This window comes from Meriones unguiculatus, chromosome 2 (assembly GCF_030254825.1).
Source record: "Meriones unguiculatus strain TT.TT164.6M chromosome 2, Bangor_MerUng_6.1, whole genome shotgun sequence".
Classification (NCBI taxonomy): Eukaryota; Metazoa; Chordata; class Mammalia; order Rodentia; family Muridae; genus Meriones; species Meriones unguiculatus.
In genome coordinates, this window is record NC_083350.1 from 103,061,851 (window position 1) to 103,350,208 (window position 288,358).

Genomic DNA, 288,358 nt, shown 5'->3' on the forward strand with positions numbered 1-288,358 from the left:
ACGCCCAGCTCACACGCTGCCTTCCTAGGAGGCTCTCTCTTTGAAGTAGTTCTCCTCCTTCCCCTTGTTTCTTGGTTATGTTCTTTTTCTTAGGAATGGGAGCTCCAGCAGGATCTTGGGACTGTTGCATTGAGCGCTTATGCTCACCACCAGAGATCACGTGTGGTACACGGAAGGTGCTCAGTAAGTAGTATATGCTGAACGACTTTCTGTAAGTTTTACAGAAAGCTTTCATGACTGACCCAAACTGAAAATCATTCCATGGTTTTCTAGGACAGTAAGAAGAGCTGTTTCCTTTCATTTAATTAATCATGAATGATGAAGGCCATCTGTTTTTACCTTCCCAAATTAAATAAGGAGACAAATGTCTGTTACAGAACAGGCCTCCAAAATACCACAATTCTGATTTCTCTCATACTAAAATCTTACATAACTGATTTTTTTTTCCTTCAGATTTGTTTTGGGCTCTTATATTAGTCCATTTCACATTAATGCAATGAAATACCTAAAGGGGTTTATTTAGATTAGTTTTGGAGAGACAGAAAATCTGAGATTGTATGGCTCCATTGATTTGCCTCTGTGGAGGGCCTATTGCCACAGTTGGGCTTAATGGCAGGGAGCTTGTGGGTGGGACAGATCCATTGCCAAACAGGAAACCAGTGCTCGATACAAGAATGAATTCAGGGGTCAATCTTAATCCTGTAACAACTCCCACTCTAAAGAGCTAACCCAGGGTCCCCCTAGAAGGCTCCTAATCTCTTTTGAGTGAAGAGCTCTCAAAGACCTAAAGACCTCCACTAGACTGTCCTCTTAAAGGTCCATCCCACGTCACTACACCGAGGGCCAAGCTACTCACAAATGAACCTGTAGGGACAGATGATATCCACACCACACCAGGCCTTAAAAGCTAAGCAAGACAAAATAAAATGAAAGCTCACTTTTACCACTGTTAACTTTATCCGAGCCCTGTGCTCCTGAGAACAGGGACAAAGAATAAAAGGAAAGGTGAGGGGTTACAGTTAGCTAATTTCATGAGCTGATCCTCAGTCCAGATCTAGTCTGTACTTGGTAACTAGTGAGCACAGTATGGTAAGTAACACATGGACCAGCACAGACACATGGCAAGCCGAAAACGTGACATCCTGTGTTCACAACGTAATAGAAAGAAACTTAGCCACCAGCTAGCCACCACGCGTGACAACTCGCTCCTGGACCATTCTAAGACATGCCTCCATCCTTTCTCAGAAGGCACCATGATGATTCCTTTGCTCATTCATTTCTCCACACAACTCAAAAATGCTTTTCATTGAGCTTTTCCTTGTTAACAAGTTTCCTCCCTACTACCGTAGCCTAAAACAAAGCAAACCAAACCAACCGTATCTAGCGCACTTTGCCTTTCACGGTCTGTGGTCAATATGAGGCAATGCTTCTTCCCGCCTTCACATCGCCAGTAATTCCACACATACAAGCAGTCCTCAGGAGGTGCACGGTCAAGCGCATCTCACCAGCAACTATGACACTCGGTCTGAAAAATAAGGCCTGCCTGTGTTGAACTTAAGTCTTCTACTCTGGGGAAGCAGGGATGGCTAAGGAATGCTTCATCCCTTTTAGCTGTAGGCACTGACTAACTGCAAAGGACCAGCCCACCTTTGTGTACTCTAAAACCAGCCCCGTTTCTTGTCAATGACTGATCTTACTCTGAGCCTCTGACCAGTGTATTTTGTCCTTCACGCTTTCAGAGAGGGTCTGTTGGGAGGTTTTATTTATAGCCACTAACACAAGATGTCCCCTGGAAAGCAGGAGATGTCAATATTGAGTGACAACAGACAACCAAAGGGTCCACTCCCTCAGCATGGAGCTTAGCTTCCGGGCAGAAAATAACTGTTTCCAGAAGCCGACAGAAATGAGATTCACGCAGATGGCTGCACAAAAAGAGATTGTTCAGAATAATTTCCCAGTATATGAGGTAAATGGGGCTCTGTTTTTTCTGACGTCCCCATGAAACCAAACATTCTCATGTGTGCTAGGCATAAAGCACTCATTTCTTCCTTGCTGAGGTGTTCTGGTTCTAAGGAGAAGAGGTGAAGGCAAGAAGTCCCTTAGAGGTAGAGACTGTCATACATTGCATGTCTATAAACTCTTCATTGCCAGGAGGTGGGTTCAGGAGGGCTGTCAGTCCAGACTCATGTAAGGTAAAAAAAAAAAAAAAAAAAAAAAATCTGTGGTCTGTTATATAAAGACCTAGATTTAGACAAATGATTCCTTTATTCCAATACCTTCATACTGATTTATACCTGTGTAATTCAATACAAAAAGCTCCACTCCACTGAACACAAGGCTTCCAAATACTATTTAAAACAAAAAAGTATATATTCTTGGTAGAAAATATTTTGTTGCTGGAGGACCAGGGTTCACACGAACAGTTCTTGGGAAGACTGAATTGGATTCAGATATACTGAAAATTTCTTCAGAATTATTTGTCAGCTGTGGTACATGTATGTGTCTGTACACATGAGAGTGTGCAAGTGCTCATTTGTATTTTTCTGAAGAGAGCTTCTACCATTTTCTAGTATCTGTAAAGGAAGAACTCTATGCCCTTCAATGGAGAAGAACCACTTTCTACTGAAGATGCTCTGGGCCTTCAAAGAAATATGTCCTAAGCGGACACCTCATCCTTGATCAAGGTGTGCTCCAGAGGGGGAAGTTTGTGGCCATCTATCTCTACCTGTGGCCGTGTGGAGGCACCCAGCCTCATCCGGGGTCAGCAATGAGCTAAGTTGCCTCAAAGGCATTGGCACTGGCAAGGTCCTCACAACACCAATTTGTCTCCTAGAAACTGGGACGATTAAGTGCCACCAAGAGCAAAAGGAATAATTATTTCATAAAATCCAGTCCACTTCACATTTTCCACACGATACTATCCATCAGGAATGTGATATGACACCTAAAACAGCACTGGCTAGAGATAAAATATGAAAATGAGATGGAAACACAGGCTGATTGCCAAGGGGTTGGATCTGTTTTTCTTTTTCAAGCATTCAGACCTGGGTTTCAAAGCTGATGCTTTGAATGAACAATAGATATCAGAATTGTTGCCATATGTTTTGTGCGAGCTTAACAAACCACAGACAAGGTTTAATTGGCTCACTGAATTGTGTCTTTGAGAGACTTTAATTTTCCTATAAGAACAGTAAATGCCAACAAGACAGACATCCCTGTTCCCCTCAGCTGTTTATAGTTCAAAGAAGTAAACAAGACATTATATTAAAAACACTTCCTGGATGCTGCAACGTCTATTTTGAATTTGTGCAAGTGTTAGAGGGGAAAAAGAGAGGGGTGGTATGCAAAGCACCCTCAAGCCTGCCTGATACCTAGATCCTTGAAGCCTGATCCTGAGTCCACTGTGGCTTGAACATGCCATTGCTGTCTTGAGGTACTGAACAGGATGGTATTTGTCAATGTGTTTAGTTTATAATGGTTTTGAGATAGCATTTGGAGGCATATTCATCTTGCAGACATATGGCAGGAGTGCCATTTATCAAGCTGGATGTAGACCACATTAAATGCAATTCTGGTGTCTCCTAATATCCCCTAAGGGGACCATCACACTAACTTGGGCAGGGCTTACAAGGGCTCAGCCGGAAGTGTCACCTCCTCTGTGGGCCAACTTAATTGCTCTCTTTGCTGTGCATGCCAAACAGTGTCATAGTTGCTGGCGGGCTGAGATCCTGCTGGGCAAAGACTATGTCTTATTTATCTTTGGATCTCCAGTAACTTGCCATGTTTTGTAACCAGTAAGATTTTGTGCCACGACTGTAGGGATTCATTTAATGCAAGCCAAGTGTTAGATCAGACTACCACCCGGATTCTGAACATCCTCTGCAGTGTGCCACCCTTCCCGTTTCCTTATCTTTAGAGTCCCTAGGAGTGCAGAGGACTGCATACTCCCCGCTGCCACAGGAGCCCTGGAAAAAGGAGGGGCCTTAGCTGAATAATTTTTTCAGGCCATTATTGGGTGAAGAATATTAGAAAACCAAAAACCCAGAAGCCAAAACAATTCAGCTCAATAATCTACTGAGTCATTTCCTGTGCCAAAATCCACTGTAGGCACAATACATCTTTTACCTCAGGAAGGCTCTTAGCTCCCATAGGCCAGTTACTACGCATGTGTGAATAAACCTGCCCAAAAAGGTAGAGTGACATGCTTGAGTGATAGAGCCTTATTGCTCTTCAGGCCTCACATCCCCCTGAAGAACGAGGTAGAGGGAGTCATCTCTCTCTGTTCCCACAGGCTTAGTACTCAGCTGTGGACTTGATCCCATCCTGCTGTGATTAGAGATCTGTGTCATTTGGCAGTGAGCTCAAAAAAGTAGGGATTGTGTCTTTGTCAGTCAGCTTCTAAATGTCTTCAATTAACAGAGATGAGATTAGCCTTTTAAATAAGTGCTGCATTGACTTTTCCAGAGAGATGAGAGCAAATGTCTATTTGCCTCAGATAGGACACCCAAAGATGACAGACCAAAATAAATAGATAGATAGATAGATAGATAGATAGATAGATCATTCAGCGCAAACCTACAGTACAACCATGAGTTCCACTGGAACTACTTACAGGAACAATGGTGAGGAGTTACTTACAGGGACACTAGTAACTTACAGGTGACAACTCTACCAGTCTGTCCCCTCCGGCAGCTACACTGCTTACACACCCTCAGGAAGTGGAGGAGCATGTGAAGCTCCTGTGTTTACTGTTCCTCCTCCCCTAACATCCTCTTGAAGGAAAAGAACCAAAACCCAAACCAAAACAGAGTTAATTAGATGCAGCAGAGTGGAGAGGACATCTTGGAACAAGCAGAAAAGCTGAGTCCAGACATGCCTAAGCTTTGCTTTGTGAGGATGTAAAGTGCACAGTGGGGGCAATAAACAGTAGTTTTGCTCAAACTGGTTCTAAGGGGGTGGCATCAAGCGAGAACCAGTGACTGTCCTGAGGGGGAAAGCCGTGGGGGGGTGCTTAGTATCTAGGCACCATACTCTCCTCAGAGGTGCTGCCAACACTACAGCACTTACAAGTGTGCTCTGAGGGCACAGGATGTTGTAAAATCGTTTGGCATTAGGACAATCGCTGCATGGAAGATCTGGGAAGCCTTCCAGGACAATGCTGCTCCCGCTGCATACGGAACACACAGGCTGAAGTGAGAAACTGTGGGCAGCTCGAAGCTCACCTGACCCTGGTGATCACAGGGGACTCTCACTTTTCCTCATTCTGTTCATTGTTAGGTTTTCTCAATGACGCAACAAATGAGCACTTGATCTGCACTGAGAAGATTTAATAGAACCTAAACATTGTAAAATGGTAAGACATACTCACCTACACGTATGCTTTGCCTTACACACATACAAGCACAGAGGGAGACAGAGATACAGACACTGACAGACACAGAGAGACAGTGACAGACACACACACACACACACACACACACACATACATGAGAGAGAGAGAGAGACAGAGAGACAGAGAGACAGAGAGACAGACACTGACAGACACAGAGAGACAGTGACAGACACACATACACACACACACACATACATGAGAGAGAGAGAGAGACAGAGAGACAGACACTGACAGACACAGAGACAGTGACAGACACACATACACACACACACACATACATGAGAGAGAGAGAGACAGAGAGACAGAGAGACAGACACTGACAGACACAGAGAGACAGTGACAGACACACATACACACACACACACACACACACATACATGAGAGAGACAGAGAGACAGAGAGACAGAGGGGAGAGAGAGAAAAAGAGAGCAAAAGAACCATTTTGTTGCTTTTAGTGCCTCAAATATCCTGCTGCCCACTGCACTCATACAAAACTTTCTTTGGGGCAGAAGGTCTCCAAAGTTGTATAATCTTCTATGTAAAACCTCTTGGAATCCTTGTGGGCTCCCTCCAGCCTGTGGGGAAATGGACAGGTGAGCTCTAATATGAGAGGTAAAGGCAGGCTGTGATTCAGCTGTCTGGCTTCACTCGGCAGAGCTCCTGCAGGAAGTGAGCAGGGGCAAGGGGTGGCCCTTGTCCTTTGGTGGTGGCACCACCCTGCTTAGTAAGGGCAGAAAGCCAGGGCTCCACTGACCCCCTCCAAAATCCGCCCTTCACGGCTCCTTCACTACTTTACTGTCCGCACAGAAGTGTGTCTGTACACCACAGATTCATTACAAACGGCAGGAGGAAGATGCAGCTGATCGTCGGGCCTCCACTAGTTAGCTGCAGCAGGGCCTCGCCCTGCTCACTCCGCCACAAATGGGCCTGAACTGTGAGAGCAAAAGCCAAAGCAACTCACTCTTAGGAATCCCAGGGGGAAAATGGCGAAGCAGTAAGTACAAAGTTCAACTCGATAAATGGTTTATTGAAGGCTCTGCTGAAGAACAATCTATCACTGGGTATAGTGATGTGGCCAAAAGTATGAGCTCTATAAAATAATGAAGTGTTGCCTGGGCCACAAGAAGGAAAATGAGGGTAGGTGTGGTGAGTACCCAATGCTCCAGAGACTGCATCTACCGAAGGAACAAACTGTGGACAGTTGGTCTTTTTCATAGAGAGGGAGAGGGCATCAGATGCCCAAAAGGACATCAACACCCCACTGCCACCTTTCTGAGCACCTGCTTCACGTTAACTGCTACCTCTTTATAGGCTTGTCCTTGGGTGCAGGGACAAAAGCAGTATACTTTTATTTCCTTGGGAATTCTACAGAATTAATACCCAGGCTCTTCAGTCATTACGAAAGATAAAGGAAATGTCTATTTGTCCTCTTTAATGTAGGGTTGGTTTGTTTGTTTCCCCTTTACAACAGGGTTTCACGCAGTTTAAGCTGAGCTGGACTTATTATGCAGATGAGGATGACATTAAACTTGTGGTCCTCCTGCCTCCACCTCCACCTTCTGTGGTGCTGAGATCATGGGCCTGCCCCACCACACAGAGTCTATAAGATGCTGAGATGGAACTCAGGGCTCTGATTGTGTGAGGCAAGCACTATCCCAACTGAGCGACATCTGCAGCCTCTACAAGAGCTTCTGTGGCTTTCCCCGAAGGCATCCCTCTGCCTCTAATCCCCTCGTGCCCAGGCAACCCACGGCCTAGCTGAGGTGGCCTACACAGGTCCTGCCCCCCCTAAAGGAGGCATGCGTGCCTCACAGGATTGCTGAGAGGCCCAGATGAGCACACACAAATGGACAAGGCCCCAAAAGAAGCATTTTGGAAATGCTGCACGGTAATTACCTGCTCATTTGCTTTCAGACAGCATGTTGTTAACGGCTGAAGCTGGCCTGGAACTCACTGCACAGCCCGGGATGGCCTTGAGGTGATCATCCTGCTTCAGTCTCTCAGGAGCTGGCATGACAAACCTGTACACCTGTCTGGCTAGCACTGTTAACTGGCTGTTAATGAAAGGCTGGACAACCCCTGACCCCCTCAGGAACGCAACACCTTCAGCCATTCGGGTCTCAAGGGACACACCGAGACCTTTTGCCTCTGAGCCAATGCCTTTAATAAATGGACAGAGATCTCTCACGCATTCTGTTAGATGAAGGGCTGCAGTTCTCTCCCTGGTCTCTTCAGGGAGCTTTGGTGTCTCGTGCTTGATCCATACATCCTACCTGAGCTATTTATCCCCACTCTTTCATGGTCGCTGTCAATCTTGTTCCACCCCACAATTTACATCCTCAATCTATACAACAGAAGTGTGTGTGTGTGTGTGTGTGTGTGTGAGAGAGAGAGAGAGAGAGAGAGAGAGAGAGAGAGAATACTTCCTCATGAAAGAGGCACATACTATACCACAATTCACTTTTTATTATCATCATCATTATGAAGAGCTAAGTCCACAGTCCAGTTTCCAGGCAACATCAGAATGGATGCTTTGTGCGCAGGATACCTGCATCACTGTGATAGCATTTTTTTTTCTGGACTTCTGTTAAAAGGCAATCACGCAGTTCAAAACTGCAGGCACAACAATGCAGTCTTCAAGCAATTAACACCAACGGATTGTTGAGCCAGTGTGGGAAATGTGTGTAATCTTGAGTAGAATCCATGTGTTCTCCTTCCATCTAACAATCCCTGAAAGGAGCAAAGCCGCGGGCGAGTCAAGTCCGGTTCAGCCTCTGTGATGTGGGGACCCACGGCCCTGCAAGTGGCAGGGGTAGGTCACTCCAGCATGTGCTGGAGCAGCGAGGGGTCTGCCTCCACGGCCTGGAGGCCCTGGCGTAGGCTGAGGAAGGTGGCCTGCTTCCCGTAGCGCTGGCGCCAGCGCACGAAGGCCTCCACCACCTGAGACTGCACGTTGTGGGGATGGTTGGCCTTGCAGCGGTAGATGTCGGCCTGGGACAGGCCCAGGGACAGCACCACGGGCTCCCACTCCGGGCCCAGCTTCTGGGCCAGCTGGTTAATCTGCCGATCTGACGGGGAGCTGTTGAGGATGTGTGAGGGGATGCCAGCCAGCCAGTCACCTGAGGGGGAAAAGGACAGGAAGGTGAATGGGGCAAGCACCTCAGGTGGGTAAGCCAAGAGAATGGGGGTGGGGAGGGGTTACTGAGCGCCTATTCCCAGTCTTCTTGTACTGAGTGGTGCAGTGAACTTACCGGTGCCACTTACGGTTCACTACAGAAACTCTGAGAAAAGCTGCCGAGCAGAGAAGTCCATAGGAGGTCACTTATTTCCTCCTCCTTTTGTACGTAGTCAAACATGAATCATGCCCATGGATACACTGTTTTGACATAAGCACCCCCCCCCCCCCAGTCTCTTTTGTCAGAAGTCAAATCAGGAGCTCTGGATGAAAGCCACTCCCCTCAGCTCGAAGGAGGGGCTCTAGCTGGGGGATCAAGGCCCAACCAACAGCCCCTCTCTCACTGTGGCCTTAATATAAAACACCAACCAGCCAGGCGGTATGAGGGTGCACGCCTTTAATCCCAGTACTTGGGAGACAGCCAAGGCTACACAAAAAACAAACAATCAAAAAAAAAAAAAAGAAAAGGAAGGAAGGAAGGAAGGAAGGAAGGAAGGAAGGAAGAAAGAAAGAAAGAAAGAAAGAAAGAAAGAAAGAAAGAAAGAAAGAAAGAAAGAAAGAAAGAAAGCAGAGCAGGAGCTCAGAGCCCCACACCCCTCACCCACTCCCCTGGACCTCTCATGCCCTCACCGTACCCCTCAACCCCCTCCTGCACCCCTCATCTCCTGCACGCCCTCCCAGGTGAAAAACAAGCCAAGCGGTGATGGGAGAGGTCAGCAGAGGCCAGTAGAGCCGACTCAGCATCCCAGCCAAGCCCGCCAGAGGACCACAGAGTGTGTTCTGTGGAGAGCCTGACCTTGTGCTTCCTAAACAAGACTCCAATCAGCTTCAGTCTGGCTCTTGTGAAGTGTGACCATGAGTGGCTGTAAAAGTGCCCGGCCACACCCACAGAAGTCCCACCGGCTCTACAGAAGGGGCGTCTAACCTGGTGTGAGCAAAGAGGGTAAACAAGAGAAAACTGGGTAAAGACAGTGGCCCAGCCCCTCCTGAGGTGGAAGAAACCGACAGAGTGCAAGGCAGCCAAGGACAGAGTTCAAGAGGGACTCAGAGCATCCAAAATGACAGCAGGGGCTGCAGGTTAGATTCAGCCATCAGCGCCATGGCAACTGGTAACACTTGCCAGCCAGTCGCATCACACTGCAGCGTACTTCAGTCATCAGCCCCTGCCTCATGCTCCAATTCAACGAAAAGGCGAAATGCTGGATTTGGCGTCAAGGTTTAATCTTCTTGTGACTGCTTTTCTCTTCAGTTGAGTGGAGTTGGGGAGGGACCACCAGTGTCTATTATACACTCTGGCATCCTTTTACCTCCAGGCCAACTCAGAACGCAGCAGATGCTGTGAGCCAACTGTCCGGCACTAAAAACAGACTATGTCCTGATTCTTCTATACTTTCATGGTCACGTGCCCTGTGAATAGTGTCACATAACTGAGATGACAGAAGTCTGTGGACACAGGCCAGAGAAAAGATGATTGGCATATATATGCTCCTTCCCCCAAGCAAATCGTACTCTACCTGGACACTTCTTCTCCCTCCCTCCCACCTTTCCTCCCTCTGCTCTCTCCTGCCCCCCGCCCCCACACAGAATGCAGAGCTGTTTGTGTCACCTGACCTATAGCTGGAAAAGTTTCTTCCGTAGGCCTTTTAAGTTTGTGACTTCTGCTCAAGTTCAGAGAGAGAGAGAGAGAGAGAGAGAGAGAGACCTAAGATTTAGTGTCAGCTCCTGAGGGCAGAATGCTTTATATCAGTCAAAGCTATAAATTAATCTGCTGTGACCAGCTGGCCTTTGTGTAGTGTGTAGGAGGCTCTTGGCTCCCACAAGCACAGATGTTTTGTATGTCAGCAGCAATCAAATCTATTTTGATGTGGTGGGAAAAGTAAAAGCGGCATTTCAAACCCCAGATTTCAAGGATTAATGCAATGCCATTTAAATTCTAAATTAAAAAAAAAAAGATAAGTAAATTTCAAAAGCAGATACAGAACGATAAAATGGAAACATAACAGGCAAAGTCAATTAAAAATACAAGGTAAATGTAAGAAGAAGATTCAGTGAGTACTATGGATGACACACATGCAGCAAAACTACACCAGTGGAACGCAAAGGCTGGCAGCCCAGATCTGTCCACAGGCGCACTCCAGCAGCATCCTTCGTCAGGCCTTCCCAGAACCTTGATGGCCCCTGCCATCCTCACCCTGTGCCTTCCTAATGCCTAGGAACAGACCTTGACCTACCACAGCACATAAGAGTATTTGTCCTGTGATGATGAGATTATCCTTGGTTCTGAACCACTAGACTCTACAGAAGACTGTCTGTTCCAGTACTTAAGACCCTAAATGAAAATTCAAATCTGTTCACATGGATAAAATGATCTACCTTTATACAAATCTTTTATGCAGCTTTAAAATCTCATTTTCAGTGAAGCTAAAACTCACCTGCTTCAAAGGGAGCAACATCAACAGCCAAATCCGCCTACCACAACAGAGGCTAGGATGAGGCAGCCCCTTTCAATAAATGCTCTCTTCTTCACCCTCCCAGCCCTTCAGCCCTCCATCTCTAAGGTCTCACGAGTGGACACAGAGAGTGTCCGTCCTGTAGTTGTGTCCTCTTCTCTCACTCACACCTATGAGGAGCTGCCCCAGACTCCACCCTAAAAGCCTCTTTGTAATACCTCTTGGTTTAGACCTGTACATCATCTATGTTTTATACGTGTTTTATATATGGTGACTGCTGCCACCATGCTCTTTACATGAGATCCTGTCTTCTACTTCTACCCCTACCCTGAACCATTTTCAGCCCCTGACCAAGGACGAAAGAGAAGCAGATGGATTGGGTGTGGTAGTGCATGACTATAACACCAACACTTGGAAGACAGAGGCAGGAGACTCTGGAGTTCAAAGGCATCTTAGGCTACACACTTTTTTTTTTTTTAAGACCAACCTGGGCTACATGAGACCCCCCATCTTAAGAAAATACAAAAAGAAGAAAAATGTGAGATGTTCTCTCCTGATACTTAATCATAATATTAAAGAAAAAAGGTTCTCTAGATCAAGTTCCCAACTCATCTTTTCTAGCAGTATATTTTTGTTTCATAAAGAAAGCCATCATTTCCAATAACCCTTGCTCCTGGTAAGACAGAGGTTTTCGGAATGGATGAGTTTATGTAGGGTTATCTGCCCTTTCCACCCTGCACTCTCCAATGTGTGGTCACCTTAAATGGAACCAAAGATAGATTACAGGGTTCAAAAGAAAATTCAGGGGCTGATGACTATGGCTTGAAGAAGAGGCATGGCAGCCATGGAGCAACTGCTAGAAAAATCAGCAGAATCTGCAGCCAGGAATCTAAAGTAACAGGAAGCCTTTTAAACCTTAACATCTTTTTATTTTAATTTCAGCTATTCTGTGATATGACGGGAGATGCTGTGAGCAGATATGACTTCTTTATGATGGTGACTTGGTTGGATATAGTTAGCCCTTTAAAAAAAAATGACACACATTTTTCTGGCTGCTCATTTGTACAACATGAAGCCGGTGGCACCCAAGGCTTCATTTAGATGCAATGTGGCACTCTTTTAGAAGTGAGTTTATTACTTCCTGCAGACCTTGTGACTTTTGAGTTCTCATTAAGTCAAACACTAATCATTTAGCATTGTATCACACTTCGCATGTCTGTTAAAATGGAAGCATGCCTTGCAGGCTTTTGAGAATGAGTTTTGGCTATTCCTGTCTTGTAAAGACCACATACCTTCTGAAGAAAAACAAAACAAAACAGTGAGACGACTATTTGGTACAATATATTTTTATTCCAAAACCGTACAAAACATTTTGGAAGTTCTTAAGAAGCCATGTCTTCCTCAGCCTCATATGACCTGACACAGATTCAGTTGTTTGTCCTTCCTTGAACTCTGCCCTTGGATCACAGCTTTATCACAGCTTTATCACAGTGGTCCCCTTTCTGCAGGACGCTTCCTCAGTCAAGTGTGACTTCACATCAAGTAAAGTTACATGCACAGGTCTCAAATTCAATCCCCACTCGCTCTGCAACTGCCCTTGTCCCCCTCTCGGCCACCATCTATCTATGTGTTGCTGCTGCTTTGTCTCCCTGGCCCTGCCTAATGTGCCTGAGGCTTGGCACACAGCACTCCCCTGCTTGATGTTCCAGGATAAAGGAGTGAATGCAAAGGATGTTTCGCCACAATTGTACACTCTTTTACACTCTCTACAGTGCTATTGAGCTCCCTGCATTCATGTACTTAGCTGTTAAAAAAAAGTCTGCTAAGTACTCCAGAGGGGAGAGAAGTGAGCAGCAATACTAGTTCTATCAAGAAACAACTAGAAAAATACAAAGCCCATGCAGAAAGTTCTTCACCCCTCTTGACTTTATAAGGAGAAATAAAGAGAATTTTTTAATATGGAAAAAAAAAACCACGTTTATTCAAAGTTCAGAATTCTTTCTTGTTCATATTCTTTTTTTTTTTTTTTTTTTCTTTCTGGGTATGCTGGCTAGTTTTATGTCAACTTGACACAAGCTAAAGTCATTAGAGTAGAGGGGAACCTCAATTAAAAAAAAAATGCCTCCATAAAATCTGGCTGTAGGCAAGCCTCTAAGGCATTTTCTTATAGCAATTCATGAGGGAGAATTCAGCCCATTACGGGTGGTGCCATCCCTGGGCTGGTGGTCCCGGGTTCTATAACGCTGAGCAAACTATGAGTAGCAAGTCAGTAATGAGCAGCCCTCTGTGGCCTCTGCATCAGCTCCTGCCTCCAGGTTCCGGCCCTGCCCTGACTTCCTAGATGATGAAGAGTGTTGTGGAAGGATAAACCAAAATAAACCTTTCTCCTGCCTCCGGTTGCTTTGGCTGTGGTGTTTCATCATAGCAATAGTAACCCTAGCTAAGACACTGGGTAAGTTTAAGTAAATTAAATATAATGATTTTTTAAATTTAAAAATAGCATATCATATAATTAATTCTACTTTTCTAGACCATCTCCTATAGTCTTCAACTACAGCTCCTATAGACTGTACCTACAGCTCCTGTAGTATATAACTATAGATCTTATAGTCTATAACTACATCTCTGTAGTCTTCAACTACAACTCCTATAGTTTATAACTACAGAACTTATAGTCTATAACTACAGCTCCTATAGTCTGGACTGCAGCTCCTGTAGTCTGTAATACAGCTCCTGTAGTAGTTTGTAATTCAGCTCCTAACTACTCTCCTATGAAAGCACTTCCCTTTCTCTCCATCCATCCATCCATCCATCCATCCATCCTCCCGCCCATATTTCCATGCTCAGACAGATATTCCTTTAGTCATGATGACACTTGGTGAGGTTTTTTTCATTTTCTTTTCAATATGGCTTGGATTCCTCTAAATGCACATGCACAGTTTTTATGGTAAAGTCATAAGAAACTAAATAAATGAGAAATAACAGTTGGCCTTCTAGCATTCAGCCTGGAGACCACTGGGTGCGGAAAAAAGGAGCACATTTTTATATTACTCTAGAGAAGAAAGGGAAGTGAAATGGAGACACCAATAGGTCATGATCACTACAAACTACTGGATGTTGTGACCAGGAAAATGCTGAGTCTGGCGTTTGTGCTGGGAAATTTGACAAGAACTACAGATGCTTCAGGCCAGGCAGGCAGACTGAACTGGCTATGCAAAGAACATACAATTCTGTTTTGTTTTTTTCCAAAATTAAAAAACAAACAAACAAACAAACAAAAAAAAAACCTTAAACCTCTTATTCAGAAAAATTACTGCCATAAATCTGACAATTTAACTCATTTGCATCAAATATGCATCTGCTTCCTGGGTGAACAGAGTTGCTCTTTGGGGTAAGGAATTGGTTCTCATTAAAAAAAAAAAATGGAGATTATAATACAGAAGTAAAAATCAAAAAATGTAAAAGGAATAATAGTGACTTCAAATCAGAGCCTGCAAGCCATGGGTTACCTCTGCTGCTCATAAGGTCCACACTGTTCCTTCCTAGGAGACCTTGAAAAGCCACTAAAGGTTTCTTTATGTGGAAGTTACATCATCTGGGCATAAAGATCTGAGTTTTTCTCCTTTTCAAAATAGAGAAATTACATTATTTTTGCATTAGTAACAACTCTCCAAATTAAAGAAAATGTTTAAAAATTCCTTTAGCCTTATTTTAATCCTCTGAATGAAATATATAAACATGTAGACTGATAATCCAAGCTAAAGAAAGCAAGCTGGCCCCATTGCCCCACATGAGATTTCTGCTGCTGATGTTCAGGCAGTGGCGAGTAGAGAGCTGGTTTGAGAAACCACAACATCACTATACATTACAAAGCAACTCCAGTAGATCAACATTTTCCCTAGTCTGCAGCCTCCCGAAAGAAGGCTAAGGCCACGAGCAAGGCTGAGAGCACCCATAACTTGAGGCATCACAGCCCATTTCCTTGACAGAGCTCAGCTGGGCTAGGTGACTTGGTAAGAAGACTGTAGTTGGGCAGGGTATGAAGGCCATGAAAATTGCCAGCTCCTTCACGGGGGTAACATAACACCAATCCTAGAAGCAAAATGCTCAGTTCTCGTACAAGCAAGACAGTCTCCACCTCTTTGGTTCTTTCTGAGGGGGATCTTACATAAAACAAGCCATCCTTCATCAAGCTCTCCCTGCCTCATCTTCCTGGATGCTGAGTTATAGCACTGCCCTGTCCCATCTCACAAGGTAGGCCTTTTAATGTGTTACCTCTCAAAGATGGAAGGGACAGTGACATTGTGATTGACAATCAAGTAATCTCAGAAGATTGATGAAATGATAATAGCAAGATTTACCTTGTCTGGGGACAAATGTAATAGACTATCCTGAGGCTTTGTTTAATGAACAAACAACCATAGAGGTACTGACTATTTTCAACCTGGCTTAAATACAGCTAAAAAAGAAAGGCTTTGGGTTTTCTTAAAAGGTATATTTTATTTTATGTGTATGAAGTTTTGCCCTGTAGGCATGTGTGTGTATCGTCTGCATTCAGGTTTATATATTTTAACTGACTGCAAATGCAACATGACTCTAGCCCTGAAACAAAAATAGAATAAAAAATGAACACTTCAGAGCCAGCTCAATTCCATGAACACCCACATTTGGAATCAAGCACTATAAAGAGCTAGAACATGCGCATTTGCCCATTTCCAAAGCAATGGCAACTGCATTCTATGGACAAAAGGTGAGCAAAGCCATAACATCTACCACCTTGGGCACAGACTTGTGCAATGTGCTGTAGTTAGCTAAAAGGCTACCAGGGCCACGCCCCTACTGTTCATGGCTATACCCTGTAGAGTATAGTCTGGTCATTAGCAGCTTCTACCAATATATTTTAAGAGTTTTTTGTTGTTGTTACTGCTGCTGCTGTTGTTTGTTCATTTTGTTTTTTTAAGGAAACTACTTCCGGGGCAGTTGCAATGGACTGAGGAGCTGTAGTCCTCAAGTCTCATGTAATGCATAACTGGCTTGATAAACTGCAGGGCTTGCCATACATCAGGAGAAGCAAGCTGGAGAACCCCACTTGGCTGTGGAATTCTGTGGTTCTTCATAAGTCTGTACTTTCCTACACTTCACAGCATCTCAATTTTGTGAGTAAAATGACTCTGGTGATATTTTTATCACTAGTGAATACATATCTCATTTAATGTAAATGGCAACAAAGGCAAATTAATTAATTAACTAATCCAGTCTCCCAGAGGCCTACTGTACAGCCAGGTGAGTTTGAGGCACCGAGGACAGAGCATTCGGGAAATCAAACTGATGGCGGAACTTGCTTCCAGACTGTCCTGAGCATCACAGGCTTGAACACCACTGTTTAGCTAAACTCACGTGTCAGAGTGATATTGAAAAAAGAGAACTGAATCACCTGCTTACTCCAGCCATCAGATAATGACACAGCTCAGCTGGCATGGAGTTGTTGCCTGTCCTGGCAAGCAGCCATGCCTTCAACAGCTGCAGGAAGCAGCCTGAGTCACAATCCTGGTGCACATTCTACAGGACCCCAGAAATAATGCAGGCTCAACACTGACGAATGTTGCTAATTCCCTTCACATCCATGAAGATAAGGTGCAAACTTCTGACCTTTTCTGTATTTTTAACCAAGAATTTCTTTTGAAAGATACAGATGTATTAGCAGTACGTACATATATGTGAGCAAGTGAAAGAAAAGCTTAACAGAACAAAGAAACCACCTTCCCAATAAGTAGTCCCGCTTTATTTTAGTTGTGGCTTGGGAACCACGAAGTTGATTTTGCTTCCTCGTCATTGACAGCTGGCAGACGCTTGCCTAGCACTGCTGTGGTGCACAGTCGGGGGTGGGTCCCGACTCTACTCAGTCATTAGCCTGTACCGGCTCCTCAGAGAAGCCCTCTGGGACTCTTCCAATCAAAATCAGCCAGGCCCTTCTCCAGAAGGCAATCTGGGAGAGGGAGGTGACATAGAGATGCTGTTTTATGCCAACCCTGAGGCTCCCTCCACACACACTGGAGCAGGAGCCCTAAGGCCCAGGAGAGGCAGAGCCTCCCACCTGAATGCTTTCTTGGCATACTCAATAAGCAAGTGTTGAAATAAATCCTTTAGGGAGCAGATGGAAGAGCTAACCCTGAACAAATATAAAAGAGCCCATCTACCAGAGACCTCACGCAGGAGTCAGTGGACAAAATTTGGCCACAAGTGTTCAGTTGGCCTGTGTAGCTCAAATACACTGAGAACTTGGTCGGAATTCCATAAAATGCCATGTCTGTGGCTTTGCCTGTCAGCTCCCTGACGTCATCGGAGAGCTGGACACCTCATGCATTCACAGCCTTCAGAAAGCAATGGGAAATCCCATAAGGCCTCAGTGCAGTGTTTGCTCCTGGAATAGCCATAGGGAGAGAACACTCGGCAGCCGCTCTGGGCTCAGCCTTACATGGCCTACACAGCACATGCAAGCCCTCCATCAACGCCAGCTCTCTAACACAGACTGACTTCAAAGGCCCAAGAAAGCACTGTTTTAAAATATGGTGGTCTTGTCCTAGGGAGAGAGGCTTGAATTGTCTTTACTTTGTCTCTGAGATGAAAAAAGAAAAGGCTGAAATACAGGAAATAAGGTCTAAAATTAGAACATTTTCTCCTCCTTTCTTGTCGCATTTGGCCGCAAATAACATCATTTTGCATATAAAGGTTTTCAATAAGCTTGGGAGCAACAGTGTGGAAAATGTTTCAAATGTTAGATTAGTCTCAAAAGCCAGTTGTTGAAATAAAGTGTTTCCTTACCATGGACACATCTTCCTGAAAACCCAACTGCTCCCAATCAAAACCTCAGCATATCTTATAGACAGACGCTGAACAAGCTGATTTTAAAACAGAAAAGGAAATGTGAAGAACCAAATAGCCAAAAATATTTTTGAAAAAGAACAAAGTTCAACAAATTTCTTAACCTAATTTCAGGTCTTTATACTAAAACCATAGAATTAAGAAGCAGATATTATTAAAAAGATAGACTATATTCAATGGAATAAACTGAGGCCCAAAAGCAGCTCTACACAAAAGTACAAAAACAAGTCAATGGAGAAGGAATGGTGTCTTCAACAAATGATGCTGAAATAAACGGCTGCCCATATTCACACACACACACACACACACACACACACACACACACACACACAGAGGTGAGAACTCCGTCTTACTAAGAGAAAACCTAGACAAAAAATTTCAGTAAACTCAGCTTGGATAGCGTAGTGGTTTGGGTGAGAATGGCCCCCAGAGGCTCATATATTTGAATATTTGGTCCCAGTTGGTGGAACTGTTTGGGAAGGATTAGGAGGTGTGGCCTTGTTAGAGACAGTATGTCACAGGGGATGGGCTTTGAGATTCCAAAAGCCCCAACCATTCCTCTATCCCTAGTTAGTGCTTTCTCTCCCTCTCTTCCATCTCTTTCTCTTCCCTCTCCATCTCCCTCCTCCCACACCCCACTCGTGATTGTGAGCCTGAATGCAGCTCCCACTTACTGCTCCAGCACCATGCCTGCTGCCATGCTTCCCACTATGATGGTCATGGGTTCACCCTATGAAACCATGAGCCCCTAGTTAAATGCTTTCCTGTCCAAGTTGCCTTGGCCGTGGTGTTCTCTTACAGCAACAGAACAGTAACTCAGACAAGCAGACTGCACGGAAACGGTATCAAAGCACTGTGCATAAAGGAAACTGACAAACTAAACACTGGTCTAAGTTTAGAATTCTGTGCTTTGAAAAATAAGACACAGCAGAGACTCCAGAAGCAGCTCAGCCACAGAATGCTCGCCAGCACACAGGGCGTGGGCCTAATCCAAGCACTGGAGAAACAGAACAGCAGCACAAGGCAAACCACAGACTAGGAGAAAATATTCGTAAATCATCTCTTTCTACATACACATCCTACAAGGACTTATATGCAACACGTACTAATAACTCTCATAGCTTAATGGGAAAAAAAAACATTTTTATTTGTTGTCTACTTTATTTGTTTGTTTTTTGAGACAGGGTTTCTCTGTGTAGCCCTGGCTGTCCTGGAGCTCACTCTGTAGACCAGGCTGGCCTTGAACTCAGAGATCTGCCTGCCTCTGCTTCCTGAGTGCTAGAATTAAAGACCTGTGCCCCCACCATCCAGCTATTTCTTTTAATTTTTAAAGACTGAAATAGAATTAAACCATTGCCCCCTCTTTGTCCTCCCTCCAGTTCAGGGTCACCTTCTCTTGAACTTCTCCCACATCTCCCCACTGCCAAGTTGATAGCCTCTTTTTCCATTACATTTGTACACATGCACACATGCACAAAAATACGTATTAAGTAGAATCTGCTGAGCTCATTCTTGTCGTCTGTATATATATGGTTTCAGGGCCAACCACTGGACATGCCCGGGAAAGGCTAACTCTCCTTCTTTCAGCAGTCATTAGTTGCCTATAGGTCTTTCTCCAGGGGTGGGATCCTGTGAAATTTTCCCTGTTACAAATTTCATGTCTATTGATATTTTTTCATTGTTCCAGTCTTGTTTATGCAGCTATTTCTGGGAGAGACTGCTTCTCGGCGGATTTCCTGGTATTCTGGCTCTGGTATTCCACCTCCTCATTTCCTGAGGCACAGATGCAGAAGCTACGATAGAGATGTGCCTGTTGGAGCTGGGCTCCCCAGGACTTGTTGATCCCTCTATTGTGTGCAGTTGCGGTTTTCTGTGATGGTCTCCATTTGCTGTAAAGAGAAGTTTCCTTGATAAGGGTTGGTCGCTGCATTTATGTGTGGATAAAAGGGTAAGATTTAGAATCCGATAAGGAAGTGTGCTGGTCTAGCAAGGTGGCAATAGCAGACTCCTTTCTAAGATCCAGGACCTTGCTAGCTCTGAGAACTTGGGTATGTTTCCAATACCAGGCATAATTTCTGTCCTGCTGAGTGGGCCTGAAGCCCAGTTAGACAGCTGTTGGTTTCCACTGACATGTGAGGGCCACTATTGCACCTTCATGCATATCGTGCCAGGCTGGTCATTGCAGTAGTTCAGAGCTGTCGGAGTGGATACGACCGCTCAATTGTTTCCTTTCCTGGCAGTTTGCACAGTGCTTCCTGGAAGCAGACTACAAGAAAGAGGCTTTCAGGTCAGATCCAGCCTGAGTCATCTGAGTCGTGTGTCCTAAAGATACAGTGTAAAACAACCACACTTAATAAATGGACAAAAAATTTAGACCACATACTTCCAGGGAAGATACAAGGGTGGCGAATAGATATACAAAAAGGCACTGTGCATCAGTCATCAGGGAAATGCAAATTGAAACCACTCAACTCAGATAAATACGGCTGCTAGGCACAGAAGGAAACTACTGTAAGGACACATACAGTATGGTCACATCCACAGAGGTGAAGCAGTGCTTGCCTGGAGCAGGGGACGGGAAATGGAATGACATTGTTAGGTACAGTCCCAGATATGTAAGATGAATAGGCCCTTCACCCCTACGGTACTGCACTGGGCCCAGTTAATGATGACAAACTGTGCAGGTTTCATGTGTTCACAGTACAATAGGAAAAAAGTGAAATTAAGGAGAACAATACACAATGTTGGCAGGGTCAGGGAGCAACTGAACTCTCACCCATTGCTGGGGGATCATTGAGTGGGAAAGTTACTCTGAAAACACCGACATTTTCTTAATGCGTTAAATATATACCAAGCCTTTGTTCCTCCAACTGCACTTCTAGGCATTTACCACAGAGAAGGGTAACCTCTGTTCACACAATGAGGTGCACAGAGGGACTCTCGGCAGCCTCTTGCTGCTGCAACATAATTTACAATTTACAAATTACAACCTAACTTACAGTTCTCTCGATGTGCGAGTGGGTAAAGAATGCATGGTGTTTCTGCTCAGTGGAATATTGCTGTCTAATGAAATGAGGGAAATACTTTACATACTTCAACCTGAATGAGTCCAAAAATAATTATGCTGAATGAGAAGCCGGAGAAGCTGAGGGGTTGGGGACTGTAGGACTCCACTGTGTGAACATAGGAAATGAATACTGAGGGAAAGCAGATCCATGTTTTACTAGGGCCTGTGCTGATGAGAAGGAATTAAAAAGGGCCATGAGAAAAGTTTCCAGATGACAGATTGTCGTCACTGTGGAGATGCTGTATACATGTGTCAAAACATGCCGATCCCACTGTTTTTTGTGGGGGCAGGGCCTCGCACGGTCTCAGTTGGCCTCAGTTCCACTTTGTAGCTGAGGTTGACCCTAAATTCTGGCTCCTTCTGTGATGAGTTATAGGTGTGTGCACCAAATCCATCATTACTTGTAAAATTTTACACAGTTTATTTCATGCCAATTATATTCCAAAGAAGCTTTTTTTCCCCCTTTAAAGCACACACATTTCTTCATTTCCTTCTTGACCCCAGTCCTGCATCACTGTGGTAGAGCCTCTTTCCCCAACTCTCCCTCGGTGCTTTAGCCTCGCCCCATCACAGTCTTCATCACTGCGCATAACTCCCATCTGGTTATTTTTGTAGACTGGGCTTGCAAAACTTCCACTTCCTTCCGTTTCTGATCTCAAGAAATGGGGGTTTGCCACACCTGACAGGGAGCCTCTGACCCAGGGCCGTTGCTCACAGAAGGGGCTGCTGCTTTGGAACCGATCTCTCCAGTGACCTGTCTGCTGGGAAAAGGCTGTAGGCCCTGCTGTACTGTCTCCTCCCTTCCACCCATGGGGATCGCTCAAAATCAAGTACTATAGAACCTTCTTTTTGGCACCATTCTCAAATGTTCCACTTGAAAAGCATCTTTCAAAGCAGCAAAATCATACCCAGAGGCTTCTGGAGGCAGTGGGTGTAACTTTGAAAATGTAAAAGGTTTTAAAACATTTAGAACAACCATAAATCACAGTGAAACCCTGACTCCGGACATCTCTCAGAGGCTGCAGCACTTTCAAATAATATCATGTGCTCTGGCTTTGGCCTTGGCCAGTTTTCCCTTAGAACAACAAAAAGAATCATGCCAGCTATTAAAGGCGGTCTTGTTACATAATGCAGTTAATAGCACATATGCTTCCCTGAGGGATTTAACCCAAGTTTCACAGTGGTCTATTTTATTTAGCATTGATAGTTTTATTCGTTTCTTATTAAAGAGATCTTTCCACAAACTTGACTGTAGCCTCAGCCTTGGCGTAAGAAAGAAGACTGTCTGAATTAACGACGTGAGCGACAGATGGCCCTACTGTGTAAAGAATGTCGCTGAAACTCCTCATAGAGCAGGTGTCTGCGTGCCAGTAAGTTCATCAGATCCTGCTGGAGACAGCTTTGTCTTTTACTGAGGCATCTTGCAGGCAGAACATAAAATAAGAAAAGAGTTCTGAAACCGCTTTTCAGGTTCTAGGGTTGCTTTTGTCATGCTTGCTCATTGCTAATGGCCCAAGGAAAAAACCCAAACTATGAAGGAGGTGGAAGGAGGGAGCAAAGGGAACGCAGCACCTATGTGCCTCCCCTCTGTGGCTGGGGTTCCCGGCATCCTAACATTGAAGGGTAAGTGTGGTACTGTGGCTTTTTCTGTTACCAGGAAGGGGTTGAGAAAGAGCTGTGTGAAACAGGTCCTTAGAGCCCAGTACTGTCATCCCTTATCCTAGGCTAGCCTGCCCTACGTTTCCCTCCTAGCTACTGGGTAGATAAGGGAAGGGAAGCAAGATGAGGTCATTTCCTTCATGACTGTGTGACTAATAAAGCAGCTGCTGCGCTCCAAGTTTACGAACAGCTCCTAGTACAGGCCCTTCTAGCTCCAGGGAGCCCTGTCACAAGTGTGTGCTCTATTCATATCATTTTAAAACAAGGCTGTGGGGAGACAAAGAAACACTTGTGCTTCCAGAGCCACAAGACAGGTATCATCAACTTCTCAGAAATGAGTTGGTAGTAAGAGGAGACACAGAATGACATGCCCCAAGTACTAACGAGCAAGTGCCTGTGACCCACTTACATCCAGCTGTCTGGCTGAAGGTCTAGGTTCTTCCAGTCTGCTAAGGTGCTGATGAGATGAACATCACGGACAAACCCCAAAAGAAAACAAAAACAAACAAACAAACAAAAACTAAAACTAAATAACTAGGAAGGCATCTCAGACTAGTTAGAGTCCAATTCCCAAACTGTGAAGCTACGCAGAAAAGCCTACTGAATGGCTAACCTGAATCCTTCAGGGAAGAATGCTACACAGCCTGGAGGGAGACGGTGATTCTTACACATAATTCATGCTGCAGCTGAGGAATCCTGGAGGGAAACAGCTCCTGTCAGACAAACAATACCAATGACAGGAACTCACTGTTTCAGGACTGACTTGGGATAAGCCCCTTGTGACAAGCCTGGTAATACCTGCTTGGAGAGATGGTGTGAGCAGTGACTGAGGGGGTCTGAAGAGACTCCTGTAATGCTCACGAGCTCCTTTCCGCCATGCCTCTCTTTGTCCCATGACGCCTCCTATCCCTACAGGTCAGTTGCATCCCTCGACTGCAGTAGATGTGGTCGTCTCCCTCAGCACCCGGGTTTTGGAAAATGGAAACTCTGTTTCTAGGGTGACTGCTCTTGGATGACCACCCAGCAGGGACTGGATCTTGGATTCAGCTACGACATCATCCAGATCATCCTTGGGTGTTAACGCCACACAGACAGCCTGGCCTCTGAGTTTCCACCTTATAATGCAGAATGAGATCTATTCCACAGACAGCATATTTCAAATTTAGAATTTGGATCTTTTCCTGGTATTTATATGTTTTTCTCTCAAGATGCTGGGCAGTGGCAGTAGGCTGCAGCTCCTGGGAAGCTAGCTACCAGCCATGGTACCCTACCCCTTCTAAGCTGTGGTGCTCATCAGGGTAGGTACATTAAAGTACATTTGTGACCAAGGATATTTTCAGGGTAGAGTGGCTTTAGCAAGATATAACCCCATCCATGAGTAACACAAGCTCTGGAAAACACAGGCTTCAAAGCAATATTTTCAGTTTCCTCCTCCAGCAGAAAGGTGTTAGAAAAAGAGGAGAAGGGGGAGGAGAAAGGAGAAATAAAACAAATCCCTTGTCATATTCTTTTTGTCTGTTTCCTGGCAGCATTTCTGTGTGGATGTCCCAAAGAGCACAGAAGCAGCTTTTATGGTTAGAAAACTCAAGTGCTATCAAACCTAGGAAATTACAGGGATGGAGAACAACAGCTCATCTACATATGTCCCATCTGCTTTTGGCTTCATGTTTTGCACAATCAATTACTGGAAGCATTTGAGAGTGTGCTACGACATTGAACATGAGAAGAGGGCATGTGCTAACTGCAGCCTGGAGGTGAAATGAGGGTGAACGAGGTGGCGGGCGAGTGAATGCCACCATGGACTCCAAGGAGAGTTTCCAGGAAACAGCAATTCAGAGTATCACAAATACAACCCAAGCACGCACGCAACTGGAGCCAGTGTTTTGGATCATAGTAAAAAGCAACTTTCCACTTGCTGAGGAAATGCCACCTCTTTCATTACTGTGTCAGCTTGGGTCACAGTGTCCTCCACAGCTTGGCACTTTCGCTGTGGAAGCAGCTGCTTTCAAGCTGCTTTGACTTCAGACACGGGTGTTTAACAACTGCCCAGATCCTGCTTCTGGCTTTTTCCAATGTGAGCTCTTAGAGTGAGTCTACTCTGAAAGGTCTTCTTCTCAGTCTTCCAACTAATCCCTACTGCCCACCTCACTTCTGTGTGCTCCTTGTAGCCTCTTCCTGCACTCTTAGCTCAGTCATTAAGGCCACTTCTGTGTGAGCCACAGCCTCACAAGGAAAAGGGCTTCACTTCTAAAAAGACAGGCAGAGCCCAGAATGGCAGTGGATTCACACTCCAAATAAACAAAGCCTGAACTGAAGAGGAATTAATAGGAGCCAACATTCTTTCGCTGAAAGAATTCAGTGGCAAAGAATTCTTAAAAACTAGGAAGAAAAAAAAAAGTGTTTCCTATCTCCACTGATTCAACCAATTAAATATATTAGCAGAAGCAATTAAGACATTATTATTGTTTGTGGGTAAGGAGTGGAAGGGATGGCATGAGTTACTGATCCATTGCTCACTCCTTGGTCTCCTTTTTAAAAGGGGAAAACAGATAAAGTCCTTGGGATTCCAGAAATAAACAGCAACAGTGTGAGTTGCTGAATGACACACTAGTCCTTTCGTAGCATAACTCACCAGCCTCATTAGTCTCCTGTTAGTAGGAGATGACGTCCCTGATTTCCATTTCTGAACAATGACTCAGAAGTTTGACAGGATTTGATTCTACATCTCTGCCTGGTCCTGGACAACAGTTTTCTCTCCCTGCTCCCTCCCTGGTCCATATGTGTAAATGCTCAAGTGCATTTATGCATGCATACATTCGTGTGTGTGTGTGTGTGTGTGTGTGTGTGTAGGAACAACTTCATGTGTTGTTCTTCAGATTCTATCCACCTTAATTTTGAGACAGGGTCTCTCACTAACCTGAATATGATTATAAGAACCTCATCAATAAGATTAGGGTAGCCAGTGAGCCCAGGAGTCTCCCTGCTTCCACTTTCCCTATAAAAGGCTGATTATGAGCACATACCACCACAACCAACTTTTTAAGCTCTGTTCCAGGTGTGAAAGTCAGGTCCTCATACTTGCAACAGTTAACATTTTATTGACTATCTATCGCCTTAGTCCCATAATTCTCTTATTGATACAATATTCTAATGATATTTACTTAATCACTGGAGAGTCTATGTCTCAGAAACTTTTGGATATACTTCAATACGAATGAGGAAGTGTCATTAAGAATCAGTAGGCATTTCAGGATTCCAATGGTCAAGAAAAAGAAGATGGCCCAATAGAAACAGACCCCAGAAGGTGAATACATGTCATGTATTGTTTCTCTTTGAGAACTTGTTCCATTGTTCCTTTCCTCCTCATAAATGCCCTGGCTCTCTGCTGCTTAGATAGAAGCTTATGGTTGCCAGGAGGATAGTCAAGAGTCAGTCATGACAATGGGTAGCCATTCGTGGTGGTTTGAATGAAATATCCCACATGGGCACATAACAGTTGGCCTCCACCTAGTGACACTGTTTGGGGAGGTTATGGAATGTTTAGGAGGTGGAGCCTCGATGGAGGAAGTCTATCACTGGGGGAGGGCTTTCAGGCTATGCCCCACTTTTCTTTTCCCACTCTCTGCTTGCTGTGTATGCCTAAGGATGTGACAGCCAGCATCCTGTTTCTGCTGACATACCTTGCTATGCCATCCTGCCATGGTGGACTCCGGCCCTCTGGAACTGCAAACCAAAATAAAGCCCTTCTTTCTAAAATTGCTGGTGGCCAGTGTGTTTTAGCACAGCTTCAGGAAAGTAATGAATACATCTGCCTTCTAGTTGCACAGCAACGGTGCAATGGGACGCGAGGACGACACAGCAGCTGGGCGGTTCCAGCAGCTGTCGAGGTTAACCACCCCAAAGATGAATGTGGTCTCCTTCACTAAAGGACCCGGGAGGAAATCTGTCACAGGTAAGACTCCAGGCTCTGAAGCACAGTCCCTACAGCCCCTTTTGATTGGCCAAGGTCACTGTTCATTAAGGAAAATTTCAAGCTTACCTTTTTCTTAACAATGACACTGTCCACATTAACTGTATCGGGGATGACAATATGGTAGAGAGCATAGACACCAACAATTCACCCTTCTCCACTGACTCATAGCTGCCTATATATCCATGTGCATGTCAGCAGGAGGAGAGCAACCCAGTTTTCTCTCCACCTTCCTACAATATCACGAGGAAGAGGCTGGAGTCCAGATTTACCTTCCCTGTCACATTCAATCCTGCCATTGAATTTCACCTTGCTTGTTGGGGCGATTGTCTCCTACACAGTAGGGGCATTCTTGTAGCCACCTTCCAGAGCTCACGGTCTAGCTTCCATGGGGCCACATAGACAAGGACAACTGAAGTGCACCTGGGCTAGCAGGCACAGCAGGGAGACTATCACACCACGCTGCACAGTGTGCCCAGTACAGAGACCAGAGGCTGAGGGGTCCTCTGATGCAGTCCGCAGCCCAGTCCACAGCCTCGGCTCTGGCGGGCCACCTCCAGGACTCACCTTCCACATCTGTAAGATGAAAAAGCCAAACCAGCTCTGGAAACCGCAGGTGCAAATGTCTCCAAGGGTGTGGCAGAGGATATAAAAACATGTAAACACTGATCAACAGGGCTGAGGAGACCCTTAAGGACATGCACCCCCTAACTCTGGGGGTCAGGCACTGCTCCAAAGGAGCTGACTGCAGCTCTGCAAGAGGCATCCAGTGTCCCCACCTCACATTTTGAGAAGAAAGCCACAGTTTCATATTTTAGGTTAAAAAAAAAAAACAAAAAAAAACCTCTCTGGGTTTTGTTTGGTTATGGTTTTGTTTGTTTTGTCTTAGTTTTGTTTGTTTTTTGAGATAGGATTTCACATAACCCAGGCTGGCCTTGAACTTCTTATGTACCGAAGCTGGTCATGCACACTTTATCTTCCTGCCTCGACCTCGAAAGTGCCAGGTGCCATGAACCCCCATTGTTGGCTAAAATCTCTTAGTTTTACATAGTGTCAATGAATTAAAAGAAAAAAAAAAAAACACCCACACATTTAAGTATACTATGTAAGCCAAGCAAAGTGTTGTGTAGGCTGGCTGCAGCCTGAGGGTTCAATCTGTGGCCTCGGCACCAGGCCATGTCTCTAAGCTTTCTATAAGAGCTTATATTCTGTGATCCGCCCCAGAGCATGTTTTTACAGCAAAATTGCTGCCCTGATTAATGTCTGTTTGATAATGAAGCCAGAAACGACACAGTGCAGGGCTGCAGACAGGATGAGGCTGGGATTTGCTTTGGAGCTCAAGGGCATAAGAAACCTTGAAAGACTGCGGGTGAGGGTAAGACAGGAACAAGAGTGGCATGGCCCAGTTTCTTGCTCGCAAAATGATTCTGACTGTAACTGGAAGAATGAGCTGGAAAGAGGGGCCGGTGCATGAGGCAAAGCAAAGCACAAGGATGCCAGCGAGGGACAGTGTGGGAGGGATGCAGTCTGACCCAGGATTGCAAAACCTCAGAGGGGATGGATGCAGTTTTCCTTCTTCATGGTTCCTTGTAGGTTTTCTGGCCTTGAGACAAGCAGGGGTAGGGCCAGGAGGGATAGTTAGAAAGTCACTGCAGATGGAAAAATGACGATGGCCCTTGATACAAGATGGAGGCAGGGGCTGCGGAGAAAAGCACATCGGCTGTGAAGATAAAGGAAGGGGATGGACATAAGCCGATGGGTTAAATATGGGGCAAGATAAGAGGAGTCATCCAGTATCACAGACTGCCAAGTTTCTAGTTTGAGTAACTGGGTGAGTGCTGCTGCCAATGCTAGAATGGAAATGGAGAAGGCTGGGGCAGTGACATGGCTCAGCAAGTCAAAATGCTACCCGAGCACACTGGATGATCTGAGTTCAATACACTCCTTTGGTGGAAGGAGAGAACTCACCCCCAAAAGCTGTCCTCTGACTTCCACATGCACAAGGTGGCACACACTCACACACATCGTACACATGTGCACATATACACATTTTATTATAACACACAGAAGGCTGCATGCAAAAGGGGCAGTAGGAGAGAGACTGGAAGACATATTTGAATCTGTTAGGTGGGAGATGCTTAGGGAATACAAGAGTCAAAATCTGGACCACATGAATAGAAAGGCAGAATCCATATGGGTCTGGGCTACAAAATAACTCACTTAATTCTGTCATTCTCTTGGCCCATTACTTTTAAAGGTACTTTTAGGGGAAACGAAGGAGTTAAGCTGTATGTTGAAGCTGGTTTCCAGCAGAACTCTTCTTTGGTTGTCTAGTATAACTCACGTCTGCGTTCCTGTCTACAGTGATAAAAACTCTACGACTTCCTTGCGAGGCATTATTCTGCTTGTCATGTATTCACCTGCTTTTTCTATTTTCTGGTGTGATAAGATATCCTGGCGAAAGAGCTGAGGGTGGAAGGGCTCGTTTCACCCTGCTTTCCCGGTGACAATGCACATTGCAGGGGAGTCCCGATGGTAGATCATGATGCAGCTCACTGTGTCACACCCACAGCCAAGCGCAGAGCGAGGTAAAGCCATGCGTGCTTAGTGCCCAGCCAGCCTTTTTACTCTTATCAAGTCTAGGGTCTAAAGACCAGACAGGTGTGCTCCCAACCATCAGGCTGGGCCTTTCTACATGAAAACACAGTCGAGATCGTCTCCCACAGGCCAACCTGACCAAGACAATTCCTCATGGTGGCTCTCTTCCCGGGTGACTTCAGCTGTGCCAAGCTGGTAGGCACAGCTAACCATCACTGCTCAATTCTCATAGCAGGTCTAAAGACGGGCACCACGTTATTGTCACTCCACTGAGCAGGAGACTGAAGCACAGGGCCCAGGGACTTAAGTGGACTGAGCAGAAGTTGAACTCAGACAACCTGGCCCCTTAGTCCTGCTTTGAACCATCACACCATGGCCTCTGCTGCCTCTCCAAGCATCTCAGGTGATGTCAGGCATCATCGGGGTAATGTCCGTGGCTCTGTTTCCTCTCCCGCTTTCACACTAACTAACCCTGTTCCTCATCTGAACTGGTTCCCATACTTCTTGTTAGGGTTTTGCTCACATGAACTGGTTTAGCTGACCTCCCCCTATTCACTTTATTTTCCCCACTCTCGACCGACCAGGGTTTGCTGGCACTTGGTCTGTATGTGAATGAGTCTTCTCTTCTGCATGAAGAACAGGAAGCAGGCCTGTGTTTACCCCTTCTGAATCCTTTACAGTGATGCCAAGAGTGGCACACAGAGCAAGCCCTCTTACACAGACGTGGCAGGCCGAGTGGGGATAACGGGCCTGGCCACGTGGATACCATGAGTCAGCTGGGAATACACTTTTATCTGTCACAACCCCAATTAAGGGAAAAGGCCTTGTTTTGTAAAATGCTGGCCTTGTGGCCAGAAACGTCAACAAAATGAATTGGCTAATTGTTCCTTCATGCTGTAGACCTTTGCCAATGCCATCTCTATATCACAGCATCAAAACTGGGAGACACCTTACTCGGCTGTGCCCTATGACCTGACTGACCTCGTGTGACAGTGAGGCTGCTCAGATGTCAGGCCACTTCTCACACTGTTTGGGGGCCTCACTGCATTTGGAGACATTCTGTAGCAGGGGTCTCTCCTCAGTTCTTGTCTTTTGTTTAGTTCTCCAGAGGCTGGGAAGGTCCAACAGCAGTACTGCCTCCCTGCCTGGCTGCACTTTCCTGCTATCAGGGGGTGGTTCCCGGTCCCTGACCCAGGCCCTGCAGACCCTCCCCCAACCCAGAGGATCTTTGCTCATACTCCTCACGGCTAAGATTCTTCCTCACTTCCCACCCACAAACACATCCTTTCTTGTAAAATCAAGAGGGAGGACTGCTTGATGGACTGAAGAGCAGCTAATGTGTTGTTCTGGGTTTCCTTTGTCATGTCCTCCTCATATCTAAATACTAGAATTTCCATCAGTCTTCTAACCAACTGGCCCTAGCATTTCAAGTTATAAAAATGAACTGTCTAGAAATACATCTCTCTGAGCACATGTGAGAAAAACGAGCAATGCTGGACTGGAGAGAGTTCGGTTGGTAAAGTGCTTAGTTTGTAATGATGAGGACCTGAGTTAAATCCCCAAAACCTTTGTTTAAAACAAAAAACAAAAAACAAAAAAACACACATTGTGATGGTACAAGCTTATAGTTCCACCACTAGGGAGGTAGAGGGAGGTGAATCCCAGGGGTTTGCTGGCCAACTAGCCATGTCTAATTTGTGAGCTCCAGGCCAATGAGACACAAAAAAAGTCAAAGGTGAACGTATTTGAAGAATGGTACCCAAAGTTATCCTCTGACTTCCACACCATACATGCATAACACACCTTAGGGGGAGGAGGGAGGACGGGAGGGATGGATGGAGGAAGGGATGGAGGGAGGGATTACAAGTGTTGAGTAAGGCTGTATAAGCTCTCTGCATCATCGACATCTGTCAAGATAACTGAGAGACTATTCATGGGAGGTGTTGGACACAGAAACAAAAGCTCAAAAGAACTTATCTTTTGGGCTAAAGCTCTGGAACCCATACTTGAGGTGCAGGGGCACCAGGAGTTGGCTTTAGGCAAGCTGGAGTAGTTGGGCCTCCTGGGGCCAACTCCACGCTATGGGTCTGCTTCCTGCAGCAGAGCCTGCAGCTTAGATGTCACATCTGAAGCTGAACTCCCTGAAACTGTTCCAACAGCAACGACAGACTTCTCCTTCAGAGCCTCAGCCCTTTTTGCCTCCACTGGATTTCAGGATTCCTGATGATACAAGGAGGTGCTGAGATTCCCCCACCCCAATAAAAACAAGTTACATTACAGTCACAGTGGATTTCCACTGCACAATTCCAGTTGAACCCTGTGTAGTTGGGGGTGGGGGTGGACTCTAGTCCTTACTTTCCCCTCAATACTGTTTGCTTCTGGATGGGAGGCCTGGTCAAGTCCTCAGAGGACCTGTCTTGCCCCTTAGCAGCATGCATCTTCAGCAGGAAAATGCTGCTCAGGCTGAGAAATCGGATCCTGTTTAAATGACAGTAGTTATGGGGAAACAATATGTCTATAGCCAGGACTGAAGGCTGGCATGTACTTCACAGCTGGCACTGCCCCAACATGGACTCTGCAGGCAGCTGAGAACCTCCTTAGGCCACCAGGCTATGACAACCAATTCTGCTGCCTCGCTTGCCCTGCACTGCCTCACTCCTCAGTTTGGGTTTTTTCTGAAAGTGATATCTTCTGGCTCCCATTAGTCCTTCTCCTGGGACAGTAGCAGCTGGAGAAAAGGAAGGTTCCAGCTGGCCTGGCCTCCAGCCTGTTTCCAGATTTCCCCAAATACCTTCTCTGATTTGCCCTGGCCACTCTAAGCTCATCTTGTCCCCTCCCACTGCTCAAGCCTACACCCCCCTCCTGCCATCAATTCCTTAAGATCTGTCCATCCCAAGCCAAGGCCATCTCATGATGTGAGCCCCTCTGTAGTCACTTGGACCATTGAGGTCTCTTGGCTTTAAGATCATCATCTACCACATAGTTCATGAACCAGAGAACTCAACTTAGAATATTGACAGAGGTCAGACAAAAGAAAAAAAGCAAAGCAGGCATTAGAGTTTCCAGTTTCCCGAACAATGCAGACAAACGAGAATGTCTAGGTGCTAATATGTAAACAAGACACTTAGCAGCTAAGTGCCCTGCTACCCAGCTGGATGACCCGAGTTCAAAACAGGGAGCTAACACCTACAGATGCCTCCTTCACACATGCACGCACGCACAGAGAGAAAGAGAGAGAGAGAGAGAGAGAGAGAGAGAGAGAGAGAGACTGTTTCTGTCCCAACTTTCTCTGATTGCTTATAATCCCATGTTTCTGAAATGAGCCAAGAGAGACTGCCAAGAGAGAAGGCAGAGAATGGAACATTCAGCTCTAAGTGCACTGTAAATTCAAAGTCTACTTATTGTATGCTCCTGACAACTTCCACACCGCTGTGCTGGACTCAAGGTTTTGTTGGATAGGGTCACTTTGGAAGGTTTCTTAGCATCTCAGGAGGAAGGAGCCTCTGGCACAGCAGAGTTCCAGTTATAGAATAGGCTGCTTTTTCTTTAACTATACAATCCTTTCCTTCCATGAGGTGCTAGTGAAGGTTTCTATGCAGCATTTTAATGCTTTCTCTGCACCAGTCATAATTCTTGTATGATTTAGCGTTTCATTCAAATTTATATCCCCTGTCTTTTCTTTCTGCAATAATTTGAGCCATATCAAAACAACAACATTCGAAAATCCCCGTGAAACAAAAAAGGAGAAACTTCAAGTAGGACAAATAAGGATACTGTACTGGAGCATTTCTTGATTAAAGTGCATTTTACATAACAATACAGGATCTGGGAAAAATCAACTCAAGATGCAGTCTATTGCAAGTGCATGCTGACTAACCCAATCCAGACCCAGACTTCACACCAACCACAAACGGTGCCTAAAAATTCAAAGCTGGTTTGCTTTTCTTGGTTTTGGCAACAAATTATCATGAACTTGGTCTAAGATAGGGAGCAAGGGAGAGAACTCTAGACCCTTTTGAGCCCGTCTATAGTTGTGAAGGGTAGCTAGTTCTCATTTGGGAGCAGTCGTTTTTCTGTAACAGGAATAGAAACTATGCTCAAATAACAGTGGAATAAGAATAAAGTAAACAAACAAACACCCCACCATTCTTTGGCGCCCATTGTGTTAGGTAGGAAGTTAAGTCTACTGTTCGCTAATCCTACTTAATCTTTCAGAAAACTGACTCACTTATTAAGATCCACAGATTACGGAAAGCTCGTTCTTTGTGACGCCAACAGTGCTGGGTATCTATGACGGTGTCACACAGGACAGCCCCCCTGCTCCCACGCTTCACCGAAGCACCCTGGTCCCCCTTCCTGAACACCGGGCAGCCATCAGCCTTTTTACCATTCCTGTTGTTTTGCTTTTTCTGAATGTCACTGCCACAGTTCTGCACATGAGGCATCCCTCCAGAAGGTTCATGCATTGAGAGCTTGACTTTCCACGTAGCAGAATTCAGAAACAGGGAGTTCAGGGGAAGTCCCTGGATTCTCTGAGCTCTGACTGACCTCACGGAGTGAATAGGACTAAGGGGAGGCAACGGGCCTGCTGGGAGAAGTGAGGAGCAGGTACTTGAAGGATGTGTCTTGTGTTACGCCCCTTCCTGGATGCCATGAAGCAAGCAACCTCTGCCCCATGCTCCCATGGCCACAATGTTCCAGCCTTGCCTCTGGCCCAAAGCAATGGAGACAACCAACCATGGATTGAATCCTCAGAACTGGGACCCCAAGAACCCACTCCCAGACCTTTCACCCTATTTTCTGGTATTGCCACAGCAATGAAAAGCCAGGGCAACATTGTGCAGTTGGGGCCACAGTGGGTAGCCCTTTCAGACAGGCTTCTTGTACTAATCAATATGCAGTCAACATCCTCTGTGCCTTTTCATGGCTTGCCAGCTCTTCTGTTGCTGAGTCCACCATATAGATGTACAATAGTCTAATCCATTCAGTTACTGAAGTGTCTTAGCTGCTTCTGAGTTTTGGCAACTGTGAACAAAGCTGCTGTAAACATCCTTGTCTCAGTGTTTGTGGGGGCATAAGCTTTCAGCATTTGGGTACATATTGGGAGCACCACTGCTGAATCATGAGGCAAGCTGTGTCTAGCTCAGTAGGAAACTACTCTCAGGTGGCTCACAAGCCACCTCCTTTGGCTTCATCTTTTGGCAGGCCTCAGTGTGGGTTATTTTATGCTTGCTTCTCAGGTGAAAAGAATCTGAGGGTCTAAGGTGTCAAACAGCTAGCCTCGGGTCACACAGATAAATGCTGGAATAAAAATTCAGGGTGATTTGGCTTTCAGGCTGGTGATTTCCAGCTGCACTATCTCCCCCTCCCAAGCCCCCAAGTGCAATTTCCCAATAGTACATGTACAGGCATATTTCCCAATAGTACAGGCAAATTCCCCAATAGTACATGTTTATGACGCCAACCTTTGCTGTGTGGATTAATGTCCCTGTCCTTAGTCAACACAAGTAGCAAGGGAAAGTCCTGTTTAGCATCCCTTTACTTTTCCTCCCTCCCTAAACCAGAAAGTTACCCTTTCTCTCTCCCCTGGCTACAAGCCCAGGGTGAGATTTGTAAGGCACTGTGGGTCTGGAAAATGACAGGCATCAGAGGCAGCCACACCTCAATATAACTAGCTGTAGGCAAAGGCAGCCAGCTGTCGATTAAACTTGGCCTAATCACTCCATAAGTCACATTTATTGATGTACATATGAGTCCTTAAACTAGAATGGAGCTCTATCCTGATAAACACATCCTAAATTGAAGCTACCATCAGTAAAGAAGGCCCTGAACACCCCTAACACACTGACCTTGCGAGCTCAAGTGCTCCGCATAGAGGCTCACTTGTTTCCTCTCACGACTGTGGCTTCTTGCTGCTGCCACCAAACACTGCAAGAAACCATTTGAATAGTATCACTGGCCCAGGGAAAGGGCCAAGTTCAAACTGTAGTTTCTACTAAAGGGTATTGATTTTTGCAGCATCAGAAGTCTTAAGTTGAAACAGGATTGTCTCTCTGAGTAAAAGTCTCAAACGCAGGCTTAGGAACCCAGGGTTTCTTTAAAACAATGACAGCCGCAGCGGTTGTAGGATGGGAGACTAAAGAGGAGGGTCATTCACATCTCTTTTATTCTAGAATCAGTGACAGACGAGACCTTGTTCCTCAGGCTGGGGGTGTAGAGAGTGCCCACGCCTTGGATTCTATTCCTAGCACTGAGAAAAAGGAAAGAGAGGAGCCAGCCATCTGGACCTAATAGCACTTAGTCACGCAGAAATATTCTAGCCCGAGACAAGGGAATTCTGCATTACACCTTTGAGGCGTGGTCTCAGTCTGTCCTGATTCCGAACCCAACACAGTGCAGGAGCTGGGCAGGAAACACAGGCAGCCACTGGATGGGTGAGGCCTGGACAGTCTAGGCCCACTACTGGAGAAGAAGGCCAGCTCTGACTGACTTCATAGGGCCTTGGGCATAATGTGGACTGTCTTCCATCTGAAGGTAGAGAGTAAATCTGCCCTGTCGTGATATGTATATCAGCTATAATGTGTTGGCCGAAGATCCCACTGCAATTCTGTATCCTTAAAGCACATCAATTCGTTCCTGCCCTCTCTCCTCAAAGTGCTGCTGCTACATTAGGCACGTCAGCTTTCAAACAAGTGCAGACCATCCTCCTTTAAGAAGCGCAGTTTGGTAAGGGCTGGAGAGGAAGCTTAATGAAAGGAGCGATGTTAAGTCTCCTGGCAAATACAGTGTGGTTAACTTAGGAAGCACACTCCACACAGCAATTTGGACAGGCTAGAGGCAAAGCCCTCTGTGGACAGTCCTTGCGTTCATGAGTTCATACAACCTTCCAGCTGGTGGCTGATAAGGTTATAGGACAGGATGTCTTTGGCTGCCACAGGAAGACCTGGTCTTTGCCCCCATTACTGTCACATAATTATAGTAAAGATTTTTTTTAAATCATTGCTGCTATTTGTTTGATTTCAGATAGAATCTCATTATGCAGCCCTAGCCAGCCAAGAAATCACTATGTAGCTCAGGCTGGCCTCAAACTTATGGCTCCTCTTCCATCAGCTTCCAGAATGCTAGGTGTAAATCACTATACTGGGCTTCTTGGAGTGCTAAGATTGAACCCAAGGCCTTTTGCATACTAGACAACTACTTTGGCACTGAGCCATGCCCAGCCCCCAGATTTTTATTATTCACTAGAGAACGTATGGCAACCACAACCAGCACCAAACGTGGGAAGGCTCTGCTAAGTCACCTACTACCAGAAACATTCATTTCTTTGTTCATTACACAGGCTGCATGTCCCACAGTGCCATGCTTCCTGGCTTTTAGCCCATCATTATCGTCCAACCCAACATAGCAATCATGGCAGTATAGCTGAGAAGTCAGGGGGTAAAATGAGCACTGGAACACAGAGCATGACCTGCCCCCAAAACAATGCTAGAAAAATAAAAGCCATCTGAGAGTTAATACAAGTGGGTGAAGCCAGTGAGTGGGCTATGGAGATTGTACGGTGAGAGGCAGCCAGGGGTCAGGGTCCATGAAGGAGAATGCACACACCTCAGGAAAAGTCTGCCAACTGATCTAAAGCACAGACTCACGCTCAGCTTTCCTTGTATTTATTTTTATTTTTTTTATTTGGAGGTGGGGACAGTTTGACAGGGTTTCTCTGTGTAGCCTTGGCTGTTCTGGAACTCTTTGTAGACCAGGCTGGCCTTGAACTCACAGAGATCCGCCTACCTCTGCCTCCCAAGTGCTAGAATTAAAGACGTGTGCCACCATGCCCGACATCTTCTGTATTTCCTAAGCTTCAATTTTATTTTTGTTGCCAAAGCTAAGCAAATAGATTTACTTAATCTGGTCTAGAAAATAATGACACACGTCTTTACCTCCAAGTTCTACAAGCAAAACTACCACAAATATCTGAATCAAAATTCTATGACAAATATTTCTGCTTCTTGTTCTGTCAACATAATAAAGACTTTACAGCTTTGTAAGCCATCACGAGGAAGCCTTGAAAAGAAATAAAACACTGAAGGGGACAAGTCAAAATAAGTATAACATGTTATCAAAAAAATTTCAAGAAGTCATCAGATTTATAGAAAAAAAGAACTAATTAAACACTTTAAAAGTAAAACATGTTATTATTAAAATAATAAAACAGACAGTCCTGGCCCCAAACCAAACCAAACCAGATTCTCCTATTTGAAGACATTAGTTTAAAACAACAAAAATGGACACTAAGAAAGAAAAGTTGATAAGCATAAAAAATAACCGTCTAACTGGAGTTAGAAGAAGAAAAGGGGCCATGAAATAGGGAAGGGGATATTTTAGTTCTCTGAGTCTGCAAAGTCAGGAGTCTGTATTAACGATCTGCATGACGCACTGGTCACGTCCCTCACTCCCGGATACCTCGCTGCTTGCTGTGAAGGCAGCTGTCTCAAGACTTTTGGTGTCTTCCGGCCCCAGCCTTCCCTCCCCAGGGCAGGACCAGCAGCAACAAGACAACAACTGCCGGCATCCTGTCAGCCAACAGCACAAGAGGAACCCTCCCCAAGCTCAAAGTCTGCGCTGCGACCCTAGCCCACTGAAGAGGCTTCCCACCTTGAACTCTATTTTGGGTTCAACCATCATTTTGGTTTACCTAGTATATTTCTCTCCAATCCTTTGCTTTTTTACCTTTTGTCATTTTCTTTGAGACAGGTGGCTTTTTGACTATCGTAATTTCACTGGAAGAACGGAAAGAAGAATCTAATCAGACGTCTTCTCTCTAAGGGGACTTCCCCTTTGCTATCTTCTTGCCCATTTCCTGTAATGCGGATTTTCTCCTCCTTTCTCTCTTGGGTATCCTAAGGGTTAATAAACAAACTTGACTCTTTTACCTCATTTTGCCCCATTCCTGACAGTTTTTCCCCACTTTGAAAATTCATACTTTAATTAAGATCTGTATGGCTATTTTCTTTAAATGCCTAAGATCTAATAACATTTTTCAATATAAGGGAAGATAAAAGGATTCTCTTTTGCTTAGAATTCTTGTCCCTAGCCTTTAATATAAAAGCTACCCAAAGCCTTTCCATCTCATCGGATGTGAGTCTCTTTCTAGCTGCTCAGGCCATACCCAGATACCATTGCTTCTCTTCCCCCAGCACCCCACCCTAACCTGACAGATCCTGTCACTTCTCAGCATCTGCACTCACCTCACAGCTGGGTCACTCGGCCTCCTAACGGGCTCCCTCTTTAACTCAAGTCCCCTGACAGCTGCTCTCCACATAGCAGCTGAGTGATCCTATTAAACCTAAGCTGCATCAAGCCAGTCCTTGCCTCAGAACCCTGTGGCAGTTCCCCAGTGCACGCTCATTTTATTTAGAGAGAAAATACAGCATCTTCCCAATGGCCTAGGAGACCCAGGAAATATGACCTTCAGTGATATTTTTGGCTTCTTGTCCAAATACTGGCCACATTCTCGTTCTCTAGACACTTGTCAGTCATGCTCTAACTGAGGGCCTTTGTGCTAGCTTCGGCGCATGGCTACCTCCTCCAGGTCAGTGATACCACTCTAGCTGAAATCACAGCCCCTGCTCTATACTTTTTTTTTTTTACTCCTCTGAACATTTTATATAACTTCCTATTTTATAATTTCTGTGTCTTCATCACCACACACACACACACACACACACACACACACACACACCCTTTGAATGCTAGTGACTTCTACCAGTTAGGCACACAATCCTCAAGCAAAGACCTTACTCGCTTCCCCAGTCGATCAAGTACCTAAGCAGTACCTAGCACATAGCAGGAACACGACCAACACTTGCGTCTGACAAATGCACCAACTCTTCTTTAATTATTTCTAGTGTGATGTGAAGCCTCAGCACGTCAGACACGCTTGAGTGGCATCTTGGTTTCATCACTCAGGTGACCTTCACCATAGCAAATGTCTGTACCATATGTTAGATCGCATACACACAGGTACCTCAGTCCCTAGCACCTAGCACAGAACAGGCGCATAACACATCTTGTTTGGTTCCCTGTTTCACGATCCAGCATCTTAAGGAATTGGGGCTGTAGTGGGGTGCTGAAGCCGTGAGTGCTCTGACCGGGCGGCAGTGGAGGAAGTGCCCACACTTCTGCTGCAGATAAGCACCTCAAAGGACCTGCAACATCCAGGTTCTTTGTGGCGTGTCCTGGCTCCTTCCTCCGCCCCATCCAGAATTCTATGTTCCTTCTTTTGGGTGCTCTGTGATTCAGTTGTTTAATCATATCCCCAAGGTCCATATAGTAAAGTTGTGGTCCCTAAAATAACAGTATTAGGAGGTGATGTGGTTCTATAGGAAGTGGGAGTGAGTGAGGGTCTCTTGGACCACTGAGGGTGTGACCTTTCACAGTTCTCGGGAGAGAGTCCTTATAAAAGGGTGAGTTTGGCCCACCAGGTGCCTTCTCTCCTTCTGGTTAGAGGCCTAATCTCTTGGTGTTAGCATGCCTGCCTATCACTGCTATTCCCCCTGCACCCGAACAGCAGCTGGGGGTTGGGGAGAAGCCCTTATGCCTTATACCATACAAACTTGAAGCTCCAAAAGCTAAGAAGTCAACACTTTTAAGATCTATTTTTTTCTGTATATTTTCATGTATGTGTGTGTGCATGCAAACACCTACACATGGTAGAAGAGGGCATCAGATCCCCTGCAGCTCAATTAACAGGCAGTTATGGGCCCCCTGGAAGTGGGTGCTGGGAACTGAATGTTGTCTGGGACAGCAGCAAGTGCTCTTAACTTCTGGGCCATCACTCCACACCCAGACCAAGCATTTTCCTTCCATGATTTGGTAGCCTCATGCATTTTGTTATAGTAGCACAAGGCTAATTAATACGTCATGTCTATGACCACTCACAGCTGTGTTCAGATGGGCTTTCCTAAGAGACGGGAACAGGGGGTCAGTACAGAAATCTCTGCTATGCCCTCAGCCGAGTGTATACTCCTTTCCAAAACTGGCCAAGGATTTTAGGCATGAACATCCTCTCGTTCTACAAAAGAAAAGCCCTTCCTCACATGTCTCAAATCCTACACATCTCATGCCCTACGTGACTCAGAATGTTGGTTAGGGAAGCCACACACCTCTTTTAACGCGGCCTGCACAGTTGCTCAAGAGGGGACTAGAAGTGGGAAGCTGTGCACCGTAACAAGCTGTGGACATGATTAGGTCTAAGGCAGTGGCAGTATTTTCTGAGCCACCAGATTTATGTTTGTTGGGGGGAGTGGGGACAGGGATGAACTGTGTAAATGCTACATGTAAGTTTTGTTGATTTATCTTAGATTTAACAATCAGTGACACTGAGTAAGGTTATAAGGTTATCAAAACCTATTTTATCAAACCATGTCATGGAAGATTGACTCCACCTACAAATTTCAGCTTATTTCAATCTGCAAGTGTGTCATCTGTTTTTCTTTCTGTTTAGATATCAAATTTAAAAGGCCAGGGGGTACCTATTTTTAAAGCACACTCTCAGAGGCATCTAGCGCTAACATCTGTGACATGCATTAAGCTCTGGAGGGCACAACAGAGCACGAGCCACTCGCTTGGTGGGCAGCAGACACTAGGAACACAGAAGGACCACACAGAAATCCGCTGTGTGTCTCTAAAAGGGCATGCTACACCTGACTGCTGGGGACTGACATGTTCAGCCCCTGGAAATAAAAACCATGTGGACTAGGAAAGTCCTTTAAGTGGGAAAATTACATTGCCCTAGTCGGCTCATGACTGGTGGTTGCCAGGGCCAACATCAAACGATGCAGCAAGTGTCTGCATCTTTTCTTTCCTGCTGTTCTTTCCTTCAGCAGGCCTGTGGAGGCACAGAAGCCCTCTGCGACCTGCTGTGCTCGGCCCGGCCGAGCGTGTCGGGAAGCTTGGTGACGCAGCACTGTTGGCAGCAATGTCGTGATAATCCATGCCCCCTGTTTCCCTTGACAGATATATAATCACCAAGGCATTTACTACACAGTTCCATGGCCAGGAAGCATACTTTGGTCCCTGGGGTACAAACTGTGCATAGTATGCTATCTCTGCTACAAGATTCCTGTGCATGAGAAGGGAAAGAAACCGTAACAGCTATGTAAAGACAAACGCATTTGATCTTTCCAACTGTGTTTTAACTATAGCAAGGAGGTTGCTGTTAATTCCTTTAAGAATACTCAGGACACAGAGACATCAATGACTTAGTGACCTCATCAGTAGGCATGCTGGGAATCCTTGGGAGCAGGAGCTCTCTGGCTCCCAAGTAATGGAATCTACCATTATTATTGTTAACTCTCAGCACTTCCACAGAGCTCATCCTCTCAGCTTTCTGAGAAGGGTCAGGGAGGTTAATGAAAGCTCTAACACGGTCCATGGGCAAGCCAGGGGAGAAAGGAATCTAGGAGCCTTTCATCCAGCTTTGGTCCTAACAGTTGGCTCTTCTGCCCAGTCCTCCTCTCCCTTGACCAGGCCATGTGGTTTTATTTTCCAACCGTTCTGCTTGGTGTGAATGAGAAGGATGACACTCTAATTGGGAGACGAAGCAGCTAGCCACATTTCAACAGTAGAGGAGAAGGATGATTTAGAAGAAAACAAAGCCTTAATTGTGCTGCTTGCCCAAGGGCCTGACCACAGTATTAGCAGCTAGCCCTGAGGAGTACTCCGAGCAGGAGGCAGACACCCAGGGCAGAGCTGCATTGTTCTCCTCCCTTCAGGCGTGCCTGGCAATGTCATTCCAAACTCCAGACATTTGTAATCATACAGTAAGACTCACTGTTGTGTCTACTTCATAGATATACTTAAAAATTTTTTTTTCGTAGTTTATGTGTGGGTAGCATGCCATTTTCTATTGCTGCTATAGCAACTAATCACAAATGACCTTAAAAATACAATTTTATTATTTTACAGTCCTGTGGGTCCAAAACAGCCTCTGGAGACTGCCTGTGTCTCTTGGTTCCCAGACTCTTCCAAGTCAGCGATACTGAGTTGAAGTTTTACCTCACATCTCTATGACCTGCCTTTCTGCTTCCCTTCCGGTTTTTCTTGTGTTATGTCTGAGTTCATCTAGATAACCCGGGATAATTTTCCATATCAATAGTGCTACCCTTAACTATATTTGCATATTACATTAATAGATTTAAAGGTTCTGTGGATTAAGGAACAAACAACTTTAAGCAAGGCATATTCTGCCTACCACAGATGAGTTTCTGTTTTGTTTTGTTTTGTTTTCGTTCCATTTCAGCTGGAAGTAATTTGGGGCTTCTGCTTCTCAGAATGCCAGGGGAGACAGATCTCCTGAGTTAAGACTTTCTATTTATTGGCAAGATGAGTTACTTGGGTTTTGTTTTGTTTTTTTGGATGGTTGTAGATACTTAGCTAAAAGTAGTGCTGAATGATTGATAAAGAGAACTGTATTTACTAAGGTGGGCTGCGCATGGAATATATCTCCTTTCTTACTCCTGAACAGTTCCATGCAGGTAGGCGGGCTGGAACCCGAGGCCTCCTCCTCTGTGTAACCAGCTACCCAGGCTGATGGAGGCTGCCAGCTCTCAAAGCAGTCCTGAGAGCTGTTGCCTCCAACCCAGCCAGTCCAAGGGAATGGGAACAAGAAAGAGAAAACACAAGGAGGAGTTCATTCCGCTATTCCTATCCCACTAACTCAGCCACAATGAAGGCTGGGTACTGTAGTCTGTACTGAGGAAGACGAGGAGGCACGATGGTCTTGTTTGTGCACATGTGTGCAAGGACAGCATGTGCTTAGTGTTCATACTAACTTGCCGAGTGGCTCACCTTAACAATCGCCATTGAAGAAGGTAAAGAGTGGCATTTTATCTTTAAAATAAAACCAGACTTGAGGCTAACGGCTACAGCTTCAGAACCACAGCTTGACACAGGAGAGTCCTAGACTGTCTGGAGACTTGCTATCTCCATGTCTCCCCAGAACCTTTCAAACCCAGGAAGCTGGCTATTAAAAGCTTATAGAGTTCCCACCCGGCAGCCTTCAGTCCACATAACAGAGGCAACAGCTAAACATGGCTGCTACATCCTCACCATTCCCTGAAGTGCCTGCTCCTGCCAGAAGGAGGCAATCCTGGACCTAAAAGGATCTGGAAAAGGATGTTCATTATGGATAAACAGCCATCTTTGCTGAGCAAATCACAGCAAAACAAAAATTCCCCTTGAGAGAAGGCCTGCGTCACACCGTCTCTCACCTTCTCAGGAAACTCCAAGACCAAGGAGCATGCTCAGAGGCCCGACAGGATACCTTTACCCACAGTACAGTCAAATACCCCAGACACCCCACATCTCTTGCACTTTGTCACAAAGCTTGTCTTTTCCAGATAGGGAGGGGAAATGCCCATGACCAGGACAGCCATGAGACAAACAGCTTAGCAGCCCCACCAGCTTTGTGGCTGCCTTGCCACCGTCAGCTGCCTCAATTCTGTGTTCACCTTGAGGTGGTAACTACCTATGTGAGACCCCACTCCAAGTGCCATGATTTACCATGGAACCTCACAAGCACATATCAAGAGCTTCTCTCTTCCCGAGCTGGCACACTACCCTTTTCTGCCCTCTGACATTGGCTGGCACTGCTCTTGGGCTCTCACTAGGATTTACGTCATCTCTCCTTCACTCCCCTCCAATGAATTACACAACTGGCTTTCCTAGTTCTCCAGATCACAGGAGACATGAAGCACAATCACTTATACCAGTTCCTACAATAAGTAGGCTAATACAGATGTATGTATAGGCTAATACAGATGTATGTATGTATGTATGTATGTATATACATGCATCTATGTATGTATATGTTCATATGTCTATCTATCGTCTACCTGTCATTTATCATCTATCTATCATCTATCAACTATGTATCTATCATCTATCATCTATCTATGTATCTATCATCTATCTATTATCTATCATCTATCTATCTATCTATCATTGGTTCTGCTTCTCTGTCAAACTCTAATGTAGTGTACCCCAGAATAAACAAGCGTTGTTTGGTTGTGTCTGAGAGAGAGAGGCCTCCAGCCAGGAGCCTTCTGTCGCAACCTGTTGAGCTGTGCCTCCACACCTTGTTAGTAAACTTTCCCATGACTAATGAAGGTATCATTAGAGCTGTGTGGCACATCCGTCATCCTAGCAATCAGGAGGTAGAGGCTGGAGGGTCCTGAGATTTAGGCCAACCTGGGCTAGATGGTGAGTTTAAGGACAGCCTGGTCTACATGGTGAGACCTGGCAAGGGTGTGGCTCAGTGGCAGAGCACTTGTCTAGCATGTGGAAGGTGCTGGGTTTGGGGAAAACTTACCGTCATTACTGTTAACATATTTTCTCCTATTAACTGTTGTAAACTGGCCTACTCAAAGACAGGGAGCTTTGAGTTGCCTCAGATTAGAGTAAGCAAGCTGCTGGCTGCTCCAGGACAGATGGCTTGTTTTGTTGTCCTTTTCGTTAGTGCTGTAGGCTAGCCCTGAACTTAATGAGGAGTGGAAGATGACCTGGAACCTCCAATTTTCCCGCCTCTACCTCCTAAGTACTGGGATTACCAGACTGGAAAACAGACTCAGGCAGTGCTGGGGCTGTGGGCCCCACCGGATCCTTCGACTGTAAAGGAGCCACATCCAGACGGCCCGTCTGTTCTCACACCTGCTTTCTAGTACATCTGACCTAAATGTGTTCTTTTGCCTTGGTTTTTAATATTGCCCTAGCTATGTACTGCTGTAATGGTGTTTTTGTGTTTTTTTTGTACAATTTAAAATTTTTTGAGAAGATTAATAGCACATCAACATAGCAAGTACACATAAAATATAAGATGAATACCTGAATTATCCATTGCAGTGATTTAAAATTCTTTTTACAAACAGTTTTTAAACTTAACTTAATCTGGAACAGTGTGCATGGGGCATGCATTCCTCAGTGCATGTGTGGAAGCCAGAGGGACATTTGGAGTTAGTTCCTTCCTTCAACTTTTGTGTAGGTTCTGAAGATCAACCAGAGATAGTCCTGCACAGCAAGTGCCTTAACGGCTGAGGCATCTCACTAGCTCAAAATTTTAAATCTTAAAATGACGTGTACTATTTATGTCTACTCATGAGACAAAATATGAATTGCTATGAAATGTCACAAATCACCAAGCTGTAGCCCAGATATTAGCTCAGATACTCGCTGCCCTTTAGATGTAGGAAGAGATGACCCAGTCCATTGATTCTATAGCTTCTATAAACCCACGGCCTTCTTAACACTTTGGTGGGGATCCATGGCCTCCTCCCAATCCAGGGCTCCTGCTATCCAGAGCTGTTACAGTCCGAGCCTGGGCCTTGGCAGTGCTAACAAGCCAGGCTTAGCCACCATCCTTGCAATTATAATTAAAGAGAGAAGTCACAGTAAAAAACAAACAAACAAACAAAACATGGGAAGGAGATTTACTCAATGGGCTGGCTACGTTTGGTAAGGGAACAAAGGATTAGGGCCAGTGCCTCCACCCTTGCCCCTGGCCATCTTTGGGTCCTTTATTTATTAAGCAGCACCAGTCAAGGTGTGGTCCTGACCATCACTAACTCCTGGTCTGTCCTACAAGTTGGTTAAACAAGCTGTCAGAACCACATGGAATCACTTCCTGGCTGCCTCCAAGAAGTCAGCCTTTCCCTCCTCCAGCAAGAGACTCCCAGGGAATTTCCAAGCCTATGTCCCAATAGCCTTGAAGGTAGGGGTACAAGTTTGTTTTAGAATCTTTTTGTTCCTGCCAGGATGGTTACAACATGAGTATCATCTGTACCTTGTACTGTATCAATCATGTTGCTAACACACAAATTTTTAAATTTCCCCCACCCTGAAGTCTCTCCATGTCAGCATGTACCAGAACAGAATAGTTCAGAGAAGGACCACAGTATACAGCTGTGTTGTGGTTCTTCCTGTTTAGGGATACTCTGTCTTGCCTCCTCCCTTTTTATTATAGCACAAGTCATCCCCACTCTCTGGACAACCAATAAATGTTTCCCTTTGACTCACACAGAGCAACTCTTGCCAAGGTCCGGGCCTTTGGGGCCTCATCATCTTCCCTCATCAAGATGTTTTTTCTAAGATCATTTCCTTTATAAAGCAAAGTCCGATGCCAGATGTTCCAACAGCAGCATTTCCATCTCCCCCGACTCCTTATATATAAGTGAAGGGGCTCACCCCAGTGGAAGCATCCAAGGCAGGTAGCACAGGGGGATATTGGGTGATCTCAGGCTTTGACAGGGATACAGTGAGACATGGCCAAGTACAGAAAAGGGAATATAGTCAGAATATTGTCAGAAGCAAGACTATATTAGAACAGAGGCCAAAAGAACCACAAAAAAATGAAAATCATGAGCCTGAAAGAGAGCCTCTTGTCCTAGGCCTTAGGAAATAGGGGCTTCTGATAACCTTGACAAGGAAAGGGGTTCCATATAAGTGTTTTTACTGATGAAAAAGTAAAGATTTATTACATAAACAGTAGTATGATACAGATGACACTGCCCAAAAAACAGAATTCTATCTAGACCCTGAAAAAAAAAATACTACTTACAAAACTATTCACTGTGTCAGAAAGAGAACAGGACAAAACCAAACAAAAAAGCCTCCCAATGGCTTGGTCTTCTATAAAAGTTTTCAAGATATAATTTTTTGGTGACAAAAGTCCTAGAAGAAAGAAAGAAAGAGAGCGAGAGAGAGGAAGGAAGGATGGAAGGAAGGAAGGAAAGAAGGTCCACTAGATCCATTAAGTAAACTAGAATAGCTGTGATCACACACACTGGATAAGGAAATATAGCTGGTTCTTCTACCTTACATCCCTCATCTACACAGAAAATTCTTGAAGTACAACCTGTTCCGGGAATTGGCCAAGAGTCTATCTGCTAGGAATCTCCCCACTAAGACAGTACTAGAGTTTGTTCACAATGCTGAGACAACTCGTGCTCACCGCTAGGTCAGGTTTAAATCCTTGCCCTTATGGCAGCGATTCCATAGAAAGCTGCTCCATTATCACATTCAGGTCCGCAGTGGAGCACAGCTTTTGGTTCACATGCAAGCTTAGGAAGCAGGCTTTCTAGGAATTGTTCAGACTGAACTGAAAATGTATGGGCTACTTCTTACAGGAAAAGAAATAGAAAGGAAGGGCAGGGGAGGAGCAGGCTGACCTGTACCTGTGGGCAGGGGAAGGTAAAAAGAAACGTGTCTGTCTTAGTTCAAGGAACAAGTGGAGCTGGCATGCCCTGAAAGCTGGATGAGCAGTGTTCGTTTAAATGCCACTGGCGAAGAAGCACGCTAGCAGTCCTGGAGTGTTACTAACTTTCAAAGGAGCTGAGGGAGATGCCTCTGGTTGGCGTCCAGGATGAAAAGTGACTTTTGAAGATGACAAAAACAAACAACAAAACCCCAAAGTACACTGTCTCTTCAATCTGTTTAAAAATGCCAAACAAAGCTGGGTGAGCTGGCTGTGATCCCAGCACTCGAGAGGCAGAGGCAGGTGGGTCTCTGTGAGTTCAAGGCCAATCTGGTCTACAAAGTGAGTCTAGGACAGCCAAGGGTACACAGAGAAAAACAACAACAACAAAACAGCAAAAAAAAGAAAGAACGCCCCTCCCCCCAAAAATGCCAAACAAGATTTTATACTACATACACAATCAAATATACAAATGAGTGTGGGTTGGAGAAAAGAAAGTTAGAGAAAGTAGCACAAATAAGCCCTTAGATCAAACTTCCAGACCTTCAACCATAAACAGAATTCATTCATTAGTCATCGCCTGAGTAATCTATGTCTTATTCTATTATTCTATGTATTATTCTAGGCACCAGAGATGCAGCCCGGAACATCTGATCTTCTGGGCTTATAGGCAAGGAATAAAACCTAGATACCTAATAACTTACATGCTTTACTTACTGGTTTTTTGCTCTGTGTGTGTGTGTGTGTGTGTGTGTGTGTGTGTGTGCGTGCCTTCTCAATGTAAATTCAAATAAAATAAGCTATAGGTTAGGAGTGTCTGGAGCGACACGGATACCATGCAGCATGGCCAGGGAGAATCTTTGTGGGAGGTGGCGTGGCTTGGCTAGGACTTGAATGAGAAGAAGCCAGTTTTCCAGTGAGAGAAGGAGAAAGACAAAGAGGAGCTAGGGACAAGGCACTGGGATGTTTATCTACATCGCTGCGGAGCAAAGATTCTGCAGGGCTCTGAGGAAGTCCTAGCAAATGGATGATGAAACACACTGGCTGCTTCTAAGGAGTGGAGGAAGGCCCACTCTATAGACTTTAGCCAGTTGTTTTGCTTTAGTTTTCTATCTGTGGGTGACTAGGTGACAGTCTTACTGAGAAATCACTTAGGATTACTAAAATTGGAGCACCCCTAGAGTTTGTAGTTGATTTTTACTCAAAATTACGGTAAGATGCCTACCAGCCTCACGGCCTGGCTTGCTGCAGAACAGCCACAGATGGTGGGAATTCCTGGAAACTAGGGAAGGCCTCCTAATCACCCATGTGTGTGCAGAACAGGCTACGGTTGGAAATTCTCTCCTGTTTTTTTCTGAGACTGACTTTTATGTAGCCCTGGCTGGCCTTGAACTCCTGATCCTTCTGTCCCCACCTCCCAAATGTGTAAATCATGAATATGTCATCTTGGCTTAGCTCTTACTTACTCACGGCTGCTTGTTCACGTGTGCACATGTCTGTTGGAATCGATGCCTGGTGTCTTCCTCAATCACTCTTCACCATATTCTTTGATGCTTACAGATTCGCTGGACTGGCTGGCCAGCGAGTCCTAGGGAACCTGCTGTCTCCCCCAGCACTGGGTGTATCGGTGTGAACTGTCAGGGCTTTTTAAATATGACTTTTGGGGACTGAACTGGGGTCTGAATGTCTGCAGGGGAAGCACCTTCCCCAGGGAGACATTCATTTCCTTGGCTCCTTTATTTATTCTTGCTTTTTGGCCACAAATGACTTACCTTCATTAGCAACAATGTAGCTAGTTTATCCTGCTAAATCCTCAGTAGTGGTGATGAAAATTTATGTAATTTGATTAACTGTATTAATTAACTTGTAAGGTTAATTTAAAATTATCTGTGGTCCCAAGAGCAAAGACTTGGGAGAGGAAACGTTCAAATCTAGAAAATCTTATCTCCTTTGGCCTCCCCACCCCCCAAGGGAGGAGCAGTCCTGTTAGGCCACAGAGGAGGGCTTTGCAGCTAGTCCTGAAGATACCTGATAAAATAGGATCAGATGAATGGGGAGGAGGTCCCCCCCTATCAGTGGACTTGGAAAGGGGCACGGTGGAGATGAGGGAGGGAGGGAGGGGCTGGGAGGGAATGAGGGATCAGGACACGGCTGGGATACAGAGCTAATAAAATGTAACTGATAAGAAAAAATAAAATTAAAAAAAAAAAGAAAAAAAAAAGAAAATCTTATCTCCTGTTAACTTGTTCTATGGACTGGGGAAAACTTGCTCATGTTGTATTAGCTATACAAAGTTCAGTCTTGCTGAGACAGTGTAGCAGTTTAGGACAAAAACTGGCCCTCGGGATACTGGGTTCAAGTCAAGGCTTTGCCGCTTAGCACCTCCGCATCTTTGGGAAGTAATCAATGTTTCTCAATTTCTTCACCTGTAGATGGGCAGAATGCCAGCATCCACTTTAACTGCTTAAATAAACAACTGTCCCATAACTGGATCGATATCTCACATATATTAACGTCTATCCCTTTTTATAGAAAATATTGCTAGGTAGCTTCTATAACAACTGCTACAGCTACGAGAGTTCAAGATGGCCTTGGAATTCTTAGAGGACAATCTGAAATCCCTAATGTGCAACTTTAAACTTCCCTAAACAACAGATCTAATAACATCAATGGCAGGCAGCTTTCTACCAACCCCTGTTTAACTTATGCCATCAAAGTATTCTTTAGAAACATTATCTGAAATTCTCAGTTGTAGAACTACTTAGTGCAGAAAGCAGCGAGATAGATACCCTTCCCACAGTCCAGCCGAGGCAACGGTATACATTAGGGGGGGCTTCCGACAACTTCTCCCCTCCCTTCTGCAAGCTCCTCTTCCCTTCCCTCCCCGCGAGACTTCTCAGTCTCAGGTACCTGAATTCTGATTTTAGCCTGAGTCTTTCACTGAATACCAGGCTACCCCTCCAGCAGGCTGTTCTTCAAATACAAACTATTCTCTAAGCCTTTCCAGAGATGTGCAAAGTGAAAAATGCCTTGAAAATTTATGGCAACTTACACGTGGCTAGCAGCATCTTAGGATTCCCAGAAGTATTTCTAGTATTAAAATAAATTTCTCATCAAAATCGCAAACTATTTACAAATTAATACAGAAAAACAAAGATGAGTGAAAAAATTCAACCAATCTGAGTTACTATAGCCTTTTCTGGAAGTCAGTCTTGAGACAGAAAAACCTATCAGCATTACTTTCTTCCCTCTTTCTATTTTGAAATATTATAATGTTCATTTTTATTATTAATATAAAATAACTACATAATTATAAGGGAATATAGTCTGATAAATGTATTCATTGAATCAAGGTAATTAACATATCATCACTTCACATACTTATATTTTTGTGGTGAGAATTCTTAGTTATTTTAAAATAAATGTTGTATTGTTAACTATAAACATAACACTATGTCCACGCGTCTCTCTGAAATTTGTATCCTTTAACCAGTAACTTCCCACTCTAGTCCTGTTCCTAGCCTCTAAGAACCATCATTCTGCTCTAGCTGCTATGACTTCTATTTCACATATTAGTGGGATCATGACACAATTATCTTTCCATGTCTGACTTCCATCTCTTAAACAGTGTTACCCAGGTTCGCCCAAGTTGCTGCAAATGGCAGGGCTTCCTGTTTCTTCAAGCTAAGTGTTATTCACAGTGTATGCAACTCTTTATCCACTCATCTGTGACAGTCTCTAAATCAGTTTCATCTTTTGGCTATTCCGAATAATGCGGATGATGCAGACATCTCGTGAACACCCTGATTTCATGTCCCAATAGTGGGACCACATGGTTTTAGATTTTGGATGATTTCTGAATTAGTTTCCATAATGGCTATATCTGCTCATATAACGTAAGTCCTCTCTATAAAGCTCCTATGGTAGCTGAGATCCCCCTGTCGAGTAAGGACAGAAGAGGAGGAGGAAAGTTGTGATCAGCTTTTTGTAGGACTAGCGTGTGTGTGCATGAATGTACAAAGAATGAATCCAGTGCTTTTTATTTGAGGAACTACTGATAATAATTACTGTTAATTGATCTCTCTTTTACCTTTTTCATGTAAGATATTGTTCTTGTCATAAGAAATACACTTCTAGCCACAATTTTGAACTCCTAAGTGAATTTCTATAGTCAGAGAAAAGTTAAAGATCACAACTAAGCCTGATAAAGCACATTGATTTTTCAAATTTCAAGCACTTTTGACTTTTTCTAGCACATGTGTCTCTTGCCTGAAGGACAGTCTGTGAACTAAGCCACAGATTTTGTTTTCTGAACAACTAGAAGAAGAATCAGGGGTTGAGTCCCTCACTATTCACAAAGAAACAGAGACTCAGAGTCAGAAAATTGTAAAATGAAATAGAATTTGAAGTGAAAGCAAAACCAGTGTGCAGGCCAGGCCTGGTCCAGCTGTGCCTCAAGCTTCCCTCTTCCGGGGGAGAAAGGAGCAGGCACTCAGTTTGGCTCCTGAGGGACTCTGGGCAGTGTTCAACCAAAGAAGCTCTTCCTGAGCTGCAGCTACAAACTGCGCCTCAGACGGGCTACAAGTACAGCTGCTCAGGATGTCTCAAAAAATCCCATTACAGGACAGATCCACAGAGTGGCAGGAGAGACGCAGACTTAATGTGCAGAAAACAGCTTGGGCTCACAACCTTCTAAACAGTTCAGAATCTCAGACTGTGAGATCTCCAGTTAGAGAGTCCCCTGCAAGGGATTTGTGGAGAAAACAACAACCCCCACAAAAACACTTGGGCTGTGTTTGCTTTGTCTTTCTAGAATCCTCTTTTCCTATAAACATCTCTTTTACAAAATTTCTTCCTGTCTAGAATGCTGAAGATACAGGTTTTAAGCCACGTTTACTGAGACCTCTGAGACAATATAGGCGACCCAACACGGTTGGGACGCCAAAGAGGTCACCTGACCAACTCTGTGCTGGTCTCTTGGTCTCCCATCCCTCCTCCCACCACCCTCCACCCACATTCCAAGGAACTGCTGGTCTGCTTTAGATTTCTAAAGCTATTTTTAAAAAGAAAAACGGGTACTTGCTATTTTAATTTTGAACATGTTCCTTGGTCATTTTCTATAATTTTCCAGCCACTCAGTTGTTCTTTCTGTCTCAAATTATCAACAAGTAACCTGCCACACCTGTCTTTCAATTCTTTCATACTAGTGTAGGGCTTGCTGCATGGAGGCTGCGCACCCAGGCAATCTGGGAATGCAGCGGCTGTCTTTTTCTTTGGCACGCACCTCCCACTCTGTAGCTGACTCCAGAGACAAACCATTGACTCTGAAAACAAATGACTGTCCTGGGCATTGCTTAACTTCACCTTGAGGTGAACGCTTAGCTTCTTGAAAAATTTCCCCAGAGGTAGCTCTGGGGAAAAAAAGAGACTGTCAGTTGACATGGGAACTGAACAATAGAAAGTGAGGCTTAAATAAAAAGGGAATGGCCACCAGTCTCTGACATACAAAGAAGCCATACAGTTTCCACAGGGCCAGTCAGACCTCACTAGGGCACAAAGCTCGCTGCGAGCCCAGCCACGAAGTACCATACTTCAGGTGTTTTCTCTTCTCGCTAATTCTTGGGGAGCAGAAGTAGGGCTCTTACACAGCCTGCATCCAGCACTCAGCGAGGCGGCTTACGCCTCTTCCCTGATGGATGACTGCTGCCCCTGATGTAGAGAGCCTGCTACACGGCACATGACAGCAAGATCTGCACATGTCCTCAGGCGCCCCCGGGGTTTTACAAAAGACAAAATAATCTGGCCAGGAAGTGAAGCAAATCACAGCATAGGGAAGCTCAGGACTTAGCATGTTTGTTTTTACATTTTTAGAGGCTTATTACTGTTGTTGTTGTTATTGTTACAATGGCTCTAAAAGTGTTTTCAAACACATAAGAAACTGAAATCATCGATTTTTCCCTCAGGTCTTATTCAAGGACAAAGATTACTGAATACATTCCACTAGAGAGTAGGTACAAATAAATGTTATTTTTGGTTTGCATGGTTTTACTATTCTGTGACCGTGGAGCAAGTTTGCCACATACTTTACCTTTGTCACCGCTAGCCTCTCATTGGGTCTTCAGAGCTCTACAGTAAGGAGGATGCTTACATCCTCTCACAAGAAACACAAACGTTGCCCCATTTGGTTGGCCCTTATTTAGCTGTTCAAAATGTACTCACAAGCAAAGTAAACACAAAACAATAAAAACCTTTACACTTCTGGAAACCAGAATAAAATAATGCACATGAGCTCAAATTCTGGACAGACAAGTGGAAAGGTGGACATACAGTTTCACCTTAAGTTTCTGGAAGGCTTAGGTGTGGAATGCCTGGTCCCCAGGTGCCCTCATCCCACCCAACCCCGGCCTGTGATGCCATTTTCAGGCAGTGGAGCATAGTGGAAGAAAGTCAGGCTGCTGTGGAGATGCCCTCCCCAGCCCCTCCCTTCTCAGCCGTGGAGAGACAAGGAAACCTCTGACCACATACTCTGGGCATGCTATACTGTGTCACCATAGTTTCAGGATGAGAGACAGCGTCAAACACTTTTATCATAGCGGTTCCACAGTGGGCAGGAAACTTGATCTTTAAGCTTTGTTTTCTTCATCTGTGAAATGAGAGCTACAGCCACAAATATGGCTCGGTAATGACTTTTGAAGAAACAGAAAAGGTTTAAAAAGAGAGGAGAAAAATGAGAACAGTGGAAAGTCATTCCAGTTCAATCCAGGCCTCTTGCCAGGATTCTGCCTTTCAGACAGCAAAATATAATTGTTCTTATCATGTACAATTCTCAAATATAATAAGGTGAAGAAAAGCCATAAAGAACTTCATGACCTCATCCCCAAACCTTAGGATCACATTCAATCACTTTGATTTTATCTATGGCCATTGCAGGCCTATTTACCTTTGATGGACTATTTTCCTTTATTTTATCTCTTGTTTATTCATTGACAATTTCATGCATATACAATATGTCTTGAATCTTAAGACGGACTATTTTAATGAAAATCCCAGACATCATTTAAATTCATTTTAAGAATGTCCAAATTGTGGTACATTTACTCAATGGAATACTACTCAGCTATTAAAAATAAGGAAAACATGAAATTTGCAGGCAAATGGATGGAACTAGAAAAGATCGTCCTGAGTGAGGTAACCAGAAGCAGAAAGATATGAATGGTATATACTCACTTACAGGCAGTTATTAGACATAAAATATAGGATAAACATGCTAAAATCTACAGACCTAAAGAAGCTAAACAACAAGGAGGACCCTAGGGAAGATGCTTAATTCTCATTCAGAAGGGAACACAGAATAGACGCTGAAAGTGGTAGAAAAGAGGGAACAGGACAGGAACCTACCACAACAGCCTCTGAAAGACTCCACCCAGCAGGGGATCAAAGCAGATGCAGAGACAGCCAAACTTTGGACAAAGTGCAGTGAGTCTTATGGAAGAAGGGGGGGGGGAGTAGAAGGGCTGGGAGGGGACAGGAGCTCCACAAGGAGACCAACAAAGCCAAAAAAAAATCTGGGCCCAGGGGCCCAGCAGAGACTGATGCACCAACCAAGGACTGTGTATGGAGAGGACCTAGACCTCCTGCTCAGATGAAGCCCAGTCTCCAAGTATAAGGGGAACAGGGGTTATCTCTGACATGGACTCCTTACCAGGCCACAGAAAAAGAGGATCCAAGCAGTCCTGAGGAGGCTTGATAGGCTAGGGTCAGACAGTAGGGGAGGAGGACTCCCCCTATTCAATGGACTATGGGAGAGGGACAGAGGGGAAGAGACAGGGAAAGTGGGATGAGGAGGAGATGAGAGAGGGGCCTACAATTGGGATACAAAGTGAATAAACTGTAAACAAAATAATAATAACAAAAATTTTAAAAGATATATATATAAAAAAAAGAATGTCCATGAGATAAGAACTGTTAAGGATCATCTTAATACTGTCAACACTCAATGAAATTATCAAGGATCCCTTACTAACACACAGACTACATTCCATTTTCTCCTACTGTTTTAAAAGAAAGATCTCTTCCAGCTAATCTGTATGACTTAACTTCCAAACAGGGCTTGTATCTGCAACTAGTTACTAGGTCTCCTCAGTTCTGGCTGGGTCCCTTCTCTACCTTCTTCTATAACATTTATCAGCTGAAGCCCCCAGTTGTTTTTGTAGGACTTCCATATGGAGGCATGGACTACTTTAAACCCTACAGTGTTAAACATGACCCCCTGTCCTCTGTATTTCCTATAAATTACTACAGTGACCCCCTCTTATCAGGAACAGTTGTCCACAATTAACCAAAGTTTGAAAATCCAGACACAAACAACTTGTTCATTTTAAACTGCATGCTACTGTGAGCAGCATGATAAAGTTCCCTGAAGCTCTGCTTGGTCTCCTGAGAGCAAGTCACAACTGTGCTACTCGCCCACCAGTCAGGAGCCATATTGGCTATATGAATGACTGTCGTGGTATCTCAGTGTTCATGTACCAGTAACTTTAATCTGACAATTTAATAATGGCCCAGAGTGTAAGAGTAGAAAAGGTGAAAATCTGCATATGCAAAAGAAAAACTCTAAGTGCATAAATGTGAAAGAGTTAATGTTTTCAACTTTTTAGGTGTGCAGAGGTTGCTAAGATCTATGATAACAATGAATCTTCTGAGTGCTTGAAGAAAGAAAAAAGAAATTAGTGACAGGTAACTCAGAGATCACATGCTTGTGTAGCATGCATGGGGCCTTAGGTTTGATCTCCAGCAACACAGAAGAGAAAGGAAAACATCACAGGAGAAGAGGGAGTATAGCCAACAGGACACTGTGAGAGGTGGATACAATTACATAACTTGGATGAAATACACTGTATTGTAACTGCCCTGGGTCACTATCAGTTGTTACTGTGAATCTAACTACTTCTCTAATTTACAATTTCAACTTTATCACATGTACATACAGGGAAAAAAAAGTTGGTATGTGTGGCAGATTGGTACTTCATACAATTCAGAGTGTGTGTGTGTGTGTGTGTGTGTGTGTGTGTGTGTGTGTGGTGGGCAGGAGTCCTTGGAATGTGTCCCCACTTACCTATGGGGAATCACTGTAAACAGGTATGGACGTTTATCACATTTGGTTCAACCTTACTGGTGGACAGGCGCATGGGTGAGAACATGTCCTAGATGCTGCTGTGCAGCATGCTGTCTGGTTGGTTTGTTTTGATGACATGGACATGGATCTGTGGGTTCAAGTACTGTCAGCCCCATCTTCCATTAGAAGGCTCCACTGTTGCCTAACGGCTTTAACACCATTCATGGTTGTTACTCACCTTTGTCATTTCACCAGATGTTACCAAACCATTTTTTCTTTCTAGCATCCTTTTTCACTTATTACAGGTGACTCTCTCTGAGGGACTTGCTCTAAAGTACAGGCTCACAAAAAAAGTGGTGATGGATGGCAGGTGTTTCTCCTTAATCCACATTTAGAACTATAAAGGGCTACCTCACAGCCTTAAATGCAACAGATAAGCATGGTTTTGTTTTCCAATTATTATCATGAATTCAAGGGTTTTTTTTTCTTCATATATTTCAATCCTCTTAATGTTCACTGTCCCATTTTGTTCCCAGGGATCATTCAGACTCGCTCCTGGGTCATTCTGGCATTGTCCCGGCTTTCCCTTCACTTCTGGGTCACTCTGGCATTGTCCCAGCTTTGTCTTCATTGGTTTTCGGTTTTGGAAGGCCCCAAGGTATTCTGTATGTTCCACATTCCAGGCCATTTCTTCAAGGAGCCAGCCCTGATGCCTACTAGTGAAAAATGCCATTTAGAGGCCGCAACACAGGTGCTAAATGCTACTGGGCAGCACTGCTTCCGCGTTCCCTGCTTACCTTTGGTGGGCATCACTGACAGCAGCAATCATGCATTTATACTGATACCTCCTACCTGAAAGACGACCGGACAGTCACTCTTTAGAGTGTATACCTAAGCCTTTTTTCTTACACAGAATTTAGTTCCTAATTGGATTAACTTACTTATTTCTAATTAACAATAAATTACTGAGTACAGTTTAAATATTCCTTGTGATCATTTTCATTTTGCCTTAAGCTGATTTCCACAAGGGATGCAGAGGCAAAATATTTCAAATTCTCTGTAATACAGTTATAATCATTTCTTACACTGTTTTCTGGAAAACTTGCTTTCCCTTTTACTTTTTTATTTAATTATATGAAACATTCACATAGATCCCAGATCCAAACCACAAAACAACAGACATCAGAAATACTCAGCTTCCTCTCCACTCTTCACTCCCTGTCCTACAGATAATGTCCGACTCTTCTTTGCCCTAAAGAAGACAATCTATATAGTGAAGTTCAAACTAAAACAAAGAGAAAAGTCCCAATCAACGGTTTTCACTTTTGACAAGCAAAGAACAGTCTTGACAAGCCCAGGGAAAGACATTACAAGAGAAACCTTTTGATGTTAGCGGCAGTGTGTTCAATTACCAACAAAGCAAACAGCAGCTCACTGTTCAATTTTTCAGCTGTTCAATTTTTCAACTCTTTGGGGAAAAAGACCTGTGAAATTCCTTTTACTCTTCTTCGTTTCTGAAGAAAAATGTCAGAAATACTGCTGAATGTACCCATACTGCAAAACCAATTTTGAAAATCCATAATACGTGTGTGTATATATGCATGTGTGTGCAACATTGTACAAGTTTAAAATTTTTTGAATCTCCACCATTTTATACCAATCAACCACCCCAGCTGAAGGAGCAACATTCTCCAGACAGTAGAGTCAGCATTCACAACGGGGCCCAAGCCTCCACCGCAACCACTGCCTGACCCCACATTTGATGCTGAGCCCCAGCCAATTATTGTCTGGAGCTGGTCATTTCTGGAAGGAGATTGCTGTGACATTCAAACAAGATTAAAATGTTAGCGTCTGACAACCTAAAGGGCAAAATGCTGAAGCAAAAGCCTGTCTTCTCCATAACAAACATCTGCCTCCTGCATTTCATCTTTTTCTTTTTTTAAATTTATTTTTTAATAAATTAGTTTATTCACTTTGTATCCTTGCTGTAGCCCTCTCCCTCATCCCCTCCTAATCTCACCCTCCCTCCCTCATCTCCCCCATGCCCCTCTCCCCAAGTCCTCTGATAGGGGAGGTCCTCCTCCCCTTCCCTCTGACCCTAGCCTATCAGGTCTCATCAGAACTGGCTGCATTGTCTTCCTCTGTGGCCTCGTAAGGCTGCTCCCCTATCAGGAGGAGGTGATCAAAGAGCCAGCCACTGAGTTCATGTCAGAGACAGTCCCTGTTCCCATTACTAGGGAATCCACTTGGAGACTGAGTTGTCATGGGCTACATCTGTGCAGGGGTTTTAGGGGTTCTAGGTTATCTCCATGCATGGGTCCTTGGTTGGAGTATCAGTCTCAGAAAAGACCCCTGTGCCCAGATTTTTTGGACCTGTTGCTCTCCTTGTGGAGCTTCTGTCCCCTCCAGGTCTTCCTATCCCCCCTTCTATCATAAGATTCCCTGCTCTCTGATCAAAGTTTGGCTATGAGTCTCTTGCTGGGTAGAGTCTTTCAACAGTCCTCTATGGTAGGCTCCTGCCTGCATTTGATTTTAAAGGCAAAAATAAGGGGCTGGTAAGATGGCTCAGTGAATAAAGGCAGTTGTCACGTAACCTGACAACCTGAATTCTAACTCCAGAACCAACCCACAAAGCCGTTCTCTCCTCTGACCTCCATACATGCACCATGATATGCAAGCAAGCCCACAGTCATAGATCACACACATGCAACACACATACATACACACACATACACTAATGATGTCTACCCACACCAAGCCAAATCCCTGCAGTTATTCATTCTCTGATCCCTTTTATGGCTTTTATGAAAAAACCCAGTTATTAGTCAAAAGGTATTTTTGACAATACATGCACTGCTCTTCAATAAACCTCATCTCTGAGTATAAGCCAAAGAGCAGTCATGGTGAGGATCTGATCCAACATGGAAAACAGCTCAAGGCCACTAAGAGACTGACTTTGATTAACTTTACACAAAGGTGGAAAAAGCCTGATGCTTCAGAAATCATTGCCAGTAATGAGACACACATAGACAGAAGGGGAAAAGAAAGGAAAAGAAGAAGAAAAGCAAAGCCTAGTCTATCATGAATGTCCTAAGGAAGACTTTGTTCTGCCATCATTTGGTGCACAGTGTACTTTCAGTCTGGCTCTCCTAAGCCAATGAATCCAGACAGGTTTGGAGTGCATTCAGTTTTCAAATGACAGTCAAAACTACTATAATTTTTTGCAATTTTTCCAAAGTAGAGGATATATGTACTGTTCAGTGGACTTTTTATTTTTAGTATTTTGGCTCTAAAATGGTCTCTATGCTCTAATTGAGAAAGTCAGTCCTTCAATGCAGGGTTTTCAGAACCATCTCTCATTAAATAAGAGGTGGAGGTGAAGGTGTAAGCTTTCAGTAGCAGAAAGGAAAGCTGGATGGGTAGAAAGGAAAGATTTTTCAGTATCTACACTGGAGAAATCTCCTTAATCACCATGTACTGAAGATCAGGAGAAATTAAAATATCTCCAATGCGACCCAAGATGAAAGCACTTTAACTGACTTTGAGAGGTCAGCTTTAAGAGTCTGCTTTAGAATCCCTCCTAGGGGGCCAAGCTTTTTCCTGGATAATTGAACGTAGCTTCTCTGAATCATCAAAATGACTTGCTGCTCTAAACAGACAGATGCCCCTGAGCTAGGCAGCTGAGAAGTCCGGGTCCCTGCTCTGTAGCAGCTATGGGTGAGAACAGGCACAGACAGGCGGGAGTGGCCTTTTGTGCGTGAATTCCACCATAAGATTAACCCTGCAGAACACACAGTGAGACGGGTCCCATCCACATATGCATGCCAATGCAATGGCAATGTTTTGGTAACAGGAGGTGGCATGCTCAGGAAAGATGTGAGCAGGGACGTGAGCCTGAGCATCCCTCACAGTAAAAAAGGGTGCATGAAGGGAAATTACTATTCAAGAACTATTATTCTGTTTGTGTATTATTATTTTTGAAATGTGGTTTGAAAGGTATTTTCTGAAGCCCTGTAAGGGAGTTTTACCTGGCCAGAGAAGTCCAATCCAGGCCAGAAACTAGGGTGGTGGAGGTCTGACATAATGTCTGGGCTAAGGGTGAACGGTGGGTCTGCTGAAAGAGACTAGAATAGCAGGAGGCCAGGGGAGACGGAGGAATAGGAAACAGAAGTCGGAAGGAGGAGGAAGAGGAAGGAAGACAGGTGGGGGAAGGGAGACAGAAAAGAGAGACAGAGATGGAGGAGAGATATATGAGGCTACTACTAATTAGAATCAGCAAACTGAAAATATATCAACGCTGGGCAGGAAACAGATGATAACAGCAACATTTAAAATAGCCGGTGCTTGCATGGGACGTCTGTACTGACAGCCGTGTACCAGTGTCTGTGTAAGTCAGCAGCCAGTGCCAGAATGCCATGTTTACATACATCCAGCTGGATCCCAGTGTCTGTTAGTCAATCGCCGGTGCCTAATGCCATGTTTGCACATACACAGCCTGTCTCAGTCAGCGTTCTATTGTTGTGAAGACACACCATGACTACAGCAACTCTTAGCAAAGCATTGAACTGGGGCTGGCTTACACTTTCACAGGTTTAGATCATGTTCATCACAGCAGGATGCAGACACGATGCTGGAAAAAGTAGCTCAGAGTTCTACATCTGGGTCCACAGGCACCAGGAAGAGCAAAACCCTGGGCTGGCTTGAGCTTCTGAAACCCCAAAACCCGCCCCCAGTGACACACTTCCTCCAAGAGTGCCATCCATACTCAACCAAGGCCACACCTCCTAATTCCTAACAGGAAGTGCCACTCCCTGATCACTAAGCAAACATGAGCCTATGGGGGCCATTCTTATTCAAACCAACACGAGGCTAGGTATCAGTGTCTGTATGTTCAGAGAAGAGGGGGTAGGATGGAGTTTGCAGACAGAGCCTGTCTCAAAACAAACAGAAAAGTTTGCTGTTTCTCATTCTGTCAACAAGTGTATGTTGCACACACACTCTCCACTTCAGAGACCACAAAACTTAGGATGAAGAGCCACCACGGTCAAACATTGCACATTTGAAACAGAGCTCTGTGATGGTGAATGTGTGGCTGCATCCGCAGTCCAGTTCAAGTTCCTGCAACAGAGTCAGCAGTAACTGATTAAACGTCCATGAGAAAGCCAGGCCTGGGAACACACATTCACAGCACCTCAGGATCACAGCGCAGGGGCGGGACTGTCAGGACCACTGGTGGTTCTCAGGGCTGGACAAGGCTCTGTGACAGTCACTCCAGCATCATTCTCCTCACGCTCACTCTACAGCAGAGATGTTTCGGGCCTTCTGCTCACTTCACACTGCTCCCTGTGGTCTTCAGATACAGACACCGCCATGGACTTCATCCAGCTACCAGCCGTAACTCCTGGCAATATACGGTTTTGCCAATGAAACATAATCCTGCTGATCCCATCACTTTAGGTAACTTATTCATTTCTATGGAAAGTTCATTATTTTCAAAGAAGCACTAGTTTTTCTTTTGAAAAACTAAACACACTGCAGCATTGCTTCCAGCCCATCTATGGGCAAGATTAATTTTATTTTAATTCGAACTTCTGTGAAGTTTAGACCTCAGCAAGTCATGTATGTAAACAGGTCCTTAGTGAAACCTTTATTTCTCTTCTTTAGGCATCAATAAAAAATGAGCCACGCAGAATAAAGAGAGTGGCGATAGCCAGCCCATCTTCCTCCCCAGCCCCGGGTATACTCATAATACCTGTAACAAATGGAAAGTTTGCTACAATAAAGCCATTTCCTAACTACCACCCGCCCCTTACGAATCATCACATCAGCAATGACTTCTGAGAACCTGGGATAACACACAAGTTTCTTGGGTAAAAATGGTATCATACCAAAATGGTCTTTCACCTGCAAGGTTTTCCACTTATTTAATTAGTGTGTGTGCAGGGGCATGCATATCATCATACGTGCATACCATAGCATGTATGTGCAGATGAGAGGACAACTTTGTAGCGTCAGTTCTTGCCTTCCACTTTGTTGATGACGGGGCTCTCTGGTTTCTGCTGCTGAAATGCACAGTCCAAAGGAGCTGGCCAGTGAGCGTCCAGTGCATCCTCCTGCCTCACTTTCAATCTCACATTTCAAGGGTACGGAGATTACAGATGTATGCCACCGCATCTTGTGAAGCTTTTTACCCACCCATCTACCCGACCCTGATTTTGATTTTGACTGTACCCAAGAATTATTGTACACCTGAAACAGAACTGTTTCTACTTACAGACTCTTAAACGGGAGAGGTCTCCTATATCATCCTATCCAGAATATGCAAGCCATCTTTCAAACACTAACAGATATGCTATTATCTCTTCCTGAACCTCCAAAACTATGAGAAAATATTTTGTTACACCAATGTGTTATAACTTCAAATTCCTACCTCCACCTTAAGCTATTGGACATGCCATGCCTAATTTCTCCTCATTTAAAAGATAAAACATAAATAGGGCTAAAGGCCCCCAAAAGGATAAGCCTAGCCAGTTTAAATGTACAGAAGCCACCAAGCCAAGGTGAATTATCTTCTAAGATGCTGAAAGAGCTGACAGAAACACAGAAAGATGTGAAACTCTGAGGCATCAAAAAGAAGGCAAACACATCCACTTTGGATTTTGAAAATGAAGAATGTGATTCTCTAAATCACAGACCACTGAGCTTACAATAGCAAGACATAAACTCTAACCCTCGCAGAGTTTGTGAGCAGATTGTGTTCCACATAGGTCAGCATTTCCCACAATGCTGCTCTCATGGGGTGACTTACTTTTCCTCAATCTCCTTCCTCTGAATACAGCATGAGGAATGCTGACACAGAAGACTCACAGGCACATGGGAACCAATAAATACCAGGAAATGCCAAAAATGCATTTCCTTTTTAGATAAGAGTTGCTATTTTGAAGGGCAAGAGGAATGACATAGCCACAATGTTATTTCAGTAAAACCTGTCTAAAATCAATACACTGCAAGAGAAGTTAAATCAAATATGAATCTACATTACTGAGCCCAGAATAATTCCCTTGTTTATAACCGCCTATGAAATCCTCCAACAATAGGATCACCACATATACAGCCAGAAAAGATGACGGGTTGGGAGAATCCTTCTTAGCACGCTTTGCGAACATAGAGCTCTTATAGACCTCTCCTTTCACTAAGAACTTTACAAGAACAACTCCCTGACACAATGTATGATTAGCCAAGGATCAAAATTCTTGGCTCTCAACAGTCTAAAGCAAACCTGTGAGAAGAAGTCCAGATGGTCTGTTTGCAGTGCTGCAGATCAAGCTGAGGGCCCTGCCCATGAGGGCAAGCACTGTGTAAATGAGCCAGCCCGCAGCTTCATTTCTTATGATCTTGGTATTCCAGTTCCTTGTTGTGGTGGTGAGTGCACACTGTGGCTCTTCAATGCCATCTATTGGGGTTACCTTCGCTTATTTAGTGCCTGACAATATAAAGTAAACCGAAACATGCCATCTGGTTTAAAAGCTTGGTACCAGAAAGCATGGCAGTTGAGATGCTTACTCAAAAGAGGCAGACATTTATTTCCTTCAGTGGGGTAGCCCCAGTGTGTTGCCCAGACTATAGTAAATAGTTCATATCCACATCAACATAAGTATCCCTAATTAAATCCAGTGAGTCCAAAAAATTAAAAGGAAACATGAAAGTAGGAGGGACTAATATGGAAGATGGGGCAGCAAGAGTGGGAGGGGAATACAAGGGTAATAAGGAACAAATGTGACAATACGTTGTATGACATGGTATACATATGTGTACATTTCATACAGGTATGGAATTGTCCCTCCTCCCCCCCCAAAGAACTAGATACTGAAGCAGGTCAGACCTGAACCTAAATCTTGGCCTCTCACTTACAGACCTCGGGCTTGTTATGAAATCTCCTGTGGCTTGGTATTCTCTCTGTAAAATGGTGTTGATAACAGTAATATCTACCATGCACGGCTGCCATGAGTACTAGAGAAGAATAATTAGGTCCTCATTCATGGTGCTCAGTCTTGAAGGGAAACTCAGCAAATGGTCACGACTGTTGTTATCAGCTGGTTTATTCTCGACTGTGTTTATGCTACAAACGGTTGAAGATCACTCTCTTGGACAGAAAAAGAGAAGGCAAACAACTGAGGAGTTTTGCTTTCTGTCATATGTGAACATCCCTCCATCTGCCTCAAGCCAGGAGTTGAGTGTCTACTTGTCCTCGCTCTGGATACGCTCTGGTGTCTGCTGTTGTACTCCGCATTCTCTCCAGACTCTGCTGGCTCTGAACTTAAGCTCTGCAGCTCTTTCCCCGCTGGTTTATGCCACACTTCTGGTTTAGTGCTTGAGTGTTAGCTCTTTCTTCAGTCTTCTATGTCTCCTGAGAGCCAAGCCCAACAAGAGTTTCTTGTTCTTAAAAACGGCTCCCTTCCCTTTTCTTCCCTATCTAAAACATTGTGATTTTGCTGCCTGGATTTTCCGGTTTTTATCCTTATTTTCCTCCTTTTTTAAATATGTGGACACTGGAAATACCTGTCTTTCTCTCAAGTATTCATTCCTGAAATCACTGTTAATACAACTGATTATATTGGGGCTGGAGAGATGGCTCAGCAGTTTAGAGAACTGTTCTTTCAGAGGACCCGGGTTCAATTCCCAGCACTCACATAGTAGCTTTTAACTATCTGTAACTCCTGTTCCAGGGGATCCAACGCCCTCACACAGACATAAATGCAGGCAAAACACCAGTGTCTATAAAATTCAAATAAATAAGTTATAAAAAATAAAACTGATTATTCCCAGCTTCCTTCTTTTACAGTCATTAAACAATACCATGCTTACTGTCACCCAAGGATTTAGTCAGTCCCACTTCAATAAGCACTTCTCTGGATTGGTCAGAGTTCTGTTAAGAGTATATTTCTATCTCAATCTGTGGTTCATGAAGAAAGCACCACAGGAAACATTTTCTTCCTATGGACTAAAACTTCTATCAGACACTGAAAGGAATGAAATCCTCCATCAACGACTGGATATGCAGCATAAGGTAATTGTGATAACTGGGTGAGTTTAGGCTTAAACAGTATCACACAAAGCAGCAATACAAACCAACAAAGGAAAATTTTTACTCACTGTCTATCCTAATAATAGCTGTCCACGCATAATTAAGATGCTTTGGTGCCAATGGCGAAGGAACAGGCTGTGCTTTGAAGTTAAGTCAGGGCTGTTTGCAGCCGGTCTCTAAAGGGGCTGGCAAAGGATGAAAGTTTCTCCTCAACTCAGAAAATGGTGGAGAACCTTGCCCTTGCACTCGTGAGTCCTGGGAGTCCACAGCTATTTCCAATGCACCAACACAGGAGCCCAAAGCAACTGAACTGCAGGCTGTGGCTGGCTGTCTTTACAAGCACACTTAGGAAACAAAGTCCCTGGGCGGCTACGTGCAATGGCTTACATTTGACTAATAATCAGAAAGAATCATTTACATTGTCTTCTATAGTTTACCTATACAAATAGCCAAAACACTACTCTTCACTAAATATGAGAAGTTTACATCAGAGACGGAGGCCTTTCAGCAATCAGGCATATCGTGCTTTTCCCCAAAGGCTGAGACTTCACAGATTCAAGGAAAAGTTCTAAGTGTCAAGAGCATAAGTCAGCTTAGTTACTCACTAATCAGTGTCATGAACCTTAGACTGAAAATAGAGATAAAGGCAAAACTATCCATCAATCCCCACTCAACTCTTGTGCCCAGCCCAGCAACACTCTCTTCCTCTTCCTCACTCGCAATCACTCACATTTCTTTATTGCTAAAGTTTCTTTAGCAATTCTTAGTAAAATCAGAAGCAAAATAATAATAATAAATCAGAATAAATTGCTGGACAGTTTTTATAGTGGCTGAGGTTCCTGTATACCCCCTCTTCAAGCACAAAGACTAATTTTTATAATCCAAGGGTTCTGTTGGTTTGCCTTTGGGTGATGTTGGGAAATGGACCTAGGGTACTATACACACGCAAGGCAAGTGTTCTACCACTGAGTTATGGCCCCAGATCTCCAAAGAATAGTCTTCAGTGACGTTTAAAAAAACAAACAAACAAAAAACAGTAAAACAAAACAAACAAAAATACACCAAGAGTGAAAAAGGAAAAGACTCCTGCCTGGTCCAAACTGACTTGCTATTGGGTCAACACTGAGACACACACACACACACACACACACACACACACACACACACACACACGTGCTGTTCCTGGCTTCTGAAGTAAATAGTTAGTAGACCAGCAGCAGCAGCTACCTAAAAATAATCAGCTTTTTTTCATATGAACCATGGAGACCCCAATTCTTTCTGAGTTGAAAACCTCAGACCTGAACATAATTTAAAGGGTTTGGGACGTTGTTGTTATGGTTTAATCCGACCTGTGCACAGGTGGTATAAGAGATGTGTTTAAGGGCCAGAGACAGAAACACACTGGCTAGATGACGCTTCCCCTTTAACTGCTGCTGTGCACTGCAAAGTCAATCTCATTTCCTCAAGCTAAATGTTATCCATCAACACAGAGCCACTTAAAATGCTAACTTCCTCCTAAATATTTTTATCGTCCTATTCACTAGCAAAGACTTCCAAAAGAACAGTCCCTTCCACTGTGGGGGGAGACGCTTAATTGCTAAATCTCACACTGACTGTACTTACTCACAGAGAGGGCCTCCTCTGTCTGTGACCTTAGGTCTTCCTCTCACTTTCCTTGACTAAGCAGCTGAGCTCAGCTTCCCCTTTCTGACCTGCCTTTTCCAAATGCTGTAGCACAGCAGGCATTTCTTTCTGGGTCAGCAAAGGAAACTATTACGGCCTTCCAGGAGAACAGTGCCTCCTGTGTATTCGAAGGACTGACCATGAAGGGAGCAGTAATTCCGGGTGCTCTCCTCTTTTCTGACCCTGAAGAACATGGCACTAACTGCCTTGAGTCTGCACAATGCACCCCTGCAGCTGGCTGTCATTAGCCCAAATGAATGCATGTCTCCAACATACTCCTGGAAATGCTGAAACTTAGGACTGCCTTTTAGCCTGGCCCACATGCCCCTAACGAAACATGTGTCCTCATTCTTTTGTCCCATTCCATCATGGAACACCACTCATTTTAATTTTTTTAAATTGCTTCAATGGCTTGAAATTCACACATCATAAAATTCACCCACTTAAAATATGTGATTCACTGGGTTTTTATATATTCAGAGTTGTGCAACTATCACCACAGTTTAATTTTAGGACATTTCCATCACCCCACAGGGACACTGTGCCAAGTCGCAGCCAATTCCCAAATCCCTACCTCTGTACCCTCTGCTCTAGGCATCCACAAACCTATTCTGTCTCTCAGGAGTTGCCATTCTGGACACTACAGAGAAGCATATGTGGTCACTTCTGACTGGCTTTTTTCATGTAGCGTAGTGCTTTAGATCCACACTGTAGTTTCATTGCTAAATAACATTCATCCATAAATATAATTGTTGCTGTATTTACATAGCACATTGTATACCCATTCAGCAGCTGGTGAGCCTGAGGCTGTCCCCACATTTTAACTACTATGGATAAAGCCACTATCTACATTTTTGTGCAAATTTAGGTTTTCATAAATCTTGGCTACCAATAACTTCTAGAGACCGCTCTCCTCTGTTTCTTCTGGCCTTGAGTTCAGGATACTATTTTAAAATAAATATATGGTGAGCAGACATTCACAGGCACTATAGATAGGGTGAAAACTGTTGAAACTGGCCTTGTCTAGAGGAAATGCACATATACTCCCAAGCCTAAGCATTTCGCTCCAAGTCCTCAACAATGCCCCCTGTACAAATTTGTAAATGGTTCCAAGGATGTTCTCTGCAGCTCAGTATATGATCACCAGCTTACAGTACAAAGACAGACTACAACAGTGGTTAAAAATCATCTGCAGGAGGAACCAAGAAGCTCTCCCACAGGGATTGCAGAAAACGCAAATATTAAGTAAATCAACTTCCGTTAAACAACTGTGCATTTGATTACCCATATCTAAAAAGATCCATTTTCTTAAAAAATAAGAATTTTGATGGAAATGAACAACTGTTTTTAATTTTCTACCCTTTTGTATAACTTGGATTATTACCATGAGAATATATTTAGAATCCATAGTGTGCATTTTATAATAATACAAATGTGCCTTGTAGACATTGGCTGATACTCTACTGTAGATAAGTGATGGGAAGGTGTGAGAAAATGGATGTCAAGAACAGAAGGGATGTACATGAGAGGACCAGGGGGTGCTGAAGCAAGCACTCTTGTTACTTCATTGATCTCTAGCAACCTTGATCCTAAAACCCTAATTCTGAATCAACCTACATGCTCAGAAGGCACAAACATCACAGACGCCCGTTCTATGGCAGACTGCCGCTTACTATGGAACTCTCCTTCAATTCCTTCATCCCCAAAAGGCATCCCATACTCTTTTGTTATTATTTAACGATACTGAAGATGCCAATCAAAAACTTCCATCAGTCTCGCAAAACTAAGCTCAACAGAGCAACTCACAGAAACCTTTTTGAAAGGAGCTCTTCATTTTAGTGTGAACACAGCTGTACCACTCAATGCACTGCGTATTTATTCCCCTGCATAATTCATCCCGTGCTTTTTACTTCTGCCTCTTCAAAATCTTTGATGGGGCGGCCCCTAGCTAAAAACCATGATTACTGAGCCTAGATGGATAGATTCTGTCAGGAAATCTACTGGCTCAATAAAATACTTGATGATGACTTGCCTTATGCAAAAGGTTATTTTAGGTAACTATTTCCTGGGCAAAACTTGACAAAATGATAGATGAATAGTAATTTGTGAAGGCTAAGTGTTAATTTGCCATAGTAGGTTTATTTAAAAAAAAAAAAAGTGCTAGGGTTAGTTTCCATTATTGTTTCGTTTTGTTGTAATTTTTCCCAGTGCACACCCACACTCAATCAAGGCTTTCTACATCAACCATGTGTGTGGATGCGCCTATGTGTCAATGTGTCCGTGCTCTGGAGCAGATCAATTTCCTAACTGACTGTTACCCATCTGCTAACACCGGTCTCAAAAATCCCCTTTTAGGGCCAGCTGTGGTGGTGCACACCTGGAATCCCAGCACTCGGGAGCAGAGAACTTGGCATTGTGGCAATCAAGTTCCATCCAAACCTGATGTTAGTCTCTGATGGCAAAAACTTAAAGAGCCCATGGATACCAATCACCAGGAACATCAATAATAGCATTCACTAGAAAAAGCAGTTTAATTTTCCCTTAAAAGAGACAATCTACCACCATTAAGGATGACATTTAAAAGCTAATTGAAAAAGCAGTGTTCCCGAAGATTTGCATGTAATTAATTCTAGGGATAAGACCTGGCTTCCAATATGAACTGTCAGAGGAGAGAAAGTTCCTCTGCAGAAGAAGATAAAAGGCTATGGCAGAGACATAATTAAATTACTTGGCTTCAAGAGTTCCAGAAGAAAATAAGCTACCCTTTGCAATGCAAATCCACACTGCCTCTTTTGTGAGGGGAGCATTTTAATGAAAGGCCCAAAATACAGATTTCCAACTCAATACTCTTTTAATGCTGTGCCTTCCTCGCAGATCAAAATGACTTTTACTAGAACAGTGGCTAACAAGCTCATGAGGACTGTCAATACCACAGACAGAGTCGACTGCCCTAAAAGCTAATAAGCCACAAACACCCTCTGAATGGCAGCAAAGAACATCAGTTTGGCTTTTTTTTTTTCTTTTCTTTTAAAGCAATAAACCATTTCTTTCAAAAAAGAGTCATGCAAATAAGTGCAAACCCAAAGCTACCAAACAGGAAAGATTTTTGTTAAGGCTGTAAAATCTACATTCAACTAGCTCTACTTACATTATTTATTAGCATTGTAATCTGTATTATGTAACTCTTACTGTGTGCAATCGTTTTCCTTATTTCTTTGCTCTTGAGACAGGGTCTCATAGAACCCAGGCTGGCCTCAAATGTTTAGCTGAGGAAGACCTTGAACTCCTGATCCTCTGCTTCTGGGCTCACAGTGCTGGGCTCACAGGTGAATACCACCACACCCGATTTTATGCAGTGCTGGACTGAACCCTGGACCTAATAAATGCCAGGCAAGCTCTTGACCAACGTACCAACGTGCATCCCCACCCTTGGCAATCTTCTAAAAGATGTTCTCACTTAGCCCTTAGAGGGTGGACGTAAGTCTAGCTAGTGTGTAGGTGAGGAAATTACGCTCAAAGAGAACATGTGGGTTATTCGGTATCACAGTTGTGAAAAGTAATAAAGTCATGTCCAGAACCATCTTCTGTATCTAATGCCAATGATCTTCCCACTCACATGATCTTCCTTTTAGCGTATCTAGTTATTAACATACTAAGTATGTTAATGGTATATTATTAAATGATCCAAAGATGTGAATTAGGAACAGAGTGTTCTCTCTCTCTCTCTTCCTCCTCCTCCTCTTTCCACCCCCCCACAAAAAAACAAAAACAAAAAACCTACTCCAATAATGAAAGAATACTGGTTAACTAATTAACTATACAGATTTATGTTCTATAAATATATTTGACACATGATTATTATCTATGACATATAAAAACACACCATAAATTTTAAAAGGGACAAATACACTGATCCCATGAAAATTATTGGCCAAATGAAAACTTGTTCAATAAAAAAAATCAAAATTCAAGCATAGTAGCACACAGCTGTTAATACTAGCTAGCACTGGAGAGGCAGAGACATGAGGATCAAGAGCCGATGATGAGTCTGGGCTACAGAAGACCCTGTCTCAAGAAAGGAAAAAACCAAACCAGAACCAAAAAATTCAAATTGAAACTACAATGAGTTATTGTTTTTTCCTATTGAGTTGGAAAATCGTAACAATATGATTCTGGTTCTCGAGAATCACAAGAGTGGAGCCTATTTCAACCATAAGGAAGTAGGGAAAGGACACGATTCAGGGAGGAGAAGGAAGGCCCATGTTGTGTGACTCGCAATCCAATGTCACACGTGTTTTCTGGAAAGACAGAAAGCTACTTAAATGTGCATGACCACACAGTTCACCACATGAGTGAGATAAAACAAAGGGGACTGATCAAATAAAGTGACATGTTACTCATAGAATTTTCTGGACCCACTTAAAAGAATTACATTAAAGTTGAACGACTAATATACTCCAGGTAAATTAGAGAAGATTAAATAAATGGAAAGTTATTCCTCGAGCTTCTTCCAGAACGTTCAATGTTGCAAAGATGCTGTAGATGTGAAATGAACTCATCAGAGTCTCTACATGTATCCTTGGGTATATTAACTTTATTTAGACACGAGAAGGGTTGAGAACAAACAAGATCCACTTGGGGCTGGAGAGGCGGCTCAGCTGTTAAGGGCAGAGGGTCTCATTTGATAACCAGTGTCAATATCAGGCACCTCCCAGCCACCTGTAACTTCAGCTTCGGGGGCCCGATCCTGGCTGCTGTGGACACCTGTACGCAAGCACGTGTGTATGCGTGTGTGCTCCTACACAACATTTTATTTAAAAAAAAATGGGCCTAGTCTTTCAACCGCTACTAAGCAAAGCATATATCATTCAAGAAAGAAAGAAAAAGCAAACAAACAAACAAACAAACAAGGGTCCAGAGCTAGATGCATGCATTAGTGGATATTGGGTTTGTGAAAATGGTGAACCTGCAAAGCAATGAGAAGTGGGGAATCTTTGCAATAAATGATTCTTGGTTTACTAGACACCAATATGGAATACAATGAAACTTAACACTAATTTCTCATAATTTCCACGAGCTGTATGTGAACTGCAGATGTAAAGGTGAAAGGTTACAACAATAAAGCTGATACGAGATTGTGCAGGGAAACATCTTTATATAGCCTCAGATTTCACAAGATGCACATGTGCCAGCAACAAAGAGAATGATTTGTTAGCTTGGGCATTAAAACTGCAAACCCCTGCTCTGCTACAAGTAGGACAGATACAGCTAACACACAATGCAACAAGCGAGCCTGCCTCGAGCTCAGGCAGACAGGAAAGGTCTGCACAGGAAAGCAGGCAAGAGACTGAGCACTAACTCCCTCCAAGACAATGAGGGGTCAGTGCAAGTACTCTTAAAAGTATTCCATTTCACTAGCATTAGGAAAAAGGACATGCAACTCACAAAATACAACATGCCTACAGACTGGATAAAAATCAACATAGTGACGGGCATCAGCACTGTGGAAGGTGTGAGACAATAGAGGCACACAAGATCCTGAGGTGAAAGGAATCCAGGGCAGACACTTTGGCAGGATCCACTAAGGTAAACGTGATGCGCGGTACCACCCCCAAGCATCTAAAAGGAAACTATTTCCAACCTGCACATGCAAGCCAAAACACAAACACAAGCGTGGGCCCGGGAGCATACCACCTAACAGCCCTGAACTCCACACAACCCCAAAGGCCATCACCAAGAAGGAGCAAATGCAATGACGTGCTCTCTTTCGGTGGTGTGACATAAAACAGTGACGGCGGATCAAGATTAGTACTCACTAACAAACGACTCTCACAGACAGATGTGAAGTAAACTACGACAAAACCAAATCACTGCATTCCATTCACATAAAATTCCAAAGCAGAGACTACCATGTTAGGTTTAAAAAACATCATCTCTAGAGGGAAAGATGAGCTCACTGAGGTTCCTGACAATAAAGGAAATGGTTTGCTTTGCTTTTGTTTTTGCTTGTATCGCCATGGCCAGGACTCACAAAGACGTGCTCACGTTATTATCAATAATTTCAGATATCTTAAATTAATAACTTAATGAACATTTAAGAGCTGGGCATTTTTCTGCAAGTATGTCATACAGCTATGCATAAGCTTTTACGGATGTGATAAAACACCACAACCAAAAGCAACTTGGGGAGTAAATGGTTTATCTTAGCTTACAGTTCTCAGGTCACACTCCCATCACTAGGGGAAGTCACAGCAGGAGCTCAAACAGGCCAAGATCATGGAGGTAGAAACTGAAGCAGAGGCCATGGAGGAACGCTGTTTGCTGGCTTGCTCTCTATGGCTTGCTCAGTCTGCTTTCCTTTACAGCTTGGGACCACAGGTAGAACTGCCCATAGTCAGATGGGCCCTTCCACGTTATCAATCATCAATCAAGAAAATGCACCACAGGCTTGCCCACAGGCCAGTCTGATGGAGGCATCTCTCCTCTCTCTCTCTCTCTCTCTCTCTCTCTCTCTGTGTGTGTGTGTGTTTCTGTTTTCAAAGCAGGGTTTCTCCAAGTAGCACCTGCTGTCCTGGAACTGGATCAGTAGACCAGGCTGGCCTTGATCCACCTGCCTGAGTCCCCAGTGCTGGGATTAAAGGTGTGTGCCATCATAAATTCCCGATTCCAAAATGCCTCTAGCTCGGTCAAGCTGACGTAAAACTATGCAGCACAGGCCATAAAACATTTTCATCCATATTTATTGGCTTTAAACATGTCCATGAAATATTGAGCAAAACAGACATTAAGTTACATAATACTTTTAAGGTATACATAGAACAAGCAGTTTTATTTAAAATATTTAGGCCTAGAAATTGCTTATTTTCAAAAGTTAGTAAACTAGGGGATCCATTTTTAAAAATAATTTAAAAACCATCTGTTGCCTTGGACTTCTTATTTTGACTTAGCAATGGAGACCTTAGATTTCTACAATATCTGCATAAATCATATCCATATTCCATGTTCTGCTCTACTTTCTGGTTTAGTTCCTTTCATGTGGAACAAAAATTTAAATATATGAAGCAATATGAATGCTGAGTCCTTCATGACTTTTAATATTTCTTCTCAAATCGCTCACAATTATTCCACCCACTCTGAATTCCAGAATGTTTGCGTTGGAGTGTCACTGTTATCATATTTTCCTGAAGCATTTGACTTTATTTTAGTGGAAGCAACTACTCCATTTTATAGTCATATTTCATCAGTTTATGTACTGTTTAATTATACTTCGTAATTATAATAATAAGTCAATTGGAATAAACAGGAGGAAAAAGTGACTCCTAATAAGCAGACAACTTTGGATATATTAAGGCGAATTTGTCAGCAAAACTCATTTAACATTGGGATTCTCCTAATGTAAACACTTGATTCTCTGCATTACAACTGCAGCAGGTGCAGGGAGGGAGCAGCCCAACAGCCTAAGTTCCAGCCTCAGGACCCACATGGCAGAAGCAGAGAGTGGATTCCTGCAAGCTGTCCTCTGACCTCCACACCTGTGCTGTGCCACACAGGCACCCACACACATATAAATACACAGAAAATACACTAAAACGGGAAATGTGATAATAAATTGTGTAAATGATACACACAAATGTCAATAATTGTTTGTTTCGATTGAAAAGCTTTCTGCTGATGTTAAATTTGATTTGCTGTGTACATGTTTCTTCAGAGGACATCTATTATATAAAAATGCATTGTTTCAAGTGGGGCAAGGTTAATCGCAGCATTCAGGAGGCAGAGACAGGCAGGTCTCTGAATCTGAGGCTAGTCAGGATTATGTGAAATCCTGTCTAAGAAAACAACAAAACACCGTTTCAAGTCCATCAAAAGCTTGCTACAAGATTTCTCTCTGGCATTCTGTTCATAACCTCTCTTAATTACAAGGTCTCATATGTAGCCATGCCTGGCCTGAAATTTGTTGTGTGGGCTAGAATGTCCTCAAACTCACATTCACTTGCCTCTCCCTTTTGTGTGTTGGCACTAAAAGTGTGTGCCACAATGCCTGCCTCTCTGTGATGTACTCCTGAGAATGAAATATGATAATCTAGTTAAACTACTGTCTTAGTCCATGTTCTATTGCTATGAAGAGACACCATGGCTATGGCAACTCATATTAAAAAAAAAAAGAAAGCATTTAATTGGGACTGCCTTAGAGTGTTAGAGGTTTGGTCCATTGTCCTCATGGCATGAAGCATGGAAGAATGGAGGCAAATGTGGCAGCTGAGAATTCAACATCTGGACCCCCAGGCAGCAGGAAAAGAAAGAGACACTGGGTCTGGCTTGGGCCCTTGAAACCTCAAAGCCCACCCCCAGTGACACACTTACTCCGGAAAGGCCACACCTATTTCAACAAACCCACACCTCCTAATCCCACTCAGGTAGTAGCACTCCTGATGACCATATGAGCCTCCGGGGCCATTCCTATCCAAACCACCACAACTAACTAGGTCAGTATTCAAACGCCAAGCTGAAAAGGGTAGTACATGCCTGTAATCCCAGAACTCGTAGGACTGACACAGAAGGCTCATGAGTTTGACACCAGCCTGGGCTCCAGAATGAGACCCTGTTGCCTACAGAAGATTAAGCCCATCCCTACCCCGCTAACTGCCAGCTACACATGCTTGAGCATGGCTCCTCTCTCAAACTGGCTTTTAGCCTACAAACCAAGGGTACCCACACCGATCACAAACAACAGCTTAGAGAATCAGCGTGAAACCTCTGGGCTCTAAATCCTGAATACAAAATCAACTTCAGTAAGTATCAGCACGAAAACTGCAGAACATCAAGTAAGAGAAAGTGAACAAATGTATACTTGATGTGACAAATAAATACAAGGCATCACAGCACAACCTGCTGGCAGCATGCTGAGGAAACACAAAGCAGAAAAAGGAAGATCTAGGATGAACGAGCCACTGATGGCAGGGAAGGATTTCACATACAGGAAGCAGCTTGGACTAACTCCTACCAGAAATAAAGAACAGGGATCAATAGCTAACATTTCACCCAACTTCTAGAAGAAACAGCATATAAAGAAATCACAGATAAGCTTGCTGGGATCATTTTATACATATGACTAGTGTAAGGGATGCCAGAAAAGCAGAAGAAAATCACATTTGATGAATGTGAGAGTTAGAATTTGGGAAAGAAAAGCAATGAGCTTTCCATCTGGGCCCAGACAGAAATAGTCAGGTCCTGAGTCTGGCTAGGCACACACCAGCAAAAGAGAAGCATGGAAATAAGTCCAGAATCATTCTAGGATGAGTCAGATGCAAACCCTGACACATACATCTTCAACTTCCCCACAGCGAGTTTCAATTCTTTAAGCTCCAGGGGCTGCATCAAACACAAGGACTGGGGAATGAGTTCCCTGCCTTTGTGGCACTTTTCTCACCAAGGACAGCAATGCCATTAACACCAAAAACATCAGTCTTCTGGCAAAGGTTGGGGGATTAATTAGGAAAGAATGAAACTAGCCATCCTCATCAGAACTAAGATGCACCCTAAACTTAGTTTAACCCTAAGCCAATGGGAAAATATGAACTAAAGAGAACTGTTGTGAGCTTTGCCAAGTCAATACAGAGGCGACATAACAGCAGCCTATGTATAACATAACAGAGAAAGAACCACATTGAATGACAGCCCAATGGGAAACTCCAAAACAGCACACTGTTACAGGTGATGGACCAAGAGTGTTGCAGCTTGTGTTTCAATCAGAACAGCAATCGTCGATACACATGGTTCATCACATCCCCATTACTCCAAGGTTGTACATGATATGAACAACCTGACATTGTAACGAGGCTGGAGTGTGGCATGAGGAATGGAAGACACAGCCCAACACCATGAAACTGTTAGATATATTTAAGGAAGACTTGCGGGGGAGGGGAGCAGTCTCAAAATGAACCAGTGACTCGGTAACGTGGGTAAAGACAGCAAGCAGAGGAGAGATGGATTGGGTTTTCCAAATTTACCAGCCATCTCTCAAATACCAGGTTTCTATTATAACATTTCCCTTCAAAGTGGACCAAAATCCTATACAAATGCTCCTCAGAAAGCAGCAAGCACCTTTCAGCCAGCTTAGTACCAATCACTTTCCAACATTCCTGTTAGGAGTTTTTACTATGTGTCTAAGGATTGCTTGCTGGGGCTTTCAATTAAACCAGGGTTTCTGCCAAAATCATACATGACAGGGGAATAAAAAAAAAGTTGATAAAGTCAGTGAGAAGAATTTTCTTCATAATTCATTTTTTGAACTTGTCTCTATAGATGATTTTTCAAGGAATGCTAACAGAAGACAAGAACATAAACAAATTTTACTGAAAAGAACTGACAATGTTCAGTCCAGATTGCACCCCTGCCCCCCAGCTCATTCCTGCCGCTACTAAGAGGTGGTGGAGCCTCTATGAGGTAGAGTTTAGTGGGAGGAAGGTCAGGCAAGTCCTTGATGGAGGAAGCAGGGCCCTAGCCTCTTCTGTCTCTCTCTCTCTCTCTCTCTCTCTCTCTCTCTCTCTCTCTCACTTCCCTGTGTACCATGAGGTGCACAGCCTTCCTCTGCCGTTCCACTCTCACCATGAGACTCTGTGCTGCCATGAAGATGGAGCAGCAGGCTACATGAATGCTGAAATCTCAGAAAGCCTGGCAAATAACCCTACCCTCTTTCATAACTGTCTCGGGAACTCGGTCACAAACAGATGCTGACAGACACTGACCAACCTCTTTTTAGTTCCCAGTCACAAGTGTCACGAGGGTTGTGCTTTTAAGTTTGGAACTCCCTATGACATCTAGGCAGCACACCCAGGAGCCTGTTCACTCTCCCCTCACCGGGATACAAGGCAGACATTACTGGGAGGCACCGAGCAAAGTGGGCGCTTGCAAGGAAAGCAGCGCTTCAGGGATTAGGTGACCTCAGGTACGCTTCTTGGGTCTACTCTGTGATCTGTCAAATAGATTAACAACATTGACTCTGCCTACTTCACAGAGGGTTTGCAGGAAGAATGTAAGCTGGAAAGTGCTGGGCAAACCCACTGGGAGGCCACTGTTCACTAAAACGTCTATTACGGAAAACAAAATCAGTAGTTCTCTCCTGACCTCTCTAAATAACTAATCAGGTTTTTTACTTCCTGAGCCAGGGGCAATTTGTGCTAAAACAATGCCTTCAGGTACAACAAGAACATTAATCAGCCATCAGTAACTTCAAAAAATACCCAGCCTTGGACCTGGCGTGGTGGTATACTCCTTTGATCACAGCACTCAGGAGGCAGAAGTAGGCAGACCTCTATGAGTTTGAGATCAGCCTGGTTCACAAAATGAGTTCCAGGCCAGCTACACAGTGAAACTATCTCAGTGAGACTCTACTTAGACCAAAAACAAGCAAACAAAACAACAACAAAAAAATCCATTTTTCCCAAGTAAGGCGAGGTAGAACTAAATGGACATTTTAATTCTTGAATTCTGAAAAATGCCTGAATCCAGAGACTTTAATTTCTCCATAGAAGCTATTTCTCAAACAATCAAAGATTAAATGGATGGATTTCATTCACATAGGGTATTTAACCTTCTTAGCAACTCACAGAAAGTTAAGATTCCTTAAGGATAATTTTCTTTGACATAAAAATATTAGGAGATTAAAGGTAATTTTTAAATATCTTAATGACAGACATTTCTTGTCAACCAAACACACACATACAGATACACATACACACATGCATACACACCACAAATTCATAAGAAGAGTTCTATAATCAGGAAGAAAATTGTTATAACCCTCCTTCCATAAAAAAATTCAAAAGACAGAAAGAAGAGAAATCTTGGAAGAACATAAAGAGATATCCCAAAGACACCAGGAGATGGCATGAAACATGCTGGCTTCTGTCAGGTCTGCCATTCCCAGCGCCCGCACCACATCCCCATGTGCCCCACCCCTACTTCCAGATAAGCACGAGGAATCACAGCAAACATCTCACTCATCCTAGAGCTGCTGACTCCGCTGCCTTCTGCCGACCATTAAGGTCCCCAGAAAGAAGCCACGGTGTTGACAGTCTAGGCATAAAGTAAAAAGAACGAGGGTTAGAAAACTGAGAAAAGTCACGGCATCCAGTGTGTTTACTTTGGACTAGCCATGGTTCTAAGCGCTTTGTGCCCATTTGGTTCACTCAAAACTTAGAAGCAAATGTGTTATTACAGTCCTAATTTTACAGTCATAACTCACCCAAGGTCCCATGACTAGGAAGTGGGGAAACATTCAGTTCAGAAGCCAGCTCCACCTCCTACTTGCTATGAGGCCTATGTGAGTTTACTAAGCCTGAGTCCCAGCTTCTTCAGTAGTAAGGAAGACCACCATGTGGCTATGGAGATTGAATAACTGTGGAATTAGCAATCTTTTTGTTTTGTTGTTGGGTTTTTGTTTGTTTGTTTGTTTGTTTGTTTTGTTTTGAGACAGGGTTTTTCTGTGTAGCCTTGGCTATCGTGGACTCGATTTGTAGACCAGGCTGGCCTCGAACTTACAGCGATCCACCTTGCTCTGCCTCCCTGAGTGCTGGGATTACAGGCGTGCATCACGACGCTTGGCTGAGTTAACAGTGTTTAGCACTGCTCTTGAAGTGTTGGCTGTGTAGCCACTGGTATTCCAATCCACGTGTGAACATATCTCAGGAGGAGCAAACAGCACTCAGGTGCTTTCCCAAGGAAACAGACCAGGACAAGGTTGGCCTTGTCCTGTCTGACCCAGGCCCCGTACTGTGAAGTTTTACTACTGGAAACAGGATATGTATTTTTAATAAAGTGTTCGTCAGTTGCATTGTCAGAAAGCTGACATTAACTATGGGGAAAGTTTATAGGAGGTGAGCCAGCACAGCCTCTGGGAAGGGAAACCAGAGACTAGAAACAGAGGAGAGAGACCCTGTTCCCATCTGTGGCAGGTGCACACCTGTTACCAGTTCTAAGTACTAACACCTACCACTAGACAAAGGTCTATAGCCACTCAGAGTCCACTCGACCTACATTACAATCTCACAGGGATCTTTACTGACCTCACAGGCTCCTGACTGACCTCCACTCATTTACTAACTGATTCAGGAGAGCCAGGCATGCACCTCCAGTAGAGGGAAGCAGCAAGCTTTCTGGATTCAATACCGCCCACAGAGCCACCCCAGAAATGGAGGCAAGGAACTCTGGGTAAAGCATTTGGATAGAGCTGTGGCTGTAACCCAGCACTCACCAACCCGCAGGTACCTTTATTCAGCCTGGATCAGGAGGCTGAAGAGGCCACGGTCAATGAAAAGACAGTGAGTCCTTTCTTCTACTTAAAAATGTCCCCGTGTAATGAGCTTTTCAAATGCACTTTAGGCTTTGAGTTTCTGCTGAGCTGGATTTGCTTCAGATTTCCCTGGCCTGGTAGTGTCTCCTCTGGTTAGGAAGAAACAAAGCACAGATGATGGCAGAAGAGCAAAAGCTCGCCCTCAGAAATACTGCAATTTTCTGAATTTGAAGTATTCATCTGTCCCCTTAGACTAAAGCCTCGGCAGAATTTTTCTAAAAATTCAGCAAGAAATCCATCGGGTCCCAGAAGCACGCTGAAAAACAGAGAATTAAAATGAGGGAAATTGCTGAGAACTGTCACAGAATGTAGCTACCACTCAAAATGCCCGTGGACACAGTGAGTTCAGCTGGGAAGGAGATGGAGGGAGCTGGAGAGGAGGGGCATGCCACAGTGCTCTCACAGGGCAAGGGACTTAGAGAGCTGCAGAAGGTCTGGGCCCGTGAGAAAGGCTGCATCTTGGGGACAATGGAGAGGCAGGGCTCTGGAGGCCCTCTGATCCCCTTCACATCTCCCTTCCTAGTTCTCCCTGGAGCCCTCCCCTTGCTCGGCAGTTCCGGTAGGCACAATGGAAACTCATCTTTTCCTTTCCTCTGAGCCTTACTCCCTGCTTCCCAAAAGCATCCCCTGCTCACAGGTGCCCACACAGGCGTTTATTTCCAAGGTGCCTCATGTCTCATCCTGTCCTAGGGCCCTGTGTCCCTGAAGATACCCTTCCTGTTCTCTGGTTACCCTTCACACTGCACTCAGGCTCAAATGTTCTTTTGAGAGTAAAACTCGAGTCTCCTGCTGTCCTCTGAAAGCTTCTCAGTGTAATCAGAATAGACCCAAACCCACGTTAGGGTCACCTGGAGACATTTGAAAGCGTTGAGGCCCCAACTCTTCTATTAAGATGCAGACTGTCATTGGGAGGTGGACAGGAGCCAGGTCCAGGGTGCTGCCACCACTCTCACTGTGTGCTAGACCCAGATCCCTGTGGCCTTCTCTCCAGTCACTCACGCCTATCCTATAGGCCTTGGCCTATCTGCTGCAACAGCCTTTCCCTTGGTTGTTATTTACTGTCATTCAAATGTCACTTCCTCTAGCTATTCTTCCTAACCTTGGCGAAAGCCACCTTCTATTGAGCACAGAATTACCAACTCCTCATTGCTGGTAGGGGGCACAGGGAGAGTAGGGGTCCTTCACTCACCAGCACTTGCAACAGTGCTGGCTCAGTTAATACTCACTGAATGAATGAATAAATGAGTGAATGAATGAATGACAAAACAACCAAGATATAAACCTTCAACTGTAAGATCCTGCTGAAGAAGCCACATTACATCTATGTTCTGGCTTGGCTCATTTTTTCTTTTGTTGTTGTTGCATTTCTGTCTGTCTGTCTGTTTGTGATAGGGTTTTCCAAGACCAGCTGGCCTTGAACTCATGGCCATTCTTCTGCCTCAGATGTCACCATACCCAAGCTGGCCCAGCACGTTATGACAGTAGATGTGAAGCGCCACAGACTGCAGAGTAGGGCAGATTATATGAAGAGCCTCCCGCCGAGGCACCTTGTTGAACATCACAGTGGCACTATGGATATAGCTCATTTTAAATCAAAACAAATACGCACACCAGAACACTCTCACAATCAACAAAATGTGCCTAGATGTGATTTTAAAACAGCCCATCTAGACCTAGCACTCACAACCCTTTAAGTGTGCCCCTGCCTTTAAGAACGCCTGTTGCTGAACAGAAACGTGCATTTTCCTTGCTGGCATTTGCAGTCTTTTCGGCTGACTTCCAAACTTGCTTCCTGTCTCTCAGTACCACACTTGGTCACTCTGCCCTCGCTCAGCCGCATACTAGGCTGCCCTGCCCTTCTCTTGAAATCTCTCTTCTTCAAATCTGCTTATCAAAATGCCAATCGTTCCTAAGATCAGATAAAACTTCACATTGTTCATAACATCTTATGACCCCATAACTTCCTCATTCTTCATTTTCCTTAACATATAGAAGCTACGTGAGTATGTATAATTATTTCCATACTTTTAATATGTATTCTACAGAGATCATATAGATTGAACTTTTGAGAATAAGAATTCAGCACTGCAGCCCCATTCGATGACACTCACCGGAACCAAGGTGAAACCCAGCTTGTTAAAGGCTCCAGGCCATCTTTTGGGTTCATCTTGAAAGCCCCTACCATACTCACTCTCACTACCCTGACCTTACACAGTGCCATGTAGCAGTCTACTGCCCCAGAGCTTTAAAGCATGCTGTTCCCTCTGACTAGAGTACTCTTCCCTTTCTCCTTCTCACACTGGCTTCCTTTCATCCTTCAGGTAATTCCTGAACTGTGTTCAAGGAATCTTTCTCAAGGCAGCCCACAGGAAGGCAGTAAATTGATGACTACCATTTCCTTCCCAGCCCTTTTCACAACCTGTAGTGCTTTGCTTTTTTCGGTCATTTTCTGTCTTTGTTAGCATATAAACTCCCTGGAGGTGATGGGGAAATAAATTGTTCCCTATTTTATTTTCAGTTCCCAACAGAATGCCTGGCATGTGATAAGCAAATAAGTGGATGAGTGCAAACAATCACATCTAAGTCTTACTGTCCATAAATCGATAAGGCCACTTTTCTCGGAAGGCCTACAAAACTTCTGCTTCATCTTCACTAATGGCTACTCTCACAGAAGGCACTACAGGTTACAGCGGTGGTTCTCAACTCGTGGGCCATGACCCCTTTGAGGGTTAACTAAGACCATCAGAAAACACAGACCTTTTTATATTACGATTCATACGGTAGCAAAATTACAGTTATGAAGCAGCAATGAAAATAACACTGTTTCCTCACCACAACATGAGGAACTGCATTAAAGGGCCGCAGTGTTAGGACTAAGAACCACTGGGCTACAACTATTCGTGTGTAGATCTGTATTGGAGCTAGGTTTGTTCTCAGTCATCTCCCCTATCTGTTAGTTAGGCTCCTAAAGAACAAGGGAAAAGCCAGAGGCTGGATGAAAGGGTAGAGGAATGCTAGAGGAAAATCACAACTGACAAGCACTAAAATTACTAGTTGTGCTAGGATCTTCTGCTGCTGTGACAAACACCTGAGGCCCTAACATCATGGAAGACTAGATTTGGCTCACCATTTGGGAGGTTTCATGAATGATTAATTGGTCCCATCACTTTGAGCCTGTGTCAAGGCAGCAAGGACATCATGGAAAGAAAATGTGGTAAAGGGAACAATTCACCTCCTGGCAACCAGGAAAAAAAAAAGAAGAAGAAGAAAGAAACAGAGAGAAAGGAAAGAAAAAGAAAGAAGGGAAGGAAGGAAGGAAGGAAGGAAGGAAGGAAGGAAGGAAGGAAGGAAGGAAGGAAAAGAAAGGGAATGGGGACCAATTATTCTCTTCCAGGGGATGTCCTCTATCTCAGCCCAGATCTAACCCCTCTACTAGGCCGCTCCTCTCAAAGATTCTACTGCCTCCCAATGGAACTGCAAGCTGCTGAGCAAGCCATAGCATATGGGCCTTTGGGGGACACTTGTCTGGCCATTACAGGAGAGCAATGGTGTTCTCCTGACTCCTTTGGCCTACATGTCTGCATTTCTTTTCTCTTATTTTCTTCTCTCCACCCCCCGACTGAACTTCCTACCCATACTTTCATGTGCTGCTTCTGCTGAAGCCCAGAATGAGAAATGACAGGTAGTCACCACTTCTCTGGAAGAGAGCTTATTTGTACACTGTATGTACAATGAGCAGGCTGACCTTGACAAGCCAAACAATACCCTGCTTGCCACACTCCTGCAGCAAAAGGGAGGAACTGAGAGGGTGCTCAGCTTCCAATCACAGTTTATTTTGTAAAGAGCAAACTACCAATAATTCCCATTCCTGGAAATCCGTGAACAGTCTTTGTTGTTTTCCCCTTTTCCTTTGGCAGCATCTACTGATCCGTGTTGGATTTTGCTGCGTGTTCTCCTGCTGCTTGTCTTTCTGGTATCTGACCAAGCTGCGCCTGGAAGGAGTTGCAGCTTCCTAAGGAAAAAAACATGGTTAACAGGTTCCTTCCTCAGCTGCAGTAAAGGAGATGAGGGCAGTGAGAGCAGTAAAGACAAAAAGAAAGGAAGAAGACAGAAAAGCTCTCAGCCAGCAGTGTACAACCAAGCCGAGAACATGAATGGTTTCAAAATAGCCAAATGGTAGCCTGTGAGGACAGGAAGGAAGAGATTCACAAAGTAAAATAATTCACTTTTCAAGCAAAGCATTAGGAAGAATTCTCCCTCATCAAGTACCTAAGGAAAAAGTTTGTTCCCTTTCAATTAAGTGAGCAGAACATCTTGTTATTATTCATATATACAACTTTTTAACTATAGGAACTTTGCTGTAATTGGTAACAGATATTTTTCTCTTGTGCTGTTTTCCCCACTCCCCTTGTGCCCCCTACCTCTAAGCCAAGATTATATCAACGATTATTACTGCTGTGGTTTTTCCACTCTGGTTACATCATGTGCAATAAAAGCAAACATTTGTAACTAGCACGCTGTGTAACATAATATCCTTCTCTATTTTGCTGGTCCTCAGAACTTAAAGAGTCATAAAACACTCTACACCCACACCAAATTAAATGCCTCGATATTTTCAAATTCTCAGTAAGATATTTCTTAGCTCTTGAATTCCTGGAAACCTGTGAGGATGGCTCAGAAGAACAGAGCTCAGCAGAGGCACAGCAAACAACAGAACCGAAATGATGGTGAAAATGTGTTTGCATTCAGATGACTGATCAATCCCAAGATCCCATACTTCCCCCTTCCCTATACTAAAGTAGTCGAAGCTTTCGGTGGCACTGTTAGCTTGAGGTTAAACCAGCACATTGTGAGATCTTAATGAAGCCTTTGAATGTGAGTCAATCTAAGTGGTAGCAGATAGAGCTGCAGAAAATCTAAAATGAATGACAAAACACTCACATAAATCAGGTTCACAACAAATCAGAGAGTGTGCAATACCAACTGCAAAACCTCCCACTGCATTTACAGCGCTGAGCTACAGAGACACTCTTGTTTTTAATTCAAAGCTGCCAGGGCCTATGAAGAACCACCAATGGTTCAAATAAAAGAAACAAGTAGATTTCTATTTCTCAGTGTCCTACAAGAAATATTTAGTTATTGATTTGGAGATACATGAGGTTTTTGTTTGGTTGGTTGTTTTTTGTTTTTGTTTTTCTTTTTCTTTTTTTTTTTTCATAAAAGTCTAAAGCAATTTCCAAGTTTATCTTTGTTTGACAAATAAAATCATGAGGAGGGATCTCATGCTCACTGCTCAACACATGTAGATTTTAATCTCAAAATATTTGAGTTTCTTGCTCATGGGATAGCAACTAGTTTTAATTCTAATAATAGCAATATACACCTTTTGAAGTGAACCCACCATGGTAGTAGCAGGAGCCACAAGAACTAACTGATAAACTTCAAAAAAAACAAATAAATAAAACAATTGTAGTGTGGACACACATAACTAAGCTCCCTAATGTCCCACAAAGCCTCATGTCTAATGCCTGGTCTGTGGCTGCCTCCAGTGCATGCTACATCCGACTGCTTGCCTACCCAACCACTGTGATGATTATCACTGTGGACAGGCCATCACTGTCCCATGGGACAGCTTCCATCACTCTACAACAGCCACCTTGCTTCCTCCATGATTCTCCAACTCACTTTTTCTACCCAAAAGCCAAAGGAATCTTTCAACACTCCTTCCAGACACTGGTGTTCCTGGAATTGAGCCTTTCCTTTCTCCTCCTCCTCCTCACTGTTCTTTCTGGGGGCAACTTAGATAAACAATGTCCAAAACTGCTGTAGCTCTCTGAAAACTGGTTAAAATGAGCACATTTTGACAAGTATACCTATCTACTTTCAAACTCCAGAACAGAAAAACTATGAGTCATTGACCTTACTTACCCAGAATCCTCTATCTGAGAAGCCCAACTTTCCAGAGAACAACAGTGAAGAACCAGAGCTGGGGCAGGCTGGGAGAGGAGGCTCATGGGTATTCCAAAGCCTATATACAAAGGTTCCTGTGTATTATTACTTTTTATTTAGTTTTGTATTATTCTTTATTAAGCAAGCTTGATGAAGTAGTAAGTCATCTACTTTTTCTCATATGATCCGAGAAACCGTATTTAGAGAGAGCTCTTTAGGAAGCCATGAAGTCAGCACAGAAAATGAATACCAATACCAGTAGGTGTGTGTGTGTGTGTGTGTGTGTGTGTGTGTGTGTGTGTGTGTGCGCGCAGACAATGAAAACCAGACAATTCTTTAAAAACACAAATTATTGTTTTCAGCATAATGGTACACTCCATCATGCGTGCTCTCTGAGTGCGTGCACCAGTGTTGGAGCTCGATACTTCTGACAAGATCCTGAAATCATAGGGAATACCAGATAATGCTCCCAATACTTTTAGTAAATAGTTTTAATAAAAATGGGGATACATACAATGGATTTTAGTAAATTTTCCAACATAATGGGTGGAACGGTTTAAGAGATGGCTCTTAAGTAGTCATGATTCCTTAGATGAAAATTTCTGTCTTGACAGTGATAATGAAGTGAGCAAATTCATTAAACAGCCCAGAAATTAACTTTTCAATCTATACTGAACACCCCAAGAGGATGTTCAAGTCTTCTTACCTACAGATGGGCCAGAGAAGGAAGAGAGGGAAGAGGAAGGAAGGAAGGAAGATAGGTAAGCTGGTGGATTTCCAAAGTGGAAAGGCAAAGTGGCTGTTTGCTCTTGGGGCTAGGAATTCCCCAAACTAGCAAACCAAGAGGTTCATGCCTCATAGTCTCATCCATTTTTCCAACTAGACCCATTTCTCCTTTCGATTGCTCCTTCTTTTACTAGATACAAAGGCTGTCTCCTACGTGAAAAGCTTTGTCCTTCTCCCATCGAGATCAACTTACTGAGCACCCACTGCTCACCAGACACTGGTTTAGCTGTTATGAATGCCAGGGTGCACTAAGGGGAGCTTTCCCTGAGTCTGGCCTACACTTCATTAAACCTGTTTACACTGACCTGCACAGATCAATACCCTCAGAGAAAGTCTTAAATGGATGTATGGTTTCCTGACAGTAGGATTTCAAACCTCATAATCATACTGTAATTTTCTTTATTATGATTTTCCTGCGACATTTCTATTCATAAACTACAAAGTAGCATATAATCATGTAATTTGGATGGTGACATGTACATTCATGTCTAAGGACTTTCTTGAATATGAATGTTGAAATGTAATTTTCAAAAGTGAAAAAAATATCATCTATATACAAATACACAGTGAGCATGTGTCAAATTTTATATAATTCATTAATGACAGTAAGGTGGCAAAGAACCTAATACATATAAGCAGCTAGTAGGGAAGCTAGAGAGATGGCTCAGAGGGTTAGAGCACCCACTGCTCTTGCAGAGAACTTGAGTTCAGTTCCCAGCACCTACATCAGGAGGCTCACTGTGGCCTGAAACTCCAGCTCTGAAGGCTCTGACTCCTCTGCTTTCCTCCGGGGAGGGAGGGGGCATGCACACAATACGCACAACACACACACACACAAAATTAAAAATAAATCTTTTTTTAAAGAGACTCTTAGAATACAAGTCTAAATTGTATGTAAGCCTGATTAGTATTCTATAAGGCAAAAACAAATCCAAACTATTGACGTTATCTTTTCTATCTGCCAAAGCTCATCCATATTGTATTAACTTCTAACTTTGCAGAAACTAAGACTAATTAAAAGTAAATAATAAATACAACAAAGCTTCATTCTGCAGATACTCAGCTGACTTTGAAAGGTCATCCTCTACCAAGTTTCAGGTCATTTCTGTACATGAGCCTGAGCCCTGACTCGGTTGTCCACAACGCTCATTAACTGTGTTTCTGTCTCCCTGAAGAACTCGTCAGTCAATGGCCAGCACAGGGGCTGGATCAGATTTATCCTCTAGAGTCCCTTCTGCAGTGTGCGCCCTGCTTTACTGTGGTTCTAAGGCACACATGTTCACTAGCGAGTCTCAAGTGACCTCTTTACACAATATGCTGCTTAGAAAAAAATGTTTGTCAAATTCATCACAATGCCCAGCAGACTTTGAGTTTGTCCACTCATGCAACAATAACTGAATGCCTCAAAGGCACAGGAGTGGGGACCTTATGCTTTTTATATTGAACTAAGTTTTATAAAAGCAAAGCAGTGTAGCCAAGAAAAAAAATGCCCCTAGAGGTCATGAAATAGATGTACACTAAAAAGTACCGTAATCCCAAAACTGGTAGGAGCAAAGTAAAGACTTAAGAGCAAAAGCCCACTGATGCTGACAGCAAAAAGGTAAGTGTTAGAAGGCAGACACACAAAAGCTGTGGTAGAATAGAAAAAAAAAAAGTAGAAAGCCCAAACAAACAAAACACAAAACAGGAAAACTGATTGGTTTTACAGAAATGACTGTTCACATGTCCTTTTACCAATATGGTATGCTAACTATGACAGAAAATAGTAGTTAGAGTGAAAAGCTAAAAAATAAAAAGAGGAACAGTGACTTCAAATTATGTGCAATTGAGTTAAATGCAAATGCGACAATGGGGTAGTGCTGCCAGTTTTTAACACCGCAGGAAACTACTGGAGAGGCAAAGTAGACTCATGCAAATTGTCTTTCCCTCCAGATGAAAAACTTTAGGGGTTTCATGTTCCAGGAATAAAACCTACACTTCTGTCCAGGACTAGCTAAACTTAGCATCTCTGTCCTGGCCCTCTCCTGCCTACTCATGAAGTTCCAGCAACGTGACTTTCTGACAGGTCCCAGGACACAGCAGGTTCCTTCCCATCTGTTGGCCTCACTGGCCTCACATGGCTAACTCCTGCCCATCCGAAGGTAGAGCCAGCCTCATTGTCATCTCCTCTGACAGATCTATAAACACCCATATCAAGGAGCACCCATCACTTACCCAGCCTGATACAGTTATTTTCAAACAAACTACTCTCCAATGTTTCCATGACAACAGGATCTTGTCTAGGCCATTAACCATTATATCCCCAGAACAGTGGCTAGCACATATTAAGCACTTAATAGTAATATTATTGAAAGAATTCATGTAGTTAATCTAAACATCGAGAATGCCACCAACAAGACTCATGACGAAGCTGGGAAATTTCTAGTGCAATTTCTAGTGGTTTCTGGTGGACTTATTCTTGCCAGGCCCCACATCAACCTTCATGGCTATAACCATTTCAGGTAAGTCCCAAAGATATCTAATTTAATCCGACTACTGCCGGAACCCACCGGCAGAGTGGAACGGTTCTTGAGTTAGGAGTGAGGATTAAAATTAATAAACCAACACACAACACATGGGACCTTTCCGAGAGGCTCTAGCAGAAGCTAGACACCTTGCTTTATTCCAGACTCCTTTTAAATCAGAGCAAAAGCACCTCAGCACAATGAATGAATTCACGAGGAAGTCAAGCAAAAGGTGTGACTTTGACAAGACATCCCACCTGCTGTCTCAGAAAAGGAGATAGACTTGGTGACTTATCACTGACTCCAGTGAAGGTCAGAGTGAAACCAGTTTTTCCACTGAGATCTTTACGCTGGTAGACAGTGGCTCCCAACAAACTATAGAAGAGATTAAAACGATTCTTCCAGAAACTTCTTAGTAACATGGTTTATGAAAGGCAGAAGGCCAGAGCCTGTGATTAGGAGAGATCCACCAACCTCCACTCTGGAGCCTTCAAGCCTTTGCTCCTCACTTCCCATCACCCCATGCACAGCTGATGCTCTCAACATCCGCAGACCTTCTCTCCTCTCCAACCTATTGACCTACGCTACCCTGCGTCTCTACTCTGGCCTGAATCCCTGATTCTCAGGCAGTACCGGAGGCTGAGGAAGGAACTCAAGAGCTGTGAGAGAGAACAATGAGGAAGGGCACTGCTGCTGACTAAGCAGCTACTCCACACTTGATGCCCATCCAAACACATCACAAGTCAATCTTCTCACCTACCCTGGAAAGTACAAGCAAATGCATATGTGCACGGGCGAACACACACACAAGGAATTTTTCCCAGTTTATAACTTAAGCAAACTACCTGACTTCCTACAAATAGAGAAAAGGAGAGCCGAGCTTCAGACATAGGCTTAGCTACTTTTCAAAGCTATGTATGGAAGGAAGAAGGGAGAAGAGAAGGGAGGAGAGAAATAAAGGGAGAAGGAAAGGCAACCCTAACCCTGATCACTTCCATCCCCCTCAACACTTCTCAGACCATGGTCTCCTACAACCACCCCCACCCCCACCCCCACCCCCACCCCCCCCCACCCCCCCCCCACCCCCCCACCCACCCCCCGTGCCTGCTAGAAGGCCTTTGGCCATGACTCCAGCCGGAGGAGTTCATCACTGTCAGTGCACTGCCACAAAGAAGTGGTGGCTTACTGGGTGGGAATCAAGCACTCTGAATACATTCTTAAATTCATTTGGGATTATAAAAAGTTATGTAGTTTCCCCTATCCCTTTCCTCCCTCCAAACCTCTCCATGCCTCCCCCTTCCTTGCTCTTTTCCAAATTCCTGACCTCTTTTTCTTTAATTGTTGTTGTTGTTTTGTGTGTGCGCAAGTGTTTGTATGTGTACATATGTCCCTAAATATGTAAATACAACCTGCTGCTGTGCACAGTGGCACGCCCCTTTATTCCCAGCACTCAGGAGGCAGAGGCCAGTGGATCATTGAGTTTGAGGTCAGCCTGTCTACAGAGTGAGTTCCATGACAGCCAGGGCTACACAGAGAAACGTTGTCTCAAAAAACCCAAAATAAATGCAGATGTACATACATACATACATACAACCTGCTTAGTCCATATAATATTTTTTGTACATATATGTTTTCAAGGCTGGTTATTTGGTATTAAATACACTTTACCATAAAATTATATTATACTAAAATAAAATAACACTATACTATGGCCAGGACTTATTATACTAGTGGGTTTTTTTCCTATTAAAAAAGAAAAACTAAGTTTAGTAGAGATGTGCTGATCTGAAATCCCAGTGCTCTGAAACTGAACATTTCTTCATAACTCATTTGGCAGAATGACCTGACCTGAGCTGAACTCCCCAAGCCTGGACTCGCTTGGTGACAAAACCTGACCTGAGCCCACAGGAGGCTATTTATAGTTTGTATTTCTGTCACTGTGTGTGAATATTCATCAGTCACTGCAGAAATATTAATATGTTTGATTACAGAGGCCTTCTCCAGACCACATCTCAAGGCCATGTAACAACTGGTGTACACAAATATTATCCTTTTTAGAAGATCTGAATTCAGCAAAATCCATGTTGTTCGTTGTTTTAAAACCCACTGTAGCCCCGGCTGGCCTTGAACTCAACGTACTCCTTCCTTAACCTCCCAAGAGCCAGGTCACACTGCATACTGCAGGTCCAACAAAGATCTGAATAGAAATTGGAGACCTATGTTTACTTAAGATTTAACTTCTCTGAACTTTGGGTTCATTGAAAATCCAAAATACTTTATAGACAACATTATTTCTTTGAGAAAATACAGTCTCAGTTTCAAGTACATATCTTGAAAATAAACTCTGGAATGCCACAAGTTCTTGGACTGGAAAGTGACTTTTTTTTTTTTAAGTATGCAATAGAGAAAACTTTTGCTTTAGGTTTTTATTCTATAAAACAAAACAAAAACCAAAAAACAAACAAACAAACGTAAAACCAAGTCTTGCTTCCTGTTCCCAGAGAATCCTCAGCAAAGCTGCCAGCAGAACATTAACCATGGGAGAGAGAGACCCTGTCAACCGGGTACAGGCTGTCATAGCGTCCATTTAAGTTGCTGCCAAAATCATGTTTTTATGGCTTTGTTGCAATTTATAGTTAACTTTTCCAGCAGAAGGAAACAATCCGCGTCTCTCTTTCAAAATAAAACAAGTTCAAGAGAAACCCAATTTTTCTCATTTTCATGTGACTATGTGGCTAATTACTTTTTGACTCAGAATAGAATGCCTGGAACCCCCTGAAATGCACCCATACAACCACCCCCAGTATTTTCTGAAGAAGAAAAAAATAGAATTTATGTAGTAATAGTACTCAAACTTTATAAACAGTAAATTAAGACATAAAAGCAGGCCTAATAAGATGTAAGAGCCACTCAATTCTATAAGAAGTAACAAGAGCATTTACATATGCCCTACAATCAGAAAGCTGCAAGTTCAGTTAAGTGAGGTCAGACCTCAAGTGAAGACGGTGAGGTCAGACCTTGTTTCTCAGTGAAAAACTGAACTCTAGATGAATTATATTTGAGTACATTAGTAATTATATTTGAGTACATTAATAAGGCTGAAATCAGAGTCTACATAAAAACCATTCTATTTAAAACAATTATTATGATGTCTGTTCTGTGCATGTATATGTTTGGTACTATAAACAAATGATACAAGTCTCCTATCATATCAAAAACCAAAGACTGAGAAGATTCTGCTAGGCAGAGATTAAGAAACCCCAGGCTAGGTATGGTGACATAGGCCGTCCGTCCTGGGAGGCTCTAGACTTCCAGAACAGCCTGTGTTATACAGTAAGACCCTGTCTCATGAGGCGGGGAAAGAAACAATTATGGTAAATATTTATTGTTGCAGAAGCTAAAAAAAAAATATTAATGGGTAGTATCTCATGTTACCAGGGCTTTAAATTTCATCCTGAAAAAAAAAAAATGACCCTTAAAATGTTTCAAAGTCACTTAAAGCTTTTTAAAATGATGAATTATGGCTGTTGCCCCATAGGAAACTTGTAGCTAGAAGGGTGTAATACACAAAGTTCTAAAGATATTACATCAAAAGTCCTATCAATCAAGCCATTAACTGGGTGACTGTTATGACACCATCGGCAGGTGTAATTAAGGTTACTAAATCAGCTGACTAAAGAAATCGTGAAGGACTGTCCCAGTGGGTTCGGTGTAATCAGTTCTTTAAAAGCAGAAAAGGAAACCAAAAAGAGAAGTGTGTCGCTTTGACTCCTCCCGTGTGCTATTGCTGGCTAGAAAGATGAAGGGAAAGGGGCCCCAGAAGAGCCCCACTGACAGTTAACAAGAACATGGGATCCCCCACCCCAACATCCTCATGGAACTGAATTCAGCCAAAGAACTGGACTATTTCCTAAGACCCAAGGATAAAAAGAGAGTCCAGGCCTACTGCTGCTGTGATTTTCTAAGACCCCAGCAGAGATACGACACAGGTCCTTCTGCCCCAATATCTGCCTCATAGAAAGAGATGGAAATAAATGTGTATTACATAAGCCAGTAGCTTGTATGGCAACTTTTTAAGCAGCAACAGAAAACAAGGGGTAAAGAAAAAAGTTTAAAAAATTGCTAAACTCACCTATCTTTATTTTATGATTCCAACTCAACTCAGTTACACAGAAAAAAAAAAAAAGTGAGTACCATAAAGATGAAGATATGGACAGGAAGGCAGCTCTGTCAATACCTTACAGCAGTGGCTCTCAGCCTTCCTAGATCTGTGACCCTTTAATACATTTCTTCATGCTATGGTGACTTCTGAGCATAAAATTATTCTGTTTCTACTTCATAACTAATTTTGCTGCTGATATGAATAGGAATGGAAATATCTGGGGTACAGGAGACCTGCTATGTGACCCCTGAGAAAGGGTCTTTTGACTCCCAAAGAGGTCGTGACCCCCAGGTTGAGACTGTTGCCTTGTAAGCATCCTCAGAACCACACAGAATGTCAGGACAATAGCCCCGGCTTGGAGTCTCAGTCCTGGACAGACAGACGTAGAGAATCCTGGGAGCTTGACAGCCAGGCATCTAACCTAACCTATAAGCAACAGGCCAGTGAGAGACCCTGACTCAAAGAATGCAGCACTGTTCCTGAGGATGACATCATCTGACACACACAAACATACACACAATAACAAAAATAGTAATAATAATAGTTAAGTGTCAAATCATTTAAAAAGTTGAAATATCGCAATGTAACATCTCATTACATAACCTCAAAGCACTACCTAATTTGTGTCTAGTAATTCAAAGATTCATACTATACACAGCTGGGACTGGAACCTAAATGTGAACAGAAGAACTACACACTTATTTTATCATGATCTTTAAGTACACCCATCTAATTAAAATATATGGAAAACAGCGACCTTAGCCTTTCATTGTTTAAAGAACAATTACTCAGAGAATTCCAGTGTTAGAAATAACACTGCAATCATTAGCGTTTTCCAGCCTTGGAACTGGGTACCTCCCACAGCAATGATAAATAGACAAAGACTGCTAGAATGTCGTAGAAAAAAATGACAACACTCTCTACCTCTAGAATTCCCAGCATGACTCTCAAACTCAGTAACAGAATTCTGGTCTTGTCTGAGGTCTGGTTCAGTTTCTACCATTAAAGGGTCAAGTGAGCTCACTCCATTTTAGCACCAGGTACCCATGACGATTTTCAGGGTAGCATGGGCTATCAGCATTGCAAGAGTCTAAAGAGGAATAACACACAATATTCTAAATTTTAAGGGCAGGCTTCTGTCTTCAGGATGCCTTTGCAGAAGTGAAATCAGAGATGAAGTGTCAAGTCTGTGGCGGGAGAAGAGAGCCTGGGGAGGCCAGGCCCGCTGCTGGTCATGCTGATAAGGCCCAGCACTGGCCAGTGCAAACACCTGACTAAAACGCCCCGGCAACTGAGCTCGCAGGCTGACCGAGCTGTGCAGAGGCTGCCGGAGCAAATGCCGGTTTCCCGGGTATTCCCAAAGTAATGCCAGTGTTTGTGCAAGGCTCACGTTACACCCGGCTTGGGATGGTTTAGGGTTTGTTTCCTCAACAGAGTGAAGGTGCCCTGGTTTTGATGGGGTGAGGGCATGTGGATCGCTTCACGGCTGCCTTTCCTAATTGCACACAGGCAAACACACACTCTTTGAAGTGTGCTGTCACGCCGCTGTGGCGGGAAAGTCTGCACCCTGGAGCATGGACGCTGCCTCTGGCTGCGGCCCCCTCGCCCTAGCCTTATCGCAGCTCTCACCAGTTCCTAGAGAAGAGATTCCGAGAAAAAGCCGGCTTCCCTAGAAACATTAAATTAACACGAGGGATCTGGAAACGAAACAGCAGATGCCTGAAAACCTTCCCCCTTGCTGGTTTCCTGCCTTCTCGGAAAATCTTTGCGTTAAAATATATTGGATTACCCGACTCGGCCAGATGCAGCTCAAGACCTGCTGGTGAACAGGAAAGCCGTGTGCCATCTTTTAGAAATATTTTTCTTTCCCAGGTGGCAGGAAAATGCCTTCGGGTTGTTCACGTTAGCAAGGACCTGTGGCTTAGCTGCTTGTGTTCCAGTAGAAACTTTGGACAACTCGGACTTGCAACTCTGATAACAGAGACTACAGCAGAATGGGCTGAGAGCGCTGAGACTATCTCAGTTTGGAGGCTAGAAAAAGGATGCCTCATCCCCTTTTTTCACTAAGAAGAAAATGTCTTTTTTATTCCCGAATCTACCAGAACTATGAGAACAGAATTTCCAGCATTTTCCGCGAGTCACAGAGGTTGAGGGCTCTTACTATTCAGTCATCAGAAAATCGCACTAACTAACAACCCCCTCCGTCAACACTGTCTGCAAACTCATGCAGTGTGTAATCTCTCTAACTTCAAGCCAGGACTGATAACCACACACCTGAAGAGCCGTCAGCCGTCAGAGCCTGCGTATATTCCGTTTCTGTGGCATCTTCCACACACGAATTATTTTGGTAGCTAAGAATAAGAATCGAAGCTTCTTATGAGTCTGGAGAATTTTACAAAAGAAAATACAGTTTTCACTGTAGCTTCCTTGATGTGTTAACTTGTTTCTCTTGATAATCCTTGCAGAGGGACTCAAAATCCTTACCCTCTGTCTTAACACTGTCCCTTCTTTCTAGTAAATCAGATCATAACCTGTAGTTAGAAAAGGATTCAGTGCTTAGCCCCGGCTTGGGGGTTCTGGATGGAGGAACACATTACAAAATACTCTAAACAAAAAGAAATATCCTTGCCTAAGCACAAAAACAACAAGACCTATTGCAAAACCCTGCAGGCAGACAAAATCACCTCCCCAGAATAAAACAAGTATACAGCTCTATGAGAGGAGTCGCCCTGGGTATTCCAGCTTTCATAGCTCACAGAGGATAACACAAAATCTTCCACTCCCTCTTGATGGAGGAAAAGAAAAAGGACAGTTTCACAATGACTGCCCTGCTTCCAACTTTATGGCAAGCCTAAAAAGAGGCAAGGAGGACTCTAAACTGTTTATAAGAAAGCAAAGAAAAATGCTGCAATGATTACTTGGCTAGCAGGCCACAGGGAAAGCTGGACGCTGCAGACTGCAAACGGCAGAGCTGCTTAAAACCGAAAGTCAGCTGGCCTTGAGCAGGTAGAATCATATCCGACAAAGTTATCACAAGAACATACTTCCGAGCAAAAACAAGGCTTGTTTCATAGCTAGCTGTTAGGACAAGAACCTCAGTTACACAAAAACAGCTGAACTGCTACAGCAATTATAAATAGCCAAGTAGATGAAGTTAGTCAATGCTGGCTTTTCTTTTCCTTTTCTTTCTTTCCTTCTTTCTTTCTTCCTTCCTTTCTTTCTTTCTTCCTTTTTTTCTTATGACAAGCAAATTTCCAAATGATTATGAATGACCAAATGTGACATTTTCAAGTTGGATCTTCACTACAAAAGCCTGCCTGTCACTGAGACAGAGTCTATATTCTAAGAACAAACGCTAAGATTCTAATATTTTACTCTCATGTGTTACAGCACTGAAAAAGATGGCAAAAATTCACCCAGATTCTTTAAAAATATTTTTTTAATTTAAAAGTAAAACCTTTAGTAAACCACACCATTACAGAAGATTATGGAAAAGTGACATATTTAATAATCTCCTCCAAATTGGAAAAAAAAAAAAAAGACTCTTAGTGTCACAGAAAAAATACCAGTAGCTTAAAAGCCAAAGTCTTTCCCATAGCAAGACAGTGCCTTGGTCCTGAGAGGTGATCACACTTAACTGAACTTTTGAAAGAAAGAAAACACTTGGATATGGAAAAAGCAGTTATTGCTCTTGACTATCTAATTTCAACTCATCACATTAAGTATCTAGAAATCACCTGGCCTGCTTTAGCAGATTTTTTTTTTTCTATTTTAAGAGTCAGTTCTATGCAGATGAGGCTGCGGCAGTGAAGTCTTTGTTTATGATTTGTTCCTTAAACTAAAAAAGTTTTATGCTATAAGAAGCAGTAAACGTCTTCTGAAGTTAAGTGTTCCAAAATAAATGACTGGACTGTTTTGATGAAAGCCTCTTATAATTAAATGAGATGACACAGCAAGAAAGAAAGAGGAAAAAAGCCTGGTTAAAATTAGTAACCTCCACAATGACTTGTAATGTGCTCCCTAAAAATCCTGGACTTTGTAGTAAGTCAAAAGGACAGCATAGGACTTTTTTTCCTAAATAAAGAAGTCTTTATTTCTAAGATGAGAACAATAATTTTAGTCTCTACCACCTTTCTTTTTCCCCAGTTCAAAGCTCCAAATTTTCCTTTTGTCTTGTTGGTGGAGGTCTTTTTGAGTTTTTACAATTCAGTGGCATTGCCATAGCTCGAAGGAGCACAGCAACGGAAAGTGACAGTAGCCTTGCCACTTCTGACTATATTTTACTGACAGTATGCTTCATATTTAATCTTAGGGATTCTTTTAAAAGAGAAATCCCCTGATGCCAATAAAACAGATCCGTAGCTCAGGAGAGTCCGGCTCATCGGCTTACACTTACCAGAATGACATTATAAAACCAAATCACACATTTTAAAATTAGGGATTAGATCCATTCAATACATCCTATTAAAATGAATGACTATAACATCAAATCCATATTATATGTAAACAAGCAGGGTATATACATTTTAAAAAAGGAGGCTACAGTGCCTTGCCCAGGGCCTTGCTGAACTTGACTGCTGCCAACTTCAGTCAGTTTAGCTCAAATGTCAGCCTGACACCTACATAATTGCCATGAAACTGAGGGCGGTGGGGAACACGACACAACACGCGATGACTGGGACAGGGGACGGACACCATATATCGGCTCCAGATTCCCTGTGTCATTTCAAAGTCGCACTTTACCAATGAAAACTGGATCAGATAAAGAAGCTCCAGTAAGTGAATGATGGTTTCTCCTCAGGACAGTTTGCAAGGCCAACCAGAAACACTGCCTCTTCCTTACTCCTTTGTTGCCTCCATACCCTCCTCCCTCACCTCTCTCTCTAGATCCCATTTCTTTTAAAGCCAAATGTAGAGACTTACTAATGTTTTATTCTTCTTCACAAGAGCCCTGTTCAGCTCTGGAATTTTCTACAGAGAAGGATTTCACTGTTTGTAGCAATAGCACAGGAGTCAGGGCTTTATACACAAAACAGAATTAGGCCCAGGTTAGGAGGACAGAGGCTTTAGTTTGGGCTGAAGCTAGTATCGGGCAGCCTGAGGATTTCTGCACCCTGGCATTAACCTGATGGACTTGCCCTAGGGTTGGCTTACCTAGCTTGCTGAGGTGGGCAACCTCTCTGGTGTAAAAAGCCTGAGGCTGGCAAGTGCAACTCAAGGAGGAATCCCACAGGAAGTTACACTAGGATGAGATGGTAACAGCTTCACAAGGCAGAGTACCAGGTGAGCCTGAGGGCCTGCTTCAGGTCCTTGGTCTCTCTTTTCTCCTCCCTACCCCACTCCCACTCCATCCTTCAGCCAGCCCTTTTTCCTCTAATCTTGAAAAAAAAATAAAAAATTAGTAGAGCTGTTGTTTTGCGCCAACTACCAAAACAGCTCAGAAGCAGCAGCATACCAGGGCTGCCCTTTTCAAAACAAGCCACGTGGTCTGCAAGTAAAATGCAGCTCTCACAGAAGTGAACAGAGGGGGAGCAGTTAGGAAACTCCTGCGTGCCTTTGGAATACGCCCTCTCCCCTCGAAGCTGCCTGAGTACCCAAACGGCTTTATATAATGAGCTACATTTTCTCACCCCAAAATTCTTCCTCAGCCCAAATTGCTAATGCGGCAGGTTCCAGCTGCCTAAATTCCCTCAACAACAGTCCCTGTTCCATAAAAAGCAGGCAAGTGCTAACACAGCAGTCTTGCTCAGTTCCTAGAACTATAAACTGACTACCCAGATCCCTGACCTGGGAAGGCCCCCAGGATGGGAAGCAGGCACGATTTAAAGGTGCACAGTATCCGGGGTATCACTTTATCATGGACAGTCGGAGTGGACAAGGTGGGATCACCTCTCCTTTCTCCCGGTTACTGTAGTGAGCTCCTGGGAACTATGTGGTATAGAGGGTCCTCCAGGGGAGGCACCGCCTTTGTGGTGTATCTGCCACTAAGAGGGCAGCGTGCCCACAACTGACTGCCTCCACTGACCCAAAAGCTGTATTAGCAATGGTATCAGTTAGCAATGAGCAAAGTCTGAATTTGCTCTTTTAAATTAATTAATATAATCTCAGTATGTGTACAGCAGTCATTGACTTCCATCTGTCTTGAGGAGAAATATCACCTACGCTATCTTAAACAGATGGGAAGGTTTTGTTTTTATGTGGGGAACCAAATAAAGAAAAGCGATTCCATAGACTACCACTGCCACGCTTCACACTTGAAAGTACAGTAACTGCTCAACAGAAATCCCTGAGCATGCTGTTCCCATGCCAATCCTGTTTATGCAGCAAACTCCGCCTTATTCCTCACTGGGCAGCTACGAAGCATCCCTCCACTGTCCCAGCCCCAGAGACTCCCACTGTCCCCCAAACCCCCTCCTCATACATGTTCCTGTGCTACATGATCAGAGGGCACCATCTGTGCCCACATGCCCATCTCCCCTGATTGGGCTCCAAAGCCTTCAGAGAGCGAGCTGTCTTCGTAGCTCCTCCTGAGGACTAAAAGAACGTGGCTGTTGCAGTTGTAGTTTCTAGCCATAAGGAAGCGGGAACAAGGTTTACAGACTCAGTGGCTGTCCTTACTCTATCACCCTGCAGTCAGATGAGAAGGGAAACTGTTCACAGTTTCATGGCCTTTGTATCCAATTCACTGGGGTGGGGCTGGGCAGCTAGGGCAGAACTCACCTAACCTGGCCACATTCCAGAAGACATCCGGCTGGAACTGTGTCTATCATCACCATTTAACACAGCCTACATCCACCCATCCTTTAAAAGAAATAAATACATGCACCAATAGAAGGATTAGGCATGTGTTTATTTCTGTATTAGGAATTAAACCTGGAGCCTTACACACGGTAAGCAAGTGCCCTACCATTGCCCATATTTCCACCCTCTCCTCATCTTAATTATATGAGTTGGTATTGAAAGAACTGGGAGGGGGGGTGCTGGAGAGATGGCTCAGAGGTTAAGAGCACTGCTTGCTCTTCCAGAGGTCCTGAGTTCAATTCCTGGCAACTACCTGGTGGCTCACAACCATCTATAATGAGATCTGGTACCCTCTTCTGGCATTCATGTGTGCATGCAGGCAGAACAATGTATACATAATAAAATAAATGAATCCTTTAAAAAAGAAAGAAATAGAGGGCTGTGCAGAACAGATGAAATTAGTAAAACAAGGAACCGCTGGAGGAAATGCAGAACTGACTACAGTAGACAAATAGCTTTGAACCACAGGACTTAAGAAACCCATATGGTCCATATTTTTATCGACAGTCTGACTGTGGACAAGAATGGACAAATCCCCAACTCCTACACACTGTCCTGGGTTTCAGGTGAAGCATCCCATAACTGCATTTGCTGGAGTAAACAAGTTATAAGCTCTATTGCTATGATTCAAAGAACCTGTTGCTCTCTGCTTCTGTTTAATAATTTACCATATTCCCCAAATGACTTTCTGGGATTAGACTGAAGAGAAAGACGAGAAGGATGTGTGGCGCTGTTACACACACCTGGCACTTGCTAAGCACTTTGGAAGCACCACACCTGCAACACACACTCCCAGCACGCTCCACTTGATAGGCACGGTGGCATGGTGACATTTTAAACGTAGGTGTGGGAGGCTGAACGAGAATGGCACTCCCCACCCACACCCATAGGTTCCTATATTTGGATGTTTGACGCCAGTTCCTGGAACTGTTTGGGAAGAATTAGGGGTGTGGCTTTGTCGGAAACCATGTGTCACTGGGGAAGGGCTTTGGGGTTTCAAAAGTGCACATTATTCCCGGTTGGATCCCTCTGCCTGGTGCTTGTGTCTTTGAGATGTAAGCTCTCAGCTACTGCTCTAACACAATGCCTGCTGGCCAGCTGTCATGCTCCCTGCATGATGGTCATAGACTCTAACCCTCTGAAACTGTTAGCCCCCAACAAACTCTCTTTGTTCTAGAAGTTGTTTTGCTCGTGGTGGCTTATTAAAACAACAGAAAAGAAAGAAAGACACTAGATAGCTCTATTCTACATATAGTATTCTTTCCATAAATTCTACTGCTCCTGCGTGTAATGTCAGCATTAAGAACACACACGGTTAGCTTCCACTCATTTATTATTACCACTCAACATTTATTCAAGAGTTGCTTTGTACAAAGTAATATATTCCCCTTAAAGATATAAACATAGTTCTAGTGGCTGGCATCAAGCCATTCACAGTCTAAGGAAAAAGAGACACAAAAAAACTAATAAACTGATTTATTCTCTTTTCCCTAGTCTCCATCAGGTCTGTACTCCTTCATGTTACATTTTGCAACTTCTTTATGAATTTTCCAAATCTTAGTAGGTGCTTCCTTGCTCTTTATTTAAATATTAGCAGAACATGAGAAACTTGTACTGCTTCATAAGCTCCCTTCACTGCTAAAATCACATCTCAGAGGGACACACCATAAGTATTTAAACTTCATCATGCTGCTCAGAGTCCCTTCATCCATTCATTAATATAGTTTGGAATAACAACAGGAAGCCTGGGGCCACTTGAGAAACTGTGATAGGAAGGACAGAAGTAGAGGTCCTGTCCTTGAACCCTCTAGCCATTCAAGAAGGAGAGCAGGCAGTCATCATATCTACAAACTGTGCTGGCTGTGCCATAAGATACAAATACAGGGACTGCAGAGATGGCTCTACATTACAAGCACCTGTTGCCCTTGCAGAGGACCTGGGTTTGGTTCACAGCACCCACATGCCTCACACTGTCCATACGTAACAGCAGTTCCAGGGGATCTAACACCCTCTTCTGAATGCCACTAATATCAGGCCTGTTTGTGGCATAAATGCATACATCCAGGCAAAACACCCATACACATAAATCTTTCAAAGAAAAAAAGAGCTGAGCCCTGTGCATGAAACAAGGCTGGCAGGATGGGGTGGAGGAGACAGGAGGGAGCAGGAACACTGTGAGCCAGAGGAAGAGCTGAAGCCTGAAGCTGGGAGGGGTGTGATACCTAGGAGAAAGGAACCACAAGGGATCAGTCTGCACATGGAGCTGGGAAATTGCACGGGCCAGATCTTGCAAGGCACTGCAGGTGACATTCTGGATTTCAAAGCTCACTTTAAGAGCAATGGGAAGAAGAAAAAAAAATATATATATATATATATCAAAGGTTAAAGAAGACGAACTGAACTCACATAATAGTCCTTTGAATTCCCTAGGCTATCTATGATTGAAGTATTAAGGAAAACTCAGTGTGGAAATGTGTCAGTGATTGAAAACATTTAAAATAGAAAGCACAGTGCTACAGGTAAAGGGTGCTAAAATAACAGTGGGAAATAACAGGTTCTGTTTATAACATTGCAATCTGGGGTGATTATTTAATTGCACTTTCCTCATCTATCAAAGGCAAGCACTTCTGATTTCAAATTTCCCATACTTGCTCCAAACAGCAAATATGGTAACACTTAAAAAATGCTTCCATTCTCTAAAATGTGAGCTCCTTGAGGTCAGAGACCATCTGCCACGTTCGCTGCTAAATGCAGTCCATAATGGATGGATACCTGGACAATGTCAGGACCGCAGATGGACAGAAGACTAGAAGGCAGACATTAGGTGTGGTTAAGCAGGACACAATGCACAGTGCGTGGAAGCAGCCTCCCCAGGAAGTGTTTCGTCAGCGTGCTTGCCAGCCGGGGCTACCACAGAGCTGGCTACTCAGCTGAGCAGCACAGCCAGAGGTCAGTGACACCCACTTCAGTGGTGTCAATCAGTCAATCAGTGAGTGGGACAATCACATGTTCCACTTGGCACTTCTTCCCAAAAGACCAGAGGTCCAAGGTAGATAGCTTCCCTAAGGGAGCCCATCACTGCTGGTGACTATTTGTGTCTACTTCAAGGATAGCATCCCAATCAAAACAGTTTTATGTGTACGTCTATTTTGCCTGCGTGCATCTCTGTGTGCTGTGCATGCTTGGTCCCACAAGAGCTAGAAGAAGGCATCAGATCCCTGGACCTGGAGTCACAGATGGCTGTGAGCTGTCATTGTCATTACTAGGAACTGAACTTGGGTCCTCTGTAAGACCAGCAGTTCTCCTAACCCCTGAGCCACCTCTCCAATCCCTCTTTATAATAAATGTGAATGCTTGCTGTAAACTGTCTGAATTATACACATCCAATTTCTCAAGGATTACACCTGAAAGTAAAAGGCAAAGACAAGAGGGAAAATATGACAAGACCAAAAGTGTTCTTTGATGTCTACTCGCTTTGTAACAACTACCATTCACTGAGTATTTACTCTGGTCCAGGCACAGACTGTGGCAGCTTGGCCTGTATCTCCTCTAATCTCCCAAGCTCTGACAAGGCAAAGAATACTGATGCCATTTCATGGACAAAAAACTGAGGTTCAGGGCAGAAACGGTGTGCTCAAGATTACAGGTCGTTAAAGGGCAGCTTGGAACCTAGGCCTGCTAATATGCAGTCTGTACAGCATGTAGCATGATAAAAGTCTTCTAAAGTAAGCAAATGTGCATGACAAAAGCAGCCACTCACCGAGCTCTTGGTGTGGTACTTTTTGGTTCTTTATAACAGTATCTCATTTAATCTCAGCAACTCCTAAAAGTCTGTATTTTGAGATGAGAACACTAAAGCTTAGAGAAGCTTGAACTTGCGCAAGTTTTAAAAACTACTAAAGTGAAGGAGCCTGGAATTTAATTTTAACCCAGGTCAGTCTGACCCCAGAATGCACTCACTCAGCCATTCACAAGAATTTTACTACTCAGACACACCACTACAACTTGTGCCCCTCTAAAAGAAAATGTCAAAATGAGAGGACGAGGTCAGCACATCTTAAAGATAACTCAAAATAATCACAGTATTAAAACGCTCCTCAAAAAGCCATTACTGAGCATTTGCTCTGCAACTGCCCCCTTGTTCCATCTCCCCAATGGCCTCCAGAGCTTTCTGAAACCAGCTTTTCTATTACCTGTGCTTCTCTTTTTCCATCTGGTAAGAGGAAATTAAGCACTCTACTTCTAAATCCACCATTCCTGTTCCTTAAAACAGAATGCATATCTCTGCATTCGGTTCTCTAGAGGCATTATATTAATCAGTCCTTGTTGTCTTTGAGTAGGCAGGATTGCTCACTGCTCCTTCATTATTTGAGTCAGAATCTTGCTACATAGCCCTTGCTGCCCTGGAACTCACTACACTGAATAGGCTGGCCTCAAATTTGCAGAGAGAGCTTCCTGCCTCTGCCTCCTGAGTGCTGAGATTAAAGATGTTCATCACCGAGCCCATCTCATTTCACAATCGACTCGGGTTCTGTCAAACCTGTCAAGATGTTCCTAACATGACTACCTGACTATCAGAAAGAACCCTTCTCTAAAACAGAAGACTCCTCAGGTAGGTTATCCTTGGCAACTTTGCTAAATCCTGTTAGGACATTTCATTTTGTAGTTAAGAAGCTATAAGTCCAATAAGAAAACCAAACTTTGTAAATGTACTGATTGAGCATAGAAGCCCTCACCTCTATAATGAAGTTTGCTCAGCTTTCCCACTGGCTGGATTTGAAAACCAGAGCACTGGCCAACTATTACTTTAAACACAGAAAGAAAGAAGCCTGGAAATCCTTGGAAACACCTGACAAATACTGTGTATGTGTGAGCTGATACTTACATCAACTACTGTCAAAGAAATGTAAGCATAAGAAGTTCCCAGACGCTCACAAGTGAAAGCAAAGTTAATATGCTTTACTAGAATGACATCATCACATTTTGTGTTCAATCTTCAAGTTGAGACGTACTACCAGTTTGAAAAAAAATGATGTTTTTAACTAGGGTGTATACCGTGTCATATGTGATAATAAACCTGTGCCAGCAGATAGTGTAGAAAGGAGAAGATGTAAGCTCTGAACGCCGAGCTCCACAGCCTCCAACTGGCAGGCACACGTGAGCACGTAAACACTGGAGTTGTCAAGTACCAGGTGAGCCACGTTGCCTGTTGCGTAACTGCTTTGTTTTGCCTTATTGTTACACCCAGTTGTAAATTAGAGGCACCAGTTTAAAATTAATAGCTACAGATATGCCTCCCTCGATTCTCCCCTAACTGAGTTAAACAATGTATCAACATCAGATACTTACTCAGGCCTTTTACTTACATAAACAGTGCTGGTATGAATACTTTTTTTACATATAAGCACTGGTCAGATTAGGCCTTTTAGAGTCAGGTGTAGTGGCGCACACCTTTGAGCCGAGCATCTGGGACACTGAGGCAGGTGGATCTCTGTGAGTTCAAGGTGAAGTTGGTTCCAGGATAGCCCATAGCTACACAGTGGGACCCTGTCTCAAAAAGACAAAAGCAAACCAACAAACAAAATACAAATAAATAAAGAATAATAATCTTTAAATGTTCCTTTCGAACGAGTGCTTAGAAGTAGAAACACTAGAGTGTTGCTTTTGATAAATATTGTCAAAATACCTTAAAGAAAGCCCATGCCTGTTGATACTTCTCCAACAACATATTATCGCAAACTTCATGCAATGACATTCCCTAGCTATGTGTACTGTCCTAGTTAAGGTTTCTATTGCTGTGATCAACATCATGACCAAAATTAACTTGGCAGGAAAGGGTTTATCTCAGCTTAAATATTCCAGCCACAGTCTGTCCTGAAGGGACATCACAACAGGAACTTGAGGCAGGAACTGAAGCAGACAGAGGCCACGGAGGCATGCTGCTTACTGGCTGGCTCCCCGTGGGTTGCTCATCCTGCTTTCTCATACCATCCAGGACCATCTGCCCAGGAGTAGAAGCACCAACAGTGAATGGGGCCCTCCCACATCAATCATCAATCAAGAAAATGCCTTACAGACATTCATCCAGGACAATCCTATGCAAGCATTTTCTCCACTTAGATTCCTTCTTCCCAAATAACCGGAGCTTATGTCAAATTGGCATAAAAATTACCCAGCACAAGTACTGTTTTTAAATAATTGCCAATCTGATAGAAAACCAGTTGTTTCCCCTGCATTTTCTTTTCAAGTACAGAAGAAACCAGTGCTGTGACTAGAGAATAAGAACTTGAGAAAGGAAAGAGAAATCAAGAAGACCAGGAGAGGAAAAGAGGCAAGCGAGCGCATGGTCAAATGACTCATTATATAGGAATCAGAAGCTGGGGAAAGGGAAGCAGAGATGTTGGGCTAGAGAGGTTAAGGGTAGGAGCTGAGTGAGAAATACTGAGAGGAGCAAGGACTCTGTAACAGGCACGTGCGTGCTCAAAGAGCCTGGGGCCATCGTGCACTAACCGGCAGTTAGCCATTTGTCCCAAGTTCCTCTGGGACCTGATACACCTATCCCAGGACAACATGAAGCTCTTAGCCCAGGGCAAACTTAGAAAAAGACAGGCAGTGATGGTTATGGTTAGGGTGGCAAGCCATCTGTCTCTATACTGTGCTCATATATTTGTGTTCCACTCTGGTTATTAATCTGTAAGAGCTCTTTAAAAATTGTGGATAATATCTCTATTTGTTGTGTATGTAGCCAATCATTTTCCCATGTTGATGTTAGGTTGTAGTCTTATGTACCAAGCTCTTTTTTTAATTTTTTTTTTTTTACTTTTTACAATTTATTCACTTTGTGTCCTGATTGTAGCCCCCTCCTTCGTCTCCTCCCAGTTTCACCCTCCCTCCATCTTTCCCCCTTTCCTTTCACCCAGTCCACTGAAAAGGGGGAGGAGACCTGCAGAGACTGATACTCCAACCAAGGACCATGCATGGAGAGAACCTAGACCCCCTGCTCAGATGTAGCCCGTGGCAGCTCAGTCTCCAAGTGAGTTCCCTAGTAAGGGGAGCAGAGGCTGTCTCTGACATGGACTCTGTTGCCTGCTCTTTGGTGTACTGAGCTCTGTTATGAAGAGGGCCCTCTCACAGAGTTGTATGTGCTTCCTCTTAAGTTCTAGTTCTAGTTATATTAATGGCATCACACCTTAAAGACCTTCACTAGTGCCATCACAAGACAATAAATCTGAAATGTGTATCAATTTTATGATGCTACTTTAATAGAGAATTTACTTTTATTTAAATAATTAATGTTGATGTTAAGATTTAACTTTATTCCTTTTTACCCCTAAATGACTTGTATGTAATCTCAACACTATTTATAAATTCTTCAAACTCAAAATTGATTTAAGATGCCACTTAGGAATGAGAAGTCAATTATTCTTAGCCTAAAATTCTGAATCAATAAGCTCTAAAAATAAATGGGCTTGTAGCATACACTCCCATTCCAAAAGGGAGGGCTGGAGGCATAGCACTGAAATATCAGGCCAAAGCAAGACTGAAAGCCAGCAGGCCAGACACCAAGTACTGTAACTCCATGCCCACTTTCGGGGTGTCAGTTTCAAAGGGCTTGGGTGGGGTCTGCTCCTCCAGCTTTGTCTCCTGCAGCATGCATCTCTCTCTTGGGCAGTCCTGCTTCTTCTCCAGCTCAGCGCCTATATCTTATGCCACTGCCTCTGGACAGCTCCCCTTCAGACCTGCCATTTCACAGGCAGTCATCCTATGATCATCACATCTCCAGTGCCCTGGGCTCTCCCCTGCAAAAGAGGCTGTATCTTCACTACAGGATTCTTTCTGGCCTCCCATCAGGGACTCCAACAATGTCACACAGTGTCAGGCCTCAGTTGATCTCTATGACTCCCTCAATCTTGCAGCTTTCATGTCTTTAAACCCAGGACCACATGAGACACTCTTACATGTTGGCAGGTTTAGCTGCCAACTTTAGACACAGCCTTGGCCCACCTGGATCACAGCCTTTATGTGCTGGGCCTATGGCCCAGTGTAGCAGACCCTACTTGACTTTGATGGTGCTGGTCCCGTGTTAGTCACAGCTGATTCTCAGCCCCAACTCATCAGTAACCGCAGACCCTTAATCCAAAATATCTCATAAATGACTGAACGAGCCTTGGCTGCCCTCTGAAACTTTACCCTCCAGTCTTCCATCCTCTGCATTTCCTTTAACATTCCTATCTTCTAAGTTCCCACAGAACAGCCCACTACCCTCCGAGGGCTCAATGCCTTTTCAGCTCAAAATTCTAAATGCTTCCATAATATAATGCTCCCCAAAACAACATAATCTGCAATCACAGCAATACCCTGTTCTCGACGATTTCTCGACCAATTTCTCTTCTAGTTTTCTTTTCATTTTGTTTTTATAACAAAACACTCTGACCAAAAGCAGAGAAAAAGGAGTTGATTTTGGCTTACAGTTACAGGTTACAAGCCATCATTGAGGGAAGTCAAGACAGAAACTCGGAAAGGGAATGAGACACAAACCTTAAGAAACGCTGCTTTACTGGCTCACAGTAGAGCCCACTCGCTGGCTGGTGCTCAGCTAACTTTCTCACTCAGTCCAAGGCCACCTGCGTAGGGCTGGTGTAGCCCATCAGCCAAGACAGCCTCACAGAGTGGCCACAGGCCAGTATAGTTGGGTGATACTTCAGCTGACACCCCCTGGATGTCTCTAGGTGATGTCAAGTTGGCAACTATAGCTAGCCATGGCAGATGGGTAATCTTGATTATCAACTAAATGACAACTAGAGTCACCTGGAAGATGGCCCCTGGGCATGTCTCTGAAAGACTGAGCAGATTAGGTTAATGGAGAGGAGAAGACCCACACGTTGTGGGTGGTACCATTCCCTAGGCTTGTATCCTAGACTGCCTAAAAGAACTAAGCTGATCACAGTATCCATTTCTTTCTACTTCCTAACTGTAGATACAATGTGACCAGCTGCTTCAAGGCTTGACTTCTGCCATGAGGGACTGTCTCATGACTGAGACAGAACAAACCCTTCCTTCCTCAGGTTGCTTTTGTCATAGCATTTTATCTCAACAAGAGAAAAAGGAACTAAGACAGTCTGTGACAGGGTTCTTAGGGGCTGAGATAACAGAGGTGGGAAGACCCTTTCTGGATATGAACATCATTCCATGGGCTGGGGAGCCACAATCAGCAGAAAGGGGAAGCTAGACGTCTTAGTTAGTTATTGCTGTGAAGAGACACCATGACCATGGCAAGTCTTATAAAGAAAAACATTTAATTGGGGCTGGCTTACAGTTTCAGAGGTTTAGTCCATTATTGTCATGGTGAGAAGCATGGCGGCATGCAGGCAGATATGCTGGAGAGTAGCTGAGAGCTCTACATCTGGATCAGCAGGCAGCAGGAAGTAACAGTAAACTACTGGGCCTGGGCTTCTGAGACCACAAAGCCCATCCCCAATGATGCACAAAGCCACACCTCATAATAGCAGTGCCACTCCCTATGGACCTGTGGGGGCCATTTTTATCCAAACCACCACACTAGGGGAATCCTAGCACTCATCTCTATCTGCTTCCTGGCCACAGACTTAACTGACCAACTGCCTCAGGCTCCTACCCACCAAGATGGACTGTACCTTAGAACTGTGAGTCAAAACAAACCCTTCCAAAACACATTCCAGGTGAAAAGTAAAGTAATACAGTAATTCCTCTTTCTAGCATCTGTCTGCTAACATTTCCATAAGGATTATTCACCTACACTCAAGAAGTTTATAATTTCACTTTGCAGAATCTTTGACAAATTTTGTTGTCCATACCATATACTGGCTTCTAATTTCTTGGTCTGTACACTATTTTGTTTTTATTTTCTATACTTTAATGTTTTCTTATTTAATGATTTAAAAAAATCCCATATGGAGGACTGGAGAGATGGCTCAAAGTACTTGCAAGAAACCTGGGTTCACTTCCCAACCCCTGTGTGATGGCTCAGAACTATCTGTAACTCCAGTTCCAGGGGATCCAACACTATCTTCTGGCCTCCAAGAGCATTGCATTCATGTGGTACATAGACATACATGTAGGCAAAACACCCATAAACATAATATTTATCCAAGTATGTGACGCCATTCTACAATATGAAACCAACTAATATAAGCCATTATGTTAATAAGCTAGATAAGAAAAAAAAAAAAATCAGGATCCTATTACTGTGTGCAGTAAGGGCATTCGGCAAAATCCCAAACCCATCATGACAAGTCTCTTAGCAAACCAGGAAGAGAAGCAAGCATCCCAGCTTGATAACCAGCTTTACAAACACCATACTGTAAAGGAAGCATTTGGCGAGAGAGCCCTGGAGCCTTCCCACGAAGACCAGGAGCCAGGCAGGGGTCTTCTACTTGCTAGTGGTTCTCAACACTGACTGCAAGTCCTAGATGCTACAGAAAGACAAAGGAATTGGAAGCTATAAAGACCGAGAAGAAAAAAAAAATTGTATTTCTTCACAGATGACAGGATCATCCATGAGAAAAATCCAAAAGAATCAACAAAAAAACTCCACGAACTAGGAGACAGTCATACTAATAGCAAACTTCAGGAAAAAAGGGTTAAATACAATAATAGCCTTCCAGCAACAAACAAAAATTATAAACATGTTACTATGTACATTAGCATGTTTCAAGTTGTAATACTTAGGTACAGACCAATAAAATGTATATATGTTATGAAAACTGCAAAACTCTGATGGAAAACAACAAAGAACTAAACAACCAGCGTAGTGGGGTGCAGGCTTGTAATTCCAGCACCTGAGAATCCGAAGCAGGAGAATTACAATTCAAGGTCAGCTTGAGCTACACAGGAAGTTCCATGCCAGCTTCGGCCTTATCAGAAGACACCCTCCCCCCCCCAAATAAAAAAGAATGAAAAGAAGCTAAAGAAATGGAAAAGTGGTCTGTGTTCTTAAACTAGAGACTACTGAAGTTTCAATATTTCCCACATTTATCTTTAGAGTCAATGCAGTCCCCGATCAAAATCTAAGAAATTATTTGTAGATATTGACAAACTGACTCTAAAGTTTATTTAGAGGGAAAGATCCAGAAAAGTCAATCAGTGCTGTTAGACAAAGTTGGAGGACTGATGCTATTTAGCTTTCAGACTTGCTATAAAGTGGTATTCCTCAAGGAAGCATAATGACAGCGAAAGAACAAACAGAGCAATAGACTGGACACAGAACCTTGCAGAAGACCCAGGGAAATGCAGTCAACTGGTCTCAAACAGGAGGGTAAATACAGAATAGCAGTGCCATGCCCCTTTCCACAAACGGTGTTGGTTCCAGCTAAAAACATATGCAAAAAAAAAAAAAAAAACAGAATCAAGACACAGACTTACAAACCTAAATGCAAAACACAAAGCTATAAGGCCCTGTCCAGGTGTGGCAGCACATGCCTGTGATCCCAGTTGAGGTCAGCCTGGGATATATAGGAAGACCATGTCAAAAAGTGGGAAAAGAGGGAAAGAGAAAGGATGAGAGGGTATGGAAGAAAACTGGAGTGTAGCTCCGTGGTAGAGCACTTGAGGCCCTGGATTCAGTTCCTAGTTTTTCAAAAAATGATAACTAAAATGAGAGAAAATCAAGGTGACAGTAGGTATGGTGATAATTTTCGGGTACACCCTACAGGCACCCATTGAAGAAAAGTCTACTTGCAAGAAAAAAATGTCAAGAGAACTTGGAAAGGCAGAGGCAGGTGGATCTCTGTGTTCGAGGCCAACCTGGTCTACAAAGAGAGTCCAAGACAACCAAGGCTACACAGAAAAACCCAAACAAACAAACAAACAAAAAACCTGTCAGGAAAGCAAAAGACAAGCCAGAGATTAAAGGAAATACTTGTGAAGATTCAGCTAACCAAAGACTATTGTTCAAAGTATACAAAGAACTCAGCAAAAAGAAAAAGATCAAAGACTTGGGTAGATATCTCACTGAAAAGATACACAGATGGCAAGTGGGCAGGTGAAAATGTGATTTAACTCACTAGAGAACTGCAAATTAAGTCAGAGTGAAATTCCACCATATACCTATTAAACTGGCCAAAATCCAGAACACTGACAACACCAAATGCTGGCAAGGACTCAGAGCAACAAGGGCTCACATTTGAGAAGAGCAATGCAGATGGGAAGGCGAATTTGCGAAGCCACTTTAGAAGACAGTTTGACAGTTCCTTAGAAAACAAAACATACTGTTACTGTACAATCCAGCGCAGTGATTCTTAGCGTCTATCTACTTAGTAAACTGAAATTGTATATTACAAAAGAAAGCACACCTGTGAGTGCTTATAGAACCTTTAATTAAAACTGCCAAAATTTGAAAATAACCAAGATATCCTTCAGTAAGTACATGGATAAATAGACATGGCCTATCCAGATAATGGAATATTATTCAGCACCTAAAAGAAAGTATTCGCTCATAAAAAGATAGGAGGAAAAGTTTTTCCTCCTATTATATCATGAGAGAAGGCATCACAAAAAGACTATTTACCATTTGATTCAAATGATATTGCATTCTAGAAAGATAAACTTACAAAAAGATAAAGTAAGATTCATGGCTAGGGCCAAGGTTATAGCTCAGCTGATAGGATAGTTCCACAGCACACATGAAGCCCTGAGTTTGGACCCCAACACTGCATATAAAGCTGAGCGTGGTGAGGAACACCTGTAATTCTAACGCTCAAGGGGTAGAGGCAGGAGGATTACAAATTCAAGGCCATCATCACCTAGCTGTACAAGGCATTCAAGGTTAGCACAGGCTACATGAGAACCTGTCTCAAAATTTATTTAAAAGATTCATGGCTACCAGGATTATGGAAAAGGAGGCAGGAATAATCAGAGCACAGGAGTTTTAGGGCACTAGGAATCATCTGTATGATACTATCTCACATGGTTACATATTTTTCCAAACCCATTCAACTTACAACACAGAGAATGAGCCAGGGTAAACTACAGACTTTGGGTAAGCAATAATGACCTGATAGATAGTTGTCTCTCTATGAAATTACTTCTTTACCATAAACCAAAGCAAATGAAGGATCTAAGAAATGCCCACGGGGTTACAAGAGTCCATCACTGCTACAGAGGTCCCACAGGCAAACAAGTTAGACAATCTCTCTGCACATTAATCCCCACATGCTTCCATTAAATGCAGCTGTGGTGCAGGCCATTCCTGATAAAGGTTTTTTAAAAACAAGAATTCCTAACACTAAATTTGGCCTGCTTTTTGCCTCTTACATGATAATGGTTTATCCCCCTACTGTTGTTTTTTTTGTTTGTTTGTTTGTTTTTTAGGTTTTTTTTTTTTTTCACATCTCTTGTCACATATGGTCTTCTTTGCAACAAATGCCTGTTGAGAGCTGCTAACATTTGTATTTGTTTAGCAACATTCTTGTGAAGTACTCTCATGGCAGATAATAACTGTTATGTTCATGACATTTTCAGATAACTGAAAATAAAACCAATATGCTCATCTTTGCTGATAAGTTAGGAGGTCAAAGGGTGAATGAAGAAAAAGTCTCCCTACTCTATGAGTAACTTATGCAGGAATCAAAAGCATGAATGGCTCTCATCCCATTTCCTTATTCCTAAAATTTACTAAAACCTAAGCAACATTCACCAGCAGCAGGACTATTGTTTTGGTTTTATTTTTTGTGAACAAAAATATATGTCACTATATAGCTTGCAATCCTCCTGCTTCAGCCTCCCAAGTGTTGGATTAGCAATCTACATTCTTATCCTTTACTCTTAAAAAGCCAGACTTGATCTTGTCTGTCTACATGATCCTGTCTGCTATGTTTCAAAATTTCATAAGAAAAATTGACAGCAAATTATCCCTAAATTCTTTCAGTGTGTTGGAACAGAACACTGAATCCCAAACCCAGTGCATACAAGTAAACAGTCTCTTACAGTCCAGGCAGCTTTCCCGGTCTCTGGTCTCATGGTTCTCTGGCCTATTTAGTGTGGCCACTGAGTCTTTCCGTTCCTGATTTTACAAGTTGTTCAGGGTGTGCTCGATATGACAACATGTTGGCAGTACAAGTGAAGTGAAAAGGGCTTTCAAAGACCAGCCACTCCAGCAATGAGCAAAGGACAATAAGGTAGACATAACTAAGGGACATTTCAGTAGCAAAAAGGGACATCCTGACAGAGCTTGCATGGAAAGCACACAAGGTACCAGATGTTCTTTTTTACAGCACCTAATGTATCCTCAGGTAACAACTATGATTGTGCACCACCAACGCCTTACATGACAGAAAACTGAGAGCTTCCTTGAGGAGAACAAGATGGGCTGGATAAGTGGCTCAGCAGTTAAAAAGCATGTTTTGATCCTGCAGAGAACCGAGGTTCAGTCTCCAGCACCCACATGATGGCTCACAATAGTCTATAACTCCACTTCTAGGGTATCCAATGCTCCCTTCTGGCTTCCATGGATACCAGGCCCACACATGGTACAATTACATGCATAGAGGCAAACACACAAATAAAATAAAAACAAATAATAAATATTAAAGAAAAATACACACACAAGAACGAGACAGGTAGAGGAGTGAGAAGGAGACAGTTATCCTGTTGTAGTCTGGAGTCAAGAAAGATCTGTCTGCAATTATCTGAGCTGAGGCCTGAAGGAAGAAGCAGCCACACAAAGATGCGGGTACAGAGTGTTCCAGAGAGGGAACTGCAAGTACAAGGGCCTCAAGATGGAATGAACCTGGCAAGATGAACCTAGTGACCTCCAGAAACAGACAGGAATAAACTGTGGCTCAGTCACAAAGAGGGCAAAGAATAGCAGGAGGAGCTGCTGGAGGCAGGACAGACAGAAGCTGACAAAAGCTAAAGGAACAGAGAGCCTGTGTTTATCACAAATACTGTAAAAACACATTGGGGCATTTTGAACAGGAGAAAAATACATTCTGACCTATATTTTTGTATACATGTTTTCACTGATCATTTGGGAAATTCACATCATGAACCCAATCACTCTCACTTCCTAGTCCTCCCCAACCTTTGTAACCTCCCCCACAAAAAAAAAAAAAAAAGAGAAAGAGAAAAAAGCCAAATTTGTGTTGCCCATATACTCATCAGGGCACAGTCAAACTCCTGGTAGACATCCCTGTAAAGAAACTGAGTCCTCAAGCCAGTCAGCAGTCAACCCTTGTAACTTCCCTGGCACCCAGCAATGAGGTTTTAGATTACCAAGCAATTCAGAATTCAAAACCAAAAGAGTCACATGATCCTCAAAGCCCAGAGGCTTTCTTGATGATGCCTTTATTTGTTGAAGAGATAATACAAGGTGTATAATGATAAATATAATACAAGTATGGGCATGCTGAAGTTGGCAAGCATGAATAAAATAACCCTATTCTCCTTGCACATGCATGCCCACCCGCCTGCCCCATCAAGAGGTAGAACTGATTTCCTTCCCTTTGAATATGAGCTGGCCTTGCTACTCACTTTTTCTCACAGAATGAAGGGCAGGTGGCCCTGTGCCCCTTCCATGTCTAGGCTATAAGACAAGTGGCTGCTACTCCACCTCACTTTAGGACTCGGCCACCGCACCACAAGGAAGCCCACCTCAAGGCCAGAGAATCAGACACTGTGATGAAAAGCCAGAGTGTTCCGATCCACAATGAATGGAACACGTGTAAGTAAATCTTTTTTGGACATCCCAGTCCTCACTGAGCTCCGAAACCCAAAGCACTTGCTGTATTAGGGACGCATTACCTGATGCCATACAGAGGCCAGCTAACACACAAGAGTGTAAGAACCAAGAAATGGTTTCAGGTAACTAAGTCTGGGAACATGGTAAGCAATCTCAATGAGTTAAAACAAAAGCCAGGATATTCCAGCTGGAAATAGAAGCACAAGGTAAACAAAGAAAAGCTATACTACCTAATACAACTCAGGAACAGCAGGCTTTCTATAAAATGTGAACTGTGATCTAAGGCTCCTACTCAAAACAGGTCCTCCCTGTGCAAGCCCACTACAGTGCCCTCATGAGCAACAGCTCAGAAGCTGCTGAAGGAGCAAAGATGGTAGGAGCCGATGCAGGTACCTGTGAATGAGTCAGCAACCTTTCACTCTCTCTGGCAGGCAGGCATGAAGAATGACTGTGCTACACTTTGCTGAGTCTAGCCCTATGTTAAACTCTTAAGTATTTATGTCCCTCCAAAGTTCACATGCTGACCAATATGAAGGTATCAGATGAGGCTTTGGGAGGTCAGTAAGCCATGAGGATGTAGCTCTATCACAATCAGAATCAGCACCTTTATATACAAAAAAGCTTCAGCGAGCCACTTGGCCCTTCATCTACATAAACATGCAGCAGGAAGTGCCACCTATGAGCAGGACATGGCCTGCACCAGATGTCAAATCTGCTAGTGCACAGACTTCTTGGCTTCTAGAACTGTGATAAATAAGGTGCTGGTTGTGAACCATCCAGTTGATGTTTTTCTGTTATGCCATTTCAAGGTTCTGCCACAGTTTAACCAATACTTTTAAATGCTTGTTTGTTTGTTTGTTTGTTTGTTTGTTTGTTTGAAAAGGATATGAGCATGCCAGGCATGCATGTGGAGGGCAAAGAACAACTAGGAGTCTGTTCTTTCCTTCCACCACAAGGATTTGACTAGAGCCATTAGGCTTGACATTATACCACTAGTACCATTTAATACATTTTATTAGTCACCAGTCATAAACCAAACACTGTTCTGGGTGCTAAGGATACAATGGTCTCCTTGAAGAGAAACACCAATAAAGAGTAAGGAGCTGATAAGGAAGTAGGAGGGCAGGAAAAGGGCCCGAGTCAGTGAAAAGGAAATAAGAAAACGGCTCAGGTTTGTAGATGGAGGAGCAGCAAGCACTGGGCCCTGTCATGTCCACGTACCTCAGAAGAAGGTGGCAGGAAACAGCGACAGTGGCTGTGACCTGCCCTGCCTCCCCCAGCCCCAGTGATAGTGTCCCAGATGCCTGGTCTCCACTGAGAAGCTATCGAGGTGTGGAATCATTAAAATTTGAGGTGTGGGTAGGAGTACGGCTTTTTAAAGAGTCATACAAGTCTCGTATGACTGGAATAATTCTCGGGTCATTATAAAATGCCCCGGTACCTCCCCTGAACCCCTCAGTAACTTTACAGAAGACGAATCCCATTCAGTCACATACACTCTTGCCATCAGCCCTGGGGCCCTCATCAAAGCTGGTTAGTGCCAGTTTTGTGCTCCTATGCCTCTGGAACCATAAGATAAATAGACCTTTCTGGCTATATAAAGTACTAAATCTCAAGTACTTTATCATAGCAACAGTAGAGCAGGTCAGGAGGCAATGAGATTAAAGAGGAAACCATATTTCAAAAGAACTTGTAGGGCTTTGTTTTCAGTGAGATAGACGGCCCATCCCCTAATTGCCACTCCCAGATTCACAATTAGGTAATACAACCTCTACTGATCATCTCTTATCCTCGTGTTTTTACTTACCAGTTGGTTTGCATTCCATGGCCTTCTAGTCAACCCTTGCGCATTTCCTCTATTTTTTCAACTGTCTCAAGGACAAGAATTTGACGTGTTCCACCCTGTGTACCCCGAGTCTGACACCTAAAAGATGCTCAATAAGTCTTCCCGGAGGGGCTCACAATGGTATAATCTCTTAGCGCCCCTTCCAGCTAGAGGATAAATGGCTTGAACTCTCCTGACAAACTAGTTTGTACAAGGACTCAGAGTAGGCTGACAACTTTCCAGACAGTATGAGATGACAGTCAGGCAGCCCACTTTCTAGGGTTCTATTTACCAAGTGACTAGGAGGTACTGCAGCAGTTATTTTTTAAGTGAACGCTGCAGAGCTTGGCAAGGGGCCAGGTACACACAATGGCTCCTTGACCACACACTGTAAGCTTGCTAAGCTTGGGAGGGGTGGGGGCGGGTACAAATTGTTACTCAATAAACACTGTTTTGATGTGACTGATGATGGTCTAGAACTCTTTGTTTGTCCTCTTGTAAAGGGTTTCCATAACTCCATCTCTGCCCTCACCCGGCCCCGGAGCCTTGGTTGAACTTAATGACATCCTGGACCATAATACACAAAATGATTAGTGTTCTGAAAGTCATACAGAGGTAATGCCCGAATGGCATACCTGGTAGTATTTTCACAAATAACTTTGAGCCTTGAAAGTCTGCCCTCGGCTGCCATGCTATGAGAAGGCATAGACATTGACAAAAGACCATGTGTCAATTCAAGATTCCAGCTAAGCACCCAGCCAGGACCTGTTACCACCTGTCAGCTGTTCCAGGCACTAAGAAGCCATCTTAGAAAGGCATTTTTCAGGCCCAGTTGCTTCAACTAATACATAGTAACTTGTGTTAACCCCTTCTGGATTCCTAAGCTATGAAATAATGAGCCATATTTAATAGTAGCTTTAATATACCAATGGGGGGGCGACACAAATTACTGTACAGTATATCAGAAAAAAAAGACATGGAAGCAAAGGATTCATCATGCCATATCGCTACTGGCCCATAGCTCACTGGAATGCCTCCCCCTGACCACAATCAAATCTGATATCCAGGGAGTGCTCCATACAGATTCAATTCACAGAATATGAAACAGGCAGGTGAGTTCTCTAAAGGAGTTCTCTGAGGCAGCCGTGCTGACAGGATTGCAGGTCAACAAAAGGCAAAGACACAACACTGATGTGAATTGTGCAGGTCATAAAATTTGGAGACTGGGCAAACTATATGTGCATTCTGACTCAGTCAATCCACAGACAAGAAAATAATTTATTATACTGCTTAAAAAGCATGGAGTAGACCTAAAACAGAAATAAAATGTGCAATCATATCATACACATAAATATTCTAACCACTAAATAATGATTGCCTTTGACAGTGGGAAGTTCTAAAATTATCCTCAGGAAGCACTTGATTGCAAACGTACCTTTCCTTTGCAGCATCCTTTCGTGTGCACAAAGAAGCTCTATCATGAAGCCAGAAGACCCTTAAAACGTGAGCCTCTTTTACCTGTTGGTTTGCCCCTTCTTCCCTTCAGCAGCCACTTCCAGGCCTGCTAATGAGAGGCACATTCATCCTGTTCCCCTCCCCCTTCTCCCAAGCCACCTTCTTCAAGGAGCCATTAAGACAGAGCTGAGGAAGAGAATGGTTTTCAGCTGGGCATAGTGCAAACCTATAATCCCAGAACTTGGGGATTAGAGGCAGGAGGATCAAAAACTTAAGGTCATCCTGTAGAGAGTTTGAGCCACATGAGACACTGTCTCAAAACAAAATAATTTTCACAGAAATTTTGAGTTAGGGGTGGTAACATAGGCCAGCATTCCAAGAGATGAAGGCAAGAGACTAGCAAGCTAGAGACCGCCCTGGGCTGAGCAGAAACAACCCTGTAGAAAGACAGCCAGACAGGAAAGCAAGCTTGAGAGATCTTGAAAGATATCTTGAAGCACATCTCATACTTTGTGTCACTCCCATTTTCATTATCTGGATTCACACTCATAATGACCCATTATTTTTAAAAATCAACAAAAGGAAAGAATGCAAGAAAATGCCCTAGAAGCTAATAGCATAACAATGCAAAATAATTTGGTACAATGCTTTTAAGAGAAAATGCCATCTTGTAGCTTCATGAAGTATACTGTGTACTTGTACTTGAGTGAAAATTAAATCATTAGCAATGACAACCAAAAAAACCATAACAAAAGAAGCCAAAATGCTAACACTTATACATACTTTATGAAATAAAAAGCAGAAAATATGCAAGAAAATATAATTATGCTATAAAATATATATTTATTCACAATATATGTTCTGTATATAAAGAGAGAGAAAGAAAATCTCTCAAACTTTGAGAAAAGAAAATTACCCTTTGATGACAATAGTTAATGAAATGTACAGTATTTTCTCCCCACAGAAACCATTCTTGGAAGTCATCAACTCAGAATGACTGAGGGACCCATATTCCCTCTCTCCATGGCACTTCCACAACAGGTAACAAACAAGAAATGTGCAGTATTCACCAGAAAACACTACCTGGCATGGATTTAAGCCAACAGAAGGTGTTTATTACCCAGCTGGCAGCTACACTGGGTGTTTGAGATGTCAGTGTAGCTAGCACTAAGCCTTTCTCAGGGTGAGCTTTTAAGTACAAAAACCATGTCCTGGGTGACATACTTCAGCAAATAAGAACAGCCAGCCAGAAACAGAACTACAGAAGGCAGAAAGTAAGTTGGTACATGTGGAGACTTTCCCAGAACTATGGACTTTGATGGATTAGTTCTTCTTTTTCATTTTTGCCGATGGCACTGTCTATGTGCTAAGTTTTATGGCCTGAATGGTACTTCCATGACGGAGTCAGTTGTGCTAAGGTTGGGGCCTGTTATAATAATACTTTGGTTGTGTGGCTCTCATCAACAATAAATGGGAATTAAGCAAGAAATTAAGAAAAGAAGCAAGGACATAATTATACCATGTCAGCATTAGCAGCTTCCAGTTCAAGCCCTTATTGACATCTACAACTCACTTGGCTAAATGTCAGACCACATGATCCTAAGTTTCTTTCCTACAGTTTCTATAAGGTCAAGAAAGTCAAACCCTGAGTCTTCTAAAGCAAAAACCACAGCTGAGTCTGGGATGTGGCTCGGTGATGGTGTATTTGTCTAGCATGTACAAGGCCCTTGGTTCTGGTCAGGGCACAGAAAACTTACCCTCCCCTCCTCAAATGGTCCTGCCTCAGAAAAGACCTTTTATCAATATACATACATAATAGAAACCTATACAGAAATTTGCTAAAAATATTTCCAAAAGAATGCAAAATATACCTCCTGTTAGTATTTTGGAACACAACCTGCTCCTGGGTTACCCAGCAACTTATGATGTCATCATGTGTCGCCGGCCAGGTGGCCACACCTGGGAGGGGTGGTTACCTTGCCCCGCCCCTTAAAGGGACGACCCCAACACCTGGGTCATACTCTCTTTCACTCTCTCACTCTTTCTCTCTCTCTCTCTCTCTCAGTGCCCTTTCCCTTTTCTCTCTCTCTCATTATGTCCTGCTCCCCCTTTCCCTCCATACCCACTTAATAAACCTCTGGCATTGAAGATCGGTTGACCTCATCATTCTTTTAATAATAACTAACACCTCCCCCTCAAAATTAATCATTTTCCCCATAAAATTATTTCATTTGGCTTCTTTTTCAATTTCAAGAATGTTTGTGATCATCTGGTTCATGAATTCACCTGCTCAACAATTACTGAAGCTTCTTTGACGAATTAGTTATCCTGATGCAGGGTGAACTGGGAAGCTAAGACAGACCTTTCCTGGGCGCTTGCAGTCTGTGGAGGGTTAGCTCACCAGTCTAGTCACAGCCAAGTTCAACCAAGTGTAAAGATAACTTCCCGTGTTATTACATGCTGTGGAGGAAGAAGCGCAGGGAGGTAGAATGGAACATGACTTGGGAGGGGCTGGTGTGGGCTGACACAGTAGCCTCACTGGAGAGGCTTCGGAGCAAAGAACCAGGCGGGGCTAATTAGCAGAGCAAAACATGAGACAGTGTGAGCAAGTGGCGGTGAGCTGAGGCCACATGGAGGCACTGACGCCAGCAACTGGTGCAGCAAGGAACCTATGTGGCTGGAGCCCAGGCAGAGGAAGGGACAAGAATAGATGACACTGAGATCAGCGGCGATTTTACCTTCAGTGCCATGGGGAGCCACTGAAGGGGAGTTTTAAACAGAGACTAACAAGACCTGCTTTTTAAATTCTGGCCGATGTGTGGGAAGCACATAAGCAGTCTGTTCCATGAACCCAGTCAAGGAATGAGACAGGTCAGCAGACAGAGGGAAACAGAAGGCTTCCTGAGAGAGTGGAGCGCCACGGAGAACAGGTGCAGCAAAGGAGGAAGATGGGAGGAGTCCCAGGAGGTTTGGGCTACAACAGTTTAGTGAACAGCAGTGCCCTTTGAAAAGCGGTAGCTATGGGGGACTTGGGGAAGAAATAGGGAAACCAAGATCCTTGCTTGGCTTAGCTCTTTCCTTCAGAGAAGAGGAAGCGCTGCTCTGAGAACGCTTGTGACTTCATCAAAACAGTCTAGCTGGCTAGCGGAAAACTGGAATTGGAGTCTGGCTTTGATGCAGAAGCCTTCATCAAAGAGCATTAAAGCAAGACTTCCCAGGAATTAACTTCCAGTGTTGTTTCCTTGTTCACATGAACATTCCAAACCATCTCATGATAGAAAAGCATGCTACAGCTCAAGGTGAATCTAAACATGAAATTGCACAGAATTACACACAGAGCTGAACACACACAAATACATGGGAACAGATCCCAGTATGGTCTGTTACCAGTACTGCACCAAGATCAATTTCCAGCTTCTAAGAATGTAACACAGTGGCTTAAGGTCTTAACCTTGGAGGAAGCTGGGCAAAGAGTACTAGGGACTCTGTACTTCTGCTTCTTGCCTTAAATTACTTAAAAGTAAAAACATGGGGTGTGGAGAGTTAACTCAGTGGTTAGAGCACTTGTTCATGCAGAGGTCCTGAGTTCTGATAACTGTTGGAGGACAGTCTTGTGCACTGTGTATTTAAATGCTGATTTCTGTGCCCTGAGATCAGGCATTGTCATGTCTATGAAGAATCTCCTGTCTCAATGCTGTGTAAAAATTACCCCCCAATTATCTCTGATTGGTTAATAAAGAAGCTGATTAGCCAGTAATTGGGTAGAGGGGACAATAGCTGGGCCTTCTGTTGCCAGTCAGGGGGTTTCAGGTAAGGATCAGGGAGATAGAAGGAGGAGGAAGTGACCATGAAGAGGACCAGGAAGAGTTCTTCATGAGGACAGAGAGTTCCAGCAGAAGGCCAAGGCAAGACTGAGATGACAAGTAAAGGGGCATGTGGCTAGGTAGCCAGGACAAGCACATTTATGTTAGAATAGATGAGTCTGTCCAGTTATACAGCTTAAAGCTTGTTGAATAAATCTAACTTGAGAGAGAGCGCAGTAACAGAAAAGGCTCCACCTCATACCATAATTTAACACATCCATCTGTAACTCTAGTTCCAAGAGATATGACACCCTCTCCTGACTCTTTGGGCACATAACTTTGGTTATGTATGGTGCACATACATAACCGCAGGGAAAACATAAAACAAAATAAGTAATTCTAAAAGTAACAAAATAACAATAAACACCTCGCCATGTATAGTTACTCATGCCTAAAACACAGTACGATTTCCCCAGAAACCCAGAACCAACAGAAACCAGCCAAAATTTGAGCCTAGATCTATTATACCACACATTTTATTCAAATGATCTCTAGAAGAAACATTTTCAAAAGGGAACCTATTTGGCACCTGTTTTCTTTAATGAACAAAAGTGAAACTGCCTTCTTGCCCTTTCTGAAGGTAATCCCAATGTTTGGCTAGACCCACACTGGAGAACACAGCATGCAACTAGCAATCAGAGAGCCAAAATCTGCATTTGGCTGGTTCTGGAAGTCTGTATGAGGTGTAAAATGCTGTTTAGAACAATCAAAATGGCTACACTTTCATTCCCTGAGTGAGTTAAACAAAACAACATAAATTACTTAAGCCATTTGTGAAATGAATCAGAGTAGAAGCATCACAAAAGGTGATTTTTGTATAATGGAATGAAGGCCACTGCTCTCAACAGCCCTGCAGAACAGTATCAATATTGCTAAAGAGAAGGAAGCTACCTCCTTTGAGAGACCACTACAGCCCCCATAAGGTGCACTTACTTAAAGAGAGCTGATTCTAGGGGCAAGGAGGTAACAGAAAGAATGGGGGATGTCTAACAGATGTGGCGAGCACTGCTCTATGCTCTATGCAGCCTGGTGCCAAGAAGACTGATAATTGAGTCAAAGAACAGGCTGAAGTGTTCCCTCTCTCACTGGAAACCACAGCGTAGAGCCTCACAACACATGAGGCAAGTACACAAAACGTGGGATACAGGACCTATAGCTCCAAAAGCTTATCAATCACTGTTAGGCCTAGCAGCAGCAGCAGCAGCAGCCTAGAACCCATTCTGGTTGGGCCTTTCTAATTACAGTAAGAAACAGAACAGAAGGCTTCATGTCTCTCCAGATCCAGAAAAATCTGGTAGACGTGGGGCAGCTGACTAAGATGGGAATTGGGGGTGATGCCTCCCTCACAGCCTCAGCCAGAGTCCTTACTTCAGCCCCACCCCCACCCCACAGAGTCAATATAACAGTAAAAAGTCTCCCCGCTGACTCATGTGTGGAATCACCTGGTCCCAGTTAGTGTTGGTATTTTGAAAAATTTAAAGACCTTTATTAGGTGGCGTTTCACTAGAGGAAGTGAATTTCAGGTTGTACCCCTGAACCATTTAGCCTCCTCTACTTACTGACTGCCTACGGCCAATATAAGGCCCATGAGACTCTTGGATACCAAAGCTTTTGCCACTTCTTTTGCCATGCCGTTCTCACCATCACTGACCATGTTTCTTCACACTGTGAGACAAAACAAATCCTTCCTCCTCTAAGTTGCTTCTCCTCGGGGACTTAACCACAGCAATGAGAAAGGTAACTGGTGAGAGTCTCATCCCGTCCCATTCCCGTCCCCTCCTCAAGCCCAGCGCCTAAATATCAAGTTCACCCATCTGCTCCTCCCTTCCCTCCCTCCTTTTCTCTCCCTGCCTGTTGTTCAAAGCACACAAGTTCTTCCTTGGAGCCAAATAAATAATCTGTATTTGCTGCTTTCCCCTCACAGAATTCAGTCATTCAAGAACCTACTTTGGAAAAGGTTCTGTGATGGCTGTGGCTCATACAGAGGGCCTGGCAACTGATGGTGAGGAAGAGTTATGGGGTTATGGGAAGTACAGATGATTACAGGAAAGTACAACAAAAGATGGCAAAAAAAAAAATTTACTATAAAAATCTAGGTAGAGTCAAGAAAAAGAAAAAGAAAAAGGGGAAAAAAACCTCCAAATTTAATAGAATATTGGAAGGCTCTGAGAAAAGGCTATATTAGGACCTGAAAATGGAAGGCTGGGTTTGTTTTTTTTTTTTTTTATCTTTTGTTTGTTTGTGAGAGACAGAGATTGGAAAGTAAACAGAAAAGGAAAAGGAAGGGAAGAAAGAAGGAAGAAATGAAGGAAGGAAGAAAGAGCCCTCAAGTAACTCCACCCTAAAAGACATGTTGTTAGTTAGATACATGCGGAGGAAAAGCTGAGTCTGTAATGGAAGTTTTAGGTTCTTTGTATGTTATGTAAATATGCTTCTGTTTTATTCTCAAGTGTGGGATTTTAGTCTGTCCACACTTGTTAATTGTCTCGTGCAGAGTGTGGCTTTTTCCAGCTGGTACCACATGGAGAGGGTCGTGGTCAGGTCTCTGAGAGACTGGGTGGCATTCCATGTTGGCATGTGGAGAGTAGCAGGTGGAAGGACCAGAGACCGTGTGGCAGTTTGGAGCAGACAGACTGGGAGAAAGGCTTTGGGGTGCAGCAGCGTGGAGGATTCTACTGGCTATGTCTGCAGTTGACAGAGATTGGTATAGAGTCCTAAAAGAACCCCTTGACCCTAACTACCTTGGAGAAGTAAAGGGGCCTGGGCCCCCTCACCCCACTAACCTTTTCTCTCTCTTACTTAAGGTTGGAAGGTTGGTGGAGGGGAGATAGAGGCCTAAACAACCCAAATAGAGTTTTAAAAAAGACCGCTACAGGAGGCTTTTGCTACAAATGTCTCTTCCAAAGCAGGCCCAGGAGCACTGGACTCGGTAACTGGACCATCACGACAGGACCTTCAAAGTGGCTAGAAGGGTAGAGGTCTCCTGGGAAGACCACAGAGCTAGGGTTTGATCAAAGACCTGTGCACGGTGGAGAACAATGGTCAGTGTCTCTCCCCTTTCTGTCTTCTCTCTAGTCTCCGCTAGGATGACTCTGAGGGCAATACAGGACCATGAGAATGCAAGGCACGTGCTAAAGACGGCAAATCTCATGAACAGAAGCCCTGGGTTTTTGTTTTATTTTGGGTTTTTTGGGGTGTTTGTTTGTTTTGTGGGTTGTTTTTTTTTTTTGGTTGTTGCTGATGTTGTTGCTGTCTTAACTCTTTCAGACAGAGTCTCACTATGTCACTCTGTCAGACTTAGAACTTGCTATGTGGACCAGGCTAGCCTTGAACTCACAGGGATCCATCTGCCTCCACCACCCAAGTGATGGGACTGAAGGTAGAGGCCACAACACCAACACCTGTCTTGCTGTTACTTCTTAGTAGACCTCTCTGTTAAATGTTTGGAAATTCATATTCGGGGCTGGAGATGTGGCTTGGTGCTCTGGCATCCGTGAAGCTCTGAGATCAGTCCTCAGCACCATGGAAAACAAAAAGGAAAACAGTTAACTAATCTCTCCACACAGACCACAAACCCCCGGAAGGGGAAGGGCTCTTGGTTAGGTTTCTGATGGGACCTCTCAGAGCCCACAGCACTGTGTCCACAAGTCCTTAGGGGTGGAAACACCCAACTCTTCAGAAGAAAACACCCAAAGAGCACAATGAGCAGCTCAGGGAGCAGAAGGAAGTCTCGCTTTTGCTTAGAATCACCTCTTAGGAGTTTCTGAGGCTCCTTGACAAACGACTTCCTTCAAAAGAGATGAGAACAAAGAACAAAGGTGGATGGCTGGGAGGAAACACACAAAGTGCCTCAGGGACGGGAACAAAAGGCGAGGCTCCCTACCTACAAACCTTGCCTACTTCTTTTTGTGGTTAGTACTTTAATCGCTAATGTTGTCTCACAGCCCAGTACTTAAAAATCCAAGGACTAAAACCAGGAGTGAGTACAGGGGATAAGCTGAAATCAAATCCTCGTGTGAGCAAGCACAGCACAAAGGCATTTTAGCACTTGGGTTTACCGAACGCTCTCTCTTCTGCATGTTGTAGAAATGAAAGAAAAGTCTCAATGGGTCTGGTATGATGAATCATTTCTGGTGAAATTCAATCCAAAAGAAATGGCTGCGATAATGACAAACTTCCACAGGGGATGTTTACCCCGAAGAAAAGTCTCTTCAGTCTTCACTCTCAAATAATAAACACTAAGCGTTAGCTGTAATCCAGCACCGAGAGACGAAGGATGATGCCTCAAGCCATCAGAAGCAGCACAGGTTTCCTGACCTTTCTCATTGCAGCATTTTGAACTAGGTGGCCCTGGGAGCACTCTTGCAGCTAATTAACTGCTGGTGTGACATGAAGGCAGCATGTTAACAAATTAGCACCTCCATATTCCAATAAAACTTTATTTCTACACACTGAATTGTCATGAGACTTTCAGCCATCGTGCAATGTTTTCTCTCCATTGTTCAGCCATTTAAAATTGGACCTGAATGTCCAGCTTAGTGGTAAAGAATTTGCCTGGCATGTACAAGGGTTGGGTTTGGTCCCCAGCACTGCCATAAAAGGAAAAAAAAGAAAGGGTAAACCATTCTTAGAAGCCAGGCCTGTTGGTAAACACTTTTACCCCCGCACTTTGGAGCTTAAAACAGAAGGATCATGAATTTCCATTATTTCACTATAGGGCCAGCCTGTGCCCTATAGTGAGGGTATCTCTCTCTCTCTCACACACACACACATGCACATAGAATCCAATTTTAGCTTCTTATAGGTCATGCAAAACAAGAAAACTGAGGCCAGAGGTTTGGAACAAACAGAAATCAGGCTGCAGGCAATATCTGCATTACCACCCAGCCCGCTGCCTCTTACAGGATGCTAAGTGAGCTTTTTTTCCTGTTGAAGACTTGAATTAGTTTTTAAACTGTTCACCTTCTAAAAGAGGCAGAGACAGAAAACTACAGACTGTCCAGATGGAGGAGGAAGAGTGAGAATGCAGAGCAGCAGGCAGCAGCAAGAGGCCCCACCCTCTCTACCTCAACTGGAAGAAAGGGAGCAGCAAGAGAGGAATGAGCTTGGAGCTAATCGCCGGCCCAGCAGATGGCTGGAGGAACCTAAAAGAGACATGTGAACCTGGGCAAGGACACAATTCAGTAAGCATATTAGTTTCTTCTGCATAGCTGGACCAAGGACCTTAAAGAAACCACTTACAGCAGGGAATATTTCTTTTAGCTTATAATTCTAAGGATTCAGTCTCAAACCAGTTGGCTATGTGAAATTAAACCCAAGCTGAACAAAAACGTGACAGAAAAGGCTGACGATGTATACCATGGTGGACAGGAAATAGCAGAAATGACTGGACACCATGTAAAGCCTTTAGGCATGCCCCCAGGAACCCATTCCTTCCTAAAGTTCCCAAAACCTCCCCAAAATATTGCTGTAAGCTTGGGAGCAACGTATAGGGAACATTCTATATTCCTAGTTTGTTTTCTGTTACTATCATAAAAGCCACTGGGAGGGGAAAGGACTTATTTGGCTTACACTTCCACATCAGGGTTCCATGGAGAAAAGCCAAGGCAGGAAGTTAAGCGAGAAGGAACCTGGTGGCAGGAACTGGAGCAGAGGCCATGGAGGGGTGCTGCTTGCTTGTTCCCCACTGCTTGCTTAGCCTGCTTATAGAACCCAGGACCATTTGCCCTGGATTGTACCAACCACAGTGGGCTGAGCCCCTCCCACATCAAATCTAGAAATGATCCCACAGACATGCCTGCAGACCAGTCTGAGGGAGGCAATCCCTCAGTTGGGCTTCCCTCTTCCCTAGCATAACTCTAGTTTTTGTTAAGCAGACAAAAACTAACTTGCACAAAGCCATACCAAAGCTGAAGCTACTAGGTACAGAAAATTATTTTTTCCAGCCAGAAAAGTCTGCTAGAAATTCACTGGGCTGCGTAGGAGAGATGGTTTCCATTTTGTTTGCTTCTGCAGTGATCCTGGGAAGATCAGTTCAGAGGGGACCAATCCTGAAAGCTTCAAACTTTTGCTCTTAATTTTTCCCTCATTTTAAAAAAGAGCTGGGCCCCAAGGGTTCTAATCACAGGCCCATTCCTGTATCTAACCAGGACATGCAAGACTGGAATTTCCAGTCATTTAAAAAAAAAAAAAAAGATAAGGAGCATGTTCCCAAATGAAGTTCGTTATTATAATAATCACTAATGACAACAATAAAATGCATTCGTAATGAGACAAGTTAGACATTACCTGGCTAGTGACCAGAACAAACTGCCTTAAGTCTGGTGAAATAAAGAGCTAATGGCTGGTATTCAGCAAACATTACACAGCAAGCACTGAAACCTGCCAGAGTCATTGTCTCTGAAGGTCAGGCAGAGATGTATCTGCTAGCTGTCCAAGGAAAGCTGGAAATGAGATAAAGCATATACAATAACAGGTTTCTTAGTCTGTAGTTAAAACAGAACAGCTGAGACTTATTTTTCTGTTGTGTGATAGAACACATCAACCAAAAGCTACATCAGGGAAGACAGAGTTTATCTGGCTTCTACTCCAGGTAACAGCCCAACAATGAGAAGAGTCAGGGCAGGAATTCAATCAAGGACTTGAAGCAAAAGCTGTGGAAGGACGTTGCTTGCTGGCTCCATCCCAGGCTCACGTCTAGCTAGCCTTCTTGCATAGCCCAGGACCACCTATCCAGGAAACAGGATTGAACACAGTATGCTGGGTCCTTACACACACACACACACACACACACACACACACACACACACATACACACCCCCATAGGCTAATCTGATCTGAGCAAACCCCTTAATGGAGAATATTTCTCAGGGGCCTGTAGGCTATATCAAGTTGACAGTTCAGCTAACTATGAGACCGTTTGTAAGGCGTTAAGTTTGCTGGGCTGGAGTTCTGTCATCTGGAGAGCATAAGAGAATAGTCCCAGTATCTATTTGACAATTGGTGCAGTCCTTCTTACTGCTTCCTGATGTGAGAAAAAGGTATCACATTGTGAGACAGCAAAGTAGCTAATGTAGTCTTTATCCCTCTTATAAAACTATCAGTGATGTCACGGGAGCCCTGTTTCCCTGCCCTCATCTAATCCTAACTTCTTCAGAGGCCTCACATATAAATGTAGGGATTCGGTTAGAGGACCACTGCAGACAAGCACATTCAAAGTGTAGTCAGGGATCCAACAGCTGGCCTACACAGGCACTGCATGCCAACAGTCCAGAGACATTTGTGCAGGCAAGACATCCATACACATAAAATAAAATGAAAAATATACTACCTCCATTAATAAAGCACTTTAGGTTTTAAAGTTGCATTCACACATCCCTTTTATCTCATCTTAACTGCCACTGGATATGAGTCGGAGTGGAGCATTTCAATTTGGAGGAAGAGAGAAGGTAAAAACCAGACTTTATCCTGCTTTGACCCCACCAGCAAACATCTCAGAGCATCTGTACAGGGTAGGATGCCGTGCGGCCTGGGCAGGGTCTTAGCTTCCTCATCTGAAAAGTAGAAATAAGAGCATCCGCCTCATGCTTGTGAACTCCTTCAGCCACAAACACACCCAACCCCCACAGCCATCTTCCTGTGCATCCAGTCCTGCTGAATATGCACAGTTCGCCTCTTCAGCCCCATCAATGATAATTACAACATCTAATGGCAACAACTGACGCAGTGGGCTCTGTGCGAAGATCTCGGTGTGTCTCAGCCCACCAGCCTGCAGGACCTTCTGGGCTGAGTCAGCCAGAGATTATGCTTGACTAACGTCTGGACTAACCTAACTCCTGACACACAGTACAGCCTCGATAAACGCCGACTGGCTGAAGAAGGAAGTGTGAGCTGGCTGTGCCGTGGTTTTCCCGTCTGCTAACGGCACCTCCGTGTCCTACAATCACAAATGGTGTTGGACCAGCTAATAAGGAGCGACAGGGATGGGATCCGACTGCTCTGCCAAAGCTTTTAATGGTCTTCTTTGAAATACACTCTACAGTTAAGTGAAAAAGTCATCAGGAATGCCTTACCAAGCACAAGGAGAAAAATGCCAACGATGCAGAACAAAGCTAGCCTATCTGGAGAATATTTTAATACACAACTGGCAAAAACCAGAGCCATCTATAATCTCACCGCTTGTGGAAAGCAAAGAAAAGATTTTGGAACTTAATATTGAAAAGCATGTGAATAAAAGGCGCTTAAAAATCAGGTTATGTAATAATCAGTGAAAGACTTTGAAACAGAATACTCATGGAAAGATAAGCAAACAAAAAGAATATTTAGACAGCAGAGTGAAAACGCTCCCCCGGTTTTTTATGAGGCACTTCAAGAGGTCATCTAAGTCTACCCCTGTACCCCTGACCTCTGCTAAGGAAGCAGCAACAGGCCTCAATAATAATTGGAAAAGATTCTCTCAAGTTGACTCAGAACTCAAAAAACACTGTAATATATTCACACGTACATAACTGAGCTTCCCATTTTGTTTAGCGTCTTGTAAGAAGTCCCAAATTTCAGCATTTGTGGCAAGTAAACTGTGACTTTCTGGAAATGAGTGGGGTCAGCAGGCACTTTCCTATGATGATGGGGGTCGTAGGGTGCTCTATTCTAGATCATGGAATCTGGGGAGCACAGCAGAAGCAGGCTGCTCACCACACCTTCCCCTGCCCCTCCCTAAGGCAGACTATAAGACCCTCCTGTGAGCCGCCCTGCCTGTAGCAGGCCTATGGCGGCTCCTTTCTCTGAGGACAAGGTCACAGAGGAGAATATGAATGCACAGGCCTTATAAATCCCCATTTACTACCATTTGATCACACTGCTTCTCAACAACTGTCTGCACAAATTCAAACCTAAATTAACACTCAGAAGTTTAACTGCTTGCCTGGATCTGAATTTCCTTATAAAGGCATCCATGCCATAGACCTTTTATTAAGGTGAGAGGGTGGAGAGATGGTGCGGCAGTTAAAAGCACTGGCAGGCATCCCAGGGGACCCAGGTTCAATTCCCAGCTCCCACATGGCAGCTCACAACCATCTGTAACTCCAGTGCCAGGGAACTGGACACCCTCTGCTGGCCTCTGTGGACACTAGGTATGCACATGGTACACAGACATACCTGCAGGCAAAACACACACACATAAAAAAATTACATTTAAGAGAATAATAAATAAGGTGACTAGTGATAGAGGAAGCATTCGTGTATCCTTCTCCATATGTGCGTGTATTACATCCCACAACACACACACCAAAAATAAATAAATAAACTTATTTTAAGTTGCATATTTTCTTTCATTTTTCTTTTAACCTAGGATGTCCGAGGAAAAACTATTTTATTCTCCCTACGTATTCAAGTTAAAATTTTGACATTGAAAAAAAGAAGACAGCTCAAGCTTTTCATATTACCCTTTCTTAATAGTTTATCACAAACCATGGTTACCTCTTTAAATGCAATGAAATTAACAAAAACTGTATATAATCACTATGTGGAACATGATGGTTTGTATTTGTAATGCTGTAACAAAATACCACAGCCTGGGTAACTTATAAACTAATAGAAGCTTATTTCTCAGTTCTGGACACTAGAAATCACAGAGCAAGGTGCTGGCACTCAATGTCTGATGAGGTTCCTGCCACATCCTCACAAGGCTCTGGAGGGATCATGGGATCTTTAGGAAGTATGCCACTGAGGGTAAGCTTTGGGGTTTGAGAGCCTAGGCTGCACTCCCTGTTCTCTCTTTCCCTCTCCTTCTAGACTGCTGTGTAAAGGGACCAACACCCACATTCCCCAGCTACACCCTCCCCGCATGGTGGCCTGAGTCCCTCTGAAACTGTGAGCCAAAATACATCATTTCTCCCCAAAGTTACTACTGTCTGCATGTTTTGCACAGCAACAGAGAGGAAAGGAATCCCCAGACTACCATATCATACATGTTTGCTCCTATCTTTCATGAGTTACAACTTGAACTCTGAAAATATGACTCCGTTTGGCAAAGACAGGGCCTTTGTTTCTGAGTCTGGGATGTTCTGGCCCACTAAGATGTCCTGCTGGTAGCCTTGGGAGGCTGGTAGTGCTTACTTTCCAGGCAGCCTCTTTGCTACTTTATCTTAGATGCTTTCTGCTCCATCCACATACTCTGTCAGGGGCCACTACATGGGCCATCACGTCATTCCCAAAGAGACCTGACTCTTAGGCTCAGGGGTGTGGGGGCAAAGATGAAGGGGGGGCGCTCAGGGGTGTGGGGACAAAGTTTAAGAGGGAAGGGCCTCTTATAAGCTCTTAAGAGATTGTGGATTGTGTTCTGCATTCTCCTTTAGCTCCAGAAAAAGGGGGGGGGGCTTCATCTTCTAGTGTGGTTCCTGTTTTCTCTGGAGATCTGCTTCACCCCTTTAGTAGCTAATCAGAACTCAATCACTTTTTACTAGCTCAAAATTCTTCACAGTTCTGAGCGGTGGCCAGTGGCAGGCAGCCCACACTTGCCCCACTGAACAGACTCAACACATTCTATTTTTAAAAAGTTAGAAGAGGACATGAATTTCTGGGGAGCGGGGAGAGTTGGAAGGAGAAACTGAAGAGTAGATATGTATGATTAAGATATACCTGGAGAGAGAGGGAGATATACACAGATATACACACATACACACATGTATCTGTATCTGTATGTACAGTATTCATGTGTGCGTATGGTGAAACTTTGAAACAAAACACTTTAAAAAAAAAAAAATTCTTCACGATAAAGTCCCCAGGTTCCTCAGTCATCTTGAGACAACCATGCAAAGGATGACGCTGTCTACCCAGCTCCTGGAGGGCTTTGCTGCTGTAGTCTCCGTGAACTCTGCAACCCTACAACAGTTTCCACCACAGTTGGAAGGCAGCGCTCCCCTGGCGATGTGGCACAGGGGCAGCTGCGATTCACACTCTAAGACAAGCCCACAGTTGGCACAAAACCCAAGCCTGGAGTCTCTGACTGGTGCTAAGGGGTAAGAGCATGACTGGTCCAGACACAGGCCTCAGCGACTGTGACAGGTGCCGAGGGGCATGAGTGTGACCACTCCAGTCACCCTCAAGCTGTCTGAGCAGGCTGCTGAAGCTCACTCAAGGAGTGCACTGACAGACACGCTCCTGTGCTGCGCCCCCTTGGTGTTGCCGTAATAAGCCTAATAAAAGGCTTCTCTCAAATGAGCTGTTAACACAAAAGAGACAGCAACACAGAAGTGGCAGAAACAGCCCAGCAGTCAACAGGTCAAGTTGTGAAAGCAGTGAGGCAGTGGACTGCCTGACAGCTCAGGCAGCAGCTGAGAGCAGCCCAGCGCTAAAAGGGAAGAAAAGCAATGGAAATGGGATCAAGAAGAAAGGAAAGCCAAGACCACAGAAGGATAAAGGGGTGTGAGGAGACGGAGAAGAGGAACGGAAGGCTCCAGAAGAGGTTCAAAGAACTACAGTTTTCAGAGCCAAGGGTGTCAGACCTCAGGCTGAGAGCTATAACAATGGCCACTTCATTGGGCCAACACTAAAGCCTGTGCAAGGACAGTGACACTACAGAGTACAGCTGCTACCACCTGCTCCCTGTGGCTGCTCCCTGACGACACTAAGCAAAAGCCAGAACTTCCTGCTTATTCATGATTCCTATCTGTTAACAGCAACAAGAATCCCAGACAAATGGTGACAAAACAAATATGAAAGAGCTGAAGGGGTTTATCTGCCTATAGCACCAACATGTGGCCAAGTGAGAATACAAACAGATGAAAACAGAAGAGATGAGCCTAAAAAAATAAGCAAATAGGACCAGCCTACGGGGGATAAGAGCTTAAAAAGTAATCTAACAGGACCAGCCTACAGTGGGTAAAAGCAGTTGCCATACAAACCAAATGATTTTCCAATGCCCGAAACCAAGTCTCCTGAAAGCTGTCCTTTGACCTCCACATGCTGTTGGCATGTGCACAAGTGCACACACAAGCACATACACACACTAATAAAATACAAATTTAAAAAGAAAGTGAACAAAAAAATTTCATGTCTTATCTCTCACATTCAAATCTTTCTTAATCACATTTCTTAAAAATTCTTCAACTCCTTTTTAAAAATCCTCTTATTTGGGGGCAGTCTGAAGGGGCTCGGCAGTCTGAAGGGGAGTCTGAAGATGGCTCAGCAGTTAAGAACACTGCTGCTCTTGCACAGGACCCACGTCAGGTTCTCAGTATCCCTGCCAGGTAGCTCACAACCACCTGTAACTCCAACTCCAGAGGCTATAATGCCCCCTTCTGGACTCTGCAAGAATTGCACTCATATGCACAAACCCTTGCACAGACTAGCACATGTGCACATAATTAAAAAAACAAAATCTTGTTTGAAAAATTTATTTTTACCAAATAAGTAAAAAAACAACAACAAAAAGTTAAAAAAAAAAAAACCCAAAACACTGATATATAGACAATACTACATGGGAGACCTGAGGCAAGAAAGAGTCAGAAAAAATGTCATCTTAGCCCAGGTCAGAAACTCTAATTAGAGGCAAGTGACATCAGCAATAAATAATAATAAGCTTGCCTAGTGACTAAAAAGAATGATCTGTTCAAGATTCAGCAGTCTCCCTGCCACATTATGTGAACTTGAACAATTTATCTAACTTCAATCTCCATAAAAATGAAGTGATAATCATAGTACGTAACTCAAAAGGCCTCTAATGAGCACATGATTTTGCATATCCAACCAATGGAGTGCCTGTGTATGGACGTGTTCTCTTAGGCCAGTGCCAAACCAAATTCTCCTTCTAACCTGCAGTATTTTTGACCCCCCCCCCGACCCTCGCCATGTATTCTGATTTTTTAAAGGCTTAAGGGGATTTCTCTTACTCCAAATATGACTCTCCTGTGTTTTCCACCACATTTGTTCCCTAATGTGGTCCTTGTTGTAAAAGTATGGAACTTCCTCCTTCCTTAAAGGGCTAGCTGTCATTTCTTGCCAGGTCCACGCATATGAGAATGCTAAATCCAGAAGGAGCTGGGGAGTATCACAAGCCTACTCTGTGCCACCCGCTTTCCCTCTCCCCTTTGGATGACTTTCTTCGCTCCATGTGTTTCAATGCCTTATGGAAACACTTCTTCTGACCCAGGCTTGGTCCACAGGGTACATCCCAAAGCAATGCAATGGAGGACCTCATGGATACGACCAGCCGTATCTCACTCACTGCCTTCTCCAGCCCCTGGTTGAGTCTTTCAGTTTTAGCCACTTTTTGCAAAGTTGTGCATTTATGCAATATGCTTCAGAGAAATTTTTATTTTTGTTTATGTTAACACAAAGCCCTACGCTTGACGCAAAGAAGCCATCTAGTACATAACATTGGGTTGGGTGGTAGTCCTTCTGTTGTGGTCTGGATGTGAAGTGTTACCGTAGGGTCCTGTGTTTTAACACGTAGTCCCACAGATACTGGCTGGCACCGTCTGGGAAGGCGAAAGAACTCTAAAAGGTAGCACCTTGGTGGGCAGTACCTCACTTGGGGCTGGCACTTAAGTTTTATAACCTGCCCCTGCCTCCTGTTCTCTGTCTCTTGACTGCTGGTACAAAGGGACCAGCCAGCCTCATGGTCCTGCCACCATGCGTTCCCTGCCATGATGGCTTTGGAACTCAAAGCCAGAATAAGGCCTTTCTCCCTTAAGTTGCATTTGTCAAGGTATTTTGTCATTGCAACAAGGAACTAATTAATACACCTTCCTTTCCCAATCTACAAAATGGAGGCCTCTAAGATCTACTCCAGCACTAAACCCCTATGGCTACGGCAGCAGGACAGGTCCCAGCAGACACGCTGGGACAGTCTCATCCTCAGGTGACAGAACTGAGACATGCTCTTAAGGACTCGACACTCAGGCTTCAAGACCACAGGCCTCTTTATTTGCTACTAGGATAACACAAAATGTGTAATGGTTGTTGTCCTACTGCCTGACATACAATTGCCAAATTTTGGTGATCTTCAAAGTAGATCACATCTTTTTCCACACTACTAAGTTGCCCAATGACCAGTGGCCTCCTGATAGTTTTTGGATGGGGAAAGTCATTCAAAATCCAAGACAGGAGTCGAGACTTACGGTCCCAACTTCTACTCCTTCTGCCTCCTTCTCCCAAGTCCTGGGACAGGAAGTATTCAAATCCTGTCCCTCCAGGTTGGAGAGAGCACCTGAAGGTTAAGCTGTCCAATGATCTAATCAGCGTGTCAGTGTAATGAAGCCTATTTAAAAACTTCAAGGCGTGGGGTTTAGAGAGCTTGCAGACAGCTAAAGGTTATGGTTGGAGGTGGCAGGAAGCAGTGTGCATGGAGAGGACTCAGAGCTCCAGGTCTCCCCTTTTCTCCCTAGCCTGTGCACCTCTTCACCAGTATCCTTCGTCATGTGTTTTATAATAAACTGGGAGGAGTGCTTCTCTCAGCTCTGTAAGCAGAAAGTTAATTGTACAAGAGGGAAATGTCAAACAGAGTCCATCTTTGAGGACTGCGCTTGTGACTGGCTTTGGAAGTGAGAGAGTCTCCGGGACTGAGGCCTCCACCGTGGGGTCCCATACTAACTTCAGGTTGATGGTGCCAGAATTGAGTTGAGCTAGCAGAGACCCAGGTGGGGTCCCTGGCAGCCAGGCTGATTGCTCACTGGGTGGGAAACAGCCTACGCGTGTATTTAGCCCCGGTAGCCATCGGGTGCCATCGGCGTTGATGACTGAATGAGAGAACGCGGAGATGAGTTTGTTTATCCCTGTATCATCTCCACCACGGCAGACATCTCAGCAGGGTTATTTCGGTAACCGTGTTGCCACCTTCTCTGCCATGGTGCTGAATATAAATAGAACCTGAACATTTCCAGGAACTGTCAGCCTGGCACTTCCTACAAAGAGGTAAATCTTTCATATCCTTAGCAAAATAAAGCCTAGCACTAAAAGCTGCCCCCAAACATCTACAAGACACACTTCCTTTAAATTCAAGTTTACTATCTGGAAAATCACATTAAAAAAAAAAAAAGTGGGATTGTGGGGAGAAATACCCTCAAAGAATCATATGCATCTACACTCTTTACTGGCCCAACTGAAGAACAAGTATAAACACAGCTGCCTATTAAATTTAGGTGAAGCAAACATTCCAGCAGCTGGCTGTAACGACAGCCTACAAGTCTGAACCGCACTCTCAAAGTTGGAATGCTACCTTGCTAGGCAGTTGCTGGAGCCGCACCAGCAGGAAAGCTTGTTTCTGGTACCCACTGGCTGTAGATAGCGTGATTTATGAGCTGCAAAGTGGGACCTGACTGCAAAGTGGGGCCCTCAATCACAGCCAAAATTTAGTCTTTTTGACTCTCGAGATAGTAAAGAAACTGAGAGTCTGTTCCTTGGCTTCCATACGGCCTTGCTTCAGACCTAAGGACTAAATGAGATTCCAAAAGGGGAGATAACAGGAGTGAGTGAATCCCAAGACAACAGGAAAGAAAAGGATTCTCTAAAAGCCCCTGTGGTCTGTGTCAAGGGGAAATGAACGTGAGTGCAAAGCACCAGAATACACTTGGGCTGTCCGATGTAGGAGAAGGGAAAACTATTCTGATAAGGTATTTTTATAGGGTGTAAGTTAGCAGGCTTTGAAGTCAAAGAACCTAGGTTTCTAATTTGGCTCCACACCCCGTGTGACCTTAAACAGGCTATTCAACACCCCAGTATTTACATAGTCTCATCTCCGTAATAAAGGGCTCCACGGAGCTCAGGCCTCGGCCTCCTTAAACAGCTCAAGATAACCTTTAACGTGAGATCCTTGCACCTGCCCCTCTCTAGTACTGGGATTGCAGACACCTCCATTTCACCCAGCTGGTGTGCTGGTGTGGTGCTAGTGATCAAACTCACTCATGACTTCCTGCAGGAGGGCAACCAAGCTAAGGCCCCAGCTCCCTGAAACACGCACGATGTCTTTTTAGATTTGTATTTTATTTTTAACTGTGTGTATTTGTTGTGTGTGCACATGTGAGCACCCATGAAGACCAGATGAGGGCATCAAGTCCCCGGAAGCTGGAGTTACTGTGGGCTGTGAGCCACCTGACCTGGTGCTGGAAATAAACTTAGACCTTCTGGAAAAGCAGCAAATACTCTTAACCCATGAGCCACCTCTCCAGCCCCAAAGCTCATTTTTAATAACAAAGAAAATCAGAGGTACGCGGCCTGCTGCCCCGGGGGTAGACAGGATGAGCCAGGCTTCCTCTCCGCAGGCACCACCAGTCTCTGTCCCCTCTTCCACCTTAAACCACGTTCAGCTCGCTCTGTCTGTGAGAGCAGCATCTAGCTCATGCCTCACCAGCAAGTTCTGTCTCCAGCTGGTCAGAGCTTGGTCTGTAGCGCACAAAAAGTGGGGGAGGGTTGCTGCAAGTACCACACAATGCCCAATGTGAATAAGCACTTTTAAAAAATGCCCAAATTCAACTTCTCCCTCCCCTAACACCACCCCACACGGGGTTTCTCTGTGTGCCCTGGCTATCCTAGAACTCACCACTCCGCAGACCAGGCTGGCCTCAGCCTCAGAGATCTGCCTGCCTCTGCCTCCTGAGCGCTAGGATTAAAGGCGTGTGCCAACACTGCCTGGCCCTAAATTCAACTTCTCCAGCTAATGCAAAAGCCCCTCCAACTTTGTTTCTGTGGGCCCCTAGCCTGTATACCCCGGCATTTTAATATTGTCAACAGTAGAGTCACACTTGCCTGGGGCCTGATATTCTGGAAAATCCTTCATCAGGTGTTCAGCAAACTAATGTCCTTCCATGTATCAGCTTCCACCACCTTGCCCTGTCTCACCACCAAAACAAGAATAGTTCTTCAAACAGCACATTGTTCTGAGGCACCCGCATTGGTTGAGCAACGGTAAGCAAGGACCCATGCACCTGACCAGCTGGTCAGATCTCAAGGCTCCCTCCCTCTGCTATACAGTCAAGTAAGCTGGTAAGCCACGTGTGCCTGGTTTGTACACATGCCAGTGGGCACGCATCTAATACCACTGCCTAGAGTCTACGCCTAGCAACCCAGCGGTCCCCCAGGTAATTCCAGCACACAGCCAGTGCTAATCAACCGAAGGCCATTGGGTCAGTGAGGCAGTCAACTGGTCCATAAAGCCATGGGGGGAAGGAAAAAAGACACAGACTTTCTCCACAGAAAAGAGCATGAAATGCATTTGGAAGGGAAACAGAGTCATCCCTGCTGGGGCAGGGCCTGTCATGTGGTTTTGCCTTTCCTAGAAAGAGTGGCAACTGGCTGCCAGCAGATGCATTATTTCATCAGTCTCATAAACACTCATAAAAGTCTTCCGCCTCTCTTTACATCAGCCTCGCAGGCGCTGGGGGAAGCTCTGGGTAACATACAGTCCTGAACTACTGTGACTCCCCTTTAGATGATTAAAATCTGCATTAGTAACAATAAAATATTTTAACACACCCTCAACCCACAACACGTAGAAACCTTGAAGTTTTTACTCTTAACATTAAGAAAAAAAGAATACACTAATACAAATATGTAAAAGCCTCTTTTAACTATGAACACCACAGCATAATACAATTCCATTTCAAAGCCAGGGGAGAAAAATGGTGAGGCAGGGAAAGTCCTAAATCACAAGCTGGCAGGCTAGGGTTCCATTCTCAGCAATAAATTACGTCGCCTGGCTATGTGCTGATGGGCGAACTGACTGGAGCTCCCGGGCCTCCGTTTTCACAGAGAAAAAGAGCGTGGTGTGCGGGTCCCTCCCAGCGTCCCAGTACCGGGATCCGGAGGCATCTCGCTGAGATGACTACAAACACCGTATTTAGATTAAAAAGTTACAAACTTCATAATGCTACCAATAAACTTCACCAGGCTGACCCTGGCGGATGCTCAAATACCCGGAGAGAACTCGGGCTTGGGAAGCAACACACACTTAAACAGAGCGTGCTCAGCGGGTGGCGCTGTTGGAGGAGCCCAGGAGAAAAACCCCAAGGTAGGACAACAATGTCCGAGCCAAAAGCCACCTGCACAGCGGCGTCTGCTCCCTGAGCTACGCAGGCCCTTCTCTTTCTAAACGGCACAGCCCAGGCAGTGCATCTTCCCATGTTTCTGCCACTCTGTGTAAGTAGGAAAACAGAGACAGGGGTGAGGGTCAACACAACTAAACTGCTAGGATTCTACTGCCTGCAAAGTTTCAAACATGGCGCCTCTCTCCTTATCTGGACTACTACAGAAGTAAAAGGGAAGTGCCTTCTCGACATGGGCTTGACTGTTATTTAATCCCGCGTCCCAAATGATCTAAATTCATCTTCAGAACCACGGGGGGTCTCAGATGTGCAACGGGAAACATAACAGGGAGTAACTGAGTGAGCCTGAGCTGGCACCGCCTCACTGTCCTGTGAGGAAAGTCTTTTACCTAGCTGTACCCCATCCATTATGGCCCAGAAGTGAGGGAAACACATGAGAGAGGCCTTCTGAGGCTTTCTCTGACCACCCTTACGGCACATGATACTAACTTCTGTATTAGCAAACTACCCACACCCTTGCTCCTCCCCCAGGGAGAACACAGTGAGCGCCGTGTCCACTGCCTTGTTGACTGTCATAACTCCAGTGCCCACCACCTAACACGGTCAGCACTCACTTCACGCTTGAAAGAATGAACGAAGGAGTGCCTTCTGTTATCTGGAGGTCCTTCATGTTAGATGCGTGGTACTTAGTCCCCAGGAAGTACATGATAATCATGCTAGGCACACCAGAGAGAAGGGTGGACACACCAGAGAGAACTGTCTGGCCACGGAGCCCAGGCTGGATAAACTGAGATCAGCACGACACTTATCTCATGGGGCAGGCCTTGATGGATGCCGTGACTGGCGGAGCCTATGAGAAGACTCGCAAGTCAGAAATCAAAGAAACCTATGGCCATGTGTAATACGGCTGTCCTGGAAGCTCAGTAACTTCAGATACACCCAGGCATATACCTCAGCGCAGGAATGGAGCACTTAGGAGAGCAGCTGATGTCGCTCGCTCGCCGGGGTCACTCAAGGCCAGCTCACAAGGGGCAGGCTGGGCCTGGAGCCTCTGCGCAGGAGAGGTGTATTGCACCAGTGAGGACAGCCAGGCAATCCAGGACAGAGCGTCCATTGGGATGACCCACTGAAGGTCAGGCAACGCTGAGACAAGGGCTAGCTAGCCTCAGGGGGGCCACTGATGCCAGGCAGGAGGCAGAGCTGGGCCTCACTCTTGCTAGTGGCTTAGCACATACAACTCAGGAATCTGATAAGGGAGAGAAAAAGGAAGCCTAAGCCAAAGGGAAGACAAGAGGAAAGACGGGGCTACCAGAAGACTGTGGAAGGGAGAATCAGGGCAGAGCTGCAGCCCTACAGCCAAGACAGAGCAAACAAGGTGGAACAGAAAGTCCTGAGGCCCAGAAACCACTCCACCGTTCCTTACTTTACTAAGTCCCGTCAGATAGTGAGGCCAGGCCTTCAGCAAAAGCTGCTTTCCCAAGCCAGATTAGCTCCGGCACTTAAAGAGAGCTGTGCGCAAACAGACTCATGGGGGGTGGGGGGAGCAGGCCACCAGCCACTGGCTGCCTTCACCACACCCTGGCGGTGCTGTCCGGTCTCCTAAAGTGACCCAGCAGGAGCCCAGCGGGGACTTCCAGCTGATCTAATGTCTAGTGTGTGACCCTGGCCACAGCGAAGTGTTCCTTCCACTGTGCCAAGGTGGATTAAGTCATTTTATCGGCAGAATTCTTCTTTTAAAAGGTAAGAGTCCTTGTGGGGTGAGGAAAAGCACAAAACAATTATGTCTCTGACTTTTATACTTTATTTTTTTAAACAGAGATTGGGAGACCTTAGCAAATTCAGAGATGCAATTAGAAGATTCAGGTAGCCTATTTTTTATTTATTTATTTATTTATTTATTTTATTTTTTTATGTCTGAGGATTTGCTGAGAAGTGGGAGTTAGAGGTATAGAGAGTGAAACACAATTCAATTGTACTCTAAAAAAAATCTTACATTCAGCATTTATACAGAAAGCAAATAGCTAAGATAACATAAAAAAAAGTCTGAGGCAGCTCAAAATATAGAAATGAAACACAGAAATTAATACACAAAGAAGGGGAAAACCGAGAGTCTGTCAGAGGAACAAAACAGAAAACTGTAGTAAAAATAAAGTTATTTTATTCTTGAGGATCAAGAGCTTGGCTCAGAGAAGGCCGCACCTCCTCATTTCTTCTCAAGGCTTCCCAAGGGCAAGGCACCAAACCCATCCTATGAATAATCACAACCAACAGAGCAAAAAGGAAGAAAAGGTTACTGTATGCCAGCCTCACAAACAGCCTATTCTTCCTGAGTTGAGGTCTCAAAATCCAAGATGCCTTTACAAAATTAGAAGTGTGCTATGTTGTTCTGACACCATATTTGAGAAACACTGAGGTCCCAGAAAATAGGCCTCTGGATTTGTTGGCTCTTTTTCCAAAGACATTAAGTTGAAAGACATTTCACCTCTGATGCTAGGCCATGGCTTTAAGCTTCTCCTCATCTTCCTCCCAAAGAAGAACCAAACATCCACACAAGCTTCAATTCACTACACCTCAATTTAATCTTAAAATCATACTTTCATGAAATTGGACACTTAAAAATATCTAAGGCCTTAAATAACAAAACAATTAAGCATCAACTACTTTAAAATATATTTCTTCCATCCTTACCCTCAAAACATAGATACATATACATATATGTATCTGATAGGTATACACAGTTACCTGTAATGAAAGTTTTGTTTTCTTTGTAAACTCAGTTATGTTCTGTAAATATGTTTTAAATCCCAAATGTGGGATTTTAGTTGGGCTTTAGTTTGTCTACAGCTGTTAATTGTCTCATGTGGGGTGTGGCTTTTGCCAGCTGGTAACGGCCTGCCTCATAAGCACAGAGAGGGGCGAGGTCTAGGGCTCTGAGGATATAAATGTGAGAGACGAGAAACAGAGAGCATGGTGTCGTGTGCGGTGCTGACATTTGGTGTGCAGCAGTTTGAAGAGACCAGAGACTGACAGTGTGGTGGTTTGGAGCAGACAGAAAGAAATGCTTTGGGGTGCAGCAGCTTGGAGGAGACTGCTGGCTGCATTTGCTGTTGACAGAGATTAGTATAGTCCTAAAATAAATAAATAAATAAACAAATAAATAACCACTGACCCTAAACAGCCAGGAGAAGTAAAGGGGTCTAGGGCCCCTCTAGCCTTTTCTCTCTTTCCTACTTAGGGTTGGGAGGTTGGTGAAAGGGAGGGAGAGGCATAAATACCCCAAATAAAATATGGTTGAAAAATGAGCGCTACATTTACCACTAGATCCTATGGTATAGTAGATTTTCAATAATCAATAAGAATTTTTAAAGTGATTCTTGTGAGCTAGAAAACTACAAATGAAGAAGCGAATGAATGACAAACCTCAAATTCATGGCATATTTGTAAGAGTCAGGAATGACAGGGTTCTCAAAAAGTATTTTCCTTTTTTCTTATAAAGAGTTTGTTGGGGGCTTGCTTATGGTTCTAGAGGGCTAGAGTCCATGACCATCATGTCTGCCTGCTGCAGACAGGCAGGCATGACCCTGTCACAGCAGCTGAGAGCGCACACACCTGCAAGCACCAGGCAAAGAGAGCTAACCTGAACGGAGTGCCACTTTCTTAACGTGAGTATAGACAGGTACGGACTGTACCGTGAGTGCCTGCGCCTCCCTTATATTTTCAGTATTATTTAAAACAGTCAATACTTAACCACAGGAATATTTTTAAATGCATTTATATAATCGTCACCAAGAAATCAAATCCCCAAGTCACAATTTTTTTTTTCACTAACGGAATTAGTTAATTAATTAATCACAAGACTCATTTGTTACAGAGCCAATCTAGTTTTCCACTGGAAGCCCTTTTACTGAGTTAGCAAACCTTGGGAAAAACCCATTTCTCAAAGCATATACAGATATGTTCAAGTTTTTTCTCACCAAGTACTGCTCCATTTTACTTCCTTTTTAAAAACTGGTTTTCAGATCTGGAGAGGAGGCTTAGTTAAGAGCACTGGCTGCTCTTGCAAAGAACCTGGTTTCATTTCCTTTTACCACATGGCAGCTCACAACCATCTCTAACTCCAGTTCCAAGGGATCTAGCACTCTCTTCTTACTTTCATGTGTACCAGGTATCCACGCAAACATGCAGGCAAAATAGTCATACACACACACAGGCAAAATACTCAAACATATAAAATAGTAACTGTCTTTAAAAGCTCCTTTCCCCTCAGCTTCTCCTTAACTTTTATAATCTGTTGAGGATCAACCTTAATTCTGTCTTGCTTTCTGGAGAACTGAAAATGAGGGTCACATTTCTAGGACGATTCATGACAAAACTATTTATACGACCCAAAATAATCACATAAGTAAACTAAACATTTTGAGAGTGAAAGGCTTTTAGTTATTTTGTCCTTTCCAACTACATGTAGCCAGGGAGGATTTCTAAGTGAATACCAGAAAAGCACAATCATTGACACCTCCCCAACTCTATGTTATATATTCTGCTTTTAATACAGTGGTTGAAATGTCAGAGACGTTTTGCCCTGGCTTTGTTCTGACACACGAAAAATGTAATTTTCTAATTACAATCCCAGCTGTAGATTCTAGAGGTCCTCAAAGGTCAGCATTTTCACTGTTTCAAAAAGACATGTAATTTGGACGAGCTAGGAATAAAGATATTTTTAGAATTTTAACTGAATGTTTACCAGGTCTTTCTAAATTAACTGGCCCTCCCATTCTGGTTATTTTAGATATATATCATTGATTTTAAAAAAAAGAATTAATTATGATTACTTAATATAAGTTGTCTCAAAACCATTCAAAATATAAGACCCATAGCATTTGGTTTTTTAACCAGTTAAAAAGGGAGGTAGGAGTTGAGACAGGATCTCTATATGTAGCCCTGGCTGTCTCAGCACTCACAATGTAGACCAGGCTGGCCCAGGACTCACAGAGATCCACCTGTCTCTGCCTCCCAAGGGGTGGGACTAAAGGCATGTGCCACCACCAGCCAGCTCTAATACACTTTTTTTTTTTTTTAAACAGTAACAATAAATTCTGGAGACCACTGACATGGTCCTGTATCTTTATCAAAAACCTAGAGAATGTTGAATTTTTAAGTCAGAAAAACCTACTAACTCAGTTTGGGTCAGCTGATTTAAGCAACTTTCCATTATATTCTTTAAAAAAAATTAACCTTTTAATGTCAATTGATCTTTGTAAAAAGTAGTATTGCTGAGAGGAGTTAGAGAAAGAGTGCGTTCTCCAACAGCCCCTTCTCACAAGCCAGAAACCAGGCTCTTTTCACAGCCTCCGACTCTCCTTAAAAATCCAAATGCCATTCTCCCCCAAAGTACTCCCTTTGTGAAACAAAATGCCCCAGGTGTCTGAGCAAAGCTCAATTTTAAAAGGCCACTTTTAAAATTTAAACAAACAAACAAACAAACTAAGGCAAATAATCCCCGTAGCCTCAGAGGCTGGCTGGAGAGACAGGTGCAGGCCAGGCCTTCCTAGAGGCTGTCTCCCATCATCTGACCTCCCCCAGCTGGCAACTTGGCACCCCACAAATCAGTTATCCGTAGGCCAAAGCCTGCTTTCCCGTCTGCACTTTCCAAACGACTCCTGTTGCCAAAGGGCTCAGATTGACCTGGCTCTCCGATGAGAACAGGCCTCCCAAGTGACGTGCCAAGTTTCCCTGGAAGCGTATCTGAATTGTGCTCTGAGCTCCCTCCTGTCTCGTGGTTCAGCTTCCCTTGAGCCTCCTAACACCGCCTCCTCATCCTGCCCCTCCAAGGCCATGCCCTCACAATCCAAACTGTTGCCCATGTTCCTGAACCATTGATCCCTGCCCCTTCCTGAAGCACCAACTCCCAATCCAAAGGGCATGGAGCTGGAATGACTCTGCAGCTGTTCTGAAGTGATCTCTTTGAGGCCTACCTGTAGGCAGCTCAGCTGTGGCTTCATCTCTCGCCTTCTCCAGCTTCTCTCTCACCCAGGGAAACTCCTGGAGGGAATCTAGGAAGGTATCAAACGCTCTGGGGCCCCTGGAAGGCAGGATGTCCAGCAGCAGCATGGTCTTGCGGAGGCCTGTGGTCTGAGCTTTGATTTCTTGAAGGTGGTTTTCTGTCAAAACTCCTTCCTGGTAAAGGTACTGAAGAACCAGTCCATCCACCAGTACCTCCGCACCCAGCTCCAGACGCAGTGAGCGGAGCACTTGCTTGTCTCTGGCATCCATCCCTCCCTTGAAAGAGACAAAACCAGCACTCAGATCGCAGGAATGCCAATGGAGCCCTGAAGACAGTGTTGCTGGCACATCGTGAATAAGCACCTCAAGGTCAGCCAGGTCTTCACATCTTAACAGGGTGCCAAGCCATGGTGTTTCCTATAAGGCTGATAAGCCACACCAAGTTCTTTTCAAATGCTTCCAAACATAATGAACAGCACTGATTATGAACCCGTTTCTATCTCTGCTCTTCACATCATGGGGCCCTATTTCAACTCCTTGTTCAGAAGAGATCCAACAGAAAACAGAGATGAGCCCTTACTTAAAATGCAATCCCTGAAGATTATAAAGCAGCTTTTAATTTAGCATGCTAAAGAATAGTGAATTTTAATTTAATATTGCTTTCCCCACTTAGTCCAGCACCCACAATGCAGAAACTGCTAAAATGACCAGGGATATTTATAGACCCTGAACAGCAATGGAAGACAATCTGGAGGTAAGAACGAGTTTCAGGATCTTTCTTACCAAGAGACAAGGCCTGCACAGGACCAGCACCTTCAAGAAAACAAGTAACTGTGTGTCTCTTAAAACAAGCCTTGGATACACAGTAACAGGAAGGAAGGAATGCCTTACAAGAATTCAGAATCTGGGTCCCACTACGGCTGTAACCGCACATGCATGGGGCACCTAATGAGCGCAGGTCGCTCGTGTCCCGAGAGGTGGCTGTGTGGTGACAAGGCGGGTAACGGGGCGTCAGGGGAAGCAGGGGTGACGGCTGGGCGCCTGACACCCGCAGACCACAGGCGGGGACCATCCGATCCCTGCCTTCCTCGCAATCCTCTGCAGAGTCCTGAGGCGGCAGGTGAGGAGGGGGCGTGTGACCGTGTCTGGCAGCGCGCTTCCACTGGGAACTTTTAAAAACTCCCTGTCTCGGTGGCTGAAACCGTCGTTGTGCCACAGACAGGAAGAACCGCCAGCGATTTTCAGGGCAAATGAACCCGCGGAATGATCCTCACCGAGGAACCCAACACCCGGCACCGCCACCCAAACCCGGGCGCAGCTCGGAGACCAGAGCAAACGGAGACGAGAGCCGCGCAGGGGCGATGTCGCCGCAGCGCGGGGATTTCGAGAGGAGATGAATTCCTATTACTTACGTCTGCGACCACGTATCTTTAAAATAAATAAATAAATAAAAGACTACAACCGGAATCCAGCCTGTTAGGGAACCTGTGCCGTAAACGCCATCTTTGTTGCGGGTAAAAGCCCTAGACAGGAAGTATTGCAGCCATCTTTGTTGAGGGCAAAACAGGAGGTGCGGTAGCCATCTTTGTTGAGGGCCCAGGAGGTCAGGATTAAGCATTCTCCACCACGTTTACTGTGGGTAGAAGAGGCTACGAGCACTAGGTTTAAAAAAAAAAAAAAAAAAAAAGTAGTTCATATAATCTAAGGCAGTGGTTCTCAACCTTCCTGATGCTGCAACATTTTAATACAGTACCTCATGTTGTGGTGACTCCAAACCATAAAATTTTTGTTGCTACTCCATAACTGTAATTTTCCTACTGTTAGGAATCATAATCTGTGTTTTCTGGTGGTCTTAGGCAATTCCCGTGAAAGGATCGTTGGAGACCCCAGGCTGCGAACTGATTATCTAAAGGGCTATCTAAGTGAAAGAATAAATGAATTGTTGAATCTTAACATTAAAAGCTCCAAAGTTATTCTAGCAGCTAAACCCCAGGTTCAACTCCCAATAAAATACACATACTTGCAAAAATTACTTTTAAAAATAAAAATAGATTAATAAACTCATTAATTCATTTTTAAATTAATTGGATGTCACATAACGAACAGGATTTATCTGCTAAATTTTTTTTTTGACACTAGCAAAACAATACTACCAGCACCTCTGGTTCAAGATGAAATGTCAATAAAAAAATCAGTGAAATCTCCCTCCTCAACGCCTTCCAATTGTGTGTGCAGTTTACTGTGCTAATGTACTCCAGTGTTTTACGCACCCACTAGCTATCTTAGTGGCAGTGTTCAGGAACACTGAGTCATGAAAGACATCACACAGCCAGTACAGAGTAAAAGCTAAGTTCTAGCCAAGCCCCTCTGATTTCAAGCTCTTTCCTGTGCATCGCCTAACCATGTACAATGAATAGGCCCTGTTCTAATGTCAGGGCATTAGTAGTAAGTCACTCAATCGCCACTTCCTACCCTTGTTATTCTTGAGTTATACAGAGGCCCCCTCACTGTCTTTTTGCTCTAGAATTATCCTTTTAAAAAAAATAGGTGGATGCGTGTTAATAATAGTTGCTCTCTTCATCGGGATAGGAGAGATTTTGCATGAACCCATAGCTGAGGGTTACTGTCTTCTTGAAGTGGAAGGCAGATAGATGTTCCAACAATAAGCTTTGGCAGTTCCCACATGCATAGGAAAAATAAGTAACACAATAAATACTCACACTTTGTTTTCAAGCTTAAGGCATTTTTTGGTGATTTGTAGTGTCTGGACATCCTTGAAACTTACTTGCGACCATAAGGTAAGCATTAGTGACCCTGTTCAGGAGATGGGGAGTGAGGGGCGGAAACAACAGAAGAGAAGAAAAAAGGACAGGGGCAGCATAAGAATTAGGGCAGATGTTGAAGGGCATGGAATGCTTTCGGCAAACAATCTGAGGGACTGTCAGGTAAAGATTTGACATAGATATCTAGGATGAAGCTATGGTCATCAAATCTCTCCTCCAATGGCAAGTGTAGGTCACTACCTGTGCTGCCTCCTAAGCAACCAGACTGGCTCAGACTGACTAGTCAACCACCATCACCAACGCAGTGGAGGACCAATCCCCAACGGAGCAAAGTTGTTTTTCTCAATAGCACATTACATCTTCAGTCATATAAATGTCCAAGATCAGTAGCCTCTAAGGAAACAAACCCTCATCACAGGTGGCTCCTCCACTGGTCAGTCCCTCTCTGCCAGCTGGAATTGTGCCCCTGTAGAGAATTAAGCACCTATTACATGGTGGTAACACATGATTTTCAGCAATGATAAATATTCCCTTTTCCTTTCTTCCTCTTCTTTTGTTTACTTATGTCAAGGTATACTCCTTGCGGATTTGAAGATCGAGTGTGTGTAGTAGTATTTTTATGTCTTTCAATTTGACCTTTACTTTTGCAATATTCAAAAACAACAAGTCAAAGAAGTTGAATATTTGGATTCTGCTCTGATTCTGGCACTCTGAAAAATAAGGACAGGAAGATCATCAATTCCAGGCCATCCTGGGGTACACAGAGAGACTTTGTCTCAAAATAACAACAAAAAGTGATGTAAGTATGACCCACTTCAATGTGATGAGAAGGGCACCTCACCTTCAAAACATTCCTGCCAAAACTTAGAACCTCAATCATTTCTTAGAAATCATCACACAAACTCAAATTGAGAAAAATTCTGAGTTCCTGAAAAATTTTAAGAATGTCAGATCACAAGGAAAAACAAACAAACAAACAAACAAAAAAACAAAACAAACAAACAAAAAACCCTAGAAACTGTCACAGATTGAAGAAGACTAAAAATATGTAACAAATTAAGAAGAAAAGGGTCAAGACGGGGGAGACTAGAGACAGGAAAAGAAGAAGGGGAAAGGTGTAAAAGGCAAGAATATAAAGGGGTTGTCAACAGTCATGAAAGACTGAAAAGTTCTGTGCCTGAGTCATTCCCCCCCATTAGTTTTTTTCTTGACAGATCAAATAGAATCTCATACAGCTTCTGTTCCTCATACCAGCCATCCCCAAAATGATAGACAGATTTTGATGGATTAAAAATACATCTCTCTCTCTCTGCCTGTTGCTGCAGGCACCACCTCCCACCACAACCACTTCCCGGCACTGCCATCGAAGCATAAAGGTGACAATGACCCGGAGGACTCAGGTTCAATTCCCAGCGCCCACATTCAGCTCCTAACTCTCTGTAACTCCAGTTCAAGGGGATCTGACACCCTGTTCTGGCCTCTGTGTGCATGAAGTATGCATGTGGTATATAGACACCCATACCTATAAAATAAATAATTAAAATTTTAAAAGAAGAAAAACAGCATTTGTGGTTTTGTGGTACATCACATCTCTCAAAGGATACGGATATCTACAGATATATTTTCTCCTGGCTAATTTTATGTCAACCTGACAGAGGCCAGAGTCATCTGAGAGCAGGGAATCCCAATTGAGAAAATGCCTTTGTGAGACGGAGCTGTAGGCAAAGCCTGTCAAGCATTTTCCTAATTAGTGATTGATGTGGGCAGTCACTGTGGCTAGTGCCATCCCTGTTGTTGTGGTTCTGGGTGTTATAACAAAGCAGCCTGAGCAAGCCAGTAAGCAGCGCCCCCTGTGGCCTCTGCAGCAGCTGCTGCCTCCAGGTTCCTTCCCTGTGTGATTCCTGTCCTGGCTGAGTTCCCATCCTGGCTTCCTTCAGTGATGGTCTACAATTCGGAAGTGTAAGCCAAGCAAACCCATTTCTCCTCAACTTGCTTTTGCTCCAGTGTTTCATGGCAGCAGCAAAACCCCTAATTAAGACAATATGTACCCACATAAATTTTTCTGGAATTCTTTCAAGCAAAAATTTGTCAAATGAGTCTTGATCTAAAATATCAGATAAATTAGTATTCTTCCCCATGCTGCTTTGTATATGATACTGAAATAGTCATGAGTAACATTTCTAGTATTGGTGTATATTGCACAAAAGCATGAAGCTCAGGTACTGATTTCCTAGTAATACAACTCAATGCAGGTTGGAACACTGTTAATTAGATGTCCTTGAGACCCTCTCAAGCACTAAGTAACAACCAACCTTAAGTTTCATGAATGGCACATTTCAGTAACTAAACTGTCCATTGAATATCTATTGTACTGACACCATGTATCACTGGTTAGACAGAACTCATAGCTTCCAGTGTGCTGGTTAGTTTCTGTCAACTTGACAAAAACCAATTCACAGCAATAAAACCCAAACTAAGATGTAGAGTAATTTTAATTCAGAACATGGCTGCCCTGTCAAGAGATCACATCCAAGACCTTCTAGTTCTGTCTGATCTGGCTGGAATACGGACAGGCCTTTAATCCCAGGAGACAGAGACAAGCAGGTCTCTGAGTTCTAGTCAGTTCTGTTCAGGCAGTTCAGGTGAGGCAGTGAGTTGGAGGCAGTGCAATGGATTTGAGTTCTCGGCAGTTCAGTCTGTGGAATTCAGGGACAGTTTTACTGGGGGAGCTTTACAGAGAGTGGTTGAAGAGAAAACAAGCTATACACAGGTGAAGACAGAATAAACCAGAAACTGAGGAGACAGAAGATTGAGCAAATTGCTAGAGTTAGTTAGAGGCCAAGCAGAGCAATTCAGTCAGAAGTGAGAGAAGCCAGTTTGAATCAGTCAGCTTGGAGAGGCTTTTGAACCAGAACAGCTGAGTTGAACCAGCCAGACAGAGTTCAGAAAGAACTAGAGAGAGTAAGCTTATTTGGCATTTAAGTCTCAGAGGCTGAAAACATTCTAGGCCTGGATTAGATTGTATGGAGACTAGAAGCTTCCAGGACTAGGTCTGGGTTAGCAGACAGAGGCAGTAAACCTCTGAGAGGACACTTGCATCAGGTAAATAAAAGTTACTTTTACACTAAGACACAAACTCAACTCAGTGGTTGCAGGATAATATCCATTTAAGCCTAGGACCTTACGCATGCTGGTGAAGCATACCACCGAGCGACATCTCCCAGTGGAATGATGTTTTTCAATGAACAACAAAGAATGTGTAACCCTGCTTGGAGTATGGCCGCATGTTTGAAAACCGTTGAATTTAGTATCATAAACATACAGAAAGGAAGTTTGCATGTCCATGAAAGTCCCAGAACAGTACTGTTATCAACAGTAATCAACACTGACCATAAAAGAGCTTCACCATGAATCTTGTTGAGAATTTCTCTAAAAGAAAAATTACATTATCATAGGTCTGCCAGGATGAGTTATCAGTAAATGTACCGAGTAATTGAACAAACTAAGTTCTTATCTTGGGTTATTTAATAAAGTCCATTTAAAATGTAGACAATGACTGCTAAATATAATGATTTTTGTCATAGCATAATTAATGCTAAGTTGTTCTTTCTGATAACAACCCACCAAAAGGCTCGGCTACATCTTAATAAAAAGCAAATATAGCCATTAGCCCAGAAAAGGACAGCTCCCTTCCTGTAAATTTTGCTGATGAGTGGGTATGCATCCAACCAGCATAATAGCTATACAGGAAGTACACAGTTCTGAACAAAGAATGAATACTAATGTTAAAACAAAAATTGTGTTTGATTTAATGAAGAAAAGAGGCATGCCATTAAAAGTTTTGAAGGCTTCTGTATGTCTCTTTTCTCCTAGATAATGGGAATATGAATGCTTGGAAGCTTGTGATATGGATTGAAATATTGTCTGTACCCAAACAAGCCCCCACCTTACCCACCCACATAACTAGAAGTAGAAATGAGTAGTATGACTCTCACTGGTTTTTCTTAATGACCTCAAAATACAAAATTCACAAATAGAAAAAGAAAGATACTATCCTTGCAAGTCTTAGAGGTTTGCTCTCCCTTTCTGGTTTAGTCATTTATGGAGGCAGGAAATTAATTATTCAATTATTAATTATGAAAAGGGATGGAATAAGGAAGGATCTTTTGTTGTATTTGAAGGAAATGTATCTGATGGGTCCTCTGGTTTCATTCCTGTGCTTGATTTTTTTGACAGGGTCTTCTAACAGGCTAGATTTGGCTGCACTCTCTTCTTCTCCATGTTTTCTCAGGCATTCAACCTGCTCCCTACAATAGGTTACTTAAATGTCTAAGGTGGAAGCTGCCTTCCGAGGCCAGTCTCTTCAGCCACATTCTCTTGGTTAAAAGACCCAAGAACAAGAGAAACTGGTCCCTCTTCTCAAGGAGAAGAATGTCAAAGGATGTGTAGCCATCATTAACCTGCCACAGCCACAGAAGCATCATCAGCCATATGTCATCTTCACCTGGTTGTTGGTTATTTCTCTCATGTAACAACCAACTTCAAGGCATAGCTCAGGCAGACATAGCTCTTAGGGGGCTGAAGCAGAAGATCATGACTTCTAGCCTGGGCTACACAGTGAGTTCCAAAGCAGTCTGGGTTACACAGAGAGGAAGGAAAGTAAGGATTTAGAGGAGGAGGAGAAAAGGAATAAGGACAGGAAGGAGGGAGAAAGGGAGGAAGAAAGAAAGGGAGGGACAGAAGGAGGGAGGGAAGGGATAAGAAAAGACAGAAATGGAAGGGAAGAGGATAGAGGGAAGAGGCATGAGAGTTGGGCGTTTCCTCTTCTGTCAAATCTTTCCCTGATTAGTCACTGTTTCTGCCACTCACTCAGACATCATTTTCAAACATGGGTGCTTCCTTCTACAAATTAACTTTACCTTCATTGTTTGGGACTAAAAGCGTATACCACCATGCTTGGACATAAGCTTTTCTTTACCTCAAAGTTGCTCTATACCAGGCTGGCCTTGAACTCAGATATGCTTGCCTTTGTCTCCTGGATTAAAGGGATGTTTCTATTCCAACAGGATCACACAGACTTAGGTCTTTGGATGTGTTCTCTTGCCAGAACAGCCATATTCTGAAATAAAATTCCTCTACAAATTATGGCAACACTAACCTGTTCTGGGCTGTTTCAGGCCTTGGTAGCTGCCAGAACTCTGTCCAAGCTGTGGACACTGTTGGGTTGATTTCCTACTCTGCCTAGTCAAGGTAAGGTCAGTCCCCCAAGTCTTTTCTCCAGGAAGAACTCTCTCAGACCTGGGTCTGGCAGCTGAAGGTGATGCTGCTCTATGTGGCTGCTGAAGATTAAATCCTGTCCTGTGTGACAGCTGAAGACTGACCACTACCCTCAACAAAGTCATTGAGACCGCCGGAGCCTGGGACAACCATCTAGGGAGTGGACAATTCTCTGTCGTTTTAACTGATACATAGGCCATTGGGATTATACCTCCTGCTATAATTTATCCTCCTCAGATCTCTGATCATATTAACTGTAGCTTTAATAGCAGCAAGCATACCAGCTCCTTCCCCAATGCTTTAGCTGTCTTTTCTTCATATGTAAACATCTCAGGCCTCACGTTTTTATGGCTGAGAAAGAAAAATAGTTTACCTTGCTACCAGACTCTGAAAGGAGATAAACTACAAAGGCTTTTTACTCAAAATCATTGTTGGGTCCCCAAGATTTTACTACGGCTCAAAAGCGTGAGTATACTGCTTTCTTTGTTATGCGGCTTTTAGTACAGATTACAAACAGTGGTCACGCTAACATATCCAACTTTTATCTTTTTCTGTAAACTTAAAAAATTTCATATACGCATCAGGGAATGGCCTTGGAGCCACCTGTTGAAGGTCACATGGACTCCAGATAAGTATAGTCGATTAACAGTGTCCCCACCTGCCTCTTCCACCTATCCCTCAGGGTAGGCTTTCTCTCTGTCTCTGTCTCTGTCTCTGTCTCTCTCTCTCAGGACTCCACTGCCCCAAATACCAGGAGCTTAGGCCTGGAAGTTTCAAATGTACACCCAAGATAAAAAAAAAAAAAACCCTAAACTTTTTAACTTTACCTTTTATCCCTAATCTGTATCTGCTCCAGCAGATTTCCAACCAACTAAAGACTGAAAAAAAATGCTTCAAACTCAACAGCGCTAGGAGCTTCTTAGGAAGCTGAGCCTCTGTATTCTACATGGCTCCAAAGCAGTTAGCCTCAGGGGGTCCCGTAAGGTGGGACTTTCTTGGACCCACCAGCAGTATGAATAATGACACAGGGGCCTTTTAATATTCTAAACCTTAGGCCTTTTAGATTGGAAATTCTCCTGGCTGACTGACAACCCAGCTCATCCTGGCATTACGTCCTGCCACGTGGTTAGCTCTACTTCTTTGCTCTGACCGTTCTCCTCTGTGTCCACTGATGAATCTCCTGTGCTTCTTTTCTTCCAGCATCTCTCTGTCTGTCTCTGTTTGTTTCTCTCTCTCTCAGAAGTTCTGCCCTCTACTTCCTGACAAGCTATTGGCCAGATCTTTATTACAACCAATAGACAAGTGCAGAAAAACAAATATTTACAAAATATAAGGCCAATGATGGGTCATAGAAATAACAATACCAACATCTGGCTAGTCCTCAGCTCTCTGCTGGTTTAGCACTCAACAATTGAATACACAGATGTATAGCTTCATACAGTGTACCCAACTGTCACAGACTGCTCCAGCAGAGGCCTGCACTTCCGAGCCCCTGGTAGTCAACAGAGCCCGGAGAGCAAGCGAAACAGCCTGCTCTTCCCAGCCTTGGCCAGCATTCCAGGTTTCATGGGTCCCCAACAACACCTCAGTGTTAGCAGGAAGTAATCATAGAAAAAATTTGCATTGTCCATTTGTTATGAAAACAAAAACAACAACAACAACAAAAGGCTGGGATGTTAGGTCTCAAAGCCAAGACAGATGGCTGAGGTGCCTATTTAAAATATCAAAGGAGACAGCAGGTTCCCCCAGCATCTCTCAGTCCCTACCTGTTACCGGGCTATGGTTGGCAATACCCCACCTGCTTGCCTTAAACTTCTCCAGCCCAGCAGCTGGGCTGCCCTTCCCCGCAGCCACCCTTCCCTGTATAACCCAGCCATTTCGGTTACCTGGCCCTTTTGCCTATCCTTTCCTTCCCTGGCTCTTCCCCTCTTCTCACGCGGCCTGGCTCAGTGTCACATCCACTCAGGGTTCTCCCCAGTGTCTCTGTCTCTGGCTGTCCCTGCCCCTTCATCTACAATAAACCTCCTCCTCCACCATACTTAGGAGCAGTCCTGTCCTTCCTTTTTCCTTCTTTTTTCATTCTGTTTTTTTTTTTTTTTTCTTTAAAAAGCAAGAAAAGAGCATAAACAAGCATGTTAAAATAGGAAATCTTCTTTAAACTATACTGGGGATATTTCCCAGTGGTGGAATGTAAACTTAACATATATGAGGCCCTGGGTTCGATCCCAATCACTTCAAAACAAAAATTATTAGCATAAATCGTACCATTCTTTTCGTACCATTCTTTTCTGCAGTGCTTTTTTTTTTAATACCAATATGAAAACATTTAAATAAAATACGGAATCACAGAAGTTGCAGTTAGTATTTTGTGGTTTGTATTTGTGTCTGCCACAGCTTCTTACGCAACGGAGGAAATAGTGCACTAAGCGAAACTCAGCAGGGGCCAGGAAGAGGACTCAGTGGGCAAAAGCGCTTGTCTCACAAGCGTGAGGATGCAAGTTTGCACCCCGAAAGCCAAAGTGAAAGCTGGGCTTGTACGGTGGGTAGCTGGAACCCCACCCACCTTACATTAATCCAGCACTCCCATTGAAAATTGGGAGGGAGTCAGTGAATGGCCTCTCCAGTGAATAAATAAACCCAATGGAGTTGAATTTATAGTAAAAAGGGCGGTTTGTCGTGGGACATCCCTTGGGCGGGTTCACTGACCTCAAAGGAGGAGGTCAGTGAAGTGACAAGGCTGAGCTGGGGAAGGGGCTTCTTCAAGGGCACTGGGGAGGACTGTGACCTCGTGGTGAGGTCCTGGGGTTACAGCCTTAGCTGGGGAGTTTAGGGCCCTGTAGGTGGCCCTTAGGTCTAGTGGTCACTTTGGAATCCAGAACTAGGAGCTAGCTTCATCCAGTGTTTTGCAAAGGCTTTTGAAATCGGCCACTCCAGGTCTGAGGAGAAGGGCAGGGACCTCTTCATCAAGGCCATCTTGCTTTGGTCCTCAAACCTCAGACCTAACAGACAGGGAAATCCTGGAAAGTTCATGGACTAATAAAACAGAAAACAAGAGATCCTGTCTCAAACAAGATGAAAGCTGAAGACTAATGCCTGAGTTTGTGGTGTGACCCACACATAGTATGCACACACAATGCACACTCACACACAAATGCACACACACAGGCACGCACGCGCGCACACACACACACACACATACACACACCTAAACTGATAATTTCACTTCATGATACATACACATTAAACAAATACTCCTTAGAAATTGTGTGACATGGTCATGCCTGAGTTCTGTGCCTCCTGTCTCTGGGACCTGTGACGGCAACCTGTGTTTACCTGAGCCTCTTTTGTGCCTCATGTTGTGGCTGCCTCAGACTGATCACCTTATAAAAGAACATGGGACACTCCCTAACCTCGGCCATGTTATGTGAGGGAGCCTTCCCCTCCCAAGTCTTAGCTCTTTCTCTAAACAAGAAAAATACTTATCTTATGTTTTCCTAAATGATATTAGACCTTAGGGCATTGTGTCCCCATGATACGACAAACTGTTACCCTGAAAAATCTTTACAGCCGGGTAGGAGATAAAATTCAAGGAAAAGTTTCATCAGAAGAGCCCCATGGTGTTCCAAAACGCAACCAAGGAAGAAGATAGCTGGGACAGAAATGTAAACCAGTGCAGCTCAGGAGGGTGGAAGAGATTCGGCGGCTGTAAAAGCAGGGGTGTGTTTTTGTGGGTCACTTTATTTCTATACAATTCAGGCATTGCTCCATGGGACTCATTGTTCAAGGACAATATAAAAAGAAACCCTTCTTCCTTTACCTGTGTGCCAGGGGAACTTCCTGTTGGCAGAAAGGACAGGTAGTCACAAAGGTTCCTAAGCCTGAATTGAAGCTTAGCTGTGTCCCCTGAGGACCACGCCACTTGGAAATCGGCCGTGTTTATAAATAATGCAAAGAGAGGCTGGGGAAAAGGGCAGCCTCAGGGAGGATCTCGATCTAGCTACCCTCTTAAAACGCTCTCCTTCATTTCTCCCAGACCTGGATTTGTTTACTAGCAAGCTAGTTAACCTTTATGACTTTCTGTCCTCTCCTGAACATGAAGATGATGAAAGTGGTGACTTCAAGGTCCTCTTAGGACTATCGGGAGAGAGTATGCATTTGAAGTGCCCACTGCACAAGAGGCACTTGATGAACACTGGCTCTTTTCCTTAGCCTTCCACCCTCTCAGAATTCTTAAAAGGTTTTTTCTTGACTGCTTCATCATTTAGCAGTTGATTGCATACTGTCATGTACGCGTTTGCCTCTTCCTCTCCGGAGTCAGTCTTTCCTGTGCATCATAGAGTTTTCACAGGAGAAACCGTGTCACAAAGCCACGGCATGACAGCGTACTGAGCGTGTATGCAGAGCCTCGTTAAATCCCTTTTGCATCTTCCCCTTGCCGGCCCACAGCTGCATGTGAGAGAAGCAGTCCACCGTCATATTAGCTGAACAGGCAGGCGGTTCTTCATCACAAAGGCGAATCCTTTACTTTCAATGAGTAAGGACAGTGTTCACTCTGAACAAAGACCGTGTATTTACAACAGCCTAAAAAGAAAGCTTATCACCTTGTGGGTGTTTTAGTCTATAGGATTAAATATGAAAGGTTATCAGTCCTTTTTTTTTTTTTTTATGGCGGTGCTGTGGGCAAGTTTGGAAGTACCTGTGGCATGCTGGTCCTTTGGAAAGCTAAACACAAAACCTGTAATGGTGCGGTAGAGCCCATCGCTAAGCAACGGAGTCAGGTCTAGACTGCACAGGAACAAAAATTCTTTGTTCGGTGTGATCAAGAATCATTCAGTGGAAACTGCTTAATAGAATCTTACCTGCAACATAATATGTGTAATTCAAGGCACCAACCAGTGATTGTTAACTACTTTTTATGGGGGTCTGACAGGAGCTCATAGCGTTGTCTTCTTTGTCTTCTGTTGTGTTTTTCTGTTTTGGTGTGTCTGTGTGACTGTGAGGGTGTTATACTTGTATGGGGGTGGTCTACGTGCAGGTGTGTGTGTAGATGCCTGTGCTATGCACAGCACATGTATATGCTATAGCCTCTCAGACTATAAAATATCATAAGCATAAATTGATTTCCATCACCATTTTCATATATCAACACATGTATGTGAACGCCACACAGCAGTGTCTTAATGGCTTTTTAGTTTTATACTATGATCTTATTTTTGTTTTCGCCTTTCTACCCTTTATTTTCATTTTTGGTAGGTTAAGAAACTATCATTGAGTTTATCACTTCTGGCTGAGATTTTGGGGATCAATGTTCTCACCAGATCAACCAGGCTTTGTGTGAATATTAGCTGGAAAATGACTCTATATAATTTTAAAGATTATTAGATTGGCTTACCTAATACCAAAATTCTCTATTGTGCATTTTTTCCAGATTTACATTTGTTTTTATTTATGTGTTTCTGAATGTGAATGCCACACCTATATAGGTACCATTAAAGAATAGAAGATGTGCTCAGATCCCTGGGTTACAGGCACTAGTGGGCTGCCTTACGTGGGTGTCAGAACTTATCACAGCTCTTCTGGAAGAGCAGCAAGGGCTCTCAACTGTCAAGCCATCTCTCAAGATCACACATCCTTAATTAATCTATTATTTTTACATGAAATGGAGATCACAATCTTTCATTTTACTTGTTTGTCACTATTTCTTTGTTACTCAAACTCCCTTAGCATCCTACGTGTGTGGGGTTTTAGTTTTCCTGTGGGTGTGTTTTAATGTATGTACTGCTGAGGTTACTCTGGCTCACTCTTTTATCTTGGCCACCTATTGATCTTAGAGCCCCCAAAGGAGGACTCTTAGCTGGGAAGAGGGTGATCTTTGATGCTGTGATGGTTGATCTTCATCAGCTACCTGACTGGATTACAAACCACCATGGGAACACACCTGTGTATCTGTGTATCTCAGTTGGTGTCTCCATCACCGTGAAGAGAGATCATGATAAAGGCAAGTCTGAATAAGGGAAAGCATTTAATTGGGGCTGGCTTACAGTTCCAAGGTTTAGTCCGTTGTCACCGTGGTGGAAAGCCTGACTGCACGCAGTGCTCATTTTCCAAACTCTATTTTATTTAAGGTGTTTAGGCTTCAACCTCCCCGTCCCATTGCGGGAGAGAGAAGGTTAGTGGGGAGAGAGGGCCCTTTTATTTCTCCTGGCTCTTTAGGGTCAATGGGTTCTTTTAGGGCGCTATACCAATATCTGTCAACAGCAGATGCAGTCAGCAGTCTCCTCCACACCACTGTGCCCTGAAGTGTTTCTCTCTGTCTGTCTGCTCCACAGTACCACACTGTCTGTCTCTGGTCTCCTCAAACTGTTACATGCCACAAGCCAACTCCGCATGCCACACCTTCTCTTTCTCTCAAATTTATATCCTTAGAGCCCTAGACCACACCCCTCTCCATGCCACACATGGAAGGCCGTTACCAGCTGGCAAAAGCCACACCCTGCAGGAGACAATTAACTAGTGTCGACAAACTATAAAGCTCAACTGAAATCCCACACTTGGGATAAAAACAAAAAACATTTATACAACATAACTGAGTTTACAAAAAAATAACAAAACTTCCATTACACGTGCAGGCAGACGTGCTGGAGACGGAGATGAGAGTTTGACATTTGATCCGAAGGCACTGAGCAGGATGCTCAATGTATTTCACACTGGGCACAGCTTGAGCATTTAAGACCTCAAAGCCCCGCCTCCACAGTGACACACTTCCTCTAACAAGGCCACATCTCCTAATAGTGCCATTCCCTATGGGTCAACCATTCAAACACATGGGGGCCATACCTATTCAAAGCACCACAGTGTTTCTAGAAAGGGCTGACAGAGGAGGGGAACACACATCCTGACAGTGGTTGGTGTTGTCCAGGATCTGGCATCACAAATGTCAACTGGGTGCAAGTATTCATCTATCTCTTCTCTTTGGCTATGGATGTACTGTGACAGGCTGCCTCAGTCTCCTGCCTCCGTGCTTCCCTAGGCCAATGGACCATACCTTTTTAACCCTTTCTTCTGTAAGTTGCTTTTGTCAGTTATTTTGTCACAGAAATGAGAAAATGACTAATGCAAAGTATTTGGATAGGTTGTATATTCTGTGTCTTTCCTTTCTCCATGCTAACATGCCTCACACTACTGCACTGCCCAGCAAACAACTAATATAAAAAAAAATGATCCCAGAAATTATCAAACAGAAGGTATTGACAAGGAAACATTGTTTGTAATGGGCTCAAAATAGCTGAGTATCTTTGGGTTAGTATCTGTGGATGAATCTCATCTGCTAGAAATTATAACCTCAGAAGTTATAATCTCAGAAGATCATGTAAGAGTCAAGAAAGAACCTAGAGTATGGTCAAAAGCAAATAATGAACCAGCGAATACTTGAGTCTATATTAGCTTTTCAGAAATGAGACTTCATGAGGCACTCTTCCATCCATTCCAGGATTTTTGCTGACTTGATCTCGTGCAAATGTTCTGCATGAAGTACCAGTTGTTTCGAGATCATGTGTGAAACTCCACTGTCATGTCTGACAAATACTGTTTCATAACAGACATCCACTCCTTTGCCTCCTAAAATCTCTCCACTCCTCTTCCACTCCGGTTTTCTACACCTATAAAAATTGAAAATGATTTTGAGAATCGTTTGAGAAATAATAGGCTGTTATTTCTCAGCATCCATTCTCTTCTTTTGTCTTTGGTAAACATTCCTAAGTATTTTTTTTTAAATAAAGCTTTATTTTAAAATTTTAACTAGAGTCATTCAGTTCATTTTATGTGTGTTTTGCCTGCATATATGTCTGTGTAGCGTGTGCATGTTTAGTGTCCCCAGAGGTTAGAAGAGGGTATCAAAGGTCTGGGAGCTGGAGTTTCCTCATGACTGCTGGGAACCAAGCCCAGGTCCTTTGTAAGAACAGCTACTCTCACCTACTGAGCCACCTCTCCACCTTCTAGTCCTAAGGTTTCTTTTTTTTTTTTTTTTAAAGATTTATTTATTATGTATCCAATGTTCTGTCTGCATGTACAACTGCACACCAGAAGAGGGCACCAGATCTTACTAGAAATGGTTATGAGCCACCATGTGGTTGCTGGGAATTGAACTCAGGACCTTGGGAAGAGCAGCCAGTGCTCTTAACCTCTGAGCCAGCTCTCCAGCCCCAGTCCTAAGGTTTCTATTTTGGGGGGTGGGGCACATAGACGCTTGGCTAAAGATGCATTTCCCAGCTTCCTTTGCAATTAGTTGTGGTCATTTAGCTTTGACCAGTAAGATGGAAACAAATGTTGCTCATTGGTCTCTTCCTGTCCAATCCAATAAAATCAGGGAGTGGGTACACTAAATGTGTAACTTACAAATATTAAATTAGTGAATTCACACAAGCCACTTTAGTGTCAGGCACATAAAAAATCACCAGTCATGAGTGTGCTGTTTTATTATTTTTAATAACAAGGCTTTTGTCTCAATTTATGTTCAAGCAGTGAAACAGTTTCCTAGATTGTTGGTATAATGTTCTTGTGGAATGTATACAATTTATACAATTTACCCTTGCTCTTTCAAATGCTAATTTCTCTACCCCACTATCTGGGGTATTTTAAACCAGAAAATTTAAACCAGACTTTGTATTGTGATGTTTATTCTAAGCATCACTTATCTCAAGTTTGTGTAAACATGCCACTATTTGTTCTCTGTATTGTTAATAAAACAATCAGCCAATGCTGAGCAATGGAGAGAATAGGGTGGGACATCCTGGTCTGGAGGGGAAGAAAAAGAAGCAAGTGGGAGGAGTCAGAGAGGAGAGATTGGGAGGAGAGGACTTGGAACCAGAAGGAGAGATGAACCTGACCTAAGATATGACTAAAAGCAAGTATAATGTGGGAAATCTGAATGGGAGGAAGCTATGCAGGCTTGGAGGTTTAGGATGGAGTAACCTAGAGCATTGTGTGGTGATTTGGGTATACAGCTGGTTTAGGAATAACTGCTGCTTAACTAAAAGATAAATAATAATAAATATTAATAATCACCAACACTAGATAGGAACAACACCTGTTTAAATATGGTAAAAATGTAACCCAAGAATTCAGCTAAAATGATGTTTAAAAACTCCATCACCAGCAGGGTATAGTGGTGAATACTTTTAATCCCAGAACTCGCTATGAGTTTGAAGCCAGTCTAGACTACATTGAGAGACCTTCCAAAACAAACAAAACACCCTTCATCTCTAGGCACAGAAACTGGAGAAAATTCTTTCAAGTTCACATTGTGGCGGTTTGAATGAGAATGGCACCCACAGCCTCATGTATTTGATTGCTTGGTTCCTAGTTGGTGGAACTGTTTGGGAAGGATAGAGAGGTATGAGCTTGTTGGAGGGTTGGAGGAGGCTTATCACCGGAGGTGGGTTTCAAAAATCCGTATCTGTTGCAGGATATTTGATCACACTGAGATCAAACTGTTTACTGGAAAAACCTGTTTCTCATTGAGGTGTGGCTCAGTTCCAACACACGCCTTTGATGCAAGAGCTTTCTGCTTATTGTAAACAGGATTAATAAAGTCAACCACAGGCCAAGAGGCAGAGTAAGAAACTAGTTGAAAGGGAGTGAACATAGGAAAAAAAAAAAACAGTAAGAAGAAGTCAGGACAGAGAGATGCACTGCAAGTAGAAGGGAGGGATATTCAGCTTGAGGGTGTTTTTGACACGGTGTGGAAAAGGAGAGTGTAATGGAAGTTTTGGTTTCTTTGTATGTTATATAAAAATGCTTTTGTTTTAATCCCAAGTATGGGACTTTAGTTGGGGTATGGTTTGTCCACACCTGTTAATGGTCATGTTTGGCGTGATCTTTGCCAGCTTGTAACAGCCTTCTATGTGTCGCATGGAGAGGGACGTGGTCTAGGACTCTGGGAGTAGAAATATGAGGCTGAGGAAGAGACAGTGTGGCGTTTGGTGCGGCGTTCAGTGTGTTATTGGCATGTGGCGTGTGTCAGTTTGGCGCAGACGGAGAGAAATGCTTTAGGGCGCAGCAGCGTGGAGGAGACCGCTGGCTGTGTCTGCAGTTGACATAGAGCCCTAAAAGAACCCCTTAGCCCTAACTGGCTGGGAGAAGTAAAGGGGCCTGGGCCCCCTCTCCCCACTAACCTTTTCTCTCTCCTACTGAGGGCCGGGCATTGGTGGAAGGGAGACAGAGGCCTAAACACCCCAAATAAAGGAGAAGTTTAAAAAAAAAAACAAAAACTCTACAGGTGGTTTTCTGCTATGGGAGAGGCTTTTTATTGGAGGGGAGGGGTCAGCTGGGTCTTTCTCCGGCTCTCTGAGCTAGCAGTCTTTCACTCCAGCATCTGGCCCCCGATTCTCTATTAGTAAAATGGAACATTTGAGATTTTGTTTAAAACCGACACATACCATTTTCAGTTACCTCTTTTTCCGCCTCCTGCTCAAGGATCAGATGGGAGCTCTCAGCCCCTGCTCCACGGTCACGCCTGCCTGCCGTCTGCCACGCTCCCCACCGTGAGATCATGGATTCTAAACCTCTGACACTGGCAAGCCTCCAATAAACGCTTTCTTTTATAAGTTGCCTTGGTCATGGTATATCATCATAGCAATAGAAAGGTAACTAAGGGGTGTGTGTGTGTGTGTGTGTGTGTGTGTGTGTGTGTGTGCGGGCGCGCGCGCGAATGTTCACTGATTCATGCCCCTCCCACAAAATGAGGAAATAGCTTATTTACATGTAAATAATATATGGTTACAATAACATAAACCAGTGTGTTTAAAAAATAGCCTCATATATATTTTAAGATACATTTAACAACACTACACAAACATACTTAGCAATAATTAAGCTTTCTAAAACATAGACAGTTGTGCTCAGCAATTCCAGAATAGACATTATCGCTGAAGAAAAAAGTTAAAATGATGAAAGATGAGAGCAAAGCTATGACTATTGTGTTTTATTCCTAAATCTTAAAAAAAAAAAAAAAAAAAATGAGGCAGGCAGATCTTTGAGTTCAAATCCAGCCTGGTCTACACAGTTCCAGGACAGCCAGGGCTACGAAGAAAAACCCTGTCTCAAAAAATAAACAAACAAAAAACAAAACAAAACAAATTTTTTTTAACCTATAACGTTAGGATTTTAAGATTAATTTTCATTTGCATATTAATTGCTTAAAAAGATTAGGATGTCTTCAAACTTAGAAGTGCTGCTGCAGTCTTCTGAAAATATTACTCCTTGGTTCCCACGGCAGCTTGTGTTAAACCCCTTTTTGTGGCTGTCGTTGTTTCTTCACTTACAATTCGGGCATAACTGCTAGGTTCTCCATTACAGTGAGTGATGCTAATTTCTCTTTGTAGCCTATTCAGTTTAAAGGCAGAATGGCTACAGTAACATGTGCGGAGTGAATTCCTATACAGTCACACAGCTAACTTGCATTTCCCATTAAGCACTGATAAACTATGATGGTGGTTGCTGATTTTTAAGAAGAGGGAAAATTGATAATGAAAACAGGTTCGGCCATGAGAGAATATCCCTGACAGATCCAGTTTCTAAGTCTGCAGGGTGCTTACTGTGGGCTGAATAACTCAAGCAACAGACTCTTTGTACAGTTTGGAGGACTTTGAGTCCAAGCTTAAGGACACTCATCAGTTCGGTTCCTGGCAAGGGCTCTCTTTCTGACTGACTTCTCTCTGCAGCTTTACATGGTATGGGAGTGGTGGTTGTATGTTGGGGGAGGGGAGAAATTATGTGATTTCCTTTTCCTTTTTAATATACTAATCCATTGGAAAGGACTCATCCATGACTTAAACTAGCAAAAGTTACTTCCCAAAGGACTTGCCTCCAAATACAATTGTACTGGAAGCTATGACTTCAACACATGAATCTGGGGTCCAGAGAACATGAGCATTCAGCCCATAACATCAAGTTAAACTTAATACTTAACTTTGAATATTATCAAATGAGCAGGCAGGGTTGGAGCAACAGAGCCAGAAACATCATAGGATAGAGGAGACTGAAGGGTACAAAATCTTATGGTTCCTTCAGTCAATATATTTCTATAATCTCATACACATGTGTGCCAGGGGAAATGAATGGTTTTCAATCCTATGCCCTTCGGAACTCTCATCAGCTTTCTGTTGATGGTTCTCCTGTCAAGATGATACAGGGATGTCTGCAATTGATTAGGGAAAGTAGTAATCCATTCACAGTCCTGGAATAGCTCACATATCTTTCTTCCAGGAGCCATGCCAAGGTTTTAATTATTGGGGGTGGGGGTGCAATGATGCTTCTACTTCCTGAGGTGAAAAGAAGGGGGTGGGGCTTGCTTGAGCTACAAATTTACAAGTACAAACCTTGAAGAATTTGACTAGCTTAAATTATTGTAAAGGTCAATTTAATCAGACCAACAGTTCTGCCAAATCTCTAAAACTATGCACATGAAGGTTGGTTATGTTACCACAGTCAAGTAATTAGTTATTGACAGAGCAAAGAGTGCATAATTATTTATTACTGCAATGTAATACTGATGCATGTCTGTGTTGATTAAGATCATTAGTCAGATAAAAAGGGAGAGCAGATTCATTTATCCCAGGCTTCATGGAAGGGTGTTCTTAGTTTTCATCCCTAAACCCCCCCAAAAAAAAAAGTTTTAAATATTTTTATCATGAAATAAAAATCTGTCCACTTTGCTCATTCAAAAGTTGAAGCTCTTGAGTTTGTAAGATGAATTCCTGAACCTCTCGAAGAAAATTTGAAAAGCTTTTCTGGCTTACTAATGTCCAATAAAAGTCTAGATTCCAGCCAGCGACTCACCATATTAGTTCTCTGGCAACAAACTGACATTTCTTGTCTGTGTTCTCCAGCATTCTATAAATTTATTCCTCGGAGACCATGGTAACTTCTCCTAACTGAGAACTTACACTTGGTAAAAAGTGGGTGATAATTATATAAGAGCTCATTAACAAAAGCATCATAGTCCAGGTGGACAATTTTATAATTAATCCTGGGTTCTGGCTTTATGCAGTAATGTATTTTTTTTTTCTCTATAGTTCCAAAAGAAAATGCCATTGTAAAGGTTATGGCAAAGGTTATTTAAACACTGGCCAATGGAAAATGCTTTGAAGCAGAGAGGAGGGCTAAGTTTAGGCATGACTTCATGGCTCGCCCTCAGAAAGTCTCAATTTCTGTTTCTGGGCTACCTTGTCAGCTCCCCAGAACCTTTTAGTCCCTAGAAGCCAACTGTATTTGGAACCACTGCTCCATCTGTTCTTATTACTAGAAAACACACTCTGAATCATGGGTAGACCTATGGAAACACAGACATCCATTCATGTGACGAATCTTTCCTTTGTGCTGTCTGAATGATGCAGTTTGAGGATTTACAGGATTAAAAAAATAAAATAAACACATTTGAGAGGAAGGATGCATCATATTTGAGTCATTTCTCAACGATCATAGAAGAAATACAATGACCAGTGGCGACTTGGGGGAGGAACTGTTCCTATCCACCTATAATCACAGAAATGTAAACAAAAATGACTGAGAAAGTATTTGTCTCCTATTAAGTTAAAATTTTAATTACATTTCTTTAGGGGAGGGGCACTTGAACACCACCATTCTGGGAGCACTGGTGAGGACCTCAAGGAAGATGTCATCATGGTGGCAGAAGGATGGAAAACATCACATGGCAAGACAGAAAGACAGAGAAAGGGGGTTCCATATAAAGGGACCTACCACACCCCATTATTAATGTCTGGGGAGCAAGCTCCCCAGCTACACACTCTTGGGGAGTGCATTCAAACCATACCCAAACCTTAGGAACCATTTTAAACATGTATAGTCTTTGCAGTTGAAAAAGAGAAATGTTACTTTTCAAAGGAAGCATGTTTAGTTGTTAGAGTACAGCACAAAGATTTAATGCTGAGTGTGAGTGGGGCTTTCTAGCAGGTGCACTGTAATCAGCCAGGATTCATTCCCCCTTGAGGGGAAAAAGGGAAGCATACACAAACAACCACACACTGGGGAGAAGCCTTCTCCTGTTTTATTTGTCAGACACTGCAGCTCCATCTGGGAGCTCACCAAGGGGACTCCCCTGCTCCACCACCCAAACAAGGAAAGAGTATTGCAAATGTCCCCACATAGTCTTGCTGGATCACAACGGCTCAATTTCACGGCAGGGGGGAAAAAAGGGACACAGTCAGTGGAAAGTGTGCTACCTCTTCCAAAGTTTGCTCTTTTCCTTGGCCAGCTGCCCTGGACCAGCAGGGCTTCCACGGGGTTCCTAAGGGAGGAGAGTGGAAGGAATTGGGGAGGGGAACAAGAAGTGCAAGGAAGAAAGTCAAGTCTGTTTGTCCGATCAAGGCTTCATTTATTAGAAATTTTTACCCAACTTATATAGGGAGAAGGCAGGAAAGGGGGAAGGTAATTAGCTGCTGCAGGAGACAGGAAGAGTGCTTTCATGGGTTAAATAGGGTGCCTGCAAGATAACTTAGGGATGTTTTCTCAAGGATGCTCTAACAAACGGATGTCCTCACAGTCTCTCACCCATGAGTTAGGGTCCTAGATAACTTTCACTAAATAGCTTTAGGTCTCCACTAAATGACCTTTGCTCACTATTTGGCTTTGGCCTAATAAACACCTTTTGTCTCCACTAGATAGCTTTGACTCACTAATTGACTTAGGCTTCAGTAGATAGCTTTGGCTCCACTAGATAGCTTTGACTTTGGCTTTAGTAGATAGCTTTGGCTCCCGGCAGCCAGCAATATAAAATGTAAACGCATCTTGGGATCTCTTGGTGACAGTAAAACATGCTAACACAGGAGTAAGTAGCCAGTCCTCCAGTGTGCTACATTGCCAAACTATGATGCGTGGTAGGGTTGATGTATTAACTTAACCAGACCTGTAAAAGACCTATACACCAGAGCCCGCCAGCAAAGATCCTGAGTGGGGAGTGAGGACTGAAATAATTAAAGCAAGTTACACCACACAAGGGATCGGCTCTAGAGGGCTGTCAATAAGACTGCCATGTGAGTTTATTCCACAATTCCTTTTTCATAGGCAAAGCAAAAACAAGTCATGTCAATACAAGAAAGTTCTTGGAACTGCCAAACTTGTTTTCTAAAACTACTTCCCTGTAGCAGGTATGGTCCAAGGTCACACAAACAAGGTTTAAGAAACTTGGCAAAACATCCTCTTATCTCTGCCTCACGGTGAAGGCCAGGGTGAAAACATGCTTTTTGCTGAATATTCTATAACAAAGCAGCTTGACAAACAAGCAGCTATCCACACGTGTAGTGCCTGTCTCCGCAACCCATTTGGAAAAGTTCAGTCACGAAGTTCTTCATCAATGCAAAAACCACTAGGAGGGGCTTCTGAGATGGTTCTGCAGTTAAGGGTTGCTCTTGCAGAAGACCTGAGTTCAATTCCCACCCGGCACCCACCCACATGGCTCGCAATCACCTGGAACTCCAGGTCTAGGGAGCTACTGCTCCTCTGGCTTCAGTGGGCACCTGTACTCCTGTGCACATGCGCACAAACATACACATAATTTTTAAATAAAAATGAGATATTCTTTAAAAAGACTAAAAAATCTTTTTAAAGTATATCTCTTGGCTTTTGGGCTCATAAGATAATTCTATCATTTCTCCCTTCCCTTTCTCCCTTCCAAAGCCTCCCATATGCTGGTAGTCTTCTCTCCTGAATATGTGGATTTGTATGCATGTTTTCAGGGCTGACCATTTGGTACTGGACAAGCAATTGGTGTGCTCTCTTCTGGGTAAGACTATTTCTCCAGCTCCCAGCATTCCTTAATTGTCCGTAGCTCTCTGGATACAGTTATGCTCCTTAACTGTTCACATTGATAGGTCTATTGTCCTTGTTCATGTTTAAGCAGTCATGTTGGTAAGATTCTGTAAGTGCAGTGTCTGCATAAGGCTACGAACTCTTTTTTAAAATTTATTTTTTTACATTAATTACAGTTTATCCACTTTATATGGAAGCTGTAGCCCCCTCCTTCATCCCCTCCCACTCCCTCATCTCCTCCCAAGTCTCTCTCCAAGTCCACTGATAGGGGAGGTCCTCCTCCCCTTCCATCTGACCTAGCTTATCAGGTCTCATCAGGACTGGCTGAAATCTTAATGTCGCTGTGTGCCTACCCCAGTTACAACCAGATGATGAACTCTAAAAGGATCTGTTGATTGTAGGGAAATTCTTTAGGCTTGATTAGTCAAATCTAGTGTCTTTGCTAGCTCATGGATGTTTCTAGTATTTACAACCCCTAAAAAGACTAAGAAGTGATTTAAAAAAAAAAAAAAAAAACTCTTTTCCAGCTACAAGCATTTTGATAATCTCATTTAATTTTTGCAGCAGTCCCATGAGACTGATTCACTATTTTCATTCTCATTTCAGTCAAGTCTCCCAGCAGCAAGTGGAGCCATGGCTGGAATGAAATCTTTGGGATTCCAAAACTGGGCTTTCTTTCCATGTATTTTATGAAGTAACCTCTATCAGGGAGATTAAAGTTGTGACCCTCTCTGTGTGTGGTTTGATTCGATTGCTTGCAATCTGGAGGAAGAGATAATGATGAGTGAAACCACCAGTTCTTAGAAAGAACTCTAGTAAAGAGAGGATGGAAAGGGAGGGGGGAGAGAAGAGAAAGAGAAGGGAGAGAGCAAAGGAATATCCAAATACACAAGACATTTCCTCTTCCTCTGGATTTTACAGACGTTAAAGCTGAAATTAAGAAAATCTGAACCAAGCATGATGACTCAGCTCCTATAATCCCTGGGTTCGGGAGGAGAAGGTAGGACCAGAATCTCAAAGCCAGCCTGGGCTACATAAGTAGTTTGAGGCTAGCCTGAGTTATATGAGACCCTGCCTCAAAGCAGCAATGAAACGCTGGGTTGGTGGTACTTACCTGTAATCCAAGGGTTTGGGAAGTGAAAAGTAGATTAATCAGGAGTTCAAGGGCATCCCTGACTAATATTTGCAGGTTGCCTTGCTATGCAAAACTAAGCCTCAAAAAAAAAAAAAACAAAAAAAAACAAAAAAAAAAAAAAAAAAAAACTGAGGAAAACTAAAGCGTGGGGACCCTTCTTTGCAGCCCTGCATTTTGTGTGTGACATTGGGCCACATGCCAGAATCTGATTTAAAGACCTGACAAAAATCCCCAGAAGAGAATAAGACAAATGGCACCAAGATGAAAAGTACTGGGTTCCCTCTGCTTGGGTAAGGAGTAGGACAAGGATAAAGGAGGACACCACCGCTACCCTTGTGCATGATAGATGACGAGGGAACCCTGGAATGACAGTGAGCAGCTGCTCTGCTTCCGCAGAGCTCGCAGCTGATGCCACTGCTGGCTTTTTCATCACCAGCTCTTTTGACACGCAGGCTAACAGAATTGATGGCAAGGCTCTCCCAAATGGCACCGTTGCCTTTGTCAGGAGAAAGGTCCATAAATGTAGCTAGAACGAGTACTGGATAGAGACAACCTTGACCCAGTAAAGACAATATCCGGAAGGAAGGCTCACAGTAAACTGGTAAGAGAGGGTAGAGGGAGCTCTTCATGAAATGGGTAGCTTTATAGAGCTTTTCACTAGTCTTGGGCAGAACAGAGAAAAAGCACTACATACGTAGCTTTTGTTTTAAATGCATTCTGCTTGAAGAATGTCCCTTTATTCTAGGATTGTTTCCCTCTTGGCTTCTCCTATAACATTGTACAATAAAAGACGATACCCCTCTTTTTTTTTTTCTCTCTCATAGCAAAATGAAATATTAGTAATAGTATGTTACTCTCCAACTTTTTTGCTGTTGATGTTGCTTTGAGTTTTTTGATCTATGAGATTTTAAAGTCTGGTGCCCATTCAAAAGTCTGGAACTCCTTAAGAATTATTCACACACATAAAAACGTAAAATAAAAAACTATAGAGATAAATAAATAAATAAAGCAAGCAGAAGACAACTTGACAAACAATTGCATGTGCCAGGATAAATACCATGGATTCTGCGAACAAATCAAGGCCCAAAGGTGGAGTAGACCAGAGCATCTTTGGGACACCAAAGTCTTCACACAAAGCCGAAAAGAACTAAGTGGTCCATTTCTGTCTGTCTCAGGAGACTGAACTCTCTGCCCCTTTAAAGGTATGCTGGAAAGGGAGGGAGAAGATGAGTCATGGAGCCTTGAACATGCCCCATGACTGTCTCTAATACCGAAAGCACAGCTGATGTGAAAAACTAAAGGCTATAAAAACTTTTCAGTTTTGCAAAAATGCTAGCCAGGAGCCAGCTGGGAAGACTTTGGACCAAAGAACTGTTCCCAGTGTTCACAAGAATAATACTGGGAGAAGCCAATAAACGCAGCTGTTGGTGGGGGTAGGGAGTAGAGCAAAAGAAGGGTAAAGGAGTAAGAGGGACAAACAAATAACGAAAACTCAGCAGACTGGAAGCTATGGATGCTCCTTCCTCAGCAGAGAGTGTCTCAAACCTCACCCTCTGCCTGCATGCTAGGATCCAGGCAGGAGATGAAGCATTTAGAAATATAGAAAGCCTGGACAGGAACAGGGTGAAAGATGTCTTCAATCTCAGATATGAATGAATTTCAGTCTTAGAATAACCTAAGTACGAGCAGAAAACTAACAAATGAAATGTAGTTTCACATTCACATCTACTGAAAACTGATGGTAGTCATTCATTTGCCCCATATGTATGATTTCCTGTGGAAATGAAAACAATTAAGGAATAGTTAAGGGAATTAACTATAATCTACTAAGCACCAATTATGGTGGCCACGTGCAGAAGTGCACACCTCTAACCCCAGCACTGAGGAGGCAGAGGCAGGCAGATTTCTGTGGGTTTGGGGCTAGCCTGGCCTATACAGAAAGTTCCAGGCAGCCAGAGTTTACCTGGTGAGACCCTGCCTAAAAAAGAAGAAGAAAAAAAAATCTGACTGTGGGCCAGATATCATGTTTGAAACTTTCTACATATTGTCTCCTAGTTTTTCCAACATCTGCACTCAGAGGCAGGGCTCCTTTTTCCGGATGACAATACTGAAGCTGAGTGACAGTCAGTTGTTCTGTAGTTCCAATCCTGAATGCCTTCCAGATGCCCATATAGCAAATCCTTCCCTCAGGGTCACACTATGGGAAGGTAGAGGAAACTTTAAGGGATAAAGCACAATGGGAGACCTTTAGGTCACTGGGGTTGTTCCCTCAAAAATGACTACACACGTAGCCTCTCCTCTTCCTTTTTTTGGCTTCCCAGCCTTGAGGTGACCAGTGTAGCTCTGCAATGCACTACCGACCACAATGTACGGCCTCACCACAGGCCTCCAAAGCAATGAACCAAACAATCTAGGACTGGAGCTTCCAAAATTGCAAGACAAAATTAATGGTTTGTTTGGGTAAATTAATTGTCTTGGGTGTTTTGTTATGACAGAAATCTATTTCATGCAAGGCACTTACCCAGATGTTCCAGATGTTGGAACTATTGTCAAGAATCAAATATGGGAGCTGGGGAGATGGCTCAATGGAAAAAAAAACACTTCCCATGCAAACATGAAGACCGATGTTTCAATTTGAAGTACCTGTGTCAAACTTTACCTGTAATCCCAGTACTAAGGATAGAGGAAACAGAGACAGGGAACTCACTGGCTCGTTAGGCTAATTAGAATTGGTGAGCTCTAACTCAATATGACAGTGGGTAGTGATCAAAGAAGGCACACAACATCAACTTCCGGTGTCCATATATCTGCACAGAGGTACACACACATTCATGTGAACACACATGCGCACATGGGGACACACACACACAGAGAATTAAATATATACTTAACCACTACTCTCACAACTGGATATCCTTTGCCCAAAGGCACAGGAATGATGATAAACATGAGGTGAGGATAATCACTTCTCTTAGAATTCCTCCCATTGGTGCCTGTTTCATCACCTGTTGATGCCAAACTCCTGGATCTGTTCTTCCTGGTTCTTTCAAGTGAGCCAACAAAGATGTTCTTGTGTTGAGCTTGCTGGGAATTTATCTGATCTAATAGTACATGGCTACCTACTAGCAGAAGAGGACAAAAGACTAATTCCCCTACCTGGGCAATGTTGGCTCATGCCTTTAGCACTCTGGAGGTAGAGGCAGGAGAATCTCTGAGTTCAAGGTCAGCTTGGTCTACAAAATGAGTGCAGGACAGCCAGGGCTACACAGAGAAACCCTGTCTCAAAAAACAAAACAAAAAGAAAAAAAAAAGAAAAGAAAAAGAAAGAAAAAATCCTGGATGTTTTTTACTTTATCAAAGTGAAACAGGTTTGTTTGGTTTTTTTTTTTTTTATTCTGTTTATCAAAAATTCGTGGAAATGAAATGCACAGGGACTTGAGAGGTGGCTCAGTTAAGAAAACTGGCTGCTCCTCCAGAGGACTGAGTTTGATTTTTGGGAATCCATGTGGCAGCTCACAACTGTCTGCACCTCCAGTCCTAGGAGATCTGACCCTCTTTCTGGTGTCTGCAGGCTGCAGGCACACGTGATACACACACACACCCAACTCATACATATAAAATAGTAATAAAATATTTTTTAAAAATTAAATGCACAAAGCAAATATGAAAGGACATAGTCAACTGAAACTATGAAAGGAAAATAGACAATGTATTATTAATGCAAATAAATATGACAGCACAAAAATAGATCTCATTGGAAAGCTAGCAAAAGGCCAAAAATTTCATAATCCACAAAGAAAATACAATTGTCTAATAAATGTGTTATTAGTCAGGGTTCTGTACAAGAACAGCAGAAAAAACACTCAGTCTCAAAGAATATAAAAATGCAAATTAGAACTAAAATGTCCCATCTTCCACATTAGTAAGCATTCTTACACACCTCTCCAGGGAAAACAGATTGGTCCTGCTTCTTAGAAAGCAATTTCATGTCAAGAGACTTTTAACTCAGTAACTCCTCTTCTAAGCTTGTATTCCTGAAGGTGGGAATCTACACTTTCATCAAAACTGGGTGGTAAACTTTGTCCATCCTTGTTGTGGTGGTGAAGCTCTGTGAGAACACAGCCTCTAAACACCAGGGCCTGACTCATAGCAGGGACTCGGCAAATAGCTGGTAGCTGGCTCTGGAAGCATAGACTAGAATGGTTTAAATTATGCTTTGGAAGGACGCTTAGGCATCCTAGAAAGTGAGACTGGCCTCACTGATGTAAAGTCAGAACCATGTCTGCCTTCCCTAGAGTGGGACTATCTCGGAGCCCGCCAGCGATATAAATAATGACACAGAAGCATTTCAATATTTTAAAGCTCAGGCCTTTGGCTGGGCCGTCTCCCAGGCACTCTAAGCTTAACCTGACTAATCCTGCCACTTCATCCTGCCAGTTCTACCTCTCTGCTCCCACCCAGGTCCACTGTCCGCCAACTCTCCCACGTGCCTCTCCTCCCAGAGTCCCTCTCTCTGTCCGGAAGTTCTGCCCTCCGCTTCTTGTCCAGCTATTGGCCATCAGCTCTTCATTACAGCCAATCAGCAGCGAGACAATCTCTGATCCGTTCTATATTGGTTAGGAGGGTGAGGAGGAACAAATATTTAAAAAACCGAAAACCCAGTAGTGGGTCATAGAAACAGCAATAGCAGGATCCTACTAGTATTTAGCTCTCTGTGGGTACAGAATTAACAATGGAATATACAGAGACACACCCTTTCACAAGGTACCCCAACACTCCTCCCTTCCTCTCTGTCTTTCTCCGTGTGTGTAAATGGGTAGGCAAACACATGGAAAGACCAATACACAAAGGAGCAATGCAATCGACAAGATGGCACTTGAGAGGTTGGGAATGTGCTGGGAGAGGCCCTCTGGAGTGGGACTGTGGGACTGTGTCAGTTACTTGAGACTTTAATATATTTTAAACTTGCTGTGTATTAGAAGGGGAAGGGGCTGCCAAGATGGCTCAGTAGACAAAGGTACTTGCCGGCCATGCTGTGGACCTGAGTGTAATACCTGAAACCCGCACGGCAGAAGGAGACAACTGAAGTCACTGAGCTCCACATGTGTGCTGTGTCATGCATGTATCCCCATACATCACGGACACGCATGCACAGAGGGACGCAAACACAGAATATAGCAAATAACATGATAAAGCGTTTTAAAGAAGAGGAGGGGGAGAAGAAGGAGGGAAAGAACAATGTCAGCTGATCAGAGTAACACACACCTATAGGCCCAGCAGAGGGCTGAGACAGGGGTTCACAAGCCTGGAAAACGGCCATCTAAATAACTAAACACAAACAAATGAGAAAAAGAAGGCTTCCTAGACGACATATACGCAGACGTGTTAGTGCATCATTTGTAATAATGGAAAACAATCTCAGGTAAACATTAATGGGGGTTTTGTTCATTTTGCCTTGTTTTTTGAGACTGAGTCTCTCTGTGTAGTCCTAGCTGTCCTGGAACTCACAATGTAGATCAGGACAGGCTCAAATTCACTGAGATCCTCCTACCTCTGCCTCCCGCATGCCGAAATTAAAGGCAATTCGCCACCATGCCCAGCTTTAATTAATTTTTTTTAAGTTGACAAGAAATATTAGAAGTTATTAAATAAAAAAGACTGAAGCCAAAAGTTGTAGACTTATAAGAAATATTAAAGAGAATTATTATTTCTAGTGATCTGAAACCTAAGGTCTAGTGGGGACAGGGAAAGGCAATCCCAGGCTACCAGTGTCTATGGCTAATAAGCTTTTAAATGCACCAATTAACAAATCCACACCCTACGCACCCCACCATCACCCACCCACCCCTTCCCCTTCCCCCACCACCCTCAACCAAACCTAGGGTCTTTAGGGTGCTACCCAGGCACTCTACCCCTATCCATCCCCAGACCTGGGCTATTTCTCTCCTGACCTAACCACCTTCTGCAGGACCAGGTACCACAAAACTTACAGACAACTCTTAGGCCTCAAAGGTCATGCCCTGAAATCCCAACCCTTTCCACCCTGCTTCGGCCATTCTTCCCTCGGGATCTGCGATAAAGCCTCTTGCCCGTATTTTCCCCTTGACCCTTTTACTTCCTGACTGCCCTAATATTTCCCCATGTAGCCTTTGATGTTTCCTCGTCCTCCTGGGAACTGTAAATAACAAACTGACCTTTCATTGGACTTATTTCTTAATTTGTTGACCTCAGAACATTTAAATAATAATAACAATTTTCATTGCGAGACAATCAGTACTATTAATTCTTCGGAAACTCACAAAAGGTGTAAAAGCAGGGACTGCCTCCCAACTCATTCTAGGAGGGTAGTATGCTGGTGAGATGCAAACAAGCCAGAGATCTCCAATAAAGGAACCTTTTTTATATAGTCAAAACATTCTCAGCAAGTATGAATAACACTAAGCCAACATATAGAAGGAATTATTAGCCAGAGACAGTGTCACCCACCTGTGTACCTGTTCTCACCAGGCTAAGGCTGGAGGCACACAAAGAGCTAGGTGTGGAATAATTCCATTTATATGAAATGTTTAAAGTAGGCAAGCCTAGAAAGGTAGAAAAATAAATGATTGGCTAAGGGTAGAGTATTCAGGAAACAGAAATTGCCAAAGGGTATGAGGGATAAATGTTCACAAATTAATTGTGTGGACAAACAATTCTATAGCAGAAATCACAAAATTTATTATATAAATTAAATGGGTGGTTGTATGGTATAGAAGCTATAATAACACAGCTGATATTTTCAAACATAAAAAATATCAATGGAGATTTAAAAAAAAACAACAATATGTTATGTTACTCAAATCAGTCTCTTGACGGACATATCCAGGAGTGTGGTTATACAGCCACATGTGGCCAGCTCAGAACTGAAGACCTAGCACTAACAGACTGAGGAGATTACAGATAGTCTGGGAGTGTGTTTCTTCACAGGCTTCCTACGTTTTCTATTACGACATCATGCCATATCACACAAAAATATATAAATATTGCAAAAGAAATTCTTACAAATGGAGAGCCCTTGACTGACGATGAGGTCAACAGAGTTGTGCAACAGAATTGTACATTAGGTACAGGGTGGATCAGAAGTTCCAGGGCTATTTGGGGAGGTTGGGGGGGGGGAGTGGCGTTCAAGTTGGGCCATGAAGGATAAGTAGGAGTTCTCCAGGGAGAGAGGAAGTAGGAAGAACACACTGGGAGGGAACAGTGTGTTCAGAATCTCTGACTCGAGAGCATCCTGGCTTGCTCGGCAACTGTATGATTATGGTGTGTTCCTGGACCGTAGTGTCCGTTAGGAGGGTGCAGAGGGGTGGGGAAAACAGCCAGGAAGATAAGGCTGGGCAAGTGTGCCAGGCTGAGGATGGAGGGTCGGCATGCTGTGCGGTTGGCAGCCTGTGGCACTCACATCAACCTACAGCAGAGATCAAAATATTGCCTTAAGAACTTTCCACATTAGCCCCTGCTAGCCGAAATGGCAGGCACAGGATATGAAAAGGCAATAGACCAGGCAATGACCTCAAGCTGGCAAGAACCAAGCCTTTGGCAGAAGCTAAAAGCCGGGTACTAACTGTTCTGTGGTCTGCCTTGCTCCCACCCACCTCAGGCTAACGTTATCACAGGTCCTATCCTCCTGGGCCCTGGGACACTATTTCCAGAACTGCCTCTGTTAGTCTCCTTATTGCAGATGTTCAAATGCCAGAGTCACCAAAGGAGAGTCACAGGAAGGAGAGCAAGTGGCCGGGCATACCAAGCAGCTGACAGTTTTCTTTCTATCATATCACTCTACCATTCCTTTCTCATCGAGAGAGCTTCAAGCTTTGGAGGGTCAAGTCCTGGAGTTGGTAAGAAGGAGTAATTAGACCTTCGTTCCAACTGTATGAAAGAAAACTAAAATTCAAGCAAAGGCATGTGCATGGACAGATATGGCAGTCTATTACTTTCTCAGTGGTGTGTGTGTGTGTGCATGTAACATCAACAACAAAATAAATAGAAGAACTAGTGAGGATACATGATACATGAGTCACTGAGAATATTTGAAACTATTTGTTTCCCCCCAGGAGATGGTCAGATAATCAGAGAATGATTCAGCCTGGGAAATTACCAGCAGGAGTGAAGGCCAATGATGAAGAGGTCTGACAGGGCCTTCACTCGCAGCTGGGAGTTTTAAAAAGATTACCTCAGGGGATAGCGAAGGGCCGGGCTCTAACCTGCTTTTTCTAAAAGCAACCCAGAAAGCATAGCTGAGAAATAGCAGTCAGAGTGGGACAGACACTCAACAGCCACAGCAAGGCTGAGCCTCCAGCAAATTCCTTCTTGGGTCTCTTTTTGGGGTCTTGCATTTGGTAAGAGATTGGAAACAAGTTTGCCTAATCCATGAAAGACACAGTATTCTTCCCTATGGCTCCTCACTCCTATGGCTGTCCACTCGGGGAAGCAGCATGAGAGGTAAGGGTTCCAAGTCCTAGGAGGGGGTTCAAACCCCTTTCAGTTTCTGCCTGCAGTGTATGTGGCCTCGCCCCTGGTCTGCCTCTGCAGAACCACTCCAGGGTGGTTTGGCAAGAATATCATTTGAGAATATTGTCTTGGTTTATTTGTGCTATTGTAACGAAATACCCGAGACTAAATAATCTATAATAAAAAGTTATTTTTCAAAGTTCTGGAGGCTGGGAAGTCAAGATGAAAATCTAGTCTTTGTTCCCCAGCTGGAACTTGAGTCCTCACGTGGCAGAAAGGCTAGAATACTAAAAGAAACAAGCATCAGCTCCTGTCAACCTTCTATAAGGTCACTAATCCTATTCCTGAGGGTTCTGCGCTTGTTAAAGTGTCTTTCATTCACTTGACTTAATTGTCTCTGAGGCTTACTGCTTCTGTCTGCTACCCTAGGCCTAGTCCTGGAAGCTTCTAGCCTTCTAGATAGTACAAGCTATCTAGGCCCAGAATGTTCTCAGCCCCTGAGATTTAACTGCTGAATCAACTCACTCTTTCTGCTTCTTTCTGAACTTTGGCTGGCTGATTCAACTCAGTTGTTCTGGCTCAAACTCCTCTCCAAGCTGACTGATTCGATCTGACTTCTCTCTCAGCTTCTGACTGAATTGCTCTGTTTGGCCTCATACTAACTTTAGCAATATGTTCTAATTTTCTGGCTCCCTCTCATTCTACGGCTCGTTATGTCTTCACCTGTGTCTAGCTTGCTCTCTCTTCAACCTCTCTCTGTAAAACTGCTCCTGAATTCCATGAACTGCACTGCCTCTCAACGCATTGATTCAACCAAACTACCTGAACAAAACTGACTAGAACTCAGAGATCTGCATGCCTCTGTCTCCTGAGTACTGGGATTAAAGGCCTGTGCTACCATGCCTGGACCTATGCTTTTCTTTACCTGGAACTTGCTTTATACCAGGCTGGCCTTGAGCTCAGAGAACTGCTTGCCTCTGCCTCCTGGGATTAAAGGCCTGTCTGTATTCCAGCCAGATCACACACACCTAGAAGGTCTTTGGATGCCATCTCTCGACGGGGCAGCCGCATGCTAAATTAACATTCCTCTACACACCCTCATGACTGCCTTATCTCAATGCAGTGGCCTCATATCTCAATGCAGTCATACTTGCAATTAAGTTCCAGCATATGAATTTGGGGAAACATGTTCTGGCCACTATTAGGACCAAGAGGGTCATGCTACAGCTCAATACAACATCTAGATGCCATCCTCCATGTGTTCCCGCAGCCCCATAAAACTACCAGAGCAGGGGTACCGACTCAGCAGGTAAAGGCTTTTGCTACTCCAGCCTGATGACCGGAGTTCTATCCCTGAAACCCACATGGTAAAAGGAGAGGACAGTTCCTGAAAGTTCTCTTCTGACCTCCCTGTGGCACACACACACATGCTCATGCCCACAAACAAGAATGGCAGATTCAGATGAATTTCAGTCTCCAAATAGTGAGGTCCCAAGGCACTTCAAACCATTCTAAAGAACACAAAGTGATTTGGGGGAAAAAAAAATCATGCCTTAAATTGCCCATAAGACAGAATTAGGAGCTGACATTTGTTAAAGGATTACTATGTGGTGACCATTCTTTCTTCTTAAGCAATCATTTGTTGGAGTGAACAAATTATGAATTTTCTATGGCTTTTAGTCTAGTTTAAACATAGAACTTCTTTCTTATAAGCTGCATGGCCCCCAGATAGCTAAGCAGCAGGAGCGGAGTGGTCCCCACTGGCTGAGAAGTCCTTGTCAACCTGGAAGTCTAGCTTTTTGTCTTGCCCCTCCTTGCCCATGGGCAGACCTCATATCTCCTTATCTCCTTTAAGAGGAGGCAAGAGTCTCTCTTCAATGGAGGGTGTTGACAGAGAAGACTAGGGTGTGTGTGTGTGTGTGTGTGTGTGTGTGTGTGTGTGTCTGAGTATGTTCTTTAGGAAGGGTTCTGTGGGTTTGCTTGTGGTCAGGGTCATACTATGTAGTCTTGGCTGGCCCGGAACTCACAGAGAGCCACCTGCCTCTGCCTCCTGAATCCTGGGATAAAGCTGAAATGTCTGGCCTATTTGTTTTGAGAGTCTCCCCATCTGGCCCATCAAGCTCCTCCCTCAGCCCACCCATCCAGCTCCAGTGTTGGGATCACAGGCTTATTTGGGGTACCTTGCCTGGCAACTTGTTGTTGCTGTTGTTGTTGTGTTGTTGCTTGTTTTGCATAAAGAATTTCTTCCTGAAGAAAATATAGGGCTGGAGCAGTGGCTCAGAGGTGGAGAGCACATACTGTTTTTGCAAAGGACTCTCAGAGTTTGGTTTCCAATGCCAAAGTGTGACAGCTCACATTGAACAATAACCCCAGTTTTGGGGATCTGACGACTCCTTCTGACTTCTGCAGGTGGCCTCCTGAATACATGCATATACACACAGACTCACAGTACATATTATTTTAAAAAAAAAAAGTAAAGCTGAAAAGAAACAAAACACATTGAGAAGGCATCCTCTTCACTGCTTATTCGTTTGTGTGTGTGCCTATGTGCCTGTGTGTGTGACTGTATGATGTCCAGGCCTTTGGAGTCATTTTGCCTGACTGGTGGGCAAAGTGGTAGCTGTGAGGAGAACTTCTGAGCTGACCCCCTGCAATGGTCAGAGCAGACAGCTGGGAAACAGCAGCAATGAAGAAGCAACAGTTCTCAAACACATGTAGGCACCACTGTATTAATCATCCACCACCTTGGGCATCTTAACCCACATGGAAGTCATTGCCTGAAGCGATTGCTGCCATTTCTACCACTCACCACTGCCATAATTTCCATGTGTTTATTTGCTTTTGATGTTACAGATGGAACCTGGAACCGAGGGCCTCAAGCATGCTCTCCTGGCCCGTTGCTACCATTCCACCGCACACTGACAAGGAAGAACCCCATTTAAAGGGGCATCCACCTCAGTCTGGTTTCTAACATGAGAGGGTTTTACTTTTTGTTTTTTGATTACTTGTTTTCAAGAAAAGGCAGAAACCTTGGGTTTTTTTTTTGTTTGTTTGTTTTTTGTTTTATCTAAAACTTTAAATTTCCAGCCTTGGCTCTCATTGAAGGAAGATCTGCAGGCTGAGTTAAAGGTCTACACTGACCATTTTCAACACCTGATCAGCTTTGTAGATTTGTTGTGATGAAAGAGCGAAAGCATTTAAAATGAGTGCTGTGTTGGTGTTTTATGTCAACTTGACACAAGCTGGAGCCCTTTGCTAAAAATGACTACTCAATTGAGAAAATGCCTCCACTGAGAAGACCCGCCTGTAGGCAACTCTCCAAGGCCTCTTCTTGATTAAGGAATGGTGTCGGGAGCACGCCAGCATGTTATGGGTGGTGCCACCCCTGGGCTCATGGTCCTGGGGTTCAATAACAAAGCAAGTTAAGTAGGTCATGGGGAGCAAGCCAATAAGCAGCATCCCTTCATGGCCTCTGCATCAGCTCCTGCCTTCAGGATCCGGCCCTGTCCTGACTTCCTTCAATGGTGGACTCTGATGCAGAAGTGTAAGCCAAACACACCCTTTCCTCCTCAAATAGCTTTTGACCATGATGTTTTACCACAGCACTAGACATCCTAAAGCAGATGGTAGAGCGAATACTAACACGCTCCAGGTATCACGCTCCTTGAATTGAGTCCTCGTGTACAAATGGATTTAGGCCTTGAGAAGTTGGACAGGGGAAGCCACGGAGTAAGAAGAGATGGAGTAGACTCTGAAGTGGAACGGGGTGACCAGCCCCAAACTCCACCACGCTCAGCCGGTGCGTTGTGCATGCCAAGAAAATGGTACAGCTGTCTCCAACCAGATCTGCACCAATGCAAACTAATGCAGTTCCCTTCCCACATCCCTTCCTATGCTTTAAGGCATTTTCAGGGGATTTTTCTGATGTTAATAAGGGCTGTTTGGTATTTTAAATGCAACGAAAGTTGACATTTCAATATGATACCTCAAAAAGTTCTTTAGTGTCCAGCATGGTGAAGGAATTTATGTGGTCTTGGCTGGGACTTCCAGCAGTCATAACGACATCCAGGCTTAGCTCTTGGTCAACCAACAGACTAGACTACCCTGAAGATGGTGAAATGGCACATCTTTGAAGACTACAACCTCCAGGGAGATGCCACAGGCCCCCACCAGGGTGATGGTGGATGGAGGGGTGAGGGGGGTAGGAAGGGTAGATAGATAAAGGTGTTTTACAAAGGTGTTCTTCCAGCTGTCTATACCAGGTGGCACTGCTCTTTGGACTCATTCCACAAGATGGATTAGCTTACAAAACAAATTAGATTCTCAAAGCTGAGTCGATTTGATGTAATTACAGCTGTGGCATCTAATCACCCTTTCTAGGTATTCCCTGAAGACGGAGGCTCTCAGAGAAGTAATTCCACTGAAATAAATCCAACTCCAGAATGTTGCCCCTGACAACCTTGAGCGGGATGAGGATGCCATAGACTCAAGTGTCCAGCAACAGAAAATGACTTGAAGTAACATACACCCTTAGGGATTACTCTAGCCCATACTAGGAATATACACTGGCAATGCTACTATGTACTATGGCAATGCTCAACAGCAGCCGGGTTAGGGAGTCTGCCTGGGCTCCCACCAACGGGTGAAGAGATACAGAGAGGCCACTCCCACCAACGGCTGAAGAGATACAGAAAATGCCATAAAGAAAAAAAAACAAAAACAAACAAACGAACAAGCTAAAACCATGCCTTTTGCAGCATAATGAATGAAACTGGAGATCCTCGTGCTAAATGAAGTATCTCAGACTCAGAACCACAAACTTCACACATTTTTCCTCACATGTGGGATCTTTTTTTTTTTTTTTTCTTTCTTTCTTTTTTTAAGGCATCAAAGTAAAAGGAATGTTATTCAGGAAGAAGAAGGACACTAGGGCAAAGGGAAAAAGAGGAATAAAAGAGTAATGGGGTGAAAAATGATCCAAGTACATTATAGACATGTTCTCATTACTATGTACAATTGATACATACTAATAATTTGAAAAACTGATTATGCAGCTTGGGTGTTAAAACTACTCCTGATCCAATATTGAAGGAAAAAAAAGGGTACAAATTTGTGATGCGCATGTGTGAGTGAGTTTTCCCTAAAGGCTAAAAGACACTTGAACTGACCATACTGACTGGTATCTGCCAAGTGCTACAGATGTAATGAGAGGAGATAAACAAAACCCAGCTTCTCCAGAGACTTAAAGAGCTGGGGTGCTCTCAGATAACTACATTATAAAGAAACAGAGGGCTGCAAATTAAAATACACTGCCTCCTGCCTCGTGCCAGGCAGAATGACAGACACCAAGGAAACAAACAAACATTGCTGGCCAGGACATGGATGAAGGGAGCCCTCCTGTTCTGCTGGGAGATAGGTAACTTGGTCCAGTCACTGAGGCAATCATACAGACGTATCTCAAAAAAACTACAACAACAACAACAAAAAACACCTGACTAGTGGATGACCCACTTCTAGGTATTTCTGTGAAGGACTTGGGAAACCCATCACAGAGAGACTTGCACACCGGTGGTTGCCGAAGCTCTCTTCTGCAATGGCTGGCTATGGAAGCAACCCAGGTTAGTTGGACAACCTAGGTGTCCAACACAGAGGCATGAGTAAAGAGAAGGTACTCTGTGGAGACAATGGAAAAAGGCAGTTAGGCTGTTTCCGGGGAACTAGATGCACTACAGACCATCATAGTAAACTAAGACAGCCTCAGAAAAGAAAAAAAAAATTTTTTTTTCTTTCATTTGTGGTTCCTGGATTTTATATAGATACATGAAATCATGTACGTATATTTGACCTGAAAGCAGAAGTGAAACCGTCTTGGGGAAGAAATGAAACTGACCGGAGGCAGGAGGCGGGAGAGAAGGAGGGTAGGTGGTTTAGGGGAAATATGCTTAAAGTACAATATATACTTTCATGAAGTTTTTATTTAAAAAATTTAAATTTAAGGGTGGAGAGATTTCTCAGTGGTTTAAACCACGTGCTGCTCTTGTAGAAGACTTGAGTTGAGGTCCCAGTACCCAGGGCGGGTGGCTTGCATTGCTATAGCTCCAGTTCCCGGGGAATCCAACAGCTCTGGGTCCCATAGGCATTCACACGCACAGACCCACACAGAGACGCATAATCTATGACAGAAGAAATCCAGACACCCTACATGCAAAATAGATGAAGGGAAGCAACAGACGGTGATCGAAGCATGAATGACACTAGACTGTCACTGTAATAGCCAGCTGGGGGAGGCCACCTTCCTCTGTGGACCCTGGACAAGCTAAGGAGGCACTGAGGCTAAAGCAGAGTCCCTCTGGGATTCAGTGGGCTGATGGACCATTCCGGTAATGACTGGAGCAGGGCCCATGCTCACCTTGTCAGTATACACTGGTTTAGCTTGATGCAATGAAAATGCTCTAGGCCTCGTTTGAAATCTTGGCATCATGGTTTCCCTTTACTGGGGTCGTTAGCCTCTGTGTTCTCAGGGTCTTTGGCCACACACAGGGGAGATGTCGTGTCTATGAGTTTTAAAGGTTACTTCTCCCTTTTTGTTTTGAGATAGGGCCTCCCATTTTAACCCCAGACAGATCTAAAACTCACTATAGACCAGGCTGGTTTCACATTCACGGAAATCCTCCTGCTTTATATCCCTCAGTGCTGAGATTACAGCTGTGAGCCACCATACTTGACTGGAGATTTGTAGAGGATTGCACTTTACAGAGGCTTGTGAAAGACTTCTTTTTGGTGTTTTGTTTTGTTTTGTTTTGTTTTGAGACGGGGTTTCTCTGTGTAGCCTTGGCTGTCCTAGAACTCACTGTGTAGACCAGACTGGCCTCAAACTCAGAAATGTGCCTGCCTTTGCCTCCTGAGTACTGGGATTAAAGGCATAAACCACCACTCCCGGGTTTGTGAAACTCATGTTGGGATATTTGGTTTCCTTCAGCTTTGTTTCCTCAGTTAGTTATCCTCTTTTCCTTTGGCATATGCCAAAGCAAGAACTGGCTGGTTCTGCTGATGGGCTTCCATGTCGGCCATTGGTTGTTCTGCCCTGCACTACTTGTGCCCCAGGAGACTGGAGGAGATTGGCGCCTATGAGCCACACTGCCCCTGCACCCTTCTCTGGCTTCCAGTTGGGTTTAGCCAGAAAAGCCCTGGCAGGATGGTGAACGAAGAATGAAGCTGAGTGAGTTAGCCTCGTCTTGCTTGCTACCTGCCACGGCCCCTCTTCTTTAGTTCCAGCATTCCTCATCTCTAAACGTACTATGACTTACTATGATCTGAGTAACACACACACACACACACACACACACACAGAGACAGAGACAGAGACAGAGACAGAGACAGAGACAGAGAGAGCTTGGAAATTACTCCCCGTTGTGAGATGTTAAGAAAACTTAGTCCCACAAGTGTGCTTACAGGTGGGGGCCTTTTCTTACAATACTCTGTACCAGCTCTATATGCAATATATGCAGCCTCTCAGCCTTAGACTTCTTTGCTTTCTAATGTTACCCAGCCTCGGTTACTTTATTATAGTAATGAAAAGAAGACTAATGTGGCTGTCTCCTCTTGATCTTTCAGGCCTGGGGATGGAATGACTATGACTCCCTGGTTCCCTTAAGCCTGCCTAGTCCCTGTACACGGTTCTTTTGTTAATTTCCTTTCAGTTAAGGTATTTTTAAAATGCTATATGTAGCTTGTTGGGGCTCTGACTAATACACACCATGTACAAAGTAGCCAAGATCCATGTTTCCTGACCTCTTCCTACTAGCTTTCTCTCTCTCTTTCACCCCCCCATACACCTTGAGTAACATGAAAACTAAAGTAAGGTCATGGAACAAAGATGGCCGAGAGAGGCTACTTAAGGTGGTGACATTTGAGCTGTGCACCAAAGTGCTAGACGCACCTGTCAGTGCAAAGACCTGGGAGACCCGATGTTCCTGCATCGGCAAAATCCTGCCGGCATGGAGGCGCAGAAGGAAGGGAGAGACTGTGTGGAGAACGGGGGCTGGAAATGAGGGAGCTAGAGAAAGGATTGTAGTAACTGACCAGAGAAGCAGCGAGGATTGATCAATTTGTGGGCTTCAGGAGGCTGTGGAACAGGTCTCAGACCTTCTCTTGGAGTGCTAGGGAAAATTTGCAGAGCTTCAGGTCGGGGAGTAACTGGACCAGATTTTTCTGCTTGGTCGATTTTGTTTTTGTTTGTTTTTTAATTTTTCAAGACAGGGTTTCTCTGGGTAGCACTGGCTCTCTTAAGACTCACTCTGAAAACCAGGCCAGCCTCTAACTCAGAGACCAGCCTGCTTCTGACTCCCACGTGTTGGGATCAAAGAAAGGTATGTGCCACTGCTCCCACCCAGCCTCAGTGTTTCAAATATATAATTTTTACTGAATGGACATACAAAGTGCAAAGGCTGTTGCTACAGCTCGAACCAGGATTACTGACATTTAAGCTGTGCAGGTGGCTGTGAAGTGGGGAGATGCGAATTGACAGGATTTCCTTACACTGTATATTAGTCACCTTTCTGCTGCTGTGATAGCATACCGCGATGCAAAGCAACTTGGAGTTCTGAAAAAGGAGTTTGTGTTAGCTGATAGTTCCTGAAGAGAAACCACTTATTGGGGCAGAGATGACATGGTGCAGGGAACATGAGACTGGCCGATCACATTTCATCTGCACTCAGGAAGCAAAAACCCAGAACAGGGGTAGAACCACACCACAAAGCCTCAATCCCACCCAGCCATGACATTCTTCCTTCAGCAAGATGCTACCTCCTAAAGGCTCCACATCCTTCCCAAATAGCATCAGCGACTGAGGACCAAGTGTTCCACTCATGGACCTGTGGGGGACAGTAACAATCAAATCCCCACCCTGGGCTGGCACAGGACTTCAGAGGTGTGTGTGTGTGTGTGTCTATTTGTGTGTTGTTTGTTTGTTTGTTTGTTTGTTTTGCCTGCACAACGTAGAACTGGAGTTACAGATGGTTTTTTAAACCGCTATGTGAGTGCTGAGAATTGAACCCAGGTCCTCTGAAAAAGCAGAAAGTGCTCCTAACCACTGAGCCATCTCTTCAGCCCCTACTTTAGGGTTTTATTTTTAACCGGTGTCTTAAAACTCCTGGAGAGTTGTGAACACACTGCCATATGTTTAAACTTTTATATTTTCATTTTGATCATTATTTTCTTAAATACAGTCTCCCTTCATTTTTGTCTCTAAGACCTCCATGGTAACAAAAGATTGCCTGCAAGAACAGCATTTAACATGATGCAATGTTTTCATTGAAACACACAGAGAGAAAACAAGCCGCTCACAGATTTGTAACTCAACCAAGCTAAATACCTCTCCCAAACTAAACACCTTCGCGTAACCTGCACGGCATTGGAGAACTCAGTGTTACCAAAGCCCTCTCTTACCTTTCCCAAGTCCCTATGACACCCACAAGAACAGCCACTCTCCTGACTTCCAACACCACAGTTTCATCTTGCTTGAGTTTTGAGCTTTACAGTCATACAGAGGATCGAGGACCTCAGGCTCCAGCAGGACTATAAAATCCCCCTCTTCACATGTACGAAGGATGGGATTGCCCCCGGGGGCAGACCCTCAGTTTCACTTCCTGTCTTCTGGTATCGCGGTGAAGAACTGAAGTTTTAAGGCACGCATGCGCAAGGTGTGAGCAAGTCATGCTGATGTCGCCGCCTGCCCAGATCCCCAGCACTGGCCCTGACCCCATTCAGGGGCACTGGCTTCGAAGAATGGCTGTTTACTTAGGCGACTCAGAAGATGTCAAGAATGCATTGCTGTCTTGGCTTTTGGCTTTGTTTTTCTAACCTGCCTTCCAGCACTTTACTCAGCCCCGGGCCAAATGCTATTTTTTTCAATCTAGAAAACAAAAACAAAAACAAAAAAAAACCCTCCAGTTTCTAGTTGCATGAACATATGCACCCACACACTCACACCAGAACTCATTAAGCTGCTGGGATCAAACAAGGAAGCAGGAAATTTTGGTCTTCATACAGTCACCTTCTTGACACCAGCTCTAACCCTTGTCCTTACTCCTCTCCCTGAGACCTCAAACCTGGCCCCCAGAACGTATTCATTTCCTTGAAACACACATTCCCGATCTATCAATTGGCCCTCGCCGCAACTCTACTCTCTGTATGGCACTGGGTTAACCGAAAGACTTCAGTGGGTGATTGGGAAGGAAGAGTGTGCCTCTAAAACTAATGCGTTATGGCCAGTTAATTGAAGGTGGTGGGGACTTAGTTTGGGAATTGATGCAGAAAATCCAGTGTGGTGGTTAAGCTTGGTTGTTACCTGACTCGGATGGAATCAACTGAGAGCCATGGCTCTACAGCTGTCTGACGGGTAATCCCTAGGTTTAACTGGTGGGTAGTGACCCTCCCACTGAGTGGCAGCCCTACAAGGGGAGCCCAGGGGAGAGTGGGGCTATTTTTGAGTGCCGTCCCTTACTGCCAGTTGGTGAATGCATCTGCTGTGTTGCCACCACTTCAGCTGCCCTTCCCTGACATTAAACACCGGCGTCTTCAGAATTCAACATGGACTGAAGGCCGCCGGCAGCTCTCCAGGAAATCTTACAGAGTACATTGGAACTGCTGAGGCATCTGTCTCATGGAGCATCTAAGGGGTCCTTAGCTCCCCCAGGGTAGAAGCCATTGTAGACTACTTACCGTACCATGTAGCCGAATCTAATAACTCCCCTTTGTAATATATATTCACTCTGTTGGCCTTACTCTAGAAAACCCTGCCCAATCCACCTAGTGATGAATTCTCATAGGAATCACGCGTCAGCTATGACTGAAACTTTATTATCCAGCCAGCTGTATGATGTCACTGAGGGTGACTGCTCACCCTTTGCTTTGCTTGTCACCACCTGCAGCGACAAGGTGGCAGTCAGAACTGTGTTTGCATCCTACTGTTGGGGTTTGGTCTGGTGCTGTGTGTTCTAATGCTAATTACTGGCTCCCAAGCACGGTCCTCGGTCCTCACATACACCTCTCTTTGTTGTGCAAACCTTGCTCTACCTAATTTAAAGCTGGCTGGATAATAAAGTTTCAAAAGCCTATAACTGGGCAGAAGAGCAGTAGGCAGCACTTGGGGTCCCAGAAAAACCATGAGGCCCAGAGGAGAAGGGAGAGGATGCAGCTGTATCAGGAGGAGAGGAAGGCGGGCAGAAGGAAGTTGTCATGGGGCAGTGTGGACCAGGAGCACGTGGCCATGAGGACTGGCCTTTTGGAGCAGAAGCAGCCTAGACAGGAATGATTAAGGCAAGTAACGTAGGGTGTGTCACTGGAAAATAGCAAAGTAGCTTAGAGGGTTGATGTCTGGCCAGTTACTGTGCTTTAAAGCTTTTATAAATCCAAGAAGTCTCTGTCTCAATTATCTGGGAACTAGCTGGGGTAGAGAAGCCCTCTAGAATCTAAGCTCATATTTAACAACATCCTACCTCTCAGCAACCCTCATGGGTAGTTAGGAACCTTTCTCTCCCAGTGTTCTGAAATCAAAATATGCCTGATCACGCAGGTCAAATTCATATGTTTATTCTAGAATTAAGAGTGAAATCAGCACAACCCAGGATGCTGGGGCTGACTCATATCATGGCCAAACAAGAAGGCTGGTGTCCTACTTTCATATCTGTTGTTGTGGTGAAAAAAAAATTTATCCTGACAAAGGTCAACTTAAGGGAGAAAAATTATTTTAGTTTACAACTCTAGGTTTTAGTCTCTGCAGAGAAGCTAAAGTGGCAGGACCTTTAGGCAGCTCCTCACAGCACATCCACAAGAGCCGAGAGAAATGCAGGCACCAGGCTTGGTGCTCAGCTAGCTTTTATTTAGCCTGGGACCACAATCCCATTTGTAGACTGGGTCATCCCACATCAGTTAAGACAATCAAGACAACCCCCCACAGACCTGCCCACAGGCCAAACTGACCTCAACTACCCCTCATGAAAACTCTCCCCAGAGGTTGTGTAAGGTGGACAATAAAACAACCATCCGAGCTGGGTTTTATGTAGGAGGTGCCAGAGAGCTACAGGAGGATTTTGAGTAGGATGATAACATCCTTTTACAAAGGATCAGGTGGAAGTACAGAGGGTCAGAAACACCAAGGCTAGAATTAGGGCTGGAGAGATGGCCTCAGTGAGTAAGGTGCCTGAAGACCAAGTTCAGATCCCTAGCACCCGCATAAAAGCTACCTGTAACTCAAGCTTCTGGGAGTAGCAGACATGCATCCCCTTTGCAAGCAGGCTAGCTAGGCTAGCCAGAATCAGTGTGTTCAAGGTTCAGCGAGAAACCTTGCCTCAAGTTAATAAAGTGGAGAGAAGTTGAAGAAGACATGTCAATCCCTGGCCTCCACATGTACCCATACACATATGTCCACATGCAGGTGTCACACACACACACACGCACACACACAAAACAAAGTGCTAAGTTTATCCTCTTACCATCTTCATGGCAGAAGCGTCGTTGTCAGACACAGTATCCTTGTTTTTGTGATGATGGCTCTGGGGTGTGTGTGTGTGTGTGTGTGTGTGTGTGTCACTGTTTCACAGAGAATATAAAGCTTAGCCTACAGGAAAATGGTGGTAGCTGAGCTGAATGCTTTTTAAAAAGCCCCATTCCGGTTCTCAAACTTCTCTGCTGAGCAGTTGGCCACATTCTCAAGTTCTCACATTTGATGGTAAAGCAATTCTAAGAATTCTAAGACCCCTGAACACCCTAAATACTATAAGGGTTTTATAATCTAGTCATTAAAAGGGCGGCCGCTTGGAGCCTTTCTGGCCCTGTCTTTCTGCATTCTGTGGGGTCTTGGATCCCGGCTGGGACCTGGAACTTGGTTTCTGGATGGAGAACCAACCGGGGTTCCATTTCTCTCAGGGTGGCAGCTAGAGCTCTTTAGGGCGAAACCCGAGTGTGACAGACTGGGATTCAGAAAAGTTTTCCACAGAGTGTTACAGTTCAGTTCTTTTAGCGTGAGATCGACCGTAGCAGTGGACACTCGGGTGATCCAAAGCCTATGGTGATACCAAAGTGTTACAGCTCTTGGTTAAGCTGCTGTGCCGAGCATGGCAGAGGTGCCGGCTGAAGCCCATGCCTGGTCGGCTAACAGCCGAGACACAGGCCTGTCAAGGCCCAGACCCAGTGGGCTGGAGGGCAGGCCTGACAAGACGAGGCCGGAGGGGAATGAATGTGAATCTCAGGTGGTCAGGGTGAAGGCTGGTGGTATTACTTGTCCAGTCAGCAGCACACCCCCACCCCACCCCACACATTTCTTTGAAATCAGGGCTTTATAAATCTTGGGCAGTGGGAGGGATTTCTAGAGTGAATGTGTTTGAATCGCTGGGGTCAGGGGGTCAGCAATACTTGCTTTGCATGTGCCTTATTTTCCATGCAGTAGCATGGTCCTACCAGAGAAGGAAAACACAGTACTTAATTATCCTAGGGGTGAGGGGGAAATCTCCAAGGATAACTGAAGGTCCGTAGCAGGGTGGAATATTTCTAGGAATTCCCAGATGCTTGTTGGGCCAGTTCCCTTATCAGGAATGAGCCTGTACTCCACACTGTGTGACACTCCTTACAAGACCTGGGGTCACCCAAATGGGGGGTGGGGGAGAGAAAAGAGAGTCCACCATCCTAGACCTAGCACAAATAAATGGCTATCTGGAGACTTCACCCTAATCCAGCAAAGCCTCACATGGCTCCTCATCCATCTGCCCTCTACAGAAAAGAGAAAGGCCTATTTGCTGCAGAAAACTGCCCTGTGCCGAGGACATACGGCTTCCTCAGCGCTCAGGTGGGAGAATGAGAGCCTTTCCCAAATGATGTCAAGTCTCAGAGCGTCATGTGTTTGGAGAACCGCAGGGAAGCCTCAGACAGGAGAGTCACAGGAAAAGAACCCATTGACTCAGCACAGTTCTGCCTACCTCATCATCCCGAGGCCCTGATTCAGAGAACAGGTCTCTTCCCGGGTCTGCCATGTATCAGCGAATAAATGAAAAACAGGGGCTGATTTACACAAAAGTCTGAAAAGGCATGACAAGGGCCTTTTTGTTATTATTTTATAAATGATGTGCACAATAGATGTTATATGAAAGAGCCTGTTGGGTGGGGGGAAGCAGAAGGGAGTTGGGGCCTAAGTGGGCCATGAGGGCAGAGAGACAGGGAAAGGGGAGGGGCATCCCAACAGAGAGGGAGACAGCAAGAGATGGGGAGACAAGGTGGTGGGTTGGTCCTTTTATGTTTCGTGTGCAGCTGAACCGCCTCTGCCAGGCAGGTGCTTCTGCCACATACCTGGCAGGCGACACATGATGACATCATAGGTTACTAGGGAACCCAGAAGCAGGCTGACTATCCAGTAACATTTTGGGTTCTTGGTTGTATAACTAACCCGGACCTTGGCCAAACATCCATCCAAAATAAAAACTAAGACTTTCTAAAGCTTTACATTGGCCTTGAAGTGTATTTCTTTTTTTCTTTTTTCCCTATTTGTTTTCATCAATTTTAACTTTCAAGCTCTGTTTAACTGAAGATCAAATGGCAATTCTTTTGGAGTGTTCAAAGTGTGCCCACAGGCATAGAGCGTCATGTAGCCTCTGAGGGCTGATTTTCTAATCAGCTTGCTCAGTGGATGAGGGCTTCAGCCTGGAGACACTGCACAGCCTCCCAGGCACCTGGGGCCAGTCTCAAACTCTAAATTCCCAGTTGAGCCTGGTGCTTTCTCTGACACAGGCAGCAGGAGCGGTTTGTAAAAGAGCCACAACTCTGGGCTGACTGCAGGAGGCCATTCTGAGGATGAGAAATGAACAACAAAGAGGCCATTTTTTTCACAGGGACTCAAAATGAGAGCTCTCTTTCCCCTCTGTTTATACAGGAGCTTTGTTGCTGTAAAGGGCTCTTTCTTCTCTTTCAGAATGAGAAAATACCTTCTGATGTCATGCAATTAGCAGCACCTTGGGGTATTGATTTCCTCTGAGCAGCACAGTTTTTTCACAAAGGTCCATGCCGGGCTTCAGAGGGAAGACTCTGGACTTACCAACACCTAAACTCACTGAGCTGTTCTCCAACCATCTCTCAGCTTTCCTCAGACTTTCTCTCCCCACTCAGCTGCCAGTTTCAGAGGGGGGAGGAGGGAGGGGAAGAAGGGACTGGACTGGGAAAGCCAAAATGGAGTGAAGAGAAAGAAATAGATCCCAGGATAGAAGACTAGGAAATTCCGGTGCAAAACCTTTGTTTCCTTTGACTAAAACACAATTTCCCAAAGGTTCAACTGCCCTTGAGTCATCTGCTTAATTCCCTAACACTGTCTGGGACTCTGAAGGACCCTAAAAACACACACAACTGGCAAACATAGTCACTTTCTTTACCAAGGGCATGGTGGCACACACTGGATCCCCAGGAAGCCAACACAGAGATTCAAACACACGAATTGCATCAGGGAATACTCTGAGGATTACCTCCACAGAAGGAAGAGAAGGAGCAGGATTATGCACAAGGCAATGTCAGAATACTAAGCAATCTCAAAGGACTCCTAAGCTAGCCCAAAGCATAGTTTAGGCCAGGTGTGGAAGGGCACTGGGCAGTCAGAAGCAGCTAGATGTGTGACTTCAAGACCAGCCTTGTCTGCATATCATGGTCCAGGAAAGTCGAGGTTACATGAGTGTGACCCTGTCTCAGATATATATAGTGGCTGGCCTTTCAGAGCCGTGATTCAGTCACTGAAAGGAGGTGTAGTTCTGGGCAGGCCACTCTCTTCAGCACTGGAGGCCACACAGTAGCAACTGAGGCAAAAACAGCATTCAATGTGAGGGTGGGTCTGACTGGCTACCGAGATCCTGCCCCACATGCAGACAGGTAGAGGAAAGAAACTACATAAAATAAAAAGGAAAAAGATGCTTGTGTGCTACGTGATTGGTGTTACTGAAAAACAAACAGGGATCAACAAGACCGGAGGGAAGGGAGGAGTTTCAGGCAGGGAAAAGGCATTGGGTTGGAGAGAATTTGAGTGGAGCTGGCATCTTACAGGACCCCTTTCCATTTAAGATGGGCAGATCTTGGTTGACCGCCTGCTGGTATAATGTCCTTTTGGAATGTATACAATTTACCCTTGTTCATTCAAATGCTGATTTCTCTACCCTGCTATCAGGTTTCAATATGGACATTGCATTGTGATGTTTATTCTACGCATCACCTGTCTCAAGTTTGTGTAAACATGCCACTATTTGTTCTCTATTATTGTCAACTAAACAACCAGCCAATGCTGAGCAATGGAAAGAATAGGGTGGGACATCCTGGTCAGGAAGGAGAAGGAAGCAAGTAGGAGTCAGAGAGGAGAGATCAGGAGGAGAGGGCTTGGAACCAGGAGGAGAGATGAACTGGACCTCAGATATGACTTAAAGCAGGAATAATATGGGAAATCTGAATGGGAGGAAACCATGCAGGCTTGAAGGTTTAGGATGGAGTAACTATTGCCCAACATTGTGCTCTAGGTTAATTAAATAAATCCTAGTCTCTGTGTGGTGATTTGAGTATACAGCTGGTTTAGGAATAACAGCTGCTTAACTAAAAGAAAAATAATAATAAATATTAATAATCAACAACCACCCATGAGTACATACTGGACACGTGCTGAGAGCCTGAGCTACACTTCTTCACTGGCTTCACAGCCCCACCAAGTAGGTGTTGCATCAGGTTTTCATAACATCTCCAGCATGTCATAGACTCAAGGACTGGCGGGATCCCTTAGGACCATGTGGAGAAGAAATGGCAACTGTAACTAATTGTTGATGGCCAAACTAAGCTGTTCTCTGGGCAGAGGAATGGTTTTAAAGGAAGATGAGAAACCAGCTGACCTAGGCCTTCATGATGGAAAAAAAATAAATAAATAAAAAAGACAGTAATCACTGCATAGGAAGGCAAATCCCAAACTTACACAAAGATAGTGCAAATCATTTGAACAAAACTGAATAAAACATTAGGATAGACTGTTCCTCTATGTCCACTTAGCAATGGCTGCATTTGGTGGACTATAAAAATCAAGTAAAACTGTGTATAAACAGAATAATAATAAACTCTGACTCTAGGGTAGTTAACAATTACAAAGTAATAAAAGAGGACTCAAAGTAAAATTTCTGATAGACAATTAGGTTTGGGTATCAATTGGGTTTGTGTATCTGATAATTAAAAATTGCTGGACTAACAGTGTACAAAGCAAAAATCATATCTTGATATTTTCTTGTTGTTTTTAATTTATAAAGCTACTTGTAAGAAAATCTGCCAAGAAATCCTACCCTCAACCCCCACCCAACACACACACACACCTGGGACCCTGCTGTGTCCACTATGGATCTGCTTAAAGCCTGGCCTGAAGCCTGTCTCCCTAGGGCCTAAGGCACCTCCTCACTGGGAAGAGAACCCATTCCGAACTAACCGAGCCAACTCTTTTGTGCATTAACAATGGAGGGTGGAGTGAGGAACTGCTGTGGTGTCAGACCTGGCTTACAAAACACTTCCTAGCTTTGTGACAGCAAGGAAATTACAAATCCCTTCTGAGTCTTAGTTTTCTGGTCTGTAAAGTGGGGACAAATCATTCAAGCTACACCGTGTGATGAGAAAGTCTGGAGCTCACGGCTGAGGATTCTTTGACCTTCAGAAATGGAACCTGTCTTAGCTAGGGTTACTATTGCTGTGATCAAACACCATGACCGAGGCAAGCTGGGATGGAAAGGGATTATTTGACTTACACTTCCATAGCACTGTTTGTCTTAGTTAGGGCTTCTCTTGCACTGCGACATGGCAACTATTATAAAGGAAAACATTTAATTGGAGCTGACTTACAGTCCAAAGGTTTAGTCCATTATCATCACGGTTGGAAGTATGGCAGCATGCTGGGAGACAAGGTGCTGGAGAGGTAGCTGAGAGTTCCACATCTTGATCCTCAGGCAGCAAGAAGAGACTATAGCAATGGCCTGGCTTGAGCATCTGAGACCTCAAAACCCGCCCCCAGGGATGCGTCTCCACCAACAAAGCCACACCGCTCAACAGTGCTGCTCCCTGTGAGCCTATGGGGGGCCCTTTTTTTTTTTTTTTAAATCACTACACTCTTCATCATTCAAAGAAGTCAGGACAGCAACTCAAATGGCAGAAACCTGGAGGCAGGAGCTGATGCCCAAGCCATGGAGGGTGCTGCTTACTGGCTTGCTCAGCCTGCTTTCTTACAGAACCCAAACCCACCAGCCCAGGGGTGGCACCGCCCACTATGGGCTGGGCCCTCCCATATCACTCACTAATCATGAAGATGCTCTGATATAGGCTTGCCTGCAACCCATCTGGTAGAAGCATTTTTCTCAGTTTAGGCTCCCTCCTCTCTAGCGGTTTTACCTTGTGCCAAGCTGATATAAAGTTAACAGCATGAACCCCAAGTATGGCCATCTGTAGGACATTGCAAAACTGTTCCAACTGGGTATCTCATGTTATCCTGCTCCTGAAACAAAACTCCTTGGACTGGGTAATTATAAATAACAAAATGTTCAGAGGAAAGGGAACAGGGACTCAGGAACTACAGGTAGTTGATGATTGCTGTGGGGAGGGAGGGGCATTTTCAGTGCTGTGGCTGCCGGGAAGGTCCTTGTAAGCAACCCTAGCTAAACGTGTTGCCTCTCATACTCTCAACAGAAAGCAGAAGAGAGCCGGCTGGCAAAAAGGAGGCCAGTAAGCATGCAAGGAATACAGAGAGCAATGGGAGTAGACATGACCAAAATACCTTCTATACATGTATGAAAACATCACAATGAAACATATTGCTACATAAAATAAAATATAATGCTAATAAAAATATTTTAAGCCTGGTATGGTGGTATGTGCCTTTAATCCCAGGACTCAATAGGCAGAAACAGTTGTACCTCTGTGAGTTTGAGGCTAGCCTGGTCTATATAGTGAATTCCAGGACAGCCAGGACTGTTACACAGAAAAGAAAAAAAAAAAAAAAAAAAAAAAAAAAAAAAACCTGTTTGGAAAAACAAAAACAAAACAAAAAAGGGGAATGTTCTAGTCCAGAGAAACTGGAAGGTTCAAGACAGAGGAAGCGGCCGATTTGGTATCTGATATGGGCTGATTCTCTGCTTCAAAGATGGCAGGCACTGCATTGTCAAGATCTCATGTGACGCAGATGGTAAGACGTGGCCCTGGTATTAGAAGCCGGATGAGTCACGGATCAGCTAGAATGAAACATGGGTTTCCTGGAGGTTTGCTTTTTGTTCTTCTTTGCTTTTCTGGTGCAGTGGCCCAAACCCAGAGCTTTGCGTGTGCTTAGGTAAGTGTGGCACTGAGCCACCTCCCCGGTCCCGGGCAGCTTGATCAGCACTTCTGTGGAGCCGCAATGCAGCCAGAAACGGAGAAAACCTGTGTACTATCTACACGCTCCTCCAAATAACTTTATTTTGAACTCAGTGAGAAAAACAAAAAGCTCTATCAAAGAAGTGAGTATGTATATAGCACATACCAACCGATTCACACAGCTGTGGTTGCTGTTAACACTCCCAGCAGACAGGCGTGGAATCCCGGGACCATGGGGCCTCGGGAGAAATCAGTGTTTCCATCACACAAAAACACAGCGAAGCAAAGTGAAAGCAAACAGCTCGGACTTTATTTAAAATGTTGGCATTTCAAACGCCCAAGGCTAGGGAGGGCCACAGGCCCTGGGATAGAACCGGCTATCGCTAGCTGGCAACGGTCATGTTGTCAAAATGCTTTCTGTGTATTTACCTTTTGTCCATAGACCTGGGCTGGTGGCAGAAGCTTCTTTTTTTGCACCAGTCGGTGACAAACTGCACGCCTGGCCCAACTGCTGAGAACAGGAGGCTGAGTACTCAGTTGGAAACGGAACCTCTTTCTCAGCACACCCATCACCACCACTACCATCGCCAAGGCTCAGGGGTCACTGCGGAAGCAGAAAGAACGTCAGAGCCAGAGAATGGGGAGGAATGCCGCAAAAACAAAACAAACGTGGAGGGACAAGCTTCTGGTCTTTACGGGATTCAGCTTTCATGAGCTCACAGCAGTTTTAGTTGCCTGCACATGACCCACACAAGATCAAGCCCGTCAAACTTCCGGCTTAGTGGGGAAGGGCTCTCCAGGACCCACCCCTTGCTGAGACGCTATAGGAAGTTGATAGTTCGTTAGGAACAAAGAGCATTTGGCCACGGAGAACGCTCCAATGGATGGCCCCACAACCATGCACAGAAGAGCAGCACTGACCGGACTTAGTGGATTATTAAAAAAAAAAAAAAAAGACATGAAATTGGCTGCAGCCTGTGCTGAGGGGACCTGGAGCAATAGGAGGGACAAGTAGGGCAGGATATGATCGTTTTATACACGCATGAAAATTTTAGGAATAAACAAGACATTCAGATATGACATTTGTTCATTGTGATTTTTTTTTAACATTTGTTTTTTAAAATGCAGCATTAAATCAGCATTGATTTTGGTTATAAAGGCTTTGGGCATTCTTGTGGTTTTTGCTGCCAAGGGCAAGTGAGTCTGGGCCTGAATCATGCAAATGTGACTTCTACCATTTCCAAAGGCAGATACCTACAGCAGGTGTGGCCATGGCCGCCTCCTTTGGACCTGATACACCAGCTTGGGAAAACTCAGTTGTGAACTTTGAGGAACCAGGTTTCCCTGTTTTACGTTTTGTTTCCAGTGCATTCCATGTGTCGAAAGTTGTGCTCTGGGTTGGGGGGAGGGGTTTTCCTCCTGCCAGGTTTTGCTGTGTGATGGACGACGCCAGTAGTTGGATGACATAGAAGAACAGCATCTGGTTTCAATGGTGCTTTTTTTCTCCCTTAAAATTTTTTCTAGAAAACCTGCCACCTTTTATGTAATTTTTTTAGAAGATTGTCTCTGTGACAACACTGGCCTCTGAAAGAAATATTATGGAAACAATAAATATTTTATTAAAGGTTTTCTTCGTTTTGTGTGTTTGTGTGTTTGAAGGGTATGGGGTGGGCCTCATGTAGCTCAGGTTGGCATCAAAGTCCCTATGTACCCAAAGATGACTCTGAGCACTTGATCATCCTATGTCTAGCTTTCTAGTACTTGGAAAGTATTTCCTTATTACTTAAAAGATTTGGGGACAAAGGTGGCACACATCTGTAATAGCAATGCTTGAGAGATGGAAGACAAGGGATCAGAATTCAGGCCACTTTTGGCTACTCATTTTTGGTGAGTACAAAGCCAGCCTGGGCTATCTGGGACTTTGTACCAAATTACAAAGAAAGAAACAAACCAACAAAAAGCCCAACCCCCAAAAAAAAAAAAAAACAGGAAAGAAAATAGGAAGAAAGAAGGAAGAGAGGGAGGGAAGAAGGAAGGAAGGAAAAAGGAAGTACGGAAGGAAGGAAGGAAGGAAGGAAGGAAGGAAGGAAGGAAGGAAGGAAAGGAAAAGAGAAAATGACAGTAGGGTGGGGGTTGCAATTTGGGGAACAGGTTTTCCAACCTAAGTACAAGCCAGGTATAATCTGAATCAATGCAAAGACTGATGTCCCCTTGGTCTAGTGCCCAGTTTTGATTAAGCAGCACTCAGATGTACTCCCCGTTGCTCAATGTGTTTGCTTTCAACTCTAAAGGACAAGCCATGGGGCACCTTCCTGGACATTTGTTCTTAAGTGGTATGGTGAAATCAGGTGCCCATGTGCTGTGGCAATCACAGGAAGGCAGAGATGTCTCCACACCAGTTCTAGTGCTGGAACGCAGAAAACTAGACACAAATACAAAAGGGAACAAAAATAAAGTCACACCCAAAAAGTTCACAAAGAACTACCTGTGTTTCCTCAGGGAGTAACTTGAGCTCTCTTTTTCTCAAATACTGAATGGGTTCTTTTGTGTGTGACTCCTAGTGTTGGGGAGAGAAAAAGAAACCCATCCTCTGAAGTCTAAGTGGCCCCAAATAACCATCACCTCTTCTTCTACTAGAATAGAAAAGGTGTGTGTGTGTGTGTGTGTGTGTATACAATGTACCTGTTCATGTGAGTGTGCACACCTATGGGAAGGCCAGCAGTTGGCACTGTGTATCTTCACTCAATGGCTTTCTACCTTAAAATTCCAGTACAGGGTTTTTTTTTTTACTGAACCTGGGCCTGATCAGTTCTTCTTGGTTAGCTGATCAATGAGCTTCTGAAATCTGCCTGTCTCTTCCCTGGTAGTGCTGGGGTTACAGACACAACCAGCTCTTGCATGTTTGATGGAGACCCAAACTCACGCCTTTACCCTTGCTCAACAGGCCATCTCTCCTAGGCCCTTGAAACAAAGTTTAATAGTTGTCAAGTACGGCTGTACAGAACAAAGGCCTAAATTTCCCAGTTTCCCTTGCAGCCAGTTGGGCTCAGGTGATCCCATTTGGCCAATGAAATGCAAGCAACATCTAAAGGTTATAAAAGGAAAATTGTGCTGGTTAATCTTCATGAAACCCATCAATTTAGGGGGATTTAAAAACGAACACTTCTGGGTATGTTTACAAGGGTGTTTCCAGAAATGCTTAACTGAGCAGGGAAAATTTGCCCCCAAATGTGGACTGCATCAGCCACTGAATTAGGACCCAAAGAGGAGAAAGCGAGCAGAGCTCTAGCATTCACCTCCCTCGGCTTCCTGATTGGAGATGCAGTGTGACCAGCTGCCTCCCGCTCTGCTCCGGATGCATGCTCTCCCCGCCGTAACGCTCTGTCCTCTCAAACCGTGAGAAGCAATAAGCCCTTCCTCCCTTCCACTGCCTTTGTCAGGTATTTGAACACAACATACAACTTGGAGGAAAGAAACAATGCAAGAAGCAGGAGCCATCTCGAGCCATGAGTACCAAGACAATGTCCTGTGAATGACAGACAAGAAGAGATTGGATCTTGACCCGGATGCGTTGATGGAAGGTTCAACTGTGTTTTCAGATGCTGGTTTTAGTGCCCTGAGATCTGAACACTTCTGGGTGCGTTTACAAGGGTGTTTCCAGAAAGGCTTAACTGAGCAGGGAAAAATGCCGTGGGCATCGTTGCGAATATTGAATTAGCTCCTGTAACCACCTGATAATAAGGAAACAGTCTCCAGTTATCTTGACTGGCTAAAGATGCTAAAGCCTATGACTGGGCAGTAAAGAGATAGGAGGAGTTTTAGGTTCCTGGGCTTGGGTTCAAGAGAGGAGAGGAGAAGGGGAAAGCAGAAGAGGAGCAGGGGGAAGGAAGCCAGAGAGAATCAAGATGCTGATGAGCACGTGCCTGTAAGGACAGACTGATGGAGCTGAAGCTGCCCAGGAGTCATCAGATGGGCAAGTGACTGGCTTTTATGTGGGTTTTAAAGGTACTAAAATTGGAATAGCTCAGAATCTGCCCAGCATAGTGCTTACAGCTTAATATAAATCATTGTCTCCCTGTGTTGACCTTTTTTATTTTTTCAATATTTGGGGATTAAACCCAGGATTACACATGAGCTAGGCAAGAACATGCAGTTATATCTTTTTTTATACTTTTTATTTTGAGACACGGTCTCACTAAGCTGCCCAGCCTGGACTCACTCTGCAGCCCAGGCAAGCCTTGAACTTGTGACATTTCTGACTCAGCTTCTCAAGTAACTGGAATTACAGGCCCGTTCTTAGAAGGGGTCATTGTAGCTAATTTTGACCTGTGAACATTTAAAAAAACTTTCAAGCATATAAATATTAGATTAGGTGAATCCTTTTTTGTTGTTGTCCTGGAGGATAAAAACACAGATCACCGGGCTGTTGAATTTTTAAAGAAGAGTGCCATCCTTCCTGTCTCCCTACAGCCTCTTCACACAAGCACAGTAGAGACCTCTCACATTCTCATTCATTCTGCAGTAAAAACAACAGAAATCCAATTTTAGGGCTTTTGCTTGTTTGTTTGTTTTTAGGATTTGTCAGTTCGGAAGAACAGAAAGAAAAGGCAGTGTTTGGAAATTGAGCCTTGAACAGGACAGTCTCTGAGGCGGTCTGAGCTAACCCCTGGTGCAGGTATTCAGGGATCCATCTTTCTTCCACCTTGCCACAAAGTGACTGAAGCTTTTATAGCCAACAGGACCTCCTCAGGAAGCGGCCAGCGCTGCACTGTTCTCCCTCTGAGAGATGCCAAGTTGAAAGTATGTGTGTTGTGTCCACATGGCTGCTCCATGTTCTCTGCTTCTAATTGGAGGGCACCACTCCAAAAAAAGAAGTTGGAGAACCAACCCTTGTTCTCCATATTCAATGTACATGAGATCAGTAGATCCTGGGTTAAAGCAATCAGCAGGAGACAGACAGCTTCTTCTGGTCTTGCCTGTGGAGTTTGTCCAGGCTCTAATGGGTTTTACTGCATGTTCTACAACTGTGTTCCATGCCAATGCTGGGAGCCCTTTAAATTGCCAAGCAATTGTTATAAACAGTGCTGTGTTGGAAAAATACCTGAGTCTCTCTGTAAAAAAGGGAACATGATGAGATGATCAGGGTAACAAAAATCCAGTGGCAGCTCTTCTTGTTCTTGCTCTTACTCTTGTTCTTGTTTTTCTTCTTCCTCTTCCTTTTCTTCCTCCTCCTCCCTTTCTCTTTACAAATGGGCTTCTTTTTTAAATATATAATTTATTTTTATTTTATGTTCATTGGTGTTTTGCCTGTATGTATGACTCTGTGAGAGTAGCAGACATCCTGGAACTAGAATTGAAGACAGTTGTGAGCTAGGGGGTGACTGGCATTGAACCTGAATCCTCTGAAAGAACAGCCAGTGCTCCTGACTGCTGAGCCATCTCTCCAGCCCCTCCAATGACTTTTTTTAAATAAAGCAAATAAGATACTAAGAAGGATAAGTAAATTCTTGATTATGTAACCTGAATCTAATGTAGCAACTAAATTCCTTTCAGGAAACTGGACCAGATCCCATGTAATAACAACATCCTGTTACCAATGTCAAGACGGAATGTGGCAAGGTGGGAAGGAAATGTGTGTGAAACTGAGAGCTGTGCCTTCAGACTGCTGACTAACACCAGTGAGTACCCTGTGAGATTAAACAAGGACCCTTGAGAAAATGCCAGTGCTGACTGACCTTCTCACCACAGGACAGTGTCTTAAGCTGAAGTCTGTTGGGATTCAAATGACTGGATTTCCAGCTATTTTTTGCAAGCGATGATGTCCTAAAAATAGGACACTGTTTACTTTCATAGCTTTGGAGAACAGTTCTGATTCCGTCTTTGACCAAGTAGATTTAGTGGTGGAGAACTAACAGCCTGGTGAGTGACTTGATTCAGACCACATCCCGGACCTCACCTTTGAGAAAAACAGGCCTCTCAGATGTGACCAGCCGGGCCCTTGAGAGGCTCCCTTCAGGAGGAGCCTGTCTTAGGCCCTTCCTATTTCAACCAGATGATCTGGCTGACAACCTGGCTACGAGCTCTATGAACTTCCTGATTCATAGGCCCCTCTCCTCATGACCACCACTGTCCATACCTTGTTAGAGAAGCATGTTCCTAGATCCCAGATTACAAGATTTGGTGGGACCTACATTGTCCTGGGGACTGAGCATTAATGGGGCTTTTTTTTTTTTTTTTTTTTTTTTTTTTTTTTTTTGCCACAGCCAGCCTCCATGGAGGGCAGCCTGAGTAGGCCTAGGCAGCAAGCACTACTTAAACTCCAACCAAACCTCCGCTGAGGGATCTACCAGAGATGCTCATCCCCTGAAATAATACCTCCATGGTCTCTAACAGGCCTATCATGTACCCTGGGACTCGAGTTAGGAATGGAATCATGAGCATGCCCAGTAGACAATCAGGAGTGCCTGTACTTACACAGGATAGGAATCTACTTCCCAGACTTGCTTTTTGGTTGTCTTCATGCCAATAATTTACATAACTCACATGGTTTTACACATTAACAAATGGGGTGTGTGTGTGTGTGCAGGCAGGCACACATGTACATACATGTGCTAACAGTACTGAAGACTGACAATTTTCTTTTTTTCATTTCTTCCTTGTCATACGCCCAAATTTATAAGGTGTTCAGTACGCATCTGAGTCCACAGTCAGTGACGGGGCAGACACGTGCTAATTAGATCAATTAAAAAGTGAGATTTCTAATTTTTAAAGATTTAAATTTTTTAATATATATTTTGAATTTTTGTTGTCAATTTTTAAATTTTCTTTGAAAATTAATAGAAGAAGGAATAGAAGCTAGGAATTTGAAAGTTAATGTGTAAAAATTTACAGTGTATCAAGAATGAGTATCATGTTTCATTTTTAACCCTTCATATATGCAAGACAGCGAATGGAAGCAAAAATTCAAAATTTGGGGGGGGTGGAGAACTTGCAATAAAACTATTCAAATTGTCTCTTTAAATCCAAGACTTATCAGATGAACTCTTAGAACTATTTAAGAGTACCTAGATAAAAACTGATATCCCCAAATTAACAGTGACCTCCTGTACCTGCGGATATCTAAGAAAGGGCATAACGTTTGGTTGGGTTTCCTTGTTTGTGGGAGGCAGGGTTTCCCTGGCTATTCTGGACTCAATTTGTAGACCAGGCTAGCTTCAAACTCACACAGATCCACTTGTCTCTGCCTCCCAAGTGCTGGGATTAAAGGCATGTGCCACCACTTTTAAAAAGTGTCCATTAGTAATAGCAATAAAACTTTGGGGAATTTGAAAACAAAGATAAGAAAAGAACAGATAAGAGGGAGTCAAACTCAACCGACCCACAACCCAGTAAATGAAAAGACACCGAGTTCATAACACGAGAAGATGCAATACTGGCAACACTTTCCAGTAAATATATAGCTGTATTGTAGCTACAACTGACATCTGCATTTTCCCCTGTGATAGCTGACAAGTTAATTCTTAAGTTCATATTAAGGAATTGAGAACCAGAAGTCACCAAGATTACAGAATGACAAAGAAAGGCACTTGACCACACTATTAAAAAAGGCTTATCTTAATGCTACGGACTTTGGCTAACACAACACAGGACAAATGAAGGTCACCTAAGAAGCACATGCCTGTGGGAAAAAAAAAAAAAACGGGATTAGAAAGTGGCAGGGAAAGCGCAAGACTTTTTCAAAGAATCATACCAGGTCAGCCACGTTTTCATCTGGAAAGAGAAGAAAGAAAAAGAAATCCAAATTCTACCACGTTCACAGAGTTATTTGCTAGATAAATTGTAGGACGTCGGGGTAAGGGAATAATGATGTTGCTAAATCTGACAACAGTGGGAATTTAAACATAAGCCACCTCTGTAAAACATGGAGGCTACTGCTGGGGTGAAACTTGGGGGGCAGAGTGCCAAAATGTACAGGGCACATGCAGCTTATATCCATCCATAAAAGTGTTATCATCCTGAATATATAAAGTCCCCCAAAATAATAAGGAAAAAATATCAAGAGAATGAACACAAGCTAGGAGCAATGAATTCTCAGAAAATAAAATTTAGGCAGGTGGTGGTGACACACGTGCCTTTAATCTCTGCCTCTTGGGAGGCAGAGGCAGGTGGCTCTCTAAGTTTGAGGCCAGCCTAGTCTATAAAGTGAGTTCCAGGACAGCCAGGGATACACAGAGAAACCCTGTCTCAAAAAAAAAAAAAAAAAAACCAAAGTAAAATAACAATAATAATAATACCTAAAGGACAAAAAACAAAATAGTAATTCAGATATGCAAATTTTAACAATGATGGGATTTTTTTTTTCCATTTCATTTCATTTCTTTGATGGGGTCTCACTACATAGGCCAGGCTGTCTTGGAACTCACTGTGTAGACAGACAGGCCTCTGATTCATAGAGATCCTTCTGTCCCAGCCTTCTGGGTGATGGGGCTGCAGTCATGAAATCTATCAGCTAGACAATGGTTAAAAATTTATAACTCTAACTGTTGAGAACAAAGGGAATGGAGATTCTGAAACACACTCAGGGTCCGTAAGTCTCTGTCTCTAGGAGAGTGAAGTTGAAGACTATCTGGAAAGTAGAGCAAAAAAAATCTCCTTAGAAGCCCACAGCCATCCTCCTGCTAGATGTCCATGCCAGAAAAAAACCTATCCAGCCCGCAAACATTCAGATAGAAGGTAGAATTATATGCACAAGAAAAGAGATACTTTTAACATCTAATAAGAGCATAAGTACGTAAAGAAACTTAGATATAATCATAGACTGCACTATCTTGAACGATTTTAATATATTTTATCTGAAAGCAATAATATAAATGACTAAATCCCTAAGCACAATGTTGCTAAAGGTAAAGTACAGAGTGATGAGACAATGCTCAGTCCTTTTCTATTGTTTTAATTATTTATTTTTATGTGTGTTGCTGTTCTGTTTTGTTGTGGGTTTTGTTGTTGTTATTTTGCCTGTGTGTCTGTGTGAGGGTGTCAGATCCCCTGGAACGGGAGTTACAGACAGTTGTGAGCTGTTGTGTGGGTGCTGGGAATTGGACCTGGGTCTTCTGGAAGAGCTGCCAGTGCTCTTAACTGCTGAGCTATCGCTTTTATTCAATAGAAGGTATCGTCATCCCCCTGGCTAACCCCATCTATGGAAAACTAAAACTGCCTCCTAACACATCCATTCCAGCCCCTTCCTATTCCATCATTCATACAACTACCACACATCCCACTGCTGCCTTTCATTGGCTTCCCTCTGCAGCCTTAAAAAGATCTCGTCACCTAGCACTGTCAGCTTGGCTCGTTTTAACATCCCCCACCCCGACATTACATCCCTGTGACTCCCCCTCGCACCCTCAACCATCTTGTCTACAGCACTTCATCCAGATTTCCCTCCTTCCTCCTTGCATACTCCAGACTCATTTGTGTTATTGCATCAAGAGGGACTTTTTCTCTTATCACTAAGATTTACTAGTACCTGTTGTGTTTGAAACCTCAATGCCCACTCCTAAAGACACACCTCCTCCAAGAGGGTCGAAGTCTTAATCCTTCTCAAACAGTTCCACCAAACTGGGGACCAAGTATTCAAACACATGAGCCTTTGAGGGCCATTTTCATTAGGCTGCCGCCTTGCACCCTCTGCTCCTTATAGACTGTGACCATATTATAATGCAAAATGTATTTAATCCAACTTCAAAAGTCCCCAGAGTCTTTTAGTCTCAACACTGTTTAAAAGTCCAAAGTCTTTTGAGATTCAGTTCTCTTAATTATAACATCCTATAAAATTAAAAAAAAAATCAAGTTACATACTTCCAACACACAGTGACACAGAGTATGCATTTCCAGAGGAATGGAAGCAGGGTAAGGAACTACTAATCCAAAGCAGGGCAAACTCCAAATTGTAGAACTCCACATTCGATGTTGAAGAGCTTAGTTCTGACCTTTTTAGCTTCGCTACCTGCAAGATCTCTTTCTCCCCTCTCTGCTTAATATCACCTCCTGTGTGCAGCTTCCCTTGGCATCTAGCCTATGGCTCTCGAATCTCCAACATTTGGGGGTCTCAAATGCAATCCAGGCATAGCTTCGTGAAATACCCTGTCAGGACCTCCATGCAGAGAATCCCCTTCTACCTACCTGGCCTCAGCAGCTGTTTGAAGCCATCAAGGAAGATTGTACCACCTATTCCTCGCGTGTCCTTCATGACTCTGAAGCCAGCACTACCTGGGTAACCCTGTCAGCTCTGCTGCCAGTTTGAAAGCTCTAGTGCCCTTGAATCACATTTGCAGCAGGTTCTGTCATTCCTTTCTAGGAGTGAGAAATTCCTGAGGCTGGAAGCTTGGCTGGGTGGAGTCTTGTCCTGAAGTCACCCTTCCTTTATTCCACTGCAGATCCTCTTCTTTGTCTCCTTATCTCTTTCAGCACAAGACCCGGCTGCAACTCCAGGTGTTTTTCTTTTCTTTCTGTCCCACTTACTCTTTTTCAATGTAGACCTCCATCAGAGCAGTTACTATTAACCATGCAACAGAGTCAGTATTAGGCTACCTTGAAAACTCCTCTGCCAGTCAGTCCAATATCTTTTAACTTAGCCTCAGGCAAGGTCTTGGGACAAGGGCAGAAGGCAGCCAACATTCTCTGCCAAAATATTACAAGAAAGGTCTTTAGGCCTGCTGCTAACAGTGTTCCCCTCTGAAACCTGTTAAGCCAAGCCTCTGCTATCTGCATAGCTTCATCACTGTCTTCCAAACTTTTACTAGGATGGCTCATGATGCTCCACCTACAGTGTTCAACTACTTTTCTAGCTCAGGGTCCCAAAATCTTCCTCATTGCTGAAAAAGAAAATCACAGTCAGGCCTGTCAGACCAAAGTCCCCCTCTTCGTACCAACTTCTGCACCAGTTACTTTTTCATTGCTGTGATGAATCTTACAGAAGGAAGGGCTTATTGCTGGCTTATGGTTTCAGAGAGTCCATCACCATCACAGGATGGCACCACCATCGTGGTGGCTGGACCTGGGAGCTGAGAGCTCATCTCGATCCACAAACAGGAAGCAGAGAGGATGAAGCTGGAATAGCTTGAAGCTTTTGAAACCCACTCCCAGGGACCCACCCACCATATTCCCACGGCGAAGAGTGGAACCTGTCACACCGTAAATACACAAATGAGGAGATGTTGGCTTACTTAGATACATTTTGAACTTATAACAATACACTTATCTAGTGTTCGAACACGGCAGTGTAGGCAAAGATGAAAACCTGGACTAGAAGGATTTCTTCTTTTTTTTTTTAATTTATTTACCTGTATTTCATGTGCGTTGGTGTTTTGCACATATGTGAGAGTGTCAGATCTTGAAGTTACAGACAGTTGTGAGCTGCCATGTGGGTGCTGGAATTTGAAACCAGGTCCTCTAGAAGAGCAGTCAGTGCCCTTGACTGCTGAGCCATCTCTCCAGCCCGCATACGGAAAGGATGTCTAATAACTTTTGGGAACGAGGTTGTTTCTAGGCAAGGTCAATCAAGAGGAACAGAGAATGGGCCAGGCATGGTGGCATACACCTTTAATCCCAGCACTTGGAAGCAAAGGCAGGAGGATGTCTCTGAGTTCCAGGCCAACTTTTCTACAAAGTGAGTTCTAAACAAGATAGGGCTACACAAAAGAAAAAAAGAGGGGGCAGGAGGGATGGCTCAGTGGTTAAGAGCACTGTCTGCTTTTCCAGAGGTCCTGAGTTCAGTTCTCAGCAACCACATGGTGGCTCACAACCATCTATAATGCAATCTGATGCCCTCTTCGGGCCTGCAGGTGTACATGCAGATAGAACACCCATCTACATAAAATAAAATTAAAAAAAAAAAAAAAAAAAAAACAAGAAAAAAGAGAAGAGAATAAGACAAAAAGGCCTTCAAATGCATTTGTGAAAGAAACAATAATTTGGGGTGGCCTGCTCTGTTGTATCTTTTTATACCTTCCTGAGAGATCTATAACTATTTAAAGTTAAAAACAAAACAAAACAAACAAACAAAAACTACATCAGCAGGCACAGGGCCTCATGCCTGAAATCCCAGCACTCAGGGAAGCAGAGGCAGGTGGATTTCTGTGAGTTTGAGGCTAGCCTGGTCTGCAAAGCAAGTTCCAGGAAAGCTAAGGGTACACAGAAAAACCCAGCCAAACAAACAAAAAAACACATATATAAATAAATAACATCTATAGTCCACTTAAAATATCACCTCTAGTTCATATAAACAAGGGGGAAAATATAATTTGTGGTGGGCGTTTTTTGAGGAACACTATCTTCCAAGCTTGGCGTGGCTGTTGCCCTCTTGAACTCTCAGTGGCTGTAATTACCCACAGGACACCTGCACATGGCTGAGCCCATTCAAGCTCTGTCATGGAGTGGGGAGGAGTGTGAGCCTCCCTGGGGGTCTACAGCTAACGGTTTTAAGAGTGGTGCAGCCGCCACTGTAAGCTGCCTATGCCAACTGTAAGCAAGCCTTGACACTTCAGTCTGTTGTGGATGTCCTGTCTCTGCTGAAGAGACACTTGCTGGCCTCCCCAATAAAGTTCCTAAGATAGTGGTAGAGGACACAGCACAGAGGCCCACAAACCTACAGTTGCTCTGAATGAGTCAGGTCAGTGAGTGTGTGTGTCAATGTCCTCTCACGATCTTCTCTTAGGCCTCCCTACTTAGTTACTAGGGCTGCACGGCCTTGAGAGTCTAGATTAAATCTGATCCTAACATCAGATAGCTTGGTTCCAGATTCCAGCTCTGACACAGTAAGGAGATGGCTTTTTGCTCCACCTTCCTTTGGACCCCAGTGGCTTTATCTGCAAAATGGTCACAATGCAAGCCCAAGGCAGAAACGGTGTTGTGGGGATTAAATCCAATAGTTTAGGGAAGGCACTTGCCATAAACATTGGCAGATAAAAGTCTCTCCCCGCCCCCACCCTACCTCCGACAAAAAATGCAAGCTGGAGAGTGGCTCAGTGGTTAAGAGCACTGGCTGCAATTCCAGACGACCTGGGTTCAATTCCCAGCACCCACATGGCAACCGTCTATAACCCCAGTCCCTCCACCGTTCTATTCTAACCACAGACACCAGACACAAGGCACAGACAAAACACCCTCTCACATAAAATGTTAAATTGAAGAAACAGCCCCAAATCAAGTAGATATCAGGTAGACAAATGTTATCATTTGTCCTGAGGCCCCTCCTATGCATGTTTCTGGCCAACTATGTAACTAAGGTGTTACTGCTGGGTTTGAGAAGTATACTAAATCTTAAGAGGAGGACAGGGTAAGCATAGAATTGGGTGTAGAGAACAAACCCAGGAACATCCCTACAATTGCCTATGGCCTCTGCTTCTGCGCTAGTGAAAGAGCACACACATGCACGCGCGCACACACACACACACAAGTGCCAATGCAGAAAGATAACAAGAGCAAAAGGATTGTCTGGTTGTGTAGGCTTTCAGACTGCAAAGAGGTGTAACCCCAGTGAAAAGGCTGAACAAAAGTAGATTGGAGGCCGGAGAACAGGATCAATGGTTAAGAGCAACTGCTGTGGGCACGGTGGCACACACCTTTAATCCTAGCACTCAAGAGGCAGACGCAGGAGGATCTCTGAGTTCGAGGCCAGCCTGGTTTACAGAGTGAGTTCCAAGACAGCCAGGACTATATGGAGAAACCCTGTCTCTAAAAACCAAACAAAAAGCAGCACCTGCTGTTCTGCCAGAGGACCCAAGTTCAGCTCCCAGCACCCAGGTCAGGAGCTCACAGTCACCTCTAGAGAATCTGATGTCTTTTGGCTGCCCCTGATTTGCACACACGTAAATAAATAAAAATAAAGATAACTTTTTAAAAAAAGGTTGTAGACACCAGGTCTGGGGATACAGCTCAGTACTAGGAATGCAAGCATGAGGATCCAAGTTCAATCCCCAGAATGCAGGTGAAAGCACAGCCATAATGATGTGACTGTAATCCCAGTGCTGGGGAGAGAGGGACAGGCAGGCTTCATTGACCAGCCAGCCTGGTCTAATCAAAGACCCTCGGGTCCGAGAAATACCTTGTCTCAAACCCCCCCAAAACAAACAAACAAACAAAAAAAAAAAAAAAAAAACAGCAGACAATACCTGAGGAAGAATAGCCAAGGCTGACTTCCTAGCCCCTGCATGCACAAACACTGGCAGACACACTCTCTCACATACAGAAACGCCCAGAACTCAAGGGATGAAGTTACTGGATAGGAGGAAAAGGAAGAAGAGGAAGGGGGAGCAAGAAAGAAAGGGTATGGGGGAAGAGGAGAAGGAGAGGGAAGGAGAAAGTAGATTCTATTAGATTAAGTCCAAACCCGCTGAGAGAAAGACTAGAGGATGTGGGGGATTTTTTGTTTCAGAGCTTTCTTTTCTTTTAAAGCATTTCTGGTCATGAACCAATCCCATTTCAAACAAGTGAAAGCAGCCTTAATCGGGGGAGGGGGGCGGGCTCCACTTTCAGTTGGCAGAAGAGAAGCATTCCAGCAGAAGGGCACACACAGGCAGGAAAAGTGAGCCTCCTCGGCTCATGCCTGTCAAGGTGCACTGAGCTGACAGGAGCCCATTTCAGATCTGGACGCTGGACCACAAAGAAGGGTAGAAAGAACGGAGCGTCCCTCTCAGGATACAGGGGCAGGGTCGGCACCGTCTCCAGAACACACCGTCGGGTTTCTAAAGAGGACGAGGGGAAAGCAAAACAACCCGCGTTTAAAAGGCAGCTCACACAGTTAGCTGGAATCTGTGAAGCATCCCCAAAGTTGCCTATTGGCTCAGAATCAGTAAAATAAATGACTACTGGAAAAAAAGAGAGGGCTGTACATATTTTGTTTTCAGTAATGAGTGAGATTCCAGAGGCGAAGCCACCCCGCGTCAGAGCGCTAACAGGCGATTCATACCACAGAGAGGGCTTGTTTCATTTTGACAAGACCTTAAGAACCCCAGTAAATCTAAGGGTAATACCGTTGCATATTTTCAAAACTAATAAAGCTGAGGCAGTAAAAGAAGTCTCAATAAATCTTTACTTTCAGAATACTGCTGAAAAGACTTGGGACCCCATGTTTCTGGCCGGATTATTCAATTTGACATTTGAAGAAAAATGTAGTAAAACTTGCTTCAATGACTGGTTATATAACCACAGAATCCTTTTTTTTTTTTTATTCTTACTTGAGACGCAAAGATAAATGGCATAGGAGTTCAAGCTTTCCCCTTAACCACCAGCGTTCCGAAGCTAATCCGTGACATCCTTTTCTAGTAACCAGGTGACCGTGGGTTCTCATTATCAAGTGCTAGAACAACACAATTCTCAAGCAAATCAACTGGCTTCATGTTAAACCACCAAGGGAACACGAAGGATTGACTGAACCTAAAGAAATAAAAATAACAGAGGGGCTGGAATACTTCTTAGGCAAAGGAGAAATCCTGTTAAGAACCCTGGCCACGTGCTAACTAAAGGACACTTTGGAAAAAGAGTATATTCTAAAGTAGTGGTTCTCAACCTGTGGGTCGTCACCCCTTTGGGGGGAACAAATGACACTTTCACAGGGGTCCCATATCACATATCCTGCACATCAGATATTTACATTATGATTCAGAACTAACGAAATTATAGTTACGAAGTAGCAAGAAAAATAATTTCATGGTTGGGGGTAACCACAACATGAGGAAGTATACTAAAGGGTCAAAGCATTAGGAAGGCTGAAAACCACTGGACTAAAGTCTTTATGGACATTAAAAAATAAAATAAAAAAATTAAAAGAGGTGGTAGAAGTTGTAATAATGAAAACATCCTTGTTTCACTTTTCAACTTTTCAACAGAATATTGAAAAGAGCCATGAAAATGAAAGTGCTGTAGGCTTGAAGGGCAGCTATAGTCAAAGCAAGAAAGGAAGACTCAGGGTTAAAGCTAAGTGGCCTGTCTCCACTTCCTAGCTTGACCTCATCTGCCCCACCCCACCAGCGTTAAACACTACATTGACTTGAATTCATTATTACCGTAATTCATGTGCTAAAAAAAAAATAAATAAACAAACGTCTGGTGTGAACACAGCAAAGGTCCTGACACTTAGAAACCAGTTTGTTTCCCCCTTGTTTCAGAAACAATTTCTGTCTCGATTTCTAAAGCAGCTAAGGCCCCAGCTGCTTCCCGGCAGTGGAAAGGAACAGCCATTTAAGGACATCATGGGACAGTTCATTTCACCCTCGCTCTTCCAGTGTGCTTGTCCTGTGTTATAGGACATTGCTTTGAAATCAAAGGTTTTTTTTTCCAGACAGTTGCCTATGCCCTGTTGATACGGCTCCTTTATCTTAAAGTATAAATCTGAGTGATGGGTGGAGGCGCCTGAGAGCCACAGATTCAGAGCTAGAATGGCAAGTTTATTCTCACTTTATTTGGTTTGGTTTGAGCTTAGTTGTTGTTTGTTTTCCTCTTGGCTGACACCCAGAGCCCCTGTCCCAATGTGACTGTGTCTTGGTTGAATGTGAGTTTTGAGGGTGAGGGAGTTTGGTTTGAAACAGCCTTTTTTTTTTTCCCCTCAATCAAGTGAGTAGTTTGGGAAATAAAACAACTGTCAACATTCTGTACTCCACCCACACACACACACAAAGTTGACTATAATCTAGAAGACGACTGAGGGTACTACTGGGATCATTTATAAGGCAATTTAGTAGCAGCTCGAATCTCCAGTTCTAAAACTTGACTTACACGCTGGAATCTGGTTGCCTCTGCAATGTTTCTACCTATAAAACTCAAGTGAGGAGCAAAGCAAAGGGTTTTCGCACAGGTGGGATGCTCTAAGCCTCTAAATTCATGAGGAGGCCAAACATCCCTTTGGGGGCAAGATCTAGAGATAGCGTTCGGCAACTGGAGTGACAACCTTGGGCAAAGCTAACCCCCCTGCTGGATCACCTTTCAGTGGCAGGAAATTAATTTTGTGGTTCCTAGAGCTTGTCTCCCATCTGGTAGCGGGAGGCTGGTGTGGAGAGGCGGGGGAGGAGAAACTGTCGCTAGGGTTGTCTTTGGTCGGCGTTTTTGAACTGAACTAATTGGACACTCTCACACACGAAGCAATGCTACCCTAGAGCTCCTCCAAGCAGCCAGTTTGCTGGTACACAGGCGGCTGCCCTGGATGTCCCTGATGCCCCTGGAGAGTGGGTTGAGTTTGTTGAGGCTGGCTTCTTGCTCTCGAAAGGCCCTGGCAGAGCACTGAGACTCCGGAGAGCTCTGCTTGGGACTAGGGATTTAACATTAAAGACATTTAATTAAGCAACTAAATGCAAGAGTATTTGCTCTCAATACCAAATGTGTCATTTAAATAAATAGTAACAGACTTTTTTTTTTAAGCCTCATAAGTGCCGGAGATATGAAAGATGGTAACTTACTTGAGTCTGAAATACCAGTTCTAGGAGGTTTTGAAAACCTTTTAACATGCACCCCCCCCAGGTACCTCTTTACCCCAAAAGTCCCACAGGCGGGGATTTACTCCATGTATATATATGTATACTCCGGTAAGCACACAGGGCGGTCCTGAGCTCAGAGGCTTTGAGACACTGTTGTTTGTGAGGGCGGAAAGTGGAAGACATCTTAACTGTCTTCTGCTGTCAGCAACAGTGCCTTCATGGGCTGCAATGTGTCGCAGCTGCCGCTGAGAAGGATGACGAAGCGCTTGAAGCTACCTAAGAACATGAAAAGGTATCCAGACCCCAAATATCAAACCTAAGAAGCAAATTACAGAGCAGAATGTATGCATGGTACGGCTGGCCCACGCTTTTAAAAACTGGTTAAAAATAGATGCTCCTATGGCATTTGAACTTTTGGAAGCTTTTTTTTTTTTTTTTAAATATATTACAGTACCCTGGAGAACTTGGGTGTGGAAGGCGGTGGGTAATTCAGTTTCCCTGCTGTAGTGCCCTGATGAACTAGCTAGATTTTTTTAGCCGAGTTTGCTGCTTTCAGAACAATTGAGAAAGTAGTTAATAAACGTTTCTGTTTACCCTGGGCTAACAGGAGCCAGGCGGGCTCTGTTAGGAGACAGTGGCAGCCACGTTCCCGGACAGAACACCTTCGGTAAGAGGATAACTGGAGCTAGGGAAAGGCGTTAACCCATTCTCTGTAGAGGAAAACGCCGAAGTCAGCGGTGTGCGCTCAGTGCCATGCGCGCTTGGTGACGTCTCTCTGTAGCTGTGGCCTTACTTACATAAGCTCCCTCTGCCACCCCCACCCCCTCCCCCGAGAGACCCGCGGGGTGCCGGGGCCACAGCAGGAGCTGCCACGCTGCAGACCCGCTGGGCTCCGCACTGCACTCCCGGATGGCAGCAGCAGACAAAGAACGCGGCTGCGTCACCGGTGGCACCTCGGCCCGTGCCTGTCTTCCCCCAGGGGTGAGCCCAGGACAGCGTCAGCCCCCGCACAAAGAATGGGAGCCGTAGAGATGCCCCCTCTGGAGGCCACACACACCTTTCTCCCTGCTGCTGTCTCGATCCTTCCCCCTTATCCAGTTCCTCGAAATAACTAACGCCGGCCTGGTCCTCCGTTCTGTGTTTGGAAATCAAGGTCGTGTTGCTTCCAAGCTCTAGCAGAGCCGGTTTGTTTTGTAGCTGCTTTTAACAGACCGAGTTTTCTCTCCCCAGGCGTCATTAACCTATTAACTAAATGCCAAGTCTTTCAGAAGATCTGTACCTTTTTTTTTAAACTTCTTCCAAATCTAAAATATTTCCTCCCCCCTCCCAAACTGAAGCATATCTCACGAAGCTGCCTTTTTTGTTGTTGTTGTTTTCATTCGTCATTTTTTGTTCCAAGAGTATTCTGAGGCTTAAGTGCACTGCCAACAAGTAGAGACTTGTTATCCATCCGCCGGAGTTAGGAAGAAGCCAAGGAGTTTAAAGAAAGTAACTCCTGTATCACCAGGTACTTCTCTCCTTTCTTAACTCGCTCTTCAAACGCTTATGATACAAACGAAGAAAAAGCCTGGGATCTGCCTGCCTGGATGCCTGGACTGGGAGGCTGATTTTTCAATAGCCCGTTTCTCCCAAACCCAGCTCTCCTTGCCAAAAAAAAAAAAAAAAAAGAGTAGCAGAGAGGAGCAGTCAGACCCTTCAAGACTAACTAAGGCGAGTGGCCTCTGCCAGACTGAGAAACGTTATTAGGAAACAGAGAGGAAAAGGTGCCTGTTTTTCTAAGTTGTGGGACTAATCTGGTGGCGGTAGCTGAAGCTGTTATTTTCCTTATTGGAAAACGTCCAAATACTCAAGTTATTTTTCGAAGAAAGGCCGTCTAAACAACCCAGGACTTTGTCAACCTTTCAGCTCCGGCACTCACAGGAAGTGCTATGAACAGCCCTCAAGACTGAAGTTCCTTTATTTTTTCAGCCACTTGAGGAAAAAGTTTTGCCACAGCGCTCTAATGACACGAAGTCCTACAAATCAGCTTGGAAACGTCTAAATGTGTTTCGCCTAGAAAAAAGTGCCAGACATCGATTTTATCTGGCAGCCATCAAAATAGATCAGACCGCAAAGCTATACATTCCTGGACCTCCCAGGAAGCATGGCAAGGAACCGTAGGCAAACGGACCCAGGATCCCGCTGCTGTTGTATCCGCAGTCTACAGCCCAGGCAGCCGTGCTGACACGACCCACTGCTACCCAGAGCTCGCCACAGCAAACACAAACCAAACCCAAGTCAAAAAAAAAAAAAAAAAAAAAAAAAAGGAAAGAGAAATGGATGGGGCATTTCTAACCCACCTTCTCTATTTCTGGTTTGAGATTACATTAAACACATTCTTTAATTCGTTGCACAGAAAACAACACAGAAACTTGTGTAAATGTGGTTTTTATTTGCAACTGCAGCTTCTGAAACTGATGTTGAGAATTGATAAATGATACAGTGACCTTAAAACGAGAACCATCTTTGAGAGGGAGGAGGACTGCATGGGAGGACCTGAGGGGAGGGGTAGCAAGCAGAAGATGATGTAATTATATTATAATCTCTAAAAGGAAAAGAAATGTTTTTAAAACACAAAGAACGTTACCCCCACCAGACGCTTGAGGGGCACGGGGAGGTTCTTCTGGGCATCCCTGACCTGTCCATAAACTCACTGTCTCCGCCGCCTTCCACAAACCCTGCCCGTGAGAGTGCGGGTGTCTGGGAAGCACCGGGAAAGCCATAGGGCCTTCTCAGGAAAACGTACTGAAGTCACACACACACAACAGATGAGCGAATGGGATCAAAATGTAAACGTGAAACCTTTTTGTAAGTTGTGACACGATGATGATACACGGGCTTCTTGTTGACTCCTTAAATAACAGGATAACTGCGGTAGTTCTAATATCCATATTAAATTCGGTTTGTCTTTTTAAAGTATGAAAGGTATTTTGCGGTGTAAGCGATAACCATGATCCCATTTCAAAATCCCAGGTTTCCATGGGTAATAATCTCACAAGGGCTGCGAATTCCACCTCAGCTGTTGCTAGGCTCGCATTTGAAGGACGGCTGCTTCTCCTTTAGAAGATCCTGACGGTGGGCGTGTAAACTGTTTTTCTAGTCAAGCTCAGGACCCCAAGCAGTCTAGCTTTGGGTCCCTTGCGAATCCACTTATGGGGCTGAAGGCCTTGGATCCCATGCTTGAGGCTCTCACTCTGTACTCAAAAGGCCTTCACTGTTTTCATTTCCCCAGTAAACATTTAACAATCCTGAAAGGCGGGCAGAGCCCTTCCTGCTTATCTGTCCTCCAGTCTGTCAGGCAGGCCACCTCATCTTCTAAGTCTCAGGCCGGAAGTTGCCTCCTCCCGGAAGTCTTCCTTGATTTCCTCAAACAAATCTAGGCATTCCCTCCTAGGGTGCACTGCTCTTCTAATCTACAAGTATCTTTGTGTATCAGAGGAGGGTTGGCTCCAGGACCTTGTTCAAGATGCCCCAAACCTCAGATGTACACACCCCTATGCAAATGACAGAGCATTTGCATATAACTCAAGGACAGGCTTTGAATCATCTCTGGATCACTTAGGTTGGCACACACTTATATCAAACAGCTGTTACATTGTCCAGGAGACAATGACAAGGAAACCACCCGTGCACCTGTTTCCTGGGTTTGTCTTGTTTTGGGGTTGGCTGTTGTCACGGTGGGGCTAGGAATTGAACCAGGGCCTTGCTCAAGGTAGACAAGTAAATATTCTGCTACAGTTTTATTATTACCTATTTAGTTACTTAATTATTTTCAACAGAGGGTCTCACTATGTAACCCTTACTGGCCTGGGACTTGTTATGTAGATTGACCTTGCGGGGATCTGCCTTCCCCTGTGTCCTGAGTGCTGGGACTGAAGGCATGAACCACCCCCTGCTGCTCTAAGTCTTAAACAGCTTCTCTTCTGGTATGCTGTTATAATTATTCTCTTTTATTATTAGCTGTTGTCAGTTTTATACTGTGTCTATTCATAAGTGAGATCTTCCTATAGGGGTGTGTGTGTGTGTGTGTGTGTGTGTGTGTGTGTGTATGTATGAAACACAGCCCGTACCATCCCTGACTTCAAACATCTGCGGGAGCAGTGGTTCTCAGCCTATGGCTCTCAAACCCTGGGCTTGAACAACCCTTCCACAGTGCTTGCCTCTCAGGTATCCTGCATATCAGACATTCACGTTATGATTCGTAACAGAAGTGAAATCACAGTGTTGAAACAGCCCCGAGATAATTGTGCGGTTGGGGTCACCACAGCATGAGGACCAGCAGGGTCACAGCGTTAGGAAGGCTGAGATCCGCTGCCCTGGAGTCTTGAAGCTCACCCCTCAAAGAGGGGGGCAGGCCCCTATCCTGTAATTTTGGTATTGTGATTTGCTTAAGAACAGACAGTGCTCTTTTAACTTTCCCAGGGCCCTGTCTCACGTGTGATCCAGTAGATGTTTAGTAAATATTTGTGGGCTGACTGTGTGAAGATGGATGAAATAACTAAATAAAACAAACAAAAGAGATAAAAGTGAAGAGGGAGAAGCCAATAGTGCAAATGTTTCCAGTCCAGGTTAGTACCGAAAAACTGACGTGCAGCATTAAAGAAAACCTGAATTCTGTCCGGAAAGCTTTAAAGTAAGTGCATCTCCATGCACTCACTTACATGGATCTTGTGAGACCCAGAAATACAAGAATTCAGCTTAGGATGGCTGTCTGTTGAGACATAGCATGTTATTCTGATTATACAGCTTTCTGTAGAAAAAGACCCAAACTACTTGTACTCCAAAATAGAGTATAGAATTTAGTTGTTGGAAATTAGACTACAGTCCTCACAAGAGCAACTTAAGATCAGTGATTAGTTATCAATTCAGCATATAAAAGTTCATTTCATTTGTAATGTGCCTAAGGAAGCTTCATGTTCGGCTGAAAATTGATTAAAAAATAAAAAGTTGGGCATGGTAAAGGATGTCTATAACCCCGGCACTGGGGAGGTAAAGACAGGAAGATCCGGAGTTCAAGGCCAGCCTCAGCTATGGAGCAAGTTCAAGGTCAGCCTGTGCCACATGATATGATATCTAAAAAGAAAGAAAACTTGTAAGAAACAAGACATTACTGAAGAGCTCAGTTCTTCATAATGCATGGCTCAACCTTAAGGCTCCGGACCTTTCCCTTTTGCTCACAGATGACTCAGAAAAGAAGGGAGCTTCCACTACTTGCAAAGACTCTGAAAGGCCAAAGGGAAGTTAGGGACACAACTCAAGAATCCATATGTGTCCTGCAAAGCTCCAGGGCCAATTTAAGCTATGTGGGAGAGAAAAGAAGGGCATCCAGTACGTGGCATGGTATCTGAGGTGGTTAAGACCATTCATTCACCAAGCATTTCTTTTCTCCTTGGAGACAGGGGAGGGTTACACTGCCTGCCCTCTTAGGGGGAGAGGGGCCATTTGATGCATCCCAGCCCATGTGCTAAGAGTAGTTGAGGTATTGGTAAGTGTGAATGTGGTAGATGTTTTGGGTTTTCCTCTCCCATCGGCTCAGCATTCCAGAATCATCCAAGGACGGCTGCATCATCAGACTAGTGACTAAGAAGCGCCTTGCTGTTGGCCTGTCAGACTCGGACTCAGGACTCCCCGTGATTTTTAAGATATAAACCTCTGCCGTTTTGAGCCATCAAGCGTCTTGGGCTGTCTGCTTTGCAGCAGTACCCAGCCTAGTATGGTGGATGCACAGTGGTAGTTTGTATGAGAATGGCCCCCACAGACACATATATTTGCATGCTTGGTCCCCAGTTAGCCTGTTGGGAAGAACTGGGTGGTATGGCCTTGTTGGAGGGACTGTGTGGTCAGGAGTGGGCTTTGAGGTGTCCCCACCTCTCCCCTCTGCCTGTGGATCAGGAGATAAAGCCCTCAGTTCCAGGGCCAAGCCTGCCTGCCTGTGTGCTCCCCACTCTGATGGTGATGGACCAAACCTCTGAACCTGTAAGCCAGTCTCCAATTAATGCTTTCCTTTAGGAGAGTTGCCTTGGTCATGGTGTCTCTTCACAGCGCTGGGACAGTGACTGAGACAGCATCCTTCACAGAATTTACCTTCAAAGGAAACAAAGGGATGACCAGAAAGAGATGATGGGATATGGTGACACTGGCTAGAAAGGAAAAGAATGCGGGGATGGGGGAGCCATAAATTTAGATAAAAGAGTCTTCCAGGGTCCATGCTTGGGATTTGAGCAGATTCTGTAAAGTACTAATAATACTGTATTTAGACATCTGGTAGAATCACGACCTTTTAAAATTTAACTGCATGCTAAGTCTTAACTCCATCTCTCTGTCATACAGTGTCGAGCAAAGGCAGAGTAAGCTCACTAAGCAAACAGGAAGAGTGAATAAAGTTCTAGATTTTTTTTTTCTTTTGAGTCAGACAGTTTTGAACTCAGATCCAGGCTCTCTGTTTTGATAATCTAACCTCACTAAACTTCAGCCTCCTTGTCTCTGAGGTCAGCTCAGCAGTTTGTTGTGTGGCCTTGGAGAGGTCATGTGTGGTGAGCAGCAGGGGCGATGCCTGGTGTCACTAAACCGTTCCGTGACCCACTCAACACAGCTTCACCCCGGGTTCCGTGGCAGCTCTCAGCTCCTGCCAGGCTCAGTGATCTCATGCCCACACACCTCCATCCTCTCCGTGACACATGACCTGAGCGTGGGTGAGTTATGAAGAAATGAGGGGAGGCCACAAAGAAAGCCAAACTTACAACTCCCTCTCTCCGTGACTAATATCCTGCTACAAGGCTTTTCATGAAAAAAGCCCAGAAGTTCTACCACCTTTCAGTCCCATCATATTGGCAAGTAAATCCCAACCCGACTCTTGCTGGGAACAAAGAGTATCTAAGCCACGGCAGTCGTCAAGGGCAGATGTGAATACCCTGCTTTAAGACAGATCCAGGAGGAATCATGCACGATGATGGATACCCACAGTCCCAGCTACGCAGGAGGCCGCGGCCAAAGCTTCTATTGATCAAGCCCAAGAGTAGGTCAAATACAAAAATGGCTAGGGGCTCGAGAGATGGCTGGGTGGCGGAGAACACTTGCTGCTCTCTTTGCAGAGGACCAGGGGCCAGAGTTTGGTTCCCAGCGCCCATATCCAGTGATCCACAATCACTTGTAACTCCAGGCCCAAGCAATCTGAAGCCTTTTCTTCTGGCCCCACACACGTGCCCATAAAGTCACACACACACACACACACACACACACGCACACACTCTCTCTCTCTCTCTCTCTCTCTCTCTCTCATATACATATACACACAAATAAGAAAACAAAAAAAAAAAAGATGGTTTGATAAGAGCATGAGGACTCATGTTCAAAGCTGTTTTCTGTGTGGAGACTGGGGACGTGGCTCTATGGTAAAACACTTGCTTAGTATGAACAAAGGGTTGGAGAGGAAGAAAACAAATTGTTTTAGTCTTTACACAACAGTCTAAAGACTCTCCTTCACACCTAGAGTAGGAAGGTAGTGGTATTTTGTAACAAATTGTAACTTCTGGAACAATTTGTAACTTTCATAACAAATTGCTTGACAAGTGAATACAGAGCTCAATGACCACTAATCAAAAGTTAGAGTAATCAATATTCGGAGAAATTATCCTTTGCCCACATTTTCCCAAAAGGCCAGAGAGCAACAAAGGCAGTCCTGCTGGGAGCTCCCTGGTGATGGAAACTCATCCCAACGGTTGTCAGGTTAATGGCAGGTATACATCAGAACCTCCTCCACCACAACCAAGATCTAAAACGCCAAGTCTAAACTCTGAATACAGGCCAGGGCTCAAAGAACCACTGCTCAGAGAAAAACATAAAATTCTCCTCACCACATGAAAAACAGGGTCTACTGACTCCAACAAAGACAAAAAAAATAAAAAAAGTAAAGACAGGAAGGATGTTCATTCACCCCAACTCCAAACCCTACAGATAACACTGAACTGATAAGGGAAAGATGCTGAATCTGAATGTCCCTGATCTACTGGTAAAAGACAACCTTCCCCAATGTAAAAGTGGAGCACGGCTTTAGTAAAATAATTCCCACTTCTAGGAAAGTTGGTAGGGTACTTGCCTGCAGGTAAGAAGTCCTGGCTTCTCTCCCCAGCGCTGCGTTAACCAGGCTTGCTGGCACACACCTGGGACCCAAGCAACCGACCAGTGCAGGCAGGAGGAGCAGTTCGGTACACCCTTAGTTATACAGAAAGTTTGAGCCTAGGACACCTAAGATCCTGTCTCAGAAGAATTTTTTTCCTCTTAAAATTGCTCATGCCTACCACACTTTAAGAAATAGGATTGGAATAAAGGAAGCTAGAAATAAGTTGGCCATAGACTTGTGAGAGCTAACAAGGTACCTAATGACAGACGGACTCGGGAGAGCCCCTCATCATGCCAGTGAGGCGTCATCCCTTTACTTTTTCCAGTTGCTTTTCAATACCCTTAAATAAGAAGGGCCAAAAGAATAAGAAGCTGTTTCTCAGTGAATGAGAATGAATGGAGAGGAAGCAGAAACTTGAAAACTACTTACTGGCCAGTTTCATGGGTTTACCTTATCCCCCTTTCTCCACTCTTTATTACCATAGAACAGGTAAGTAAATAAAGAATGCAAAACACAAACACAGCTTCTGACCAAATCCAGAATTAACACCTGCTACTTAGAGATACAGAGAAAAGACGCCGTGCTGGAAGCCAACCGGAGCACAGTTCATCCAGGTAGCAAAGTCACATCGGGAAAACAGCTTCCCTGGGCAGAAATGACATGGAGAGGAGGGTTTTCCTGAAAGATGAACAAAGATCACAGCGACACAAGATCAGAATCTAAACAGGAAAAAGGGCTGCCGAAAGAACAGAAAGGGAAAACCATTTGGCAAAAAGGCTATCTTTTTATCTTAACATGACTGGAAACTGGGACAGTCTAGGAAAGTCTATGAAGTCCTCTGATGCGTTCGTTAGCCAGCAAATGTCTCATTTCTCCGGTGCAAAGGGGCTCCCTGAGAGGGACTCACGCCTAGACAGAAGAGGGAGGCAGCTGGCATTGTTTTCTTAGCTCTCACCAAGACTCTTGGCTTGGCCTGGCCTTCCCTCTGTTCCTCGCTGGGACAAGGCCACAGAAGCGCTGTAATCCATCACAAACTGGGCTCCTGCTCTAGGGCAACCCTGTTTTCTCTAAGTGAAGAATGGAGTTCAAAGTGAGAGTTGTCTATAAAAGCGGTTTTATTTTTATGGCTCAGTAAATGTTTATTGAAGCGAGTCCCCTTGCAGGTCCGACCTCCCTTGTGGACCTTGTGGTGCTGGGGAAGGGGTAGGAAGACATCGCACGTCTGCTTTTAGCTGACCTACTAGCCAAGCATTTGAGATGACAGGGACACGGTTAGGGGCTGATGCTAGCAACAGCTGTCACTTAGGTTCAGTGTGAGGTTAGATGACTTAGACTGAAGCCACCAAGAGGAAAAACTGGAGAAAATCTTAAAAGGTGGGTGAAGAAGAGAAGACGCAAACCGAAGCTAGAAGGATCGCTCTAGGCAATAAACCTTTCTTCCTTCCCAACATAGCACAAGCTCGTGGAAAAGGAGCCTCTGATTCTTTAAGTAAACAAGTAAAAGGAAAAAAAAAAGTGTGTTGTGTGGTGTCACAGACTGGCTTTGATTTTAAATCCTGGAGGGAGCTAAAGAGAAACGGAGACAGATTTAACCCTAAGGACCCTAAATCTGTCATTACTTAATTCAAGTAGACTGCTGCTTCCCGCCTTCACGTCCCATAATACAGCCACCAAGTATTTATCTAATAGGCTAAAAGGACGGCATTGTGATAAGAAAACGAGACAGTCAGGTTAACTGTCCAAGAGGGGTCAAAAGCCAAAAGAGTCTATCTACTGGTGGACCCTGAAGTGTGGACAGTCGCCTGGGCATGTGTGGGTTACATCTGGCAGAGGTATCATGAGATTACCAGACAGCAAGGATGTGGCTGTAAAGCAGCAGACAGATTAGAAGCATCGAGATGGACTCGCAGAACACTTGCCAAGCATGCTTGAGGAAAGCCCTATGTTCATTCTCCAAAACAAAAAAAAACAAAACAACAAAAAAAAGACAGAGGAATGCAAATTAATGCAGAACTCTACAGTGGATCAAGACATGCTGAAACCAAGCAGAGGAGCTAATCCTTGAGCACGGGGCTGAAGGAGCCAAGAACTGAAAGCAATCCCGACTGCGATGTTATTCCAAAGCCTGATGTTGCATGTCAGAGGGAGAACATTACGTTAACTGCAGCAAAGAAGAGCACAGGCAGTTTTTAACAAGGGCAGAAGTGTGGCGCTTTTGTGGATATGGAACCTAAGGTCTATGTCTGGATGCTGCCTGTTTGCTGGCTACAGCACAGGCAGAAGTGTAACCCATGAATCTGAAAGTTCCTGTAAACATGAAGGACCTAAACTATGTGATACAAATACTGTGTTCCAAACTCCAGGATTCTAGGGAGTTAACAACTGGACGAGAAGAATACAGGCCTCTGAGGGAATGACAGGCCCAGAGCCACATTCTTTCACTGGGAGGGTGGAAAGGACCAGAAGATGGACAGGACGAATGGAAGTGAGGCTTCAGCCCAGCTGTTAGACCCACAGCCACTCACCCCCTCCTGCCCTGGGCCCAAACCCACAACCAGAAGGGCACAGTCTGCTCTCAGGACATTCCATCCCTTGGACTTGATGACGTCTCTGTCTCCTATCCTCCGCCAAGCAGGGTACAATTTTCTAAAAGCAGGGGAAACTCTTCCCAAGAAAATAAACAGCATGGAACAACCAACAGTCCCTTTTCTGTCACCTATTCAGATTGTGTAATTACGATGAGGTCAACCTTTCATGCTGACAACAGTAAGCAAAGACCTCCAAGCTCATACAAGCCAGAGCCCCATCCCTACAAAGCAGCTGTCATGGCCACTGTTAAGAGGAATGACATGCACTCCTTCCCCTCTGCTCACCCCGAACAGAAACTCGCAGCGGCCATTTAAGCCTGAAGGAATAGACAAATCCTACCCAGGACACTCCATAACAACAGCAACCATTAAAACACCAATAATAATCTCCTTACTTATGCTTCACATCTGCCCACAAAGAAAGACAACACTGAAAAAATTTTCCAGCCTCTGTTGAGGATAATTTAGTTGAGGGTGTCTTTGCTTCTGTTGTAAAATGGGGCAATCAATGGTAACGCGCATCGTCTAGCAGACACCCAGGAAAGGGGTAAACTTCCTCCCCTCTTACTCCTTCACCACTCACTAGAAGCTCCCCTTTCAAGGTGTTCAAGGAAAAAGACTCACTGGAGGACTGGCAAGACGTCTCAGTGGGCAAGGTTCTTGCCGGCAAGCCTGGGAACCTGAGTTCAATCCTCGGGACACACGGTGAAAGGAGAGAACGTTCTCCAGGCTGTCCTCCATCTTCCACATACATGACGTGGCACACGTGTACACACACCCACATGCACAAATAAATAATTTCCAAAAAACCGACTATAGGGCTCTCCCCACAGAGAGCGCACAACACTAATTAAGACAGCTGCGCTAGTCTGGTTGAGACAACAGTAAAAAGGCTGAGGGTTGCTATTATAGCCTGCTCTAACTTGTTAGCTGGATCGGGCAGAAATATTCACCTCCTGTAAGCACTGTACTTTGATCTTTCAGTCCTCGTGAGGATCAAGTGAGATAGTGCGGATAAGGTACCAAGTAAGAAGCTGGCACACGGGGAACTCAATAAACACGTATTAGAAACTGTAAAGCAAAAACCCAGTCCCGATGCTTATCAACTTCCTTGGAATCAAGAGGATTGGAAAGATATGACAATCAGTTTCACAGCCCAGTGTGGACGCCTGGGCTGTCCCCAACTGCAGGTCACTCGGTGCAGTAATGTGGAACTTGTCGTAGCTCCACTGGCACTCATGCCTGCCTTCTCATTCCCAGTATCCAAGAAATGACAGCACACCTGACACCTGAGAGGGGATTCCACCAAGCCCCTTGCTGTCCATCACGTGAGTTTTACTGGGAATCAAGCCTTCTACCACGGAAATATCAGTGTGTGAAAGGGAGAAGTGAAAAACAGCATCTAAATTTCCTAATGAAAAGGTGATTGTCCCGCCACTGACCAGAACTAGTTCTTCTTAAAACATTAGGCTCTCCTTAAGCTATACCCAGCAAGCCTTTGCATTTGGATAGGCATCTCCTTCCGGTGGCAAAACTGTTCGAGGACTTCGAAAACTACAAGGTAAGACATGTGAGAAGCATATTCTATTATTCTGTACTTCATAGTTTTCTACTCGCTCAGAGTACACATGATACCCCAGGTTCACGTTTCACCTGACTCCCTGTAGTTTATGGCCTGGCAGGAAAAATGTAAAAGGTGACAAGAATGGTGTCTAGACTCGGGAAGGATGGCGCAGTCATGAGACTGTGTGGCCATAAAGCTTCTAATTTTTATTTAGTATTATGTCTGCTCAACTTGCTAAAGATCAGACCGTGACATAATCTTTATCATTTCTAACCCATTCCTTTTCAAAACATGGAAGGCATCTCGGATTGTGCTCATCCAACTTGCACATGACCAGGCTGACAGTTCCTAGTTTGTAAACTATGCTTTCCAAAGCAGGAAGGGGCAGGTGCAGCCCTTATTTGGAGGCAAGAGTTAATGTTCTACCCTGTGCTGATTGCTTAGTTTATTTCACTTGATATAAGTTTTTATGACGACCTTTTATTACCATGGAAAGCTACAACTTAAGTAATAAGTGCAACTTGTAAAAGTCAGAGGTTTTTTATTATTATTTAATACATTCTAATCAAATAGTAACAGCAGTAAATAAACACTTTGAAAAACAGGCAAGTACCCCCCTATGTCTGGAAGAAAAGTAAGTCGTAGTATTCTACATGGTAGAAGGGAGACAGCTGTTGAAGTCCGTGGTCAGACAATTCAAGGACAACTAGGAAACTTCTGAAGCCATTTTCAAAAAAGTCAATGGCAATAGGTTAGGACTTACAGCTACGTCAAGGGGTCAAATGTCTCTATCTACATCGGTTTTTATTATCGAGGATTGAGTTGCACCTGTATAGCATGACATTCTTGTCTTTAGCCTTAAAGGAAAAGAATGAAGTCTTTTCTGTTTGCACCAGTGTGAAATATTTCTGAAGTAAGGCTGCCTTGAAATGGATTACTACAGTACTATTCACGGGGAAGTTCATACATGTAGTAAAAAGACAAATACAGGATCTCACGGTGACTTTTTTTGTTTTGGTTGATTTGGTTAATTGCATAAAATGAGGGATTAAATACGAGCATGATCAGTTTAACAAAACTCCTACTAGATACATCAGAATGCAAAATATATCATGTTCTAACACAGACTAATCGCCAGGCATCTAAAAGTGTAGCTAAGCCTGGGACAGCCAGGGTCTTTTCTTCCTTCAGCAACCCACATGGGACTCTTTCTCTCCTATGGAGCTTGGACTTCTGACCCAGTGCATAGGAACCCAAAAAAGGCAAGTCATTCTGACAGGAATATTCCCTCGCCTTTCCTTGGGACATTTTGTTTTTTAACTTAAAAGGGCCATTTGGTCTTGATCAGCCATAGGAAAGGAAGCGTCGTTCAGCTGAAACTAGCTGGGGAGGAGGGGGAACTTTAAAATACCTAGTTACATCTTCAAACCTTTAAATTAGATTTGAGCTCAAGTGTCCTTAAGAAAAGATTCTGCACTGTTATCCGGAGGAGGGCCTCTGGGTTCTCTTTTACATAGCTGCATTCGGAGATACTCTATATGAGGCATGTGTTTTAAAAAGAGAAATACTTATACCTGGAATTTATACTCTTCCAAGTAATCTTTTAGTCTCGTTGGTAAAGGCAGTCCCCAGATGGTACCGGTACATTTGTTAATGGTGAGTCGACAGAAATGCTGCAGAGTTGGTGCTGATGTATACAGGGGTTTGGTCAGATACAGGTGAACAGTCCCATTGCGAGGGGCTTCCGGGCCTGTCCGTTTATCCTTGCACATCTGAACATAGTAGTCAATCAGATGAACCACGCTGTCAAACTGTTTTAGCTTGGACTTGACACATATGATAGAATCCAATCTGAACTTCCCATCTTGGTACTCAATCCGCAGGTTAGTCGGTCCAGCTGACGTCTTTACAGATATGGTTAGTAGGTAGTCTGAATGTGAGCTATCTCTAATCAAGAAAGTTCCTTCTGGCGCCTCTTTTAATTTCTCTTTGGCTTCATTAACAGTCATACTTCCCCAGTACCATCCTGGGGGTTTTGGTTCAAAAAGAAAAAGAAAAGAAAGTGAAATCATTATTAGAGGAATTTTTAGACTATGGGCTGCACTTGGCAGTAATTTCTCTGGTTGTTTTGTTTTGAGGCAGGGCCTCATGTAGCATAGGCTGGCCTCAATTTTACTTTGTAACCAGGGATAACCTTGAACTTCTGGCTTTTCTGCATTCACCTTCCAAGTCCTGGGATTTACAGGCCTGCACCACCATGCTCAACTAATTTTTCTTGTTATACCTATTTTTTAAAAATGCTTGTGAGTGAAAGTTTACCAGGGCCCACCACAAATCTTTTGGTAGACATTTAATAAAAACTTAAGTCCATTAAGTAAACCAAAGTTTTTCTTTTAAAAAAGATTTTCTGTAGCTCTTCTTTAAACTATGTTAAGATTTTCTTCTAATGAGCCAAAAGAAAGAACTTTTGCATTATGATAGAAATGTTGGCTTCCCACCCACGAAAAGATTCAATACAGTTTAACTGAAACAAAAACCCAAGTAAACGATAAATATTAGACATTAGGGGGAAAGTGGAAAATTCATCTCCAGAAATTCTAGTAAACGCAGAAGCAACTTTTTCAAATGGCCGGTAGCTCCCAGAGCTGCTCCCTGGGCACCTGTAATATGTAGCCTCTGTCAAGAGCCCTAGAAAGCACCACTGCTTTGATTACAGCTAGCTAAGTTTCGGCGGGGGGGGGGGGGGGCGCTCAGACATCCGGCATCCTACGTTTATAATCTCCACCATATTCTTTCGGACTTTGCCCCGGTTCAAACTGTATTACAGCCCTGTTCTCCGAAATCTCCGTTTGATTGTCTTGGCCCATGTTCTGCAGGTCACTTACAGAAGTGACTCAAGACACTCGGTTTAGTAAGTTTAAACGATGTGTCCCTCTATTTCGGCCGAACCCCCGCCCCCCCCCCCCCAAAAAAATCACAGAGAAACTTCTCCGAGGAAGGAAAGCTGAGGGACAAAGGAAAGCCTCAAACTTTTTTTTTTCCTCTCCCAAGGTCTACCGCTACCAAAAGTTGTCTTGCCTCAAAGGTAAGCTTTCAGAAGCTGGATTTTAAAACGCAAATTGTTTTCGAGTTATTGGGAGAAAAATTACATATATATATATATATATATAAATGGGAATATATATATATACATACCCCCCCCCTTTTCTTTTCCTTCGGCTGCAGGGAACCGCTGCCGCAATGCGCAGGGCGGGCCTGACCCAGGCGGTACCTGGAGGCCGTCCGGGCAGGAGCCTCTCCGGCTGCACCGGGCCAGGCTGTCCCGCTGCCCGGGGCTCTCGGGAGTCGGCCCGGGCTGCCGAGGAGGCGGCGGCGGGGGCACCCGGGGTGCGCGCAGCCCAGACCGGAGGCGGCGCGGCCCGCGGGAGACACCGGCCGCTCTTCCCCCACGCGGGCGCGAACTGCGGCGCCGGAGCCCCGGGCGCAAGCAGCGTGGGGTCCACCGCCCGGGGACACCGCTTCCCCAGGAGCCCGAGCCTCGGAGCCCCTCCGCTAGGCTGCGGTCGGCACCTACGCCGAGGCGGCGGGCATCCCTCCCAGCGCTCCCGGACGCGAGGAGACGCAGTTATCCCGGTGCCCCCACCCCCGGCCCGCGTCCCAGCCGTCCTCCCCACCACCGCCGCCTGGGGGGGGCATCTCACACCCCTGCCAGCCGCCCGCTCCCTACCTGTCTGGCTCAGCTCGCGCAGGGCCTTCGCCAGTCGCGCCGCCTCTGGGGACGGTTCCTCGGCCGGCCCCGCGGCCCCCCAGTGGCTCCGCGTCCTGTCCGCGCCATTCCCGGACGTCTCCAGGCACCGCAGGGTCATGGGAGATGAGTCAACTCGTCAGAGACAGGTGGTCGCCCGAGCTGGGGCCAGAGGACCTCTCGCCCTTCCTGGAAGTCACGGGGTACCCCAGGACGAGTCCGTGCGGGGTGTCCGAAATGGTGGCGGAGGGGGAGGGGACTGGAATCGGCTGGGTCTCTCTCTCCAAATCCCGGCAGAATGGTGTGGCAAAGTCTCTCGCAGACACCGTCACCCCCAGATCCCCTGGGAAGAAACAATGGGGCAGAGATTGGGTCAGTCTGCACTGGACCCCTAAGGCCGAAGTGGGGGCGGGGAAGAAAAGACACGTGGAAAATCCCAGGGACTCCTCCGCCTGCGTGCTTCTGTACCATTTAACCCCAGGCATCCAGTCAACGCCCTGCCCGGCTCCGGGGGGGAAAGACGGGGGAGAAGAGCAGAGATCCAAAACACCCGAGCCGCCGTGGGGAGGGGGGAGGGGGAGAAGCAGGAGGAGGGGAAACAAGGTGTTTTCCCGCCCAAGAACCGCTCTCAGAAACCACACACAGGCAGCCTAGGAAACAGTCACCTGCGGGTCGGGATAGGCCTCTCTGTCAGGGGCAAGTGGTGAAAAAAACAAAACCCACAATAAACGCGAAGAACTCGGCAGTTCCCTGCGCTCGGCGTTTCCATCCTACACTTTCAACGGCCCCAGGGCCCTCGGGAGGATGCATCCGGCAAAACCCGGTTCCACGCCCCAAAGCGCCGCAGGGCTCCCGGGTCACCAGCCCAGGGTGCTGCGCTGCGTCCGCCGCTGCACCCCCGCCTCCGCGGGAGCCCGGCCCCGCTCCCGCCGCTCGGCGGAGGGCGAGCCCCGGTGCTCCGGGGGGCGTAGCGGCGGGCGTCCCGAAAGGCGGACCGCGGCTCCGGCAGCCGCGGGCGCTGTCGAGGAATCGGCCGGAGCGCGCGGCCCCCGCCGGGGCTCCAGCCGAGGCCCGGACCGAGCCCGCTGCGGCGGGACGCGCCATCCGCCGGCCCCGAGGTCTTACCTCCGCCGCCTCCGCCGGCAGACAGCCTCCCCGGCGGACATGGGGCGGGGGAGCCGGGCTGTCTGTCTGAGCTCCCCGGCTGACGTTTATTCTGCGCGGACCGAGATGCCCCGGGGATGCAACCGGCTGTGAGCTCGGGAGAAGCAGCGGCCGCACTTTTTTTTTTTTTTCTTTCTGCGCCCAAGGCAGACAGAAATTCCGGGGACCGTCGCCTCGCCGCCCCCACGCCCCAGGCTGACACCCCTACTCCCGAGTGCCGGGTTTCCCTCCAGCCGCGGCGGAGGAGATGGGCGAGAGAGAAGGCGTGGGGGTGGGGGGAGCCAGGGCGGAGGCTGGCGGGGAGGAGCGCGAGATCAGGTTATTGGGATTATAAATTTGGAGAGCAGTTGTCTGGGGGCGGGGTGATCCGAAGCCTTCCCGAGGCCGGGGAGCGACCCGGGAGAGGAGGCAGCGGAGTCCGGACGGGGCAGAGCTCGAACTTGAACTCTCCCCGGGCGCCGTGCACGGCGGGAGCCCAGGCGCTCCGCCGCTCCCGCGCTAGCACCCCGCGGCCCTCCCCGGCCCCTGTCCCCCCTCCCCCGGCGGGACCTCCGGGCGTTCGCGAGCGGTACCTGCCGCAAGCTTCCGGGCTCGGGGCGCAGGGGCTGCTGAGGCCACGCGCCCGGCGCCCCGGCGCGCACCGTCCGCGACCCGAGCGGCGTTGGCGGCTGCGGGGCGAAAGGCTCATGCTTCAGGGGGAAGCCCAAGGCCCGCGAGCCGCGGCGGCGGCGGGCGGCGAGACTTGGCAAGAGTTAAACGTCTGTCCCCGGAGCCGAGGGTGCGCGCGACTTCCCAGCCGGACGCGCCTCCCTCGCTCCCCGCCTCCCGCCTCCCGCGCGCCCCGCCCGGCCGCTGCGGAGGCCGCTTTCCAGGAACTTTCCAGGAATCCGCCTCACGTGACCGCAGCCCCCGCCAGCGCTTTAAAGAGGCTCGGGCGCTAATGCGCAGGCTTCAAGGGAGCCGGCTCGAGAGCCGGTGCGGATGCCGGCGGCTGCGGGGTGCGAGCCTGGGACTCCGCCCTCCTCCGGACCCTGCACCCCGGGGCGCTCGGGGGCAAGAGGTACGAGTCCCCAGGCAGTGCCCGTTAGGCGGCCGGTGCCTGCCCCCGTCCGCCCCAGCTGAGGCCCACGAAGAGCAGCAGCCCCTCTGTCCGGCCCGCCGGGGATGGGGGAGACTCCATCCACACCACCGTGCGCCTGCCAGACGCGACCCTCCTCAGCGCAGGGTGCAAGACCGGCGGGAGGGGAGGGGAGGGAAGGGGGCGGGGCCCAGAAATCGGTCCCTCCCTCTCTCAGACACGCAGAGCTGGAGCAAGCAGGCCACTGCCCAAGTCCCCGACCATTCCCGGGGACCTCAGGAGGCGAACCAGGGGCCGTCCCCTCCGCCAGCGTCCTAGAAGGCAGAGAGCGAGCGGGGACGAGCGCCTCCTTAAAGCCGCGCGCACGGCTCTCAGTCCCTCCCCTTGGAGCTCCGGCCGGTCATCCCCCGCACCAGCCTTGCCCAGCTCCTCCCTTCCTCCGCCGCTCAACTCCAGTGCATCCTTCCGGAGGCCCTGAGAGGTCCACCCGACCCACCTGCTTGGCCTGCAGAGGGGGCGCCCTTACCTGTGCCCTGTTGGGGTACGGGGTGATGGAGCCCTGTGCATTTGTCTCTGTGATGCCCTGCAAAGCCGGGGGCCCTGAGTACGGATGGATCCCAGGCACTTCTTTTCTACTGGGACCCTCACCTTGCACTCTAGGAGGCCACATGGCCTCTGAGCCTGCATTCAGGCACACTAGCCCCTGAAACGTGACCCACTTTAAATGTGACCTACTTTTTTTTTTTTTCTTTAAACAGGAACACAAGCAATTAACACTCATGGGAAAACCGGATTCAAAATTTTGATAACCATTTTTCTTTGAAATACTATTCTGTTGCATCACTGCTCAAAAACTTGAAAGGTCAATGGCCACTTTTAGTTGAAGCTGTGGCTAGGGGGAAGTTGGGCAAGGGAGGCTAGGAGACGGTGGGGGAGGCGCTGTCCCCAAGCCTTGCCTGGTGCTCCTCCTGCCGGCCCTGGAAGGAAACACAACCATCCAGATCCAAAGCCGGGAGCCCTGGACCAATTTTTATCCGCAGTACTTTTTTTTTCCCCCTCATAAATAATTCTCTGCACCTACAGAATGGTGAATGAGAGAGGAAATATAAGTCAGCTTACGGAGGCGTTGTCAGCGACGTGTGCTCGTGTGCATGGGGCTGTTTTTCTGGCGTCTTTGAAGGGAAGGATGACTCTTACTCAAGTTTTAGAAAGCAAAGCAGGTGACTAAATGACCAGGGTGCCTGCCTTCTTTACAGCCCTAACCTTTTCTGTAAAATTAAAAGCACACTGTGTCGGTGAGAGGTTAAATCAGATCCCGACGGAGTTTTTGTGTACTCGGAGGCCCAAATTAAACTCTTTTAAAACCACTGAAATGTTTGGGCTTCACTAAGATCAACATTTTCTGTATGGATGATCCCTACTTGGTGCAGAACCTCAGAGAAAGGCTCTACTTGTGCTTCTGCACACCTAAAGGGTTTTTGTGTGTTTGTGTGTGTGCAGAGATTAAATAAGTTAATTCCTATCTAATTGTCAGTTGTAATAGATGGCCCAGCTGTGTAACTTCGCTGATTACTGCGATCAAACACCTGGCAGAGGCAATTTAAAGGAGGAAGGGTTGATTTGGGCTCTTGGTCTACAGGTCCCAGTGCAGCACTGTGGGGAAGGCCTGAGGCCTGGAGGCCTTCATCCACAGAGGCAGGAGATGGTGGTGCAGGCAGCTGGGGAAGAGGGGCAGGAAACAGGCGTTCTTAACTTTTACCGCTCTAGGGCTCCACTCCAGCAACCCACCTCCTTCAGCTACGCCGCCTCCTAAAGCTGTGGTTCTCAACCTTCCTACTGCTTCAGCCCTTTAGTAGTTCCTCATGCCATGGTCACCCCAGCCATAAAATTATTTTCATGCATTTCATAACTGTGACGTTGCTGCTGTTGTGGACCGTGATGTAAATAGTTTCGGAGACAGAGGTTTGCCAAGGGGGTCACGACCCACGGGTTGAGAACCAGTGACCTGAAGGCTTTCCAACCTTCCAAATTAGCGCTGCCAGTTAGGAAGCAATGTTCAAACACATAAGCCTGTGGGGGAGGGGCATTTTTTTTTTTTCATTTTTACCATAGTGTGTGCTTTTCTTTGCCTCCTAGAGCCTTTTCACAGATCCCTGTTTCTAGAACGTCTCTCCCTATGCCGCCATTCACATGGTAGTTCAGTCTTCTGAACATGGACTCACTGCCCCCAAAGATTATGGTAGGCTTGTAGCTTACCGTGGGTCACCAAGCTATGCAGGATTTTCCAACTTTGTGTTTCCAGCCTAGTTTGTGCCCAGCATTTTGTCAGCCGTTTAAATCCTCTAAAAACACTGTAGGAAACATGTAGGAAGTATTAGTGTGTTCCTGGCAAGCAAACAGGGTAGAACATTTTGCAATTATCTGTGCATGTGGGTAAAAAGCCAGGAGGATATAGGGAGAAAGGAAAAGTAAGTAGGGGGTAGCAGAATAAGGGTAAAAATTTAAATCTGACACTTTTTAAACCTAGTATATTTTTTGTCATCATTTTTCCAAAGTCACACGTGCCTCGTGCCTCGATGTCTTTACTTGTCCTGAAGTAGAATATACCTGCTTGACTGTGAACTTCAGCATTGAATGACCTCTCTTCTGAGCTCTCAGCCTGTCTATCAGCATCACCTTTGGAGGTAGGTAGCAAGAATTTTGGTTTTCTTAAAAACACAGAAATGTTATAAGAATATGTTTTCATTTTAACTCCAGGTATGGGGATATGCAGGTGCTTTGAAGCAGCTGACTATGATTTGCCTCGTGCTCTGACAGTGGTGTGATTTTGCCAGCTGCAGATAGTTTCTGTGATTTTTGTGACATTTGGAATTCTTGGGACTTTTCAGAAGTTGTATAAATGCTGGGCTCCCGAGAAAGGTGTGTGGGTTGCAGTTGGTTGCTGTTGATTGATGTTGGCTGGAGTTTGTTAATTAGCCTAACAATAATGACACCCTCTCTCTGACCCCTGACTTTATTCAGGGATCTCTTTCCTTTCCTCTTTATCCTTTTTTCTCTCGTATCTAGTGTTAAGGGGTTGAAAGGGAAGACAAAAGGGGGATGGAGAAGGGTGGAAGAAAGAGGAACCTACAAAGTAGCTATATCAACCTATAAAGAGGTCTAATAGGTATCTTTAATTAAACATCCCAAACTGAGCTTTTATGACCCTTCCCACTTAAAACAAAAGCACACACTTCCAGCTCCGTCATGGAAGGAGGACTGTGCCTCGTCTTCCTGAAGGCTGAGGACAAAAGGAAGATGTACCTGGACTTTCTCCTGAGCCCTCTTCATTTTTAAGGCTTTGGGTGGAGTTGGGGCTCGTAAGCCACATCCCTTATTGAAAATAGAAGTTACTTCTGCCTTCCTCCTGTGTTGCACTTGTTACCTTCCGTAAGTGTTCACTACAGAAGGCATCTGTGGTGGTTCTTTAAGCTACAAAAAATTGCTGTGTGACATCAGCTCTGTCAAGTGTCCATGATGTTGGGTCCTAGGGGAGGTAAAGGCTACATGGTCAAACTCCATGGCCTACCCCAATACTGCTCAATGGAGGACATACAAAACTTCCTCTCTGACTGTACATGTTCATGACCAGGTCTCAAGTGTTCACTTCATTTATACAAGAGAAGGCAGGCAGAGTGGCAAGGCTTTTGTTGAACTTGAGTCAGATGATGACATTGTAAAACTGGCTCTGAAAAAAAAAAAAAGACAGGAAAAGCATGAGACACCAATGTATTGAGGTGTTCAAGTCACACAGAACTGAGATGAATTGGGTGTTGGAGCACAGTGGTCCAAACAGCACTGACAGTGCCCATGATGGCTTCGTGAGGCTTCGGGGACTCCCATGTGGATGCACAAAGGAAGAAATCGTTCAGTTCTTCTCCGGGATGGAAATTGTGCCAAACGGGATCCCATTACCTGTGAACCCAGAGGGCAAGATTACAGGGGAGGCCTTCGTTCAGTTTGCCTCACAAGCGTTAGCTGAGAAAGCTCTAGGGAAGCAAAAGGAGAGAATAGGGCACAGGTATATTGAAATGTTCAAGAGCTGTCAGGAAGATGTTGGCTCATACTCAGAACCACCTCTGAAGTTTCTGTCTGTGCAGAGGCCTGGGCCCTATGACCGGCCTGGCACAGCCTGGAGATACACTGGCATTGTGAAACAGGCAAGCCTAGATAGGATGAGATCCTGGATAGGATAGGTGCCTGTTGTGCAGGCTATGGGGGCTCTGAAGAATACAGTGGCCTCAGTGATGCTGAGTGATACTATGGCTTCACCACTGTTCGGGAGAGACCTCAGCTACTGTCTCTCATGAATCTATGACAACAGATACGGAGACAGTGAGTTCACAGTGCAGAGCGCCACCGGCCACTGTGTCCACATGAGAGGGCTGCCCTACAAAGCAACGGAGAACAACATTTACAACATCTCTCCACTCAGCCCTGTGAGAGTTCATATTGAGGTTGGCCCTGATGGAAGAATGGCCAGAGAAGCTGATGTTGAGTCTCCCACCCATGAAGAAGCAGTGGCAGCTGTGTGGAAGGGCCGGGCCAACATGCAGCACAGATACACAGAACTCTCCCTGAATTCAGTGACAGGGGCAAGCAATGGGGCTGAGAGCAGCCAGGCAACACATGTAATACAGGCCATGGGAGGGGCACTTGCCTAGGCGACTTCCAGTGCCCTGGAGAGCCAGTCAGTGAATGGCTGTTACAGGGCCAGCTACGGTGGTCAGAACAACATGGGTGGATATGATTTATATTGTTGGAACATGTTCCAGTCAAAAAATGTCACAGGTGGCCCATACAGCAGGCAAGAGCAATTTATAACTCCAGAAAAAGCTGAAGGACCCACTTTTCATCATGAGTTGGTGAAATCTGGATTAAAAAAAAAAAAAAAATTAGCTCTTCAGGGTTTCTCATGAAAACTTTTCTTCTAGCATGGAATACCGAGTAAACTGAAACTACTTCATTTTGCTCTTCTCAGTTAGCACTTTTGGTAGTATACTTGAGAGTGATGGCATCTGAGGTAAGGAGTTTTAACTATGTTGAGTGGGTCTTTAAACCCACCACAGTGGACATGCTGAGGACGTGTACTTGTTTGGACAACTCATAGGTGCAAAGAGAAGCATTCCTCATGTTCAGTCTAATTTGTATTTCCATTTAATATCTTTAGGTTTAAGCTTTTTAAAAGTTAGTTTTGAGGATTGAGACACAATTCTAATACTGTAGAAATTGGTGAGGCCTTGGCTTCAAGCTTTCTTTGTACCATGATTTCCTTTTGGATATGTATTTTTGCTAAGTGAAACTTGTTAGATTTTTTTTCTTACAATAAAGACTTTTTCACAAAGAAACAAAACAAAACAAAACAAAACAAAATCATACCGTTCCTGTGGACCCCTGCCTGCCTCTCATGTCACCGATTTCCAGTGTTAGTGGCTTAGGCCAAAAGACAGAGCATCACTCAACTGGTTGCTTTTGTACACACCTGTTGGCCAATCTTTCCACTCTGGTTTCACAATAAACTTAGACTTAAGTGCTGCCACATGTCTAGTGCACACCAGGACAAACTACCCAAACCTCTGCCTGGGTCACTGCAGTGTCTCTTAAAAGGCTTCCTTGCCCCTTTGCAGCCTCTTCTTGACAGAGAGTTTTTCCTCTGGCCCAGCCTGAATCACTACATTGTACCCAAGTAAAAGACCAAGCCCTGCCATTTGCAAGGTCTTAACAAGACCCTGTTCCCACTTCCCTTTTAGGTCCTGTTTCCTAGAGCTTTGAGCCCCAGTCACACTCCTACCCCAGTCAGACTCAGCTTCAGTGATACTGGAATCTATGACATTCCTAGAACACTTCTCTCACTCCTTCTTCAGGTCCAATCGTTGTCTTCTTTACTTCTTGCGCTTTTTCAGATATCTGTATGGTTTGCTCCCAAGTGTCTTAGATATTTATTTAATATCCCTTTCTTAGCAAGACTCACCACTTAATTCAGAATTGTACATGTGCGCGCGCGTGCACACACACACACACACACACACACACACACACACACACTTCTTCTAGGCCTTTGGGGAGGATAAGGTGCTTTTGGAACAAGGTTTCACTCTGTAGCCCAAGCTGACCACACACTCAAGCAAATCCTCCTGCCTCAGCTTCCCAAGTACAGGCATTGAAAATGTGGGCCACCTCACCCAACTTAAATAACATTTTATGTCCCTTTCCAACTTACTGGATTTCTTCTCTTCTAGAATGTGAGAGTCGTGTGGTTTTTTTCCTTCCATCACTCACAGCTGTGGTTACTGTTTGAGCACCTAGGTTCAACCTCAATATGTAGGAGGCATTGGACATCACTCATCAGGGAATCTATGAATGAAAGCATTGTCAACGTGGCTTATGGTTGCACTTCCCAGGTGTAAACCTTGATCTGTTACGTATGTGACTTTTGGCAGATTAGCCTCACAGAGAGACAGTAATAAAGCCTCCCATACAGGGGTGTTTACCTGGTGACCGGCTGAACAAACACGCTGCCAACATCCTGTCCCACGAGATGTTGTAACAATTGAAATAATCCATGTAGAGCTGGGTGCTTAGCACACTTAAAAAAATATATTTGTTTACTTTTATTTTAGGGATATTTGTGTTTTGCCTGCATGTGTCTGTGTGAGGGTGTCAGATCCCCTGGAACTGGAGTCACAGACAGTTGTGAGCTGCCATGTGCGGGATTTGGCCGGGTCCTCGGAAGAGCATCTGGTGCTCTTGACCCCTGAGCCATCTCTCCAGCCCCAACATGACCTAAGGACAGTTGTTACCTCCCTTCTCATCCTCCCGCCTTCAGTAAGCTTGGATTGCTCTCTGTGTGGACAGATTGTCCTACTTTTGCCTATATTAAATGAAATGTTTGCTCCCATTCTCATCACAAACTTCCATGTGTGGCTGCACAAGAACTTCATGAAATTTGATTCCCTGGAGATCTGGTTCAACTTTAAAATGTAGGGTATTGCAGCTACTGAGATAGCTCAGTGGCTAAGAACACTGGCTTGGCTTAGCTGCTCTTCCAGAGGACCTAGGTTCAGTTCTCAGCACCCACAAGGCAACTTACAACCATTTGTAACCTGCTTTAGGGGATCCAATGCCTTCTTCTGGCCTCTGAGGGCAGTAGGCCTGAACACAATGCACAGACAGGCAAAACACCCCACACATAAAAAATAAATATAATTTTAAATTCATAAAATATGAAGGAGATGGAAAGGTGATACCACTCTGCTATCAGATGCTTAAGAACATGTCTGTTCAGTTGGACAAGATACTGACTATGGCAAGATCTCCACTGTGGTTCTACACAAGGAGGGAATGAGAGTGTTGTTCACTAGACACTAGAGAGCTCCTTTCATTGCCAGCATTGAGAAATAGCCTTGTCTTAAACACCCCTTCAAAGTGTACCAAACTGGACATGTTTGTTGTACAGTGACAATATACTAATACTGAAACTGACAAGCATCTATCACTTTACAGAAGTTGGGTGAACAATGGATGCTCTTTGGCAACTAAGTCTGACATGAGTCTAGTGTACATGTAGACAGAAAGTATGTGTTTAACTGTCCACTACCCCTCCTCTCCAAATGTGCCACATCCCACATCTATACAACCACCACACAGAGCACCCTCGGCGCTCGCTCTCTGGACCATTCACTCACTCTTCTAGAGCACATGGAAGCCGGCTCTCTCCACAGCAGTGACCCATGCCCTGGAACACAAGGCCTTGTCTAGTGTCACAACCCCCTCAGGCAGCTAGATCCTTGTCTGAGTAGAAATGCTTCAGGAGAAACAGCAATAATGACCAAGTAGGTCAACTTGTTTCCGGCCACATCAAAGAATGAAGGCAACAGGAAACGAAAGTTAATGCTGGAGGGGCTGAGGAAGATTCCATGGCATTGGAATCCAGCCAGTACGAAGCTGTACCTCCCTTGGGTATCTTGGGTGTGGAAGCAGATGGATTTACTTTTCTCTGATCTGGGTTGAGTTGGGTTTCTGTAACTGTAAGCCAAGGCATATTCATGCTGTGGCTGGCCTGGTGTGGAGGGGAATTAGCAGGAGCAGAGTAGAGTCCTGAGAAGAGGCAGGAAGGAGAAATCTCTGTGCTAAGAAGCATCTCCCACTTTTCTCTCAGAGGCTTCTTAATACCACGGCCTGTTCACAGCCTCCTACCTGTACCATCCCCGTAAGACAGGGCTCACTGGTGGACATGAAGGGGAAAGAGGATGGCGTCACTGGAATCAGTGCCCTGGGTCATGGTCAGAACTCAGGAGAAGTGAGGCAGAGAGAACCAACCTGTCCTCCAGACTCCTGAGACCTAAGAACATTGCAGGTGGCCAGGCCCTCAGATTTTCCCCATAAAAGTGTATGCTGATGGGTGGGGCTGTTGATGCTTTTAAATCATAGCTGTCTCAGAGATTCTCGTAAATGTAGAAACCACAAAGCACCTGCCTATGGGTTGGTTGGTTGTCATGCCAGCATTCAAAAACAGAAAGAGATTAAACATGTATAGATGTCATCCCCCCATATATCCAGGTTAACTCCCAGTGTCAATGTGAGGTCCCATCCCCTCAAGACAAGATCAGCAGAAGTAGGGCAGTGGCTGACCTCTTTGGCCAGGACATGGCCCTCCCATTGGCCATCCTTGGCCATCCTCATCCATCCTATGACCTCCCCCAGCACTCCACATGAATTGTTTTTTGTGGAAAACCCTTGTGGTTTTATTTTACAGTGGAGAAATAATTCTCTATACCTAAGTGTCTAGCTGTATAAGAGAGAGGCCCCAAAAGATTGACTATAAAACCAGTGAGAGAGCTCAGTGGGTGAAGGCACTTGTCATGGAGCCTGAGAGCCTGATAACTGAATTCTATCCCTGAGTCCCACATAGTGGAGAGAGAGGACCAACACCCAAAAGTGTGTATGTTTGTGTGTGCACGCCCCCCCCCATAGATAAATGTAATTTTAAAGATATTTTAAGGGACTGATTGTATCATGGCAAGTAGGAGGACGCATATTTGTCAGTGGAAGTGAAGTACTTCTCTGTTTAAGAGACTGGGTTCTCAACTGGGCATGGTGGACACGCCTGTAATCTCAGCACTCCAGAGGCAGAGGCAGGTGGAGCTCTGTGAGTTCAAGGCCAGCCTGTTCTATAAACCAAGTCCAGGATGGCCAAGGCTGCACAGAGAAACCCTGTCTCAAAAAAAAAAAAAAAAAAAAAAAAAAAAAAAAAAAAACAACAACAAAAACAAGGGGAGGGGAGACTGGGTTCTCATGGCTGATTTATTTCATTCTTCTCTGTTCCTGCCTAGTCTTATAAGCTTTTGGGTGCAGGCCACAACTAACATTTTCTCTGAAAAAAAGAAAATAAAATTCTGCCGGGCACACACCTTCAATCCTAGCACTCAGGAGACAGTGGCAAGTAGATCTCCATGAGTTTGAAGCCAACCTGCTCTACAGTTCAAGGCTAGCTAGGGTCATCTAATGAGACCTTGTTTAAAAAAAAAAAATCTCTTCAAGGTTCACTGTGAATCCCCAGGCCTGTTAGCCTCAGGTGAGGACGCTGATTGCAAGGTCTGTTCAGAATGGCTCTATTTATGCACTTCTGAGAACTGGAGGTTGCCTTCAGCGATGCAGAGACTCAGTAACAGGACTGTACTGTGCACTCATCAATCACAAGCCGTTTTCACCAGTGCAAGACAGTTTTTATCTCCTTTTTCTCCCCACGATGTTCTAACCTCTCGTCTCCTTTTTTTTCTCAATACACTCAGCCTGGGGCCACTGTTCCTTCTGAAATGCTCCTTTGCCTGTGTCCTTAAGGCATTATTGAACTCCAGCCTTTGGTCAGAAAGGTCTTCTCCCTTACTTTTTAGCCCTGTGGATGATGTTTTCTTTTTCTGGCTTTACCTGGCTAGCTATACATTTGCCGATTACAACAGCATTACCATTGTTCATTTGTTGTGTTGCCTGTCTTTGTCCCCATGGGAACATTAAGGTAGAAACTTGGGCTGTGTCCTCACTGCTATATCCCTAGTACTCTAAACAGCCCCTGGCCATAACAGGCACCCAGCAGAATGCACAAAATGGGAAAATGAACAACCAGAATGGATGAAATGCATCATTAAATAAGGAAACTGAGACCTTTTTATTACCCTCTTTCTGGCTTGGGTCCCTTTAACTTTTTCATCTTATGCTTTGATGTGCTTCTTGCCCGACTTTTCCAATTCACCTCACTCTTGGGCCTGTGACCAAGAAGAACCTCGCCTTCATGAAGTTTTTCCTCAATACCTTGCGAGTCAGACACCCTAAAAATAGTATCTAGTAAAGAGTATGAACAAGGGTCACCTGAACCACAAACACACGTGAGCCCTTCCAGTGTCCCAGGCTCTTAGGTTCACCGCTTAAGAAGGTGTCAGGGCAGTGAGAGGGGCTCCCTCTATGGACAATTCCAACAGGGGGTGAAGTTTTGCAGACACCTGGGCGGCATCATTTCAACCACGTTGGAGGATCTCAGCCAGCTTCACAGAAGAGGGGACTTTGGTCACGACCCTCGGTAGATATTAAGAGTTTGTTTTGTTGTTTAAAGGGACATCAGTGCACATTTCATGGTGCGTGATTGGCTGTCAGAGGAGTCGGCTCCCTCATTCCACCTTTATGTGGGTTCCAGAGATCAAACCCTGCTTGTCAGTTGATACAGCAAGGGTTTTACCCAGCAAGGGTTTTAGCCATTGCACAAAACTTTTTCCAAACTTTTTTGTTAGTATCATGAAAAGGTGGGAGAGGGCTTGAATGAGCTATTAAGCTTCCTCCTTCCCAGGCTGGAAAAGTTGTTCAGTTAGTAAAGTGTTTGCCTTGTAAGCTCTAGCACCTGGGTCTGATCCTTAGAGCCCATGTTAAAAAAAAAAAAAGGCACAGTAGCACCCACAGCAATTGCAGTACTGGGAGGCAAAGACAGGGGCATCCTTGGGGCTCACTGGCCACCCAGACTAGCCTAACTGGCAAGCCCCATGCCCATGAGAATCCCTGTCTCAAAATGACAAGGTTCGCCATATCCTTTCCAGCATGTGTTGTCACTTGAGTTTTTGATCTTAGCCATTCTGATGGGTGTAAGGTAAGTATTAGACATATAATGTAGGATAGTCATATTAAAATCTGTACACCTAAGGAAGCTTATCAAGAAAGACCCTGGGCAAGATGCTTTCTTTATTCAGAAAGGCAAATCAGACGGACATTGGAAGAAGGAAAAAACAGGAAACAGGACAGGTGCCTATCACAGAGGGCCTCTGAAAGACTCCACCCACAGGGTACCAAAACATATGCTGAGATTCATAGCCAAACTTTGGGCAGAGTGCAGGGAATCTTATGAAAGAAGGAGGAGATAGAAAGGCCTGGAAGGAACAGAAGCTCTACAAGGAGAGCAACAGAACCAAAAAATCTGGGCACAGGAATCTTTTCTGAGATTGATACTCCAGACAAGGTCCATGCATGGAGATAACCTAGAACCCCTGCACAGATGTAGCCCATGGCAACTCAGTGTCCAAGTGGGTTCCCCAGTAATAGGAACAGGGACCATCTCTGACATGAACTCATGGGCTGGCTCTTTGATCAGCTCCCCATGAGGACATTGCAGGCCTTACCAGGCCACAGAGGAGGACATTGCAGCCAGTCCTGATGAGACCTGATAGGCTAGGGTCAGAGGGAAGGGGAGGAAGACCTCTTCTATCAGTGGACTGGGAGAGGAGCATGGGAGAAGAAGAGAGAGGGAGTGTGGGATTGGGAGGGGATGGCATAGGGGGCTACAGCTGGGATACAAAGTGAATAAACTGTAATTAATAAAAATAAAATAAAAAATTTAAAAACATGACAAGGTTGACAGTGTTCAGGGAATGATACCAGAGGTTGCCCTCTGGCTCCACACGCTTGTAGGGCATGCACGTAAGTTCATACACAGAGACACCGACACGCACACAAAGACACACACAGCCTAGTTTTCTTCTCATTTGAATTACCTCCAACTTCTGTTCCATAACCTCCAGTTGATGGTGTCATTAGCCCGTAGGCCTCTAGATATATTTGACTTTCCAGACACGTTCACAAAGACCAAAGTCTGCTGTGATGCTGAAATGCGTATCAATCAACAACAAATGCCGTTCCTAGTTTAGTCATGGAATTCTGAGAAGCGACCGAACCACATCAACCAATTACAGATGAGACTAACTTTGGTTGAAAACACGAGGCAGAGCCAAAAGAGCAGGTCACACAAACCGCTATCACCTCCACACACCGCAGGGAAAGTTGCACGCGTCTTCTCAAAGGGAAAGCCAAATGATCACTTATGAGCGTGGGCTTTTCTGATGTCTTAGCGTGGTAACGTGACACAGCCCCCGCTTCACCATAAGGAGAGGTAGTCTTAAAACACCTATCTGCTGTTACATGATGGCTGCACTCTCTCTCCACCAACACATTATCGTCTATCTACCTGTTTCTGTAACTACCCTTTGATGATTGTTGGGGAAAGAAAAACAAAAACCACCTGCCTCACATGTAAGCAAAACGAAGCTAACGTTCACTAATCAGGTGGTTCTGTGCTTGTCAGCAGACTGGTCTCCTAACGGTAGAGTAGTGTGCTCAAAGGTAACATTTTACATGGGGAAGAAGGTGGGAGAGAAAGTTGCTCTTCAAATAGGTCATTCAAATTGCCAGTGCTAGCCCAAACGTGTTAAAGACTTATTTATTTTATGTGCATGAGTGTTTCACCCGCACGTATGTGTGTAAACAGCATGAGGCCTCGTGCCTACCGGGGTCACATGATGGAGGGGTCACATGATGGATCAGATCCTCTGGAGCTGGAGTAACAAATGGATGTGTGCCACCCGGGAGGCGCTGGGAACTGAACCCAGGTCTTCCACAGCAGCAGCTGAGGAAGCCAGGTGTTGTGACTTAGGCCTGTAAGAATATTCTTGGAGAAACCAGACCTTTCCTGTTTTAGTTTACTATGCTCCCAGACAAGAAGTACGTGAGTATCTGTATGCCAAAAATTCTGAAGCAAACATTGAAGTCTTGTTGCTTGTGAAACTTACACACACTGCACACACATCTCTTCAGAATTTGGCTCCCAGGACCCATGTAGGATGGCTCACAGCTACCTGTAGCTCCAGCTCCAAGGGATTTAACACCCTCTTTTGCCCTCAGTGGGCTCCTGCACACACGCATACACACATGCACTCACACAAAATTAAAATAAATCTCTGTAAATAGCTCTCTAGACACCACGGTCATAAATTCTGCCTTTTCCTTTGGCATTTCCAATACTTTCTGGGAAAATTTTTATCGCAAGTCCCTCTAAACAACTCTTTCTCTTCCTCCCTCCCATTAAAAAACTTGTCATTCTCAACAAAATATTTTAAGCCCACAGTCTACAATGCCTTCTGCAGTGCCACAACTCCCAGGCTTTTCCCGGCCATGCACTTACTGTCAAATAGATTAATTGTATTGTGCTCCGTGGGTTCCAGCTGCAGAATTGACAAGGATAAGAATGGCGTAAGGAGCAGGGCAGTGACTCAGGACAGTTGTTGCCAGGCAGGCCTGAGTGCCTGGTTCTGGATGCCAGCACCCACAGGGCAGCACTGGGGCAAAGGAGAGATGCAGGAAAAGAGGCCTCACTGGACCATGCTGGCCACGCGGGCCGGCAAAGTTCCTTTTTGTTGCTGTGACAAAACACCATGAACACCATAACTTAAGGAAGGATTTATTTAGGGGTTCCAGTTCCAGAGTCGGGGAAAACGTCATCAAAAGACCCAAATAGGAAGCTAAGAAACCTCCTCTTCAACTGTAAACACAAAGCAGAAAGCAAAGCAAACGGTGAGGCTACAAACCCTCAAAACGTCTGCAGTGCCATATATCTTCCAGTGTCTGCCCCACTGCGCTGGACATTCCAGCAACCAAGTGTCCAAAGACCTGAGCCTCGGGGGCCATTACCACTCAGACCATCACGGTGAGAGTCCCTGTCTCACAGAATAAGCCGGAGAGCACCTGATCAGGAAACGACCTCAGCCTTTACCTAGGAAAGAAACAATACCTACTGTAACAGCACGGCCCGGTGCTTTGTATTTGATTGTTAACTATATTGCTCCCCGAGCTCTGCTTGCTGACACTCATGTACCCCAAAATGACATTTATAACCCTCCTTGAGAAAGTATTTCCCGATTGGCTAACTCAAAGGCCTGCACATGGGCAGGGCAGAAGGAAGGGGCAGAGCCAAGGCTCACGGGCTTTGTGGACTGAAGGAACATGGGAGAGAGAGAGAGATCCCAGAGAGAAGGAGGAGAAAGACCCTGTGGGTTAGCTGGAGAGAAACGCATGGCTGGATTGGCAGGGATGCGGGAGAGCAGCCCAGGTGAGAAGATTAAGCGAGTATTTATGGAATTACGGATGGGAGGTAGCTCAGATAGAAATGATTAAAACAAATGGCATGGGATGGGGGCTGGGAGATAACGAGAAAGTTGGGGTAGAACTACCTGCCCAGCACCAGGTAAAATGAGGCTCGTTCTAAAATACAACAGGTGTCTGTGCCTTTTATTGATTATGATATCGGGTTAGGTAAAAACCGCCATGATAATTATAGACTATTTAATAATAAGATCTGTTAGACCTTTTTATTTTATGCAACAACCTACTCTACGTAAGTTCCTGAAAACAAAACACCTGGCAGTTTTTTATCACAGTAAAGATATACTTATTCTCTGACCCAGTGATACACATACATACATACTCCATTTCCCAGGAAATTCTAATCTGTCTTACAAAACGTTATTTAAATGGAATAGTATAGTATGCAGTCTTTTATTCATTTTATATAGTTTATATTTAGCATAGTGTTTTTTTTTAGAATACCTTACGGTTTAATTTGATGGTTGGGGTGTCATATAATTTGTTTATGGGTTCTATTAGTTAACATATATTTGTTTTTAGTAGTTAGCCATTATGAAAAAAGGTATGAGTATTCATATAAAAGTCTTTTTGTGGACTTACATGTCCATTATTCTTGCCTATGAATTAAGCATAGTATCAGTGAGTTAGAGAATAATCCACAATCGGTTTCACAGCTTCCATGACCCCAGCCCTGTGTCTTTCTGTCCTTTTCACCTTTCTGCTCTCCAGGGCTGGTCCTTTGTCACCTAAACTAAACAGTGTTTGTGCCTCTCTTCCAAATTCCTCCCAAATCTGCATTGGACATTTCTTGGTCTCATCTAAGCCATTATTTCTTTGTCTTAGTTGCTGTTCTGTTGCTGTGAAGAGACATCACGATCAAGGCAACTTGTAGAGGAGACCATTTAACTGGGGGCCTGGTTACAGCTTCAGAGGACTAGTCCCTTATCATCATGGTGGGTAACATGGTGGCAGGCAGGTAGGCATGGGGCTGATCCACAGGCGGTAGACTCCCAAAGAGACTAGGCCTGGTGTGAGCCTTTGAGACCTCGAAGCCCACCCCCAGGGACACTCCTCCTCCAACAAAGCCACACTTCCTAACCCTTCCCAACAGTCCACCAGCTGGGAACCAAACATGCAAATACGTGAGCCTACAGAGGCCATGCTCACTCATACTGTCACACTTCCCGGTCCTGGCCAGCCCCCACAGCCAAATGTTTCCACGGTGCCTCAGCATCCAGGTCCACATAGATCACTATCTACCGTGCCATGCAAACTGCTTGTTTTCCCAGTCCCTCTGTACATCAGAGCATCAGCATGAAGGCTGCAGGTGTTTTGTTTACTGTGGTGGCAGGAGATATAGTCATGCCTTAGTCCTTTCAGGCTGGAAAATAAAGTCTTCTACACTGAGGAGTCTAGACACTACAGAAATGGATCGCTCACAGTCTGCCACTTGGGAAACAAGATGAAGGAGTGTGTCTGTGAGACTCCTCGTCTGCTGAGGGCTCACTCTACTTCAGAGGTAGCACCTCCTAGTTGTCACGTCCCACAACAGTAAGGGCAAGCAGGCTCCCTTGGACTGCTCTACGAGGAGATGAATCTCTCACCTTAATCACCTCCAAGTCCCTCTGTTGGGGAGTCCTGAACTGCAAGAGAACACAAATGTTCAGACTGGGGTGAATAATAATTTTAAAAACAATCTTGGCTATTATTTATTAAGTACCTAGCCAGGCCCGGCATCCTTCTAAGTCAGTGGTTCTCAACCTCTCTAATAAAGTTCATGTTGTGCTGACCCCCAACCTTAAAGTTATTGTTGTTGCTACTTCATAACAGTGAGTTTGCTACTGTTATGAATCGTAATGTAAATATCTGATATGCAGAATACCTGATATGCGACCCCTGTGAAAAGGTTGTTCAACTCCCAAAGGGGTTGTGATCCCCAGGTTGAGAACCTCTATTCTAACAGTTTTGACTCACTGGCATTTCAGTCTTTCCACACAGGCCTTGTTAAGATCACATTTTGCAAACCGAGCGCCTGAACTTTGGAGAAACAATAACTTGTTCAGTGTTAACATTCCAAGAACGATGTTGATAAACAGAACAATTATCACGTGCCTCCAGGTTCCTAGTATGGTACTTATCAGAGAATAGATTTCCCATAATATTTGCAGAATTGATCAGAGGTTGTACCTGGAATAGCAACTCAGCTTGGCAGAGAAGAGAGGGCAGGGAAAGCAAATGTTCATGAACTTGAGTCCACATCAGGCTTAGGACTGGAGATACAGAGTTGAAAACACTCTCAAAGTTCCTGTTTGAACGCTGTGAACACGAGGGTACCAGTTCTATGCAGTAGCTAGTTTCCATCCAGGCAGCAGCACCTAGAGTCCCTCCACTAGTCTTTTTCCTCTCAGGCTGACCTGAGAAGAAGGACATGATTCTGTCCTTACTCTATAGTAACCACACCTCCTTGTTGTTATAAACAATGAGGAAAATCTCAGGAGCCAGATGCCGGGGTGAAAACCTGCTGGCTCAGAGAGGCAGAGAAAGCAACCAGCTGACCTTCCTTCTCAGCTCAGATCTGGATGGAAAAAACCCAAAAGGCTCACTAGCTCAGCTGACACCCCAGGAACAAAAGGCCAACAAAACCAGGCCTAAGGCTTGCTAGCTCAAAGCCCAAAAAGCCAGGGAGCTGAGGAGCTAACCTAAAGAAGCCTAAGCTAAAGCCAGAGCAGGAGCTAACGGTCCTTTCTTCTCCACGCTATCTAAAATACCCCTCAACCAAAATCCCTCCTACTCTTTAATCTCTGTCAACTGGTTTCTAGCTCCACCTCTTGACCTAGGGTTAATTTATTAGACCCGGTATACAGAGAGAGCTCTTGGATTAAAGGTGTGTGCTAGGGCTAAGTGAACCACACCATAATCACCTGTTCACAAAAAAAAAAAAAAAAACAGAAGGCTCTTGGATTAAAGGTGTGCAATAAGGCTCAACCAAACCAAAGAAACAAGGTTTATAGTTCACAATTTGGGGGATCACAATGGAATCAAATCTCCTGAGAGCAATCATCCCTACCATCTAGCCACCTAGCAAAGGGTCCTCAGAGAACATGAGTGAGCAAGGCAACACTAGTTCTAACCTCAGATCCCAGAGTGGAATGCCTTGAGCCCTGATGCCTAGAATGTATCTTGAATTAATTCAGCCAGCGCCCCTGGGGAGGGACCCAGGTATCAACATCTTTTGTGTTTGTTTGGTCGGTTGGTTTTTTTTTTTTTTTATTTGAAACATGGTTTCTCTGTGTAGCCTTGACAGTCCTGGAATTCACTGTGTAGACCAGGATGGCCTTAAACTCAGAGACCCACCTGCCTCTGTCTTGGAAGAGCTGGGATTAAAGGTGTGCACCACCACAACCTGGCTGGTCTCAGCATCTTTAAATGCCAGGGAAAAACCCCCAGTGAGGACCAAGAACTAAGGCCTGTTCTCCCTCAGGGCCCTTCTGACACAGACTGGGAGAGCAGTGAACACTTTCTGTATTGGACAGAATAGATTGCCCTGAAGGAGCAGAAACCAAGTAACCTTGCGTTGTACATAGTTGTATACAGCCTTGTAAAAACCAGGCAGCCCTTTGTAGCCAGCTGTCCTGCGGCCTTGTGCTTTTGGACCTCACACCCTGGTCTAGATGCTGAACGGAAAGTGGCATCCTACCAGTCAGTCCAGAAAGGACAGAACAGGGTACCATTTTCTCCGCCACATCTTCTCTGCTAACACCTGGAGCTTCCTATCCCTTGGAGCAGGGCTTCTCAACTTTCCTGATGCTGTGACCCTTTAATACAGCTCTTCATGTTGTGGTGACACGTCCCCCCACACCATAAAGCTACTTTTGTTTCTACTTCATAACTGTAATTGTGTTATGAATTGTAATGTAAATATCTGTGTTTTCAGATGGTCTTAGGCAACCCCTCCCCCAACTAGATCTTGACCCATAGATTAAGAAACCACCGTCATAGAGACAGTTGTATGTCTTTTATAGTCTGGGGCTCAGTTTACAGGAAAGTATGGGGTTCAGTGGTCCATACCCACTCACTTCTGTCACTATTGTTCTCTTTCCAGCACCCATTTTGGAGGGTCTGACTTTTAAATGTGTTAGGGCCTACGAGGGCCTTTCGTAGCTTCTAGTTTACCTTTTGTCTGTAACTGGCTTTGACCTTGTTATCTGCCCACTAGCCTCCTTCCTGTACACTTCTCTAGTTTCTTCTCCAACTGGAGTTGAAGAGAGTTTAGGAGAAAAGACTACCAGATAGATAAAAGCATTGGACATAATAGCTTGAACAAAGGTAGCTATAATAATGGGGAAAAAAAAATCATCATTTCTAATGCTGTTCCTTATACACACACACACACTCACACACACTCCATGCAGGCATCCTTTGGGTCACACACAAGCACATAATATTGTTTTCTCCATTTTTAGAGAAAACAATAACCCCTAAGTATGACACTTTGGCAGGCTGGGTACTTTGAACTAAGTTACACCGAAAGATCTGAGACCAAGTCTCTCTCTGCCCTCCTTCCCTCATTTTTCTTGCCCCCTACCCCATGCCTTTTCTCCAAGGCAAGATAAAGAAAATATCTTTCTTTTTCAAGATGAATTCCAGAAACTAGAATCCTTCCTCCCAAAGCCACCCATGACTCCCATGGCATTCAAAGTTCTTCGCCTTCAGTGACTTGGCCACAAAGAAATTCTCTGGCCTACCTTGTGTGGTGGTAGATCATAAGGTTCTACCCTTCCTTTTAGGAAGATCCAGTTCCGTGCACAGGAGAAAGGGAAGTCACACAGAGAAGCCAAGAAGAAGCTGAACGGATGGCCTGGCTGGATTCCCACCCCTCCCTCACTACTCCCATTACATCATGCCCCTTAGTACAGTTGAAATTCTATGCAAATACCCAGCCTTCCTAGAACCTAAAGACTTATCATGGGCTTTGGGGCCCTGGATTCTGAAGGCTCTCGTGCTAGGTAATCAGCATGATTAGTGCTGGGACTGTTTTATTTATTATTTGAAAGTTTTATGCATGCATACAATGCACTTGGATGGCATCCGCCTGCTACCTCCTCCACCCTCTCCAGCTCCTCTAGACCCCAATTTCACATCCTCTTTTTAAAAATCATCCAAACAAAAGTGATCTCTGAAAAGGGGGGGGGGGATTTATTTTTTTATTTTTTGCCTCAAGCTGAGACAAAAAAACTTTGTGAGTGAGGCATTTTCTTTTTCTTTTTTTTTCTTCTTTTTAAAAAATGTGTTAGGTTTTCAGTTTGGTTTAGTTGATTGGTTTTTTTGGTTTTGTTTCGTTGTTGTTGTTTTTCCAGACAGGGTCTCATTATGTTGCTCCAGCTGTCCTGAAACTGACTATGTAGAACAGGCTGACCTTAAACTTACAGAGATCTACTTGCCCCTTCCTCCCAAGTGCTGGGATTAAAGGTGCACACCACCACTAGCTGAGAGAGGTGCTTTCATTAAAAAAATAAAAAAATAATAAACCACGTTATTCCTTGAGAATTTCATACATTTTTATTATATCTGCCTCCTATTCTCCCTTCTCCAATACCCCTAAAACTCAAAAGGCAAAAACAAAACAAAACAAAACAAAAGAAATTCTTCAAATGATCCAGACAATGATCTATGATCATCATATTTGGGATTTTGAATGAACAAACTTATTTTTTTAAGTAAAAGAATGAATAGTAAGTAATAGGTAAATGATAGATAGATAGATAGATAGATAGATGATTGATAGATACATAGATAGATATGGATGGATAGATAAGTGATTTATACATACATACATGAAGAGATGATATAGAAAATTAGTAAAACATCCTTTACCTGGACATACATAACATCCAGCAGAAATCAGCCAGGGAGCATAGGCCCACGTGCAGAGCTGGGTTCTCAGTGAGCTCAGACAGTACACGATAAATTCCCAATATAATGTGCATTACAGTGTCCCCCCTCAACTTCATTTCTCCTCCTCTTCCTCACTCCTGCTCCCCTTTCTCTGCCTCCTTTTCCTTCAACAATTCACTATTCTTGTTTCCTTTCTGTTGCTTTGATAAAACTCTAACCAAAAGCAGCTTAAGGGAAGAAAGGATGTATGGGTATAAACAGAAATACTTAGAAGGCAGTTTGACATAGCCATTCAATGAAACAAAAATTGGAGATTGGGCCTATCAATCACCTCACCAGGATAAACCTGACCTTCCGGTCTCCTACCTCCACCTCTACACAACGGGATCACAAGTGCACACAGCCACGCCTGATTTTCTGAAGTGCTAGGAGTCAAAACCAGTGCTCTGTGAATCCCAGACAATTGCTGACTGAGCTACAGCCCCAGCACGTTAATTTTCAGTTCTAGGATCAGGCAACACTTCATTCCAAAGAAGTGTTTTAATAGGCTCAGCAGCGGGGCTCGATCCTATAACAGTGGTTCTCAACCTTCCTGATGCTGCGACCCTTTAATACAGTTCCTCATGTTGTGGTGACTCCAATCATAAAACTATTTTTGTTGCTGCTTCATAACTTTAATTTTGCTACTGTTAGAAGCCATAATGTAAATATCTGTGTTTTCTGATGGTTTTAGGCAACCTCTGAAAGGGTCATTTTAACCCCTGTGTACGAGTCATTTGCCCCCAGGATGTGGTGACCCACAGGTTGAGAACCACTATCCTATAGGCTAAAAGCTCTGAAATAGGTAAAATAAAGAACAAAAGTAAATTTCTTGTGTCGGACTGTTCTCCGGGCAAGGCATCAAGCTGAGAGATGCAAGACTAGAAAGATATGATTAATATTTGGGTCACTTCAGATTACCTATCTTGGATAAGGCTTAAAGCAAAAAGGGCTCCATTATCCTACCGGCTGACACTGCCTGTGGGGAAATCCAGCTCTTATCTTCCTGCTGATTTCTGGGGAAGTCAGACACCAGTTTAGTTTTGGGCTAGTGAACTTTAGTGTATCTCAGAAGCCTGGTCCACAATGACCTGCAATTTTTACTTACCACTGTACAGTTCATTATGCAATATGCAAATGAATAGCCAATTGAGGGGATATGAGGAAGGAGTCCAGTTGAAGAGCCCCTAGGGCAGTGGTTCGGGCGGGGTCACCACACATGAGGAGCTGTATTAAAGGGTCGCAGCAGCGTCAGGAAGGTGGAGGACCACTGGTCTGTGGGTTTGGGATGAGCTATCCTCCTGAAGGGTGACTGTGTCCTTCACTTCGCCTCTTCAAACCCTGCTGCTGAGGTGCTGGTGGCAGATTTATTAAAAGACATGACTGATCATCGGCCATTGTGTTAGCTTTCTGTTCTTATAGCAAAATACCAGAAATTATGGATTTAATCATCACATTTTCAGAGCCTTCGGCCTGTGGTCACTTGTTCCCTGTGGCTGTGAGCTGTGGCAACTGCAGGACAGAAGAAAACTGTCCACCTGATGACAACCAGAAAGTCAATAAAGAAGGGAAAGAGGGGAAGCTGCTGGTGTGTGGATCTCCTTCCAGCAAGCCCCGCTTCTTAGAGGCTCTACAACCTGCTTAGGCTACAGTCTTGGGACCAAGTCAACATATGGCTGGGGGGGGGCACATTTAAGATTCCAAACTATAGTAGTCATTGAATATTGAATGCAGCGTGTAGCCCCTTTCCCTCCCTAGGGACCAGGGACCAGAACTTTCTTACTCTCTCTGTCTCGGTCTCTGTCTCTCTCTCTCTGTGTGTGTGTGTGTGTGTGTGTGTGTGTGTGTGTCTAGGAACCACCGTATGAGTAGAGGTCACAAAAAGCCACTTTGAATAGTCAATTTTTTCCTTCCACCTTCACCTGGCTCCCAGGGATGGAACTCAGTCATCAGACTTAGCTGCCATTTCAGCAGCTGAAGAGAAGCTTCTCTTTGCAGTCACCTTGAGACTCATACCTGGTCAGAGTGATGAGAAAGGCTACCAGTGACTGTCCAACCGAGAGTGGGACATCTATGCCCCCCCCTTCCAAAGTCCATGGGATATCATGGAAGAAGAGATAGAAAGACCCTAAGAAGCAGAGGAAATGGCGAAGCAGTGTGGAACATGGGCTCATGGGCAGGACTTGGCTGGTGCACCGTTGAACTCACAGCAATTATATGATCAGCACAGGCTTTCTACAAGACTGGACCTGTCAGCAGCCTATCATAGCAGGATTTACACGCAGAGAAGAGTTGATGAGGGCCAGGTGTGGTGGCACATGCCTTTAATCCCAGCACTCCTAGAGGCAGAGGCAGGTGGATCTCTGTGAGTTCGAGGCCAACCTAGTCTAAAAAGCGAGTCCAGGATAGCCACGGCTGTTACACAGAGAAACCCTGTCTCAAAAAACCAAGAAGAGTAGATGAGAGAGGGAGAAACATTTTCTTCAGTGGTGTAGACCCTGGGGAGGTACACAGGGTCGTGTAAATGGCTCCTATAAATAACGCCAGTGAAACTCATTGGGTCACATAGAGGAAAAAGGCGTTGAAAGCAGGACAGGATTTGTGGGAAGGGGGGGGCTGACAAGAGGGGTAACAGGAGGATGAAAATGACTGAAATACATCTTTATGTATGAAAATGTCTTAATGACACCAGTGTCACCTATAGTCAACACATACTTGTCAAGGCACTTTAACAAACAATTGTTTTAAAAGCGTGTCATTTGTGTAACGTGTTCTGTACAGGTGCGGTTCTGGTTTTGAGTACTTTCAAGCTTTGGCTGCTTGAGTCAGCAGCTGTGGGCCTGAGGACTGGGTATATTTTTATGCTCCCCAACACGGAAAAGATCAGCTGCAGCTGCAGCCACCTTCTCGCTCAGCTTCTCCTCTGCTCTTTCCTTAAACAGTAAGAGCTCTTACGTTGGCTTCATTTCTGTAGGGGCTGTGGGCTGTGCACCCATGTGCCACACTGCCCATGTGGAGGTCAGGGGACAGCTTGAGGGAGCTGCTTCTCTCCTTCCACCGTGTGGGGTCTGGGGATCCAGCTCAGAAGCGCTTTTACCCACTGAGCCATCTCACCACCAGCCCTCATTTTTCTCTTCTGCTTCACTCACAGACTTTAAACTTTCCCCCGAGAGACAGCCCTCAGTATAGGGGTTTGTCCAAAAGCTTCCAAAAAGAGCCCCTTTATGGACTCACTTGATGTTCTGCTCCCCAGGAGGATCTGTGGTCTGGTGTGGGTCTTTTTTTTTTTTTTTTTTTTAGATTTATTCGTTTATTATATACAGTGTTCTGCCTGCAGGCCAGAAGAGGGCATCAGGTCTCATTTAGATGGTTGCCAGCCACTATGTGGCTGCTGGGAATTGAACTCAGGACCTGTAGAAGAGCATTGAGTGTTCTTAACCTCTGAGCCATCTCTCCAGACCCCTGGTGTGGGTCTTAATGACACTGGGAATTTCCTAGAATTTAACCTGTGTTGAATTTACCATCATTTTCCTGTGACACCTAGCCCATTACAGACAGCAACTTACCCAGAGAATGCCCTGCACAGACACATCTCTCAATAGACTTTATAGAATACTACATATATATATTTTTTTAAATCAGCTGCCCAGCTGTCCCCAAAGCCTGGTGCAGAAACAGGCCAAATGTCTGACTTGGAGGATGAGGGCAAGGGACTTGAGAAACTGTAAGGGACAGGCTGAGAAGGAAATGCCACCAGGCCACTGTGGCATTCCTGCTAGTAGTCAGAGACACAGAAGGCCTGGGGTATTTTTCCCTCTTTCCAACTGCTCTGTCCAATCAAGTTAAACAGTCCCTATGAGTAAATAAAATGTGGCGAAGTTAAACAAATATTTTTTTCACCTCTGGATTGGTTCATCTTTTGCGTGGGTTCACATGGGGGAGACAGGTACAATGTTTTGATGAGATCAGCTGTTGCCATCAATCACTTGTTTCCAAATGGGCTGTCTGATTTCCTGTCGCTATCTATCAAGTGAGAGTTCTCAGTGTTGTTGAAAGGATTGCTCTCAACAGGAGAAGCACACCGCTCCTTAACCTCATGCTCTCACCAGGTTCCGGAGCATGAAAACAGGTCAGCCATACACTCTCCCACAGGGTAGAAAAAAAATAAGAGGTTAAGCTCGCTCTCTCTCTCTCTCTGCATCCCGGTCCCACAGAGTGGGGTGTGTTTTGGATAACGAATTTCCTACCATCCTTGTTTCTCATGTACTAAGTATGCAGCTTGCGCCTTGCTTCTTGACTGGAAGAAAATAAATATAGCTCCTCCACAGTGTGGCAACCAGGGCTCTTGCCCCTGGAAAAGGTCTTGGTGATCGTGGAGATGCTACCAAACTTTTCCTTGTTTATTACTAACCATGCAGAGTGAGGGTGACCCTGGGGAGGGAGGGGTGGATGACGGTGCAAGAGCATGTATCATATACATACATATATGTATGTATGAACAAAACACTAGCTGGCAGGCTTTAAGTGGATTAGCCTGCTCCTCATTGCAGCTCTGTGAGCTAATAACCGTAACATTTGCATTTTGCATAAGAATAAAACTGGGCTAAGAGGTGGATAATCACTTGCCCCCAACATACATTCCAAGTGGCAAAGGTGAGTTTCACACTTAGGCAGTCTGGCTCCAAGGCCGGAATTATACTCTACTACCCAAGGCAGCCTTTCTTAAGGGTCCCCTGTGTGCCAGCAGCAAGGCTGAGTTCTTCTCTGATCTTCATAGAAGTCCAGTAAGATGATTACCATCATCTTACTGAAGCCTTCGGAGATTGAGCAACTCGTTCATGGAGACCAACAGTGGAGGAAGGAAGTGGGGGTACAGGCTGTGCAGGGCCCGCAGGCTTTTCCGCTCTTGCTGATGGGTGTTGTGAGCATTGAGGTCACAAATGCACATGGGTTACAGGTGTGACTGAAAGCAGATTTCTTCCCTCTGCAGAAAATACCTAACAAAATGATCAGAGACTGGTCTACAGAATGCAAGGCTCTAGACTATTTCCCTGTCCGGTACCTCTTTCTTTCTGGAAAGAACATCCTGGTTTTCTGTTAGGGGCTATTACAGTTTTCAGTTAAATGTCCATTAAATCAGTGGCTCAAAACAACACAGATTTAGAGTCTTACATTTCTGGAACACACAAGTCCAAACTGGGCCTCAGTAGGCTAAAATAGAGGTGTTAATAGGGCTGTGCGCCTTCTAGAAACCTAGTGTGAAATGTCTCTTATGCCCTCTTTAGCTTTTAGAAGCTTCCCATATTTCTTGGCTATGGAGCCTCCCTTCAAAGCTGACAACATCCTGGCATAGCCTTTTCTTATGCACTTGTCTCTGCTGATTCCTTCCCTTCCTTCCCTTCCACTCTGAAAGATATGTGGGACTCCGCTGTGCCTCCTGGATGTCCAGGACACTTTTCCCATTTTGTTTGTTTGTTGAGTGTTTTTTTTAAATTTCATTTTGTTTTAGATGTTTGTTTGTTTGTTTCAAGATAAGGTTTCTTTGTGTAGCCCTGGACGTCCTGGAACTTGCTCTATAGACCACAATGGCCTTGAACTCAGAGATCTGCCTGCTTCCTGAGAGCTGGGATTAAAGGCATGCGCCACCACCGCCTGGCACTCTTCTCACTTTAAGATCAGTTAGGAGGGGGCTACAGCTGGGATACCAAGTGAATAAACTGTATTTAATAAAAATAAATTAATTTTAAAAAGATTAAGTAGGTAAATTAAATTTTATATATATAACAGAGTATTTTGTAGCTAGCGCAAGTGAGGGTATGGATCTATGTTTATAAGCATGAAAAAATTATTAGAAAGCAAGCTACAAAATAAAGTGTACAATATGACTCATTTATTTTAGGAAAAATATATAAAGTAGTAAAAATGACCAGAAAAAATATGCATCAAAATATTAATACAAGGTCTTTCTAAGTATTGTGATTTTTCTAAGTATTTGTGAATGATTTTTAACATTTTTTCACCTTTTACATTTAAAAATGCATTTCTAATAAATGTATTTTGTTAAAGATAACAAAAGAGATAAGTTAATCAGCATCTTTATGCCCCTGTGCTATGTGACTCTCAAATAGGTTCCAGTAATTGGGAAAAGATCTCCGTGGGTCATCTGGGGGCCTTTACTCTGCTTCCCACAGGGAGGTTTCCTTTCCCACTCTTACATCATATCTTCTAGGTCAGAACATCAACTCAGAGAGTACAGTGGTAGATGTCTGTAATCTCAGAACTTGAGAGGTAAAGGCAGGAGGATCACCAGGCCAAGGTTGTCCTTGGCTCTATATCTTGTCAGAGACTAGCCTGAGCTATCTGAGATTCTTTTTTTCTTTCTTTCTTTCTTTCTTTCTTTCTTTCTTTCTTTCTTTCCTTTCCCTTCCTTTATTTCTTTTCTTTTCTTCTTTTTTAGCAGGTAACTCAATAACCTTGATCCAAAGGTTGAACTTATAATTTTGACTAGAGTTCAAGAGAATGAGTTCCATATCCAGGAATCAAGCTGCTAAGGCAGGAGCAGGGACAGGGACAAGGCCTCTCCTCATCACGCAGAACACCTCGGTTCCAGTTGTAAATGCTTGTCCTTCCTGCTGGCAGCTGCTGTGCCCCATATCGTCCAAACATGAGATGAGCTTTACTAACGTACAGGCTTTCTCTGCTGTTTCTCCAAGGAAAGTCTAAATAAGGTCTCTTGGGGTTGGCTACAATCATATTTCATTGTATACATGTATAAAATTCTCAAGAATAAAGAAAAAATACAATAAAAAGAAAAGAAAATCTCTTTAGCAGTGCCCCCCAAAAAAACCTTCTCTTGGCAGCCTTGTGAACAGCAAACAAACTACATTTGGCCAGAAGTTGACATATTCTGCAAAAATGATAAAGCTTTTCAAAAAATAAACAAAACAAAACTTGCTCATATTTGTGGGTCCTAGATTATTTTTTACAGATATATAAAACACACACACACGTACACATGTATATATGACATGGAAGCAGAAAGGAGATGGGGGAAAATAGGAGACTAGCAGGGAGGGAAAAAGGGAGGGAAGGAGCAGCTAAGGGGAGGAATGAAAGGCATGACTGTTGTTATATTTGAAGGAAATTGTCTATAAAATCTAACACCGGTTGGGGATTTAGCTCAGTAGTAGAACGCTTGCCTAGCAAGTGCAAGGCTCTGAGTTCAGTCCTCAGCTCTAGAAAAGATTTAAAGAAATCTTTAAAAATAAATAAATAAATAAATAAATAAACAAATAAAATCTAACATTATAACTTAATGAGTATGTACCAGAAATAAAAAAGGAAAAATCATGTTTCAATAGATCCTCTTCAAACTCATTATACAGCTGCTGTTTTCTTGACAATATGTGGCATTGTGGTTGACCTGCTTATCTGTATTGACCTAGACATAATGGGAGATGACAAATGTCTAAGCTACTGACTGACTTTAATATATTCACACTGTGGGAAGGGCCTTGGGGATACACAGAGTTACCAAGTTTGAGGGGTTTTCAAGGCATTCAGGCAACTCTGGAAAGGCAGAGGCACCCCCTACTCGGCAAGCATTGCTCATTGGCAAACCCTTCCCATGTCCTTGAAGCATGGATCTAACTCACGATTTCTGTGGATTCAGTTCTTGGGCTGCGGTGACAGTTTCATCCCAGAAACTACATCTCTGGGCTACACAAATAGTAAGGTCTTTCCTCACTCACACATCTCATTCTATGAAGGGTGTCTTAGTTACTTCTATTGGTGTAAAGAGACATCATGACCAATTTATAAAAGACAGCATTTAATCTGTGGGCTTACAGTTCCAGAGGGTTAGGGGCCGTGACCATCATGTTAGGGAGCACAGCAGCAGGCAGGGATGGAGCTGGAGCAGTAGATGAGAGCTTACATCTGGTCTACAAGCCTAAGGTAAAAAAAAAAAAAAAAAAAAAAAACCTACACCCAGTGACACACCTTCTCCAGCAAGGCCACACCTCCTAGTCCTTCCCAAACAGTTCCATCAACTGGGACCAAGCATTCAAATATATGAGCCTGTTGGGGTGGGGGGACATTCTCATTCAAATCATCACAAGGGAAAGTGAAATTTGGGATTTGGAAGTTAGAAGCTCTATCCAGTTGGGCAGCAAATTCAAGGAAGAAATGGCGGCAGAAACAATGAAATGGTAATTTAGTTGTGTCTGTGTGGGATGAGGTCATGCATGTGCAATTACAAGTACGCAGAAGCCAAAGGAGAACGTGCAGGAGTTGGTCCTCTCTTTCTACCACGAGGCTCCTGAAGATCAAGGTTGTCAGACTAAGCACTCAGTAAAGCCTTTACTGCTAAGCCAGCCCATCAGGCCAAAATGGGTATTTTTAAGCTGATTATCAAGAACAGAAGTCAAGTTCAGAGGTAAACTATGCAGCTCCCACTTTCCTTAGGAAGCATTTCCTTTTTTTTTTCTTTCCCTTCTTCCTCTCCCTCTACTCATCTTCTTTCCATTTGTGTACATGTTCATATGTGTACACTTACGTGTGTGCCTATGAGATCAGAAGTCAATATGAGCTATGTTCCTCTGTTACTATTCAACTTGGGTTTTTTTTTAATGAATTTATTTGGTTTTATTTTATATGCATTAGTGTGAAGGAGTCAGAGTGCTTGGAATCAGCATTAACAGACAGTTGGGAGCTGCCATATGGGTGCTGGGAATTGAACCCAGGTCCTTTGGAAGAGTAGACAGTGCTCTTAACCACTGAGACATCTCTCCAGCCCCATCAACTTGGTTTCTTAAAAAAAGATTTATTTATTATTTATACAGCATTCAGATTACATGTGTGCCTACATGCCAGAAGAAGGTGCCATATCAGACTAGATGGTTGTGAGCCATCATGTGGTTGCTGGGAATTGAACTCAGGACCTTTCGAGGAACAGCCAAGTATTCTTAATCTCTGAGCCATCTCTCCAGCCCCTCAACTTGTTTTTTAAGACAGGACCCCTCACTGGGTTTGGAACCCTGTTTTGGGAAGAGGAGTTTGCTGGAATGTTCCACCCTTCTGTCTCTGCCTCCTTGGTGATAGGATTTCAGGCACATCACCACACCTGGCTTTTATGAGGGTGGTAGGCATCCAAACTCAGGTCCTTAGGCTTGTATGGCAAACATATAAGCAACTGGACCAAAGGATGAGATGTGAACCTGGATTATCACCCTGCCTCCACTGCTTCTGAGAATTACCCTCTCTGAGTTTCTATTCCTGTGACTGAAAATGGGAATACGATTAGCAAGTAAATACATAAAGCTATGGAGAGGACTGTTTGAAAGAAAACATAAACAGTGTTTTACCCAGAGGCTAGCATATAAGAGTCGTAGCTTACAGGCTCCAATGGTCTCTGCTTATTAAAGGCAGAACTTTAAGACCTGGCAGCTTCAATTTTGAATTCTGATTAAGAATTTTAGTGCTGAGTTTTTTTAATAACTGTTGTCTTGATTTGAGCAGCAGGACTATCCATCAGCATTTAGCATTAATTTAGCCTTTTTCTAGTGGCTCTTCTCATTTCTCAGCAGCTAGCCGGGAGCCACCTGAAGGACACCTTCTCCATTGGCTTTCTATTTTGAGCACACTGTAAGAAATCGCTCAGTGACTCACCAAAGACGTCACAGTCTGCCCTCAGAGGTAGGCAGGTCAGCTGGGAGAGCTCTGTTCCGGGCCCTCCTTGAGGTGCAGTCTACACATATTTCTCCAGTTTTTCCTTAACCCTGCAGCATCGCAGGACATTCTCACCGTAAGAAACAGAAGCCCAAGAGCTCAGGCCAACAGCACGGGCTGAATTGGACTCTGTCAAGTCCACTGCTATTCGCTTAAGTCTTCTGTTTGGTTGGCTTTCTCTTTTGTTTGGTTTGGTTTGGTTTTGGTGTTCGGTTTTTTGAGACAGGGTTTCTCTGTGCAGCTCTAGCTGTCCCAGAACTTGCTTTGTAGACCAGGCTGGCCTCAGACTCACAGAGATCTGCCTGCCTCTGCCTCCCGAGTGCTGGGATTACAGGCGTGAGCAACCACGCCTCTACTGAGACTTACTAGCTTGTCCAGCACTCATGGATGGGGGAACGTACTCCAGTACCTCCAGGAGGAGGCATCACAGGGGACCATGCATCACAGGGGACCATGCCCCAGGCCAGTCATGTTTAAGGAGAAAGAGACTGGGCTAATGGGGTCATAGCACAGATGCCTGTCTCTTAATGCTGTCTTCTCTTTCGTAGTATTATAGTTAGGAACTGGTTTGTCCCCCAGGGGTCCATGTATTGGAAACTTGATCAGCCAGCACTGGGTGGTGGGACCTTGGAGAGGCGCTGTTTAGCGGGAGAGCCTTTGGTCTGTTGCAAGTACGCACTTGGAAGGAATTAAAGTATTTCTTACAAGAACATGGTGAATTCTCTGGGGAAGGTTGTTATAAAAACCAGAGCGGGTTAGGAGGTGGTGGCCTACACCTTTAATCCAAGCACACGGAGGTAGAGGCAGGCCAATTTCTGTGTGTTGGAGGCCAGATCCACAGAGTGAGTGCCAGGACAGCCAGGGCTACACAGAGAAATCCTGTCTCGGGAAGAAAAAAAAAAGGTAAAAAAGAAAAGAAAGAAAAAAACAGAGTAGAGTACCTCTCTCTCTCTCTCTCTCTCTCTCTCTGACTCCTTGTTTGCAGTGCTACACACCTTTGCTCTCTGCAGTCTTGTGACATAGCAAAAGGACCCCCACCAGAACCCAGATTGTACAGAGCCCTGCCCTCGAACCTCTAAAACCAGATGTTAAATAATCCTCTTTTTCTTTGTAAGGCCTCTGTCTCAAGTATTTCATTATAACAACGACATCCGAGTGGTGCACATGGGAAAGAAGATAAGTATATAAAAAGATTATTCTTAGGGTTTCTGAGAAAAAAATAATAAAGCTGTTTATTGGCAGGTGTCAGAATCAGAAACAGTTCCTCCCGGCTGCTATGCACTGAGCTGCCTTCACCGGTCAGACCCCTCAAAAGCATGAGTCTCCACACCCACAAGGCCTCACGGCTCCAGTGCTCCCCTCTCACCATCTCAGTGTAACCTTTGACAGGGAACCCTGCGTTTTCAGCTCTGCCTTTCCCAATCATGTCATCAGTTCCGCCCACACTAGCTATGTTTGTGGTCCCTGACAGAAAGAATTAATGCTCAGAACAGGAACCCGAGAGCCGTAGGCTCCTGGAGAAGCCAAGGCTGTTGGAATGACCTGATCTCCCCCTCCCACACCCACTCACTTAGCGCGCGCTGGTACCATTCCAGGTTTTAGGGACACGAAGGCAGTTTAAGCAGCTGCGTCTCCGTGCTTTCTGCATCGCGCCACGCTTCCTGCAGCTGCCCCCGTGTCCGCTACAAAGGGGACGTGTGCCCCTCCGTGATCGTGACGCAAATCCCAGGAGTCGATGAGGACTCCACGCCTCCCAGTCTTGGTCTCTCAAGACATCCAATCAGAATTTGGGTTGGAGTGACTCCTAATGATGATAAATCTTTCCGAGATCTCTCCCCTTAGGATTGATTACCCCTCCTCTGTGAGCGGTGAAGGGACAGGTCCATTTTAGAAGGTTTTCAACTGTTAAAACACAAGTCAAGAAGCAAAACCCAATTTCTGGTTAACATTCCCCAGGGGCTCAGCAAATACCACAGGAAGTGCCCCTTCGGGACAGTTATGGGGGCGGGCCAGACTCATCTTTTGAGAGACACGTGCTCTTCTGTGTTGTTCAGAGGCGTGGAAAGACGTCAAACGGCTGACACTCAGGCAGTAGAAGCTGCCCTGAAGCAAATTTCTTCTTCTCCTTGGCTTGCTTTGCAGACATGGATGCCTTTGGCCCCTCCTGTCAACCCCAGACTGACCGCTTCCTTCCCTCAGGTTCAGCTGGAGGAAACGTGTTAACAGCATGCACACAGGCCTCCCTGGGGCAGACGGCATCCCAGCCCAGATCGCTTGTCTCTCTCATGGTTCTCAAACGTCAGCCCGCATCTGAGTCATCTAAAGGGCTTGTTAAAATAAAGATGGCAGGGGCTGGGGAGGTGTCTTGGTAGGTAAAGTGTTTGCCACACGCGTGTGCGGACCTGGGTTCAATTCTCAGTACCCGTGTAGAAACAAAACAAAACAAAAACGAACCCCAAACAGCCAGGTAGAGTGGCACATACTTGTAAGAGCAGAACGGGGAGGTAGAGGCAGGAAGATACCTGGGGTTTAATGGCCACCAAGTCTAGCAGAACTGATAAGCTTCAGGTTCAGTGGGAGACACTGTCTTAAAAAATAAGGTAGGAATTAAGAAAGACGCCAGTGTCTGCTGGGTGCTGGTGATGCATGCCTTTAACTCCTGCAACTGGGAGGCAGAGGCAGGCGAATCTCTGTGAGTTCGAGGCCAGCCTGGTCTATAGAGTAAGTTCTAGGACAGCCAACGCTACACAGAGAAATCCTGTCTCAAAAGAGAGAGAGAGAGAGAGAGAGAGAGAGAGAGAGAGAGAGAAGAAAAAAGACACCTAATGTCAACTTTTGACCTCTTCATATATGTGCACAAACAGATATGCACCTGCATACACATACAAACACACACACAATACAGACACACCCAGTGCAAGGCCCCACTATAGAGTTTTTGTTTCAGTGGACGCTGTCTTAATTAGTATTACTATTGCTGGGATAAAACACTATGGCCAAAAGCTAGTTGGGGAAGAAGGGTTTATTTAGCTTACAGACATCCTGGTCTGTAATTGAAGGAAGTCAGGAGAAGAACTCAAACAGAGCAGGAACCTGGAAGTAGGAGCTGATGGAGGGGTGCTGCTTACTGGCTTGCTCCCCTGCTTTCTAGGGGTTGCCCCACCCACAATGGTGTAGGCCCTCCCCCATCAATCACTAATTCAGAAAATGCCCTGCAAACTTGCCTATAGCCCAACATTATGGAGACATTGTCTCCATTTCAGATGTTTCTAGCCTGTGTCAAGTTGACACAAAGTAGCCAGCACACCCCCAAAATGTTTTGTTGTGGGTTTTTTGTTTTGTTTTGTTTTGTTTTGTTTTTTTGTCTCCTAAATTTCCAGTGCTGTGGCTGCCAAGCTAGGTTCCCATCGTTTGAGATACCTGCTCTAGAGGTCGTGAAGTCTGAAAGAGCATCCCTGTCTTTCCCACAATGTTCCTCACTTTCTGCTCATTCCTCATCTCCTCTCTGTTGACTTCCAACTCCACACTCCACCTCAAACATTTTCGCTGAGGTTAAAGGTGACATACTGAGGGCTGTGGCTCAGAGGGTATGGGAGCTTGTCATCAACCTGACAACCTGAGTTCTGTTCCTGGCCAGAAGGAGAAGACCAACAGTACAAGCTGTCCTCTGACCTACACACATGAGCACATAGATACATGCAGACACAGCAGTGAAGAGATGTTTAAAAAAAAAAAAAAAAAAAGGCCTCCTGCCAAACTCCACAGACAGGAGATATCATAGCTTGGTTAGTTGTCTGCATTAGGCCACTATTCTCTGAGCATAACCTCTGTCATTTTCATCAGAACAGCCATGGCTGCTCACAAGAGGCTTGTCGACGATTGATGGTCCTTCATGGAGGGAGGGGATTAGGAAACCGTCATCGGACCCTCACCTGATCCTAGCCATTTGATGGAAAGTTAAGCAATCTCCCTTGGCTTCATGGTTTAAGGTGTGTTGGGGGGGTGTGTGTAACAGAGTATACAGGCTTGGGGAACTCCATCCATGCAGCAATGAGGAACTCACCAACCATGCCGACATGAGACTGTCTAGGGCTGCAGGTCGTTTGGGGTTGCCCATGCTCCCCAAACTCTCTACCTGTGCTCGATAAGTAAACCTGGTAAACTCCCTGGTTTCCCAAGTTGGGCTTTAATGAAATTGTACTGTGATTTGTTGTTGTTGCTCTATAACAAAAAGGAGGCTTTTGTTTAATTCTCTCCATTGAAAGAGGTCTCAAAACAGTATCTTACCATCCACCTCACACTTAGCATATCTAAACTGAACCCACTGCTCTCCTCCCTGAAACCTTTTTCAGGTTTTGGTCAGGAGTGCTCTTTAATATTGCTCCTGTTTGCAGCAGCAACTAGCCCTCCTTATTCCGTGTAGTTTAAACAGGATTTCCAGTTGTGACACCCTAATTTGCTGGCTACAGGGATGAGTGTGCATTCCTATAGTGATAATTACATTACCACAGCTCTTGGATCAAAGATTAACTCAGGGGCCAACACCTACATTAAAGCAATCATCTTCTTCTAGGACATTGTAAGCTATTTATTTCATTATGCCTAAGAATCCTCTGATGAAAAGAAGCACTATGATGTTATGATCACCAAGAAATGATACTGCTGATCAAAAAAATAAAAAATAAAAAAAAAGAAAGAAAAGAAAAGTAGATGAAACCAGGCATGGTGGACATGCCATTAATCCTGCTCTAGGGAGGCTGAAGCAGGAGGATCGCTATGAGTTTGAGGCCAACCTGACCTACATACACAGTGAATTACAGGTCAGTCCAGGCTACATGGTGAGACCCTGTCTCAAAATACACCCCTCCCCCCAAAAAGAATAATGAGCTCTTTCCTTGATACATTACATAGGAAGAGATGGAATGTCTTACTCAGGCCCTTCTCTTCTAACGTGGCAGCTATCTCCAGATGCCTGCCAAGGCGTGCCTCTGTGTTGTGGGATTGTGGCAGACAGTGGGCTTGTAGCACTTGTGTCCATTTGAAGGACTGTCATGCCAAAGCGCTACAGACTGAATGACTAAAGCTAGAGCAGTTTGTGTTGTCCTGGTCTTGGAGGCTGGAAGCCTGAGGTCAGGTTCCCAGCAAGGATGATTACTCCTGAGACTTCTCTTTGGCTTCCAGATAGCCATCTTTTCCTGTGACCTCATTTCCTCTTCTCATAAAGATACCAGTTAAATTGCGTTAGGGAACCACCCCAATGACTTCATTTAATCTAATCACCTCTGTAAAGACGTAAAATCTTCAAAAAAAGGGGGGGATGGGAGGTTTACAGTTCTCCCCACAGCAACCATCAGTAGAGTAACTTATAAGGAGTCAATGTGCCATCACTGGAAAAAATCCACCTCACTTTCCTCTCCGGGGACTATAGAGAACTATGATCATGAAGTCTTACGTAGTGGGTTGAGACATATCTCATGGACATATCTCAAAAGATATGGCATATCTTAAAAGACATGGCCATGTTCCAGTCCCTGGAACCTGTGAATGTGACTTAATTTGGAAAAAGAATCGTGGAAGACATCATCCATTAGTTAAGTGTTATGCTAAGATGAGAGCACCCAGGCTTAGGTTGATCCCTAAGCCCAATGACAGTGTCAAAAGACAGGGAAAGTGGGGGAGAAGAAAGGAGAGAAGAGGACATGCAGACAAGACAAGGAGATGATGGAGATGGAATGTTGCAGCCAAGGGAGACCGAAATTGGGACTTCTGTGGAAAGACAGACTTAGGTTCTCACGCCCGTCAACCAGGAAACCTGTCGCCCACCAAGAGTTCCGCTCCTTCCGGTCAACAATGTACGAAACATGCTTCCTCTTGGTCCTCTATCTTATCACAGGAGATTCAAGATAGCGCCAGGAGGTCTTCAGGGACAAACTGAACAAGGATCTGCATCTAGCGCAGGAAAACCCCTTACACCATAAGGAAAACATCATCATGACTAACAAACCCTCACACTGCTCCTGAGACCAGATCGCCTCTTCTCTCCCTGCAGACAGCTTAACCGTCCCACAACCTCCCATGGCCTTTTCTTCATCCCCGCTTTCCTTCCAAATAAAATGTTGCCTAAGAGTTTATACTTTAGTCTTAGTTTTTATGTCTATTGACCCCCAAGAGAAAGTTCTTTAGTCCTGGATCACAAATCTTACAGCAGCCACCAGAAGACGCCCTGAGAGAGGCAGGCAATTGTTCTCCCTCAGAACCTGAGAATGGATCTATTCTTTCTGGCGCCTTCTAGACTCTTGGTCTTCAGAACCGCGAGAGAATAAGTTTCTATGTTTCTAAGTTACCCAGTTTGTGAGGATTGCTTATGACAGGCAAAGACAGAGAGCTTCAAAGCTGCCTCTGGTTAGATCTTGATGACTTCAAAACTGGCCAGGGTTGTATAAATAATAAATAAATCTTTAAAAAAATAATTTATTTAAAAAAAAAGAAAAAGAAAAAAATGGGCTGGAGAGATGGCTCAGAGGTTAAGAGCACTGGCTATTCTTCAAAAGGTCCTGAGTTCAATCCCCGGCACCCACATGGTGGCTCATAACCATCTACAGTAAGATCTGGTGTGCAGGCAGAATGTTGTATAAATAATAAATAAATCTTAAAAAAATAATTTCTTAAAAAAAAAAAGAAGAAGAAGAAGAACAAAACTGGCCAGGCTATCTAGCATGAAGATAGCTACTACTTGAGCAGATGATTCACAAATGTGTCCACAAAGTAGAACTGTCTTTTCCATTCCCCAGGTCATGAGAACCTTGACGCCATCGTCTTCCCAGCATATAGGGGATGGGGTTTCACAGGGTAATAAATTAAGCACACTGCTCTAGTTTCACTCAAGCCCCACTTTCCAGAAAAGCTTAAATTTGGTTTGCACCATAATATCCAGTAATGACCACTGATAGCACATTTCCTTGCCCGCTTTTGTGATCCCAGTGTCATCACGGAACCTCCATTGCATTGCAGCCACCCAGAACAGTCTCTGCCATTTCTTGGAGATAGAAAAAGGAAGAAAAAGAAAGAGGAAATTCTGCATTCAGCTGTTAACTGATAACAGAGAAGAAGTGGGTCTATTAAGCATATTTCCAAAACTCGGCTTTATGCATTTAACATCTTTAATCTGCTAAAGGCCATAATTAGAGAGACTCCTTACTCTCAGAAAAGTAAGGAGTAGATGCCAGAGACTTTTGGGAGCTCTCTAGATTGTGCAGATGGCAAAAGGACAGAGGGGGAAAAGGTGTGTGTGTGTGTAGAGAGAGAGAGAAATAAGAGAGATCAGATAGCCAATTAACACAACACTTCAACTCAATGAAAAATTAATTTTCCAGAGACAGCAAACCAATATGATATATGTGTAGTGAGATGTGTGTGTGTGTGTGTGTGTGTGTGTGTGTAGAGCGAGAAAGAGGGAGGGAGGGAGAGTAGATTTATTTTAAAGAACTACTTCAACAGTTGGGAATGGCAAGCCCATAATATACAGGATGAGTTCCATGCATGATATACAACAGAACTCAAAGAGCAGTTTCTATTTAACGATAGCACTTGTACCACCATAAAGTTAAATTTTTCAGCCAAACTCTTGTAAATTAGGAAGTCTGTGTATAATGATGAAAAATTGGAAGCAGCTACAATGAACTACTACTTCAAGCTGCTCCTACACAACTCATTACTGAGCTTTCCCATTACACACACACACACACAGTCACACACACACACACACACACACAGTTCTATTCATTGCTCTTGGGGTGCTTTCTTTAAGTTGTTACTATAGAGTTTTATTATGGAGTGAGAAAGTGTTGTCATTGGACCTTGCATGTCTACCCAAGTCCCCACGTTAGATCATGGCACCCAGCCTGTGGCACCATTGGGAAGAGGGAAACCTTTAAGAGACAAGACCTGGCGGGAGGTCTTTTAAGTCATCAGGTGGGTGTTATTACTTACCTGTCTTGTTGCTGTCGAGAGAACCAGGCCTGACACCAAAAGGTCGCTAGGAACTAGTGACCCCACCCCAAGGTCACCAGGAACTAGGCCATGGGTCAACAATTCCAGAAACAAAGTCATAGAATCTCCTACCCCAGGAACAGCCTGAGGATAACCACAAGAATGGGAAGGTCTCTTATCTCAGGGTGGGACATCTGTGTGGGCAGCCCACCAACCTTGTAGTAGAACATTTCATGGCACAGAAAATACTTAACATTCCTGAGGTCTATAGACATATCCTTCAATGTTATACTAGTTAGCTAATCACTTTGTAACAAGCTTGCCCTTGCTGAATGTCATCCAGTTGTGTAACTGCTAAGCTGGAAATTCCTGGTTCTTGCTCAAACCCCAATAAAAACCCTGCCTTGTAGCTGCTTGGGGCTCTCCTTTCTGAGCCACCGCATTGATGATGGTGGAGAGACCAAGCTTGAGCCCAAATAAAGTTCTTTGCTCTTGCATATGTGGTCCAGTTCCTGGTGGTCTTTGGGGAACTTAAGATCTAGGCACAACACTGTCACAAAAGTAACAAGAAATAGCTTAAGAGAAGAAGAGCTTGTCTTGGCTTCAGAGTTTGAGGATGCTGCCCACCATGGCAGCAAAGTCATGGAAGCAGGAGTTTGAGCCAGGTAGTCATGCTTGGTCCACAGCCAGCAAGCAAGAGAACCATTAATCCTGGTGGTCAGCCAGCTTCCTCCATCTAATGCAAGACACCAGCCAATGGAATAACGCTACCCCCATCTAGGTTCTAATTTTTCATTATTATTAACAGAGTTCATAACTTACAATGGCCTGAGTCCAGGACAGCCAAGGCTATGCAGAAAAACCCTGTATCAAAAAAATTTTTTTTAATTTTTATGATAGTGCAAACATTCAATAGAAACTGCACTTTGAATTTTGAATTTTGTTGTATACATGTATATAATGTATACATACATATATATATTGATATATCCATATACACATACATTATGTATATATGTATAGGCATGTATATATGTACACATATGTATATATGTGTATACATACACATGTATATACATATGTATATATGTAACACATTCAGCTAAGCTTGTCTATATGATCCCTCACAAACATGCCTAAAGATTTGTCTCAACAATGATTCTAAGCTGGGTGGTGGTGGTGCACAACTTTAATACCAATACTCAGGCAGGCAGATCTCTGTGAGGCCAGACTGGTCTACAAAGCGAGTTCAGGATAGCCAAGGCCACACAGAAAAACCCTGTCTAAAAGAGAAAGGAAGGAAGGAAGGAAGGAAGGAAGGAAGGAAGGAAGGAAGGAAGGAAGGAAGGAAGGAAAGAAAGAAGGAGGGATGAACAACCTCCTACATACTGTCTACCTGACAGTCTTATAGATCTTAGGGACGTGCCCTTGAAGGTCGTATGGGGCCTAAGCTTCCTCCCTTCTCTCTGGCTGCCTGGCCAAGGCCTACACAGTCTTGTTCCACTATGTGTTCTTATGTGGTTCACCTTGGGCCCAGTGTAATGGGGCCATGACGGCAGGGACCGAGCCTTCAAAACTGTGAGCTGGGGCTGGAGAGATGACACTGCCAGTCTAAGTGTTTGCTTCCAAGGCTGAAGCGCAGAGCCATGTGGCGAAGGAAGAAAACCAACTCCTGAAAGTTGTTCTCTGACCTCCGTATGTGTACTATGACACGTGTGCACACATACACACGCACTCACGTGCGCAAACACACTGAAGTAAATAAATATGTGTGAAAACTTCTTTTAAGTCAAAACACCAGGCAAAGTGAAATTACTTCTTATGAACTGATCACCTCAGGTGTTTGTGAGGAGAGCTAAGTGATGTCTTTCTTTAATCCCTTTCTCCATCCTAACTCCCCCACAGGCACCGCTCACTGTGTACTTAAATGCCTTGACTGTTTCTGTGTGTTTGTGTAAAGTGTGTGCTATGGTTCAGGAAGAGCCTCACACTGACCACTCGAACACCAGACTCAGACTGATAGAATTTTCTTGACCGCTGAACAAAGACTGATGGTCAGAGACGTAACCTGGGCTTGGGAAGCAGACTGTGATGGCAGTCCACTTCTAAGGCAGGCTTTTTATACAAAAACCATAACCAGGTTACAACCAGGTAACCAGGTGCAGGAGAGGGATAGGCAGCATCACATCACTTTGACCAGCTAAACATAATCGATTTTATTCCAAGTATATTGTATCTAGGTATCTAGACAAAGCCTTTCACTTTGACCAGCTAAACATAATCGATTTTATTCCAAGTATATTGTATCTAGGTATCTAGACAAAGCCTTTCAAGCTGATTGGCTAGGATATAGGCTTGGGACCTTTCCAGTTCCCTACTGGTCTGGGAGAAAGAAAGATAGCAGGATGTTGCAGTCTTAACTCTAATAGAACATTTATTTTTAATTCAAGCAGAACTGCCTTTACCATCTATTGTTTTATTCTAAGCAGCAAGTATTGAACTATTGAATTGTATCTTGGCCTCAGGCATGTAGGGTCTGAGAACCTGAACTCTATTTCACCTTAAAATCAAATGGAGAGTTGTAGGCAAAATGGCTTCTAATATGCTAAAGGCAACGGCAGGAGCTATAGCTACACTAAGAACTAAAGTAGTTCTCAAAGGAGGAGAGGTAGCGTTTCGGCAGGTTACAACCTGTGTATTGATTGGTAGAGGACCTTGGGGTGGCCCCCGACATTTGGGGATCCAGCAAAGGGGAAGTTTGCTTGAGAATATGCAGTTGGTTTAGTGTAGACTCTGTTCATTAATCATTCCATGGCTTCTTGCTTTTGTTCCACATCCAAAAACTGAATGAATCATTTTGGGTTATTTTTTTTTCCTATTTATTCTTCTCTCATATACCACATCCCGACTGCAGTTCCACCCCCTTCCCTCCCCTGAGTCTCTCCCAGCACCCTCCCCTTCTCCCAGGACCCACCCCCCTTTCACCTCCCCTCAGAAAAGAGCAGGTCTTCCAGGGACATCAACCAACCAAAGGCGTAACAAGCCACAATAAGACCAGGCACACATTCTCACATCAAGGCAACCAATAGGAGGAAAAAGTAGGCAAAAGAGTCAGAGACAGCCCCCCTTCCCCGCTCCCACTGTTAGGAATCCCATAAGAACACTGAGCTATATAACCGTAACATATGTGCAGAGGACCTAGGTCAGACCCACACAGGCGCCCTGATCTCTGCGAGCCCATTTGAGTCCCAGTCATCTTCTTAAAGAAAGTTTCCAAAAATGATAAGCACTTTCTCCAACCTTCACAATATTGGGGGTTCCGCACACAGCTCCATCCTGATCTACCTGTTTTAACATGCTGTTTATAGATAAGCCCCAGTTTCTACTTGATAAGTGTAGTTCTTGATTCAGAGTATGGCTTTCAACCTGCTGTCTTTACACAAACACACACAGGGAGACAGAGAAACAGAAACACACACACAGGGTGGCAGAGAGATGAACAGACATACATACACACATATACACATAGGGGGAGGGGGAGAGAGAGAAAGAAAGAGAGAGAGAGTGGGAGACAGAGGAATAGAAACAAAAATAGACACACACACACACACTCTGGGCAGGCTTCTATAGTTCCATTGCATCTCCTATTTAAATCAGACACTGCAGTACAGATTGGCCAGGAGCTACTTTCTAACTGAAGTGTGCAGACAGATGCCTTTCAAGAATGCCCGAGATTTCGGTCTTAAAAATAGGAAACCAGGCTTAAGCAGCAGGTGCCCTGAGTGAGTCTTTGAATTGAGGCTAATGAGGTAGAAATGTTCTCCCGAATCAAAAAAGTGAAAGATGGAAATGTCTATAATTTTTAAAAGAAGCCAACCTCTCAGAAAAAAAAATTAAAAAAATAAAAATAAAAAAAACACTCCCCCAAACGCTCAACAGCTATTATTAACAGACGCCTCTTTGAAGCCCGTTGCTGGGGTGCGTGCCTTTAATCCCAGCACTCTGTAAGACAGAGGCAGGTGGATCTCTGTGAATTCGAGGCCAGCTTGGTCTACAGAGTGAGTCCAGGACAGCCAGGGTTACACCGAGAAACCCTGTCTCAAGAAAACTAAAACTAAAACAAAAAAGAGTGTATCTGTGATGAGCTACGCTCAAGGTCGACTTCCAGGTTTCCTGTGGTTGTCTTTATCTCCCTCCCCTCTGTAGAATGCCTTTCCAGAAGTGTCACTCCACTTAGGATCCTTTTTAGAAATGTTAACCCTTATGCTCTGGCCATTGTTTTCATTATATATATATATATATATATATATATATATATATATATATATATTTTTTTTTTTTTTTTTTTAAATCTGGAACTGGGAGGTTTTTCAACTCTGGTCCTCAAATACCAGGATTTCCAGCCATCTGGGAGCTTTCTTATGGTGGCCACAGCCAATGCCCAAGGAAAGATGAGGGCACAAGGGTAGGTCTTAGGGGTAGAGTGAGCAAGGCTCAAGTAACAGAGCTGCTAGGGTTGGGTCCAACCTGCTTGTCTGCGGAAATCTGTCCATCCTTACAGGAAAAAGAGACTTGAAATGTTGGTTCACGTCTGGGCAGGCTGCAGCAGGGAGACAGTGTTTCAACCAGCTGGGTCAGGATCCGGTCACTCCCTTTGCATTGCCAAGAAGATACATTGTAGTCCTGGGAAAATGTCTCCCAAATGATAACCATCTGGCAACTCTGGCTGAGGAAACTCAGCCTTTTTTCAGGTTTTCATGAATAGGAGAGAAAGCACATTTGCTGGGATATTTTCTTTCTGTCGATTGAATTAAAGTGTTTCATAGTCTTGTCAACACAGATGATCCCCAGATCAAATATCTGCACTCCTACAGTACTCCTTTCCATTTCCATCTTCCTGCAAAGTGGCTCTCAATGGGGCCCCCTGAAGGTTTTTAATCACAGAACTCATTAAGGGGCGGACACCTGGCTCTTTGACATGTTCAGAAAGAAGCAGGGGAGGTGGCACATCTAATCTCTCCTGCTCATTTTAAATAATTATTTATTATAAAGTGATATACATTCATGTCTTTATTGAGTAAATACTTATCTACAATCTCTGCTCCCCCCCCCCTTTTTTTTTTTTTTTTTTTTTGTTTTCTGAGACAGGGTTTCTCTTTGTGTAGCCCTGGCTCTCCTGGACTCATTTTGAAGACCAGACTGGCCTCGAACTCACAGAGACCCTCCTGCCTCTGCCTCCCAAGGGCTGGGATTACAGCCATGCGCCATGGCTTTTGGTATGTTTTCACTAGAATCTTTTCTGTATTGTTACATCATCTTTACCAACATTGAACTTAATACAATATTTTATGGTAAATTGTACCCAGAATATATTGAGTCATTCTCGTTTTGTTAAACATCAAATCTATTTCCAGTTTCTCTTTCGTGTAAATAATGTAGTAATGATGGTGTTTGAAAAAACTGCAGTTACCCCCTTATCTATGGTTTGAATTCTGTGTGTTTGGTTCCCTGTCATAGTCCAAAAATATTAAATGAGAAATCCTAGAAGTAAATAATTTGTTAGCTTGAAATAGCTTTTATCACAGTGTATGACAATAATTTCTGTGTATTTCTAGTTAGTGTAGTTAATATCTTATTTTGCCTTATTTATAAATCAAACTATAGTAGGTATAGATGGATAAGGGTTTGGTACTATCTGTAGTTTCAGGTGACACTGGGGGTCTTGGAACATATCACCCTGTGATAAGCAAGGACTGACTACTATAGACCCTTGTCTATATTTATTATTCATTCTTTAGAATAAACATGTAAGAATAGAATTGCTATCTGTATTAGTTACCTTTCTGTTGCTCTAACAAAGTACTCTGACCAAGGTAACTTCCAGAAGAAAGAGTTTAGTTTGGATTGCGAATCCAGGAGGTTAGAGTCCACAATGGCTGAGTGAAAGTGTCAGAGCCACTGAGATCTCACATCTCAAACTGCCCTGAGGTGGCAGAGAGCACAGTGAGAATTGGCAGCAGGCTTTGAATCCTCAAACTTTATCCCTCTCCCCTTGAGACACACCTCTTCCAACAAAGCTAGCTTTGCCTCCTAATCCTTCCCCAAGAGTTCCGTTAGCTGGGAATTAAGGATTCAAACATACGAGCCTGTGGGGACCATTCTCATTCCACACCACATTACCTGTACTAATCTGTCTGAAGACCTTAAAAATACTTTGGCAGATTTTCTAGTGTTTTGACATCAGTTTTGACATGCTTTCCTAGAATCGTCCCTGAATAAGACCTAGGAACCTTCTGTTCTTTTTATAAGCAGTTGCTGAATTTTAAACACAGCCCTATTTTCCGAAGTAAGGCAAAGCACCTGAGGAGTGATAAAGATTAATGTTGGTTCCTTTAACATCGCAGTCCTTTCTCAACTGTCGCTCTCTTCGGAATCACATTCACAGCTAAAGAAGAAGGAATGTCCATATCTTTGGGCGCTTGATAGAAGGTCAAGCTGGGAGGCAGACTGTCTGGGAGAAAACCAGGGCTATGTGAAAGTAACATTAGACTAATCATCTTTTAAATGTCTTATTTTGTTTTATGCGTATGGGTATTTTGCCTGTTTGTATATGTGTGCCTCGTGCCCACAGAGGCCAGAGGCAGCTCTGGATCCTGTCAGAGTGGAGGTCCAGATGGTTGAGAGCTACCACTTAGATTCTGGGAATCTCACGCGGGTCCTCTGGAACCCTCTTAACAACTGAGCCATCTCCAGCCCCCAGACCAATCATCTTCATTACTGTTTGCACTTGGACTTGGGGAGGGAGAGCATAACTGAAACATCTCTGAACAGCCCTGTTTGTTAGAACAAGATCCTGACCCACTCTGGTCAGTCAAATGGTGAAAGACCTCACGGTGATGCTGTTCAATATGGAAGTAAATTTTATTGTCGAGTGTTCCCCCTGCTTTTCTTCCCTCTTTGTATGGTGTACCTGTGTGTGTGTGAGTGTGTGTGTGTGTGTGTGTGTAATATAAATGCATAATGTCTACACATTTCATGGCAGTGAAGGCCAGAGCATATCAGACGTCCTGCTCTATCCCAAGCTGCCTACTCCTTTGAAACAGGACCTTTTACCTGGAACTATGGGCAGCCGGCAAGTTCCAGCAATCCTCCCACCCCAATCCCTGCTCTGCTGCCAATAGCACTGAATTTACAGACACCTGCAAGGCTGTGCCCAACTTTTTAATGTGGGTGGTGAGGGTTTGAACTCAGATCCTCATGCTTTCTTACCCACAGAACCATCTACCCAGCCCCTTATTGCATAGTATTTTCTCTTCTGCTTTCGTTTTTGTTTCTTTGTTTTGTTTTGTTTTTTGTTTTTGTTTTTGTTTTTTTCTGGAACAATTCTCAGAAAAGAAATTTGCATTTTCCAAGAAACCCAGCTTGTCAATCTTGACAGCGTTATCAGTGCACGGTTCTCAAAGCAGACAAACAGTTCCTTGGCCTAGTTCAAGGTGGAGGATTTGCTGACTGCATTGGCTTGCTGTCATGTTTGGATCAGGAGCTGGTTCAGCAGGAATTTTCTTTACACAGTGGTCAAATTCAGACAACACGTGGTAAGATTGAGATTTTCTCCTCCCACAAGCTGTAACTTTTTTTTTTTTTTATTCCCACAAAGTATAACTGATTGTCTGGTCTTTCCCCCATGACTATATCTAACCTGTGGGGAGAACCATGAGGGCACACAAACATTCCTTTCCGGACGACTAAAAGAGATTTGACCAGTGCAAAGAGGAGAACCTGCGGTGATGTGTGAGATGTGGGAGGGTCTGGTCATTCATCCGAAGTCCTGCTGTGTACATCGTGTACATTAGTCTACCTTCTACCTCTCTAAAGTGCCCGAGCAAACCAGCTGGGTGTGATGGATGTAATATGTATGTTGGTTTTGCTTGCCCTTCCATGCCCATACCCATGTGTATACATGTAGAGGCCAGAGGTCAACATATGATATCTTCTTTCCACTTTGTTTTTTGAAACAAGTTGTCTCCCTGAACATGGAGCTCAGTGATTCAAGCGCTCTGCCTGGCCAGCAAGCCACTGGGCTCTGCCTTAGCACTGGAGGTATAGGCATGTCCCGTGATGCTCAGCTTTTATGTGGACGCTAGGGTTGGAACTCAGTTCCTTGTGCCTGCATGGCAAACACTTTAACCACTGAGCCACCAGCAGCTTCAGCTCCAGGGGATTTGACACCCTCTGCTGGCTTCCACAGATAAGCACTCATATGGCATACATTCACATACACACACACACACCCATCAATAAAAATAAATCTTAAAAAAAAATCCAATACCTGATGGTCAGCCCTGAAAACATACATATACAAGTAATATTATACCGACTAAGCAAGTTGTATTTATGTGTTTGAGAACACACCAATATACATACACACCAATCTTTAGTTTAGTTTTGTTTTTAAAGGCCATGAGTTTGAAAGGGAGTAAGGAGGGGTATATGAGACAGTTTGGAAGGAAGAAAGAGAATGGGGAAGTGGTATAATTTTATTATAACCTTAAAAAAAAATAAAACAAATTTTGTTTTGGTTTGGTTTTTCGTTTTACAAGACAGAGTTTCTCTATGTAGCCTTGGCTGTTTTCGAATCACTTTGTAGACCAGACAGGCCTCCAACTCACAAAGATCTGCCTCTGCTCCCAAGTGCTATGACTAAAGGCATGTGCCACTATGCCTTTATTTATTAAAAATTATTATTAAATTATTATTTATTAAAAATTATTTAAGAAATAATTTTTAAGCCGGGCATGGTGGTGCACACCTTTCATCCCAGCACTCTAGGAAGCGGAGGCAGGCAGATTGCTGTGAGTTTGAGGCCAGCTGGTCTACAAAGCGAGTCCAGGACAGCCAAGTCTACACAGAGAAACCTTGTTTCAAAAAAAAAAAACAACAAACAAACAAACAAAGAAACCATCATGGATGTCAGCAGAGAGCCCTGCCTCTCCGAGATCAGAGCCGTGAATGTGAGCATCAACCGGGTGCTGGTGGCTGGAAGTAAAGGATGAGATGTGGCTGACAAGAACGAGGGAAGGAAGGGGCAGGGAACATGCAGCTGGAGCTGAAGTTCCGAGTTTAAAGGAGAGACAAGCATACTGGGAAACCAGAGAAGTCAGGAGAGCTGTGTTTGAGTTTTCAGAACAGTGCATCTCTAGCTGGTGAAAGATGCAAGGCCTGGCACCTTTCACTCACTTTTCAGCTACCCAAAACAAAGGAAAGTTGATGCCCACAGAAGATTTGAACACGAATGGTCACAGGAACCTTGAAAAAGCCCCTACTACAACCAACCCAAATGTTCAGCAGCAGGAGAAAGAATAAACCCAGTTGCCATAGATCATATAAATTTCTACCCAGCAATTTAGGGCAAAGACCCCCTTCCACATCCGGACAAAGTAATCTTCAGAAGATGATGGCAAATGACTTAGTCCATTCAATTTGACTTCATTGGCATGAAATCTACAAATAGATATATCTAATTTTGGGTGACAAAAGCCAAAAAGTGGTAGCCGGATAGGAAGGGCTGGGATAAACGATGAGACAGAGGAAGAATGGAAGTTTCTGAGCTGCTGGAACATATCTTGTTCTGAGCGGATGGTTTTGAAGATATACCCAGCTATCAAAACTCACCGAAATGGGCTGAAGAGCTGAAAACTTTTTGTTAGTATATTATTCATTAATGGGTTTTCTTTAAATATATATACATATATATTTTGGGGGCTAGAGAGATGACTCAGAGGTTAAGAGCACTGGCTGCTCTTCCAAAGGTCCTGAGTTCAATTCCCAGCAACCACCTGGTGGCTCAAAACCATCTGCAATGAGATCTGGTATGCAGTCCTCTTCTGGTATGCAGGTGTACATGTAGGCAGAACACTGTATACATAATATATAAATAAATAATATATATCTTTTTATTCCTATTTCCGTTTATGTGTGTGGTTTGTATGTGCATATACGACCTGTGCTCAGATGCCCTCAGAGGAAAACAAAGAGGGTTGGTTATAAGCCATCTATCACAGGTCCTCTGCAAAAGCAGGATGAACTTCTAACTGCTGAGAACCTCTCTTCAGCCACTCAATGTTTGTTTTGTTTTGTTTTTTAAAAGACAGGGTCTCACTATGTATCCCTGGCTGACCTGGAGCTGTCGATGTAGATCAAGCTAGCCTTAAACTCACACGGATCTAGCCACCTGCCACTGCCTCCTGAGTGCTGGAACCTCTGGCACATACCTCTCAGCTGGGAACTTATCAGAGTTTTTTGGTGTTCTTGTTTTTATTAAAAAAAAAAAAAAAAAAAAAAAGCTACAGTGCTGGAGGGGTAATACGTCCAGTTAAAGTGCTTATTTCACCTGCAGAGGACCAGCACCTGCACAGGGGCTCACAACCATTCAGTCCCAGGGATCCAATGCAGTTTTCCGGCCTCTGGGGCTACCAGGCACACAGTACATATATACCAGGCACACACATTCACATATACAGGCAAAACAAACAAACAAACACAAGCTGAGTGAGCACACACGTAATCCCAACACTAGGAGGTCGAGGCAAGAAGATTCTGTGCTTGAGACCATTCTAGCCAAAACCCAAGACCCCGTGTCAACACAACAACAACAAATTGGTAAGTATGTGTTTGTGTGTGTACATGCGTGCATGTAGAGGTCAGAGGACTACATGGATGTTCCCCTCCCATTACCGAATAGCCTCCATCTCATTCTTCTGAGACAGGGTCTCTCTGTGAACCTGGAGCTTCCCATTTGGGGGCTGGTGAGCTCCTGTCTCCGCCCTCCCCCTTCTCAGCACAGGGTCACAGGCACAAGCCCACACCTGGCTTTTTCTCAGGTGCTGGAGATGGGGCCTCATGCTTGAGCTCCCCAGAGTTCTTACCTGCCAAGCCACCTCCCCATCCCCCACATATGCAAATGTATGCACTATAAGCACAGGAACAACATCATGATGGTTCCTAATGCAAGCAGAGCCCCCTGGTGGTGGTCTAGAGAAGTCTCAGAAGAACCAGCACGAAAAGGGGTCTTAGCTATGCGCATGGGCGACCCGGGAGCTAGGAAACCATGAACATACTACATGTCAACTCCTCATTCGCATTTAACGTATAAAAACCCAGACCGCTCCTTGCTGACCACTCTTAAGAGCTTCGCAAAAATAGCTATCAGTAGTTCACAAAGAAAATTTTGCTACAAGGAAAAAAAAAAAAAAAAAAGGAAGCCACAGTAAGAGAATTAAGGAAAGTACAAAGGAGACAGATTGAACTAAATGTATATAGCTCCTCCCAAGCCAGGATGATTGTTTTAATTTTTTCTTTTCAATTCTGCCAAATACTTTGTAAGGCTCTCTCATTTATAGTTATAATCTTCTTTTCAAACTGGGACATTTAGAAATCTGTGGCTGGGGATGTGTTTTAGTTGATAGAATACTTGCCTAGGATGCAAAAAGTTCCAGGTCATTCCTAGCTATGTGAACAAATTGAGGCAAGCCTGAGATTTGTAAGACCCACTTGAAAAATAAAAGAGGTCAGGTGTGGGAGGCGGGGCACACCTTTAATCCCAGCACTTAGGCGGGAGAGGCAGTCGGATCTGTGAGTCTAAGGCCAGTTCCAGGAAATGAAGGGCTTCACAGAGAAACCCAGTCTCGAAAAAAAAGAAAGAAAGGAAGGAAGGAAGAAAGAAAGAAAGAAAGAAAGAAAGAAAGAAAGAAAGAAAGAAAGAAAGAGAAAGAAAGAAAAGAAAAGAAAAAGGGAAGGAAGGAAGGAAGAAAAGAAACAAGCATGTAGAAGTAGATGTTACAATAAGAAAGCAAAAATTGTTCTTTATCTGTTTCATAAACAACAGAATGAAAATGAAATAAGATAGACTATGTCTCAAAGGGGGAGGGATGCGGAGGGGTTAAGAGTGCTTACTGCTCCTGCAGAGGAGCTGATTTCCATGCCCAGCACCCACACTGGCTGATTTACAGCCATCTCATCTCCAGCCCCTGGAGATCCAACACCCGCTTCTGGCCTCCGATGGCATCTGTACTCATGTGCATCCCTCCTCCCAGACACACAGGTATACACATAATTTAAAAAATAACAAAAAAATAAGTTTTACACAAATTGAAGAAAATGGGCAGCCTTAGAGTGATAAAGGAAGTTTGGGGATTTAGCAGCGAGTTAAACTCCTGGGATCTCTTCCTTCTCAGTGCTGGAATTACAATGCTCCACACCATACCTGGCTTTTTTATGTGGGTTCTGGGGATCAAACTTCCCTCATTCTTCCATGATAAGCACCTCACTGATTGAGCCATCTCACTAGCTGTGGTTCTGTGTGGCCACTTGAACAGCACCAGCATCTTCAGCCTTTGAACATCGGTTCTCAACCTTCCCAATGCTTCGACCCTCTAATATAGCTCCTCATGTTGTGGTGACCCCCAACCATAAAATTACTTTTATTGCTACTTCATAATTGTAATTTTGCTACTGATATATATATTATAATTATATATATATATATTTACAGGTTGAAAACCACTGCTCTGGAGGCATCTAGACTCCATCCAGCCTCACACAGGAACTGCGTTGGTTGTTCTGTTCATTCTGAGGCTTGCAGCTTTTAAGCAAAGATAGTTTACCACTGTTGATGAAGTGAGACCAGTTCAAGCCAGAGTAGAGTGTAGAAATACAGATTTATTGGGGCAGTTCTCAGGTGGGAAGTCACCATGGAGAGGGACACAGAAAAGCTGAGGGACAGAGAAAGAGAAGCATGCATAGAGAGAGCAAGAAGAGAAGAAAGACAGAGACAAAGAGAACAAAAATGTCTGATTATATAGGGAAGAGCTTTAGCAATCCCAATCCTGAGCTGGAAAGTTCAAGACAGAGGGCGGGGTAAGCTAGCCAGGCCTTGTAACAGGCAGGGACTGAGGGACTGAGAGAACCTGGAGGCCAGGCCCATTTTGGTTAAGGGGCAGGCACCTCAGCTGCTTGTCCCGGGTCTGAATCCCAACAAGCAGATGCGGGTTTCCCCACTTTCCTGACGGCAGATGGCTGGTCATGTCACTAATGAATCCTGTTACGGTTGAGGTACACGCTCTCGGCTCTACTCCTCTGGAGAAGCCAATTACAACTTTTCAGTGGATTTTCCTGGTGTCTCAGAGTCACTAATCAGGACGCCTGCCTCACTGTAATGGATTGTTGCCATAGAGATCAGAGTGGACGTGGTTAAATCTCTCGGACTGTTGCCATCCTGACAACTTATTGGATTTTTAGAGGGGAAGAAAAGCTCAGGCCTTGTTTCTTACACATTACTCTCTTTTATAGGGGACCATGTGGCAAGCACATCACTACTGGTCGGTTAGTCCAGAAGATTCTGAGTTATTTGCCTCTGAGAGCTTGTTCTTTCAAAGAGGAGACCGCAAATGTATATATATACATACACACATATATACATACATTCACAGACATATGTAGCATATATATATATTCAGGCGTGGTGACACATGCCTTTGGTCTCAGCACTTGAGAGGCAAAGGCAGGCAGATCTCTGTGAGTTCAAGGTCAGCCTGGTATACAAAATGGGTCCAGGACAGCCAAAGCTACAGAGAAACCCTGTCTTGAAAAACCAAAAAATATAAATTATTATGTCATATATTATTAATATATTGTTATTGTTTATATATAAATGTGTGTATGTATATTTATTTATACATTAAAATGTGTATATTATCCAAGTCACTTTTTGACATCAGTTGCCCATGATCCTTTTGACATC

At 44.3% G+C, this 288,358-nt stretch overlaps 2 protein-coding genes and 1 pseudogene across 9 annotated transcripts; 1 reads left to right on the forward strand and 2 right to left on the reverse strand.

Annotated features, from left to right (window-relative positions):
- Positions 1 to 7,838: 7,838 nt before the first annotated feature.
- Cradd (CASP2 and RIPK1 domain containing adaptor with death domain) lies at positions 7,839 to 149,321 on the reverse strand. 2 transcript variants are annotated; one of them, XM_060377944.1, is made up of 3 exons: positions 149,182 to 149,321; positions 147,742 to 148,045; positions 7,839 to 8,511 (listed from the first exon to the last, which is right to left on the reverse strand). In XM_060377944.1, the coding sequence occupies exons 2-3, from the start codon at positions 148,037 to 148,039 to the stop codon at positions 8,210 to 8,212; spliced, it is 600 nt and encodes a 199-aa protein (XP_060233927.1). In that variant the 5' UTR covers positions 148,040 to 148,045; positions 149,182 to 149,321; the 3' UTR covers positions 7,839 to 8,209. The 2 variants fall into 2 exon arrangements, with proteins under 2 accessions (XP_060233927.1, XP_021501071.1); XM_021645396.2 differs by lacking the exon at positions 149,182 to 149,321 and adding an exon at positions 148,553 to 148,687.
- Positions 149,322 to 201,242: 51,921 nt separating this feature from the next.
- Positions 201,243 to 237,081, reverse strand: Socs2 (suppressor of cytokine signaling 2). 7 transcript variants are annotated; one of them, XM_060377943.1, is made up of 4 exons: positions 235,913 to 236,091; positions 234,159 to 234,519; positions 232,006 to 232,457; positions 201,243 to 201,260 (listed from the first exon to the last, which is right to left on the reverse strand). In XM_060377943.1, the coding sequence occupies exons 2-4, from the start codon at positions 234,295 to 234,297 to the stop codon at positions 201,258 to 201,260; spliced, it is 594 nt and encodes a 197-aa protein (XP_060233926.1). In that variant the 5' UTR covers positions 234,298 to 234,519; positions 235,913 to 236,091; the 3' UTR covers positions 201,243 to 201,257. The 7 variants fall into 7 exon arrangements, with proteins under 7 accessions (XP_060233926.1, XP_060233924.1, XP_021515454.1 ...); XM_060377941.1 differs by lacking the exon at positions 201,243 to 201,260 and adding an exon at positions 220,533 to 224,244 and having other exon boundaries at positions 235,913 to 236,095; XM_021659779.2 differs by lacking the exons at positions 201,243 to 201,260; positions 235,913 to 236,091 and adding exons at positions 226,812 to 226,957; positions 236,945 to 237,081.
- On the forward strand, positions 236,269 to 243,065 carry LOC110562880 (heterogeneous nuclear ribonucleoprotein F-like; annotated as a pseudogene).
- Positions 243,066 to 288,358: the final 45,293 nt, after the last annotated feature.

Excerpts from the sequence above, each read along its gene's own strand:
- Cradd (XM_060377944.1), bottom strand. The coding sequence starts at position 148,039 with ATGGATGCCAGAGACAAGCAAGTGCTCCGCTCACTGCGTCTGGAGCTG. Across the intron at positions 8,512-147,741 it reads CACAGCTGAGCTGCCTACAG|GTGACTGGCTGGCTGGCATC; the intron begins GTAGGCCTCAAA and ends TTTCCCCCTCAG.
- Socs2 (XM_021659779.2), bottom strand. The coding sequence starts at position 234,297 with ATGACCCTGCGGTGCCTGGAGACGTCCGGGAATGGCGCGGACAGGACG. Across the intron at positions 232,458-234,158 it reads GCGCGAGCTGAGCCAGACAG|GATGGTACTGGGGAAGTATG; the intron begins GTAGGGAGCGGG and ends CAAAACCCCCAG. Across the intron at positions 226,958-232,005 it reads TGGAAGAGTATAAATTCCAG|GAAAACCCTCCTCTCCATGT; the intron begins GTATAAGTATTT and ends TTCATCTTTCAG.